Source organism: Cyanistes caeruleus, chromosome Z (assembly GCF_971803275.1).
Source record: "Cyanistes caeruleus chromosome Z, bCyaCae1.hap1.1, whole genome shotgun sequence".
NCBI lineage: Eukaryota > Metazoa > Chordata > Aves > Passeriformes > Paridae > Cyanistes > Cyanistes caeruleus.
The window spans coordinates 34,278,278-34,513,703 of NC_141732.1; the positions used below are offsets into that span (position 1 = coordinate 34,278,278).

The 235,426-nt window shown below is 41.2% G+C and overlaps 11 protein-coding genes across 33 annotated transcripts; 3 read left to right on the top strand and 8 right to left on the bottom strand.

The window, feature by feature from the left end:
- Window positions 1-33,743: 33,743 nt before the first annotated feature.
- On the bottom strand, window positions 33,744-35,417 carry CARTPT (CART prepropeptide). Its single transcript, XM_086866827.1, has 3 exons — window positions 35,263-35,417; window positions 35,098-35,181; window positions 33,744-34,765 (listed from the first exon to the last, which is right to left on the bottom strand). The coding sequence occupies exons 1-3, from the start codon at window positions 35,407-35,409 to the stop codon at window positions 34,658-34,660; spliced, it is 339 nt and encodes a 112-aa protein (XP_086722953.1). The 5' UTR covers window positions 35,410-35,417; the 3' UTR covers window positions 33,744-34,657.
- Window positions 35,418-42,087: 6,670 nt separating this feature from the next.
- On the bottom strand, window positions 42,088-77,845 carry MCCC2 (methylcrotonyl-CoA carboxylase subunit 2). Its single transcript, XM_086866828.1, has 17 exons — window positions 77,641-77,845; window positions 74,270-74,336; window positions 72,364-72,448; window positions 72,012-72,113; window positions 71,423-71,550; window positions 68,962-69,074; window positions 63,965-64,078; window positions 58,335-58,399; window positions 57,309-57,408; window positions 56,280-56,375; window positions 54,988-55,060; window positions 54,715-54,791; window positions 52,548-52,614; window positions 52,120-52,276; window positions 51,218-51,332; window positions 49,886-49,971; window positions 42,088-42,521 (listed from the first exon to the last, which is right to left on the bottom strand). Exons 1-17 carry the CDS (start codon window positions 77,770-77,772, stop codon window positions 42,404-42,406), a joined length of 1,695 nt encoding a protein of 564 aa, XP_086722954.1. The 5' UTR covers window positions 77,773-77,845; the 3' UTR covers window positions 42,088-42,403.
- Window positions 77,846-78,382: 537 nt separating this feature from the next.
- On the bottom strand, window positions 78,383-132,585 carry BDP1 (BDP1 general transcription factor IIIB subunit). 2 transcript variants are annotated; one of them, XM_086866830.1, is made up of 42 exons: window positions 132,106-132,585; window positions 127,372-127,924; window positions 126,612-126,721; window positions 125,592-125,651; window positions 125,059-125,199; window positions 124,056-124,189; window positions 123,001-123,095; window positions 122,356-122,410; window positions 121,555-121,698; window positions 119,671-119,955; window positions 119,170-119,341; window positions 118,012-118,168; window positions 115,555-115,631; window positions 113,400-113,544; window positions 113,158-113,234; window positions 112,426-112,585; window positions 111,935-112,017; window positions 110,552-110,783; window positions 109,313-109,464; window positions 108,442-108,655; window positions 107,757-107,944; window positions 107,015-107,186; window positions 105,420-105,535; window positions 104,524-104,743; window positions 103,789-103,973; window positions 100,477-100,669; window positions 99,255-99,469; window positions 97,938-98,331; window positions 95,835-95,933; window positions 95,505-95,541; window positions 94,994-95,077; window positions 94,121-94,352; window positions 93,000-93,157; window positions 92,238-92,376; window positions 91,496-91,682; window positions 89,516-89,576; window positions 87,778-87,967; window positions 86,190-86,403; window positions 83,826-83,868; window positions 82,680-82,974; window positions 81,189-81,423; window positions 78,383-80,826 (listed from the first exon to the last, which is right to left on the bottom strand). In XM_086866830.1, the coding sequence occupies exons 1-42, from the start codon at window positions 132,279-132,281 to the stop codon at window positions 80,698-80,700; spliced, it is 7,008 nt and encodes a 2,335-aa protein (XP_086722956.1). In that variant the 5' UTR covers window positions 132,282-132,585; the 3' UTR covers window positions 78,383-80,697. The 2 variants fall into 2 exon arrangements, with proteins under 2 accessions (XP_086722956.1, XP_086722955.1); XM_086866829.1 differs by having other exon boundaries at window positions 95,817-95,933.
- A 166-nt stretch (window positions 132,586-132,751) lies between these two features.
- SERF1A (small EDRK-rich factor 1A) lies at window positions 132,752-144,987 on the top strand. Its single transcript, XM_023944449.2, has 3 exons — window positions 132,752-132,885; window positions 143,881-143,989; window positions 144,482-144,987. Exons 1-3 carry the CDS (start codon window positions 132,879-132,881, stop codon window positions 144,552-144,554), a joined length of 189 nt encoding a protein of 62 aa, XP_023800217.1. The 5' UTR covers window positions 132,752-132,878; the 3' UTR covers window positions 144,555-144,987.
- A 1,534-nt stretch (window positions 144,988-146,521) lies between these two features.
- On the top strand, window positions 146,522-151,943 carry SMN1 (survival of motor neuron 1, telomeric). 5 transcript variants are annotated; one of them, XM_086866853.1, is made up of 10 exons: window positions 146,522-146,633; window positions 146,725-146,796; window positions 146,886-147,011; window positions 147,295-147,495; window positions 147,619-147,729; window positions 147,877-148,023; window positions 149,036-149,107; window positions 149,634-149,744; window positions 150,655-150,740; window positions 151,368-151,943. In XM_086866853.1, exons 1-9 carry the CDS (start codon window positions 146,574-146,576, stop codon window positions 150,709-150,711), a joined length of 957 nt encoding a protein of 318 aa, XP_086722979.1. In that variant the 5' UTR covers window positions 146,522-146,573; the 3' UTR covers window positions 150,712-150,740; window positions 151,368-151,943. The 5 variants fall into 5 exon arrangements, with proteins under 5 accessions (XP_086722979.1, XP_086722978.1, XP_086722981.1 ...); XM_086866852.1 differs by having other exon boundaries at window positions 150,655-151,943; XM_086866855.1 differs by lacking the exon at window positions 147,619-147,729.
- Window positions 151,944-157,280: 5,337 nt separating this feature from the next.
- Window positions 157,281-170,655, bottom strand: GTF2H2 (general transcription factor IIH subunit 2). Its single transcript, XM_023944368.2, has 15 exons — window positions 170,040-170,655; window positions 169,879-169,956; window positions 168,888-168,924; window positions 168,171-168,257; window positions 167,320-167,370; window positions 166,876-166,930; window positions 166,039-166,144; window positions 165,030-165,120; window positions 164,770-164,857; window positions 164,122-164,229; window positions 162,872-162,935; window positions 161,913-162,016; window positions 159,949-160,051; window positions 159,631-159,670; window positions 157,281-158,652 (listed from the first exon to the last, which is right to left on the bottom strand). The coding sequence occupies exons 1-15, from the start codon at window positions 170,093-170,095 to the stop codon at window positions 158,533-158,535; spliced, it is 1,188 nt and encodes a 395-aa protein (XP_023800136.1). The 5' UTR covers window positions 170,096-170,655; the 3' UTR covers window positions 157,281-158,532.
- Window positions 170,656-171,444: 789 nt separating this feature from the next.
- Window positions 171,445-181,520, bottom strand: MARVELD2 (MARVEL domain containing 2). Of its 2 annotated transcripts, XM_086866835.1 has the most exons (7): window positions 180,802-181,519; window positions 180,366-180,648; window positions 178,786-178,818; window positions 177,572-177,708; window positions 176,560-176,731; window positions 176,095-176,145; window positions 171,445-175,166 (listed from the first exon to the last, which is right to left on the bottom strand). In XM_086866835.1, exons 1-7 carry the CDS (start codon window positions 181,443-181,445, stop codon window positions 175,050-175,052), a joined length of 1,437 nt encoding a protein of 478 aa, XP_086722961.1. In that variant the 5' UTR covers window positions 181,446-181,519; the 3' UTR covers window positions 171,445-175,049. The 2 variants fall into 2 exon arrangements, with proteins under 2 accessions (XP_086722961.1, XP_023800070.2); XM_023944302.2 differs by having other exon boundaries at window positions 180,366-181,520.
- A 9,506-nt stretch (window positions 181,521-191,026) lies between these two features.
- On the bottom strand, window positions 191,027-198,059 carry LOC147648335 (uncharacterized). The gene has a single exon (XM_086866833.1). It carries the CDS (start codon window positions 193,194-193,196, stop codon window positions 191,043-191,045), a length of 2,154 nt encoding a protein of 717 aa, XP_086722959.1. The 5' UTR covers window positions 193,197-198,059; the 3' UTR covers window positions 191,027-191,042.
- A 1,288-nt stretch (window positions 198,060-199,347) lies between these two features.
- On the top strand, window positions 199,348-209,807 carry LOC147648336 (serine/threonine-protein kinase PAK 3-like). The gene is made up of 13 exons (XM_086866836.1): window positions 199,348-199,620; window positions 200,532-200,569; window positions 200,973-201,095; window positions 201,624-201,746; window positions 201,965-202,145; window positions 203,124-203,187; window positions 204,449-204,497; window positions 205,693-205,805; window positions 206,335-206,452; window positions 206,963-207,062; window positions 207,500-207,696; window positions 208,282-208,419; window positions 208,795-209,807. Exons 1-13 carry the CDS (start codon window positions 199,545-199,547, stop codon window positions 208,882-208,884), a joined length of 1,410 nt encoding a protein of 469 aa, XP_086722962.1. The 5' UTR covers window positions 199,348-199,544; the 3' UTR covers window positions 208,885-209,807.
- Window positions 209,808-215,570: 5,763 nt separating this feature from the next.
- LOC111941728 (uncharacterized) lies at window positions 215,571-224,900 on the bottom strand. Of its 17 annotated transcripts, XM_086866842.1 has the most exons (6): window positions 220,642-220,899; window positions 220,374-220,502; window positions 219,834-219,985; window positions 217,968-218,001; window positions 217,555-217,722; window positions 215,571-216,867 (listed from the first exon to the last, which is right to left on the bottom strand). In XM_086866842.1, the coding sequence occupies exon 6, from the start codon at window positions 216,651-216,653 to the stop codon at window positions 215,631-215,633; it is 1,023 nt and encodes a 340-aa protein (XP_086722968.1). In that variant the 5' UTR covers window positions 216,654-216,867; window positions 217,555-217,722; window positions 217,968-218,001; window positions 219,834-219,985; window positions 220,374-220,502; window positions 220,642-220,899; the 3' UTR covers window positions 215,571-215,630. The 17 variants fall into 17 exon arrangements, 15 of the variants coding, with proteins under 15 accessions (XP_086722968.1, XP_086722966.1, XP_086722965.1 ...); XR_015280053.1 differs by lacking the exon at window positions 220,374-220,502 and having other exon boundaries at window positions 220,706-224,900; XR_015280052.1 differs by lacking the exon at window positions 220,374-220,502 and having other exon boundaries at window positions 220,652-224,900.
- A 6,284-nt stretch (window positions 224,901-231,184) lies between these two features.
- On the bottom strand, window positions 231,185-233,683 carry LOC111941730 (acrosin-like). The gene is made up of 5 exons (XM_023944905.2): window positions 233,461-233,683; window positions 232,960-233,172; window positions 232,430-232,695; window positions 232,009-232,145; window positions 231,185-231,615 (listed from the first exon to the last, which is right to left on the bottom strand). The coding sequence occupies exons 1-5, from the start codon at window positions 233,520-233,522 to the stop codon at window positions 231,313-231,315; spliced, it is 981 nt and encodes a 326-aa protein (XP_023800673.1). The 5' UTR covers window positions 233,523-233,683; the 3' UTR covers window positions 231,185-231,312.
- Window positions 233,684-235,426: the final 1,743 nt, after the last annotated feature.

Here is a 235,426-nt window from a genome sequence, read left to right on the forward strand (position 1 = left end):
GTCTTTGAAGGAGGTCAGCATACAGGGAATGCAGCTATTGGAGCTGAGCAGTCCCGGGCTGCTCTTTGTTTCTGGCTGGTGAGGACTGTGTGGTCTTTCTGTAGCTCCCTGACCAGCCACAATCCTGACTCATGACAGTACTTTAACCAGCTCACTGAGCCTTGCTGACTACCTGCACAAGACACGTAGCAGGTGACTTTTCAAAGAACTGTTTGCTTCAGTGGTTGTGCCTTCAATAAAAACTGCTACATGGATGTGAAAAAGTGGCACTAATACACACTCAGCAAACACAGAGACTGGAATTTAAGTTTTAGAGCTTTAACTTTCAGCAGAAAAAGGTGGCAGGAACTATGTGCAGTATTTCAAGCACCCACACCGTACATCAAAATAAAAGCTTCTCTCAGTGGATTTGTAGGAGCTTCTAAAAATAATGTAGTTTGGACAATCACATCTTTAAACATTGGGTGGACATACATGCCCTTCAGTTTATTGACATTTCTTGAAGTTGTATTAGGCTTTTCAGCCAAGAATTCAGTTATGCTTTTAATATATTCATAGAATCATAGGATGTAAAGGGATTGGAATAGAGCTTGAAGATCCTCTAGTCCCGACTTCCTCTGCCATGGGCAGTCACACCTCCCACTAGCCCAGGCTCCTCAAGGCCTTATCTGACCTGGCCTTGAACAGTGCCAGATTTGGGGCATCCAGGATCTTCCTGGGCAACCCCTTCAGGTGTCTCACCATCTCACAGTAAAGAATGTCTTCCTAATTTTTCCCCTCTCTCAATTTCTTTTTTTCTTTCCCATTTCACCTGCAGTTTTAAGTAGTCTGAAAGCTTTCAGGTTTTGACATGATGGCGAGAAAGAGTCAACTGAATGAATATTTTTAGTTCGGGATTTCATTTAGGATATATCTTAAAACTACTTGAAAGGTGAGAAAGTTGTGCTGTCATGACCTTCTGAAAAAAAATCCAGGGGAAAAGAAAAAATTGCACTCCTGGTTAAATCCAGGGGGAAAAAAAGTACTCCTGGTCAACAGAAATATCAGAAAAACTATAAAAAATTAGCTGATGATCATCAGTCCGAAACTGCACCAAGGGAAACATAGATTGGATATTAGGAAAAAGTTTCTTATGGCAAGAGCAATACCGGAATGGTCTGCCTGGGGAGGTGGTGGAGTCACCATCCCTGGATGTGTTTAAAAAGGACTGGATGCGGCACTCAGTGCCATGGTTTAGTTGAGATGTTAGGGCTGGGTTGGACTCGATGATATTGAATATCTCCTCCAACCTAGTGGTTCTGTGATTCAAAGTGCTTTATAATCCACAACACATCACATATCATGTGAATCAAGAAGCAGGTATGGCTCCAACTTTACTACCGGGTAAGGCTTAGGTTTGACTGGACTAGACACAAGAATCACAGCACACACGGACAATAAAAAGTGTAAAAGTAACACACATGATACCTTACAGTTCCAGGGAATCTGCAGTCACTTCTTGATATGTGTCAATTCACTAAGCATACTAAAATCTCTGGGAAATTATATGACCAGCTTGATACACACATTTTCCAGCCTTGTGTGGCTGCTGTTGCTTTTCTCCTCTAATAATCCAGTCTGGTTCAGTGGTTCTTCCATCCGTTTCAAAAGATTTTGCCAAGAGACACTACAGTAGCAGCCCTGCATGTACGACCAAGATATTTCTAGACTGCTCCCCTAGAATTATTTTTAAAGCAAGCTATTTCTGTGTTTTTCACAAAGGTAGGCTCTATTAATTGTGACTGGAAGCAAGGAAGCCTGCTTAACACATATGAATATTGTCTATGCCATGAAAAACACTTGAGCAGCAGCTCCCACCACCAGAAATGAACTGAGCTGTAAAGCACTGGCACAGGCAGAAAAGGATTTCACATGTGCTGGGAGGTCTATTCAAGCCTTGCTTGGTTGTGCAGTGAATTGGTGAGGGACTGCTTTTGTAGCACATAGTGCCTTCCTCTCTCATCAAGAAGAAGGTGATTAAAACTGACATAATTTTGTACCTGGTAAAAAAATCTACAGCCGGTTTTGCTATGCAAAAAGCAGGGAGCTAATAATGGCTATCTCAAGTCAGCAAACTTTCTCCCAGAACACTGTTGAGCCATCTCTTACAGAAGGCATTAAGGAAAACCAGTCCACATATGCATAACTGAAAATCCTCTTAGCTAGGCACCTGAAGATCTTATCTCACTAGCTGCTCTGTCAGTTTTGTGGGTTTACAATTGCCTTCTTTTAATTTCAAAAGAATGTTTCAAATTGCTGTGAGAACACTGCATAAAAGAACATGGCGCTATGCAATTAACAGAGCACAGAAGGAAATACTGAAAATTACTCTATACAAAGATTTTTGATAAGAGTACAAACCAGAACAGGAATAAAGACAAATATATTTGCCTAATCACTGCTTTATAAAAAATGTATTGGAAGTAAATGTAGCTAAATTTAGAAATTAGTACAGTTTTTTAAATTAGCAGCATGCTCCTCTATGGTGCATGCCTATGCACTGTTTGGAACAAAAGCTCAGAGTTGATTTGATCATTTCTCATACAGAAATGTTTTTTTAAAGGTCACATTTTAAATGTGTTTTAGCTTTCCTGTAGTGCAACTTCTGGCATAAACTCAGATTGTGAATGAAACACCACTGGAGAGAAACTGCGAGGGTTCAGCTTCCACGAGTAACAGGACACAAAACCCACCCATCGCCCTGCTCCGCTGGAACAACGTTCTCTACCTCTATTCCCAAACAACCCAACTGATTACTTTAAATATTGTATCTAACCTTATTAATTTTCCATTTTGCTTTTTTTCAACCACAAGGAATTAGGTCCAAAAGTCTGGCTGTGTTTCCCAACTGTACTGTCATGTCGGATAAGCAACATTTTCTCTACGCATACAAAAAATAAGACGTTTGATTTAAAAAAAAATTAAAATTAAGATGTGGTTGCCCCACTACCATAAGAACTGCAGAAAGTATCAGATGGCATTGACATTTTGCATACGCTATGATGTCTTGCTGGTTGCTCTAAAATGAACGGAAAGTGACAAAAGCTACTGAACTCTGAACGTTGAAGGCTGGTATTTGAGATGTATGGTTTTGAAATGGTAGACAGATTTCTCTGCGTCCAGACGTGTACACCGCCTATGTGAACAGTCTGTAAGACCACAGCAGGAGATCAGACCCGGCTGCTGTCGCGACAGGGCGCAGCCCCGGAGGCTCCAGCGCCCGCTGCGGTGTTTTCTGCCGGCTGGCGGTCCCGAGCGATCGGTGGGCAGGATGGCACTGCCCGGGCCCCGCCGGGGCCTGCCGCCAGCTCCGGGCCAAGGGGCGGGTCTGCGGGACCTGCGGGAGGACACGCTCCCGGCCAGGAGCCGCCTGCCACTCGGAGGCCGGCTCTCGGAGAAGGGGCTTCGGGCGCGGCTGCCCCGCGGAGCCCGCGGTAGCCCCCGGCTCCCGGCGCCCCGCGCACGGGGGGCAACACCCGGGGCTCAGGAGCGGGGGGCAAACACCGCCGGGAGCGGGGGGCAAACACCGCCGGGAGCGGGTCCCGGGCGGGGCGGAGGGAGGGGAGCGGGGCCGGGAGGGGGCGGCCGTCGGGGCTGTCCCGGGGCCAGCGCGGCCCCCCCGCCCCGGCAGGGCGAGGCGCGTTCCCCGCGGGCGAGGCCGGCGCTCGGGGCCGGCGGGGGCCGCTCCTGCGCGGCAGCGGCAGCGGCAGGTGTGCGGCGTGGGGACGGGCACGGAGCGGGGACAGCCGAGCCGCAGCTCTCCCGGCTCTGCCGGCCGCCGCTGCAGGTACGGACGGAGTCGCGCTGCGGAGCCGTGGCTGGAGCAGGTGTGGCACAGGCCGGCCCTGGTGGTCCCCTGTGGGGGCCGGGGGCTGCGCGGAGCCCGGAGCGGTGGCGGGCGAGCGGCGAGCCTCGGCAGGGAGTCCTCCCGTCGGGACGGGCTCGCTTTGGGGGAAGGGGAGCGCGGTGTGTCCGGAGGAGCGGCGGCCCCGGGCGAGCTCGGGCTGAGGGAGCCCCACGGCAGAGCTGTGTCCGCAGCAGGGGAGGCGCAGGGAGGCGTGCGGGTCCCGCAGCCCCGGAGCGGCGCCGGGCCGGCAGCAGGCCGTGCCTCCGAGCCCGCCTCTCCGGCGGGGCGCAGGAACGCGGATCGCAGCGCGGATCTGCTCGGCTCCCTCCCGCCGGCCTCCCCGACCGGGAGCGTGGTTCTGCTCGTCGGAGGGTCCGAGTACTGAAAGTCACTTTCCTGTTAAAACAGTAGTTGCGCTCAGGCGAAACAGGTATCGTGGTAGCTGGAATGTGCTTGAGGAGTGAACGGTAAGGATCAAAGAACGAATTTCTCTCACGCAAATAATGGGGAAAGGGACAAAGCCACGGGCAAGACCCTGCCGTGGTGCTCAGGTGTGGCGTAAGGTAAATGCTTTCGTAGGGCAACCACCGCGTTTTACAGCCGGCTATTGGTAAGACGTGTTCGATTACATGTTTGGTTATGTGTGTGCAGATCTCTGAAATAACTCTTACTGCAGATACTTTCAAACTTGCTGCTTTTTTACTTGCGCTAGTGGCTCCTCCACAATATTTAACTGGTTCCTTTCATTCCTATGACAGGATTTGAGCCACAGTACAAAAAAATTCCGAAGTCCATGTTCTCACTGAGCAAAAACTTACAAACAATACAACATTTTAAATTGTTTTGCATCTTCTTATTGTCTCTGAGCTACTTTAGTTTTTAGTGGAGTTTTTTTGTTTGTTTATTTGTTTTCTTCGGGTTTTTTTGCAAGCTAGTAATTATTCTGTGCTAATGAGTTTGAGACATTTAATTCAGAAAAAAGGTGTCAGAGACTATGGACTTGCAGCCCATGGTTTACTGGAATCTCTTGATTCTAATTTTTTGTATTTAGAAGGAACCCTTGAGCACAGTGAGGCTACACTGCGAGTCAGGTTTTCCTTTGGCACTGTTTCAGTTTAAGCCCACTTGAGTTAGTTTTTCATAAAACTTTTTTATGTAGTAGAACTAGGACAAAAGTATTTACCCTGCGTATTATTCGGGGACACCTAGTTTAAAGAGGGGATTTGTTTATAGATTATTTCAAGAAAGAACTTTTACTATGAGAAGTAAAATACCCTCTCAACTAATCTATAAAAATACTTGTGTGACTTTTGACACTGAGAAGAGTCTGATCCCATGGGTGGTAGGGTTGGTTAAAAACAGAAAAAAAAATAAAAAATCATCCTTCTATACCACCTGACTAGCCCAAGTCTATGCTGAACAATCATAACCTTTACTTTTTTCTGCAGTATTTGACATCTGGACTCTATAACAAGTGTTTCAGTTGTGTGTAGCCATTATTTTTTTAATGCTTCCTGCATCTGATTTGGAAAAGAGCAAAGAAAAGTTAGATAGGCAGTTATAATTAGCCCAGTATATGATTGAATTCTCTATGTAAATAAAACTTTCCTCCATATGGAATGAGTGTTAAACCTTTAAAATCAGGGCAAGATTTTTCCTATTGAGTGACACAAAGTGGGTGTTGTTTTCAAGGTAGCAGACTACTCCTTGTAGGCAATAGTGTAACAATATATAAAGAAATAAATCTCAAGTATCTTTGTAGCTGTAAAGGCTATTTACTTATGTGTTAGCGCTATGACTGACCTCAGATTTTAGAATTCGTGCAAGTAGTGGTGGCAGCAGGTTTGTGCCCTTTTTTTTGATTTTTTAAAGCAAACAGGCTGCTTTAAATATTTGCAGAACACTCTGCAATTACAGAAAAGTTTCTGTCCTGTGAATAGAATTGGGATTTTTGCTTTGAGGCGATGTGTGTCACTGTATTGGGATGCTTGGCCAAAGAAGAAGCCAATATTTTCCTTAGCTATAGGATGAAGCCCACTCCCTGCTTAGTTTTAAGTGGTCCCTTATCTTGAAGTTTCTCTTCATTTTTGTTTGACCAAGTTATTCCAATAAATGAAGCAAACTGTCCAAGAAATGAAGCAAACTGTCCTCTTTCTGGAGACTTCCTAGAACTCTAAAATCTCAGATATGGGAATGACATTTGTTCTACTATGTGCAGGTGTTTGGGTTGTTTTTTTTATTTCTTGGTGCAAGAGTATTGCTTGAAGGAGCTATGGACAGAAGGAGAAAGTACAGGGCTGGAAGAAAGTGAAGAAATTATGAGTAAAAAATAAATCCTTGTCTGAATCCTAATTGTGGTCTTAGCTAGTGATTCTTGGTGGTGATATTTCCATTTATTTCAGCGATCCACATGGCAGTTGTGTCTCTTCAGGAAACAGCTAGTTAAGCAGTATTTCTCCTCAAAAATCAATAGGGAAGACAGACAGGTTCTGTCCAGAAAGAAGAAGGCACAGCATTCCCTCACATGGTGTGAGAAATAACATGTCTAGAGGTTGGGAAGAATTACAGGATGGGCAGAATAGAAGAATTCAAGCAAAGTTTTGTTCTTGGCAGTTCAAAACCCACAATGAAAGTAAAGTTCAGTGAAGAGTAATACTGGGGGTTTGGTTGTTCTTTGAGGAGTTTGGGAGCAGAAGGGAAGAGAAATTACTTCTATAGTTTAGGTGAACTTAATGTTGAGCTCAGCTCAGAATAGCTCTGGCTGGCTCTTCTGTGTCTTGGTCTTCCCTCGCTTGTTAGTGGTGCTGTGCAGTTGGCAGATGAACAGATGCTGTGAGGACTTTCCATCAGAGGAAAGGGTAGTTGTAGGAGGAATGTCTTTATGGGAATGAGCTATGACAGGTTTGAGTATTGGGCAGATTAATTAGTTCTTAAATTTGACATTTGTTTTTAAAGAGAGACCTGATGCTAAATGATAGGATACTACCATCCTAGTGTGCAGTCTGTAGATCTTCCTTCTCTGGAGATCATCTTTCGCTGTCTGTTTTCAATGTTAGTAGCTGTGTTGATACAAATTTTACAACGATGTTAGCTGTTTTCTTTTAAAAGGAGTTACGTTTTTCTGTTCGGACCAAAAAAATAAGTCAGTTTGTAGCAACGTCCATTTTGTCCGCTCATATACAGGCTTAGAATGCATGTCCATGGATCCAGGGCATCAGCAAAATGAGTCTGCCTGTGACACCAGTGTTGGTATTTCCTAACAAGGGCTTCTGGCCTTCACAAGTTGTACACTTCTTTTTTTCTTCCTTTTTTTTTGTCCCATGTCCCGTCTTCATTTGGTATAATAATTATTCTCTCTCTCTCTCTCTCTCTCTCTTTCTCTCTCTCTCTCTCTCTCTCTCTCTCTCTCTCTCTCTCTCTCTTTTTTAATACCTTTCACCTCATTTATTTAATCAGGTTTTGACTTTATTTAATTTTATCTACTGCAGACCAAAGACCATTTCTTTCTAAATTTTTTTCCTAAATGTGCTTTTAGTTCAAGTGTTGTATGTGATTTCTGACTGTCTCATAACAAACTAATTAAATTTCACAAAACCTGCATGGCTTGGTAAACAGTAGTGTAAATACAGTCAGATGCATGTTCTGGATATCCCAGCTCAGTTTGATAACCTTTTGATGACTATTTCTGCAGCACAGCAGGGAGCTTAGCATCACACCTGTTGTTCTGTCTTCATGTATTTCATCCTGGCTATTCAGAAAACAAAGTGCTAACAACTAGTAGGCATTTGTAAAAACTTTGAGACAAGTCCAGTGCCTGCTCTGCGTAGGAAATGTAGGCTTGAGAAGGAATTCAGTTTTCTAGGAGGTCTTTTAATTTCTCCCACCCCTATTCTTAATTCACATATCTCTGGTAACATCTGCAACAAGCAGTGCAAAGCCTGCACTTTCATCTACTACAATTACTGATTTCCCAGAACATAGTCTTTTGAATTGACAGTACAAAGTAGAAAATTTTAAAAACTTGTGAGAAGAACACCTTTTGAGCATATAGCTAGTAAATATTGTTAATACAAAGTCAAATTTCTTTAAGAAAGTCAGCGAAGTCAAAAATTACATTTGTGTTTGGCAGTAAATAATTATCTGTTGAGATGTGATCTGGTAGGCTGCTATGTACCATTCATTTCCAGTCTTGATTAGCAGAATTAGACTTGACATTCACAGAAATTGAGCCAGTACTTCCTGCAGCAGAATACAAGAGGCAGTTGTCCTTATAAATAGTATTCATAAATCTCCAAGATAGCAAGGAGATGAAAATTAGAGGCTGAAATATGTAGGATTTTAAAAACAGATCAAATGAGCAGTGAACTGTTATGCTTTGAATGCATTTTAAAGCTTCTTTAAAATTAGTATAAAATTATATAAAATTAGTATAAAAAAAAGAAAAAAATCAAACTTCTAAACCTGGAGTCCAATTTCAATATTGGTACTATTTTATAATATAGCTATAACATTACTTGCTACTAGTAATATGCTTTTTTTTCTTTACTGCAAGACTTTAACACAAAAGGTGTGTTTAGAAATCTGTTGATGGAGACATTATGGCCACAAAACCTTGTTTTAATTAACTAGTGTGGTTTAGGGTGGGGAAAAAAGATATGATAAAATTAATGAGAAAATTTCAATCCATTGCTGTTTTCATAATACAAATTGTATGCCTAATATAATTCTTTTGTTGGTTTCATTCTTTTATCTTAGAATTTAAGAATTCAAATAATGGTAACACATTTAATTATAAAAACCAAACAAAACAAAATAACAAACACACACAAAAACACAACAACAGCAAAAAACCAGAACTGAATAAAGACTAAGTCAATATGTTTTCTGTAGATTTTCTCAAGTAAACATTAAAAGAGAAGGTGGCTTTATATAAGCATTAAAACATCATGGGATTATTTTTAAAATCCACTTAGAGATTAGCTTGCCTGGCACTACCTGTGTAGAGGTTCTCCAGTCCGCTACTGTTTTAGGAGAATCTTTCTGTTACTGGCTACAACAAATAATGCAATTAATTTTTCTCGTTAAATTAGCTATGCTCAGGTATTGGAGAACTCTTACTGAGCATAAAAATCTCATGTTTATAAACAGGACAGGAAAAAAAAAATACTTTTTCTCTGTTACTGTGTTGGTCTTGATATGTTACCCCTCAGAGAACAGTTCAGCAGGTCTTCTCCAGCAATGGAATCCTCCTTCAGAAGAGACCAGCCACTCTGAGTCTTCTGTAGTGATGCCTGTTGTATCCTTAGATTGGATTCAGTATGTATCTACCAGCCGTGCTGCTTGCAGACTCGAGAAACTATTCTCTAGAGGCTGTTTGGGTTTAACTGGTTGCTCAGACGGATGTGTTCTTTAATCTGTTCTGCATGAGGAAGAGTAACTAACGTGTGCTATCCATGTAACTTTTATTGGCTAGTCATGGTGAACCTTTCCATTTTCCTATGATTCTTCTTCAGAATTGCCAATCTACTTACTACCTGTTAAAACTCCACGTCAAAAAAGAAAAAAATACAAGGAAATGCAAAATTCCATCAACAATTTCTGTGTCCCCAGCATTTCATCACTGATACAGCTTAACTTCCAATAACAAGTTGTGTCTTTACCGGCAGTGTCTGTAATGTAGGTCATGGCATGAAGGGGAAGAAAAACTGCACTCTAGTAGGTAGACATTAGGCAGCTTTCTATGCAGTGAACTGAAAATATCTGAGCCCAAAACTGAAAGCCAAAACTTTCTTGGTTTGGCCTGAAACAGGATTAAACCATACTTAAAAGTCAGAAATCCAGAACAACCCTGGTTAATTTGCAAATTTCTTTCCAATAAAGATGTTCTCGACACAGTAGGGAGCTTTACTTAATCAGTGTTTCTTAGACCTACTTAGGAACATGCTGCTCACAGCAAGCTATTTTAAGAACATTTTAAATTGCACGAACACATTTGCAAGACACCTGCCACTGTAAGAAGTTACCCAAGAATAGTAATTAACACCTTGCTTTAAAGTGCAACAGAGAATTTCAGATCAATAGGGTCAGGAACAATAAAATGAAACAGAAAATAGCACAGAATAGTAGATTTTATAAGTAAATACATTTTAATTTTTTTTTTTTTTTTTTTTTTTTTTTTTGCAAAATCTTGAAGGAATAGTGATGTATTTTCAACTCGCCAACTCCTTTTAAGACAAATGTCTATACCAGCTTTTTACTCATTTGTAACCAGGTGTAGTTATGGAAGTCCCAGCCTGTAAAGTAGTAAATTGTTATTGTGTCAACAGCAACAGACAGTAGTTTGTGGGTAACACAAATATATTTCCCAATGTTATAGCTAATATGAACTAATCATGATGCAAAGGTAAGAATGGATGTTAAATGCATCTGTGAGGACTGTGGTGCAGTGACTTACCTTACAACTTTCCTATGAGCTTTCTTGTGTTGAGGAATCAGTCTCTGTTTTCTAAACTGAGTGGAAAAAATGGGCTGAATAATTTGGACAACTGACAGCCTGTGGGTTGCAGAGCAATTTATGCCTCATGTTCTTGTGATTTATTTTTCTAGATTTAGTGGTTCATTTGGTAGACAGGGGAGGAACAGCAGGTCAGTAACTAATGCCACTGTATGCCTGCAAATCCTTTATATCTGCCTTACCCTGCAGTCCATGTGGGACACACAGGGTAGAAACAACAAAAGGCTTAAAGACTCTTAACAAATTACTGTGTTCTGCTTTTGGCTCCATACATCCTTTGTTAGTTACCAGGACCTGTTGATGAGAGAGAGGGCTTGTTACATGTTTGTTCAGACCCAGCTGCACCCTTAAGCCAAGATATCACAGTGCCCTTAAATACAAGTTCACACAGCGAAGCCATTGCCATTCCCATGTCCCATGACCATCAGCATGTGTATCCTACACCATTGCAGACAAAGTGGGGATCTCCTTTTGGGATAGCGATAGTAAAATGTTATTTGTGTGAGGAGGACAATGTGGGCAACACTTCCATGTTGCTACAGCATATTTGATTTTTTTGATTAAGATCTGCTTCTCTTAATTGTTTGGACAAATAAAGGAAGTAAAACCTAGGCTGTTTCTTTGCCAGTAGAGAATATACAAATATTAGTGGGCTTACGTTTTCACAAAACGGCATTTACCTTAGTTTTTCCACGTAAGAGTGTTATCTGTCATTTTTATTAAACTTTGCTGCAAATGAAAGATGATAACCTAATCAAACAACGTGTTCAAGTGCTATCCATTCCATCCCCTTTACTGTGGATGTATGTACTAGCAGTGTGCAAGATACTCCTGAAACAAAATCACACCCATTATTTTCATTATTAAAATGTTGTTAAAATTAGACTTCCAGGGACAAAGCTAAATTTACTATAAGCTTATAGAATGCCCTGTTCCTATTTAAACACTGCAGATTTTCCAATCATCACTGATGTGTATTCCAGCAATTTTTTTAATTTTTAAATTTTTTTAAAAAAAATTTTTTTTTTTTTTTTAATTTGGCTACGTATTAGCTAACTGACCTCATCAATTGTCACTGGAGAAAGAGAACTATTCAGAAGACCTGAATTACTTCATGGGGTGAGGTTGTTTTGTTTGTTTTTGGTTTTTTTAATGGCAACCTGTTATTTCCCATGGCGTACTAATGCCTCATGGAGTGTGTTAAAGGGACAGAATTCACACAGGAGACTGGAAATGCTATTAACCTCATTCTGGTTTCATTCACATTCTGATTTCCAAAGATAAGCATTAGTTTGTCCATGTTTCCACCTAGTCAGTGGCAAAATCCCATTTACCCAGAAGAGTGAATTGTCTACTATCAATTAATTTTGATTTTTGGAGTTTTTACTTCCAGTAAGGATGTTCATGTTACACCTATTTGGAATACAAATACTCGGTTGAGAGATCTCAGGATCCCATATTCCAAACTTCTTCCTAAATATTTTAATCCTAAAGACAGGAAAGAAGTTTAATGCAATTGTGAGAAGCACCTTTATCAAACTTACTGGTGTCAGTCATTGTTGTGTTTGATCTTAAAAACATTACTGGTTTGATTTTTTGAAAAATATGCTTACTTTCCTGCTAGTTGCGTGACTTACTTTACTGGTATCTCATGCAAGTTTGGATGTAGTTTTGGGTAACAGATAGATACAATGACTTTCTAGCTAATCAAAATTAAATATCTGAAAGTGTAGTATCACTTTTAACTTTTACAAATTGGCATAATGAGCAGACTTTTTAGATAAGTTGAAGACAAGGAAATGCACAAGGAAATGCATCCATCACCTGGAGTGAAATTTAAAACCTGGGGCTTTAGTCCAGGTAATTTTTTAATAAAGGGGCTGACATTAAAATCACAGGAATTTGTTTCATAAATAAGAACTACAGGAGTATTGGTGGATCTGTAGCCATGTAGATCAGATATCTTGGCAAGTTTTATATGTTGCTATCTGGTTTTATCTGATTCTATTTGAATTGTTTTTGTTTCCATCTAAGTCATAAGCAACAGGGTTTGAAGGTGTTATTCATGTTGCAGATTTCACCATTGGAGCATGCAAAGCGTATTGCTTAATTCAAATATTAATAAAATGTGTACTTTACCTATATCTGCATAAACATGAATGTATGCAAATAAAATTAAACTGAAGCTACATTGCCTTTTAACAAACTCACAGGCCAGAATTTTTTGAAAGTGAATTGTTAGAATCAAACACCTTCATAAGGGTGACAGCTTTTCCTTATCAGGTGAAGTCAGGGGTATTAGTGAGCCAAGGTTCAGTGATGCATCTTTAAATACTGAGACAAACCTATTCAATCACACACCTCAGTTCCTTGGCACTGGAGCCACCTTAAAGATTGCTGAGTATTCCAGAGACTTGGAACTCAGCTAAATCTGAGAAACTAGGCCTCCCCAGGATTATTCATTCTGGGATCTTCCCAATAATATTTCATTTTGAAATTCCACTTTTTTTCATCATCCAGAGAAAGACAGATAATGCATCATTCCTCAAAAGATACAGTCTCTCCTATATGTCTGTTATTCCCACAGCCATCTGCAAAGAGTTAGATTCTTCTAAAGGACAAAAATCCCAGTTTAAAGAAGATTAGTTCAGTGACTGAAATAATACCCAATGCAAAGATGAAAAGAGCTCATAGGCTAATTTTATTTAAAGTAATTTTAAATTGTTTTCTGGCTTGAGCCTAGACATTGTCATTTGTCATTTGTGAAGGATAATGAGGATCAGTCATACCTTAGCTAACTTCAACATGGAGATTCAAAGATTTGCACAAGATTTTTAAAAAAATGTTTTAAATGCCAAAATGAGACATGCCCAAAAAGGGGAGACAAAAAAAAAAGGCAGCATATGTATACCAAATTGGCTGAATTAAAAATTCACAGAAATTAACTGGAATCTCTTTGACAAGGGTGTGTCTTTTGAGACCGTGCAGGAGAATTTATATGCATTAGGCTGTGGCATAATCTCATAGGTTTTAGAAACGAGGGCAGAAAGAAAATATTTTTCTAATTTAACTAGAAGAAAACCCATGGAAAACTCAGTATGGAATAATCCTTCAACTGAAGGAAGAGGACAGCTCTATTCAGTCAAGTGCAGTTAGAATGAATAATGGTTTATACTGTAATAAGTGAATAAATATTTCTGAATGAATAATTTATCAGATTCCCCATGGTCAATAATTTGGTGTGAGAGGGGAATATATTTGAGCCTTTATAAAAGAAGTATGACAAGGTTTTCCTCAATGAGTATTATGAGCAGCTGTATATTTTTCTATTTCCAGTTGCTGCTTCTCTATTGTTGATAACATTCCCAGCTGAAAATTGGCATGGGAACTAGGATTGCGGAATCTTCCAGAAACTGTTTGCCTGCTCATTCCTTCCATCTTCTTCCTGGTGCACAGTGCTTTCAGATTTTCAGAAATCTACCAAATGTTCTTTGGAAACCCAGTCTGTAGGAGAGTTGTCATGTCCTTGGCCTTCATCTCCCTCCAGCTTGGAGCCCCTCCTGGTTGTTCACCAGTCCTGTGGCATTAAGAGTTACTCCTCAGCAGAGTTGTGCATGCATTTGTTCAGTTGGTTTCCTTGAAGCAAAGTGTTTCTTTCCTACAAAAATGTGCTTATTCTGCATTTAATGGGAGAAAACACTTTAGCCAGTGCAATGAATGAAAATTAATTAAAATGCAATTAAGTCAATTTATGACAGACTCTTATCTTAAAAAAATTCAGGCTATTATTCTGAGGAAATTAGGCATAGTCTCTCTATAATTAGTGAAAAAATATATTGAAATGGATCATGCATGTCAGAGGCTGCCAAAATACTTGGTTTAAAAACAAAGATCCTTGAGGGAATATCCCAAATTCCAAGTTTTATGAAGATTCAGAATTTGTTTGTAGACCTTTACATTACCAGGTCTGCACAATTACAGGGATTAAACTGTGCCCGTAAGGCTGCCTGTTTTCTCCTGGTGCTTTCCCTCACACATACTCTGCCTTGCTAATGCCAGTGCAGCTTCTGGTTCTGGTAGTGGGAGTCCTGTAATACAAGAAGCTCCAGGCAGCTGCCTGTGCTTTGAGTACTGGTTGTCTAAACCTGCTCCGAGCAGGTCTCTACACAATAACCAGGCAATGCTAGAGGTTGAAGGTAACTTTGTGTTTTCTACTGAAAGGTTCATCCCACTGCATCAGTATCAACAATCATTATTTCTCCCTTCCTTTCTTCCCTCCCAAAAGCTTGACCTCCATTGTCCATGTGTAGTTTTCCTTTTGTTTCAAGGTTCTTTTAAAGCTACAGCTTTGTTTCAGTGAGGTGCTGATTCTGTGTCTGATTCAAGCACTTTTCATAGAATCACAGAATCATAGGATTGGTTGGGTTGGAAGAGACCTTAAGGGTCATGTAATTCCAGCCCCTCTGTCATAGGCAGGCATACCTTGCACTAGACCAGATTGCTCAAAGCTCCATCCAACCTGGCTCTGAGCACTTCCAGGGATGGGGCAGCTACAGCTTCTCTGGGCAACCTGTTCCATTGCCTCACCACTCTCACAGTAAACAATTTCTACCTGATAGCTAATCTGAACCTTCCCCTTTTCAACTTAAAGCTATTATCCCTCGCCCTATCACTACATAACCCTGTCAAAAGTCCCTCTTCAGTACATTTCAGGTACTGCTGCTACAAGATCTCCTTAGAACAGCATTCTCTCCAGGCTGAACCCCAACTCTCTCAGCCTGTTTTTATAGGTGCTCCAGCCCTTCAGTATTTCTGGCACTCCACTGGACTCTCTCCAGCAGGTCCACATCATTTTTATGTTGGGGGCCCCAGAACTGGACACAGTAATCCTGATGGGGTCTCACCAGAGCAAAGTGAAAGCCCTCCCTCACCCTGCTGGCCATGCTGTTTTGAATGCAGCCCAGGACATGCTTGGGTTTCTGGGCTGTGAGAGCTCATTGACAGATCATGTCCAGCCTCTTGTACACTGACACCCCCAAGTGCTTTTCCTCAGGGCTGCTCTCATTCCGTTCTCTTCTCAGCCTGCACCTGTGCTTGGCATTTCCCTGGCTCAGGTACAGGACCTTGCACTTGGCCTTGTTGAACTTCATGGGGTCTGCACAGCTCCACCTCTCCAGCCTGTCCAGGCCCCTCAGGATGGCATCCCTTCCCTCCAGCATGTTGGGTGCCCCACACAGCTTGGTGTTGGTGGCAAACTTGCTGAGGGTGCCCTTGATCCCACTGTCCATGTCACTGACAAATCTTGAACAGCACCGCTCCCAGTACTGACCCCTGAGGGACAGCTCCTGTCACTGGTCTGCATTCCATTTGGACATTCACCACAGCTCTTTGAGTGCAGTCATCTGGTTCTGTATAGACTGAGTGGTCCATCCATCAAATCAATGCCTCTCTAACTTAGGGACAAGAATGCCATGTGTGACAATGTCAAATGCTTTGCCTAAGTACAGGCAGATAATGTCTGTTGCCCTTCCCTTTTCCACCACTGCTTTGGTAGAAGGCCACCAAATCTGTCACTCACAGTTTGTCCTTAGTGAAGCCACTTTCTTTAATTACTTCTTTATTTTCCATTGCCTTTAACAGTCAGTGGACTGTACGAGGCTCAGTAGTCTACCAGTGAGATAGCAGCAGCAGCTCTCTAGAGTGTCAGGTCTCTTGGTACCTCTGAACCTCTCAGAAGACACCTGCTGCTATCACCCTCTGCCTTTTCTTAGTTGTGCTGGCTGTGATGTGGGACGAGATGGGGCTGCTGTACTGGTTCTTACACAGGGAGCAGATGGGGCTGCCCTGGTGCTTCTCCCAATCTGGTGGGTCTTTCTTCTCTGCCTGCAGGGTGTTGAAGAGATTCTGCAAGGGCATCTCAGGCCTTGGGGAATTCTCTTCCTTCTGTGGGTCCTTGCTGTTGTAAGCTTCCATTCTTCTGTGTTATCACCTCCCTTCCTTCTGTGTGTGTTATGTCTTCTTTTGCTATCTCTCTTCCTTGCTCCCTTGCACACTGCAGCGTGTTTGAAAATTGTGAAGAGCAGTCTGAGAGCAGGAAATGCTTTAATGCATCAAATGAGTGATCCCATGGTCTGCTTGCTTTCCCCTCTCATATTCTGACCTGGCTGTACTGAAGACAAGTTGTGTTCCGCTACTGAACTTTTTAACAGGGAGAACAGATGAAGTTGGGAAGTTACTTAGAAAAATGCACTATCCCACCTCTGGTTTTATCAGTTATAATTATATACTTCTCCATAGTCAGAAAGTGCTTCTTTCAACAGCTGGTTTGCTTTATGTGTTTAGTAGCATTTGATGTACTGCCAGACACTTGACCTGTTGGTTTTTGTAGCATAGGGTCTGTGGAAAAATATACAAAATATACAAAAGCCATTAATTATATTGGATTATATACAACTTCCTTTTTTTCTTTTGCAGTAAACTTTGTCTAAAATGAGCTGTGGTATCCAGGGTGCTTTATCAGCAGACTGTCTATCAGAATCTTGTGCTGCAAGCTCCTCTTGTTAGCTCTGCAAGCTCTACACATCTCTGCTTTAAGTTTTAGAGGTGGATTTGTGGAATGGGATGTTAACTTCCAGCAGCAGCTTGTTACTGCTGCAAAGCATAGTCTTGCCTGTGTTTGAACTGATTAGATTTTGGGTCATCACAGCATGCCAAGTCCAGACTCTTTGGGTTAGTGGCACAGCCAGGATGTGAAGCTTTGAAATAATGCCTCCCTTGGCCTAAGTCCAGGCTAAACTGCGTTTCATACACTGCCCTCCAAAATAACAGGCTTTGTTAGGACAGAAGTGATTGTATGAGACATCAGATTGGCAGGTCAGAGACCATCGACATTAACACACCCTGATCTTGTCTGCTGACACAGCTGTTTAATTTAAATCTTGTTTATTTTATGTCATGTCAGAGTATGAAAACCTTCTACTGATGTGAGTACGCGTACATGTAAACATTCTGCAGAATATGATCCCAAATATAAGCAGTTTTCAGTTCAGAAAAAAGTATTGGAAAAGTTGTTATCTTAAGCAAATTCAGAGATTATTGCAAAAGTTTTAAAATAACCACACTGACTTATAAGAGATCTGTAAGATAATGGTAATGGAAAGTTATATATCAACATATGAACTTCATACATATTTATAAACTAAATTCTAAAGGCAGAAAGGTTTAACAAACACAAAATAGGCAAATAAATATGGGGTTTTTTTCTATACATCCATGAATTTTTATGAAATAAGCATTCGAAACTTACAATTTACTTTACATTTTAAGGAATTAGAACTTTTTCCCATCCTGAAATACCTAAATGGAAAATTCTAATTGAATTCACTGGTAGTACTCCCAAATGGTAGATTTAAGAACCTTTCCTTAAATATATTTTGAAGGGGATGTAGTGTCATTCACATGTCTTCAACTTGGCAGTTTTTTTTAGATGAGAGTAATTGTTGGAAAACAGGCATTTGTTCAAGTCAGCTCACATGCTAATTGTAATTAAGTGTTAACAAGGACAACAAAAGGTACTCTTGTGCTATTTTGAAATGTGATTAAGTGCTTCGCTTCAGAATGTTTTCTATTCTAGTTATGTAACACGGAAAAATGTGCTTTTCTGTCTTCACTCCCCTTTTTTGAGGGTTCTGGGTTGTATATTTTGAAGTGGCTTGATCATTGATAGCAAGGTAACACCTGAAGGAAGCAACTTTGTGCAACCTCAGCTTTGCAAGATTTTACTGAACCCCAGCTTCTTCGAAGATTGCCTACAAAATTTTAAAATACCAGGGTGTCTGGTGACAGTGAATACACTTCTCTTATGTTAAAAGATGTAACAAATATAAACAATTTTTCCTTTGCTTTTTTTCTCATTCTTAAAAATCTGGAGGGAAAAAAAACCCCAAAACTACCAAAACTCTGCAATGCTGATATAAACTGAAGGTGTCAGGTTTGAATACAGAGTTTGGAAATTAAAATTAAAGGTACAGTTGGCAGCTTCCTCAGCAGACAATGTCATCTGTTCAGTAAAGCATATGTTGGGTGTTGTGAATGGCTGACCTAGTCAATGTGCTCCAGATGGTTATCAACTGTCTTTACACTTACTAGACTCTTATATTTCACTGTTGCCATTCTGACTGCTTTACAGAACCAGGTATATAATTGGAGAAAAAAATTATCTCCCCTCCTTTGTTTAAAAAAGAAAACACCCATCTACCACCAAACAGTGGAAGTGTGCACTGTGGGTAAGACAAATTGGAGGAGTCTCTCTCCAGTTTTGCAATGACTACCACTTTCCTCCTGAAAATCTGTATCCTTGGCAAATCAAATGCCCCCAAAAATACCATCTGCAAATGTTTGTGCAAATGGGAACAGATTACAAGAACGTGACAAGTGTGATTTCTAAGTATGAATGAAGCTGCTGATGTATTTTTATAACAGCAAATGTGTATGTTAAAATCTCTTCCTTTGTAATCACTTCTTTATTTAGGTGAGTCTGGGGAAAAAACAGAAACCAAACAGAAAATGAGTTTAAAATGAAGTCACTTGAGAATATGATTCCACTGCGGTGTTTAAGATGCAGCTCTAGATCATCCACCCTCTCTCTTGGATTTCATTGATGCTTTGGTAAGAAAAGTCCTGAATATACTATTGCTTTGTTAAAAAAACAATCTGTCTCTGCTCTGCAGCTGTTATAGGCACAGAACTACAAACTTGGCTTTTATCAGAGAATTTTTTAGATCTCATAGCCTAAGGAGTAAAAACCCACTCATATTAGCATTACTGTACACTGTATGGTGAGACTGATATTCAGATGTGTGAAGCTTTTACATAAATTTCAGTTTTCTATTTTAGATCAGACAAATCACGGTTAAAAATTGTACAATTCCCACAGACACCTTTCCAAGAAGTTCCTGTATGCAGAGCTGGAGAGGAGGCAAGATGTTGGCATAGCTGTTGACCTAAAAACCTGCTATGCCAACATATTGTCATCTTTCCTGTCTGTTTGCGGCAGAGGGTATTTTTTACATTGTAATGGGCATTTGGAACAGCTTTAGTCTTTATACATAACTTGAAATCTAATTTTTCTGACCCTGCTTTTGAGTCAATGAGGCAAGTGTTTATTAGTTTCCTAACAAGGTACAACAGAGGAGGAACAGAATTTGACTTGGGTTTTTGCATTTCTCAAAAGGCAAATAGCTTAACGTGCTCTGAAAAAGTTAGTGTGGAGATGCGGAAAGAAAGGGGCTTGAGGGGGTCATGGGGGGACAGGACAAGAATTGAGTGTTTATTCTGTCTGACCTCTACACATTTGCATAGAGGTTATGAGTTGTCTGCATATGAGTATTTCTGTTCACATAACTTCTTCCTTTTCTGATTGTATTCTCCGTCCTTGTGTACTTTTCATGTTTGTACTTTCTGTTAAGAGCCATCTAGTAGAAGGTGTTGGGCAATGAGAATACAGTGGTAGTCATAAAATGAATGAGCATCTGATAATGAAATGTAGCTGCATTTCACTGATTTGTTTTCAATACTTAATTAAGAAAAATAAAACAGTAAAACTTAATCTACGAGGTCTCATGATTACTATACAGGGAACCCCATTAAAAATACAAATTCTGTGTAGCAATTTCATAATTCATGTACTTATTCTGTCATGTGTTACTTCACACAACTGGCATTTTGGTTTGAGAATCTAAAATTAGAGTCTAGATCAAAAGTAGTAGTTCTGCTTAAAGCATAATGAAGCAGAACTTGATTGCACATTGCATACACAAAATTATATGAAAGTACACATAAAAGTAATCCTTTTATACTTCTAACTCATTCTTGTCACTCAAGTACTGTGTTTGATCTATATACGAAATAAAATAAGTTTATGATGATTAGGTTATGACATTGCCAAACCTAACTTTGGGTTACTATCTGCACCCACCATAACAAAATTATTATAATCAAATGTTCTTATTAACTTCAGCTATGTAATATTCAGTTTTAGATAGCCTACACTTAAGCCATGTATGTATCTGCAGTGTGAAGTCATTCAAGTGATGCCTAAACTTCTATATATATGTTTCTTGTATATAACACATTTAATATTTGGATGCACACATGATGACAAACACGGAGTACCACACCAAATATAGTCGTAGAAAATTCTATCATTCTAGCAAACATAGAGAATGCTCCTCTACTGATTGATGTCGAAATTAATTTGATATTTAAATAACAGTGTCTGAAGGGTAAAACACATTACATTTGTTCTAAAAGCAGGATGCAGACAGAACTGAAAATTCTGCTCCCCTATTGTGCCAAACCTACCAGAGATCCAGAGAGCAGCTGTCATCTTTCTTGTGGCAAGGTGACTTCTTGCTCTCAAACAAGTAGTGTCCCCTTTTTTGAGCACCTAGCCTGTGGTACTGGACCTTGTGCTGCTGTTCTAATAAGCAAAATAAATATTACTTGGTTTTCTGAAAGAAAAATAATGAAGATACTTAACCTGTTAGAATGAATTAAAGAAAAATGGAGACAGGGATTTGATACTGGGAAACAATGATTATGGTCTGGTCCTTGTGGAGAGATATCAATGTTTGGCTTAATAAGCAAGTTTTAAGTAAGAATAAGGCACTTAGAGTTACAACAAGAGTGTTATATAGTGTGTTGTTTGCCTTGAATTTACTTGAATGAGTCGCTGAATTTTCTGGAGTTGCATGCCAGTAGTTGCAAGCTTTCATCTAGAGATGTTTCTGGATGGAATAGAGTTAATTTTCTTAGTAATTTTCCTACTACCATGTACAGTGAGAATAATGCTGATTACAAACTAGAGTTTAAGTTATTGCCTAGCAGTCCTTACTTTAAACCTTATTTCTTCTTAATTTCCCATCCTCTGTCAACTAAACTGGTGCATCAGAAGTACAAACCAGAAGATGAGGAGGCTGCAGTCCTCAGCAGAAGCTGAGTCTGAATAAGATAAGAACAGTTGCTGGCCTTCCTCTTGGATCATGGGTAAAGAATCCTATAAGGTGTTAGGAAGCCCCAGACCTAAAGTTGCCTTTGCACCAAGAGGCACATGCACGTGCACGTGAGGAACAAATGCATAAATTCTGAGGGAATAAAGGCCCACAGGTCTTTGTATGGGGTTCTTCAATGGATTAACCAGGCTGTAGCTGTCCTATTGATGTACCATTCAATTATTTGTTTGTTTTTTACTGCAGCTGGATGTCATAAACTCTGCTGTGAGGGCGAAGAGATTTCTTTTTTAATATCTCCATAACACAGGGCAGTTATTCAGTAGTACTCATGTAGTATTGGGCTTTATGCTCAACAAACTACATAGCATAAGCATATTCTGTGATGAGACAGGAGTTACAGAAAAATTTTACTATTTCTGTAGGAAACAACTGTGCTTTAGGAACAATATGTCTACTATACTTTTAATACTGTAAACTGTCTACTACATTGTAATAAACATACTCAGTAGGTGCACTTCAATTAAAGTGTAACTGATTTCATACAAACTTAAAATTTGTGTTAAAGATGATCTGATGCGTTGAGAAGAATGATAAATGGTGCAGGAAAGAGCTGAATGAGAACAAGGAAAATTATCCATATCTTTCTTGCCAAATACAAGACTAGGCAGAATTATAAAGAAGGGGAAGGCAAGGGCCTGGGGTGAGATTCTGACCTTGCTGGTGTCAGCACAACTATTGTTCCGTCTTTATTTAGAATGGGGATACAGACATGGAATTGAGTTCATTGTTAGCAAGGTCTGGTTTAAAACATCTTCTATGAACTTCAGTCTGTAACAACGCTCAGTTGTTGTGCTTCACTTACCATCCTAACACTAGCACTTACATACTCTGCTCCTGCTTTGTGACACTTGGAGACCTCTTTGTGTCTCCAAAAAAGAAGAGAATTTGTCCAGGAGGGAGCTGGGGAATGAAATACTGAGTAAGTATTCCGCCAGGCAGCCCAGTGGATGTTCTTCATGAGTCATCAACATTCAACAGCAATTGGCCAGCTTAGCTCCTGTGGCCATGGCAATGTGCTGTGAATATAACACATGTCCAAAATAAGAAAATACCGTGAACTGGGGAGGGGAAAGGTGGGAGAGGCAAAGCTGATTGAAAACTAGTAACATAAACTGTCTTCTGAAAAAGAGAAAGCAAAGAGACTTGATTTTGCCAGTGATTCCATTATCCTCTACTCTGGATCTGGCACTTAGAATCTCTATCTGATTTCATGTGACTACATGTTCTGTATAGCACTGACTTTACTCTGCCCTGCTACCTGATAATTGCTAACACAATTGAGACATGCAGTGAGGCAAGAAAAAGCACAGAACAAAGGTTTCTCTTGTTTCATACTTTTGTGATCATGGCACAGGTAAAAACAAACTGCTTGTTTCAGTGTGTTGACTTGTCTGGAGATTAGCAGTCAGGACTCTTCTCTAAGACAAAGGCCTATCCTCATCCAGACCAACTGCAGAACATCTTTTCCAGAGGGAGATTTTAACTGTTCACTCACAGCGCACATAGTTCTAGTGCACACATCAAAACAAGAAGTAGCCATCGGATGGTGCACTGCAGTGAAAGCTGTTTGTCAACATTTTGTCAAATGTCAAAATGCTGTCAAGAATAGCTGTTTGTCAAAAGCATATGTTTGCTTCTTACCTTAGAATTTTTTTCAGTAAATGACAAAGACTTTGCTGATCTGCCATAAAAAATTAGATAGGAAGGATAGAATGCAAAGAGGCAAAGCTACATCTCAATTCAAGAAATGAACTTGAATGTAGGTTGGCTGCTGGTAAAAATTCCTTAAAATAGTCTCTTTCATAATCAGGAAATTTCTTAGATTACTTTCCAAGAGCATACTCAAGATAGTACTTGACAAATACTCAGTTTTTGATCGCTGCATAGACAAATATCCCTAGCATTAAGTATTTCAGATGTACACTTAGAAGCAGTTTCAATCATGGTTTCTGCCAGCTCTGTAGAGCATTTATTCAGTAGTTCAGGGGTAAATTGCATTTTTTTTTTTTGTTAGCTGGTTTCTATCCTATTAAATCATTATTAATATGAGGTACCTATTTAAGTTTCAGGAGCTCGCTTTTTGTATTCACTGCTTCATTTGTATTCTTTCAGAGATAAAAAGTTTTCCAGTGCTGAAGTGTATTCCTGACTGGAGAGTAAGAAAAAGGAAAAGGGACGTAATTGAATAGGAAATGGAATGAAACTGTTTACTTACTGCCATTCCAAGGAGAAAAAGCTAGGCTTACTTTAAAAAGACAGTACAAAGTTAATAGTAGTACTAAAAAAAAGTAGTTCTGCTTGCTCAAGAACAAGAAGGGACTGGATAAAAGTTGGCATATACAGAAGGAAAACTATTGCAAAGCTCTTTCCTCCTTTTCCATCACATGATGAAACTTGCTTGCATCTTCTGCTGACCTGTATGCATGCATGCATACAGGAAGATTTATTGGTTGATTCATAAATTGGTAAGTGTGTGTGCCTGCAGTAGCAATTCTGAAATACACTGGTGAGAGTCTACTTAGGGTATTTTAAAATTAACACAGCACCATGTCCTTTTTGTCTTATCTTTCCTACCTCAACATCAGTCTCTCCTGAACCACAATAAACACAATAAAAGCACAGAAGCATGAATAAGTGTCTTTCTTACACAACACAACCCACCCATCCCCAACCGAAACTACAATTTATCTGAATAAATTCCATGTTTCTTAACCCCCTGTCTCACAGTCAGTAAGCTGGTTAATAAATTCCCAACATTCATAAGATATTATAATCAAAGCATAAGAAATTTCTCATGGCTATCTTCAAATGCCTCTTGCTCTTCTCCAAGTGTGTATCTGAACTAATTTTAATTCAAGTGGTACCTCCTCAGGCACTGTACCAGATTTACCCAGGTAACCTTTATCTGGATGTTCAAATTGGGCTCCTGACTACTCATTTATGTAGATGTCCCATTTCCAGCCCCAATATACATAATCCAGCAAACTGATGTGAAAATTCCTCTACCAACTGCTAAACTGTTTTCCAGCAATATCCCGGCAAACGCTGTGAAGACTGCTTCAATTTTCTGCTGAATTTGTAGAACATGGTCTAAGAACTAATCTGTGTATATTTTTAACAGTGCTTGGATGAGAATATTCTCATTATGGAGCGATAAAACAAGTAAAACTTGACTAAAAAATCCCATCCAGAATTTTGGTGGCATGAAAAGTCTCCAGTGCAGTGTGCCTTCTGAGTCCAGGGGTGCTAAACCCTCGCGTGGGAGAGCTGCACAGTTGCTTTATCCAAGTTCCCAGACCTGCTGCAGTGATGCCATGAAGTTGCATCCTTTTTTAATACTACTTTCTTTGACTTCAGGAAGAGTAAAGGGTGGATGAAGAAGGGTGCAAACAGTAAATAACCTGTAACTTCAGTTCAAGGGAGTGTGCTTGAATAACTGTGATTTCGTGCATACTGGTGACCGTGATCACGCCTTTTCAGTACACGGCGTATGGGTCGTCAGGGCAGCAGACTTCCCTCTCTCACCTTTCCATTCTGGAGCTAAGATAAATAAAAGTTCTTTCCTAAGGGGAAGTCTCCGCAGAGTAACCAGCACCCTCTTGTGTTGACGGCGCGCAGAGCCCAAACCCCGTGCCAAGCAGCTCCCGGAGCTTCATCCTGGAGCACCTTCCACAGCCCCAAACCTGACATAACAGCGGGAACATAAAGTCTTACCCGTGGTTCTACAATAGTTGCTGGCTATTGCCCAAACAGGAAGGCAGTAATTAGCACGGCTGTATGTACCTCACATGTTAATTTCCTCAAACACCATCAGAAATATTCTGATAACAAATAATCCAAACAACTTCTGTCCCAGGGCTTTCTTTTGAGCTACCACTGCCTTCCCGAGTTTGGGTGTTTCTCAAAATAGAGCTTACACGGTGTCTTCAGCAGAAGCTGCAAAGTTTTCCATGGTTCTTCAGATCTCCAGTGCTTTAGTAAGTTAAGGATTTATGAGATAGAAGTAGCCCTAGAAACAGTGTAATAGCAATGAAATGGCATAAGTAAATCCAAATCAGAACAAATATGCAGTTTGGCTAGGTTACAGTACTGGTATCTAAATAAAAGAACAACAGATGCAACCACCAGTGGATCTCCTGCCACTAAACTGTCCCTGAATTTTGTTGTTGTGGTTGTTTTCCTGTTTGGATTACTTTGTACAGAAATTCAGAATTACATAATAGTTTGCATGCAGTTCTCTGTAGAAACTACTCAGTAGTTGCAGAGTTTAATTCCTGAGGGCATGGCTCAAAGCTGTGTGGAGGACATTTAGGCTAGATATTTGGAAATGGTTGTTTACCCGGACAGACACTGGAATAGACTCTGCAGAGAAGTGGTCACAGCACCTGACAGAGTTCAGGAAGTATTTGGACAATGCTCTCAGGCACATGATGTGACTCTTGGGGTGCCTTGCTCAGAGACAGGTGCTGGACTTAATGATCCTTGTGAGTCCTTCCCACCTTAGGATATTCTGTGGTTCTTAGAGAACTGCATATTCTTGCACCTTTTTTAAATCCTCCTGCAGAATTCTGTATATAATTCTCTATATAATGCTCTTACTGCACAGCAGTCATTCCCCAAGAATTTTTCAGTACAATCACCATTTTCTGTTTAATTCTGTGGTTCTTTTCTATGAACAAAAAAGACAGTCCAAGTATTTTGCACATCAATATAACAGTATTATATTACATTTGTGTCTTAGATAGATTTTTTTTTTGCTTAGTGTTGAATAACTTTTCCACAAAAGAATACTATTAAAACTAGGTAAATTTGAATCCAATTTGAATTCACAAAGTAACAGATATAAAAAGATGTATAAGCTTGTAGCAGGTGAGTTAAATGAAACTAAAATATATTCTGAAGAACATGAGATGCAGAGAATGCACTTTTGTATAACATGAGAACATGAGTGCTGAATGATCTCATGAAGGTAGATTTAAAGGATTACCATCAAAAGTAATTAAAACAACTCAAAAAACAGCTTTGTATCCTGAACCACAGTGTTCCTTATGTATATAATGAGGGTGAAATACTGCATGCAAAAACCTGCTAGATCAGCTCAACTTAGGGTACAACATATTCTAAATTCCTGTCATGTGTATCAGGAATAAAAAAGTACGGATGACAAAGGATTTCAGACCTTGCAGCCTTGGCAGGGAACAATGCACCATCCTAGGTGGTGTGCATTTATATCTCCTGTCCTCCACTGGTTCATTATGAAATCTTGTACCTGCAGTACTGCTTATAATATATTGTCAGGAAAGAAATCTTCCCTTGTTTTTTGATACAAACAAATTATTTATCCCTCCTTGATTCTGCTGTTTAAAAAGACAGGTTCACTCTCTACTTATCTCCACATGAGTTTAGTATCACAATTTAAATAAGACCAAAAATTCTGTGTTCAGGTGCAGAAAAATATCCTCCCTGATGTGTTTCATAAAGATTGCTGATTATTCCATCAATACAACTAAGAGGTGAGGTTACAATAAAACTATGCCTTGTACAGCATCCCCCATGGATATGTCACCTAAAAAGTAATAATCTCTCACTTGGCTTTATGCTTTTAATTATGTGCTTAATTTTAGTTGCGTTTTGTTTAACACATCATCCTATTGTCATCATTAGTTTCATTTCTATGATCACTGTCTGGCAAGAATATGCACTTTGGTCTGAAATGTTACCTGTTTTATGGATAAATGCAAGCAGACCACTGGCAGTGATGTCTCCCAAATTCACAACCAGAATTCAATTATGCTTTAAACAATCCTGTATATCAAAGAAGTCTTTATCTTGGCCTGGAAGATACTGAAACAGTCTTTTAATGCTTAGTTATTGGATTTCTTAACTGAGTCTGTGGTTTGGTTTCTTTAATTCCTTATAGATGTCATGGAAAGATGATTTTTAAAAAAAGTGTAAAACTTCTAAACGAGACTTGTAAAATCTTGTTGCAAATATTCATAAACTCAATGACTATTCTGAAGGCTTGTTGTGGTTTGACACTGGCCAAATGCCAGGCACCTGCAAAAGTCACTCACTCACCCTCCCCTGCTGGGCAGAGGAGAGAAAAACTTAGTGAAGACTTCATTAGTTAAGAACCAGAAGAAAACACTCCAAGGGCAACACAGGCTCAACTTAGAGGTATAAAGTGAAATTATTACTGACAATATCAGAGGAGAATAATGAGAAGTAAAACAAGCCCTTAAAAATACCTTTTCTTCCCCCAGCCCCTCCCTCCTTCCCACCGACAGTGCAGGGAGACCAGGTGTGGGGTTCTGGTCAGTTTGGCATCGAGGTTCTCTTTTGCTGCACAGGGAGAGAAGTCTGTGAGATTGTGGGGTCCCTTCCACAAACCCTCCTGGACAGTTCTCCAGCATGGCTCTAAATCTAAGGAGCAGCAGCCCTCCCAAGATTGCTGTGATGTGGCTCTCCTCCCATGGGCTGCAGTCCCCCAAGGACAGGCTGCTCCAGCCTGGGAGCAGGGCCCCTCTCTCCACGGGTCTCCCATGGGGTCACAGTCTCTTCCAGGCATCCACCTGCTCCAGCATGGGCTCCTCCACGGGCTGTGGGTGGATCTCTGCATCCCCCGTGGATCCCAGGGGCTGCAGGGCACAGCTGCTTCACCATGGGCCGCACCAGGGGCTGCAGGGGAACCTCAGCTCCAGCACCTCCTGCCCCTCCTTCTCCACTGACCTTGGTGTCTCCATGCTTCCCTCACATGTTCTCACCTCCTCCTCTTCTCTGACTAGAAAAAATAGCTGTGTGTGCCCCACTTGGTTTTGATTTTTTCCTTTAATCTGTTATCACAGAGGTGCTATCAACCTCTCTAATTAGCCCAGCCTTGGCCAGTGGCATGTCCATCCTCAGAGCCATCGGGGATTTGCTCTGACAGATATGGCAGAAGTTTCCAGCAGCTTCTCACAGAAGCCACCACTGTGGTCCCCCTGCTACCAAAAACCACGCTGTGCAAAACCAACACAAGGCTATAAAAAAAGGGAAACAAATGCATGATTGCTCTGCAGAGCTTTTTGGGAAAAGCAGATAAATTTCTAGCTGATACAACAGAGAAATGTACCTGAAAACTTTGTGTCATTAATGAATTATAAATAGTCTGGAAGGTTAGTCAGGGGTTACAGGGGTTAAAGTGTGCTTTAACCAGGTCAGTGCAGGCAGACATACTGGAGGTCCAGCTCCATAAGGGAGAAAATTTGCACACCTCGTGTGACCACTAACTGGAGCTTGTAAGTCTGTTGTGAAGAATGGTAGGTTATAATGTCTTTTTTATAGAGTTATGGAATCAATCCTTTGGGTTGATCCTTTAGAGGCTGTCTGCTCCAATACCTCCCTGCAATGAGCAGGGACGTCTTCTACTAGATTAGGTTGCTCAGAGCCCTGTCCAACCTGACCTTGAGTGTTTCCAGGTTGGGACACCTACTGCATCTCTGGGGCACCTGTGTCATTTTTTTGCCACCCTCATCATAAAATTACTTCCTTATATCCAACTTAAATTTTCCCTTCCTCAGTTTAAAACCACTGAACTCTGCAATATTACAGCAGGCTCTGCCACGAGTGGGGCCCATCTTTATGATAACACCCCTGTGTGTACTGAAAGACTGCAATAGGATCTTCCTGGAGCCCTCTGTTCTCTGAACAGCCCCAACTGTCTCAGTCTTTCCTCATAGGTGAGGTCTTCCATCCCTCTGATCATTTCTACAGACATCCTCTGAATCTGTTCCAGCAGTTCCATCTCCTTCCTGTGCTGGGCCCCCAGAGCTGGATGCAGGGTTCCAGGTGGGCTCTCACCAGAGCAGAGCAGAGGGGCAGAATCCCCTCCCTCCCCTGCTGCCCACGCTGCTTTGGATGCAGCCCAGGACACGTTTGGCTCTCTGGGCTGGGAGTGCCCATGGCTGGGTCATGTCCAGCCTCTCACCCAGCAGCACCCCCAAGGCCTTCTCACAGGGCTGCTCTCCACCTGCTCAGCCCCAGCCTGTGCTGATGGTGCTGGGGGTTGTCCTGACCCAGGTATAGCACCTTGAACTTGATCTTGCTAAACCTCATGAGATTCCCATGGGCCCCTTCTCGAGCTTGTACAGGTGCTTCTGGTTGGCATTCTGCTCTTCAGGAATGTCAGCTGCACCACTCAGCTTCGGGTCATCTGCAAACCTGCACTTAATGCCACTGCCATTATTGAAGACATTTAACAGTACTGATCCCAATACAGACTCCTGGGAGACACCACTTTTCACTGATGTCCCTCTGGATATTGGGCAGTTGACCACTACCCTATGGGTGTGGCCATCTGGTCAATTCCTAATCCAGCAATCAAATTCACCTCTCTCCAATTTAGTGAGGAGGATGTGGTGGGGGACTGTGTCAAAGGCTTTACAGAAGTCCAGAAAGATGATATCTTTAGCTCTTCTCTTGTCACTCCACCAGAGAAAACCACTGGGTTGGCCAGACAGGGTTTGCCCCTGGTGAAGCTGTGCTGGCTGCTAAAAATCATCTCCCTGTTCTTGTGTGCCTTAATACACACAGCTTCCAGGAGATCTTTTTTCCCAGGCATAGAAGTGAGCCCTCACCACCATCCACTCTCCCTGTGCCAGACCCTGAAATGTAATTTGTGGTTCACAGCTGGAACCCAGCATCTGGTTCTTGGCATTGGTGTGATCTTTTCTGTGAATCCTGTAGGATCCTACAAGACAATCACAGGAGACTGGAAGAAGGGGAGTACTTCCAGGACTGAGTCTGGCTCCTGTGTGGTCGTGGTCATTCTCTTACAGTAGTGCCTGCAAGTGAGAAGATATTCTGCCTCTCAGGCAAAACAGGCAGGATATCCAAGCTGCAGTCAAGTAAATTACCACATAAAAAGAGTATTTGCCATTTACTTGGGAGGAATTAAAAGACACCCTTGAATGCTTAATCAGTATTTATGTTTTCATTTCCAATCTCATTACAGCTGCTACTGCAAACAGACTGTGTGAAAAGGCTCCAGACAGGTCCCACACACCTTCTGCAAAATCTTGCCTAAATCTGAAGGCCCAGACCTGAGCTGAAAAAAGGCTCACGCAGATGAGGTGAATAACTGGTGGGGAGAGGGGTGTGAAGGAAGGCTGCTCAGGTTCCTCACTCTCTTTTTGTGCACTCTCCCTTCCCCGCAAGGGCTGTTACTACCTCTCCTAGAGATCTGCATCTGAAGGCTGAGTTGCTGGGAGTTGTAAAGGGCAACAGATTCTCTAGACAGGCAAAGTATGGCTGCTTGCAAATTGCTCAATTGTAAAGAAAAAAAAAAAAAATCCACTCCCCAAAATCCTATTCATCACTGTTAAGCTAACAGACTCATTTAGAAGAGAGACAGCTGTGTGCTGAAAATGTCATTCCATTACAACACTCCCACCTCTTGTTCTTCTGCTGGTTTCATTTTTGCCCAGCTCCAATCAGTGGGGGATCCACCACCAGCAGAAAGGCATAAAGTCTCCACTGCTTTTGTTAAACTGAAACCTTACAAGGAAGAGCAACTGGCTGGATGCAAAGTCATGTACATAAACTTCTATACAAGTTATGAAAAGGTAGAGCGCTTGAAAACATCCACATATTCTATCAATCAGTGTTGATTAGTGTGTAACTATTTTCTCTGCTAACTCAAAGAAGGAGGTCCTGAAAGAAATGGGGTGGGGAAAGAGGGGGGAACAAACTCACCTCAGGAGAAAATGTCATGGGATTTGTCCAGCATAAGTGAAATACGTTTTATTCATGCAGTGTTACCTCCAAACTCTGTGACTTCTGATGTTTACCTCAGTTTTCCTCTCAGTACTTGTGCAATTTTTCATGGTGTATCCCTATGTTTCAGTCTTCATGTGCAGAGTAGCTCAAAGCAGGGCTAATGTTTTAGCCAAATGCAGGTGCCTGGTACCTGCCAGGAGCCTCCAAAACTGGTGAGTAACCCTGGCACACAGCACTGATCCCCTGGGCTGTGGGGCCAGCTGAAACTGCTGGTCAGCCCACCACACAGAAGGAAATGACCTGACAACCAGCCCTCCAGCTGGAGTTTTAACATCTCTTTCTAGCTGGAAGATCAGTCAAAAAGAAAAATTTGTTCTTCAAATGGAGTTGGCAGGAGACAAGCAGAATTACTGTGGTTGATTCCTAATACAGCAGGACTTGAAGCAGCTGGGTTTTTCTACTTCATACTCAGTAAACACATTAATTCTGAACCACAGTTATTGATTCCAGGCTTTCTTGCAACCCTCTCTGGTGCTTAAATCCAAGATGGACATTCAAAATCTGTTCTTCTTCTTTTGGACATGTTGTGTGTAGGGCCCACCTTGGAAGTGTTAGTAAAGTGAAACCAGGAGATATTTTAAAACTAAAAATTGTGTCATTTCATATAATTGATTTCAGGAGTGAAAAATACACAAATGCCAATTCTATCATGACCCTAACAGCACAAGTTTCTCTCCTCACCTATTGTTTTTTTTAATCTCTACTACAGAAGTATCTGTAATGTCATGTAAGTGGTCATGTACATAATCAACATGCTAAGAGCCCTCAGGTTAGTGCACAAAATATTGCAGAGTATTGTCATAATGCCAGTATCATGAAAGTAAACACAAAATCCTGATTCCTTAAGTTAGGTTTTAAATTTATAATTTTGATCTTTATCTAAACCTCCTTTACAATTTCAAGTGCTATAATCAGGCAGAACAAGAACTATAAAATCAACATATAAGCTGAATAGTTCTTGATATATTTTAGTCCAGTATTTTATGGTTCAGTCCTATTCTGTGTAAATACATCTTCAATAAATGCTACATGTGGAGTCAATCTACACGAGCAATTCATTGAGATGACTGTGATACTTGGGGCTGGACACAAGTGCAATGTATCCATTTTGTGGTGATGTGCTGATAGGACCATCAAACAGCCAGAGTATAAAAAATACCAAAATACAAGTTCTTATTAAGGACTTAATTAATTAAGTTATTGTTTGTATGAAAACCAAACAGAGATGCTACAGAAATCATTTCATTATTCCTTGAGAGATTATAGATTTCTACAATATCTCTGGGAACTACCATAAAAACATCCACAAGCAGTTTCAAGTTTACAAAACATGACACTTGGCTCCAGCCCTGCGAATGCACAATCACACCTCTCCCCCACAGGCGTTACTCACCCAGAGTCACAAAAGTTGCATGCAGAGCTGGCTGCCACCCCTGACCGTGCTATTCCTGCTCACTACATATCCATTTCTCTCTGTCAAGTCCTCCCTGAACAGTGCTCCCACCAAATGCTCTTGCTTTAATTTACCCCTCCCCTCCTGACTCCCCCACATACACAGTCCCCCACCCCAGAATACTCTCTTGTCCATGAAAGGCATAACTCAGTCTCGTGGCCCCACCTGTTAAAACAGCTTTCACACTCCGGGTGTTTTCAGCTACCCTTTCCTTTGTCCTTCTCCAGGCTAAGAAGAGCTAATTCCAGTCCTGGAGAATAATCACTAATAACAACAATAAACCCCAGTAACTACGGCAGTAATAACGGTAGTAATGCTGCTAGCAAAATGAGCAGTGCTGGGTCTCTTTTTGAAATCAGCTTCTCTGTATCTCAGTCAGAATTGCTTATGTGCTTTTACTGTTTAGGAGTAAAGCAAATGCCTTACAGAAGCCTTTTCTCACAAAACTCTGGGTTTCTCACCTAACCCGGTGCTCTCTTCAGCAAGAAATATGAAATTTCCTTGTATGTATTTCCCCTGTGTTTGTCTTGGCCCGTGCAGCCCCTCATCTCCATGCTGATGAAATTAAGAGCTGGTTCTTGCAAGGACCAGACACACAGATGAATTGTGACAAAGGAGAGGCAAGAAGTTCCTTCAGTGATCCATCCTTTAAGGGAATCAAAATAACACAGATGGTCCAGCTCATGTTGGTTGCCCTTCATACACTGCCTCCCCAGACAAGTCCCTGCAGCTGGGATACACCCTGTCCTCTCCCAAAGAAAAACCTGTGGTCCTGAGCCTCTGTGTTTGTCACAGTCCTTCTGGGTGTCTGTGGGGAGGCAGCAGACATCAGCTGAGCAGCACCAGAGGGACGTGAACTTTGGTTTCTAGTCCTGTCCTGACCTGGCTGATAGCCTGGCTAAAGCATACAGTAACTTGCAGTAGTTTTGGAGATATCCTTAGCCTCTCCCTCTGAGTGCTAGGGATTCCCCCGTGTGAATTTAAACACCCAAAATACCGTCATCAGAACACTGACTTTATTAATAGAGACAAACAAAGGATTAAAACACATCATGAATTGCTGAAAGACACAGTGTACCTGTGGAGAACAGACATATTTATATACATCAGTTCACTGTAGAAATGTGAGCCGTTTGGTCTAGGTGACTTGGATATCCCCAGGTAGTTTGCAACGAATCCAGACAGCTTTCTCTCCGTGGTGGCCCTGGTAAAGCAGCCGATTTCACCCCAGCCCCACCCCAGCCAGGCTAGTGCCGGACCCTCTGCACACCATCAGTGTCTCTTGCAGGTCTTTCGACTGCACAGGATGAGCACAGCTGGGCTTGGCCTGAGGCCAGCGGTGCTGGTGAACCCCACCGAAGGCTGCGGGCTGCTTGCTCTGGGGTGTGCCGACCTGGGCCCTTTCAGCGGGGAAGCAAGAGGGAGTGGGCCAGGGTGCTCTGGACACACGCGCATCCCGTCCCTGTCCCCGCTACCCCCACCCATCCCAGGGGAACCCCCTGGCGCCGGCTCCCGGCAGGGGGTGGATGTTTCCCGCCCGAGGAAGGAGCCGGACAGCCCGGGGCACGGCACGGGGCCGGTACCGCTTCCCGGCACGGCTCGGCACGGCTCGGGTCTGCGCTGGGACGGCACTGAGCTCCCGGGACCGGCACCTCTACTCCCAAGGCACGGCCCGGGATTTTCCTGGACGGACAAAAACAAGCAGGGGAAGAGGGGAGGGAGAGGACGGGGTGGGGCGGGGGAGAGAAAGAAGACAGCTCCACGGATGTCGGATGTCACGGACGGCGTTACACGGGCGACGCGGGGGCTTCTCGCTGCGTCTCTCGGGCGGAGGAGCTGCGGGAAGTCGCCGGCACGTCGGGGCGGCCAGAAGTCAGTGCCGGCGCTCCCGGCGGCTTGTCCCGGGGCGCCTCTGCTTACAGGCACTTGAGGAGGAAGGAATTGCACGACGTCCCCCGGGGGCAGTCGCAGAGCTTCCCGATGCGAGCCCCCTTCCTCACGGCGCACTGCTCCCCGGCGTCGCACTGCGGGCACCGGCCGGCGGTGAGTGAGACCGCCACAGCGGCAGCCAAATAGTCCCGTCCCGTCTAGCCTAGTCCCTTCCCTTCCCTTCCCTTCCCTTCCCTTCCCTTCCCTTCCCTTCCCTTCCCTTCCCTTCCCTTCCCTTCCCTTCCCTTCCCTTCCCTTCCCGTCCCGTCCCGTCCCGTCCCGTCCCAGTCCCCATTCCGTCCCCATTCTACCCCTTCCCCATTTCGCCCCTTCCCGTCCCATCCCGCTTCGTTCTGCTCTGCCCCCTTCCCTTTCCTTTTTACTCCCTTCCCGGTCCCGTCCAGACCCGTCTCCCCGGGACACCCACCATGGGCACCTGCCCGAACTTCTTCTCGTAGTGCGGTCCTCTCTTGCTCTTGAGCTTCTCCAGCACCTCCTGCAGCGCCTCGATCTGCCGAGAGACCACAGAGCCGCCGTCAGACCGCGCCCGCCCCGGCGGCTCCCCCGCTCCCGGCCCCGGCCCCCTCCGCACCAGCTCCTTCTCCCGGGAAGCGCCGCCGCCGCCGCCGGGCGCTCCCAGGTCGCGGGCGCGGCGCGGCGGGGTCGATCCGTGCCCGCGGGCGCTCAGCAGCAGCGCGGCGGCCACGGCGCACAGCGCCAGCGCCCGGCAGCTCTCCATGGTGCTGCCGCCCCGCCGCCGCCGCCGCCGCCGCCTTTATAGCGCCGTGCCCGCCCCGCCGTGCGTCAGCGCCCACCGCCGCCGCGCCCCGGCTGCCCGCACCGCACCGCACCGCACCGCACCGCGCCGCACCGCACCGCGCCGCACCGCACGGCTGGGCTCCGCGCCCCGCACCGCCCCAAACCGCGCCCCAAAGCGCCCGCCGTCCCTGGCCCGCGGGCCGAGCAGCGGATCCATCTCTGAGCGGGACCCAGGGGAAGGCGACCAGCCCAGCCGCACCCTGCCCGCGCTTCCCTGTGCTCCTCCACAGCCGGGAGCTGCGAGCGGAGTGGGAAACCGTGCCCTCGCCCCGGGGCGCTGGGATGGTTGAGGGAGAGGGTGGACATTGGACACACGGAGATGAAAGTGGAAGTTGCAGACTATGGAGACTAGGCTTGGAAGTCAACACAGGGATCTGACAGGAGGGAGAGTAAGTACCCCGTGGGCTAAGGAAAAGCACGATGTGCTGGAAGGAAGAGCCATGTGGGAGGATTAGCCTGAAGGAGTGGGGGGATGGTGGGATAGTGATGATCTGTAACAAGCTGATGAAGATGTGAATGCTTGAATAAGGACAGGTGGGAACCAACCATGTGGGGAGGCTCAGGGCCACCGAGAGCAAGGTTAGAAGCAGCATCAAAAGGCCCAGGATAAAAGTAACTGCTGGTACATCAAGCAGAGCTGTGAATGGTGCTTGAGGTCAAATATCATACCACCGTGCAGGTTCTTGGGGAGCATCATGCACCCTGTGTGTGAAATGAGGCCACCCTCATTTTGGGAGAGAAGAAGTGCTGTTGCCAAAGGGAGACCTAGCATTAGTGAGCACATGTCATTCAGACCTTCCCATTGACATTCGATTCTGCAAACCCAGTGGCCTTGTGTCCATGAATACTCTCAGTGAAAAGATCCCTGGCAGGTCAAACCTGCCCAGGCTTCATGGCCATGGTGGTGGCAGGGGAAGCTCTTCCCATCAAGAAAAGCAGTGGCGTGCCAAGAAGAGCATGCAAGATGAAGGACAGTGCTCAGCCTTCTCCTGCCTCCTCTGGGCCAAGGCTAGGGTAAAACAGGGTCTCTGAGCAGCAGATTGTTGGCATGAGACATTTGGCCATCTGGTTGTTGGGACAAGGAGGCAGCGAGCTGGGTCTGCCTGTGAGGAGGTCTGACATCAAGCTCATGGCTCTGAAGTGGCTATGGGGATGTTCCTAACTGCAAGTCAACAGCAGCAGGAACTGGGTTGTGTTTCCTCAGCTGAAGGGAGGATCATTTGGAGAAGGAGGACACTGGGAAACCTTGTTAACAAAACTCTCCCAGCTTGTTAATAAACTCTTAACAGCTGGTCATTTGTAGGGAAAGTACAAAGGGGAGCTAGGAACAGCTTGAAAAGGCAGTACAATGTGAACACACACACAAAGTTGTTTAAAGAAAAATTAAACAGGTCCAGGCATGTTTTTTTCCAAGCAGGCAGGCATTTGTTTCAAGGAACAAAAGGAGAGTGGTTTAACAAGTCATTTTCAACAGCAGCATTTTGTTTGAGGTAATAAAAAGGTTCTGATGCCTCTATCACGCTGCTTGCCTCCAGTGCTGCATGTTCACCTCTTGCTGTTACCTCCTCCCACACACTCCTATTGATCATCACATCCAGCAAAAGTCTCATTTGTAATTGCTGGTCAGAGTATGGATCCTCTATCTGCATGGATCCTCCAGTTTCATTTAGCCACAGGGAAGACTAAGATTTCAGATGTCACACTGGTGGTAAACCACTCATAGCAAAATCCAAGCTTTGTTCCCAGGCTGGAGCAAAACCACAACCATGTGCTGTACTGAAAATGATGGGTGTGACAAAACAAAGTTTCTTAGAACAGAGAAATAACCCAGGCTATGAAAAATGCAATACTTCATAAAGAGAGGCAGATATATGGCCTGTTCAGCTTTAAAAGTAGCATCTGTGAAGCCTGACCAAAAATTCAAACCATATTTTATAGTATGGGGATTACTCATGCAGTGTTGAACACACCAGAGATGCTCAGAAAACATCACTGTTTTCTGTCTAACTCGCATTCATCAGTAAAAAGCTGAATTTAATGTTAGTTGCTCCAGTAAAATTATTGTTGAGTGTGGAGACAACTACAAATTTCTCTTTCCAAAAGTCATTGTATTTGTCTGGCTACAGAGACTCACAGAACTGTACAAGATTCTGTGCCTGTTACTGACTGCATCACACTGTCTCTGCAGACATCACTGTCCCTTGTTCCCCATTCAGCCATTCTTGTACACTTGGTCTCTAGCACTAAGGGATAAAAAGTCAGCAGGATTACTATCAGCAGGATAGCTGAATATTAAGTAAATGTCAGAAACTACCAGGTCAAGGAGCAGAAAAGGATCAAGGTACAAAAACAGAAAACCACTGTTGTACAATTACAAAAAGGCAGGTACTTTCCAACAGTATCAGTAGCCAGTCATAAGACAGCCGGCTATGGAATGAGGGGAGCCTGTGGCACTTCAGAGCTCAGCTCTGGGTAATCCACATGAAATGTGATCACACCTTGGGGATGGATAGCTCTGTTGTACCTAAGCACTAATTCAAGTTTCTCAAAGCTAACTTTCTCCATGCAAATTTAATTGCACACAAGGCACAAACAGAACACTACTAATGTGCATTAGCACTTGTATATCAAATAGATAATTTTGAAAGTCACACATGCTTTTCATAATCACACTCTTCCATCTTGATCAATTAATTAAGTGTACTTGTAAAAGTGGGGGAAAAATGGAGGTTTATGTTGATGCTGGTGAACAGTTCTGAGGCATTTGTGTCTGTTCTAGTTTTGCCTTGGCACAGACATGGAGTTGGATGGATTTTAGGACCACTAGACTGTAGAGATTAGTGTCAAGCATTTGAACAAGTGCTCTACTGAATCACAGACATGAAAATGGACATCTGACTCTAAGCGGATGCTTTAAGGCTTTGCAGGAAAACAGCAGGCTTTTATAACTGCCTTGTTAAATTGCCTTAATTTATAAACCACAGTTAAAAAAAATAATATACCATCATTGGTTTTCTGAGTCAAGACTTTTTTTTTTACTGAAACCTTGAACAGTGAGGAAAATCAAAGATAAATCAGAGTTCTGCCGCACTTGAAGTAATAAGAGTCCAGAGGCATATTTGAAAGACATCTATTTCAGCAGGAGATAGCAATTCATCTTGATGAGTAATAGATTGGAAAAAAACCATTTAAATAAAAGATGGGTTCTCAGAACAACAGTACATAGACCAATGCCCACACAAACAGTGAAGCTACAAACTCCCCAATAAACCAACGCCACACGGGTGGACGAGCAGTGGGAACAGGTCCCCGATGGCTTCTCCATTTCTGCAGGCAAGTTATCACAGAGACTGTGCACTATTCACATCTCATTTCAGCCCTAGAAGCAAGCTTGTAAGGATTGTGTTCCTGAGGCTCTACCTTGATGTTTGTTACACAAACTGCCACCAATTTTGATTGAAGACCAAACTGTAGCTCCCAGGTTTCCAGCACCTTCCTAGCTGCTATCAAAATAAAAAGGAAAATGGCAATGGGTACATTTTTAGAATCCATTCTGAATTCACCATCTCAGCCCAGGTAATTTGAGAAGGAAACCCTTGGTTACTGCAACAGTCTCTAGAGACATGAAAGAAGCTTAGCCCACCTCCTTCATGGTTTCCCATTTCCTTCTGTAGCAGTGCCTGAAAACACCCTCGAGGTCACAGTATCTTTTAAATTCCTTGCAGTCAAGTATGAACCTCTTAAAGAAACCATGTCTAACTATCACCTAGAAACAGAACCAGACAACCTCTTAGCCTCCCCTCTTCTCAGGGGCCAGAGGGATGCACATAGCTCAGAACAGCTATGCCCAAAGAAAGACTAGCTAGAAGCGAAGGTTCTCAGGAAGTCTAGAGCAACCGGTGTGATGTCCTGGTCCATCACAGCTTGTGTGCTTGATACGGCACAGTTATTTCCCTTGTTCCTCAACTGCCACTGGAAAAATCAGTTTCATCCCAAGTACCACCCTTTCCAGTAAGGAAACAGATTAGTGGTTGTGAGCTGCTTCAAAACTACAGTGAAGAGGTTACATGTACCAGTGACAAGTAGAAGAAGACTTGAAATAGTCACCCACAGCTTTTACATTGTGTCTGCCACCGTGAATATTATGCTCTTACAGGGGCAACTACCTTTAAGTTAGGTTTATTCAAAATTTCCTTTCATTCCAAGAGAGATCCTACTGGTAGCACAATGCCAATGAAAACTGAACATTACTGTTGTAATGGCATCCATGTTAAACCTAAAAAGGAACTGCTAGTGCAAAAGCATGAGACTCCTGGTGGCAGACACAATATGAGAGGCTCTGGGTGATTATTTTGAGAGAGCAAGAATATATCTACCAACATCATCAAATGTGGTACGAGCATGGGGTCCAACTCCTCGCTCCTGCAGACTCCACAGAAAACAGTGTTTTCCAGCAAACCTTTGGGCAGCAAGAGACAAGCTCAGCTATGAGAACACCATCACATGAGGGGCACTGTGTACCCCTCACAACTAGTGCCCCATACAGAATGCAGCACAGTAACATACAAAAGCTTTTCCAAAATAGCTGTGTAGTGGAGGAGTGAGAACCACCAGTGGCTCTCTGAAGTGCTACTCTGAAGATACTGCTCGGTAGCTACTGCTAACCAGATCACACCGATAGGATGCTAAACCTGTGATGATTAATTTAATTTACTTAACATGTTTCCAAAGCTAAGTATTATTAAGGCAGAACACTCCTATTTATCAGACATGTTTTGTCTCTGCTTGCACACATATTCACAAGAAGAAATTTTGACAAATGTAAAGAACTGTCTTTTCAAATGTAACAAGCAACAGGGAATTACCATTCTCAGAAGCACCTTTCCAAACATAACTGCTTCTATCACCTCTATCCCAGGATTAGTTGTTATTGTCTCCAACTTGTCATGATTGCATTACCAGTATAATTGAAAGAATATATTCACAACAAAAATATTATTAAGAAGAAATCAGATTTCTTAGCAGAAATAAGGAAGTAGTCCTCATGGCTTTGGAAGTGACAGGCAAAAGTGACCCCTGTAATTAAGAACAGAAAGTCAAGTACCTAACTGATTATTTAACTGGAGTAGAAGAAAAATACAATGCATTTCTTCTTACTGGTCCAGAACTCTCTTTCTCCTTCCTTATGTAATATATATATATACATATAATAAATCTGTATTTAAAAGTAGGGTATTTTAAAATGCATTTCTGAAGCCTACTAATCATAAATAATTTCACTTTACTTTCAGGATCAAGAAATCTTGGGTTCATGCCAAACATATTCACAAATGTGTGCAGTGAGACAAGTGGCTCAAAAGCACAGCTAGTGCCTAGTTGGCAGTATTTCAAATTATTATTCTCTGTTAAATATTTATTTAACATACTAAGAGCAAGCATGAGAGTGCAGACCTACAGAAGTAATCTTTCTAGTGGTGCAGAACACACCAGGCTTTGGATACATTTCATCTCAGTAAAAAGAGAGGGAAAATTGCTCTTTTAGTGCAATATGGAAGTGTGCCAGAGACCACACAGCTCAACATATACTAGGCTGTCTACATCGTCTATAACCTACATTGAAGATCCACATTCCAAACAATTATTTCATTTTATCTTTTGCATCTGTCTGAGACACAACTGGAAAGGCTGGTAGGTAGCAGACCTTCAATCCTCCTCCTGGATCCAAGGAGAACTCCACTCCACACAAGCCTAGGAAGATTACAGCTAGCACCTAACCCCAGGTGATCATTCCTCTTAGCAGTCTTTCCCCACAGGCCAGCACAGGATAGGAACTCTATTCATGTACACTGGCTCTTCTTGGATTTGACTCTCATTAAAGGATTTCTAGCAATGGCTATCTGGGCACCTGTAGAGCAAGCTAGATAAAATAAAATCACCTTCCTGTTCCCAGGAACAGTATGTAGAAGAAGTATGTATGTTGTTTCTACAAGGTGCAATGTTGCCGAAGAGAACAAATTAAATGACAGACACTGAATTATTGAAAACTTTACACTCCCAACAAATAAAAAAATAAATCAGAATAACCAAAGCACTCTACCCTCTTAAAATTCCTCAAGTCAGTGGATTTCAGGCTTCTGCTCTGAGCAAAGCATTGATCCTTGTGGAGAAAAACATTCTGTCTTTGTGAAACCAAAATTACCAGAAGGACCTCATGCCAAGATGTTTAAACACCTTTGCAGTCCTCACACATGCTCTCAGTATGTCTCAGCTCTCTGCTGATTTCACAGATACCAGGGCACACCTCCCCTCTCTTCCAGAAAACATGCACCCCTCAGGTTCAATAGTTGTTTTGACTTCAGGGAAGCACACAGGAAAGCTTCTTATTTTTGGATGAAAGCCAGAACAAGATGACAACAACTGCATGAAATCTGCAATTTCATGCTGTGTTGAAATCCCTGGCTGCCCTTACAACACTTCCCTTTCACAAAAATTATTTATTAGCAAATGTGGGTTTTCTTTGTTGGACTGCAAAAGTACTTTACATTTATAGGAGACATACAAAAAACAATTACGCATAGGAGCCGATAAACACCAAATATATAGCTTATTTTGCACATTTATTTATATAAGACATAGTATCACTTGTTTCTTGTCAAACATGAACTATAATGCTAGAACCTACAATTTATTAAAGCAATGCAGTAACATAAGCACTTAAATGACTAATATCAAATCACTATCAAAAAACTGAAGCACTTTGTGACAATTGCAATCAGTGAAAATAATGATGAAAATTTCATTAAAAACAGCATCTTACAAATCTTTATTTTTAATCACCACAATATTGTAGTTAGTGTGCTGCCCAGCCTCAAATCAAATACACAGAGGTAATTCTGATGATCACTTGTTTAAGTTTACATCCTGAAAACTCCAAATTCTGTCTTCTTCGTGGGTGCATTTAGTGCTGCGCTGAGACTGAGGCCCAAAACCAGTCTTGTGTCAGCTGGATCAATAATTCCGTCATCCCATAATCTAGAGCAAAACCAAAAACATAACAAACCAGAACATTTCAGGAAATCAACAAATCAACATATACAGCTGGTATACTTTCACACCCATGAAACTGGAAATGCTCCATATTAAAGAAAGAGGAGTAAAGAGCTAAATTATACTTTAAAAAAAAAAAATGGAGTCAATTCACACTCTTCTTCAATGCAATATAATGGTGTGCATTCCTCCATGGAATTTGTCTTCTAGAACAGCATATACACCTTAGGTAAGTGAAGAATGTCAGACATTTATTTTTAATAGATTCTTCACACTTAATCATCTTCTTCAAGAAAAAAAGCCTTCTTTGCTTGTTAATGTTCATATGGAGAATGACCATCTGTCAATGACCTAATTCTATTAAGAATGCTTGCACTTTAAGGATTATATCACATCATTATTTACACTACTCAGGTTAATTCAACTGACAGATGAGAATGATACAAGTGTTTATTCTATTGTCATTAAAAAGCCTGAATAAATGTCAAGTATTTTCATTACTTCTGTGGTGAGTTAACCTTTGTTGGATTCCAGGTGCCCATGGGGCTCTCCTCATTCTGAGCCAGACAGAAGAGAGGAAATAAGATGGAAAACAATAGGTTGAGATAAGACAGATTACTAAAGTGTAAGTTTGCAGGTGCACAAAGAGAAAAAAAAGTTAGCAAATTTATTCTCTACTTCCCATCAGCAAGCCATGTCCAGTCACTTACCAAGAAGCAGGGCTTCAGCATGAACGGCATTTGCTTGGGAAAACAAACACTGTAAATAACCAATGTTCCAACTTCCTCCTTCTTCCCTTAGCTTTTGGAACTGAGCTGAAGTCATATGCTATGAGATATTCCTTTTGTTAATTTGTATCAGCAGACCTAGTTGTGTCCCCTCCCAGGATCTTGCCCACCCCAGAATGCTGATGTGGGGAAAATGTTGGAGAGAGAGAGGCTGGTGCTGTGACAGCACTGCTCAGTCAAGACAACACCGCTGTGCTGTCAACACCTTTCCAGATACTAATGTAAAGCACAGCAGTATGAAGGCTGCTCTGGGAAAATGAACTCCACCTCAGCAAGACCCAATACAATTTCTTTCATTTATTTTATCATTAAGTTCATTTCTAAACAACTGGAAGATCCTACCCTCCTTTACCCAGGCCTGAAGGCAATTAAATTATAAATGAGAAATTGTCAAATTCCCAGTTACCCAAAATTGCCAACAGCTGTAAATCGTCTCTTTGATATTATGCAAAAATTAAGGTCTTAGTGGCATCAGTTCTCAATGACAGTTCCATCCTACCTAAATTAAAATCCATGTTGGAATTTCCAGCAGGCCATGAAACTGTAAATACTGTTATTTTCCCAGCAAGATATTTAAACAAGATACCACACTGCTCATTGAAAACCAGTCTTACTTAAACACATACTTTAAGCAGCATCTGCAGAATACATGCACAGTATCTTTGGTTAAGAGAGGGATGCTCCTCCTCCACCCCATCTTTCCCTACAGAGACTTATTTTGTAGTCTTTGTGAACTTACTTCAGTGTTGGCTAATGCTTAATTCTTTGTGGAAAATTTAAAAATACAGCAACAGTCATGAATAGGGAGCAAAGACTGACTCTACCAAGAGAAGAAATAGCCCTTCCCTTCTAATTGAAGCTCCATCTGCAGATTTTCTGTTGTTTGGAGATAAATTTAGCAAAATCTATTAGACAGGAAACAAGACATTTTGCACTCCACTTTCAATCCTAAATATGCCAACCTCATCCCCAAGAGCACTGCAAACTGTACATAAATACATACTGATAAACTCAAGGCAGCAGCAGACACTTGAATGTTTTCCATATTTGCTTTATTTTGCCATTTGCTGTAAAAGCAATATTGATCAAATCAGATAAATACACTAAGAGACTGAGAATGTATGCTTTTTATTTTACAAGGTGTATCTATCCTAAGATGCACAAAATGAATTGCAGCAGAAGACACCTTTAACAAGACCAGGCACAGGGGTTCAGGCACAGCAGTAGGAGCATGCTTTCTAACTATTGAATAGAAGAGGAATAGGACACCTAGCTCAGACAGAATATTCTGCTATAAAAAGATCTTATCATGGTGCAGCTTCCCAAGCAGGAGACTGTTAAACTAAATAGGGCACAAGAGCAAGACTGAACTACAGAAGAAGAAAGGGTTTGGAGAAGGGAAGACCTTGTGCTAACTAGGCAAAATCAGGCTCTTTCTTTTTTGGGAGTGAAAACCTAATCTTGATTTAAGAAGTCTTGCACCACACTAGTTGTGGCACCCACTGACCTGGCTATCAGGTCCCGAAAAGCAGAGAACGAATTCTGGACAAATGAAAGAATCATAAAATGGTTTGGGTTGGAAGGGACCTTAAAGATCATCTAGTTCCAATCCCCTCACTGTGGGCAAGGACAACTTCCACTAGACCAGGTAGCTCAGAGCCCCATCCAACCTGACACTGAACACTTCCAGGGATGGGGCAGAGGATCGATTCTCTGGGCAATCTCTTCCAGTACCTCTCCACCCCTGCAGTAAAAAAGTTCCTCAAATGTAAAAAGGAGAAAAACTTCTCGCATGGCAAAAAAACCCAAAACAACTCTGCTATAAACCCAAACCACTAATATAGGAAAACTGTAACTCTGTCTAACTTCCCATTTTAGGATTCTCAGTCAGTATCTCCCTTCTAGTGGACTACTAACCCAAGGAGTGGAATATTCTAACAGTGACACTTGCACCTGCATGGAAGTTACTAACAGCAAATTCTGTTTCAGGTGACACAAGAGCTATCTGTATTGTAACGTGGATGAAGTGCATGGTCTAAGCTCCTGCTGTCTGACTCCTGTGAGTAACTTCTTTCCTAACTGTATCTTTAAATATTAAGTAGTACACTCATTAAAATATTTGAGCTTATTTGGGCAATACTCAACTGAAAAGACTCAGAGGAAGTGCATCTTACCATACAAAAGCAAAAGCAGTTAGAAGCTTTTTTTTTGTTCAAAATAGCTGAAGAAAAATGTAATTTGGTTTTACAGAGACTTACTTAAGACATGTGTGAATTTTTTTGATTTTTCTCAAGACAATGGTTGTAGCTCTTCATATAATCTATCATGACAGAATGGCCAAGAGAGTATTTTTTATACTTTCAGCTTCAGAGAGTATGCATTACCAAAATTCAATGCATATGCTTTTTTTCCCTTCACCTTGTATTTATATTTTGATTTAGTTAGGATGAATATAGTGAAATTAATCTGACAAAGGAACGGAGAAGATTCTCCTTAATAATGAAGATAAAAATAGTTTTGTGAGGTCAAATCAATCCCAACCTTCTGGTTTTTTAAGACTATGCAAAAAAACCCCAACTTTATGAACAATCTCATTTCTTTGTGAACGATCGCTATTTTTAAGCAAATTTTGGTTTTTTGACTGTTACAAGTTTGTTTGCTCTTCATATTAACTCTTTTTTTCTTCAGTAAATACCTGCAATTAACTTTCTTACTTATGAAACACACTGAAACAGAATGAGGGAATTCATAATACTTAAAATGTTCAACACATTTGCTCATGGCCTGGAAATGGCAGGGATGGACTGACTCCAAAAGAATCACCAACTTAGTGCAGTGCCTTGCAAGTTGCAACTTCATAGTGATTACTGCTGTAATAAATACCCAAACATGAAGCACATTTTAATGTCAGATTTAGGGTTGGTTGTTTTTTTGTAACAATACGATTTATATTGACAACTGTAGAGATTTTATGTTGCATGGAAGTCAAGCTGCTTTCATATGGCCACTCCTGGCTTCTACATCTCTTTGTTTAAAGAAAACTGCATTCTCTACTGGGATGTAACATTAATAATTAAACTATCTATTAAAGCCCCATTGCAGGAACATGAGTCACACTACACTCATAAAGTATCTGTAACTGAGATAGTGTGAGTAAAAGAAATGAAGTTGCCTAAAGTAAAATGCTTGTGTAATTTGTTAAGATGCAAACCATTGAAATCTTTTAAGAAACCTGTGAGCAGATTAATATAACTCATTAAAAAGGGTGCTGCCTAATGACTGCCATTAATTAAGACTGTTCATTGTGAAAGGTTCTAATCAAAAAATTGGTTAAAGTCTGATTAGAAAACACAACTGCAGGGAACAGTATTGACATCCTGTACGTATAGCAAGCTATCACTTATAAGCAAAATCATATAAACAGAATAAACAGGGATATTTTCTTGTCTTTAAGATTGTGAAGGCGTTTTCCTTTTCTCTCTTTATTACTGCTAAAAGCTTGATTCAAAGCCTAATGAAGTCAAGTAGAAGGGTCACATCAATCTCAATGGCTATTAAGGGTGAGGCAGACATTAGGTAGGAGGACAGCATGAGGAAGCCTCCAAACCAGCTGCACACAAGCAGCAACAAAGACACAAAATCTTTGTGCCATCTATCATTTCTGTTCTTTCAGAAATGCAAAGCTGTAATCAGAGTTTCCTTGGTGACCTGTTTGGTGGAGGGATCTTACAAAACAAAGGCTGTCTGGATTCAGTTTCAGTGTCCTGACATCTGGTTGACTGATGATGAGCTGAGTTTTACCATGCTTGGAGCCGCACAGGAATGGTCTGCAAAAGGGACAGGTTACTCCTCCCTGAATTACAGCAAATGCTTCTCATAAGCAGCTGCTGATGCTGGCTGAGGAAAAGGCTGTCTCTAAGGTGCAAGGTGAGTGGTACATCCTTCCCCCTGACTACAATTGCTGCAAAGACAGTAATCTATTTAATCTCATTGTTTCTGCTTGGACAGCCTACTCCACAGTAATGAAAACTTCTGTATTATTGATCTGACATCTTGCTTAGGAATTAGTTAATGCAAAGCATGAAAGGGCAGGAAACATGAGTATATCCACTGAAATACCCAATTAACTCTACAAGAGAGCAATTAAAAGCTCCTAGACAATGCAGACTGCACCTACTTGAATTGAAAAGCCAGAGAAACCAGCCAGAACTGCTTTGACACGAGCCACTCACACACTGTTGTCAAAAGCACTCCTTTGTGAAAAGAGGCATTTCACCTTCATTGCTTATAGCCAGATAAGCCTCAGTGGGATTTCAGCTCTGACATTTGACTTCATATCTCAGCTTATTATCTTGAGTGTGGCGTCACATGAACACAACTACATGCAATCCAGACCCACGCTAGTTCTCAGCCAACTCACATCTGTGCACGTCACGTTTCCTTTCCAACAGGACACAGTAAGAAGTGCATAACTACCCTGCTTTTTCAAATAAATGACACATCACCTACCACTAAAAGCACTTTCTAAGGCCTAGGCTGGGAAAATTCACGCTATTTGCTGGGGTGACTACTAGATTTGCAACTTAATTTCACAAAATGGCCAGATATTCTGAAAATGTAAACTGGTAAAAGTTGTTCGTCAGAGAGCACAAAGCTGGTATTAAACACTCAAGTTTCATGTCTAAAAATCAGACATTATTAAAGATTTTAAATGTGGTATTTTTTAATGCTAATTTTAACTTTACATGTAAAACTGCTTTCTTACAGATTAGTAACTTACTGTTGTAAATACTGACAATCATCAGTCAGTTCCTTTTGGGAAAGGATAATTTTTTTATTGCTAATATATCTAAAGTATTGAATGCTAAATAAACCATGAGTAAAAGAGTCTGACTGTTTCCAGTGAACATATGAAAGAAAATGTAAAAAAAAAAAAAAAAGCGTATTATTCATCTTCTCTGGGGTAGGGATTAACTTTAAATACAGACAGTTTGACTCATTTTTTAAATGTTATTATACAAATGGATTATTCTTCTCCTTAAAATCCAGTAATAAAAAGTGATACTTTTTTTTTTTTTTTTCATTTTTCCTTCTTGCCTTAGAGCACAAGGTCAGCTATTAAAGGTCAGCTGTTAAAAACTTTTGTACTATTTACTACCTGTTAAAGATCAAGCCTGATGAAGGTATTCATTTGATGAAACATTAGAACTAATAACAATTTCCCAGGTATAAGTATCTCAGTTAAGTATATTCCATTATCCCTACAGAAGAGAGTAAAAGTTAACTGTAATTTCATATCTTCTAATCACAAAGAAGGAGCTCTTCCCAGGTTACCTGTCCCTGCTTCCACAGTGTGGACATTTCCTTCTTACTCCTCAGTTTGAGGAGAAAATCCTTGCTCAGCCACACCAGTTTCTAGCCTGCCATGCCAAATTTCCTACACATAGGAATAAAGAGCTCTTGTGCTCTAAGGGAAGTTTCTTTAAAGAACTGCCAGCTCTAATCAGCTCCTCTCTCCTTAAGGAGTTTCCCAGGTGATCTGGTCCACCAACCCTTTAAACAGCTGGAGGTTCACTCTTCCAAGTTTTAGGGTCTGGAGTTTCTCTTTGCCACCTCATTTTCCTTGAGATCCTGAGCTCAACCAGGGTGTCTGCTCTCTACAGCCCTGGCTGTTTCCAACCAGCACCTCTTTACTGAGCCCCTCTGCACTGGTGAGCGCCAGGAACGCCTCACCTCTGGCTGCTTTGTCTGATACCTGGACCAGGAAGTTGTTTTCTACCTATGCCAGGAGTCTCCTGGGTTGTTCACTGCCAGCTCTGCTGCTTTCACAGGTGATATCTGGGTCACTGAAATATGCTACTCTCCACCATCATTAGCAGCTGAGAGCTTGTGGAAAATCAGCTTTTGGATACCACAGAAACACATACAGCAGAAACATATGCAGGAACTTTAGCACTGGCAGGATGAAAGTAATGCAGAATAACCATCCAAAGGCCAAGAAAGCCCCCAAGCCACTTTCCAGATGTATCTGGATCACTTCACAATGCCACCTTGTTTCATTAGCCTAACTAGTTCCTGGCCATTTACTATTATTCCATCAGCCTGAGCATGAAATGCTGCAAAAGACTTCTCAGCAAACATGAGTATGCTGCACCCATCAGCTAAAGCTCTACACCGTCACTGCTACCATCCAATACAATCACCTATCATGACCTGAAATTTGCCAATGGCTACAGGTCTTCTTCAAACTGCTACCTGCAGATACTACGCTGAGGAGAATGACACAAAACCTATCCAGAATAAAACACATCACATAGAAGCTCCGTGCTACCATGTAATTTTTACAGAACCAGCAAAGTTATTGCTGAAAGTGCATGCAGTCTTCTGAAACAGTTCATGGTACCAGGTCCCAGAGATAAGACAGACAAGACATTGGTTTAATTGCAGATCAAACACAATTTTTGATCCTGACTGCTCTGTTCTGCTGTTCTTTGATACCAAGAATTAGATGTCAAGTCTCGTGATTGCAATTAAGTTTTAGAATAGTTATTTGGATGTTACCTTGCACTGGAATAGTAAGGGTTTCCTTCCTCCTCGAACCTCCTTATGATTGGCTCCTTCAAAGCTGCTTCATCTGCTTCAGACAACTAAAAAACCACATGAAATATTCTTTAAAATCTTCTTCTCCAATGATAGCAGAGCTTATATGCAGCATCAACCTGAAGAAAGTGCCTAAATTATCTGCCCAAACTCTTTTTTACTCTTTTAGCATACAATTGTCAATTTTACATGTTTGACATCAAAATTAAAATAGCACTTTTCAAATCAAGTGTGTAGAAACACAGCAGGACAAACATATACTTAACTGAAGGCAAGAGTAATTGGTGACTAGCACTTGAAAAATTACTGAAGCTAGTGTATTGGAAAAAAAAAAATCTGTGTTGCCTTTGGCAAGATTTTTTAATAAAGTAAGTCTGTGCTATTCTAACACTGGGTTTCTCTATGATCCAAACTGGACACAGTAATTCAAAAAACTTTCAAGTTTGACTGACATTTAACTACCACTGATTATTGTTCTTGAACTTCTTTCTGGGTATCATGGATCTGGGAATTTAAGGCAGACAGAGATAAGGGTGAGTATGTTCTACCCACAGAAATAAACAAGTGTTGAAAAGTAATGACATTGAGAAAACATGTTCATACCGCTTCATTATTCTGATTAACTATTCCTGATAAATATGAACAATTTTAAGACATCACAATAAAACTAATTCTTATGGGATCAAGGCAGTAGTATAACCATAAACCTTGCAGTTAAAAAAAAAACAACTCAGCAGGAAAGTGTGTGAAGTGAAACTATAAAATATTAGTATAAGATTTAATAAAGTATGTTTATTATATAAACAATATACCTCTAATTTTCAATGAAAATTTTGAAATGAGCAGGAACTTTTCCAAACCACTCCAGACTTCCGCTGTTACAAGCTTTGTAATTCTTAATCAGTGAATCATCTGAAGATCAGCTTTCTCTAAAACTGCTGCCTTAATAATAACTGGAGACACTTTATCCTGTCATATTCCTTTTCATACTCCCAAACCAAGGAGTATTCCTGGTTGCTCATCTTGGGTAGAACTAATAACTTGGTGCACAAAGCACAAAAATACAATGATGTATGAAATACTCCTCTTTTTAAGCAGAGATAAGGAATGTTATGAATGATCTTCACATTTCAAAGAAGTAACCAGTAACATTTCACAAATTCATGTTTGTCAGTGTCCAGTGGCACTGGGATAGTTCACTGGTGTCTCACTCTCTTCCTCCCCTTCCTAGCTCACAACTCCAGTGAAAGAGTTAAGGGATAAAATGATAGATATGAAAGAAGAAAGACATACCTGTTTTCCCTCCCTTGCTTTTTGGTCCTTAGCTATTGTAGCTAGAACAGTTGCAGCTTGTTCCCCTCCCATCACTGATATGCGAGCATTTGGCCACATATATAGAAATCTTGGACTGAAAAAATACATATTTAACACTAAGGTAAGTCATATTTCCTGGTGAAGAACTAATTCTCACTCAACTAAGAATATGTTTTCATGCATGACAATTTTACAATATATCTTTTTTTAAGAGGTACATCTAACATACTTCAATGCTTGCAGCATTACATTTGAAAATGTAAAAATTCTGTTCATTTCCATTATTCAAACACCTCTTTTTTAAAAATTTCTCTTTCTTGAGTCTCTTCAGCTCATATTCCCAACAAACGGGAGTTTTTCTCCTAAACATCCTAAATAACTTAAATAGTATCAGGAACCTTGAAAAATAAAAAAAAACCAAAAAAAAACATTAGCTATGTCCAAAGGGTCAACAAAAAATCTTTAGGGGTAATACAAACCTTACTCATAAAAACAGGCTGACTGAAGTGAATAAGGAGTTTTTACACAAGCTGATATGCCTAAGAATGCAGAGTAAAGACCAGACTATCTTGCCCAATGATTGTTTAAGACTTCACCAGTTTTCCACCAAGAATTGAAATGGGAGAAAAGGATGTGAACAGGTTTACTACAGGTTTACTTTACTACAAGGTCTCCTCTGTCACCTAATTCAAGGTGAACCATGAGCCTTATCAGTCTCTACAAATTTCAGGCTATTATTTACTTATGAACATATTCATTAAGAATTCTTTCCTAAACAGCACAACTTCTTCAAGAGTTCAGGTGATTCTTCAGAATGGTACTTCAAATTATTATGGCTCTCAAATTATTTCAGTCTGCTATCAGTCTGAAGCAACACTTACCTATATGCTCTTCCACACATCCCATAGTTTCCAGCTCCATAAGAGCCACCAATAATGACAGTTATTTTAGGCACATTGGCACAAGCTACAGCAGTTACCATCTTGGCACCATCTTTTGCTATCCCTCCAGCCTCATATTCTCTGCCAACCATGAAACCTAAAGAAATACAACATGAACAAAAGGCTCACCAGCTTTATATTTAATACTGTCCCATACGTCACACTATGTGCGTCACAGCACATGCAGAAAGAACTGAATCATAAGACAAATCATACGGCAAGGCCTTCACCAGATGCCAACAGGCTGATTTCCAAACAGGCTGGAGATGTAGGTACTACAAAGCCCACAAGAAGCTGTCTAGAACACAGCGTCAACAAACAGCGAAGTCTACAACAAAGTGGTATCTCAAAAACTCAATCTCACTCACCTGTAATATTTTGCAAAAACACAATGGGAATATTTCTCTGGCAACACAACTGGATAAAATGTGTACCCTGTGGAGAGGAAAAAAAATAAAAGAGTAAACCATTAAAATCTGGACAAGTTAAGCTATCCCTACCAGCATTCTGAACTCTGTGATAAATCCTTCCCAAAGTATTTCCACCAGGAAGTGCTATACTACTTCTCTTTCACCCAAAGTTAACTGTAAAACATGAATTCACTGTAGCAGAAGTAAGAGACCTCCAAAGATGTGTGAAACCATGGGTAAAACAGAAATAATATCCTTAAAAAGCATTCTACTAACACTGAAAAGCTCAACTGCTGTGACTTGGCCAATATGCAGCTAAGCCATGGACAATGCCAGTGTAGCATCTGACACTGAGTTTGGCAAGACTCTGTTAGAGAAATCAAGACAATCTTTCCAAAAAACATCTCTCCATTTACTGTACAAAAGAAAAGCATCCTCTAAAACCGGGAAAGGCCCATATACATAATTTACTCATGGCCCTGACAATTGCTGTAACATTTTGTCCCTTTTCTGAAGGCAGATGCCCTCTCCCTATTTACTAGCAAAGGACCAATTTCCTAGCAAAGTTACAAATAGTAGATTCCAAGCATCTGTTTCAACCAACTAAATCAATGAAGTTCCTTGGCTTATTTAGACACTTGTTGGTAAACAAAAAAAAACCAAGGATATGAAGCACAACAACTATTGAAAAACATCTAACCTCTTGATTATATAAAACCTGCAAAGGTTATAAAAAGAAAAAGAAGAGAAAAATAGTTAAGTATAATCCTCTTCAGAGAAACACATGAATAACAAGGGGATGGTCATAGGAAAAATGTGCACTAACACATTACAAAAATGCAAGGGAAAAAAAAGGAGTATTGCTAAGGTATGTTGCTTATGGAACCAACATCATGGACAAAGGCTTTTCTAGAAGTGAATTTCCTTTTACAGTACTGATATGCCAATAAAAGTCAGAAAGTTAACATTCCTTACATTTTTTTCATTGTTAGGAAAAAATATTGCAGCACCAAATTGCTAGAAAAACAATGAAAGTATTAGAAATACTGCAAGTTATTTTTTACCTGGAAATAACAGTTAAAACAAATGTCAGATGAAAAAAATTTCATTTACTTCAGTGCTCCAAGTTGGAAGTTTTCCTTCAGCACATGAAACTCAATTTTGTATATTATTTTATAACAATAAATACAGTAAAATTACTTCCTTTCTCCACTTCTCTCATCAATGCTTCCTTTTCCTGTATATTCTCAGAAATAATTTCCTCACTATTAGCTCAAGAAGAGTGTTAGAACAAAACTAGCATATATAATCCCTTCTACAAAATATTCAACTGGCTGTTGTTTCTTGAAATAAACTAAAGCAAGCAACCCAGATCAAGGTAAACACCTTGCAATACCCAGATACTCTTTTATCACCATCATTCCCTGAGTCCAAACTGCAAATCACTGTTAATAAAATAATAAAATCACAATATTTCTTCACATACAGCCTTTCATTCACAAAACAGTTATTTTAGCTCACACACACACACACATATATATATATATATATATATATACATATATATATATATATATATATATATATATATATATATATATAGCTCACAGACTTGAGAGACTGCACATTATTTTTCTGAGGCAGGAGATGCTGCAGCAAAGTATGAAAATTAGAACTCTGGTAAACCAATGAACTGAATATTGGAACCCAGCTTTTAGGTTTTCCAGTTACTACAAAAACAATTATGTGATTTTCCATAGCCCTTCATGGTTTAGAGGTCAGAAATACCCAACAGGGTATTTGATGTAATAAGGATGGACATGTCTTGTAAGAGATATAAGTTTCAGGATATACTATTTCAACTACACTGTATTCACACGAATCCAAACCCTGTTCTGCTGTTGGCCTATCTTCTTCACATCAGAATAATCTACCAAGCACTTTCTCTGAAATATGGTCATTTTTTTTTACAGCTTATTAACAGCTTATACCTGTTCCACATTTTCATGACAAACGTAGAGCCATTCTCTTTCATTATTTAAAAAAGTTCCTCATCTCAAGAGTAAGTTGTCCACCAGAAGTTTTGTTTCTCAGTGGCAAATAAGCTAATAATCTATAAATTTACCTTTTTTGCCGACTCTGAGAAAAGAACTCCATTGTTTCCAATAATTCCTACTGGGTAACCAAAAATTCTTGCAAATCCTAAAGGAGGGAGATTAATTTGTAAAATTCCACATGTATTTATTTTTCCATAGCATATAAAGGTAACACTTTATCCTGGTAACAGAAATTGCTACTCTTCTGACGATAAACATCATTAAAAATATCAGTGAGTGTGCCAGAATAAATCCAACTATAAATCCAGTGGAAACATATACATAATTATATTTCTACTTACCTGTAACTAAAGTATCTCCATACAAAGCTTTGAATTCATCAAATCTGCTTCCATCTACAATTCTAGCAATGACCTCAAGAAAAAATGGAAAAATAACATTAAATTCCTAATCCTTCAAGGTTTCAAATTTGTTTAGAAAGGAAGACAATGATAACATATAACTTAAAATCCTTCCATTTAAAGAACATCAAGCAGCCCACATATTAACAGGTTGGATGGCAGGCAAAGCCCATTTAGTTTTTTATGTGTGATTCATCTACGTGTTTATGAAAAATGGGATTTCAAGATTAAGAACGTTCTAGCCAAACAGCTAAATTACACAGGAACAGCATTTTCCTGATTAGCTGAATTTCAAAGAAAAATCTCTGCTTATATTAAACATTAATCAATAGCCTCTCATTTGTAAAGAAAAACACATATAGACTCATGATTCACTTTCTTAGAGATATGATTATTTCTGGGCTTGCTTGAATTTGCGACATACAAAAATAATGAAGATCTGATTTGAGGTTCCTCTGATGCAAAGGAGGCATTTTTATAAATACAGATCCACTCCTAGCAAGACATTTGCCACAAGATACTTATTTCAAGATTAAAAGAACATAAATCTGAACTACTCCAACTTCTGAGAGTGAAGTATGCAACTCAGTAAAACTCTTCATCTCTTTTTCCCCCTTAATGCACAGCAAATCCTAGTAATTCATGCCAAATATTTTAAGACATAGATATATATTAAGACTCTTTCTAAAATACATACTTGGCTAGTAGTGAAAAAGGCTCTGAATGTGAGATTTGTGCAAAATATGAGAAAGCATGTTGGTTCAGATGAAGGTTCCATGGCAGATAATTACACCAGACCTACAGTAGAGTACAATAGTCTTTGTATGCAGTTAGGAGAAGGCTCAGTTGTTTGGTGTGCTTATACTCCATAAATATTTAAACAATTCATCTTTCACAGGACTGACAGAAAAAGAAAGCCATCAGATCCCTGGCCAAATACTTTGCCAATGAGGAGTTCCTGAAATGGGAACTCAATGTTTCAACAAATGAATGTCAGCTTTTTCAGAATGTTACCAATCTCTCATTCTTGTTCATCCTTCTTAAAAGTATTACCAAAAACTATTATACTTTCAACAAGTCACTACTATTGCAATGGGTCTGCTGGACAAAAGTATAAAGAAATATGTACCCAAATCAGATATTATCAATTATGACAATATAGAGAGTGATTTCCTACAAGTCAATGGATTCATGTATGTAAGGACATATGGATCTTTCGTTAATACTCATACCTCTTTGACATCAAAATTTCTTTTTAGCTGGTCACCAACTATTCCATATATTTCATCAGCTGGAAATAAAGGCTCTTCTGATGGTTCTATAGTGACCTATAGCAATTTAACAAAATAATTCACACAACGAAGGAAGCATCAGCTCACATTATGACTTAAAAATTCAAACAACAATCTGTCAACTTCTTTGAGCACAGCCTTCTCTTCACTGACAACATCAAAATGCTTGTACTGGCTTGTCATTTTACATAAAGATCAAATTTCCTAAACTGAAGGTTCATAACAGTTTCTCACTTACTGTTACCTTTTTCCTATTCCTGCATATACCTCCACATATGCTCCACTTCTTCTATGTTATAAAAAATTAGGTATGTCCTCCTATTTTCTTACTTTTCCCCCCATGCCCTCTAAGGCAAGCAGCATTCTGAAAAATGGGTGAAGATTTTGTCACATAACTGACTACAACATCTTACCCTCCTTGAGCTTCCATTCACCCTCTCATATCTCATACTAAAATAAAATATGGCAATTCCACCTCCATATGGTAGCCATCCCATTTACTACAAGGAATTCTTTAATCAACACAATTCATTATGAAGATTTAGATCTAGCCCCTTGGTTTTCAACTCTTGAATAATCTCAGAAAATGTCTATTCAAAAAGATCCTTTAGCAGGTATCTCATTTTAAGTCGATGGAAATGATAATGTGGGTTTAAAATTAAATTAAGTATCTTGCAAGACTGGATTAATCTAAAAGTGCAATTCTATGACTCTGAAGCATTCTTCTAGTTCCTTCACTCTTGCATATAATCCCAGTAGTTTTATTAAGAATAACACAGCAGGAATGTAATTGCAGAACTGAAGCATCAGAGAAATCTTTAAGAACAAAAACCATAACTTCCATTTCCAAATATGTAAAGTCATAGACAAAAAAAAAATTTGTTCTATAAAACAAGTGTTACATCAATCAGGCAGCGAAAAGCATTCATAATTTCAACAATGCAGTGTTTTCAGACTCCATACACTTACATCTACTTTCTTCTGGAGATTCAAACTCCTTACAACTTTCCTTGCCAGATGAAGTGCATGATTGTCATCCAAGGCATAATGATCTGTTACACCAGATTTTCTGTATATAAACAACAATGGCAAGATGAATACTTCAGGGAAAAAATAACCAACATAAATCAGACAATGAAAACTTGAAACGTTAAACCTTCTAAGACCTTGGAAATATAGATGCAACAATCCAGCTCTCTGTGTTTTATTATGAAATCAGTTTAAAAATAAAACCCATGCCTAACCTTTTTTTCAAAACAGTACATGCAAGTTATCCTACATGAAACATGCAAATGCAGGAAACAAAAAATCTAAATGAGAATATAAAATGTAACAAGCATTGTTCATATGCAGCAAAAATTAATTTCAATTATTAAAAAAAACATGTTTACAAAAATGGCATGAATGCCTTTTAAAATAATTCTTTATTCACTTCTAATTGGAGTAACAAATAAACATTTATTATACAGTAATATGTAACTTACTGTGCAGTAATACCTGATTTTGTTTATTATTAATTGCAGAAATCGAAAGTGCAAAGAAAAATTTTTGGGTTTGATAAGAAGTATCTTTTACAAAAAGCACAAGCTATTTTGATCTTGCTTGTAGTGAATTCCACATGGCAATAAGAAAGACACAAAAATGTATTATCTTTCTCAATACATATCATTCTGTTAACACTCAGTATTAAAGTCCTCCATATTATGCATGATGCTGCAGTACACTAGACATGTGAGTATTTTAAAGCAGTAAATAAAGGAGACAATGCTAACTAGAGTAACACAATCTAACTTTGATATTCTAACAATAAAACAATCAGCACCGAATAACAAAACAGAAATAATTTTCAAATGGTAAACACAATTTAACAAAGATCTAAAGCCAAAATAAAATAAAATAAGGGAAGGGCAGGGAAGGGGGAAGGGGGAAGGGGAAAGGGGAAAGGGAAGTCTAAAATATGGAAAATATTAATTCCAGGAAAATATTTCTTTAAACCTGCAGTGAAGATCTGCCCCTCCAAGTTCCTCTGCTGATACCTGTTCACCTGTTGCTGCTTTAACCTGACAGAAGGAAAGGAAAATGAGCTTCACAGTTGACACTTGTCTTGCATTAATATTTATACCATTTTAGGTACAGTAATAGCAGAGATCTTTGCAAAATGCTTCTTCATTGATCATATTTCCCTGTTTACTATCCCTCAGAGCATCAAAATATGACAACACAGAATCTTGTAAAGATTACTTTCTTCTTCAACTTTGCATGCTTATTCTAATGCTAATATGCAGTTTTTATTTACCAAGATACTCCCCACTGTTCTACTTACTGCTGTGTCCATCATTTGTGTGCATACTCTTACACATCCTTCAGATTCATAAACACTCATTTCACAAAAATCTTCTCAGCACTCAATATGAAATTTCAAATGGGATATTTACATGCACTGTTTCAAGCAAACAGTACCCCAGCTGAAACCTAGAATTTTTCAATTTTGCTTTCTCTACATAAACACTTCTGTGAATTTTAATTTACTCATTTAAATATTAACCATAGAATAATCATTAGAGGTTTTTATTTTCTAAACCTTCCAGTATATACACAATAATTCAGTAATAATGATTTTCCTTAAAGAGCACATCAGTGGTACGTAACTGCTTGGATCAAGTATGATGTCTTTATAAAAGTACCTGGACTCCACAATCCTAAGCCTAGATCTGTGTAATCTTAGACCTGAAAGGGCAATTTCAGAGTGAATGGTCTCCTTCTTAAAAGAGAGCAGTATTATTTACTACTGGGGTTAAAAAAAACCCCGGAAGACTTCTTGAGGCATTTCTACTCAACAGTAAGTGCTTTGAAAAGGATTCATTGAAAGCTGAAGAAACCATTATTCATCACCCACAGAGAGTACAGAGGTAAACTACAGGCACGGGAAGGGAAAACTATCATCATTTCCAAAAGAGATTTCAGTTTCCAAGTTTCATATCTAAAAATGAAGCACACTAATTATATATATACATATATACACACACACACATATATACACACACACACGTATATATATTTATATATATACACATATTCTCATACATACACTTCCAAACTGTCAAGCTTACAAATTTAAGTACAGATATTTCTTCAACAGTGGATTTTTGCTTTGAAATTTTAATTACCCATGGAATATGAAGGTGTGGCATACTAATTAATGGAAAGTTTCTGTCAGAGACTCAATTAACTTGAATCTTCATTAAACAGTGAACATACCAAGATACTTTCAAGAGAAGTGAGGAAGATTTCTTCACTGGAAGGGTTATGCAGCATTGGAACAGGCTGTCCAGGGTACTGGCTGAGTCACCATCCCTGGAGGAATTTAAGTGCCTACAGATGTGGCATTTAAGGGTTTAATACACAGTTTACTGGTGCATTTGGCATTGAGGTTATTGGCCAGATTCAATTACCTTTAGGGTGTATTACAGAATAAGTGATTCTATCATATTCTATGAAATAATTACATATATCTGTCATTCTGCAATGAGTTATATTATTAACTATTGCAGAACTTGGCACAAAGCTGAACAGCACAATGATTTCCATTGACACAGAAACCCAGAGATTAATTTTAAAATATTTTTCAAAATTTAAAAATATTTAAAAATTTTTTATTTTTCCAGAGATGAAGTTTTCCTTCTCCAAATCACAATATTGGAACTGTGGACTCTATCCACCATATGAGATTGCAAAGTTTAACTCCTCTGCTCAAAGCAGAGTCAATGAGAGAGGGTTGCTAATGTCATAACTGACGTAATTACCATGAGTTTTGAACAGCTCAAGAATGGAGACTCCATAAACACCCTGAACAACCTGTATTGGCACAACCATCCTTGCAGCAAATGTCTTCTTACAACTAAGCAGAACTTCCTGTATTTCAGTTTGTGCCTGGCAGCCTCTTTACCTATCACAGGGTACCAGTAAGAAGCTTGGCTCTACTACCTTTACGCCCCCTTGCAAAATATGGATAGATTTGCCCTAAGACACATTTTCAGCTGATTGAAAAGTCTCATGTCTCTCACACTCTCCTCACTTTACAGATGTCACGCCTTTCATCATCTTCATGGAATTTCACTGGCTCACTCAGGCTTATTCTGGAGTGCCCAGAGCTGCACCATGCAGCCCAACTGTGTCTTATTCTGTCAGAGTAGGTAAGAACAAGTATTTGCACCATCACCTTTCCAGATACAGAAGTGGAGCAGAGCATTCTACAAAGTGTAGATTTAAGTAACAGTTAAAGTTACTTGGAGTTAGTGGTTGAAGTTACCTTAAAGTTCATTGAATTCTAACAGAATGCAACTAACTGCAAGTAAGAGCCTCAAGAAGATATGTGGGCATTTTCTAAGAAACACTGTTCAGCTAGACATTATTAAAAGAAATAAACATAAACTTGAGCTATAATATGCGTTTTCCACAACAGACGAGGCCAATATGTAGGGAAGTCCCCAGTACACAAATACACACAAATTTGAAAAACTTGTTGCCTCTTTTTACCAAACTTTTGTTCACCTCTGAGCACAGAAAGTAGCAAATTTTCCCTCAGGAAGGAAGAATCAGAAGTTCCTGGAACAAGAACCTATAGGTCTACATGGCATCCTGAACTGTTAAGCAGTACTGCTGAAGATGAGGACAGAGATACTCCATTTAAGAAAGAGCAGAAGAATGGCCCTGAATATTACTGCTACTGTGACTTGTAGCACTTGTCCTCTTCTATCGAGTTAGTTTATGAAGTCATTACTCCTCACCTTTCCAAAAAAGGAGGCCAAGAGAACTTCCATTTTAGACAGTGGACTGTACCTATAATTCACATTTTTTTTTTATCATACACATCTCAAAGACTAATTACAAGTCACACCAGGGATTTTTATTTCTTCACTTCCTCGGGATGTTTTGTTTTAGGCAGGTAAGCAATAAAATCCAATCCAATTTTCTTCATATAAGAAAGACATTTTGGGGAACAGAGCTTACTCAATAATGGCTACAGTATCTGTTACAGCATGGAATGGGAGTTTGTCTGGGAGTCTGAAGTAGTTTTGACACTTAGAAGAAGGCAAGTAGAATATTTTCAGTGAGAATATGAAAAGCTGTACAGAACAGAAAGGCTGACAGGTGGAGATAATAAAGTTTGATCTATACGCACAAAGATAAGGATCATTACATCTGCAGGTTGCTAAGAAACAAATTAAATTGGAGGATAGCTGTGAAATCTTCCTCTGAAAACAGGGAAAGATTTTAAAACTTTCTAACTTCACAACACCCTTGCAGTCACTGACTTGTCTAGTCAAGTCCTCCCCTTGAGGCCTGTCTCGGGTCACCCTTTTCCAGAAGTCTATCCTGGCAAAAGTCTCATGTGCTACATCTCAGTGGCACACATGTATGATCTAAATTTCTTTGTGATGTTAAATGATTCCCATTCCCAGAAAATAAGCATCTAGCTCTCTTTTTTATATCTTCCAAGCCAGCTTTCTGGGTCACACTGAGTATTAGATGTCTTACTTGAAAACCTTTTGAAAAAGTTTGTACTTGGACAGCTCAAGTGTTCCTGCCAACCAGGGCAGTTATTCTTAGTTATGGTAACAAAAATACCAACACTCTGATGTACAAAGTTTGTGTCTTTCATCACACTAGTTTTCTTATCTCACAGGAAAGATGTACAAGCCACATGTTGCTCACTCAACTCAACTAATATTATTCTCAAATAGTATCTTCATTCATGTTTATGCTACTTTTCAACAAACAACTCCAAATATCTAAATTACAGTGATAAATTTATAGAGAATTACTTTCTGAGGAGGATTTGTCAATATTTACCTATAAACAAGTGGAAAAATACTAATACAAGATAAAAAGAAACAGAAGCCTAGGTAAGACATTAGAAACAATTACTGTCAACAAAATTCTAACAACAAAATCCTAATGAGCTGTAAATAAATTAGCATTACATTTCATAGTTGTTATTCATTATTTCATCTGCTTTTCCTGATTACTTTGTTCTTCTTATCAACTTGGAAATCCTCCACCAAAATATTAAATTATTTCAAACTAAATGCCTTTTTTTTTAAGGTAGACAACAAAGTATCTTTATTCTTTCAGGTGTGTATCCCATGCCCCTGCTTTCCATTTGCCAGTTAAATTCTAAATTTATTCAAGATGTTCAAATGTAAGGCCTTTTCTTCTTCCTTTTTTCTCTTTTTTCTTTTATTATTTTTTTAACTGCACAAGAATTTTAAAGCCATCTTTACAGAACTTTCCAACAGGTATAATGCCAAATCTACTTTTTTCAACAAGATGATGCAATGGGGAAAAATTCATTCTAAAGGAAAAGAATGCACTACAAAAATAGGCTGTGGAAATGAGAGCAAAGCTATACAAGTAAACACTAAACCACATTAAAGGATGAGTCCTTCATACTTTTAATGAGACTAACACAATCATGCCTTAGGAACTAGTCAACAAATAGATCTGTCAGCGGCTGTTTTCCCATAGTTTAATGGGATATGCCACATTTTCCCACTATTTTAAGTGTTGAAGGAAGTGACTTCCAAGAGATTTTGCCTTCATTGTTACTAGAGCAATCAGTGGAGCAGTATCTGCATTAACAGTGCTGTTACAAAGCAATTTCTCCATTTTGGCATGCTCAAGATGGAAAGACTCTTGAGAGACATTTGATTTACATTTGGATTTCAGGAAGCACACCTGAAAGTTCCCAAAAGACTGTAACCAAAAGAGAGCCATTGTGCTGCCTCAGACCAGTTTGTACAAAAAATTTGACAAATATTTGACTATTTCAAATAAGCAAGTTTATCCAGCCATGGTTTCATCAAGACTTGAATACTTGTGATGAATGATGCTCTGTTAGTTCTAGCACTAGCATTTATTACTAAAAATTACTTTTTTCTCATAAAGCTTGCGTTAAGTAGAATAATCTTTGTCAGCAAAAGACTGATATTACTGTATCGTTATTTGTATTGGTGCAGAACTGAGCCTACACTAGGACATACAGTTATTTCTAAAATAATAAACCACATGTAAGCATTCCTTTTCTGCCAAGCTACCGTAATCTTAAAGCTGTCTTATACTGCGGTACTTCACAGTCACAAATGCCACTATGAGTTCCACAATAAAGCAAGGTTTAATTCACCGGAATTCTTCAGGTCAGTTTCCTTAGAAACAATTTCCTTACTAAGAAGGAGAGGGAAGAAGAGGGGAGAGGTTAAGGAGGGAGATGTGTACAATACACATGGTTGTGATTTTTTCCAAATTTTGTGTCAAACCTAGAGAGTACATAATGGAATATAGAAAAAATTTTTATCATTTAAAATGTGCACAGCAATCTGAAAGCAGTACTAGAAAAACACCTTGAGACAGTCTGAATTATACATATACACCTCTACTGAACAGCAGAGATTTGATTTAGGATAGAAACATTCAGATATACTTAAAAATACAAACTAATCTATAGAGTATCTATAAATATCTCACCAAGAAACATCTCAATTTTTTAAGGTGTAAAATTATCGCAGCATGATTTGAGGGAAGGGGGAGGAGAGGGGCTATGTCACTAGAAACTTCCGTATCCTTACCAGTGGTGGCCCTCCCAGGAATATTGTTCCCTGTTTGCCAACAATAATACTTTCATCAGCCATTGCAGGTACGTATGCTCCTCCTGCTGTACAGGACCCCATGACTACTGCTATCTATCAGGAAAACAAAAGGCATAAGTTAATGAACTGTCCAACCCTTAAAATAGCAAAGGCAAGAGATATTATATATTTTAATGCAGGTCACTGGATAGCACTGCAAGATTATTTTTGTCTATCAGAGCAAACTTATTATGTTTTAGCATTTCTTTAAAATGTAAGGAGTCTTCCATTTTCAATAGTCTTTCAAACTATGATCTTCAGACAACCCTACTGGAAAATTCATATATGAAGTACCACGAGTCACATAGGTAATATGTTTGAAGAGGCACACATTCCACCATTGAATCTGGTTTTGTTGATGAACAGTAAAGGTTAAAACCTAGGGGTTTCTCTTAAAAATAAACTCAGGGCTTCAGTTACTGAAGTTATTGGCATGACTGTATTAGTGTTAACATCCTTTGAAGGAAATTTCTCCCATCTCCCAGTATGCTACTTCAGGTCTTTAATGGATCAACTAATTAATTTTGCCGTTTTGAGATGTGTTGAGCACCTCATTATGGGCTTCAACATGAATAATCCCTGCTTCATCCTTTTGCCTAATTTAGAGATGAACACCTACCCAGTGAACATTTTCTATCAGTAATATTTTGGTGATATTTTTACAAAACTGACTTGACCCCAGATATGATGAATACAGTAACTGCAGACAATTGTGGAAGTTAAGTTTCTCAACTCATCCTTCACAGAAGCATATTCAAAGATCCTTTCAAGACACTTGTGGAAGAGAAAAAAAGGAATACTCATATGAAAAAGGTAAACACTTTCTGTCACAACTGCACATATTACCCCTAAAATACCCCCAGAAAACAATGTTATTTTATGTTAAGTTTGTTTCAAGGTATTTCTAAGGTGATATTAATTTGTGTTCTCTGTTACATGATAATTTAGGAGAACAGCACAAAAGAAAATAAAACTTCCAAATCACATTATGAGTATCTAAAGCAGGACTACATGAACCATGTAGTCTTCTACCATCAAATCAAACAGCCTTTTCACCAGTTTTCAGGATCTTAAACCATATTTGGAGTCACATGATTAATCTGCAGTATTTCTCTTGTACACTTAATAAATTTAACTCCTGGCAAATTTAAGAATAACATAAGTCTCTATAAACGGGATAAACTTGGTGCAAATAAGTTTATTTCATTTTTCCCTCCAGAATTTGTGCATTTTTTCCTATTCTTAATTTCACCGTGCTCACACTGAAAAAAATGTGCCTGCACTTTTAGCACAAAAACTGGAATATGTATCTCCTGGAAAAAAATAAAACCTAGTTGTCAAATTCCCAAATAATGTCCTACCTCCAGACTTAATTTTCTAAATAGCTGGAAAAAAATTCTTGATGTGTTCAATAAAAGTCAACAGTACTGAGTGCACATACACTGTTTCGTACCAACTGATCCATCCCCATTGTATCCATGCAGCATAGGAGTGTGAGAGAGCTCAGGAAGCAGCTAATGAGGAGCTAATCACAGCTTTCTGATTCACACCCATACAGACAACAACTTAATTTAAACTGTAGTGGGTGAATAATAAATTAGTCACAGGTAAAAGTGGAGGGGGAAATTAAAAGCATTATCAGCAACAAAAAATAAAAAAGGGGGAAAAAACCAAGCACTTTAAGGGCCAAATTGGGAAGAACTAATGAACTGATGAACAGACTTTCAAGCAGGCCACAGCATAGAACATCAGGTAGCAAACTAACAATATCCAGACTCCCACCTCACTAGAGTGACTGACTAGAGTGACTGACTAGACTGGAGATCAGAGAGAGCATAATTTCCCTAAACCCATTTTCTAAAGAAACATGTTCTCAGACAGGGAAGATGGTTCTAGCTAGCACAATCTATTAAAGGACCAAGAATATATTTACAAATGCTAGCAGTGCATCTTTAAAATAAAACAAAGCATAGATACATCTCCCAAACAAAATGCATTCTTATTACATCCTTTAAACAAAGGAAGTGCTTCCCAGTCTTCAATAAATACTTAAAGAAAGATAAACATTCATCAGTGTCATACTTGGAAAATATAAGTTTCATCAGTGTCATAACAAACAGAAATGTGTTTTATTAAAAGACGAATCTTTCTTATATTTAGTTTTTATTGTATATGAATACAATTACTCCTAATACACACCATATGGTAATTGAAAGAAAAACAAATTCAACTTTTTAATGCAACTTTACAAGTATGTAAAATACTTTTCAAGACATACTGGAAACAAGAGCATGACTGTAGGGTCAAGCTTTTCTATAAAGGTCCCACCCAACATCATTAATTTCAGCATTGCAAGCTGGGTATACATATCGATCTTTGACATAACATCTAAAAATCATTACACCCATAGCAGATCATGATTGAAGTCTTTAGCAAAAATAAGATTTTCCAAAGTTTCTCCAAAAAAGATAATTCAGCAAAACATCACTCCTTTGACACTTGCTGTTCCACGAAAACACTAGTACCAATCTAGATCTATCAGGGAGTCTTGTATGATGACCATCTTACAAACTGTCTTTTTCTCCTACGTATTTTTGTTCTAACTAAACTCTGTTTTTCTCTGGAGACCTACCTAATCACTACCGCTGGTCCGCTTCTACTGCTGGAAAGAACTGCAGAAGGTACACTATGTCATACTTCCTACAGAGATTTAGTGTGTTGCAATCTTCAGCCTTGGATATTTATAGAGGCCATGGATCTCAGGATTCTTTGGAAGAGTAAAAGATAAAGAAGAAGATTTGAACTCTAACTTGCTTCCAAAATGTGCCAAAAGGGTATCAAGGTAACACAAGCAGTTTCCTCAAAAATCCTGCAAAGCCAGTATCTGTCATGTAAGAAGTCACACTGAATACTGTCAATCTATCCTTGACCTGTGCATATGCTTCACCCTCTAAGTATTGGCTTCTATTGCCTCCTTCCCCCAGGAAAAGCCCTATGAAGGCCCCATTGGAGTCTCTTGTGTGAGTGGTTGGAATCGTGTCCCCCTGAGCCCCAGGGCAGGAGAATCCAGTGAAGACGGTCTCTGAAGGGTTTTACTCCTTCTGAAAAAGAACACTGGATAAGTGGTATTATGGTGGGATTTGTGTCATAGCACTGCCATGGGCTCTGGTTGTGTGACAGCCCAGTCTCAGACAATGTGGAGTGAAGTAACTGCTATGACTTACAACTTGGGAGATCTTCATGGCACATTGCAGGTACTCACAAATTAAACTGTATCCCAGTCCCTTGCCAGGAGAATGACCAGCTTGTTCAGGGTTTCAAAGTGTGGTAGAGAACTTCTTTTCCTTGAAAATAAATATTGTCATCACAAGTTCCACAGTATGCGTGACCTGTTTCTCACTCAAAATAGATTTTGGTGTTCACATTGTACAGAAAACAGAGATTGAATATTTTTTTAATGTTTTGCATTCCTTAGCTCTTATTGTAATTAGCTGTAGGTTAATCTGTCAGGACTGTATATATCACAGGCCTCAAAAATAATCTGGATTTATGATGATAACTTCTTTCTGCTCTGATTATTTGCAGATGCCCATAAAGAATGCAGGTTTCAAACGACATCTTTGTATCTTCTGTTATTTTATTGTTTTGTTGGAAGGTTGTATGTACTTTCCTCTGGTAAACAGAAAGAGCTCTGCAGGATCAAATGAATTTTGCTGTGCCTCAGTGAGGAATGAGGAAGCTGTCTGCTCTCCCATGGGATCAAAGGAAAAAAAAGATTAATTCTGAGAACTGGTGCTCAGAACTGGTTTTTTGTTCTAAAAAGTTCCACACAATTTGTGGTTTTTTGTGTTGTTTTAAGGACTGTTGTTTCCTACATGTTAGAAAAGGTACAGTAAGATCAGGAAAAGAAGATGAACTAGGTCCACCAAAGGTGTGGAACACTGCAGGAAGAACAACTAAGCTTGAATTTTTTGGTCTGCAAAAGGGAGTATTAAGCAGGTGGGTGTAAGAGAGGCCTACAAAATCATACAAAGAGGTGGGAGGTAATTGAGTAGACAGCAACTCTGTAGGAATTACCCAGGTAATTACCCAGGTTTGCTCTTTGGTAGTGTTGCAGGAAGTTATCTTCAAAGATCATGGATTTTTCCACCCTTCCTGCTAGCTTCCCACAGGCCCCTGCTAACAATTCCCTTCAAGCCTTTTTTTTGTTACCTGTCTCAACTCTACTGGGACCATACATCCTGCCCTTCATGGTCAGTGCAGCCATAGCTACCCATCAACAATCCTCAAATATTTTGCATTCTTCATGAATAACAGATACAGCATAACATGGTTTTGCTTCCCTAGCACACCACCTGCACCAAAAACTGGATCGATCCCTATGTATTACTGACTGAACCATGACACAGAGACACTTCTAAATTCAGGAACTATGACTAACAGTAATTTATGCATCATTAACACATTAGAAAATAACCTTATTATTAGGGCTGTTTCAGCATAAAGCACATCAGGATATAAAACAGATATATAAATATACACATACCCGTGTTAGTGGAAAATATGTCTCATTTACTAGCCATCCTCAAAGAGGTCCTCACCTTTGCAGAACTGTTCCAAGAGATTTTCTAGTGCTTTCTCAAATAGCCCTACATGCCATGTTCCCTAGTCCACTTCTCTCCTACTCCCAGACAGGAGCAGGTAGGTCAAATCATTAACACTAAGACTAAGAAAGTCGACAGTTTCTTCAAAACTATAATGAATTCTTGTGGACAGTTACTGTGTTTACAGTGCTTCCAAGCCCCAGACTGGGCCGTCAGGTTAGGACAACACAATGCCGTCAGAAACAAAACATGGGCACAAGCCTTGAAAAGAGGTAATGGCAGCAAGCATAAAAACTATTTAGTACATTTAATTCTTAGATAAAAGCAAATTACCTGTGGAATTCCTTGTGAGGACATGACTGCTTGATTATAGAAAATACGGCCAAAATGATCTCGATCTGGAAATACTTCTGCTTGCCGAGGTAAATTTGCTCCTCCTGAATCAACTAGAATGAATCAAATTATATTAATGTGTTTTGAACAATGTTACATACTTGGTAAAGTATCTGCATGTTACCTAAAATACACAGCAATTACTATCACTAGTACTGTATCTATTTCCACGAATGTAGGTATAATAAGACATTCCTTCTGGAAAAATAAAGAAGCAAAACAGTAAACACTCCTCTCCAAAATAACATCCATCCAAATGATTTTCATGGAAAATAAACTCAGACTTGCCTAAAGATGCAACTATACCTCCCTAAACAAACTTTTAAACTCATCTTGCTGCAAAATATTTAAACTGAGAATACTTTTAATGTACAATTTTAACTCAACTATTCTATTGCAATTCTGTCACAAAGTCCAGAAAAAGGCAGAGCTAATCATCACGGAGTTCAAAAGGTGCTGCCTGTGTATTTCCACAGCTTGATTACACTTCACAACAAAAACACTGAACTATCTTCACGAGGATTCATTTATTATGTGCCCTTGCCTCAGGATACGCCCTCCTGCTTACAGGTCGCCAACAGAAGCTACCTCTCTGCTTCCAATTAATAAAAACACAACCTGTCATGAGAAGTATCCAAAGAAGGAGAGAAGACTATGAGGAAATGCACAGGGAGGTAAAGCATCTCTGAGAACTCTGGCTCCTAATAATTAATTTTTACCTAGAACCACCAGTCTGTATACACATTTTCACCTTACATGACTGCAACCAAAACAAAATGCCCACACCAGTGACTGACTCAGTGACAAATGGCACCAGGTGTCCACATGAGAATTAGCACCTAGTCAGTTGTTATCACTGGTGGAAAAGGCAGATTAAACAACATGAAAATTACATGGTCAGCACAGTGCTGACTAACTACAAAGTGCTCCCTCTTATCGCACAGCTCAAATCAACTGGAACAAGTCCAGGTACAGGAAGTGCAAGGGTAAAGTAACTCACCAGGTATGAAAGACATTGTACATTCAAGGACTGTATGTCTCAAAGATGGAATAAAACCCCTAAATTTCTCTTCCAAAAGCATAGCTGTGTCCCACACCTCCTCATTCCATCAGATCTTAAAACAGTAGAATTACTCACTGTTGCTCACCAGTACTCACTGAAAAAGACTTCTCCGAACAGATAGAACTTGTTGATAATTCAGGCAAAAAAAATTGTAACAGTTTTTTGCAAACAGCAAAGCTAAGTTTCTTCTGGTTTTTAACAACTAAGATACAATTTATATTAAGATACAACTAAGATAAAATTTATACCTCTCCTTCCCTCCAGGACTCTTTCTACCACAATCCACAAAATCTATACCCACATTGTCCCTGTATCCACTTCACCAACAGTTTCAAGTTCACACTTCTCCTAAGCCTTCTATTGGTCTTATTCACATTTGACTTATCAGTAGAGCAAGAAACTTCAAACACCTGTGCTGGCCTGAACCTATATTATACTGACTATTGAACTAGAACAAGCATCCAAACTGGCAAACGGCTGCTATTTAAGTTGCTAAACTAAGCCATACAGACAAGGAATAACCTGCCCTAATTTTTAAAATGGAGTAGAAGGTCTTTCTCCTCTGATGCTAACATACACAACATCCATAGGAATATACAGTTTCTTGCAACTCTCTGTCAAAGCTGACTGAAACTGACTAATATGTTCAAAAGTCATTAGACTAGAAATTCAAGCTGGATGGAAGACATTGGCAAAAAACCTCTTGTATTTGTATAAAACACAGCTAAGAAAACACTACCAGTAATGTATTACAGATATGCGCCACTCTGTTATTCATCTTTTATAATAAAACCATATGTAAGTAAAATTTACATGATGGTTTGGCTAAATACTGATCTAATAGACTGAATTCAAAATGTAAAACAAAATACAAATACATTTCTGCTTCAAAAAAAATTCAAGCCAAATCCTAAAAATCTACTGATGCTAATTATTTTTGACAATCTTGTCACTCTTACTATTTTTATTTCCTTGTTATGGTTTCTCATACAGATACATCCTCCACTAGAATATACTATTTTTTTTTTTAATTGTAATTTGAATTGACTGGAAAAGTCTACAGAAAATATTCTTTATCCATGACAGAAAGAAGAGATACAGTATTAACAGCTGCATCTGTATTTTATGAACTCAGCCCTACAGCAGTGCAGCAGATAGTGCTGAGAACCTGGACACACCATCCAGTTAAGCTGTGCCACCCCCCTGCAGAGGTAATACATTATTGATGAAAATATATTTGAATAGATGTGCTTTAAATACTTTCCCAGTTAGTCAGATCTGTAGACACATCAGCTGCCCGTAACACAGGACCTTGGCAATTTCTGCAATGGGACTTACCCAAATAAAGGCAAGGGAGATGATTTTGCATTGCAATTTCTTGAGCACGTAAATGTTTCTTAACAGTGATGGGATAATAGGTACCACCTTTGACAGTTGCATCATTAGCAACAATCAAGCATTCTGTCCTAAAAATAAAGAAGTTTTGTGAGAGAGAAAAGTATTTCTAATGAGTAAGTATGTATGTCAGTTAAGTACTGCAACATGACAAGGACTCTTGAAGCCCTGATGCTCTAAGAGAGCTCTTCTTCTTCAAAACTAATTTTTAGGCTAAAATACCACCCTATTTTTTAAAATTGCTTTCCAGATGCACTAATCTCTTTCCTTCATTAAACACCTGAAACTCCATGTGTGTTTTGTTTAGTAAATGGGACACACTTAAAAAAAACTCCAACAAACAAAAAACAAAACCAAAAACTTCACTTCCTTTTAGCTATGACCAAACAAAGTGAGATACTAACTTCATTGATTTTTTGAGTGTCAAAAACAAAACACTAAAAATGCTAACCACCTAATACTGGAAACTGAATAAAATGACACCTTCTTCCTTTTCATATCATAAGTAATGTAGATGACTGTAATCTCTCACCCAGATACTCGTCCAATGCCTGTGATAATGCCTCCTGCAGGTACCTCTTCATTACCGTACAACTGGTAACCAGCAAACTGGGAGAACTCCAAAAATGGAGACCTGAACAATGACAAATGAAATGAAACTGTAAAAAATTAATAGTTTTATCTGCCACTGAAACTCACTTAAACAATTAACTTTTTTAATTTTATTTTTTTTAAAAGGAAATCAGTATTTAAAAGAATACTTCTGTAAAATTTCAATCATGTTATTTGCCAGTGTTTATGGAAGCTAAAGAGAAAAGAAGCCTGTTACAGTATTTACCTGCAAAACACAACCTGAAATGTTAAAAAACAAAGGAAGTACCTACCCAGGATCAATAAGCTTGTCAATTCTCTCTCTGGGTAACAGCTTTCCTCTTGATGTATGAAGTTTACGAGCTTTTTCTCCACCTCCTGTGATACAACAGTAAATTGTCACACTTTCTATGGATGCGGATAAGATAAATCATCAGTTATATTAAAACTTTGAATGGGAACGCTGATGAGTTCACAGTTTTTGAAGTATGAACCTTAATAATAAATTTAATAAATAATAGTTTCCACTTCAAACAGATTTAAGGTATTGATAAAAAGGCTTGTTTTTTAGAACCTATTTTATTTCCCTCCTCATTTTTTACAGTTAGTCTTGAGGTAAAGATTTTAATAAACATAGTTGTCTGAAACTTTCCCCCACTGCTTGGCAATAAACACAAGGGCAGAAAACACTAATATGTAGAAAGCACAGCAGTAGAACTACAGGAAATACTAATCCCTAGAACTCATTCAAAATAGCTATGCTGAATGCAATCTTGAATGACCCAGCACCATCTGGATTAATTTCCTTAGACCATGCCAAAACTGTAGGCAGAATTCAGACATACAGCATTTAATATCAAGTTTATATTTGTTTCATTTCAACCCTTCACTAGAGGTCATCCTAAATCATATCTTTTGCTCTCTAGAGCTTTGTGTCATTCAATACTTCAAGATTTGTTGACACACCTCAGCCTCTTTATAACACCAGCTTATATAAACATTGTCTCTCTGTGTAGACAAATCACTGATCCACCTCATCACTCTAAAATTGTCTCCCTGTCCAAAATAAAGAAGGTGCTGTTTTGCTGACATTTCTCCTGAGACTCCAGGATTTCTCTGTCAGCTAGGCATCACTGAAACAGAGCTTCTAAGCCACCTTTGAAGTAATTTCTCCTACCTCCTTCCTTGATCACTACATACATAATTTCCTACCTGTTAGGCATGCCAGAAAGCCCACAATTTATTTTCAGTTCAGCCAGTTCATTACGTCTATATATCCAGCCTAAGCCTAAACCTTGTAAATTCTTTCTGTACAAGTTTCTTAAGAAACAACCTCTGGTATCCATCCAGAGATATACTCTCATCTATGTTCTCAAAATCTCTCATCATAACTACATTATCTCTGACCTCTGAAGTCTCTCATTTATAGTGTGCGATGCTGCAAAAATAATTTCCATCCGGAGACTTTTGTCATCTCTGTGCATCACAAATGCTTGCTTCCCAGGCCCTGTAGCCAATCTATTGAACATTCCTCTTCTGACATCAAAACACTCTACCCTGCACTGGCCTCCATTCTGAGAAGCAGTGTCCTGAACAATGAAACAAACTTGGAGGCATTTAATTTGAAACCTCTTAATTTCTCCTTCATAAGAATGCCTACACCACTGTAACTGCTGATGTGCTATGATCAGTCATGGAAGATAAAAGGTATCTCACCTACTTTTTGTGCTTCCTGTCACCAGATATAAAGGGACAGGGACCAGTTCCTGTTGCACAGCTGGGGATTACTCAGTAGTGTATTATGTGGGACATGAGATCAGAAAAGCCCTACACACTGAATAATAGCTAACAAATGAAGCATTTATTACAAAGACCTATCTGGACAGCTGGGCCCAGAGAGTGGAGGTGGCTGGAGTTACATCCAGCTCATGGGTGATCACCAGTGGGGCTCCCCAGGGTTTGGTTCTGGGGCCGGTGCCGTTTAATAAGTTTAACAACAATCTGGACAGAGGATTGAGTGAACACTCAGTAAGCTCCCAGACAACACCAAGCTGGATGGGAGTGTTGCTCTGCTGGAGGGCAGGAAGGCTCTGCACAGGGATCTGGACAGGCTGGATCAATGGGCCAAGGCCAACTCCTTGAGGTTCAACAAGGCCAAGTGCCAGGTTTTTATTCTAAAATCTAGACTATCATACTCACCTAACCTGATTTTTTCTGCTTGTTCTTGTAGTTCAGTTACCAGTGCTTTCATTCGTTCATAGTTCTCCTAAGTGGGGAGCAAAACAGAATTTTAAATTCAACCAAGTGTGACTACATTAATTTTTAATAAACAAACAAAAGAAATACAAGCCTAATTTCTCTTCCAAATCTTCAAAATTTTACCTTACTAAATATTGTCTCTGTATTGTCTTTAAAGTAGCAAGATTTCTACTATACACTGGCTTCTCTCAGGCATCCCAATGCATTTAATAAAAATGCTTTACAAAAAATCTTACTGTGTTAGGATAGTAAAAGACTAGCTCTGAATTTGATAAACTAAAATAGAACTAATCACTACACAGTTAAAGTGCTGTTTCTCAGCTTTTCTTTATTTTTGGCATAGGTTTGTTTGCATTTTAAATCTAATTTTGCAAAAAAATGCAGATTCAAATTAAGTGCTCTTATGATTAGTACCAAAGGATGAATGACCTGGGTCAAATGAATTTGGTAAACACTTTTTAGGTTCTAGTTGTTTAGGTTGAACAAAAAGATAAAACAAAAGTTGGTTTTGTTTTGTCTTGGTTTGGTTGTGTTTTTGTTGATTTGTTTTAAGCTGGTGTTCTTCCCACCATACTTCTAGAAAACAAAGACTCATATTCTAAATATGAGTGAATCAGTACTGAACTCATCATTTCTACCAGAATTATCCAAAACTCCGTGTGAACATTACAGCAGGTTGAGAGTTTCTAACAGGTTTTTAGGAATTTAAAGGTATTAGTCAAGCTTAATTTCTTGGGGGCTTTTGCAGACACATTAAGAAGTTTACTACCTTTTTGAAAAGTACAACTGCAATAAAAGAACACGCTGCACAAAAAGATCTTACTGCCTTGTCGAATTCTCATTTCTATGATGTTTGAGTCTACTTTGACAGAAAAAAAACAGCTGGTAACTCTGTGTTCATATATAATTGAACACTCAGACTTAAGGCTTCCCTTAAGAAGAAGCTGCAAATGTTGCAGATGAGTTTGTTCACATAGGCACTGAGAGACAAAGAAGCAAAGCAAGAATAAAATAAAAATATGTACAGATTCAGGTCACATTTGAAGTGCTTTGGCTGTACAGTGACTTTCAAAAGAATTTTTTTTTTTGCCTTTGTAATTGCTACAAATAAATTAAAAATATTTCCTTGAAAGGCAAAAATGTATCTCATAGTTACATACTTTTAAAAGCATGCAGTTGTCACAACATCCAATATTAGTCCACAACAGTGTTCAGCTTGAATGGCTGGACCATTTTGCAACTTTACACATCAAAATTTTCCCTGTTTCTCCTTGTTCAGTCAGTCTATTTCCTCTAAACATACTCACCTTTTGCACACAATACTGTGCTTAAAAACTCACCTTTAACAGGAAAAAAAAGGAAAAAAAAAAGCAGCTAAAAACACACAAGATATTGACATAGGAACAGTTATCACAATCCTAGACTTTTTCATTAGATTTTGACTCAGTTAGTAGCTAGCTTAGCTACATGAAAAACCTGTGAAAGAAAATTTTAGATAAACTATAAAAAATAGTGCATAAAAACATCCGAGTTGCTTAAATTCACTTAACTTCTATCATGATCTTTCATGCCTTAAACCAGAATAGAACACTGTTGTAGTTTACCAAAGAGAAGTAAGGATGTTTTAAAATAATTCCAAATGCATACAGAAAAGACCACTCCCAGAAATAAATGTCCTAGTTAAACCATGTATTTGTGGGCTCTTTGTTATTGTCATTAAATAATTAAGAAAAGTGCCAGTGAACTGGCAACCAAGTTTTTTTCTGGATGCTGGTCCTCACACCAGCAAGTTGTGTAAAATTCTGCTGTTAATATGAGGATTTATACAAATTTTAATGCAAAATTAGTAACTCTGCAGATTAGTCCTACAGTTACTGCACAAGCTACATGAATTCCTGCTACATCACCGAAGTGGATGTAAGAGCTAGTCCCTGGAATCTTCAAAGGGACTTACTTTCATTTTCCAGAATTTAGACACACTCACTTTTAAATTACCTTTTTGCCTATCTGGTTCAAGAGACAGTCTGCATCATGAAAGCCAGCCTGTCTAGCTGAATTCACAGCCAGAAAGGTAGACATTGGCCAAAGGCGGCAAGACCTTCATCATGTATCATAATGTCTTCTTGTGTTTGCACTGCTATTCCCTGTACTACTTTTTTTTCAGAAGGTTAAGTGCCTCACAGCAGGGACCTCAACTCTTTGTGTTTGTAAATCACTGCTTGCACTTGGAGCGTTCCACAAATTATTTCTACCAAATACAAACACTATTAGCCATTTTACCAAGCCTTGCTTTTCTTTTGAGGGTGAAAGGTGCCCAGACATAACTATGAATCTGGGGACAGCTTAGATGAGTGAACACCCTTATTAAAATACTACCATTTTTTGGTACACAAAATATGAATGTATACACATACATACACACACTTCACATACACAAGTGTTGTATATATATACACATATATATGTATATATGTATATACAACATATATATATGTTGTATATACATATATACATATGGACAAATTCTGAGAATGCACAGAAGCTTCAGTCGCCTAATTTCTGTCCCAAATTTAGTTTCTTCAAAACGAAGCACAGAACCAAACACAGAACCAATGGACCTTTCTTAGTAAGAATTCATGTTGTTGCTTCACACACTGTTTTATATTTTACGTGAACAAATATGAAAACAAACACATGCTCTCCCACGAGCCTTGATCCACACCTAAAGCCACGTTGTTCTCAGCCTAACTGTAAACATGACTTTTTAATATGACGGCGTTAATAATGCGCCATTAAAAAGAAATCTACACCAGATACAAGTACTGCTCTCTCTTCGCAAAGACAACTGAAATTACACCTAGCTCTCCTTCCCAGAAGATTATGTTTCTGGAAGCAAGCCCACGACTCTGTACAGCTATTCCACCTGTTTTCAACTCGGGAATCAATCTGCAAACACAAGGAAACATCCAACTTTGAAATCATCGGGCTCCATCTTCCACTATCTACAAACTCCGCCTCCACCTCCTTAGCACAGTATCGATCAGCCAGAAATGCAGCAAGAGCTGGTGTCCTGATTTAAAAGTGTAAAAATATCCATGACGAGGCAGACGACTGCACCAACCCACGTTGTTTTCACACGCTATCTGTATGCTCAGCCCGCAGAAATGGACAGGCCTGGGCGCTCGGGAGCGGGGCGGGCCCGGGAGCGGGCACACGTTCGTCAGGAGCCGCGTGCCCCGCGGCTCCGGTTCCTCCAGGGCGCCGCTGCGGCCCGCGCCGCCCCGGGCCCTGCCGCCCCCGCCCCGCCCTACCTGGTAGAGCGCGGAGCCCGCGTCGGGCCGCGACCCCACGGCCGCCACCGCCTCGCCGCGGTACCCGCGGGCGAGCAGCGGGCGCAGCAGCCCCAGGCAGCGGCCCGGGAGCCGCGGGGCACCCAGCAGCATGGCCGGGCCTGGCCGGGCCGAGCCGAGCAAGCCGAGCCGAGGCGGCCGTCCCAGGCCGCCGCCGCCGCCGCCACTCCCCTCGGAGCAGCCAATGGGCACGGCGGGGCCGGGCCCGGCCGCGGAGCCCTCGCCCGGTCCCCCGGACAAGCTAATGCTGCAGAACGCCCTTCGGAAGAATTGTGTCGGGACGCCCCACATTTCACGCAAGGTTACGTGCTTGTGCAGCCGAGGAAAACCCTTGCCCTTCTTAGAAACTTGTCATACAGCAATAGGGACAGATCTTTTTACAACCCAAACGATCTTTGGTCGAGTTTCTCCCTTGCGCGAGAACTTCGCTACTCTTCAGCATTCCAGGTTTGCATTTTTTAAGTCGAAGCCTTTGTCTTTAGGGAGAGTTAACACCGGGGAGTCTGATATCAAGTAAATTAAGCTCCACTCTAAAACAAAACCAGGGAACAACGCAACGCCCCTGTTAAACCACGCTCAGCCTGTAACCAGCAGGTCTGGGTGCAGCCCAACTTCAACTTTTCCTTATTTCACACTTACTAGCTTCGTGTACTTACAAGTATTTAAAAACTGCAACTGACAGTTTAAGAAATAGAAACACAGGTAAAAGAAAATAATTTATTCACATAATTTACATACAGAATCGGACTACTGCCTTTGACACAGAAAACTTATATGTGATGATACAGGGTGTCAGACAACTCTGAGCAAAGCAGTTTTATGCCACATCTTTGTAAAAATGCTACTCATACACATGGCGATTTCAACATATTTTCTTACATCCTTCATCATTATAAAACTTCCATACACAAAACAAAACACAAAACTATCTTATTTCTATTAAAATTAAATTTGTTCTTAAAAAAAAATCCTCTAACAAAGTGCATGTAATCTGCTGCAAGGAAAGAGAAAGTATAGCCCCAATTAACAATGTGGATAAGGCACCATAAATCTTAGTAATGAAGTAGTTCATTTTTTCCCCCTTGTAACATGAATGCAAGCTAAAATGTATGCAACTAAATGCAGAATGATTATCCCCTCAGAACTCACTCAGAAGGTACTCACAGCAATTATTTCATAGCCACTCCCCAATAATCTATTTTTAGGCTCTATGAGTGCAAGTGATACAGACATGCCACACCTATTCAGGAAGTAAACACTTGCATACTTGGTATCTACAAGATATACAATACATAGAGTTACATGTATACATTAATCTCTTTCATAATGTTTACAGTAAAACAATACTTAGATAAACATTTCAAGTTAAACGGATTAGGCAAAGCACAAGATACCATCTGAACAGGAACTGTTGGTGTCCTATAGGTTTTTTTGGGAGGTGATGTGGGTTGATCAGTAATGCTTTCAAGTAAATTACACTGGGACCATTAATTGCTTTTTCATCACCTCAAAGAATACTGCTGCTAGTGACATTTCATTGGCTGAGGCCAGCTAACATATCAGTTTGCAGAAACAATAGCTTTTTTCTGTATTTCTCCTCTCTGACAAAATTTTAAAGATTCCTTCTGAAGCCTTGCCAATAACTTCTGAAAAGAAAAACGTTCTCAAACTTCATCAACTATTTCAAAATTAACTACATGTTTATATTATTTACCTGCCATTAAAGGATTACCCAGTTCAAACCTGATGATAGGTTTTTGAAGAGCATTAACAATATCATTTAACATCAGTTTCACCTTCATAATAAATAATTTTGCAAAAGTACCTGCAAATGTGAAGTAATGGGAAAAATTTTAAGACTACTCAAGCTCATGCAAGCAGGAGTTTCAGACTAAATATTGAACCTTTCATCAGTGACCACCTGACTTTGAGAGTGCATAAACCTAATTACCTCATGATGACAAATTTCTTGATGAGGTAAGCAAAAACTTAGACTAAAAATCTAAAGCTACACCAGAATTTTATACCAAGTTACAGTACAAGCAGACATGCAACATGAGAAAACTATTTTAATTCAACTTCTTCAAAGCAGCAAATCCTCAAAAGTGACATTGTATAATCATGGTTTAAATCAAATCTCTTTCTGCTACTTTGCACAAGGCTAACCAAGAAAATCAGAAAAAATACAAACAACTGCATGTAAAAACAAGGAAAAGAAACTGTATCTATAGCTTTGTTTTCCAATTTAGAAGAAAGTAAGGATTTATACTAAGAAACATCAATCTCTTTGTCCAAGTCATAAAAAAGTTTGCAAACAATAACCTCATCAGAGTGTTATCATCTTCTAACTCTGCTGAAAACTCCTTTTGGGTTTTCAACATATTTTAAGGAACCAATCCTATTGGGCTTTTCAGGTTAGGATCTTTTAAATTATGTAGTTTAAAAACTCCTATAAAAATACATAATTTGGAGATTCTAATAAAAATGCAAGCAGTGCTTGACATATGTACGTATGTACTTACTACACTACTTCCAGTATTTTCATTCTGATCTTCAGATAATACATTATACCCAAAAGGTTCATTCCTCCTTCTAACGTAACATACTTCACAAAAAGAAGTAAAGAATTTGAATAGTCAGTACCAAAAAGCTTTAGCATTAAAATGGAAAAGGATACTTGTTGCAAGACTAAACATTATTTCATTGCACTTTTCATGCACTGCATGACAGGATAGTCATGCACCCACTAACAGCGTCTAAACAAATGAAGCCATAAGCCAGCAGTCAGTAGCCTGGTCCAATGACATCACTGTAGTGATTTAGACTATGTCAGCATTTTGGAAGTGCCCGGGGTTGCTTCAGAAAGAATCCACTTCATCTTCACAGCATTAATTAACAAGAGTAATAAGTTGACAGTAAGTGTGGCAAAATTAATATTAGAACAAACTGGAACTTTTAGAATACTCTTTTCTTGTTGCAGTATATTCTGTGATCCTAGGTTTTTATAAAACCTATTTGCTATTCTGAATCATCCACTTCCATAAAGATGTCACTAAAAAAGTACTCAGAGATTTTGGTTGGCTCTCCTTCCTTCTCTTGATCTTTAGCACAGAGACGTAGCTTCTCAGATGAGTCGTTACTTGGAATCTGATAAAACAAGCAAAGGTTGCTCTTAACAGTTTTCATTGTATGTGTAAATATATTCACATATATACACATGCACATGAGCTTTTTGTAAAGGTATCTTATTTATGTAGAAAGTTTTTGCCAAAGGAAAAAAAAAACCAGAGTTGACTGAAAATGAGAAATAAATAGATATCCATGCAGAGAAAATTCAGCTTAATTCCCTTACAAGCGTCCTACACACGCACAAATCAGAATCTGTCAACCGGAGCAGATATTGCTCTCAAAACATGAATGCTGCATACCCATCTACCCACTCCTGAAACAACTAATTCTCTGTTCTTCACACCTCAGAAATGCATGGGTGCACAACAGTAAAATCATACCGTAACTGCAGCATCAGCAGCTACATGCTCCTTCTCCACAGATGATGAACTAGAGGGAAAGGAACAAGATTCCCTGTCATCCTTAGTGGATGGCGTGGGTTTCTTTAGACTTCGTTTTGGAGTCACAATTCGAGGCTTTTGGAGCTTCCCTCTATTCCCTTTGGTATCTTCTGCCGATTCAGAATTACTTTTTTTGCAAATTAAAGATAAAAATCCCAATGGTTTTCGTCCAGCCCTGTTCAAAACAAATACAGTCAGGATGTCATATGATTGCTTCATAAAAGGAAGATATAAATAGTATTGCAGGAAATAATTACACAGGAAACAAACACACCCACAGGACACATAAAAATTCTAAGGAAAAAAACCAGTCATTCTGAGAAAAGCTTTCATATTACTGAATATTCTGAACTGTCACAGAGGTTCTTGACAATTTTTAACTCTGAGAATAGGAACCTATTATTTGCTTCTAATCCACAGCCTGTATGTAACAAGCTACCACTTTTAGAGACTGGCTCCAAGAAGTATGGAGACAGACTCCTAAAGAACAAACTGAAAATTCTAAGCATCTTTCATGTAACCAATGTAAAACCTGATCACCAAGGATGGGGCTATAGCAGTTTACCTGCTGCAGGGTTTTAGCCTACTTACAGCATCAAACCCAGACCAGTGAGCTTACAGAAGTCATGGCACAGAGGGAGGTACACAAAGCATTAATTTTTCATGTTGTTAAGTTTACAAATTAGAAAGTAAACTTTAAGGCAAGGATTCTGATGTTAATGCATCACTATCCAGTTGCTGTGGATGTCCCAAGTATAAATAGCCAGTATTGGCACTCACACAAGCATAAGGAAAAAGCAAATGACAGAAGAGGCCAGTGGAGCATTACCATCAAAATAATTGAGCACAGGAGCAACAGAGAGGAGGAACTCAAAACATTTAAACAAATAGTACAGAAATGTATATTTAAAAAATCAAGTCAACAGATAGATAAGAGTAATATCCTCTGAGCTGCCAAGATTGAAACTCCTTTGGAGAAATTACTTAAGTTAGTCCTAAAAATTCAGTGTGCTCAGTACTGTACCAATAACAAATTTCACTGTCAGGACAAACACCAAAACAAGTGGATGGGTATGTATCTCACAATATGAGACTTTTCTGTGGAAAACAAGAAATTATCCAAAGTTTCTATCACAGTCAATGAATGTCTGCCTGACAAGAGGCATCCATCATGTCTAACTGGACATGCAATACATCAGTAGTGCACTCCAGTTGTTTTACTCATCTAATGAGTAAAATAATGCAAATTTTAACGCAGACAGTTTGATCCTTTCTGATTTGCAGAAGATTATAAATACTGTATAGATACTTAGCTATGCAGGTCACGAACAATGGTACTGATACTGAAACGATGTCAATACAGAAACATGATCTTTTGAAACAAAAACAAACATGATACAGAAACAAAACATTATTGCAATTATCGCATACCTGAGTAATGGAGTTTTTGAAGATGATGCTGGGCTTCCAGTATGTTCCACGTGTGCAGATTCATGCACATTCTCCTGCATTCCTTGTTCACTCATTTCTGATTTTCTGCTGGAGGTTAATCCAGACATAGCCTCCTCTTCCTTTCTCAATGCTGGATTCTCAAGTGATGCTTTCCCTAACATCTCCAAAGTCTCAAGATGGCTTCTCTCAGCCATTTGTGAGATAGACTGAGACACCAACACAGAAGTAAGTACTTCCTCCTTTGTAGAAGACTCTGTTTTTTGAAAAGGATTGTCTGTAAAAGGAGTTAAGAGTCAATGACTTCAGTGATAACACAAGAGCCAAAAAATGCATATTAAAATGGATTGCACCATTTCAACAGAAGGGCTGAGTTTTTCTTTAGTTTTATTTGTCCCTTTATTTTCATGTCACCACTACGAATTAAAAGTTCATGGTCTACTTTTAAAGCCTGTAAGATCATACAGATGTTATGAGGAAAAGCTGGTAGAAGTGTAGTTTTAAATTTTATAGCACACTCTTCCCCCCTCATCCTTTACAGTACACCACAGAACTTAGTCTAGTCACCTAACTGTTTAAGCTTCTACAACTTCCCTTAGCAGTCTTTTATTGAGCCAAAATTATAGCTCACCAAGCCCTTCACAGGCTCAGATTAATGAAGACTGCATTGTCAGTAGTTCTGCTTTTTCTCTGTTTCTTCAGAGGCAGATTAAGCTCCTAAACAATTACATACTTTTTTAGTAAAAATTCAAAACAAAATAAACTATTTGGGCAGTGCAGTTAAAATGCCACTTAATACTTTTGATGATCAGTGCTCTTTAAAAGGTGGAAATATTTGCTTAAGAGAAGATTATATGTTTAGTCAAAAAATCCCTCTTAATTTCACCAATAAACTAGCTACAGCAATGCTTTTAGAACCATTGTTAAATTAACAACATTTATGTAATTCAGCACACCTAATTTATAGCAGAAAGCATAGAATGGTGGTATTAATGTAGCACCAGGAAAATTTGTTTCTACTTTTGTATTAGATGGCCTCAGACAGAACTATTTAGCATGACAACCAGTATTAAGTTGTGATGTGTTTACATTCATTATACTTTGGTTTACAAGTTTAAGTGTACCTACCAGAAGTTACCACTGGCACATCTGTGGATTTAATTGAATAACCCTGTATTTAAAAAAGAAAGAAAGAAGTTTTTTTATTGCTCTCAATACACAGGAGACAACGAAGTTGATAAACTTGTATCACGCATGCACAGTTCTAACAGCATGACTGATACAGAAGACATCATTCATCACTTAACTCATTTCCTGAGCAGGCTTTTCAAGGTGTTCTTATGACAAAGTACTCAAGACAAGGATATTGAGAAAAGAGATCAAAGAAGGAAGAAGACTGTTATCCATCCCTTCCTAGAAAAGCTCTCTAAATCATGTGGGGAATTACCACCCATTCCTACTGTGATAGACTGGCATTTAAGAAAACAAAGAGAAACACCTAAAGAAGTTAAAACCGCTGGAGGCTGATGGGACTTTCTCTCCTAGCCGACAGCTGGGCGTTTCTAAGAATTGGCAGCAGTTTTAACCATCGAAAAGTGAGATCAACTTGTGAACACCATCTTAAGATCTAAGCCTGGGAATTTCTTTGTCTCTTTGTTTCCTGGCTGTGAAAGGTAACTGAGCTCCAGGCCTCTCGTTCCCTGCCCAGGCCATGCGGCCGGGCGGGGGCTGGGCTGGACCTGCCGGCGGCTCCTGGCCAGGAGATGGGGCCTGCGGGGCTTGCCCTCGGCTGCAGTTTTTGCCATGACGGAATTCACCAGAGACTGCCGAGTAAAGAAAGGAAAAAGCTCTTGACCTGCAGCGAGCTGAGACAGCGACCACACTCTGCAGAGCAGCCATGAAGAATCTTCTATCGAAGACAGCTCCAGCTGCTGCTCCAGCAGAGATCACAGAACCATCTACAAAGCCTGGACAAGATTTTAACCCTTTCATTACTCAGATGAGACTTGCAGATTAATCCTTTTTTCCAGAGAAAGAAAAAGAGAGTAATCAACATGTAAAAAGACTGTATAAACTATCAGAGACAGTAAAGAATTAGGCTTCAGAAGAGGTAGAGAGTAAGGAGATGCTTGAATTAAGATGAAATATTTTTCTGTTAAAGCTATGGAGATGGACAATAGTGTTCATTAATTCATTACAGAGTATATTGGGAGGAATAGAGTGTTCAAAGTGTGGATTTTGAGCAAAAGGTGGAGTAATTGTGATACAGTGAGGTGCTGGAACAGAGGGGGGATAAGTAATAGTTGAAGATTTGAAACCTTGAGAGGCAATGAGAAAATTTCTGTTTTCCAGAGAAGCTCACAGAGACAGATGAAGAGAACTTTTGCCTTTGAATAGCTCATCCTTAAAAATGACATCCCTAGACTCATGGCCCATAACACACCTCAGAGTCATGTGAAATGGGAGGAGAAAATCTGATGACAGATTTCTGGGCAGCTGGCATCAGAGAAACAGAAATCTGTAACAGAAATAGTTTTCTTGTGAGAAACTCCATAGATTAGCAGAAGACTTCTGTTTCTCTATAAAGGCTGATGAAAAGACTCTAGCAGGAATTGGGACTGTTTTAAACACCAAAGTTCCAAAGTTTTTTGTCTCTTATGTTGTCATGCGAACAAGGAAATGGTTGGGTAGTGGGGGATAAAGGAGTTTTCTGGAAGTTTATTCTGGTGTTCTTATTCTTATAGTTTTGTTAATAAACTTTCTTTATTCCTTTTAAGTTTTAAGCCTGTTTTGCTCTTGTTCTAATCCATATCTCACAGCAAAAAATAAGTAAGTTTTCTAGTAATTCTTTAATTACTGCGTTAAAACCACGACACCTACACAAAGGTACACTATACAATCTTAGCCCACTTAAAAAGATCAATGGTAGTTGCTGCCACAAACTTCATCATATTGTAAAGAAAGCACAGAAGGCAGCTGGAAAGATGGTGGCTTGTTTTCACTGGCAGATTGCTCTTTTAAACTATCATCTGCTATGTTAAGAATCAATAGGAACATTCCTATCTAATAGCTTCTTCATGTAACAGACACAATGCAGATTCAAAACAACATTTGGTGAACCTAGACATCCTGCCAGTCATAAAATATACCTCCAGAGTTTCCTCTGCTGCAGTGCTGTTGTCATAAGGGCAATGCTGAATGAGCCATGTAAGACGTAGTACCAGTCTGTCCACTAGAAAGTCTAATTTAAAAAAACCTGAGAGCCGACAGTTTCTCAAAAAAGCCCTAATAATAAATAAACAAACACCTAAAACCTGCTGAAGATTTAAAAATTAAAGCAAACTATATATAGGTGTTGATTTTCCTTTTAAGTTGTATAGGCAGTACATACTTAAGCCAGTAGCACCATTAAAAACGAAACAAAATTAACATGCTCTATTATGTGTTATGCATTTAACCCATGCATGAAAACTCACCAAATCTTGATCTCACCTTGTAAGTGGTTTCCAAGTTATCTTCCACTGCAACAGTAGATGGAATTTTCTTGGAAGGAGGAAAATCATTCTCTTCAAGCTCAGCAGCCAACCGTTTTTGAGCTGTCTGCAACTTTGGAACAGGGTCTGCTGCACTCTCGAGCTGTTTCGTTTCCATACTGCTGTTTAAAGGTGCAGCAACTTCATCAGCTGCAGTTGTCAAGGATCCAACACTGTTTATATAAATATATATATAGCGACATTATTGTGACAGTACAAGAAGCCAAAATTTACTTTGTGTAAGGTTTCTGTATGGAAATTACACATAAATCTATGGTGATACTCTTTCTTGCTTAATGTCAGTATTAACTTCAAATGTACCATTTACTACCAAGAAACAATTTGTTGTGCTATCTGGAGTTAGTTTTTCTAGTCATATTGAATGTAATTTAGCTGTTCTGTTTGAACTCCACTTGGTCTTTTCATATGATGCAAAAATATGCAACTTATTAACTGCCCCAGAAAATGCTAAAATACAGTATTATTCATCTGCACAGTTGAACCCCTACAAGCTGTATGATATAAAAAACATACACACATATATAAGATATACAGAGAAGCAGCAGCAACTAAGAAAATATGATAAGCAGTACAGGAACAGCAAGACGCAACACGCACTCTAACTCTGCCTGTCAGCAATTCTGTTTATCATCAGTAGTTCCACAGGAGTTAAAATTCTTACACTGTGTAGCCAACATTCACTCAAAGACCTCTCCTTTCAAATGAGGAATGGTATCAGCATCTGGTATCACAGGGCAAGATTCTCCACAATTATGTGGAATTGCATCACATCTCTAGTTATGATCTGAGGACTTACATTAGTATACAATTCAATTTTTTCATAATGTCTTTCTTCTTTGACTTTTTTTTTTTCTCCAAACTGACTAAGAGATTTACTTCAACTGTAATGTTGACATAAAAATTTCGTTACATTGCATTCAGAGGTGCTCTTTGTAAAAGAAAACCAAACCCTTTCAGATAGCAATAGACAAACCAAGCCATTATTCTTTGGAGTAATAAATTAGTGTTTTAATTTTGTCTGCCTTTTGAACAGAGCAAACTCAAGAGAATGATAAAAGAATTTATATCTACTACTTACGTTTTCCAGAAGACCATCTACATCAAAAATCTGGAAAAGCAATTAATAAGCAGCTACTCTACAAAACTGTTAAAAGTACTGTAAAAATGCAAACATGCTTAGATTTTTTCATTTCAATTGCTTTGCATTTTAAGTTTCCACAAAGCAAAATAAGACTCAAGCTGGGCAAATAACTTCTGCTAAAAAGGAAGACTTGTTCTAAAGGGTAAATCAGAATTAAGGTGACACCAAAATCCCAGCTAACTAAAACACTAAATTTAAAACACCTAGGGAATCTTCCTCAAATCAGATTAGAGCCCCTTTTACTTTCTTAATTCTCTAAGCAATTCATCAAAATTCCTTCCTCTTGCATTCCTTCTTTTAAGAAGTTCTAATCTGTACTGCACATCCAGAGAACAATCAAGGTACACATAAAGTGTTTCAATTTGATAAAAAATAAAGTATTTACCTCTCCACTTCAGTCACAGTTGTTTCATTTGCATTAATTGAGCTGATAAATATTGGGGCTGGTAGTACTGGTTCTGAAGTTTGTTCCACCATAGCAGATACATCAAACTCTTTTGAGTCAGCTGGGATTTCCACCAATGTTAAAATGAATGTCTGTTCTTCCTCGGGACATCTGTGATCATCATTCACTACTATATTTTTTTCAGAGAAATAAATAACAAAAAACTATTAATCAAATATGAAATTATGCTGTTCTCTTCATGTCCTCCCTGCATGGAGTACTGAAATTTCAGGCAATCATTTCTCCATGGAGAAAGGCACTGGGTATATTCTTGAGACAATAAGCTTCCTGTCTTTTCAGATGTGATACACATCATCATCTCCTAGCGCTTATTCACTGCAGAGGAATACTAATTACTATTCAGAATGAGGAATATTAAAAATGCCTAGTAATGATGAAAATTTTAAATGGGTGTTCTAGCATTAAAGAGCAATTTGCAGTTTAATTAAAATTATGTCATGATGGTCAAATGGCCCTCTGTCTTTAATTGCAACCATCAGGCATTAAGAGTTACTTCTTTAAATGGTAGATGTCTGCTGTTTTGAAGGTAAGCACAGGATTTTTCCCCTCACTGCAGATTGGCAAAACAGCACCTGAGAAACATAGTCTTGAATTTAATAAATGAAAAATACAGATAATTTAATCAACAAATAGACATTAACAGATATCTGCCAGCTGCCATCTGTTAGAATTTAAGAAGCAAACATTTGTAAAGTTTTCAAAAGACGGAAAACAACAATGGTACACCATTATTTAAGCCAGCTCTCAATGATGTAAAGCTGTTATTCCAACCTCAATTTTCTTGGATTCTTCATCTAATTGAACATGGTTTAAGATGCTTCATCCCAAGATTCTTGCAATAGTAGAGCATAGTAACAGGTGTCTAAGAAGAAGTATTAGCCCAGTCATTTTCACAAGCTCGTGAGTTAGAGCTTTGGACTGCAGTTTCCATGTAAAGTAAGTATTCTGGGTTTCCATCACTGGTACTATCCCATATATTAGACAAGTAGTGGTTCCAAACCAACCATTTCAATTTGTTCTAGGGAAGAGCAGACATCACCTTCGTAACTTTCATCACACCTGATCAGTTAGGCATTAATCTGTTGACTCAATACAGCTAAAGAAGGAAGACTGATTGTCTTACAGTTTTTTTCTTCTTCTTTCCCTCCTGCTCACACTTGCACAGTACAGCCCTCCTACTCACACAACTGTGACAACAGCATTCACTTGATAACTTCATGAGCAACTATAACTCACTAAGCCAGAGGAAAACGAAACAGTTTCTCTCCCTCTGTCGTGTTCAGTTTTTGATGAATGAGTCAGAGGTGCATAAAGGGCTCTAAAAACTGCTATACCTACCACAAGGTAAGCAGCAGGAGCTCACAAAAGGGCAAAGAGAACAAGTTTCCTTCCACTGATACTTAAACTTAATGAAGGACTATTCATATAGTTTCCAAGTCTAGTTTCTATTAATGTAATGTAAAGACAAGAGGGTAATGAGGGGAATGTCACTCTGCCATGGATCATTATTCGTGTTAATCAAATAGATTGATTAATCATGTCAACGAAAATTTAATTTTTTTTAAAATTAAAATTTTAGGGGTTTAGTTAATCTTTTAGTAACTGCAAGATACACAAATGTGGGCTTTTGCTAATGTTGAATATTAGCACATTATACCTGAAGTTTCTTCTGTGCTGCTTACACACTGTTGTTGAGAATCCTGAGTACAAGCTTCATTCTAGAAACAACACAGTTGAAATAAAACAACTTAATAAATGTGGGAAATCACTCTAGGAAACAGAAGAAACAAAGCATGTCAAATGCTGAAGAGCCAAAAAATCCAGCCACATAATCATTATTTCACTTGTCAGTTTTCACTTTTAGCTGTTCTAGGCTGAAGAGTATTAGCCTATGAAGGACAAGAAACATTGGGGAAATAGAAAATTTATATGCAGCTTGTTGTCTGTATTGATGGTTTGTCAAAATAAATTTATACTTACTACAGCATAACTCTGTCAGAGATGACTCACACTGTAAATTGTTCAGTGGGACTAAGAAAGCAGATTCCTACAACCCTTAACAAACCACTGAGTGCCAAAGAATAACACCAGGTTCTACAGCTCATTTATCCCTTCCCTTCTATGGCTTGTCCCTTTGATAAAACCAGGAATAATCTACTGCAAGCTGTCTTTTCTCATACTCTTTGCCAGGCCTGTAAGAGCAGCATCATTCTTGCATGTTGTCCTAATATGAAATCAGCCTTGACACAGCAACCTGCTGCACTTGGGAATCAAGCTTCTATGTATCAGCTGCTCCACTGTAACTATGCGCTAGCTGATCTCAGACAACACTAGAAACCCTGAGGGAACTGCAAATGAACCTTTCTCTCATGAAGAAATCAGGTAATTCTCATTTATACTAGAACACAGATGCACAAACCACTGCAAAGAAATGGATGTGAGAGACATATTGTTTGTCCTTGACAACATACAAGATGATGATATAAATTATACAGATATATGTAAAAATATGAAAAATTTGTGTATGTCATATATTAATATGCATGTGTAGATCTTATTTTAAAATAAATGAGAAAGAACATAACAAAGGATACAGTTTGTTTTAAACAAAGCAAATGAAAGTGACAATGAACATGCTCCATCCAAGCAGTAACATTTTAACTTCATTTAAATGTAAACTAATAGAACAGTAAGAGGTCACACTGAATGGGTACGTGAATACTATAACCTCTTCCATCAAGACTTCTCAAAAATTCCTCACAATTTTGCTAATGCATATCACGTATTACTGAAATGCTCTAAACAGAATTTGCAAAGATTAAATTTGTCCGAAAGATTGTTTGGATATGCCCCTGCTAAAAAAGCAAGTTGCTCAGGACCCTGGTGTAGTGTTGGCATGGAGGGAAGCATCCAAGGCATAATGGAAAGAAAATCCCCATAGCCCAATCTTGGAAAGGAAGTAAGAATTAGTGCCTCCTGAGACTGCGGTAAGAGAGGCCTCTCTCTCATGAATCTTTGCAAACACATGTAAATAGTTCTTAAGGTTTGATATTCCATTGCTTCCCCAAGTTGATATCATCCTAGTTCTGCCTCTGTCCACCTTATTTGTACCTTCCCTAGAATGTTCTCCCTTCCCTGATTCTACTCTGGTCCTCTTTTGGTGCAATCCTCTGCTCCTGTCATCTCAATGGTTCTCCCTCTCCCTACTCCCACTTATGCACCACTTCGCCTAAACCCTGACCCTCTGATCCACCCCCTTACACCTCTATATATTCCTAGACTCTCAGGATACTTTTGTCTTTGTCCCTGGACCCTTTTGGCATGTGGATGTAATAATCCCCACTGGAACTCCATGCAAAGACCCTTCTTGTCTTTTCACTCGTCAGTTTTCTCCAGCTCTCTGTGGCTGTGGTGCTTGAATGTGTAGCTTGAATGTGTGTCCACCTACCTGAACTCTTCCTATTGGAGACACTTTCAGAAGGTAGCAGCAACTTAGCACCATACATGCTGCTACAATTTGCCAGCTTAAGTACCAGGACTTTAGAACTGGTGAGTACATTTGCACTGAAAATGTCTTTCTTTACTTAATTTCAAAATCTGGGCACTTCTGGACTGTAATTAAGTTCTTGTTCTTTACCTGAGTAAAGTTGACTGTACATATATGGTGCTCAAGAGGACAAGGACTTTGCTCAGACAATTCATCCATGGAACTTGGATTTTGACAATCTTCTAGTCCAAGGCCTGATTTTTCAGGTTTTGGTGATGCACTTAAATGTCTTAGATCTCCTGAATTTCCACAAGCATCTCTTATCTGCTTTTCTGTTCTGCAAGGTATATATCCAGTTAATTTGAAACCAAATGAAAATGCTAAATTCTGTGTTACAATGTATTTAATATGAATCATATATCATTGCAGAGAAACAAAGCACCTGTTTAAAAACTACATCATTGTACTAAACAAAATGCAAAGTCTTCAAACAATTGAAGAATTTCAGGGAAAAGCCTCTTTAACTCCACTAATGGAGACATTCCTACTGAAAGTACAACCAAGCGGGAAGCCTTATCATAAGCTCATTACATTTCTAAATGAATCAACTCCTTAACATTTCCTTGCAGTTTCATGAAAGACAATTAAGCAGCAAGGTAATTACTAAGTTCTGAAGTAGAAAACAAGAAGTTAACATTCTGTCTCCAAAAGCTGTAGCACAACATGCCAGGGAGAAAAACCTGAAATCTAAACTGTACACTATCTGTATAAATATACACAGTGTCTGTGAGCACACTGTTTCCATTACAGTCGCATACTACACCTGAACTTCAGCTGCATATTTTAACAGACAGTAGGAATAAAGCCAGTATTAAATGATGAGTTTTCCTACCTCTCAGTTTTGTCTACTTGCTTGGTGAGTTCCATACTTCCAGTTGCAAAGCCATGAAGAACTGAAAAATTACCTGCAGCTGGTCTGATTGGTTCTGGTTTGACCTGCATTTCTGCATTACCCCTCAGGGTCGTAGGATCTAAGTTTTATAAGAATAAAAAAATTAAAATAATGTCTTTTCAGTCTGCGGGTGTATTTATTCGTATATAATCTTGCGTATATTAAAGTTTTATAGGATGCTTATATAGACACATATACATGAATGTGCACATGTGTACTTGTGTCTTATATAATTAAGGCACATAAACATATCTTATCTTGTCTTTCCTATTTTGCCAGTGGTATGAAGATAATTAAGAGTTTGAAGACTACCTTTACTGCAACTGCTTTAAGAATAGAAAAGCAGTTCTTTCTATCTCCTCTTCTACTTTTAATGAAAGGAAAACACAGAAACAATAGAAAAAAGTACACTGTATTAGACTGTATTTCTCTAATTAGCAGTCCAGTAATTGAAGTGCTTCCCAGGTAATTTAATACCTCCAGGAAAAACGGTTACTCAAATTTCATTTAATTTAATACTAAAAGGTATACTTATGTATAAAACTGTATCACAAATGGGTACCCTATGTTACAATGGCAATGTATTATCTGTGAATATCTGTGAATGGAAAGTGAAGACTTTAAGCTTTGTTTCATTTCATGAATAGATGTGAATTTATTTAATAACCATTTTCAGGGCCCTAGGATAAGAAACAGGCTTACCAGTTTGAATTTGTTCCAGTTGTTCCACAAGTACATTTGCATTAAGTATCTCCTGCATTATGTTTTCACTGGACCTTGATAATCCAGAGGCTGGCTCAGGCTCCAGGTGTCCACCTCCTGTCAGTCTCATATTATTCACCACAGGCAAAGAGCTACCACTGCAAGTAAAAGGAGAAATGGCATCCATGGAATCCTTGATTTTTAATAGTTAGTAAAGAGAAGACATAAGATATATGGGGTAGATCAGATAATGAAGACCTGAAATGTAGGCTGCAACTGACAGAGAAAACAGAAAGCTATCCAACAGGATAAAAAAAGTAAAAATCATCTGTGAATTGAAACAGACAGGTATTCTGCAAACTAATACGCTTCTATTGTAAAGGAATTAAAAAAGAAAAAAAAAGAAAAATTGAAATGTTTACATAACAAGAGAAGATCAGAAATCTAGAACACATGACATGGCAGTAAGTTCTGGTTTAATAATGTAATTAACCTGGAGGCAAAATAAATCATCTTGGATGATGATTTTTCACAGAATATAATCTCATAGTTTGTTCAAGCAATCAATAAGTTAAATAATCTTTGAAATAATGCATGACCACCAGCAGATGTTTCTCTAGAAAAGTGTCCCATTAAGCTGTCTTGTAATTCACAAATGCAAAATTATAAAAGATCAATCACTAAAAACCATAATGATGCACTATAAACTGGTTTCTTGCTATCCCTTGGCTCTAAATCTTTGATCTACACCCCCACAGCAGCAGTGACACTTCAGCAATTTGGTCTGATTAGCTGCAGAGAACTTTGCAAAAAGAGCTTGATAATTAACAGTGATCCAGTAAATTATTTGCATATTTTTTCTCCCCCCTTCCCCAGGTAAACTTAATTTAATGAGAGAAAACTAGTAGTAGATACAAAATATTATATACAAACACTTCATGAAAGTAGTAATAAAGAGACGAAAGGAGTTTTTGCAGATTACATAGTAAATTACATAAACTGAGAAACCTTTACTAAAGCAAGACTGCTTGCAAATCAATCAAAATGATTGAAAGAACCTAGCAAAAGTAAGCAGTGCCAGAGAATCTCCCTCACTAAAGAAAATGCAGTAGTAACTTCACCTGGTATCAGTAGCAGCCATCTCTGAATATTGATCTACACCTATTCTCGTGCCAGTGATTTGATGCTCTACATTGATGTTGCTTCCATCTTCAGAAGGCAGCAATTCCTTGATAGAAGTGTCTGAAGCAAGTGAATACTGACTAGAAGTTCTGTTTTCTTTGGAGTAGGCATGAATTACAGCGCTATCAGCTGTGTCCAAGTCATTTTGAGCAGGTGACATATGTGTCTGTTCTGGTTGTAACAATAAACAGAATGGGAAAACTTAATTTAAAACACTCAGGTTTGGCATGTATATAAAGCTATGTAACTTCAAGCTTCATTTAACAAAGTTTGCATTCTCCAAAGACACAGATTCAAATCCCAGATAAATCCCTAAGAGAACGCTTTTTGTAGTAAGAACACAAAAACTAACTTTCAGCAAATGAAAGCAGATAATAAATGCTACACCAAATTTATAAAAAAACTCAAGTAATTTCAGGTTGCAGCTAATTAGAATGAAAAGGCTATACGTCATAGTAAAGGTCTGAAAAGATCACTGAAAGTGATAATCATTTAAGTTCAATCCCTTTCTTTTGTCCAGTTTATGTGCCCAAATCAATTCAAATATGTGCTTTGTAAAACAGATCACAGAAACAATTTCCTAGCTGTGATAGAGTTGGCAGTACTCAGTAAGGTGACCGCTTCTTTCCAGCCAACCTGCATTGGCTGGACTCACTATGTGTTACAATGCAACAGGACTAAAAGCATAAAAGATTCTTGACTTCCTGCTATGCAGGAGCATCTGGAAGAGCTTTGCAGCTGCTGCTCCATCCCTCCTTAGGTAGACCCACAAAGCACGGGAGCAAGGCTTTGTCCCATAAATCAGATCATACCTTCAGTGCTTGCTTTCAACTGGAAATTTGGATCACCCATTGCAAGTAAAGTCATAGCAGCTTCAGTGCTTCCATCGTTAATTCCTGTGAAGTTGTTCACACACATTGAAAGTCACACAGACATTAACCAGAAATCCACTTACCTATATTCAAAAATAATCTGACACTACCACCAATACAATGAAGTATGTATTTTTTTAAATTGACCTTATTTATGGATCAAAATGCTTGTAGACAAGCAGCCATTCTCATCCAGCAAATTCAAGCTACTGTTAAAACACTGAGCAGCAACATGACAGACTTTAATGGTGTACTGGATACAAGTGGCAAGGTTTTGGCAGCGGGGGCCTGCCCTGGACACAGCCAGTTCTAGCTGACCCACTGCAGGACACAGCTGTGCCTGTCAGCCAAGATGGTGGCACCTTTGAAAACACATTTTAAGAAAGGAGGAAATGTATATATCAGTAGTGAGTTAACAGGAAATACATGAGCAAGATTGTTTCATATCTACCTTTGTCCACATCTGGATTCTCACGTATGGCTGTTTCCTTAAATACAAGGAAAAACAATATCAAAGTTCTTTATAAAAAGTGACTCCATAATTTTTATTTAATGCTTACATGTAAATTCTGTGCCCACAAGCCACCCTGGTTTTAAGGCTAACAATATTTACTAACATAGTTTTCCCATAGTTTTCTGTGCCTCACATCTGTGTAGGACAGGTAGCACTCTAATAAGCTACACAGTTACATTCAGACATGGCAACAAGAGACTGCTGAAAAAGCTTTGTATGACCAATGAAATAAACAAAAGACATTCTTACAGCTGTTGAGGTGCTTACTTTTTCTTCCTTCTGTACTACTGGTTGGATAGAAGCACAAGAAAGACTTTCAGCATCAGTAGCCACCTGCATATCTGGGATATTCACAGGTATTTCCAGCTGTAAAAGTAATTTTACAAGTATTTCAGTTCATCAGATGCCAAAGAAAATCTGTCAAATACAAAATTTTACAAACCTCACATATTTAACAGATGTTCAACATCTATAGGGATCCTTCACAGAAATCATACCTTCTGATTTGAGAAGTAAGTAGTGGTATCAACAGAAGGCAGAACAGGTACTACTACCTGTAGAAGCATCAGACAACCTAAGGCCTTGTTTCTAGTCACTCATTTCTCCACCAAACTAAGTTATGCAGTTGAAATCTTTTATAGTGACTGTTTGCCTCAAATGAGTTTTCTTAGTTTTTAGTCTTTTTCTGCTTTTTAAATTCTTCAGGATGAAAAAACAGTTTAGACTTATTTCCAAAGCAAGATAGGGAATAGACAAGCAGACACATAGGAACACACCCACTCACCATTTTACCTACTTTTTTATCTTCTTCAGTACTGTATTTTCACTGAGCACTTCAGACATTTGACATTTTCAGAAATGAGGACTTGAAATTTGACAGAAAGTTTATAATATTTCCAGGGAAGGTCTCACAGAAACACTGCTCAGTCTGGGTTGCTCTCAAAAGCTTGCAACTTCACAGACTTTCAACTCAACTGTTTTTTACAATTTTATAACAGCTGTGCATAAGCACATCCCTCACTAGTACTTAAAGTCTCCTCAATGTTAAACTAGGCAACTTGATTGTAATCCCCACACATAATATATATTCCACATCTCTGAAATCAAGGATTCAGCAAAAGTTTCCATGTAGTAACTTTGCTGCCCATTATTGTTTTAGAGATCCCTTGGTCTTTTGACTGAGCTTTAAATTATTCTGCTGTTTCACCTGGAGAAAGAAACAGTGTGATTAATTCAGGAAACAATAAAAAGCGGGATTTCAATGGACAAAGAGAGGAAGAGGACTAGCAGTAGTAATAAGCAAGAACGCACTAGAAAACAAAAAGCACTGAAGTGAATGGAAAGTAGCTATGACAGGGAAAAAAACAGAAAAATATCTTGTACTGGATAGTGTTAAGACCTAGCCATGATACAAACAGTATGAAATAAAGGGTGAAGATTGTACTGGACATGGCTGGGATGAAGTTAACTTTCTTCATACCAGCCCACATAGTGCTGTTTTTCGGACTTATAATTACAACAGTGTTGTAACACGCCAGTATTTTTGCTATTCCTGCACAATGTACAAGTTTTTTTCCTATTCTTTTACCCAGAAAGGAGGCCAGGGGTAATCAAGAGGTCAGGAGAGCACACAGCTAGGACAGCTGACTCAAACTGATCAAAGGGGAATTCTATAGCATTCTTGCAAGATACATACACTCAGCAATAAAAGCTCAGGGAAAGGAGGGAGAAGAGGAGGCCTTTTGTGATTAGGGCATTTGTTTTCAAAGTAAACAGACTGAGGCCCTGATTTCCAGGAAATAACCAGACAATGGAAAGCAGCAAACAAATTCCTTACTTCGCTTTACATTTACATGCAGATTTTCCCTCATGTATGTAACTGCCTTTATATCAATAGAGAAATCTTGCCCTCCTTCTAATTTCTCCTTGTCACACAAGAAAATGGAGTGAGCAAGCAGATGTGTGTGTCTGGCTGCTACTACCTGACAAGTCAGCCTACCTGACAGTTAGAAGTTTCTTGGCAAGGGGGACATGACATACAGAAACATTTTCCTCATACCCTCATTTCCTAACATTGAAGTATGAAATTGAAGTGCTCCATTTGATCCATCTTGGGCCTCAAAACACAGGGATGAACATCAGTCTGGGTCTACATTCAATCCCAATAAACAAACTGATGAGTACCCTGCAGACCTGATGCAGTGTTAAGTTCAAAACCAAGTGTATGTGCCAAGAAACATCCCTACTACTCTCAGCACCATTCTTAACTTGAACTTGGATAAAACCCAAATACTCAGAAATACAATCAGAATAAAATCTTTTTAAACAATCAGAATAAAATTACATATGCAGAACTCAACTACACAATACCTCCTCCATGGTTTCCTGTATCTGCACAACAATTGGTTTTGGAGATCGAAGACCTATAGGAACAAACACTGGAGCCTTGTTTACTTCCTCTGATGCAAAGCATTGATCTTCATCATCAAGCTCAAAGTCATCTGCGTCCTCATCCTCCTCCTCCTCCTCCTCCTGAGAAGCCCGGAGGGTGACAAAGGTTATCTTTGAACTTCTGGGTTCCTTCACAGATTTTCTTCTCTGTGTAGTTTTCAAACTTTTGTCTCTGGTAACACTCAGTTTAGCTTCTTGCCTTTGACTCCCCTTCTTACTGCTATCAGCCCCAAATTCAGAGGCAGAAGAAGTTCTTGGCTCCAACACATGTTCTGGCAGTGCTGTCTGTTTTGATGATCTCCTCAACTGCCTTCTAAAGTACAGAATAAAAACAATGAAATCCAAGACCTTCCAAAGAGAGGGATACTACAAATCAAAATAAATCAAATTTAAAAAAAAAAGTTATCGTTGTGACCAACAATGCAAACTATTTACTTAACTTAATAACGACAAATATGCATTTTATCAGAAATTTGATTTCTTCCTGTGTACATAAAGTACTGATTGCAAATATGTATTAAGCAGTTTCAGGATGCTGGAAATCTTCACGGTTTAACTAACTTGCAAGATACACAACTGTTTGATTAGAAAAGTATGAAACCATTTTAATTTTGAGAGATGTGGAAATCACATACTTTTTAAGTAATGGGAACACTTCCAGTTGTCTTTTGCTATAGAAGAAGCCCCAAATTATTTAATTGATTAGACTATTGTTTACAAACTGAAACTTTACAAACTCTTAGATGACAATTAATCTACTTTGGTTTCTCAGACAGAATTCTCTTCAATAATCAGTTACCTTCCTTCCTTAAAATCATGGACACAACCACTTTAAGTATCCAAAGTAATGACAGACTTCCTCCCCCAGATATCCTCCTTGGTAAACTGGTGGGGAGTGGAAGCAAATGGCAGCAGAGGACATTTACAGCACTAAGTTTCTCTTTAGGTTAATCCCACAATCCCTGTGCCCCCAAATATGGATACTCTCAAGTCCTCCCCTAGAAAATGAGGAATTTCTGTTAAAACCATGGGATGGATTGGTGAGAGTGCTGGCTGTGTTCATTGTATGACAATACAGGCAGAGCAAGAGACAAAGAAGTATCTGCACACATCTACTAAGTTCAGATGGAAGACACAAAAACTGACATGCTGAGGCACTCACATAACATATGGCAGAACTATGGCAAATAATTATCAATCAACTGAGTTTGGTTTAAACAAAAACAGTTGTTTTACCTTGTGAGATTGTCTGAATGCTTTTCCTTTGCGGTAGAAAGCTGAAAATCATTATCTTGCTCTACTTGACTCTCACTCTCTGATGATATGCCTGGAGACTGCAGTATAATGTCCTGTCTGATCCTCTTACAAGATATTTCAACATTCTCCACAAAACTGTGTTTCCTTGTAGCTTCTGAGAAGAATCCAGCTTCCACTGTGTTACTGGAATTTTGCTGAACAGAGGAGATAATTATTACCATACTAAGTGCCGAACATTTGTAACTGGTTTTGGTGACTTAAAGAACTTAGTTTGAGGATCTTGAGAATGTGCACAGCTGTCATCTCTGATAATTTAGCATATTCTTCCTCATTGTATTTAATTTTGGGCTCTATAGCAGGGGTATCATTAACTGGTATTATCTGTGATGCTTGAATTCCCAGTGCTGCTGGTAGTTAATAGAGCAAGACCATGCTCAATTTATCAAAAGCAACAACTCTTTAGAAGCTGAAAAGATGAATCATTTTTTAAAATTACCTATTAATTTAAAGAACAATTTGCAGGAATGATTTTTTTTTTCTGCCTTGGGAACGAGGTAGGAAGAAAAAATTATCATACTTTATATAAAAGTATTTAAATATTATTCAACATATATGCAGACAAATGTCAGCAACCACAGTTCTGTCAACTATAGATATTTGGCTAAAATAATAAGTTAACTGGAAGTTTTTAGTCATCCATATAGAAAATAGGGAACACCAGATAAACCTGACTCAGTTATCACAGCATCAGACACACATGGAACTTGTCTGGGCTAAGTTAGGCCTGCTGAGCAAATTTAAGAAGGTCTGAACTTAATATTAACACTCATTTTCATTTCCAAGTATACCAGCAGATTTTAGGTAGTATCTGAAGTTAGTTAACTGCCTTATTTTCCACTGTTCGATGAATAACAAAGAGTAAATTATTTTTTAACAGTTTTAGCATGTATTTATTTAATGCAAATTTCTGATCATATAAACCACAGAACTTGAGACATCAGTGTATATTAAGTATTTCCATAGTTTTTAAATTCTAACTCCATTTGTTCAATACAGTTTCCAATACTGAATTTAAAAAAAAACAGATAATCACATTAATCTTTTCCAGCCATATACTGAATTTCTGTGCCAGCTATCTTTCTAAGAACTTGGGCAAAAGGACTGAGGTATAACTGGCTCAAAATACATGATCAGCACTTACCCCTGATACACCTGTTTTTAATAATGCAAAAAGCTCTTGTTCATTTCTCTCAGTGTTGTCTTCTTCTCTGTTTTCACTATCTTCAGGATAGTCTCTTTTCCTAGTAAGTCTCATCAGGTCTGGCCTTGGATTCCAGTAGGGTTCCCTTGCTCTCTGTTCACTTTCTTCTCCAGAACATAATTTATCATTAGACCTACAAAAACATGTTTCAGCTTTTACTTCTAAAGAGCTACAAAGTATACTCTATAATCTTGGCTTACTATCAGATATTTAGTACTTCTAGCTAGAAATGAACTTGAGTTTTGAATTTTTATTTGCTTAGCTGACTACATGTAAAAAAAAACAAAGAAAGAAAAAACCCCACTGGATAAAGGAGATAATTCATCTGCAGCGGTAGATCTTCCTGATTACTTTTGGGAAAGATTTTTGGAAGGAAAACAACATTCAGTCAGATAGATTGGAAAGTGTCAGCTATACCAACACAGATCTCCAAAATTAAGCAGCCATAGGAACATTATATTCACTAATTCCAGTGCTCAAGGTTCTACTGCTTTCAAAAAGGATACAATTCTTACATCTGTTCAAGCACACTCATATCAGTAAGACAGAAATCTTGCCTTCTAAACTCATGACTTGAGAAAAAGGGGGTAAGAGTAATACAGCTTAGTCAGCCTTAGTCAGCCTTATCTCAGTCCCTGGGAATAACTAAGGCTGGAAACTACTTCCAGACACATGAAAAACAAGTTAACTTGGAGTAGTCAGCACAGATTTGTAATAGGGAAGTTATGCTTAGTCAACTTGGTAGCATCTTTCAATGAAATTACTGGCTCTGTAAATGAAGGGAGAGCAGTAAATAGTGTCTGCCTGGACTCCAGTAAGGCTTGTAACACTGTTGAATGCTGTTACTTCCAACATGCTTATAATAAGGGAGCTGATGAAGTATGGACTGAAAGTGCACTAAAATCAAACTGAGTTGTCAGATTCTGAGGTTTGTGACCAGTGACATGAAGTCCAGCTGGAGACCAGCAACCAGCAGTGTGTCCCATTGGTCAATACTGTATCAACTCCTGCCCAGTATCTCCACAAATGATCTAGATAATGGAGTGGGGTGTAACCTCAGCAAGTCTACAGATAAACCAGATCTAGAAGGAATTGCTAAAACACCACCCAAAGGTTACACTGGTCTCCAGAGGGACCTGTAGAGGTCGGAGAAATGAGCTAATGGGAACCTCAGGAAGTTCAGCAGGGGGAGATGCAAAGTCCTGCACCAGGGGAGGAGCAGCCCTAGGTACCAACACATGCTGCAAGCCACCCAGATGGAAAGCAGCTTTGCAGAAAAGAACCTGGCTGTCCTGGTGATCTCCGAGTCAAATATGAACCATGAAGGTGCTGTGGCTGCACGAACAGCTAATGGTGACCTGGGCTGCAGAAGGAGACGTGCTGCCAGCAGGCCAAGGGAGGTGATCCTTGCCCCTTGGTCAGCACTGATGGAGCCACACCTGGAGGACTGACCAGTTCTGGGCTCCCTGGTAGGAGAGACCTGGGCACAATAGAAACAGCCCCTCAAAGGTTCACCCAGATGGTGAAAGAGTGGAAACATGCTATGACAAAAGCTCCTGAGGGAGCACAGGAACTGTTCAGCCTGGAGATTAGGCTCAGGGGGATCTCTTCAGCAGTTCCACAAAAATCCAAGGCGAGGGTGCAAACAGGACAGAGCCAGGCTCTTTCCAGGGGTGCCCAGTGACAGGAAAAGAGACAATGGGTAAACAATGCAAGACAGGAGGTTCCTTCTGAGCACCAGAAAATCCTGTTTCACTGTCGGCGTTATCAAGCACTGGCACAGGTGGCCCAGAGAGACTGTGGAGTCTCCATGCTTGTCAAGTTTCAAAAGCTGGTACAGGGCAACCAGCTTCAGGTGCCTTGACTGGGAGTTGGACCACAAGACTTCTAGCAGACCCTTCCACCCTCAACCACTCTGTGAATCTGTGAAAGTCCGCCATCATAGAAGACAAGAAGACTGTCAAGTAAAGCCCTTATCTTGTTAGCACAAAGACTCTGGGAGATGATTTCAACATAATTCATGGAAGAGATTTTAGAGAATTTTAGAGTTTCAGAGACAGATGCAAACCAGAAGTTAATTTCAAGAAACAGCAAAATTGTAAAATAAATTGATTTGGGGCTGCTATGTGTAAGTGAAGACTGAGCAAAAGGTAGCTTATAACATAGCCCAGAGCTGTCACATGGAAGTGGCGCTATTTGCCTCATACTGCACATATATTTTAAGCATCATTACAGGAAGTTCTCCTACTGGAAAGGAAAATTGAAGATACTCAGAATTTATCTTACAGAAACATAAAATGAGCTTGCTGTCTTCTTGCTGCTTCTCAATTATAAAGGAGTGCGAATGGCACTGCTCAGTCTTTGGTCCACATTCATGGTGCACTGTACCCCAATAATTTATTAGTGATTAATTCAGACAGCTAAACCCTGATTACTTGTTTCTACTCTCACCCATGAAGTACCTTCTAAAAAGGAAGGCAGCCTTGAAAAAAATTCCCTAATCCTGTTAAAAACTCTTCTGTTACTTAAGAACGCCACCTAGTGGCTTTCACAGCACACGGTAAATAACAACTAATACAGCTCAGAGCCTGTGCTTCCAAAAGCAAGTGCTGTATGAAAACAACTGGACAAATGCACAAAATTTTTGAAGTACTGTCACTGCTTAACGCCAGCTGACAAGTGCCATGCAGTTAGTCATTCCAAAACCCCAAGGAGAAGGGAATTGGAAAGAAAAGGTAAACCTTTTGGTTTACCAAAAGGGTTTGGATAAGAACAGTTTAATAATCAAAAAAAAGTAGAATATAAAATAATGAAAAGGAGAGGCAGACACACAGACAGAGGAGAATAAAATGCAAGGAGAACAAGTGACACTCAAGTGCTCACTGCTTGCTGACTGATGGCCAGCCTGTCTCCAAGCAGTGTTCAGCAGCACCTGGCCAGGTCCCTCCAATTTACAGATTGAGCATGATGTTCCATGGTATGGAACATCCTTTTGGCCAGTTGAGATCAGCTGTCCTGCTGTGCTCCCTCTCAGCTGCTTGTGCACCTGCTCACTGGCATACCATGAGACACTGAAAAGTCCTCAAGTCAGGTAAGCTGCTCAACAACAACTAAAATGTCAGTGTGTTATCAATGCTGTTCTCATATTGAATCCAAAATGCAGCAGTGTACCAGCTACTAAGAAGAAAATAAACTCTATCCCAGCTGAAACCAAAATGAGAGATTTTTTACTTTGCCAGCAGGAAACTTTACCTTTCTGTGGTATCCTGAATGCTTCCTATAGCATCTGTAGACAAACGCTCTTCTTGCTCTCTTTTGCTGTTGCAATTTGGTGATTTTTTAGAAGAACAAAGTGTTCTTGATGTCATGCTTCTTGAATTTATGTCTAGATTGTCATTCTCGGCCAAATTTCCCACAAGCAATACCTCCATGTCATCCTTTGATTTGAGAAAAAAAACAACAATAATATCAGCACAAAATATATCACCTGTATAATAATCAGAATATCACCTGTATATCACCAGAATAAAGTACTGCAAATTATGATGAAGTCATTAATCTGAGATGAAACTTCATTTAAAAACTTCCAAGTAGTCTATGGCACCATCATAGTTCCTTATCACTCTAGGAAGGCATTTAGCTAATTAAAACAAATACTTCAACTGATACAGTCCTTCACGAGAAGCCCGCAAGGAGCTCAGGAGAAACACAGCATGCAGAAATACAGCATGCAGGTTTCATGTATCATGAATATGACTGAAATGTCAAAGTTCAAGTGAAGTCTTTATATATCTTGTCAATGTGTCACTAACAGGATTTTGGAAAACACTGTAATAGCATGCAAATACTGAACAAAAATTCTTACTATGCTGAAATTAATTCATGCTTTTATTTGCATGAATGCAGCTTATTTAGATGTCTTAAAAACAGCTAGTGTGGTACCAAGCATCAGAAAGTATAGTCAGAAATATATGATGAGAATCTCACTTTTGAGGAGAGAGGGTTTTCAGATTCATCTGCCACAGGCAGATTCTCTCCTTGATTCATTTCTTCTTCACCTGGGACAGAAAGTTTCTGTACTACTGGAGATCCTTTTTTGCTGTATGTTCTTTCTAGGTTTGGTCTAGTTTTCGGAGACTCAATTCTTATGAATTGTCCTGGTTTCAGAGCACTCAGCTTGCCTTCTTGGGAGGTAAATTTTTCAGTACTGGTGAATTTAAAGCAAAAAAACAAAAACAAAAAAACACACTTTACTTTGGCTGGGAGAGTAAAGAAGCACTTCTGCATTTAAATTTTGAATGAACAAGAGATTAACAAACTGCTTTGTTTAAAATCAATAAAATTATATTTTCAAATATATTTCTTATTTATGGCTAACTTTGGAGCAGAAATAACAAAATGTCTTTGCCAAGGCATTTTTAACATAAAAAAACAAGTTGTGTTGCTAACCATACCAGTGTCAAAGTATCGGCAGTCTAACTTAAGATCTTATTTTAACACTTTTTATTTAAGAGGCAGTAAAATAGAAGAGCACACTGATGGATCAACGAAAATCAACTCTGACATTTTGCAAGATTTGTTTCTTACATATCTCATATGCTTGATTGCTACTTAAGCAAATACAGACCTGGTAATAAGAAATCTTGGTCAAGAAGAGCTATGAGCTCATACAGATCTAGTATGTACGAGATAAAAAATGACAAGGAGTGCAGCTAAAAGAAATGTGCTCTGAAAACCCTGGAAAAAGCTGTTTGTAGGCACTGAAAATGTAATACTGTAGAAAGACAAAAGATAAGGAACAGAAGAACTGACATTTGCAAAGGTGTCTCATTATGCACAGAGAAAAGATTTTCAAAGGCAATTTTGCTAAACTCAAACCTCACCTGCTTTGTTCAGACACTGAGGTTTCAGAAACTGAGAACACTTGAGGCACCTCTTGTTGTTCCTGCTCCTCTTTGTTCAATACATCCGCTTGACACAATACAGCTTTGTTTTCACCCTTTAATTTACAGTAAAAGAAGTATGAAGAAAAATAGAAGTATGTAAGCTTTTAAAACAGACATATATTTTATATACAAAAATAGAAACTATTCTATTTTCTCAATTGGAATAAAAGTAATTCAATTTAAATGCAAAAAGGAACAGAAGTCTTCATACTCCTGGGATACCTAGAGTTAAGATTTTAAATACTATGTGCACCCAAGCATTATGGGAAACATTTGTCTATTTAGTATTCAATCAATTCCCTAACACATGAAGCACTGTGGAAAAAAGATATTTCAGCAAATGGAAAACCTTTGAAAACTGGACACTGCAGAGGGCAGCACAGACACACCCAAGCCACAATAACATAGCCTCAAGATCCAGAATGCCTAATAAGCTCTACATCTGTATTTGCCACACTGATTCCACAAAGAAGCCATTCAAACATATCCTTCACCACTTCAGGCCTGTGACAGCTTGATTAGTAAAGAGAAGCATCAGACTTACTCTGGTTCTACAAATGTGCCCAGTACAGAGCAGATGCATGAACATGGTTCACAGGCCACAGGTCTAGAGTAGCCAAAGCTGAACCACAAGGAACTATCTCAGCTAGGGGTGAGCTGACTGCCACTGAAAGGAGGTGAGATATGAATGCAGGACACAAGTATGTTTCTTATTCCTATAAGCACTCCAAATCATCAGTCACTCTCACAAAGTTTAGCTGTTTACTATTATTATTATTATTATTATTATTATTATTATTATTATTATTATTATTACTATTACTATTACTATTATTACTATTATTACTATTATTTAGCTGTTTATTATTTAATATTCCAAATCTACAAGTCTACACAAATATCCCTGCATCCATGACATGATTCATGTGCAACCCACAAAATGGTTATGAGGAACACATCCCACAGTAAATGGCTTTCAAGGATTTCCACACCTTTTACAGTCCCTAATGAAGTGTCTGTGGGAATCACAGTGTCAGTTACTCGTATGAAATAGAGGAGTATCAGGTACTGTAGTCATGCCAGTTAAAGCTTATTAAACTAAAAAAAAACCTTTTTTTTTTTTTTTTGTTTCATAAAAATAGGTGTCCTCTGCCTTCACTTGAGCCATTATACTAGATTGCTCAACACAGACTTGATTCATCCAAACAGGAAAGACAAAATAAGGAAAAACCCCTAACTTTTATGCATTTTTATTCTAGAGTTTGTATAAATGTGCATAACTTTTCCCTACCATGCAATCCAATCAACAGCAGATCCTTTGTAAATAAAGTAATTAATACTTCAAGTTGTAGACCTCACTGATTGCAGACCTACAATACCTTGGCTTACCAGGTTTTGGGAATTTTTTTTCATTTAATATATTGTCTCAGCTTCAGGCAATGCAACTGCAGTGTTTTCATTTAACTTCATAAAAATGAACACGCACTTCAAACGAACTTTGAAGGCAAAGCCTTACTCTTATTAAGGCTTACCATGACAGTATTGTCAAGCTCATCTTTTTGCTCTGCTTCAGGCTTTTTCTTCCTCTCATTTACTGGTATTTGTAACGCCTTCTTTCCAACAGCTCTTATCAAGTTTGGCTTGTATCTCTTGTTCCGTGCCAGCTGGACAGGTGGAAGAGGTGCTTGTTGATGTTCTTGAGTGCTGTTTTTGTCATCAATGCAAAATTAAGACAGAAAAAATCCAAAACTGAGTACAAACACATATTACAAACACAAACACAGGTCCATCAGTATTAAGTTCAAAAACACTGAGTTTTTAAGAAAAATCCTGTGAACTAAAAGTTCAGCTGAGTTTAAAATACAAACGACAAGTTCCAGCAAAAAGTTGGAAGCGCCAGTCTTCCAAATATTTCCAACAACAGAACTGACTAACTCATTGAAGGTATTAACTTACTCACTACTTGTTGCTATAAAACCAAAGCAATTTTCACATGGTTTCTCTGATAAGCAAACTCGTATTTCCCTGCTTACACGAAATGAACCCAGTCTTTCAGATGATGGAACAGTTATAAAGTGAATGCTCATTAATGTTATGCTTAGCATAGAAGTCGCTGAAATTGCAGTATCACTAGTGTTAAACTATGAGAATGGAAATTTCGTGCAGTATTTTGATTAGATTATGTTTGCCAGATGGCAATCCATTGGCACAGTGATTTCCTTGTAAAATTCTTTCATTGTTACAGTCAAGAATGAAAAGTAGCTAAGCCCTTACCCTGCAATAGCAGTAGAAATATTGTCTTGGCTAATTTCAGGTAGACAGAACTCGGGTTCACCATCCTCTGATCTTGAAAATGTTTTGGGGGACTTAAAACTTGGACTCTCAGAAACCTCCTGAGAGCAAAGTGACTTCTCCTTTCCCAAGGATTCTAGTGCATTTAAGACTTCACATTTTCCTGCTTTCTGAAAAATGTAAGCACAAGAACCAGAAAAAGCTGTAATAATGATAAACCAGAAGGAGATTTTATGATACCTATGAAGCTTGGTACTTACCACTCTGAAAAACTCAGTGGGTTTTTTGCACTCTCCTACAAAACTCCTCTGTAAATCATTTCCTAGTCTTTCCAGGACAAATACATATTTTTTTATTTAAGACAAAATAGCTTGAAATCTATATATCTTCTGTGCCTTCTCTTCTATTAAAACTTCTTCTTTCTTCCCTGTCAACTCTATAATGCCACCCTGGGTCAGAAAGACATCTGGACACATAAGATTTTCAGACATCCTTTTCTCCTCACATATGACCAAGTGAAAAGTACACAAGGTTTAACATAGAAAATTTCACCTTTTGAAAAAACTTGTTTCAAAAAGTTAACTTAGTATCTTTTTAAATCATCAGTATTTCGTTTCACATAACCAAAAGATCCAATATAACTAAAGGAAAAAGCCAAAAGCCTTACATCTGTGTCAGGAGGGATGCTACATTCACTATTGCACTGTGTTATATTTTCTTCCTTGTTGGTATCTTTCTGTGATGCACCTTTACTATTTACATCCAGAACTTCTTTTCTACTAGCTGTTCTTAAATTTGGCTTTGGTCTCTGGAATCGTGTCCTCAGCAGACGAGTTGATGATGCAAGAGTTTTCTCCTCTTTCTGCTGAGGATGAAATTCCCTACAAAAACAAGCAAAATAACAATCAAAGGCATGGGACAATATGGCATACCTGTATACAGTTCTCAGAACAATAACAACATTAGTGACATGAAAAAGATCGAATCAGAACATAGTGATCATCACCAAAAGCCTTTGTATCTTATAAATAGGTAAGCAGAGGTAAATTAACTGCCACGTCTACTTGAGACCTGGAAGACAAGTTGAGACATTTTAACATGACGTACACATTTTACAAATACCTTCCTCTAATCATGTTTAAAGCTACCCAACAGACTTGCAGAATACCTGTGATTGGACTATTCAAGACACTTGAATAGGAAACCAGACCCAGTACTCAAGGATTTATATAAGCTTACTGGGATGCACCAACATGGAGAAGACAATCACAGGGACATTCGAGCATTAGAAAGGTGCATTTTTTTGAAAAATAAGTCAATAGTCTAAAGATAAATGAACATCCAACAACATGTGAATTTAAAGCTTTCAAGCTCTTGGGGTTTTGTTAGTTAAAGTCTAGTATTGTCTTGATTAAATATGTCTTTTATATATACAAACTTGTTTGTGATGCTGGCGTTCAATGTAAAATGGTATAATACCTAGAGATACTGATAGCTTTGAACCATCCCTTCTCTCCTTTAAAGCGAAATAACCTTACCCAGTACTGGAATCTGAAACCTGTTTCGAGACATCTGACAATTCTTTTTCACTTTCATAGCTTTCTGCTTTTGAGGAGTTTTCTTGGAAACACTGTCTTTTATCTTCTAATGTCACACTGGATGGCTGATTGTTTTCATGAACTGTTAAATCCTAAAACGAATAAAAGTTCCACTCTGTTAAGATTAAATATTTGCTCAATCTCTCTTCAAGGAGAGCAGGAGGAAAATGAGAAAGTTTTAGTATTTTCTAGAGAAACACCAAGATTTCCCTTGCTTCTTGTGCATCCAACTAATATCAATGTCTACTATGAAAGTAAAAAGTTATTTTTCTACATATTTTCTCTTTTAAGTGGTTCATCTTCTGAGACATTTTTTTCTTTGCATTTCTCTTTTCAGATCTGGTATCACAATACGACAAAGTGAGATATATTCCATTTCCATGTATGCTGGTTTTGACTAGGGTAGAGTTAGCTTTTTCAGTGCCAGGTATGGGGCTGTGTTTTGGGTTTGTGCTGCACACAGGGTTGATAATACAGAGATGTTTTAACTATGGCTGAGCAGGGCTTACAGAGAGCCAAAGTATTTTCTGCTTTTCGTATTGCCAAGCTGGAGAGAAAGTTGCGGAAACATGGAAGGATGGGAGGGGACACAGCCAGGACAGGTGACCCAAACTGACCAAGGGGATATTCCATTTCCTGCTGACATGCAGCTCAGTACACAAACTGGGAGGGAATGGCTTTTGTCTTCTCAAGTAACTATTGATGTAAGTAAGTATGATGAAGCCCAGCTTTCCTGGAGATGGCTGGACGCTTGTTAATGAGTAGTAGTAGAAGAGTTTCCGGTTATGTGTTGCACATGAGCATAGCTTGTTTTCCCTATGAAACCTTAATTCCAGCATTCAGGGGTTTATCTCAGCCCCAGTTTTCTAGCTTTTATCCTTCCAGGTCTGTCTCCAGAGCTGCTGGTGGGGCAGTGAGCAAGCAAGTTGGTACTTGGCTGCTGTCTGGGGTTAAACCTGACACAATGGAAAACAGAACCCCAGTGTAAAAATGAGGAAATTTTATGACAGTTTACTTCACTCTGAAATAATAAAGAATTAGAAGAATAAAAAAGGGATAGCGTGCAAAGCCTATCCCTACAAACTATGTGGTATCTATGGTACTTAGGCCATTGTTACCAAGGCTTTTACTAAGGACGCAACAAAACAGCATGCATAAGTAACTGTTCAAGAAACTTACACTTAAGAGGCAGGGATCATTGTTTTCATCTTGGTGGTATGTGACACCTTTTTCTGCTTCTCCACCTTCAGTTGTCTCCTCTTCAGGATCTTTTCCATCTATCAGTTCTTTCTGCCTTCCAACAGCTCTTCCTAGATTTGGTTTTGGTCTCTGTATTCTACCTCTCTTTAGAGGCGTTTGATTCAACATGATCTGTCTGCCATCTTCTTTTAAACCAGCTGTTTCATTAGACCTGGAAAAACATGTATGGTCCATAACGTACATGCCACATCTGAAAGTGAGGGGTGACTTTAAGAAGTGATTTTTTTCCCCCCCTCTCTTTTAAACAGCTATTAACATACACTTACCTAAAATGTATTACTAGCTTCCTGAAAGAATAAAATTGGAAGTGTACCTACTGGGGACTGAGAGTTTAAACTTATGTTTGCCCTGTTATTTTCCTCTTCCCATTGGTGACAGGATACCACACTAGAGAGAGCTTTTTCTGATCCATAATGGACCTCTTTGTATTCCTACCTAGCCTAGAGGCAGATGGACCTAATTTAATAAAGAGATAAAAAAATATGCAAATATTCAGAGTTTTTCTTTAGTGTATTCAGAAAATACATAATCACTTTTTTATCTTACTATTGCAAAAATATCAGTAGTGCATTACTAGAACTGTCAGATTCTTCTACACCTTTCTACACTAAGTATCAAGTTACAGAGCAGGTTAATGAAAGAAATAACCAAAAATATTTTCCTGGCAGATTATTACACCCAGTTTATCTCTGTCTATCCTCTTCAATTATCTCCCTTCAAAAGTTTGAGATTTTGGTTTTTTTATTTCTGTTGTTGGTTTAGATTGTTTTGGGGATTTTTTTGTGGGGGAGTGTTCAGGAGAAAGTTGGCTTTTTTCACTTTTTATTCATTTCTTCCATAAAACATTATCCCTTTTACAGCTGCCACTTCACTGAAGAAAAAAGCAACACTTAATAAATATGTGCATTACATTGCCCACATACTGGACTTTCTCTTCCACTTACTTGACACCTATCACTCAAGTACATTTTAAGAATACTTACTCCCATTGTTTAAATACTTAACCACTGAAAAGTGTGCATTTTACTATTAAAAGTGAGTAGCTAAAGCTTGTCTTAGTTTTCAGCTCTTTTACACTTACTATGACTGACTTAAAATTTAGAAATACCACTTTAAAAATGAAAATACTTAATGTAGGTTTCATAAATTAATGAAGAATCCTGTTTTTGCCCTCAATTCCTGTACTGCAGAAGTTTCTTCAGAAACTTCAATAATTACTACACTACAAAATACTACCAGAAGTAACAAGAATGGTAAATTGCAGGACAGCAGCACTTATATTCTTATGTTTCTCATACTTACTGAGCCACTGCCTGTGGGATTTTGTCATCTTTTTCTGCAGCATCTTCACTGGTAACATCAGATCTATTACCTTGGTCATTATTCTGTACAGAAATAGAGTATTGTGAAATGAACTGTGTGACATTCATAAACATACAGCATCACCTAAGTGACCAAGTAACTGTTCATAAGAGGAGACAAAATAGATTGCTTAACGAACAATTACAGGGTAAATTTCACAACCAGGTGCAATAAAAACTAGAGCAAACACCTGAAGTTGTATTTGCTGCAGAACATGAAAGACTATTGATACCTACTGTTTGTGTAATAACTTCTCACCACAGCTGAGGTTACTAAGCAATACTACATTGTTACTGAAGGCAGATTAAGTAAGTGAGTAATTCCTGGTCATACTCAGGAGCAAAAAAGTAAAGAAAAAAAAAGATAACATTATTCATTCAGCAGCTTTTCAGCTAACACATTATCTTCAGTTATGTCACTTTATTGAATACCTTCTCAGTTTCCCCCTTAGGCTGTAGATGGGATATTTTATCATTTCCTGCATCTTTTCCAGGCTCTTCTTTCCTTCCAGGTGCTCTTGTAACATTTGGTTTAAATCTCTGTCGATATCCTCTAACTACTGTCTTTGCAATTGCAGTTTTTTCAGGCTCCCTGCATAAAGGATGCACAACAGTGACATTTACTCCATGATATTCATGCCTATCTAACCATACAATGCCTTGCACAGATTTCTTTACTGGAATTGTGTTGTCTTCAGAAAGATTTGCCCAAAGTTATTCAAGTTGCTTCACATAAGAAACAAGACTTTGTTTAGTCTTACAATGTGTGAAAACTCAATTTATCTATTTTAGAAAGAGATTAGAATTTGTCACACAGGAGAGGAACCCGACTAGATTGCATACCACAGCTGCTTCTGCAAACGCCAGAAGCAGAGCCATGACCTGATAACTGAGGCTGGGAGGAAAGCAAAGCCATAGTTATCACTCTCCCCGTCTCAAATTACAGGCACTGTTGGTACAATGCTTTCAGCAGCTTTCCAGAAAACAAGTACATACCTTCTATCTTTGTACCACCTGATATCATCCAAAAAATGCTAAAGTCGATTTTGAAATTTATATTACAGCTTCACAGTTACTGCTATCTTTTTCTAAGAGAACTATATGGAATAAATTAACAATTGTAGTCAGGTAATACCAGACTGGAAAAGTGATCTCAATACTTACTGAGATGCAGTATTCAAATCTCTGTTCTCTACTTCTGTGGCTTCATTTCTGTTTCTTCTACTGTCCTCTTCAGAGCACTGGAATTGAGGCAAGAAATATTAGTCTTTGACAAGTGTGAAGGCAGCATAGTAGTAGTTCCCAAAATGCTATTTCTAAGACTGTCACTGGCCTGCAGTATCCCCATTGAGCAAAAGAGATGCAGCATCAAGAACAACATAGTCAGTAACAGTCCTCTTTCTGACCTTTTCACCTGCATTTGCAAGGGTTTGAAGAGAAGTTTTGGCCTCCATTTTGTCTTGTGTTGCTGTCTCCCTCCTTCCAGATGATCGCACTAAATTGGGTTTAGGTCTTTGCAAGCGCCTTCTATCTGCTGACTTTTCAGTTTTCCTTAAGATATAAAGAAAGGTGGTATACATTATTACCAAAGAGAAACTTAAAGTCTTATATGGTTCAAGATGTACTTCAAGAGCATCACACACTGCATAAGTCAAGACACTGCATGCAGCAAGACAATCAACAAAAAAAAAAAGTTCTGATATTAAAAGACATGCTACAAAGTTATGAAAAGAGCAACAAGTAAACCTTAACAACTTTGCTGGCTTTCAGTGGAATCTACCTCAAAACACTTGGAAGAAGTATTTCCTGCTGTTAAATAAATAGGAATATTTCTTCTCCTAGGGATTCACAATTCATGTCAGTGTGATTAATTTTACATAAAAACAGTATAAATCTGCCCTATACTCAACGTTTTGCATCTGCCTTCTCTTATCCCCCCATCCCCTTTCAAAGCTATCTCAGTCATGGAAAACCAAACTTTTTTCAAAGATGTTGTCCTACTGCCAACATCTACATCTTACTGAAGAATGGGGTACATCTATCACTCTCTGTGTCCTTAACCATTGTGATGGCATGTCCTGGGATTCACACACTGACACAGCCCTACATCTTATCAATAACCTTCAGACTGGGAACTACTACCTTTTCTTATATTCTCATTAGAACAGGACAAATAAAGCTTTGACTGTCTTTATCATATTGACTGAGCTGCCCTTCAAAAAAGGGAAAGACAGAAGTATGAAAACCAACTTAGCATTAACTAATACCCCATGTCTAAATCACCTTTAAAAAATTGTATCATGAAATAAGTCGATCATGCAAAAATGGAAACCTTAGACACAGACTTCGTTAAGTACCTTTTCTCAACGTAAGAAACAGTCACCAAAATTAACTTCATAAAGGAATACAGATAAGACAGACATTTTGGAGTATCTTCTATCTTAGAAGCTGTCCTGGGGTGACTTTATGATGCTGGTATCCCCAGTCACCTGGTTTATGTTACATATTAAGTTCTGCACCTTTAAGACTGGCTCTGAGAGCAAAAAGGGGGGAAGAAGAAGCACACAGTGTGTGTTGAGGAAAAACATGACTCCCCTGTATCCTGTTCCTGGACTGTGGTGTCTGCAGCATGGACAGACAGCGGGAGAGAGCTTCTCTTTTATGGTTAGTTAGTTTTTGCTAGCTGAGGCAGAGGAGTTCCCTGGACTTTTTTTTTCCTTTTTTCTTGGATCTGTTCAAACCTGCTTTGGACTGAAAAACACCCAGACAAACCCCGGGAGCTCAGGCCTGTGGCACTATCTGGCACCGGAGGGACTGATAAGAACCTGAGCGAGCCAAGCTACACCACATGCAAAGGATTTTTCTTCCTGGATGTGCCATCTCATTGAACAGCGAGAGATCTATTATTAATATTTTATTATTTAGTATTATTCAATTTCTGTTAAATAAACAGGTTTTTTCCACTTCTCTCCAAGGAAACTTTTTTTTTTCCTGAACCAGTTATGGGGAGGGGCCGTTTGAATTATGCTTTTCGGGGGAAACCCCATTTGGAGGTTCTCTCCCAGATTTGCCCTAAACTAGGACAGAAGCTTGCAGCAAGTTCCAAGAGGAACAATTTCCAAATAGGAAAGAAGAAATACACCATACACATGATGTGTACAGCTAATAAGCTCTGATTGACAACTACAAATGTGAAGAAATTCAGTGAGGCCCTTACATTAAAAAAATAAAAATCAAATTTCACAGCCAAGCTTCACCCACAATATGTCAGAATTTCCTCATTCTCTTTCTCTTGCTGGTTGTAGAAAGACTAGGTTTTTTTTCTCAAAGTTTAGAAAAGTCTTTCACCCTATTCCCATCTACCATCTAGATCTTAGCTAATGCACTGCTAAGCTATTATTACTCAATAATCGAAACTTCTACCTAAAAGCTTCACTGAATATGGAAAACAAGTTATCACAATCTCCTGACTGGTTCAACCTCCTGTGATCAACTGGAATTAAACTGAGCAGATACAGGTTAAGTTCAAGTGCCACCACGAAGTAAATTAATTCTACTTACATGATTTCAGACTGTGAATTACCTTCTGCTGCACTCTGATTTCCAGCTGCTTTGTGTGAGTGATGTGTATCTTCATTCTGAGGAAGAAATATTGTAAAAAGAAACAATAAATTTAGATGGTCTTCTGCTGCAATGTAAAGAAAACAGAAACAAGAGTGCCACAGTGGTTTGAGAGTGGAAGGGTCTGCTAGAGGTGTTCTGGTCCAACCCCCATGATCAAGTGTAGTGGGTTAACTTGGGCCAGATGCCAAGCACCCACCAAAGCTTGCTCACTCACTCCTCTCACAGCGGGACAGACAAGAGGAAATTTAACACAGGGTTCACGGCTGGAGATAAGGAGCAGGAAAGAGATGACTCACTAAATATCATCACAGGCAAAACAGGCTCAACTTAGAAATACAAAATGAATGTATTACTAACAAATCAGAGTGGAGTAAGGAGAAATAAACCCTTAAAAACACTCTCCCCCACCCCTCCCTCCTTCCAGCTCTGCCTCCTACCCCAGCAGTGCAAGGAGACAGGGAGTGGGGACTGTGGTCAGTTTATCACCCACGGCTGCTCCCATTGCTCAGGGAGAGGAGTTGTTCTCCTGCTGCACCCTGGCATCCCTCCCACAGGAGACAGTTCTTCGTGAGCTTCTCTGACTTGGTTTCATCCCATGGGCACCAGCCCCCTCAAACTGCTGCGGTGAAGGTCACTCTTCCACAGGTGCAATCCTCCAAGGACAGGCTGCTCCAGCCTGGGAGCAGGGCCCCTCTCTCCATGGGTCTCCCATGGGGTCACAGCCTCTTCCAGGCATCCACCTGCTCCAGCATGGGCTCCTCCACGGGCTGTGGGTGGATCTCTGCATCCCCCGTGGATCCCAGGGGCTGCAGGGCACAGCTGCTTCACCATGGGCCGCACCAGGGGCTGCAGGGGAACCTCAGCTCCAGCACCTCCTGCCCCTCCTTCTCCACTGACCTTGGTATCTGCAGAGCTATTCTTCTCACATGTTTTCACTCTGCTCTCATTGCTATTACAACTGCACAACCCCTTTTTGTTTTGAAATCTTCTTAAATCTGTCATCACAGAGGCATTACCATCAGTTCTAACTGGCCCAGCCTTGGCCAGTGGCATGTCCATCTTTGGGGCTACCAGGGATTGGCTCTGCTGGGAATGGAAGAAGATTCCAGCAGCTTTTCACAGAAGCCACCCCTAGACCCTTGCTACCAAAACCAGGCAATGCAAAACCAATATATCAAGGCACCTGAAGCCGATTGTCCCGTACTGTGTCCAGACAGCTTTTGAAACTTGCCAAGCATGGAGACTCCACAGTCTCTCTGGGCCACCTGTGCCAGTGCTTGATAACGCCGACAGTGAAACAGGATTTTCTGGTGCTCAGAAGAAACCTCCTGTCTTGCATTGTTTACCCACTGTCTCTTTTCCTGTCACTGAGCACCCCTGGAAAGAGCCTGTCTCTGTCCTGTTTGCACCCTTGCCTTGGATTTTTGTGGAACTGCTGAAGAGATCCCCCTGAGCCTAATCTCCAGGCTGAACAGTTCCTGTGCTCCCTCAGGAGCTTTTGTCATAGCATGTTTCCACTCTTTCACCATCTGGGTGACCCTTTGAGGGGCTGTTTCTATTGTGCCCAGGTCTCTCCTACCAGGGAGCCCAGAACTGGTCAGTCCTCCAGGTGTGGCTCCATCAGTGCTGACCAAGGGGCAAGGATCACCTCCCTTGGCCTGCTGGCAGCACGTCTCCTTCTGCAGCCCAGGTCACCATTAGCTGTTCGTGCAGCCACAGCACCTTCATGGTTCATATTTGACTCGGAGATCACCAGGACAGCCAGGTTCTTTTCTGCAAAGCTGCTTTCCATCTGGGTGGCTTGCAGCATGTGTTGGTACCTAGGGCTGCTCCTCCCCTGGTGCAGGACTTTGCATCTCCCCCTGCTGAACTTCCTGAGGTTCCCATTAGCTCATTTCTCCGACCTCTACAGGTCCCTCTGGAGACCAGTGTAACCTTTGGGTGGTGTTTTAGCAATTCCTTCTAGATCTGGTTTATCTGTAGACTTGCTGAGGTTACACCCCACTCCATTATCTAGATCATCTGTGGAGCAGCAGAAACAACCCAATGCACATTCCACTCAAATCAGTTTCCAACACAGTGCCAGTAAGCATATGCCAGAAAAATCCTGCTCCAAGGCCTAGCTGTTCATTTTGAATAAACTGTTCAGCTATTTAAATTGTCTATGAGGTAAGTCAGACATGCACACACTTAGGTTAACAGACAGCCCATTAAGCCCAGGATAGTATTTCATATTTCAGTATGTATTTGGTGATGTTCATAGGCCTGTTGATTGTTTCCTACCTGGTGGTGAAAACATCACAAAAACAACCAAGAAAAGGCTTTGATTTACAAATCACTTTTAATGATCAGAGGCAAGACACTGAGAAGACCTACAAAAAAGCAAAATAGTACCTTTGATCCTGTAGTTTCTGCAGATTGTGTTTCCTTGCTTCTAATATTTGAAACTGGTAACTCTGGAATCTGGCTTTCCTGTGATGTATCATCTCTGATATCTCTGGATCTCAATTTGGCAGGTTCTGCTTCTAGTATATCATTGCTATCTTCAAGGCTGAAATAAATAACAGCATACAGTAACATTAGTGGACTTGCAGAAAAAAAAGCTCTGCTTACAGACAGAGGAAGCTGCAAAACAAGACTATTTTGACACCAAATAACTAGCCATGTTTCAGAGAAACTCATGAAGTTTTAGTAAAATTTGCAGACTGAGCTTTAAAACAACTTTTATACTTTTGTACTGCAAATATAAGATGATGTTAAAATCTCAACTGATTATTCTAGACTGACTGCTTTTAAGAAAATAAACTTAAACATGAACAACTGTATGCCAATGTTTTTTCCCCTCTGATCTTTTGTAACAATCTAGGTTGAGTCCAAAGGCAAGTAACTGTTCCTTCATACAATTCCAATTAACTATTAAAGAAAATTGAAGTTTCTGGGAATCTGTATAAAATAACAAACAACTACAATACATCTAAATACAACAAATTAACATACAAAACTCTGAAGCAGCTCTCACAGTATCATAATAATGTTTTAGATTTACCATTTTCATATATAACAAGTTTAATAAACAATCATTCACTTTCTTTTTGTAAAAGTATGCCCAAAACTGAACCCAAAAGCTTGCCTCTTAGCCAAATTCTGCATATATAAAATGGAAGTAACCTTTCTTTTCCACAAGAGTAATTTTATTACAGATAAGAACTCCAAGCATATAGCAACTCAGTTTAGCAACGTTATCAAGCAGTGCTTCAAGAGAAATATTAGAAGTTAGGATAAACAATGGTCTCCCAAAACACTCTTAAAAATGAAATAACTTTTGGATGTGACTTTGGTAATTATATACATTAATTTTATAAAGACAGATCATTAGGGCAGAGAATATTTTGAGTATATAAATCATAAACAACTTACTAAACCCCAGTGCAGTTCTTGGAAACCTACACATTCTGGGGCAGTTAAATGGTGGTAATCAGGAATAAATAGAACCAATATTAAAACTTCAAACTATTTTTTTGTTTTGCCTCAGCTTTTCATTATAAACATTACCTGCATAAATTGACAACACCTTCTCTCTCCATTTGGTTATTCTCTGGTGAACAGGACTCTGATCTCTCTTCTGTTACAGCAGTCTCATTTTGTTTTCCTTCAATAGCAGAATCCACTTCTTCTTCACATGTAGTATGACCATCACTGCTTGCATCATGTATCACTTTTTTCCCTAATCATTAATAAGAATTAAATCAGTTTGGACATTCTGAGAAACCTCTTAGAATTCCAGTATAATCAAATCCTGGCTGCAGTGAAGAATAATTAATATAAGACTAAAAATCCTTGTAGAAAAATCTAGAAGAAGAGAACTGTTCTCATCTAAAACAAAGAATGTTTAGATTTAGAATGAAAGCTGGTTTTAAAAGGCACTGTTCCACAAACTCCTACAAGACTGATCAGCAATATAACTCAACGACCAAATTCTGACTTTTAAGTTTGCAATGAGTATATATAAAATTTCTATTTGAACATTTGAAAGTGAGCATTTTGGCCTCTTACTTTTATTAGAAGACTTCCCTTCTTCAGCAGTTTTTGAAGGAACAGGCATTTCTTCTGGAATATTCTCCGCTTCCTGTTCAAGATCATCTTTTCTCTTCTTCTTTCTCTTCTTTTTTGCTAATGCTGGTTCTAATGCAACCTGCTCTTCTGCCTGTTCAGAAATGCCCAAAGATTCCTCATTTTCTTTCTCAGCTGTCACACCATCTACTTCTGTTTCTGCATCAGAAATTCCAGCTTCTTGAAGTTCATCTTGATCATTAGCAGTATCTGTGCTGGCAGCTTTTGCTATCAAGACAGTATGTCCCTTTGTTAATAGACTGGTGGAGTACTAGGAGCCACAATCAGCAAAGGCATTTCTACTAAAAACTTTTGTGTACTCATGTTCCACTGCCAATATGCTGAAGTGTATGAGCCCAATGGGGAACGTCAGTCAATGACATTAAGAAAAGCTTCAGCACTGATTAACTTCAGCATTTCACACAAAACACATTCTGTATGTGGGACAACACTTCACCAGGGGAAAGTCAATATGGGATGTAAAGCCATTTTAGTAAATGTTACTCTGTGCCTGTGCTTTTTTGCGGTTTATACAGTCACATTTGGATGCAGGGAAAACAGACATTGCTATTCCTATACGGAATTTTTGTATGTATGCAGAAATTGGTGATGATGGTTACAGAATGTATGCCATACAAAAGCAATCTTTCATCAAGAAATGTATAACAGTTCACCATTCTAGCTTACATAAGAAAGCTGAAATATTATCTATCTAGTAATTAACAAGTTATTTTCTCAGTTTTATAAATTTCTAAAATTTTTCTCCCCCCTACATTAAGGACATTTTGTCTTGATCCTGTATTTAATCACAAAGAACCTTTCCTTTCCTTTTTTAGTTGTCTTAATTGAACTTGTTTCCTTGTAATTAAGAAGTCCAAAATGCAAGAGAAGTAGATAAGTGTAGTCACATAGCTTTACGCATGACATACCTTTAATCTACCACTAAAGTGTAGAAACAAGGTTTCTCTACATGGTTTTAGGTCCTAATATATGGGATATTTTACTTAATCAAATCCAAAACCAAGGCTATAGAAAAGCAGCAACTATTTCAATTTTAAGAGATGTTGCTTCCTAGCTAGCATCCCCTTCGAAAAGATGTTCACTTGTGTGTTTCACAATACCACTTACAAAAGAATGGGTCCTTATGGAACAAACAAGTTTGGAACCACTTACAAAAGAATGGGTCCTTGTGGAACACCACAGAATAGGCAAGAAATGTATAAAATAGTGTTAGTATAACTGTTTTTATTTAAAGTACTTCTTTCAAAGGTCCTTTCTCAGGTACTGAGGTAGTAAGACACAGTGGTGATTAACAGTAATTAAACGTAATCTTCATTTTGAAGAGATCAGAAAGATAAAACAACTTTTACATGATTCCCTGAAAAGAATCATATGCCTCAGACTCAGGAAGTTAAACTACTATTAAAGGTGAAACAGAACCCTTAAAAGAAGGGGATTCTAAATGCAAGAAAGCTTTCAACACAGGAGAGTTTGCCAAAAATACAATTTTGGCCCAAAAATTATACAACTGAATTCATTAGCAGCACATGGAGATACTTACCAACTGGTGAGTTAGAATATCAGTGCTTCAGAATGTGGAAGAGCAGCTTTTTCACCATGGTATCATGTTTCTGCTCTGTTACTAATTATTACTATCCTGTACATCAGTAACCTATACCTGAAAAAGTCATACTATGAAGCTAAGATTTTCTAGTCCTGTCCACAACAGGGAAGGAAAATGTGATGCTGTATGTGATTTTTCCTCTGCTAGCAACACATTACTGATCACTGCTCTGTAATGCCATCTCAAATACTCTTTCAAAGTACCTTTTGACTTCTTCTGTGGCCTTGGAGACGTTTTTTCTTTTGGCCTCTGGCTTTTAACAGTCTTTTGCTTCCTCTTTTCCTCATCTGCTAAGACCTTCTCAAGCAGCTGGGCAAAGAATTCAAAATCAAAGGGTCGCTTTTCTTCTATCAGATTAAAGCAAAGAAATAAAACATATTTCAAAGCTGATTATTTTTTCAAGTTTCATCTTTGTAAAATAATCAGTAATACATGATATAATATTAAAGAGCAAAGGTTAAACAGAGAGTTCTTGAAAGCATTTTCTGTATCACTTGAGCAGGGGCTGAAGTTGACATAAAGGTGACTGGATTACAGTAGTTTGTTTTCAAAAAGCACGTTATAAAACTAGGTAGCTGAGAAAACTTAAGAACTGACAAACACATAAACTGTACCACAGTACCAAAAAATGTATTAATATGCTACTGTAGGACATATGTACCCCATTCAACTAAAAAAAAAGTCTCTAAGGAGTCTCAAAGCAGTTTATAATAAATGTGCTAGAAATTCCCATTAATAAGAAGAATTATCTTCAACTGAATATACAGAAAAAAGTTGGTATTAATCTAATTTAACAGATATCTAGAAAAGATAGAAAACAAATCTAACGATAATTATTGTGAACTATACTTGTCATGAAAACTTCAGATTCCACAGTTTCTGGATTCATCTATGAGCAAAAACTTTCTTCTAAGTAATTCAAACAAGACAAAGTCCAGAAATTACCATGAAAATAGATGGCTACCATTTAATGACTCATTGTAGGGTAGGGAATAATTACTTACTGAAAGCTTTGTCTATTCTCCATGCATTAGCCTTTTCCTCACGTTTGAACTTGTTCTAAAATAAAATGCACAGTTGTGTTTATCATTAAGCACGAAATGCAACAATATGTTGTACAAAATTGCAGCTCAAGCTAAGCCTTCAGTGCAACAAAACAACTAAACTTGTTAAAAATCACATGCATAGCCACAGAACACAAGTTTGTGATTAATTTTTAAATATAAAATCTGTTACAATAGCTATCACCAGCTTCACTTTTTTATTATTTTCTACACCTTTTCCTGACTTTTAATCTGAGCAAGACTTGAAATATCAAAGACTTTCCCAGCTGTGTACAACAAAAGCAGTAACACAGAAGCTCCTCACCAAACAGCCATTTAGGTGCATCAGCATTCTTTAACTAAAAACAAAGTGTGTTTAAGCATGCTACATTTACTAGATGCATTCACTGAAATTCAACCAGCATTTTAATGTTTCAGACAATCTTTTGAAAGGTACTTCTGAAGGTATGAGAAAACAAGTACTACTGTGAAGAAAACTCGCACCAAAATTATCAACTCTCATTGAGGAAGCACAGGAACGCAAGTAAGAAAAAGAAAAGTAAAATCAGATGTTTAATGGCTTTATTGAGTGCTTTAATTTTTTACCTTAATTTCTGCTCTGGCTCTGTGAGGAAACAGCCGCCCAATCAAGGAGAAGTCAGTTCCTACCATACTGATAGCTAAAAAGAACATGTCTGTTTCTAGAAGGAAAAAAAAAAGAAAAAATTATACACACTTAAATATTTACTAAACCAACCTTCTTGCTGTCAGAAGTAAAAACACCTTGCAAACTCAATGTCGTAAGATCAGTAACTTTGAGGATATCTACTATAGCTGCAAATCCAGGTGAGTATATATGGAGTATACCTGTTATTTTACCTAAGTCCCTCTAAAAACATTTGCTGAATGAACTATCAACAGAAAAAATCATTTAATCTATTAGAAAACTGCAGAATGTGAAGTGTGCTTTCTAAAGCTAGTAAATCAAAACTAACCAATTCCAAATTACTATGTCCATTTTATTATGAACACAAACACAAACAAAAGAAAAGCATCATGTAAATCTACAGTCTCCATTAGTAACAGGAAGGGAGTGAATTCCAAAGAGAGCACAGTGAATTTTGAAGCTCTTTTTTCTATCTATAGCTATAAAAGGTAATTTTCAATTGTAAAAAGTCTTGCACAGTAAGCCTAGAGATAACAGTCAATTCACAACAAGAGTAATGAAGAACCCAACCCACCCACCCACAAGAACACAGCTGTCCACACAGAGGTTCCTTATACAATCTATTCCTTCCCATGCTGGAAGAATACTAGTACTAGTTAAGTACCATGTAGAACTCAAATACCTGTAAATCAGAATCCAAAATTATGCTCTTGGTAAAGCAGACTAGCATTTCCTCAGCATCTAAACATCCATGGCAGAGAAAAAGCACGGGTAGCCTGCATATTAAAAGGCACTAGGTTCTCTAAAAATGTTCATTTTCACAGTAAATACAACATCTCTGCTTGTTTCAAGAGTGAAGAATTGAGATGATACGAGATGACATGTAAGCAGATCCATTTAGTCCACCGGGGATAAAAAGTGTCAAGTATAAAGCTCTGGTGAAAACTAGGACTTCTCTGCAGACTCAAAAACTTGAAGCCAAAAATATACTCACCTTTATTTGACCATGGTTTTGTGTAAAAACTTTTCCTGAAGCTAGAATATGTAGTTGTAGAGCCACGCTCAAAGATAGGATCATTTTCTTCTACAACACATGGACCTTTTGTTCTTAGAACTTCTACAGTTAAGCTGGGAAAGAAAACACACACGACGACTCACCTCAAAATATTGCTAAAAAAAACATAGTAGACATTTATAATAGACAGCTTTTCAAATTTTTTTCCACAAGTGAGCATTTCTACTGTGTAATTAATTTTAATAATTACACTAACATGTACTTTAATGGGAGAATACAGCAAGAAAATACTATTCACCCTCTGTGAGTAAATTTGCTTTTTCTGTTTTATAAGATATAATACAGACAGACATAATTAAGTAGCTTTAAAAAAATAAACAACAATGTTTTAACATTTGAGAAATCTATCTTGTAAAACCATATATCTCAATCATATATCTCAATATCCTTCTACAGTAATTTCAAATTCTTTTACCAAGACCTTTTTATCCTTAAACCTTGGCCTAAATCTCCTATCAATACCTTTGGGGAACTCAGAAATTTGATCATCTACTTTTTAAATGTCATACTCTAAGCAAAGTCACTGAAAACACTGACAGAAGAATAAAGCAGCAGCAGGCAAGATGCAAAGCCAGAGCAAATTATACTGATAATCAAATAATAGTAAGCATGTTAACTAAGAGAAGGAAAACCAGAAGACATCTGGAAGTTTGACAAATCTTCAGTATTTATTCACAGTACTAAAATGATCTTCCTATCTACCTCTTTCCCCAAAAACATTTCTCATAAAGTATGTCACTACAGAGATGCAGATTACTGCTGCTTGTATTTTTGCCACATCCTTGCACTGTTTCCTAGGTCAGCATATCTCAACCCTCAAAACATAAATACACTCATACTCATCCCAGTCCAAAATGGTCCGCTATTTACAAACTGAGCTGCAATGCAGAACTGTCCATGAGTCAGACACAGAATATGTCACCTTTCTTCATCCAGAATGATTGAGCCATCTTCTGCCACTTTCACACGAGGAACAAGAAGTGGGCCATCCTGATTCTCTTCCCCATTCTCTTCTTCTTCCTCCTCCTCTTCTTCATGATCAGGAGTACTTTTCTCTCCCTGTCTACAATTTTTAAGACAGCAAACAAAAATACTGTTATGTGTTTTGAATTGCTTCTCAGTCAGACTTTAAACAATTTGATGAACTACCCAGCAATGCAACACACCAAGAAATCAGTGAATACGTGAACTGTGAAGCCTGCATTTCATTCTACTGTAGAATGGAAATATGCAAAACTTAACATTGAAAGCAGAACATTCTTTAACCACCCTACTTGACCAAATTACACTTTTTATAAATTAGGCTATGATACAGAAACAGTAAAAATATATACCTACATTGTTAGTATTATCAGTTGTAGATAACACTAAAACAGTAACCTAGTATTATCACAGAAATGCAGGTATTTTTTACACCTGAAAACTTTTTGACTATACTATACCATCAAGACTTACTCTTTCATTTGACTCAGTGTAGAACTTTTTTCTGTTCTCTTCTCTTCTACCAATGAAGACCTAGAATGTCATAAAAAGCTAGAGATGATTGTTTGTACAGACACATTTCTGTTTTTCTCCATGCAACTGCCTTTTAGTGGACAATGGACAAAAAAAACCAAAGCTTTTTCCTTTTTTAAATTCTTTGTATCACCTCTAGATTGAGCTACACAACCACCACTGCTTAGTAAATTTTGCCCTTTTTTTGTACAAACAAGGACAAAAAGAGATATTCTAAGCAGAAATCCATTGTAATGATAAGAGGGAATGTGAGACCATCTTCACCTCCTTAGGGACTATGCAGTGTAAAAGAAAAAATAAGGAAAGTGATAAATAAAACACACAGGCACACAAACATTAACAAGCACGTGATAACAGACAATACCAGAAAACTCATTTAATACTGAAAGAACTTCTATTCATGTGATTGCTTTTGGTAGTTGCAGGATAAAGGTCCTGCTCTGCTCTGTCTGTAGCAGTCTGTGCAGCCAGCTATATTAGTGCTCCCTGTATGCACCTCAGCCTTCCTACTGGTGAAACATGTCAGTGGAGCAGCAGCAGCTACATTCATCCACATGGAATGAAAAGACCTCAAGAGTCTTACAGTGCATTTTGCACTTCAGCACCTAGAAGGAGAAATGCTTAGCTTCCTCAGTTCACTGGATCTGGTGGGCAATTATAACAACCCTAACAGCCACAACTAAAAATTTCATAGGAGGCAGTTGGAAAAAAAAAATAAATTCTGCTATTATGTATCTCTGCAGAGCTAAATCAACACTACAGACAGATCCATGTTTGTGTATTTCAGCAAGTACACTAAGCTCCATTGTCACTTCTGTACTAGAATTAAGCAGACATGAAAACTAGAAAGCTTTTGTTGCATTGCAGCAATACTGTATCTGTGCTAATACTCCATATTTAAGTATTATAGAGGTTGAAAAGTAATTTAACCTAAGGAGAGAGAAAAAAAGTCATACTTACTTCATAGGATTGTTTTCTGGCAGATAGTATATTAAGTCTCTCATGGTCATTTTAGAACGATCTGGTGGAAAACGTCCTTCGATTACTGGAGGCCTATGTTTCAACTTCTTCTGTATAAACAGAAATGAAACAAAAGAAAACAACAAACATTTAGATTCATCCTAGAAGTATTTTGTATTTCACAAATTATTATTACTTTTGTTTAATTTTGTTGTTGATACATGCACACACATACCACCCCCAAGAACCAAAGCAAGATTATCTTAAAAATGTCCCGTTCTAAGAGAGGGCATGACAGACACTTTAGCAACTTACCCTTTCAGAGACATTCAGTACCTGGCACAAATATGTTAAAAGTTATTCAAAATTACAGAACTCTGACAATGATCAACTTTAAAAAATATGAGACACTCCAAATCCTAGCTCCTTGCAGCACACTTCCCTGCTGTATAACAAACTGTGAAACTTTGTAAATTGGAATGTTGACTATAAAATAAAACCAGGTGTCATGTAAAAAAGACTTGTGATCTAATCAAATAAAGAGATAGGCAATTCCTTGTAAAATCTGTATTATTAGGGAATAAAGTGCTGCTACAGCTTATAAACAAAATGAACACATAGAGTTACGAGGTATGACAGACTACTAGCAGTAAGCAGCAGACGATCATCAAAAAACTTTACAGCAATAAGATAACATCCACAGGATGAATCACATGTCTTGCCCTTCACCTGTAAGCACTGCTCAACACAGAGGCCTTACCATTCGCTCTTTCTTCAGCTCTTCTTTAAGCATTTCTCTTAATTTCCGAGCTTTGAGGATCCTTTCATGGTCAGAACACACTCGTCTGACTTTCTCGGGGGAAGGTTTCACAGGTTGCTTCTCCTCCTGTGTTCGTGATCTTTCCTGTGTTGGTCTCTCCTTGAGAGGAGAGGGTATATTCTTCTGAAAGCTATCATCATTTTTTGGAGCAGCTACACCAACAGCTTGTTCTTTGTTCACAGATTTTTTTAGTGGTGAAAACTGTGGCACTTGTGGCACAGGTGTTTTCTTCTCAGGAAGCATGGGAGACTTTACAGAGCTTTCAACATTACTCTTTTCTGATGGGGAGGGATCTTTCTGAAGTGAAGTACTGCCATCAGAAGCCTGTGATGTTCGCCTCTGTGGTTTTGGTGCAGAACGTTGAGCAGACAATGGTCCAGCTCTGGGTTTGACAAGATTTGGCATGGTGGATATACGTTTTCTTCTCTGTGTAAGCATCTCTGCAGGTTTACTAGCTTCCCCAGCGTCACTGGTATTATCCGCCTTGCCATCACTGGAAAATTTAAGAGAGTATTCTGAAGTTCCTCGCAATGATACATCTGTTAGTCTTATGTTCAAGATGTGTTTATGGGCTGATCAGTATGAACACTAGGCTACAGGAAAGCTGTTATACACAAGAAGCCATGCAAGGACCAACCTGTAGCTGGTACTTCATCATAAAATAATCAGCTCTAAGAACTGGCATATTCTCTAAGACTAATCACTGATCAACAAGTTTGCAACAGTACCACATTCCCACACCCTACCTCTTTTTTTGGAAGGCTCTCTCCATTCAGCTGAAAATGCCAGCACCATAAAGCTTTATAAAAAGATTACCCATGTAACATAGGCAACATATTAAAAACACTTTAACAAAGCAGTATGTAACAGTGGTTTGATGGCTTTTATTACAATAAAAATTAACGTTCCTCTTACACATTTGCAAGTAGATGATACGTGACTTCCAGATGAAACTGTGACTGCCAGAAAAACTTCAGCAGTCAAACTGCTGCTCACACTTAACACATCAATAACTCCTAGCTTCTCTGGAAAACTTTGTATGTAAGTACTTCTTCTATCACTTATGCAGAAATAATTTTCAAAGTGCAAGTAAAATTGCCAACCATTATGATCATCCCAAATCTGCTGATTCCACCAGTGTTCAGCTTCATGACTGTTGCTCATAATAAGACTGCAGTATAATTATAACTGAGTCATAAAGAGAGGGTTTTTTTTAATTTTATGTTGGAACAATGCCTTGTTTCCATATGTAAGGACAACCACACCCATGGTTCACTTACACATTTTTAAAAATGCTCAGAAGTAAATGCTTTCCAAGAAATATAAAAAAGTACAAACACATAGTGAAACTTTCCAAAGTTCTCTCCAGCTACTGTCTTTTATTCAGGCAAATGCTGCAGATGATGTGTTTGCATTTAGCAGCCTCTGTTAAATGGCTGAATCAATTTGTCCCACACTGAGAGTTCATACACATTTTTAGTACAGAACACCCCTGGATAAAGAGTTTAGAGGGTTTCTTACATGGTGCCTATTTATGTGTTTTGAATGAGATCCTTGAGAGTTCCACTCAACACACACTGTTTGTACAGCAGGAGACAATGGAAAGTAATTCTTCATTCACCTTCTCCATACCACGTGTATTTTGTGGAGTTTTTAATCAGAGTACAGCACTGGATTTCTGGACAGTTAAATACAACTTAACAGAAAGTGTATTAAAAAATTAGAATTCTCTTCCACTTACAAAATTTTCACTTCCCGGATAATTAACTAAACTTACCCAGTATACAGAAAACAAAACAATGTAAATTGACTGATGCTACAGACACAGCTGCACAATTGAGCAGCTGTGAGTGAAGAAGTGAGTGCCCCTCTACTACCCCTCATGAAGAAGTCGTAGACTGCAACGAGGTCTCCCCTTAGTCTCCTCCAGACTGAACAGACCAAGTGACCTCAGCCACTCCTCCTATTTCTTCCCAATGCCCTTCACCATCTTCATGATCCCCTCTTTGGACACCCTCTAATTGTTCTAAATCCTTCTTATATTGTGGCACCCAGACCCGTCCCAGCACTCGAGGTGAGGCTGCCCCAGCTCAGAGCAGGGCAGGACAATCCCTCCCTTGCCTGGCTGTGATGCTGTGCCTGATGCACCCCAGGACACAGGTGGCCCTCCTGGCTGCCAGGGCACTGCTGAACCATGGTCAACTTGCCACTGACCAGGACCCCAGTCTCTTGTTCCCCAGTCTGTCCATACAAGCAGGGTTGCTCCACATCAGGTGCGTAATCTGGCACTTTCCCTTTTTGTATGCCTGGTGTATGCCCAACCCTCCAATTTGTTGAGGTCTCTCTGCAGGGCTTCCCTGTCCCTGAGGGAGTCAACAGGTCTGCCCATTTTGTATCATCTGTAAACTAACTTAATATTCTTTTGAATCCTGTGTCCAGGTCATTTACGAAGGTGTTGAAGAGCACAGGGCTGAGGATGGAGCTCTGTGGAACCCCACCAGTGACAAGTCACCGGTTTTATGTCACCCCATTCACTGTAACCCTTTGTGCCTGACCCATGAGCTACCTGCTCACTCATCACACGGTGCTCATTTTTGTCCAGAAGGAAGGATACTATGAGAACCAGTCTCACAAGTTTTACTGAAATCCAGAAAATTACATGAACTGGCTTCCCTTGTTTAGCTAGGTGGGCTGTCATATAACCCTGTCAGGTTATATGGAAAAGGCCTATTTTTAGGCCATGAGAATAGATCAGAGTGCCTTTCAGAGTCGCACTGGTATCTAATTTTGAAACTTAACATTATATTACACTGATGTACCTCTTACATTACATACATGAAAGTTTTTAACAAATCTGCTGAAACAGCAACAGTAGCATCTAAGTGAAAAATAATAAATATTTTTTCATTTAAAAAAAAAATCAATACAGCAAAAGCTCCAGTAAGGTGATCCCTGTAACATAAAAATTTTATAAATACGACTTGAAAGAATGACATCCTTGAAGCACAATGCAAAACAAGTAAAGATGTAAGATACGAGTTGAATAAAAGGCAGCATGGTTTCCTAAAGATATGTCATGCCAGCTAGTCTGATACCTGAATTTCCAGCCACTGAAACAGAAGACTACCACTGTTTCATCATACTGTCAGAAGGGACAAGCTTCAACTAAAATAATAGAGGTATTTATGAAAGACTCAAACCCAACTTTACAAAAGAAGTGTGAATGCCATTCTGAAGAATGATTATCAGACTGAGGAAATGTCCTGAAACACTGATGTGTGCTGCCTTTGGTGGGGACAGTTAACTCCCTTCACAGTAGCTCACGTGGTGCTGTTTCAGATTTGCAACGCAACAGTGCTGACAGCACACCCATTTTTTCAACTAATGCTGAGCAATGATTATGCAGCACCAAGATCTTGTCTCACACTGCCCCATGGCTGACCACACTGGCAATGGGCAATAAGCTGGGAGGAGACACAGCCAGGACAGCTGATCTTAAATGACTGCAGGGATATCCCACTCCATGTGGCACCATGCTCCTCAGTAAAAGCTGGGGGGAAGAAGAAAGAAAGAAGGACATTTGAAGCTGCAGCATTTGTCTTCACAACTGTTATGAGTGATGGATCCCTTCTTTCCTGTTTCAGTAAAACAGCTGTGGGTAGTGGTGAATGAATTCCCAATTCTGCTTTACTTATGTGCAGAGTTATTTCTTTATTTATTGAACTGTCTTTATCATGACTCACTTTTTCTTGCACTTCTGCCATTTTGATTTTCTACCCATCCCACAAAGGCTGGGAGGGGGAGAAGTGTGGGGAAGCAAGCTGTGGGGAAGAAACTGTGTGGGATTTAGCAACCAGCCAGGCTTAACCCAAAACAGGGAGGTCCTCAGGGAGGACCAGCCCTAAAGCAAAGTTTACCATGTGCTTCCATCACAATAAAAAACACTTTAAAACCAAAGCAAGCAAAAAGTCCTGCAAAAAGACAGGAAGTCCTCCTTTGCCAATGCATGAAGAAATGAATACAAAACAGAAAATGCTGTAGAAATGCAAAATCAAACTCATCTGGTTAGCACAAAGAATTGCCGCACACAGCAAACCAGGGCTCCTGGCTGCTGTGGAGCCAGAAAAAAACGAGTGACACACTGGGCCACACCTTTGCAGTCTTAACTTAGAGAATCACAGAATCAATTAGGTTGGAAAACACCTCGAGATCGTCGAGTCCAACCTATGACCCAACACCCTGTCAACCACACCATAACACTAAATGCCACGTCCAGTCTTCCCCTAAACACCTCTAAGGACGGTGACTCCACCACCTCCCTGGGCAGCCTATTCCAACGTTATTCTAAGCTTCACGGCAGTGAAGAAATGCGGGTTCAGCTCAGGCTGCGAACGCGTCGAACACCCAGAAGTCCTGTCTGACAACCCCGAACATGCAGGCACCGGGCACCGATCGCACACGACTTTGAGGTGGTCTCCAGGACGAGCCAGTCCCCAGCCACAGCACTGATAACCAGACACTGACAGGCCACGACGACCAGAGCTACAGAGCCAGAGCTACGTCCCGGGATCCGCCGGGTCCCGTCCTGCACAGGCCCGTCCCGCTCGGGATCCGCGGCCCAGTGTCGCCGGCTGCACGACACTGCCCTGCCAGGGCGAGCTCGACGGGACTCACCTCTCTGCACGCCGCGCGTCCGCCGATCCCGCCGCGGTCCCTGCTCCGTCCGCCGCCGGGGTGTCCGAACCTGGGGGTTCCGGCGGCTCGGGGTCCACCCCGCCAGTGCCGGTGGCGGCGGCCCTGCCCGGGGGCCGCACATTGGGCCGCACGGTGAGACGGGCCCGCCGAAACATGGCGGTGGCGCCGGGAGAGGCGCTCGCCCGCGCGCTCGCCCGCGAGCTCGGCGGCTTCAGCAACGCGCGGCGGCGGCGGCCCGGTGATGCCGCGAGCCCGGCCGGCTCACGGCGTGCCGCCCCGGCGGCGCGCTCCGCGACGTCATCAGCGTGCGCCTACCGGGAGGGGAGGGGCACGAGGGGAGCCCGTTCGGGGCAGCCAATAACTGCGCCGTAGTCGCCTGTAACGCTCCTGCAGCTCCTCAGCCGCGTAGCCCTCGCTTCAGCCGGTTCTCAGCAGCCATCCAAGCGCCCGCTTTGCCCCCGAGCCCAGGCGGTTACACCAAGCCCCCCCGCACCTCCCCCCTCACCGCCGGGCCAGGGCGGACGCACGGCAGGAACCTCGCCAGACTCCCGCCCCCGGGGCAGCAGGCAGCGGCGCGCATCCCGCTGATTGGGCCGGGTCTGCGCAGCGCCGTGACATCAGCGACCAAGGAGGTGCCATAAGGGGCAGCGGCGGCGGGCGGCGCCTCAGACAGCTCCGGTGGTGGGAGAGGTGTGCGGTGCTGTTGGGCAGGTGCTGGCGCTAGCGGTGCTGCGCGGCCTGAGCGTCTCGCCATGACCCGTGAGTACTGGGGGGCTGCTTGGAGTCTGCCGGGTAGCGAGGTAGACGGTGGGACTTGGGCCGGCCTCCTGGTCGGGTCCAGGCGCGACACCGGCTGGGGGTCGTGCCTGGGCCGGGGTCCGGGAGTCGGCCGCTGTGTGAGGCTCTTGCCGCATCTGGCTCTTTGCGGCCTTGGCGTTTCACCAGCGAAGTCTCGTCAGCGATGAGTGGGTGAGGATGAGACTTTTTCCCACGTCCTGCCTCCGTCGGAAGCTGGAGGCGAAAACATCCTTCTCCGCCCTCTGGCGTTGCAGTGGTGGCGGGACCGGGGGGAGAAATTAAGGTGATGGAGGGCTGAAACAACAGCAACGCTCCATTTCACTCCCGGCTGTCGCCCAGACTGAAGATAAAGGACGTTGTATCAGTGCTCAACACTGAATACTATGCTGCCTAACTTGTGGTTGTTGAGGCTGTTGTTGAAAGAGCAAGAACAGCCGGTAAATGATGACGGCACGGCAGTGTTGGTACACCCGCTTTAAAATGGCGGAGAACTGTGAACCGGACCCAGGATGCTCCGGCTTCCTTTACTGCTGCGAGTGCTCCTGTGCCTTCTGCCTATTATGTCTGGCACTACAGAAACTCTTTGTGTTTAACTGAGGTGGTGCTTTCATATTCACTCGTAAAAAACCGGTGTTTTGAGTCTGTGCGTTCACATTCATCTCGAAAATACACAGTTAAGAGGGCACATTGCTGTTGAAGTGCAGCTGAAGACCTGGAATGTAAATAGTTTCCACGCAGAGCATAATAAAGAAGTACGTTTAGGGTTCTTGTTGGCATTTTTCTTCTCCTGGAGTTGAAAGAGCAAGGACAGGTTGAACTAAAGCGTATGTCTTGCACAAACAGGCCAGGATGGGCATGCTTGAGGAGGAATGTGTAAAAGTCTATAAGCAGGAAGGCCGTACTTGTCTTTTTGTGGCACTTCATGCTTGAATTTCAGAAAGCTGAATTGTCACCTGTTGGGACAATTTAATGGAAGATTGAAATAGGTTGATATTATAGAATGTAGAAAACGCCAGTGCTTCCCTTGAAGATAGGGATACTTATTTAGCATGCCAGGTGAAGTAATGGGGCCAAATAGCCCATGGAATGTTTACTTGGAAGCATTGATAGTACAAGTAAGTTTCTTTTCAGGCAGTTGTTTGGTACTCTGTGCTTTCTGCGCATTGTGTATTGCTCAGCTTTTTTACCTACTCTGTTTTGCTGTGCCAGCTGATACAATTGAGTTCTGTTCCTAAATTTAAAACCGTACTGTGTGTATGGAAAAACTCTGCAGAGCTCATGCTCAGTGTTTACTTGGAAAACAGGAGCCAGAGGTTAAGGGTGGAGAGTAACTGCTCATAAGGAAGTACATGAGGTTTGAGGTGGAGGATAATTCTGGCTTTAGCAGTTTCTTTTGACTTCCTCTGTTTTCTTCATGATAAAATAAGAATTTTATTTTTTTAAGCACTGTGTAACAGCTCTTTAATTGCTGCCCAGTCATAATACATATAATGTTCTCTCCTCCTGAGCACCACAAAACTCAGGAACCATTTATGGCCTGGAATGTGTCATCTGCTCATGAGTCATCAAGTTCTAATCAACACTCGTACTGCCAGAGACATCTGGTTTGCTTCATTCTCTGAAAAAACAGCTGCCCTTCTTCTAAATGGACTTTGGGGACAGGATGCTAGTGAAGAGGATGAGTAGAAGTTCTCTTAGCTTTTCTGAAAGGTAGCATTTAATGCCCTGTTACAGACAAAAAATTCCTTCCAAGACAAGAGCAGCCCTTGGGAAGCAGCGGTCATACACTACTATTTTCACTTGAGCTTCTGGCATCTCTTACCAGGCAGTCCAGAGGCTGTTGTGAAGAGTGCACAAACCCCTCTTCTGCAGGGTTGCTCTTTTCTACTTCTTGACATGGCAGATGTTGGAGGTTAATTTTTCACAAATGGGATGGGACTGCTGGGTGACACGTCACGAGCTTTTATTTCAGGCACCAGTCTCAGCTGCAGATACCGGAGATGGCACAAGCTCACGTCTGCCACAAGCAGCTCAAGATCTCTGTTACAGAACATTTCATAATTTTTTCAGCCAATAGCATATTGCTAAAGCTTACAGACAATTGTTCTATCCAATCACTAGAAACACACATATGCCTTCTTCAAACAATACTTGCTTGTTTACTTTCTATTAACAATACACAATACTCTGTTACTAAGCTTAAAACTTTCTATTATCTTGGTAAGGATATTTTTCTGCATTCTTAAGTTCTATCTTGGCCAAGCCTAAAAATTCAACTGTTGTTTCATGTCCTTGCACACTGTGTTACTGCATTTCTTTACTTCCAGCTGCAGCTAGCTCTAAGTTCTCTGCCTTTTCTTTCTGAGGTCCATTTTTATGGCTTCTGAAAATGTTATTACCTTCACTGTTTCCCACAATTCCCCTTCCCTGTACAACCACAAAGAAACTTTGTCACTTATTGACTACCTTGCATTACATAGCTCTACCAAAATACTTTTTGTACCTAAAGGAACAAATTTAAAGTCTTTTAATACTTAATGTATTCCTCTTTGCTTGTTTAAGGTACTTCTCTTACTCGCTTTAAGCTGCTATTTTAAACCACAGCAATTTTAATGCTGTAAAAGATCTGGTCTATTCTAAGGATATAAGTCATTTAGTAGCAATTGTCATTTCTTATTCAAATAAGTCTTGTCTGTTCAAGGATATTAATTCAAAGCCTTCCTCTGTATCTATACTTGGATGGCTAAGGCAACCCAAACATTTGTTTTTGGTTGTTCTAGAGGCACATCTTCACTGCACAGAACAAGCAAGACCAGCAAGTACCAGCATAATACTTCATTCAGCTCCATAGTTTTCGTGAGCTATTTTTTGGCAAATGACCTTTCCATATATCTTATTTCCCAAATTCTACTCTTGTACTTTCTCAAATTTGCTTGGGGACTAGCTACCTATAACAAGAAAAAGAAGGGATAATTTCACCTTTGCAAATTCGATGGGGGGATGTACTCTCTATAGCACAAAAACACCCATGTTTTTGCCAAAGGAGTTCATGAAATCAACAATTTACACATTTTTCACAATGACACAAAAATCAGGGTTTGCAGGTTCCACAGGTGAACAAGGTTTGTCAGGAAGGACCCGTGGGCTCTCTCTTTGTTTCACATCTCCGTGCTTGTCTCTCTGCTCTTGGACTCATCAGCATGTTCTTCTGTGCAATATGGTTTGATGTTCTTTGCTGGAACCCACTTGGGTCTGGCATCTGTGGAGACACAAGCATACCCTTTGCCCCAAGTTACTGGGGGAAAAGGGCCTTCAATTTGCCCTGTCTCAGGGTTTCTAATTAAAACAGGGATTTTCCTCCAATTTTGCCCGTGTGTTATTTTAAAAATGCCTAAAAATTGGTGGATCAGGTTCTGCAAAAGAGCTGTTCAAGAAATTAAAAACATGTAAAGCTTTGCTCAGTCTCAATGTGGTGCCATCTCTGCTCCTCCCTTCTGTTGATCTAGAACACATTTTAGGGTATGATGTGTCCTTTCAATAATTGCTTGGCTTGTGGGGGATTAGGGAGTTTCAGAAGAGTGGCAAACACCCCAGTCCATCAAAAATGTGGCCAATTTTTGGGCTACATATGCAGGGCCATTGTCTGTTTTTACTTCTCAGGGTACCCCTAGTGAAGCAAATACTTGCAAAAAGTGTTGACAGGCATGATTAGCTGTTTCTCCTGCGTGGACAGAAGCAAAAACTGTTCCTGAAAAGGTGTCAACTGATACATGAATATTTTTAAAGTTCCCAAAGGAAGGGTGCTTAGTGATGTCTGTTTGCCGTGGCTGCAGGCTTTGCAAACGCTGTGGGTTGACAGCTCCTGTAGAAACAGGGGGTTGCACAAGCTGGCAGTCAGGGCAAGTACTAATGATGGCTTTAGCTTGACTTTTGGAAATGTGAAACATCCACACAAGTGCTTGTGCGTTTTGGTGAAAGAAGGCGGCGTGACTTAGTTTTGCTTGTTCAGTAATGTTTGGCAAAGCATTAGAAACAACCACTGCCAGCTTATCCGCTCTTGCACTTCCTTCTGCTAAAAATCCTGGAAGCGAAGAATGAGCCCTAGCATGAGAAACAAAATATGGATTAGTGCTGTATTGTAAAATTGTATAAAAGCTTGAAAGCAAACAATACAAGGCATCATTTCCAACATACTTTAAACCTGATCCTTCTATTATTTTAACTACATTAGCAACATAAGCAGAATCTGTAATGAAATTAAAAGGAAAAAGCTGAAAGGCCCTGACTACAGCAGCTAATTCAGTAATTTGGGGAAATCCCCTCACTGTTTGAATATCTGATTCCCATGTTTTTGTTGTTTGATTTAGCCATACTATTACTGATTTGTGTGTTTTCCCTGATTCATCAGTGAAAAGAATTATAGCACTTAAAGGCTCTTCACTCAACATGGGTTTTTCTCTAAAACTCAGTTTTACTTGCAACAGTTTATGAGCTGGGTAATGAATAGAACAAACACCTGAAAAATTCAACAATACATTTTGCAAATCATCTGAATTTTGCAATGCCCAGTCAAGGTTGTCATTTTTCAGAGGCAAATAATAAACTGCAAAATCTTGGCCTGCTAAGGTTAACAACCTTGTTCTGGCTCTAATTATAATTTGTGCTGTCATCTCCATAGTTGTAAAAATTGTCTTTGGGGACCTGTAAGGAAGAAAAACTCATTCCATTCTTAACAAAGGATCTCTTTCACAAGGGTCCCATTGAAAAATGAGACCATAAAGTTGCAATTTTTCTCCCAAAACTGCAAGAATAAAAGGGCTTTTCTGGAGCACATTGATGTGCTTTGTCTCCTTTGGAAAGCTCCTGTGACATTTTCAAGGGATGCTTGAGCTTCAGGTGTTAAAGTCCTAGGAGATTTGATGTCACCTCTCCTATTAAGTCTCCTCTTAATAAGTCAGAGAGTGGGGCAAATTCATCATTGGTAATTCCCAAAATAGGTCTGACCCAATTAATTTCTCCCAAAAGCTGTTGTAAATCTTGCAAGGTGTTGCCACTGGTCCAGAGTTTTATTTTCTGTGGAGTAATTGTTTGTTCAGTCATCCTCCATCCCAGATATTTCCAGGGTGGGACTTCTTGAATTTTGGATGTAGAAATTTCCAGTCCGGCCTTTTGAATTTCGGTAACAACACTGTCACGAATTTGTTCCATTTCTGTTTGTGTTGGTGCTGCAATAAGCAAATCACCCATGTAGTGCAGAATCACAGATTGTGAGTGCTTCTGTTGAGCTGGAGACAGAGCTTGTGCGACAAAATATTGGCAAATGGTGGGAGAATTTTTCATCCCTTGAGGCAAAGATTAGCAGTGATATCTTTGCAGTGGTTCTCCTCTATTGATAGCTGGAATTTAAAAAGCAGACCTCAGTGCATCCTCTGGATGGAGTGGAATGTTGGAAAACCAGTCCTTTAAATCAAGGATAACGGGAGGCCAGTCTCTTGGAATCATTGACATAGAGGGGAGTCCAGGTTGCAAGAACCTCATGTCCTTGACTACTTCATTGATCTTCCTCAGGCTGTGAAGTAGTCTCCAGGAATTAGAAGTCTTCTTGTGGATGACAGACCCTGGTGAATTCCAGGGACTACTTGTGGGTGTAACATGATCTTTTTGCAACTGTTTTTTACTAAGTTTTTAAGGGTACTTACTTTTTTTCTCTGATAAAGGCCATTGATCAATCCAAACAGGGTTATCAGTTTTCCATGACAGCTTTAGAATGGTGGGCTTTGGTGTGGTCCCCATCAGGGGTCCACTTGCAGTTTTGCTCCCCACTGGGACAGTCAGTCTCTCCCCCATACAGTGAGAGGCTTCTGCACAAGGAAGGGACATACTGTTGCTGGCTTCCCCTCAGGACCTGTAACAGTAATCCTGGATTCACTTTGCAGACACACAGTGGTGCCTCCAGTCCTGTGAGGGTGCCCAGAGGTGGCACTAAATTCCAATCACTCGGCCAAAACCTGTGAGATGTCTGTGCCAGTGTCCAGCATGCCTGTGATAAAAACTGTTCTACCAAGATGAGTCAGGCTGCAAGTCAGTTCTGGTCGGTCAAGGCCCATGTGTTCCACCCAAAAGACATCAAAACTCGGGGTAGGATTCCCAAGTGGCACCTCTGGGTGCACAACTTGATTAGTTGGAAGTGGAGTCTCTTGATACATATTTTGTCTGTGTGTATCCATAGGTAAAACAATGCAATAGCTATAGGTGTTTTTGGTTGAATCACAGTAGGAATACTGAATGCAAGAGCTGAAATTATTAGCTCTTGTTTGCAGTCTGCTGAAACAACAGCTGGAAGGAAAGTCCAAAAATTCTGTTGCTGTGCCTGTATATAATTAAAGTCTTGTCTTTGTCAAGAAATGCCAGTAATTTCTGTGGGGATACCTTCGTAACAGAAGTCTTTTAAAAGGCATATTTATTTTGAAGTTGCCAACTCAAACCTTGCCCCTGGGGGTAGTAGGGTGGAGCCACCTGAGGGATGGGTGGCAGGGCATAAATAACATCTGATTTGGGTTCCTTACAGGTAAAGCCGAGGTAACTAAATTTTTTGGCAACTGGGGTGCCACTACTTGTTTCATTGTGTGGTGGCCTGTGCTGCCTTTTGAGTTTAACAGCAAGGGATTACCATCGATGTCAAAACGAGGATGACAATTCTTCACATAATGTTTACCTTTCTGACATCGAGGGTGAACAGTAGATGGCTTAGCTTTTGGTGCCAGTACAGGACAATTCCTTTTTCCTGTGACCAGGCTTTCCACAGTTAAAACAAAGCTCTTTGGCTTTTGTACCAAATTGCACGGTCACAAGAGCTTTCAAAACCTTTTCTAGCTTATCTCCCAGCTTTTCTCCCAGTAAATCTTGGGATTTTAGAATCTGTTCCCCAAGAGCGTTAGCTTGTACCCTAGCAAGGTGCTGTGGGGGGCTAAGTTTGCTGCAAGCTGAAAGCTTTTGAGGAACAGTTGGGGGCTGCTCAGGCAAAGCTAAAATAACTTGCATTCCTCATTTGCACTAGTAGAAGCAAGGCTTTTAAGGATATAAGGGTGAGCCTGTTCATCAGGGCATTGCCTTTTGACAGCGTGTGTTAGTCGCTCTGAAAAAGCACCGTAGGCCTCAGTTTCACCTTGCATTATTGTAGAGTAAGCATTTGTGTGACTACCTGCCGGTTCAACAGTGAGCAAGGCTTTTCTTGCAGCGTTTTTTGTATCTCTGAGCACAGGCCTAGGCAGGAAAACTGCCTGATCCTCCAGCCTGTCATTTGGGGCATCACCATGTTAACTGAGCAATGGTTAATAGAGCATAAGGACCACCCACATAAGCTTCTATTACTCTACTGAGAAGCTTTCTCCACTCTAAGTCCCATTAGATGTACTGCGAATTAGATAAAATCATAGAAGCCACGTTGCGGCAATCTGCTGGAACTAGCTCATAAAAATTAAAAATACTTTTCACCACATTATTAAAATATGGAGAAGTCAGCCCGCTATCTTTTATTGCTTGTCTGAGTTCTTTGATATCATAATGTGTTTGTATTGAGGATTTTGATTGTTTTTACCATACCTCACCGGCCTGGCTAGAAGCTGACCATTTAAAGAGTCAAAATCATTATCCTGTCTGAAATTTCATCTAATATCAGACCGGTCAGTTAAGGGTATTGAATTAGTTTTCAGATTGGTCCCTGCAGGGTCCCCAGTTCTTGCCAGTCTCTGGGTTGGACTGCAAAGATTCAGGATTCCGTGTTAAATTTGTGTGACCAGAGTCGGGCAAAGCCAGCCCATCACCCGAGCAGTTTCCAGTGCCAGGCGTTTGTCCAGCGGCCGCGGGCGGGCTCCTCGCTTCCTCTGGGCCGCGGACAGCGGCAGGCACGGCCCGTGCTGGGCGTGCTGGCTGTGCCTGGGCTCTCCGTGCAGCCTGGGGCTCTGGACCGAGCTGCCGGACCTGCCCCTGCCCTGTGCCGTAACAAGAACCGGCCGGCACCGCTCCAGCGCCAGAAAAAGCTGGGAAAGGTACCACCAACAATGACTTCTCCCCCCGCGTCTGAGGCGCTGTAACAGACGGATTAAAAGCGGGGAGGCAGGGACCCCGGGCTGGGAAAGACGGGTTAGGTTTAACATTGGAAGAAATGTTCCCGAAGGAGGCGGGGAGGTTCTCAGGGGATGGAGGAGCAGGAGCTCTCGGTGCAGAGGGATCCGAGCCGGGCGGATTGGCGATCGGTTTGGGAAGTTGGAATAAGGGTCGGGGGTGTTTAAGGGACTGAGGATGGGCGCGGATGGAACGGAGGGGCTCACCGAGGGGTCTGAATCGGGCAGGGGGATGGCTGAGGGACAGGTCGGAGCAGCGGAATGAATTGGAAAGTCGGGGCAAACCGCGGAAGGCTATAGGGACACAAGCGGGATCTGAGTGGGGACAGAAGCGTTCTGGGGGGATGCTGGGGGAGGCGAGAGATGAGGGGGGGCTGGCTGTGCCGCCTAGGGGGACGGTGGGCGCGGGGTCTCTGAGCAGGGACGAGGAGAGAACCGAAGCAGCAGGAGAGTTGGGGATTCCCGGCGTAGATTGATGACGCAAACAGTTCGAGACCCGGGAGCTAGCAGGTCTGGCACGGGGTAGGGATGGGGGGCTGGAGGGCCGCTCTGCGAGATCAGAGGGGCCGAATTTGCATTTGAAAGCTTGCTCTGGGACGCCGGAGGGACGTTCTCTCTGGCGGAGAGAGGCACGGGGTGGTTTGGACACGCGGAGGAGTTCACTGGAGGAGCCGTGGAGTCGGTCTTGAGCCCGGGAGGGCCCACGGGTCCGGTCTTTTGAAAGATTTCTAGTAGTGATCGACATACAGGAAATAGTTTGGCTACTGTCTCATCTCGGTTAACAGAAAGGGCATTATATAGTTTCCAGTTCACCAGATCCCAAAAGTCATAAGTTAAAGCAGACTTAGGGTCTATATGTTGAAAGCTCATATTTACCCAAGTCAGCAAGTTTTTTAATTCATTTTTCCCAATCTCTGAGATTTATCTTTTAGAAGAATGTCAAGCTGGTGATAAATGTCCCATTTCTCTTTGGACAAGAAATGTTGTCCCATCCCAAAGTTCCCCAGAGATCCCTTCCTCACCTCAGTCTGAGGTGCAGGAAGGTAGGGAGGGAGAATCTCTTGTTTCAAGAGAGGGTCTGCTTCCTTTCAATGATTTCACCTGATCTGGGGCTTCCAACACAATGACCAGAAATAGTCCACTGAGGAATTCTAAAATGAATTCCCTGCCTCTTGGGGCATCATTCATTGGAGGTTAATTTTTCACAAATGGGATGGGACTGCTGGGTGACACGTCACGAGCTTTTATTTCAGGCACCAGTCTCAGCTGCAGATACAGGAGATGGCACAAGCTCACGTCTGCCACAAGCAGCTCAAGATCTCTGTTACAGAACATTTCATAATTTTTCCAGCCAATAGCATATTGCTAAAGCTTACAGACAATTGTTCTATCCAATCACTAGAAACACACGTATGCCTTCTTCAAACAATACTTGCTTGTTTACTTTCTATTAACAATACACAATACTCTGCTATTAAGCATAAAACTTTCTATTATCTTGGTAAGAAGGATATTTTTCTGCATTCTTAAGGTCTATCTTGGCCAAGCCTTAGAACTCACTTATTGTTTCATGTCCTTGCATACTGTGTTATTGTATCTTCTTTACTTTCAGGCCTTGCAGCTGCAGCTAGCTCTAAGTTCTCTGCTTTTTTTTAGTGAGGTCCATTTTCACAGCTTCTGAAAGTCTTCTTACCTTTACTCTTTCCCACAGGCAGGTACCTTTGTCTGCTCAGAAATGGTGTGGGTACAAAGTGGTGGATCATACTAGCAGGTTGCTTAGAAATGACCTAGTCCTAAAATGCTTTTGTATACCAACAATTAGAGGCATTGAAGACAGAGATCTCTGGCTTTGAGGCTGGAAGATGGCATAGGCAGTTATAAGACTGTAGAAAGACTGAAAAGAGACACAACAGAAATTATGAGAGATGGAATTTTCATTTTTGAGTTTAAAAGAATATGATTGTGTTAGTTCAACAGCACAAATGATTATGCCTAGTATATCTGGAACACTGTCAGTCCAAACGAAGTAGAGCAAAAAGAAGTAGCAAGCCAGTGAACCAGGTCTGGCAGGTGGGAGCAAAATAGAACTGTGGAAGAGAATACTGAGGGGAGATTGACATCTAATGCAGAGGAGTTTGCAATCTGTGGCCATTGCCTGGAAGACCCTGAGTATTTAGATGGAGTGTCAGTAGTTTTGATGTTGTGCACTCCTGTCTTGTTGGCAATTTGTTGGTTGATAGTTGTGGGGAAAGCTGTCTGTCCCCTGAAGAAGTGTCCTCTCTTCTGACAGTGATGTGGGTTTGTGTCTTTATATGCATATAGAAGTAATGTTACTCTTCTCACTTTTGTTGGAAGTAATGCCACCTAACTGATAAGGTGCAGGCTTAAGTTTTGCACTTGATTTCAAATTAAGGAAATTTTTGAGGTCACCTCTTCAATAGTATTTGAGTTTCAGTGCTGTTCTTTTGGTCAAAAATTAATTCATAAGCTATTTTGAATGCTGGAATCTGTTTGAGAGCAGATTACTTCTCTTTGGATGAGTTACAGACGTGAATTTACCTAGCCTACTGGTGTGTAAACTGTATTTTGTTTCTATAAGGAGTATTAGAATTTTGGTAGTCTCTTGAACATAACGTACAGAATTGAAAAAGTAACAACTATGAGCCTTTAATTTCTCCTGTTGTACCCTGGGAGAGGACACTGAAATAGAAGATATGACCAGCTCTATACATTGTGCCAAACTGTACTGCCTTTATAACAGACTTTTACACAGGTAGACCTTGGGGGAAAAAAACAAGTGGTAATACTTGTTTAACTGTATATTACCTTGCAGGTGGGAACCAGCGTGAACTTGCCCGTCAAAAGAACCTGAAGAAAACTCAGGAGATCCACAAAGGAAAAAGGAAAGAAGATAGCTTGTCTGCTTCTCAGAGGAAACAGAGGTAAGATCTCATAAAGCTGAATAAATGTTTAGGCAGAAAAAGGAGAAGAAAATGGGTCAGGAAGAATGTAGTGTCTTGGCTGAATACTTTGTTTTTATTCATTGGCTAATCACTTGCCAGAGCATAAACTGTGGATGAAATTTTGCAGTATCTGCTGTTAAACAGATATATTTTTATTAAGTCCTGTAAAGCTTTTTAATTTTTTTGAGCAGCTTTTTGCCTACTGCAAAAGGGAAAAGAATGTGTAATGCTGTCTTGAAGATGTTCAATCCATTACATCCTTTATTTCTAAATTTATTTATACTCAAGTAAATTGTCTGCCTCATGGAGTAATGAATGCACTGAAGAAAACAGGGTAATAAAAACACCGTGCTCGTGGCTGAGAAATTTTAGACTGATTTTCTTCTTCAAGTGGGGGCTATTAAAGGGAAGAAGCTCTGCTTGGAAAAATTGTGAGCCAGTGTCTGATATCCAACTGTTTTTCCTTCACAGGGACTCTGAAATCATGCAGCAAAAGCAAAAAGCAGCTAATGAAAGGAAGTCTCTGCAGGCAGGAGCAAAATGAGCTGCCGCTATGGAGAATATAGAGTGCACCAATGAAGCAGGACCTAGAAGATCATTCATAAAAGTGTCCGGCCATTAAGTGATTAAACTTTTATTGTGCAGAGTTGTTCAACTAGCATTAGTTAGAGTATTTTCTGGTTACTATAGGCCTAGTTGTCTACAGTGCTCTTTCAAAACTGACTACACTCTTCTGCATGTGTATGAATAAAAGTACCAAGCAATAGCTTCATTCTAGCTTTTGCTGCATTTGTTAGTTTTACGTAGTGGTTCCAGTAACAGAATTTCTGAATCTACAGTTAGACCAGATTTGGTTGCCCAAATTCTTGAAAGTACATCTTCATTCAGAATGGAACACACTTGTAAAATGTGCTTAACCTTGCAGAGGTCTGAACTGTAAATCTCAAAGTATTTTTACAATAAAATGTTGCATGAAATACTGTCTAATCTGAAATGGTAATGCTTCATAATCAGTTGATTTCTAAGTTACCAAGAACATAAGGAATTGATAACCTTGTGGAGAAATGTAGTATAAGAATGTAAGTGTAATACAAAGTATGAATAAAGTTTATAAGAAATACATATTATAAGCACTGTTTAAGTGCCCCATAGGAAAAAATGCCTCTTGAGTTGCAGACTTTGATGGTGTACAAAAGTGACTCAGTCGAGTCCTGATCCTAGCACAGAGAAGCTGTAGGATTGCTGTTAATGAGTTCCAATGGAAGCAGATCTCAAAATTGCTATGCCACTAAAATGATTTGAAATCACTGCTTACACCTGCCTCAGGAATAAGTTAGTGTGGAAAAACTCAGCCCTTGCTTCATAGGCATGCTTTAGTATATTGTGCATTGACCAGGGGAAAACTGTTGAGGAAGCTTCCCTGTCTGACCATCCAGGAGGCACTCTGGCAGTCACATTCACACCACCTGCGCTGGGAATGAAGCCCCTTCACAACTATACCACTCACAGCCCAGGATTCCTTACCAATTCAACCCCAGGTTTCCTGTAGCAGTGTCAAAGATCCTGATCTTTAATATAATTTCATCTTGGTGCAGTGACTGACAGGTGCCTCTGTGGAGGGACCATAAACAAAAGGAACCCCTGCGATTTTATGCTCTCATAGTCTAGGGGTGGATCCTGGCTCCTACCATGCCACAGGTCCCTGTGCCCTTTGTCTTGGCAGTGGGTTGGCAGTTCACAGCCTCTTGCCTTGGGCTCCTGCAGCAGCTGCACTTGGAGCTGCCTCCACAGAATGTGCTCCTCAGCAACTGATTTAGTCTCTAGAGACAGCTTTTGAAGCCTTTGCTTTTTAAGCTGTGTTCCATCTACATGCATTCACTTATTGTTTAACAGGCGCTGGCGCAGCTTGAGGAGAACTGGAGGGAAAATGTAGCTGGTGCTAGCACTGCTGACCTGCAGATGCTGAGAAATTAAGCAAATTCACAGAATCACAGAATTTTTAGGGTTGGAAGGCACCTGTGAAGATCATCCAGTCCAAGCCCTCTGCCAAGGAATGCACCCAGGTGTGGTTTGCATGTCCCCAGACAGCGAGACTCCATGACCTCCCTAGGCAGCCTGCTCCAGTGCTCTGCCATCCGCAGTGAAAAGCTGTCATACTGAGATGGAACTTCTTGTATTTTAGTTCATGGCCATTACTGCTTGTCCTGTCACTGATTACCACTGAAAAAAGTATGGCACCATCCTCTGGGCCCCTGCCCAGAGATCCTCTCTCAGTCTTCTCTGGACTGAACAGGCCCAAGTCCTACATTCTCTGCTCACGAGAGAGATTCTCCAGAATCCAAATCATCTACGTGACCCTTTGCTGGACCCTTTCCAGTATGCCTATCCTTCCTTTACTGAGGAGCCCAGTACCGAGCACAGCAGCAATTCCTTTGCTCGCCTGTCGCTGGCTCGATGCCAGCTCCCGCTCCGCAGCCGCCTAGGGCGCCGCCCAGGCGCAGGCCCAGACCAGCACGCGGGGCCGCGCCCCTTCCGGCGGCGGGGCGCGCTCGGGGCTCGGCGCATGCGCGGCGGGCGCGCGGCCATGGCGGACGGGGTGCTGTTCCGGCGCGGCACCGGGCAGGTGGGAACGGGAATGGGGCCGGGAGCGGGCCGGGAGCGCAGGGCGGGAGCGGGGCCTTGCCATGGCGCTAAAGGCTGTGTGGCTTCCCCAGAGCGACGACTCGGACATCTGGGACGACACGGCCCTCATCAAGGCGTACGACAAGGCGGTGGCCTCCTTCAAGGTAAGGGGTCGGAGCGGCTGTGGCTGGATCCTGGGGCTGAGGCCGCTGGATTGGCATTTATTGTTTTTTTTTTCTTTCTCTTCCCTAAGAATGCCTTAAAGAACGGGGAGTGCTCAGAGCCTTCAGACAAGCAGGAGCAGCGCATGATGATAAAGAGAAAAAACCATAAAAAGAACAGAAATAGAAACAAGAGCAATACAGCGCCTTTGAAACAGGTCGTCTCACTTGTAAATGCCAGTGGTGCTCGTACTGCATGGTGGTACTTCGGTACTCAGAAGTAGTTGCTTTATCACCCTGAGAGTATTTGGGACGGTGGTGTGGGGTGATAACGCTATAATCTTTATTTTTGGGTTATCTATAAGAATTTCATTAAATACAAAGGAAATGCTGTAGGTGGGATCCATATTTCTGGACTTTTTAAAAAGTAGTTTAGGAAAAGGCACCTTCTGTTGGTCCCTTGGTGTAGGTATTTACATGCTTCTCTTGCTTCTGTTGCAGTGGAAAGTTGGTGACAGCTGCAGTGCTGTTTGGTCTGAGGATGGTAATTTGTATCTAGCAACTATTGCCTCCATCAACCAGAAGAGAGGCACATGTGTTGTCACTTACACAGGATATGGAAATCAGGAGGAGCAGAACCTGTCTGATCTACGTCCTCCAACCAGTGATGAAACAGTAAATGGGATGAGCCATTCTGGGGAGGTGAGGGACTTTTTCATTCTTCTATAAAGAAATGGGAAAGCACGGGAGTCACTTATTTTAGTATGTCTGGTAGCACTGCTGGTGTTCAGCATGAGAAGCGATGCGCAATTCTGTTGTAAACAGGCACAAGCTGATGGAGGGAATGAATGCATCCCTTTACTTTTTGAACTCAGTGTGGAAGAAAGGGAGGGGACAACAAGAAATTCACCAGTGAAAGATGACATAGCTCAAATGGTGAGCAGATAAAGCTCCTGAGTAGGTCTGGGAGGGCTAGAGAAGGGGGATGGATGTGAATGGGACTTTCCAAACTATTTCACACTAAAATTGCTTGCTCCTAGACTCCTGTTTAGTGCATTTCATAAAAACATCTTTGTCTTCTAGAATGAAAATGAAACTCCATATTCAACAGATGAAAGTGAAAAATCTTCCCAGTCTTCTCGAAACAAAAATGGCTGCACAAAAGCAAGATTTTCCCCTCAGAACTTGAGATTTCCTACACCACCACCACCACCACCAGGCCTAGGAAGGGTAAGCTTAACCTTAATATAAATACTTTATTACCATTGTTAAGCCTGGTATTTTTGTGTGAATTCTGAGAAAATATGATAGTATTTAGCATTTTCTAGAATTCAGTTAGCAGCATTTTGAGAATGGATGTACAGATATGCATGTCAGTATCTGTTGGTCTGCTGTTTTGTAATAATTTGGCCACACTATAGCCTTTCTGCAGTGCTGCTGTCTAGTGAGGAGAACCTTCTGGTCCTTGGCTAACACTTGCTTTCCTATTGCCTTTTAATTTGTTCCACGGATTCTGGTGGTGTGATTAATGACAGTGGTGTTTATGCTTTAAGATTTTGCATTTTCTAGCCAGTCAGTATGTTAGACTTCACAGGAGATGTCATAAAATCCTCTCAGCTGTAGCTGCTCTTTTGAGTTAGGAGTGAATGGGGTATTAATACACCCTTCAGTCATCCTGTCATGTAGGAGTCCAAGTAATAGTATAGTTGTTCTCTAAAACACATTGTTATGTTTTCTAAATATTACTGTTTGTGCAAGATTTCTTTATAAGGTTTTATTTTATATTTTCTTCTTTTCTGTCCGTAGATTTGTATCCAGATCTTTATTTAAGGACTTTCACTAGCATAGTGGAATTTAGTCAACTTCTGCCCCATCCACACAGGAGCAGAGAAATTATCTCTTTGCCTGTGTGAATATTTGATCTGTTTCTTCCTGTTGAGAGTGTGGCCATTGACTTCCACTCAGGAAAACCTTTTAAAAATGCTTCTATTAATCAGAGCCCTGTTTCAGCAGTGTTTGCCTCAGTGACATGAGTAATCTTAAGTTGTACATCTCATATTACAGAATGTGTCTCAGAAATAGCTACTGTCTGTATTTTCATTAAATTGCTGGGGTATGTTGTCTATTGTTTAAGGTATATGAATTGGTATATAAGCTTAAATAAATTTTCTTAAGTAAAATCCTAATACCCCAAATTCCCTTTTAATTTGTACTGTTTCACTTTTTTTTTTCCCCCATGTAGTCTGGATCAAAATTCAAGGCACCTCCATCATTTTTATCTTGCTGGCCCCCACCCTTCCCAGCAGGACCACCAGTAAGTGACAGAAGAATGGGGAATGAGTATTAGTGATCTCAGGTTTTCTCACTGAATGTGCTCACTACCTGTGTTTTTAGAACACATTTGTTCTGTTTGCCTGTATTTTTCACATATTTGTTAACAAATTCAGTTACAAATATTATGATAATCTAAGGTACAAGGTCTGATTTTTACTCATTTCTGTGACATTTTCATACTCATTTCAGTGAAGCTGTTGGTAAGAATATCAAGGGGTAAATTGTTTGAAAAAACTGCACTCTATATTAACAGCATTTCACTGAAGAAGGTAGTATTTTCCCCTAGAAACACTTTTTGTGAACAGTTAAGCTATGGGAGTCTTGTTTTTCCTAGGCTTTGGAAATCACATATTTTCAGAAAACACCATCTTTGACTCCTTTTCAGAGAACAAATTAAGGATATGTTCCTATTTTTCAGTTTTATGCTTTAATCTTTTAGAATTAGGAGCTCTCTATTCTGGGAAACACCCTATTGAAACGTAGACATTTCCTTTGTGGTTTCTTAGTTGATTCCTCCTCCACCACCCATGAGGCCAGACTCCGCTGAGGATGATGAAGCATTGGGGAGCATGTTGATAGCCTGGTACATGAGTGGTTACCACACTGGATATTACCTGGTATGTGCTGCTGTGGTTTTGAAGTGTCTTGGTAATTTTGCACTGCTGTTGGTGCTCCTGTTTGCAGCAAGAAGCCATAGAGGGAGTGCTGCTTTTTAGGTCTCCTATTCTAATTTACAGTCACTACATTTAAGGGTGTTTTCTATTGTATAAGTGTTGTCATACTGTTTGACAGTAGAATTCATATTCTCACTCAATTCAGTGAGCCAGCATGTATATGTATTATATTTATATATATATATATATTTAGTTGATGTTTTTGTAATTTTTCCACTGTCAGGTAGTTTTATGATCACTGTTTTACAGCCATTCTAAAACAATCAATTCTGTCTTTGTAGACAGGTGGAGTAAATACGTTTATTTTTCAGTAGTCTTCTATGTATTTTCTTTATGTATTTTTCTTTAGTATGAGTGGTAGTATCACATTCAAGATCAGATTTGGCACTTTTGCAGAGATAGTTCATCAATAATTCTTTCGTGTCATTGTGAAGGTCCAGTAGAAACTGTCAGCATAGTTGTGAAAATCTGTGACTTTTATTATTGATTCATATATTCATCTGTGCACTTAATGAAGAAAGAAAATTACGAAATGAACTCTTTGCACTGAGGAAGTTGGAAAGGGAGGATTTGGTGCTTCAGATTATATATAATTGTGGATTGCTTTACTTTCAACTGAACAAGAAGTATATATTTGAAGTATATATTTTGTATAGCCTCTGGATATAAAAAACACATGTAGTTTGGCTTTTACTATTTTTAAATTGCCCATTCTGATTTCCAAAGAAAGTTAAAAACTGTTTGTGATTTGTAGAGGACTGAAAAAGATTGTCCAGAAATGTTTTTGTTCTGCAACTAAAGCTTTTATTTGCATGTTGGCAAAATCAAGATTTTACTAAATTGTATCCTGTAGGGTTTAAAACAAAGCCGAATGGAAGCATCGCTGGGGAGACAAACACATGCTAAGTAACCGAATATCCACCATTGTTCTGGAGGATTGTAAGTATTGCAGCTTTGTGGTAAATGAAGATACAGTCAAGTTTTGAACTCCCTTCAAAAACCTCTTGGCTTTGGGACTTCCATCCACTTTAATGGCTCTCTGTAAAGACTACTTCTGCCAGTAGTAATCCCTTCTATGCTTAGCAGCTATGGAATTGTATTTTCGTGGCTAGAATGAAGGAAAGAATTCATTGCTCTGATGAGAGTTTTAATTACAGCGTTTGTCTGCATAAGGATTAACAGTGCAGCTTATTTGAATTATTAATGGTTCATAGTGGGCTGTTTTGGGAACAAAAGGTTGTAAGTGAAATGCAGTTTTTTCATCTGTGTTTCCTTACACAGATGGGATGGTAGGTTGTAGCTAAACTTTATTTTCAGGACAAGTTCAGTCCGGTAATGTCGAGCAGTTCAGTGCTCATTACATCAGTACCTGCGCTTGTATTTGAAATGCTTTGTCCAGAATTCTCCATTGTATTGTTCACTTCCTTATAAAGCAAAACTATATTCTCCTGGGGAATTGTTTTCTGATTTTCTCTGATAACATGTAATTTCTGTGTAATTTAGTAATTCTTTGTGTGTTTAAAAGCAAAAAGCTCTTTTATGCTAATTTTTGCTTCTTTTTTAAAGCCAGGTACAAATCTTTTCCATTGAGAGGTGTATATCACTTATGCATTGGGGATTGATGGTGAAGAACTGAATTTTTATCAAGACAATTAGTCATGTTTTCTTAACACTGAGCTGTCCCTGTTAACAAATAAATAATTTCAGACTAGTAATTAAATGTGCATTGAAATGAGCTATTTCTTAAAAGACCTCTAGTCAAATGTATTTCAGAAGCACTGCAGCAGCAAAGTACTTTTTACTTCCTTGAGGCAATTTCAAGACTTCTTATTGCATGTTAGATTTAACTCTTTTGACCCCATGTGATAGATTTTATTTATCTCTCAACATGTCTTGCATTCCTCAGGCTTTCTGTCTGAATGGCACCACCAGAACGATTGTTTATGGTATCCTCTTTTAGGAGAAAGCTGTGGCAGCAATGTGTGTTGCAGTGGCCACTGGTGCCACTGGCATGGGAAACAGTGTGCTGTTGTAGTAGGAGGGACATCTTACAGGTCTGATTAGAATCATGAAATTTGACAGCTGGTTTCAGAAAGGCTGTTGTCTCATTTCAAATGTGTGAATAAAGTTCTGCTTTTTAAACTTTGAGTTTAGGGATGTAATTTGTTTTGGGGTGCTTTTTATTTTGAGCTTCCATTGGCATCTCTTGGTTGGTTGGATGAACGGCTGAAATACAGCAGAAAGCCGCCTATATACATATATACATTATATTGCCTTTTTCTGAGTACCATTACTGAAAGCAAATCAGGGAAAGCCTGTAGAAAGGTATGTACAGACATGGATTTCAGTCCTTACAACGTAGTGCTGAATTTTACTCTACCCTACTCTTAATAGAGGCTGTAGCTCCAAAACTAGGTAGTAATTTAGTTAATGCCAGTGGTTTTCTTTCCAGGGAAATAGAGATATGAACTTCACTACATTCACTTCCTTTTCCTACTGTGGTCATGTGTCAAAAAGATCAGTTTTCCTACAAGTAATTAAGGAAAAAAATACTTAATCATAACTTACCTAAGCTACTTTAAAGGCTTTTTTTTTTATGTCTAGGTGACATAAATTAAGACTGACTGCAGTAAGGTAAAGCTTCTAAATCATCTTTTCAGATTGCTGAAGAGGCAGAACTGCTCTCTGCTTCAGTCAGTTATATTGGTGTCTGACATTGTTAAAAAAGCGGCCTTCAGTTTTTAACAGTAGTAAAATCTAACATACAATAATTTTACTGCAGTTCTGACTTCAGTAAAGGGGTTTATGTTTTAAACAAATAAATCAGTCACATGAATCAAGTGCAAGCAAATTGACTGAGTAGAATATTAGTAAATGTGTGTACAAGCGCTTACCACACTGAGAACTCCCAACAGCTGACCACTGGCAGGATGTGTGACCTGGAAAGGAGCCTTCTCCCATCCCCACTGAAGATGTGAGGTGGTACAGGATAATCTGGGACTCATAGTCATGTTCTCTCCTGGCTGCTGGGAAAAATAACCCGATCCTGGCTGGAACCAGGACAATGTTTATTTGCTATGGAGGGGTATAGTTAATAATACAAGAGAAGGGAAAACCCTAACACTTCCAAACTTTCCTAGGATTGAAAAATTGGTGAAAAGGGCAAAACCCACTGCTAAGGTAATTTTAAACTCCTACACTAGGGGGATCCTTCATTATGATACTAGACATTTTAAGGGCCTCTATCAAGGAGCCAACCCACCATTGTTATTGTCACAGGACCAGACAATCAAGAAACAGTGACATAAAACCACCATTGCTGCTGCTCTGGCTGTGATCTGATGTGAACATGTGGATAGTTGCCACTTCTTTTAAGGTAGACACATCAAGCATTCTAAAGAAATGTCTGTAACAGTGATTTGCTAACAGAGCTTTCTGAGCTTCTAGAGAAGATGCTCCAAAGCCATATGGAACATGAACAAATAAACAGTGATGCTAAGGTATGGTACATTAAAAATATAATAAATTCGTTGCTGCTGGGTTGAAAACAAATAATAGAACTTTGAAATTACACATTTGAGCACTGTGATACTCAGACTGAGGAGACTGATAAAGGATATTCTAGCAGGCATATCAATGCATAGTAGAATAAGATACCAGTATGGATGCTAATTCTGAAGCAGGCAGTATAGTGCCTGTGAAACTACAAGGCACATAACTTTCTCAGTCTTGCCTGGGAAAGTGGCCTGGGAATTCATAAGGAGGAATTAAAACAATCCTCAGAGACAGAAAACAGCCTTGCAGGTGCTGCTTGTCTGTTCCTTGTTTTCTTGCAAGAGAAAGTCGAGGGGTGGTGAGCCCCACTGACCATTGATGGTGATGTGTTAGTTTACTAACCAATAAGAGTTTTCTTTTCTGTACTTTTCACATATCAGTCTATTAAAAAGAGCTGAGGTAATAAACCGGAGAGAAACTTCTCCAGTTCAACTCCATGAGACAGTCTGTGTCGTTCTTTTCGCCGTTCCCAATAAAGCGACATACCAGTGTCTTTACAAGTGTTCAAATACCACTCTTACAGAACAAAGCAAATAAAGCACCCACTTGTGCAGGCACTGGAGGTCAGACATCAGATCAGCACTGCAGAGATTGAGATACCAAGCATAACTATCACTCTCGGGCCTGAGTACCATCACATGAGCTTTCCAGCCTTGTCTTACGGTCACCCTGCTTACAAGATGAGACTCCTGTAATTAAATTACTATACTGAAATGTATGTCAAAAATAAAGGAAGGTAATGTGACAGACTTGGCATTTGTTTACAGAAAAAAACCAAAACATTTTTCCTGACTGGGTATGGCATGGTTGTTTTAAGACTATACTAGAAAAAAATTACAATCAAAAAATATTCTGGAGATACAGAGTTTTAACAGCTAGAGCTTATAAGCTAATATAACGAGCAACAAAGATATGAAGCTCTATTTTAAGTCAGTCTATTTTCCCACTGATTTTTCTTGTAATTTCCATTGCTTTGTAGAAGGGGAACTAAGAAGGCATTTCAGCAAGTCTCAGCAAAGTCCAGTATGTAAGCAGGCTGAATATACTTTGAGAAGCAAGGTATATTTTGGGCTGTGTATGGAACAGGAAGAAGTAATACCCATTAAAATGACAATTTGCAATTTCTGTAAAGTATACAAACAAGATTAATTTATCCTGAAGCAGTGTCTTCTCTACTCAGACACTTTTTACTTAATTTGAAATTCTCTCCTTTAAACTGACCTACTTCTAACAGGCCATCATCCTGCAGTCACAGGATAAATAGGAAGCATCTGAGGTGCAGCAGGTGTAGACACTGCTAAACTATCAGTTTGGCTGCAGATTTAATTCTTTTACCCTGTAGGAAGGATGCACTCCTTCAGGTTAAGAAAAAGACCTAAATTTTATGCTGCAGAGAGAAGATGACCTTTCCTGTTAAGAATTAAACTACGTAATTTCCTGAATATTGTGCCAACGAATGACAGCAGCAGATCCAAGTAAAACAATCCTTTAAAATTTAGATTATGGGCAATAGGTTACTATCTGCTTTCCTTTCTCAGGTTTGGCTCTGCTGTTGTTCATTCTGTAACTCAATAGCTTATAAAGATCAATAGAAAAGGCAAACTACACCTCCATAGAGGGTGTAAGAGGTCTCATGAGCACTCCAGAGATACAAGGAATTTTCCATTGACAAAATCAAGGCACCCACAGGAAGGGGAGGGGAGGGGGGACAGGGAGGAAATAAAAGGTGTTCCTCCCTTCTCAAAATGAAATCCGTTTCAACTTTTCCCCTGTTCTCTATACACCTGCTTTTTGCAGGACAGTGTTTGGCTTTCAGAGGTGCTGAACACTTGATTCTAATTGAGGACAGCCATGCATCTCATTTGGCTCATCCCCCTCAGAAGGACCTGAACACACACCCTTCATCACAACTGCTTTGGAGACCTGATTCAATGTTCTTCTAGGAACACCAGACAAGTAAGTGTCCAGATAAATGCTTTCTCCTTTCTAAAAACATATCCTCCTTGCCACTCTTTGCTCTGGCTTTAACCTCAGACAAGTCTAAGGCAATTTAATTTTAATCTCCTTGTCACAACTTTTGCAAAAGCCATTCTCATTTGTCAGCTGCATTACTCTCCTAATGGAGAGTAATGGAAAGCCATGACAAGATTTTAGCTAGGCGCCAGGGCATTATTGAATCTCCGCTCCACCTGCATTGGAATGTGAATCTTTTACTTGTCCTGTGTTTATATACCTAACCATCTTGGTTCAAGCTTATGTAAAACACCTGGCTTTAGGAACAGCAGAGGCTTCAACATGGGCTTCTTCAAGGCACGATTTTTAAAAGAGTCTGGTCAGACTCCTCTATTCTCAAAGATGCTCAAGGTGAGATTACCTTTGCAATCAAAGATACTTGGTTAGGAAAGCATTGGCCTGCTATCACATTCTCCAAAGCAGGGACAGAACTGGATTGCCAGCATCTTGGGCTTACATCTTGGGAAAGCAATCTGGGTCTGAGAGTAGATCCATCTGAACTCCTTTCTCAGAAGTTTAGAATATAAGCAGGTCCTTTCTGCACTTCATGTCTCAGTGGAAGGGTCTCCCTGATAAACTTTGTCTGAAACTCCCCTTCTGCCTGTGACAGAAAACATCATTCAAAAAACTGAAGCTTTTTTAACAAAGAAAACATAAGGCTCAAAACCTCTGGGAAAAGAAGTGGGTAAAATAAAATCAGACAGCCTGGGTCTGAGAAATGAAATTAAATGTCTGAGAATAGGTCAACTAATTTAAACCTTCCAGCAGGAACAGAAAGACAGTGAAGAGAGCTGGCAGCACCATCTGTTAACCAAGCTGTAAAGGAACCTTTCCAAAGGGACAATACAATTGCAGAGGATTTGAAGTGACGCTTTTTAGAATAATTTTATTAATGTCTACTGTAGACGAATGCAGGGAGATTCCCTTTGTCTAAATCAGAAGAGGGGAGGGCATATAGCAGAAGGCAGATCCCAAATCAAAGCAATTATGGCCAATTTTTTAAGAGCTGCCTGCATTTCTGGGGTAGATGAAGAGACATTGTATCTGTAAGCTTGGCATCTGTTACAGACTAATAAGCAGAAAAAATAAAATTCTGTCACTGTAAAAACACACAGTTGATCCACATATTTTACAATGCATTTGAAGGAAGTCCCCTCAACTCAAAAAAATACCGTATTAGAACAAAAGGTGCAGGGAACACAGCAAGAATGATAAAATAATTCAACAGTTCTTGCCTGAGGATTGAGTGAGTTGCCTGTATTCTTCATCATGAGGATGACAGCATTTATGGAGAATACAGTGCATTGCCAAACAATGCATGAAAATAAAATGTATATTTATTCAAGTGCTGTAAGCAGACCTGTACCATTCTATAAATCAAACCAACAATCCCTCCCAGTTTTGTTTTCAATGACCTGTAAAGAAAAACCCACCTCTGGCAAGTAAATAAGAGTATGTTCCTCTGGCATACAACAGCCATCTATCAAAGGGCTGTATCCTGCACACTGTACCTCTGAGTGTCTCTGCTGGGTTCTTCAGCTTCTGAACACAGATATCATATTTTGAAATATTACCCACAGCTTTGCCCAGGACAAATTCACGAGGAGGAGAGAATTTCTTGTGCTGTTTGCATGGGGTACATCTAACCATCTTAGTAAATAAATCTAACCCACAGCAAAAACACTGCACACTGGATTGAACAAGGGTATGAGAAAAAATGCAGCAGTTGCCATTTCTGTCAAAGACCATGAATGAGATGTATAGGATAAAAAGGGCTTTATCACACTCATTTCTTACATAGGGTTTTAACTCTTCTGCAGTGTTCATGGACTCCCTGGAATTCTGTCTCCATATATTTGACAAACTTGAGAAAATCAGACTACCTGTGGGAATCAGTACAAAGCAAAAAAATGCAGCTCATGTATTTAATTGTTATTTGTCTCTGCTACAGGATTATTTTACATTCTTTTGGAAAAAAAGACTACTAAATTATATTATGCACATCTTTTAGATAACATTCATAATCACCTCTCTTTCATTAGTAATTCAGCTGTTATACTGCCATTTCTAATCTGACAAAATACAAAGTTCAAAAATTAAGTCACATACACCCAGAGCAACTCAGTCACTGATGTATTTACAATCATCACAGGGTGACTCTAGAAAACCCATTGTGATGTATTGCTTCAAACACTGCACCTGTAGCCTCCTTTTACTGAGGTGTAGCACATTATAATTCTCACAGGTTCAAGCTGCAAACACACTTAGAGCAGACACTGCAAAATGTCAGTCTTGCACTTGTGTCAATTTCTATTCTTCAAGGTTCAGGTAAGGAGGAGCACTTACTCTCCTGCACCCACCTGCCTTGCTGCTTTAGAGGTTTAGAAAAGTTGATGTGGGGTTCTGTCAAGTCAGTGTAGCCTCACAACCAAACAGCAGCTCTTTTTGTATTCAATACTGAGTCCATCAAACAATAGTTTGTATTAACTCAGGTCTTGCCCTTTTGCAAGTTCATTGCCTTTCAGCAATGTCACCCTCCTACAAGAAATTGAAACTTGACAAAACCAGACAGCTGCAGACACAGGAGTAATAGAATTCAGTTAGCTTTGAGTTGCACCATTAAAACCTAAAATGTGTTTTCAGCACATTCATAACACCTGTATTTAAGCTGCCTTAACAAACACCAAGGTGAATACTTATAATACTTGAAAATAATATACATGAAATATCTACAATTAATTGCTCAAATCACCTTTGTTTAATTCTTGCAAAAGAATATTTTGAAATCCATCATCCACCAAAACCAAATGTAAATGTGTAAAATATATTTTCATGGCTTCTTTTTGAACAAGTAATGAAACCAAGATGAATCATCACATTATCATAAAAAACAGTTTTATCACTTACACATTTACAAATATATACATTATTATAGTAACAGCTGGGAAAAGCCATAGTTCTTTAGACAAGAACAAAAAACAGATACAGATAATTCAAGTATATATTAACAGTAATAAAATAATTGAAACATTTAAGTTTGTGTCTATGCCACTGTTTATCCCTCTGTAATCTTCTTCAGAGATGCCTCAGTTAAAGTGATGGCTGAATAAAACGATTTATGCAAGAATGACAAAGACAAATCAATTTTTAAAAATATATGAGATCATACAGATACAGGAGCAGGGTGCTCATGAATACAGCCAGGACAGCAGTGCAGTGAATCATGAACAAACAGATCACATTCCACACAAAATGCATTCTGACACACTTTGCATATGTACACCTGTGTGGGAAAGATAGAAAGACAAGCCAAATTAGCAAAAATTATCATCATCATCACACTACAATAAGACAACAGTTATGTCATCAAGAGAATGTAAACAGACTGTACTGCTAGCATCAAAGAAACTCAATTGAATTAAACCTTCTGATAACAAGTATATCCACAGGCATGAGCTCAGGTCACTGTAAATACTTCCAGTGGCTGAGAGTGGAAGCTTTCTTATGCAGCTCCCCAGGAAATCCCTTCCCACACTTTTGTGGAGGAGCCCCAATCCTCTGACAGGCATCCTCCCTGGAGATCAGCCCCCTAACATAAGACAAAACCGCCTAGTCACCGTGACTAAGCTATGGACCCCTTCCTGTTTTAGGACCTCATGTTATCTCCCTGTTAACTAATGATCATCTTATCCTGGTCTCAGACTGTGGGTTCCCTTCTAGACTCTCCCCTTCCCTAGGAAAATCCCAGCTTTTGCCCAGTTCAGGGGTTAGACCATCACTGGCCCCCTCCGCTGAAGCCTGCACTAAAGCCTTTCTGTGGAATGCCATATGATCTTCCCATCTCTTGTCTGCGTCGGCTGGAGTAACCCCTGAACGGAGCTGGCTAGGCTGAACAGAGCTGATCATAGAGCAGAAATCACTTCTAAAAGAGCTGGGCACCTTAAGCCTTTTTTCCATGCTCCTAAGGGTTACCCGTGGCCGGAGACTGCCTGCAAACCCCGGACTCTGGCTCTCCCCCGGGACGCCTGTCTGGGCTTGTTGCCGGCAGAAACTGGGGTCGGACAGGCCCCCAGGACCCAGCCACATCACACCTCCACAGACTTTGCAGTCTAGAAAGTGTGACTGTTTAACACAGAACTCTAGTTAACCTTGACATTAACTTTCACAAGTATTTTTATGGTCTTTAGAATGTAATGTTACAGGACCATCTCTATTTCTCACACCTCTCAATATAAATTACAGTGCCATTCGACATACTTACATTTTGATCTTTTATTTCTCCCTGGCAGCCTTGACAATACCTAAAAGCAAATTTGTATATTTTAACTGAAGAGTCAAGACTGTGTAAATAAGTGTTTTAAAATAGATCTCATCCATAGTAACAATTTCTGGCAATTATTTCAGCTATTCAACTGAACTCACAGATCATGGAAATGACAAGTATTTCTTAATGACAGAGGTGCCCCACACCACCCAAACACTCAGGATCTCCAGCAGCCAAGAAGCTGTTGCCAGCTATTCTTACTTGTGTTACAAAAACGTTACAGTACACTCATTATCACAAATAAGCTTTGCATACCGTTCCCCCTTGTATTGTTCCAGTGGAACTTCCTGAAAGGCATCTAGAGGAAACAAGTGATGGTAAGACCGAGCCAGGTGAGGTGCAGACACTAATGTAAGACCTGCAAATAGAGACACCAAAATTGTTACAAGGGAGGTTTTACTGAAAGGCTTTTCTGTATCAAATAAAATAAAAAGTCTCATTCTCAGTGGGTAATAGCTTCTAAGAATTTTAAAAAGTAAAATTACTTGTTCCATTAGCCAAACCAGTAATTCAGTCCACTTTTAAATCCAAAGAACAAGAAAATTGCTCAAATTTCTACTGAAAAAGTTTAATTTAGCCTTTGGAAATACATTTACAACACACAGTGGTGAAGTTAAGAAGCTCCTTTTGGCAATGATGGTTCTGCTGTATCACACCACCAGTTAAAATCATGCCCTATTACAAAGTTCTACTACAGCCTGCTGTACTACTGCCAAAGCCACGCCACAGCCCCATATTAGCTAACACAGGTCTGCTGGTTTTAAAAGAGTTAATTTTTGCCACACTAACTATCATGTGTCTGTGTTTGGATCTATGCTGGAAACAGGGTTGATAAGGCAGGAATGTTTTCTTTACTGCTGAGCAGTGCTTACACACAATCAAGGCCCTTTCTGTTTCTTACTCCCCCAGTGAGTAGGCTCAAGGGTGCACAAGGCATTGGGAAGGGATACAGTCAGGATGCAGTCAAGAGAACAAGAGAGTTACACCAAGCCAAACAGTGTGTCTCAGTTTATAAAGCTGGGTGAAGGTGGAAACGGGAGAATGTTCAGGGTGATGGCATTTACTTTCTCAAGCAACTGTTACCCATGATGGAGTCCTGCTTTCCCGGAGATTCTGCTGTGGGGAAGTGGTGAATAAATTACTTGCGTTGCTTGGATCGCATACAGCTTTTGCTGTAACTACTCAATTGCCTTCAATGCCACCCGTGAGTTTTCCCACTTTTACTCTTCTGATTCTCTCCCCCATCTCACCAGTGGGGAGTGTGTGGGTGTCTGGGGCTGAGTCACCAGCTGGGATTATACCATAAGAACAAGTTAGCTGGGGCATGGGCTGGCACAAACGTCTCCATCACTCAGTCACATGTAGTGTAAATGTCCAAACTGTTCTGCTGTTCACTGCAGCTGCTGAGAATCCACTGCAGAGACACAGGATTTCTCCAGTTACACTATTCCCCTGCTGGAACAAAACTTATGCTGGTGGAAAAAACTTGAAATTAAACTGGGATAAAGTGATCCAAAACTATAATTATTTCATCCTCTTGCCAAATACATGCATCCTAGTAATACCTATGGTGTTGTAGTCATATGCCTGTAGGACAGCACCTGCTCACAACAGTAACATTATAAACCAGGCTAATCCTCCCTCCCACCCTAAGAGCAATGGAGGGAGGGAGGCATCATTGGCTGCACAGTCCATTACCATTTGCAAGACCAAACGACTTCTGTTTACAACTCTACAGCCTGACATGTGTCAGTATGCAGCCTGCCCTTGGGGTCAACTTGGAATCTTTCATCCACACACTCCTGGAGGTAAAAATACTTCTGTCCTTCTACTCCAAAGCACTCTTTCATGCCCTTGCACTGAGGACTCTGAAATATGGGTGTGTTTATAAATACTTATTTAACTAAGTAAACTAAGTAAACTAATACTTAGTTAAATAAGTATTCTTAAGAAGTTACCATTCCCCTGTGCATCACCCCTCTTCCACACTTAGCCCTAGGTATATTCCTTATACGAAGGAATATGATACAGCTTTACTGTTATAGGTCTAATCCTGAGAGACTCTTGTACTAAGGTGACATGCCAGGGCACAGGAAATGCAGGACTCCTTAAGCAGAGCTGACTTTAAATTACGAAGTATAGCTGAATTTTTCTACCCCTTAAATCTCTTACCATGAATAACTGCTCACTTCACCTGCTCACCTTTTCTTGCTACTTACCACAGATTTTGCATTCCACAGGAAGCTCACAGTATTTGGCTCTGCACTGAGGACAAAAATATCCACCCAGTGTAAGACCTGGGTCACTGTTATTTTCCAATTGCCTACAGTAGAAACAAACAATTCAGTACTTAAGAAATAATACCACACTACTACATAATTACAAATAACATTTTCACATCAAATAATTTTAAGTTTCACTAGATTGCATAAAATGGCTTAATGTCTAAGTGTCAGAAAACAATTGATATGGTGACACATCAGTGACCACATTTTCCCAGAGGAACCAAAGACCAAATATTTCCATATAAAGGAGCCAATCTTTAAAAATAAAGATATGAACAATAACTGCATGCTTGTTTCTTTTTAGACACAAAAATATTCTATATTACATATAAGATTCACATCATACTTATTCTTTCAAACAGCACAAACTGTTAGACATCATTTCATTCTGAAATTCAGACTCCCCTATCACCCTGGAAAACAGTGACTCTTTTCATTGAGAAGTGCACTGGTACAGTCATCAAATGAGGCCTCTATTTTAAACTTCCCTTTAAAGTCATGCTAAGAAATATGTAAGAAGTACTTATTCAGATAATACCCTTTGGTCCTCATAATTATCTTTCATAATTAAAGTAATAATTAAATCAAGAACTACAAGTAATTGCTTATATACCTTGTAGCACCTGTTTGTCCCAATCACTGTGTAACATAACTAAGTACCATTTACTACCTTAAAAAACAAGTGCAAATTTTAAAACACATATTTAACAGCAGTAACTATGGCCACACACTGGAGCTATCAATGGAAATAAAATGTCTACTGAAAAGTCACAAGACATGGCTTACTCTTTTTTTCATATTATTCTGCAACACTTTTCACTGTTGAGCAGATTTTCTGACTAATTAATACTGAATTCTTAACAGCTCATTGAATTCAAATCAATACTACTTACGCCATGCTAAAGGAGGGCTTTGCATCTTGATCAGATAGAGAAGCAATAGTATGCTGAGGAAAACCTGAAAAAGAAAAACATCCCATAGTAACAATTTTAAACATGTGCCAGTTTCTTACTTCGATGAAGATCAAAGATTATTCTAGACATTCAAGCCTATCTCTTTCCCATTTGTTATTACAGGAGAACTGATACTCTCTTGCTAGGTATCAAATTCTTCCCAAAGGTCTCTAGCTGTATCCACACCTCCCTGACTTTACTTTCCCCTAACAGAAAAAATGTCTTTGTCATAGACTTGGTGTTAACCGAAGTGCACTGGAACCCCATTTTTGAAGAACACTTATAAAGAAAAATGTGTGAAATGGTAGGAAAGCAGAATGAGCAGCATACAAATGCTCACTTAAACAATTGTTTCTAATTAAGGGGGAAATATTTTTATATGCACCCATCCAGCCTATATTCACCTTTCAAGTCCAGTGTATGACAGATGAGACTACAGGACTTTTTGGAGACTGATATCTTTCTTTCTATCATTTATTTTTTAGTTTTTACAGTTCATGTTACAATTCATGATAGGTGGCTTTTCCAACTGCTGCTCAGGCTCTACGTACAAGAAGCAAACCTTTTCATTATCTATACCTAAAAATAAAAATACATACATTCTTATCTATGTAAAGGGTGGATGAGAGTAAGAACTCTTGATCTACTGATTATCTACTTTGTAGAATTAGAGTTCCTATTCTGGTTTAACTCCAAGCTTAAATTTATTGAGAAACACAACAGGAAAAGAAAAGATACCTAATCTACTTGTTGAAAGAACACTCCAGAAGCTGCTAATAAACACATACTAACTACAGCTCTCAAGTCAATTAATAGCTGTAACAGTTGCCCTCTACAGGAAAAAAAAGTAGAGGGAGAAATAAAATAGTTTTTCATCCTGCATTTCTAAGTATTAAATTTATAACAACTACTGTTCCCTCAATATCATTCCACTTTGTTGTTCCCAAATTCTGTTCTTATTCTGTTCTTATTTCTGTTGTCTTATTTAATAAGCTTTATTTAAAAGCTGACAACTTTGCAGGAATAACATCAAGAAAATTGATGCTTATCTAGCAAAATAAAAGTTAAAAAAAAAATAAAAAATTGCACAATATCTTTATTGTGCAATATCTTTATTTGCACGGGATAGGCAAATAAAGAAAAAGATTAAGCAAATCTTGTGCTACAAGTTTGACAAAACCATATCCTACCCATTCGAATAAGGGAGCACTCAGAAGTTGAACTGGCAGGTGGAGGACTAACATGGTGCATCAGCAGCTCCTTATAATGACCTTCATCTAAAATAACGTGGTAAGTTCCTGTCACAAACAAAGAAATGCCTTACTGTCAGGTTATGAGCAAGAAAGAATAAAAACATATATTCCACATGATAGAAAACAACTTAGGTAGAAAACATAATCTATCCAAGCCTGTTCCTAAAAAGCAGCCCTGTTAGGTAGGCTACAGTAAATGTTTTAAAACTGGTAATAACAGAATGTTAAATTAGATATGAAGGCACAGAGCTTTTTCTCCAACATTACACTGCAGCAATGATACTGTATGAGTTACCACTGTAGCAATGGATATTAACATGTTAAATTGATGAAGTTCCACTTCACACAGCTTTATACTTGGAACACAAGGTTTGAAAAATATATCTATTTCTTCTCTCTAGAGCTGCAGCTACCAGCTGATAATGATTTCACTTAGATTTGGGCAACTCTTTAATTTTCTGCCAGCACAACGGAAAATATTTATCCTTAAAAATATCAAAATGCGGTAATAAATATATAACAAATTACTTAATTTTCATTTTAAACCTGTGTGAGTAATATAACTACTGAACTTCAGATACGTACCACCAGTTTCTCGGGCAAGTACTGTACAAACTCGAACTTCAGCACTTAAGCCGATGACAGACACTCTGATCTTTACTGCTTTTAAACACTTAAAATAGAGAAAAAAAAAGCATACTCAAATTTATGTGCAGAACAAGAAATAGTAGAAAGGTTTCAAGTCTTAAATGAAAATTAGTTGGTGATGACGCTGCAACTGCCTGTTTTTCCTCCAGTAGCTTGGATGTGGTAGTCAATGCAGTAGTCAAACTTCAGTTCGGTACCTTAATTAGATCATAGATGTTGGCAGGATCACATGTCGTCAGACTGCTGAGGACTACCAAAACCTCTCGGCTTGTATGTCCTGGCATGTGCCTAAGGAAAGCACAAAGTCAATTTACATCTGCACACTAAGCTATTTCTATGATAACATCTCCAAGAACCTTAATGTATTGAAGTCAAAAGATGACATATGAAATCGTGTACAAGCTGTGATAAGATACTTTTCTGAGCACCAGGTTTTCACTTTCTGAAAGACAAACTTTTGCAATATCTAAAACACAGTATTTAATTGTGTAGTTGTTACCTGATTATTTGCTGTAATGAATCCTTTGTACCTTAGCCATACTACTCACAGGTAAAATTAATCTTCAAACTAGCACACTGTAATGAGTCTTCCTGACTTCTTAAAAAACTCTAATCAGTTCTTAAGCATAAATCCATTACTTTTAATTACTTCTAGTTCTTAGCTGAAAACTCTCTCCCTCCTTTAGTAATTAAACAGCTTTTCATGTTACTGATTATTAGCTTTGTTCAGTGTTTTAGCTGTAATTCCACATACTGGGATACATCTTAATACCACACATAGCAAACAAGTGTTCTGAATCTATCCTATCTGAAAACTGATCTTTCTAAACAATGCCAAAACTCTCACAAGATTATTGTGACACAACACTGTTTCTTTTCCTGTTCTCTTGCATTATTAACCCCTAAGTCTGTCCTCTCTCATACCTCAGCCCTTCAGTAAAAAAGAATTGCAGTGTCTTTCATCACAATATCTACATATCATCATCAACTTGGTTTTCAAATTTCATTTCTATAAGAAACACACCCCTAAATACAAGCAGTAGTGGTAGAAAATAAACTTCTGCAGTACTAGAATATTTAACTTAATGATTTGCATTTTAAGAGGAGATAGTCACCTTTTAAAAACCCACGTCAGCATGATGGAAGATGCTACTGAGAAAAATTACAATTGCAAAGAAAGCAAAAAACCTCCATGTATATACTAACTTTAAAGTCTGCATGGCCAAATTTAGGGAATTATACAGAGAAGGCTCTCCACTGCAGCTCATATCCACTGCTTTCTTCAGCGCAGTTACATGCTTTTTTGAGTTTCCTGTAAGTGAAAAAAAAAAATGCAATCAATTTAACTGATACAACTGATACAAGCTGAAGAACAGAAATATTTAAACTGTAATGAAGTGTATGTAATGAAGTGTACTTGTAATGAAGTGTACTTCTTTACATCAGAATGCAGGAAACAGTAAGACAGACTTTTACTCTCTAGGCGCTCAAACGCTAGAAAGTTTAGAAGCCAAAAAGAATAAAATCACTGCTGGGTATCATTAGCACTCAACATGAGTGTGATGTCTCTCACAAACAGGAAATGAATTTTGTTTCCTCTGTTATCCTCAAAGTATGGTTCAAAGATTGATTGATCCCCAATTTCCTCAATGAAACCTGCTGAAGCCAAAGAGACTGGTGTAACACCAGGCAGGAACCAAACAAAGCTTGACTTAACATCTGATCAGATCTCACAAAAACACAGATGTTGTAACACACAAAACTAACAAACAGGGTAGAAGATTAACCATAGGGAAACAGAACATATCTGAGTTACATTCTGATTGAGACTTGATCACAAACAAGCACACAACGACAATCCTGGATCAAAGCAAACAAAAGCACAGATTATGGTTTCAGACAACTTGCAATAATTTATCTTTTGAATTAAAGTTAATTATGATAACGTAACTTCATTTTCAGCAGTATATCTGGCAGAATTTACAATACCAATGAAAAGGATAAAAACATCTGAAATCTAAGAAAATAATATTACTTCCCTACCTGAGAGTTCTGTCATTTTTTCTGCTCTTTTACTCTTGGTTACAATTAATCCAATCTGAAAAAGGGGAAAAAAAAGACAAAATTGTTCTTTGAAAGTTTTACAATGAGTTTATTTAGAATTTTACTATAATTTTTTTATGTCTTTATGGACCAGAATTATTTAACCATGCAAGTTTTACTTCAAGTGTAACAACAGCAGCACAACATCATGCATAACTTTACAAACACTCCTGTATTTTCATTACTACTGCCAAAAGGTATAAAAAGAAATCTAAAATTCTAAATGCCTGGCAGAAACAGGCAGAAATAAGAATATCTCTAGACTGATGAATAAAGGATGGGAAGGTACACATAAATTGAAAACAGTTTACTGGATAGTATTACAGCCAAAACTATCTTTTAAAATAGTTTTCTGTTATTTGTTTCTTGCATGGTTGTACATACCTGACTAATAGGATTCTGGTCAAAGTACTCCTCAACAAAATATTCCAGTAACTATAAAGGAAAGTTAAGATGGTTAAAAACTAATTATACTTTTATTAGACATGCACTATGTAGATACAATATATCTAGTATAACTAAAAAGCAAAACAAAGTAGTTGGGTAACATAAGAAGGGGGAATGAGCCTTTCTCTTTCACTCTATCCCTCCCCCTTCATCTCATGTAGGTAATGAAATGCAGATTTCAGAAACTACACCCCCCCTTATTTTATTCATGTCCTATGTTGAAGTCCTAGATTGCCACTGGTGCAAATGAAGATTTTCAATATATCAAAACACACTAATCTTTACAAAACCAACAAAACCCAGGATTTCATGCTTTAGTATTGTTGAAGAAGGCCATACAGAACACGATGTACACAGTTCAAATCCTCCACAGTTTGAAACAGCAATCCAGTTCAACTCTCATCTAGCATCCTTTCAAATAAAAATTCATAAAAAAACCCAGCTGTAAGAAAAAAATATAAACCAATTCTAGATACATAAACGAAAACATGTCGTCCCCTTACTATGGGCAACACTTAATTTCCAGTTTCCAAATGTGTCTTCCCATAACATGCCTTTATAAAGTGTTTTTACTGCACAGAAGTACATGTGCAAGGCAAAATAATGCCACACGGATTTTACTATTCAAAAAACAGTGACAGACTAGCAACAGAAGCAAGGAGACAAATGCAGGGATGAGAGATGAGCCTATGCACATACAGGAGACTGCAATTTTTGGAATGCAAAATGCAACCAGTTTATAGAGAAATGGTAGCTCAGTAAGAAAAAACTTGGAAGTGCAGGAATACCTTCAGAGTGCAAGTAAGTCTGTTCGGTTTTAAGTCTTGGTCCTCCATTGTTCTTGATCCATCAACAACCACATAAAGGTGACGCATCTGCAGTTCCACCATATGTGAAAATTACTCACAGAATACGTATTGAAATTAATTCATTTTTCCATTTACTTAAAAAAGACATTACTTCCCCCCTCAAAGAGGGAAAATTCAGTAGATTGAGTGATGCAATTAATGTAAACTGCAAAGTAACGCATTCTTCAACTTTTCTCTTAAAACAAAAAGAAACCCTCTCTTGAAAATTGCACACTTTCCTTTTCCCCTCTCATGATAAGCTACAAAACATGCATAGTTTAAACATTCACATCTTCATCTGAAGAGTTCACTGTTGTATCAAGCAATGTGTTTATTTACAGCACATTTCCATTATGTCCATTTTTCACATGAAGAGAAATGGACAGAGTGAGCACACGTGGCATGACTTCTGCTACCAAACACACCCTGTGTGTCAGACCTCCAACCCTGAATAGCCACGCTTTGCATCCACACTGCCAACGAACAAAAAATGATTAAAAAAAAATAACGAAAAAACGGTGGAAACCATAAGGTTTCGTAAGAAGTACAGCTTTAGCATGAAGTTAGGCCAGCAGAAGTGTATTTCAGATCCAGAATACCACCTCTAGCCAAGCAGTTTTGGACTAAGGAAAGAAGAGGGTTAAGGTATTAACATACCATTCCAAGCCGGACTTGTCCATGGTGTTCATAGAGTCTAACAAAACACAGAAGGATTTAAGTCAAATTCAAATGAGTGAATGGCTCCTAAAATAAAAGTCCAAACAAGTCTAATACTGACTTCTGGCAAAAATGTAGAAGCAACAAACTGCAGACACTTATTCATGCTGAAAAACTCCACAGCTCAATCACAGATTTCACAACTCTCAGAAAAGAAATAAAAGCTATTTCTTACTATCAGGTTTAATGAAGTTGTAAAATTTTACCCAAATCTGACAAATCAAGTTCTAACGTAACTTCAAATAATGCAAAATTTGGGATTTTTTCTAGCAATTTTTCTGAAATTTGAAACAGAAACCTGTAGTCATGATACCAGGAGCTAGATTCTGCTGTGATAGGGCAAGGGACAATGTTTTAAACTAAAAGAAAGTTGATTTAGATTAGGGATAAACATGTTTTTACCATGAGGGTGGTGAGGCACTGGAGCAGGTTGCCCTCAGATGTGGATGTCCCACCCCTGGGAGAGTTCAAGGCCAGACTGGATGGGGCTCTGACCAATTTGGTCCATTGAAAGGTGTCCCTGCTCATGGCAGGTTGCAGTGGGATGATCTTCAAGGTCTCTTCCAAAAACTATCTTGTGATTCTCTGACGTGTATATTAAAAAAAAAATGATGGAAGATTTCTCTAGGCTGTGCAGATTGCAACTGCAGTGCTCTGCACTGTTTCATCAGATCAAGACCTGCAACTTGCATACACATGGGATACACAGCCTGTATGCATTCACTGTTCAAAGATAAAAATTAATTCTTCACCGTTTTTTTCTGGCATGCACCTGCCCCTCTGAAGGAGAAACTACGTAAAAACATCCTGCAGGCATGCCTTATACTTAATTAATTAAGGCTTAATGCCACATGACCCAGTTTCAGGATGATCAAGCCCTTATAACTGACCAAGTCAGTGCTATTAGCAGACTCGTGACCACACCAAGTACCTTTTCCTCTTTGCTTTGAAGAGAATGTCCTCGATGGTTGCTTTCAACGACCCGGATTCGTCTTCCTTAAGAATTTCCCTACGCAAAACAGAGGCAAAAAAGTGGGCACAGGGGAGATTTTTTGCCAGAAAGGAGAGAAAGGTGAGGGGGAAAGAACATACCATGTTCTTTCGTAGCCTCCTTCCCAGCGCTTGGTCCGCTCGGGTTCATCATCCATCTCGGCGGGAGCTGAGGGCGGCAGGGGGGCGCTGAGGGGGTTGTGGGGTGACCAGGGGAGAAGCGGGGCGCTCAGGGAGTATCAGGGGAGCTCGGGAGAGACGAGAGCGCTCAGGGGTGACAAGGGGGACTGCGGGAAGAAGACGGGAGTGGAAGGGGTCTGAGAGGAGCCGAGGGACACTGAGGGGGGTGAGAAGGGCCACGGGGGGCTAAGAGGAGCCGAGGAAGGTTGATTAGAACCGCAGGGCACGGAGAGGAGTTCCGGCCCGCGCCCGCCGCCAGGCCCCGCCGTCCCGGACACGTTGGCGCCCGCCCTCTTCCGCCTCGGTGCGCCGCCAAACCGTGCCGGCCGCCGCCCGGGCCGCGGAGCGAGCGTTCCGGAAAGGTTCCGTTGTGTTTTCCTCAACATCAGCAAAATCCTCCAAGCGCGGGCATGGAGAGGACGGGCCCCTCACGGAGGGAAGGGAGGGAAGCCGCCTCACGGAGACATCGCTCGGGGCCCGCGGTGGCGTGGCCGTGAGGAGCCCCCTCGCTCGTGCCTCCGGACACACCCGCCAGGCCATGGCACTGCCGGCGTCTCGGTGGCACTTCTGTCATTCACCGAAGCTATTTCAGTAATTAAGATATAAACGCAATACCTGGAAAAATCACTGTATTTTTACACGATTATGCTCATACGCCGGTTTATGAAGGCGGCCATCTATCCAGCAAAAGCAAGAAGTTTCAGCTGTTTTGATGTTAAGTAATCACGTTTTCCGTCTACCTAAAATAATTCTGAGTATTCACGTCACCAAGAGTTTCCATTCATTAGCACCACAGTGAGGATGCTGATTGCTCTGCCGAGCGATTAAAACTCTACTGGATACAGTGGAGGTATGCCAAGACTGGGCTTCTCCTCTTGAATTACAGGAAAATTACTGAACATCCGTTTCTAAGGAGTCTCACTCTGCATCCAAGTAAGACAATGCATGAGGAAGAAAACATGTAAACAGTAGTAACAATTCGTGAAACAGGAGTGGGGCAAAACTAACCACTTCAGTACCCTTCAGCTTATTGCATTTATCAAGAGCAATGTATAACTATAATGGAAAGAGAGAAAAAATTAGTTAGTTTTCAGTTAAACCATACCTGGGAAAAAAAACCAATTTTTTTTTTTTTTTTGGAAGGAAAGCAATCTGAAGACTGGAAATGAGGAATTCTTTGAAAAGTCAGGATTTGCATTTTGGAACTGAAATGGCTGTAGTTTGAACAACTCCCATTAGAACATGCACCATCTTTAGAAGGTAAACACTGAAATGAAGTGTCTTATAAGCTAGCAGTTTGAATAAAAGAAGTGAGAAAAGAGACTTCTTTCAGAACAGGAGTAGTTTTTATTTTCAAGACCAAGAATTTCAATGCTGGACAGGAGAACAGGATATACAGTACTTTTGTAAAACTTGATTTTACAAGTGTTTGAAATTCCACCACTATTTTGAAATTAATAAATAACATATTGGACACCTTATTTTACAATTTCAAAGCAATTAGGTTTTTCATTGCCATGAGCATTTGTAGTCAATATGCTGTCATGAAAGCTGGTCAGGCTATTGCACAAGACAAAATTTTGGGTACATTTTTTAGTCACTGCTTTATCTGGCCTGAAAAAAATGTATAGTTTAGTAAAAAGTAAGCCAATCTTGCCACAATTATTTTGATCTAGGATACCCAACTGCTTACAAAGACAAGAAGAAACATAAATCCAGTTTAGAAACTGTAATATTTGTAGAAATGCTAAGAATCTTGAGCATCAAGATTTGTAGATCTGTAGACCAAGATTTGTAGATCAGCCAACCATTCTCTAAAAGGAAGACTGATGTATAAAACTTCTTGTTGTATACACTCAGGGTTTGAGGAAGTCTGTAATGAAAAGCAAGCCCACTGATGTAAGGCAGCCTTCCTTGGTGATTCATGTATTAACTACTTTCTGCAAAAACCCAGTCACATGGCTAAGACCGCACAGCACATTATTTTACACATACGTGCAAAAGTGTGGATTCAGAGCTGAGCCTAGAGGGGCTGCACAGAGAGATTGAGGTGATAATCATCTAAAAATTTCAGTTTTGTCTGGAGTATACCTTCTATTCTTTATGAATAACAAGAGACCATTTTCCATGATAGTTATGGTAACTCAGATTGAGGGATTCTCCCATCACCTTCCTCCTAATTTCTGCCTTGCTCTAAGTTGCTTCAGCTTCCAGCCATTAATTCTGATTTCATGAATCTCAGTTTCTCTGAAATGAACATTAAGACTAATCTTAGACTAACACTTTTTCTCCAGCACATCTGTGGCATTGTAGACAAGACCCTTTTCAGCTGTCCATTGGTAGGTTAGAGCAAAACAAGAGCATGGAATGTACACACCAGAAGGGAACAAGAGCATGGATTGTACACACCAGAAGGGCTATAGCCCTGACACCTGTAACAGATGCAGGACTGAGCAAGTAATTTACTGTAATGGTTGCAACATTTTGCTGCAGCCTTAGGATGGCCTGCGTACCTTAGGATGGTAGCTTACTTCTGTTGTGCCCTACATTAACCCTGTTTAGAACCCAAAAGGCAGGCAGAAGAGAATATTTCTCTCCCAGCTTCTCTTCCCAGCATTTGGAAAATCTACTTGGCCACACCTGCAGCATCTTGCTGGGAAACATGAAAATCCATATACAGATGTTGCCCCTTAATCTCCTAACTCCAGGCACAGGTATGGTGTCCCCTTTTCCCAATCCATTTGCTGGAAACTTTACAGGAAAGAAGCAACACGATGGTTCTCCACAGGCTATGCAGACACTGTCTGAGGGACCAGGAGCCAGTTTCTCAAAGTCTGAAACTCAGACCACTGTCAAAAGGAGCCTGGAGCTGGGTCTCACTGTCCTACAGAAAGAAGACCTATTAAGTGTGCAGACTGTCAATCTTCCAAAAAAAATATCAGTTGTGTTATTGTTAGCACTTAATGAACACCAGTGTATCCTCAAACTTGAACTAATCTTCTGTTATTGATGCAATGCCCAGAAATCTCAATGAGAAAAAATGAGAAACCTGGCTGTATAGTGAGAGGTCATTTATTTAAGTTGTGGAGATTTGGACAAGTACTTCTCTTACAAAGAACAATTTAACAAGTATTCAGCACAACAAGTATAAAAAATTGGCCCATCTCCTTTACAAGGAAGAGCGGTTTCTCCTTTGAAATGAATACAAACCAGAACCAGAGAGAAAGGCATTGACAAGAGAGAGAGAACAAGGCATAGACTGGCTGTCACCTGTTCTCAGAATGATCAAAATACTGAGGCACCTTCCAGGTAGGTGAGACTGAAGGCTTTGAAATTAAGAGGTGCCAAACTTTCAAATTCTCTCAGCATTCCCATGGCATCTTGTGCTATTTACCTCATCCACTAAAGCTCTTGGAATTAAGTGGCTGATAAAATTGGAATGTCAATTTTACAAATACGAAGGTGGGTGCATGGCCATCAGGATTGCAGTGTGAATAAGGGCCAAAAAACCAGAAGGGCTACAACAGTCAGAGTGAGGTATGTTAATGCATTTCCAGCAATGAAAAGCACAGGTAGTACTACCATGACCATACTAAACTGGAAATGGCTTTCCTGATGTTGTTCCTTTAAATTAAGGCAGAAGTTAAAAACTTTATTTCAAAGAAGAAACCAAATGACTAACAAAAATTTGCAGTAACTGTAATCAGAGCACCTTTTTCAAATAAAGTGTCTTTATAAGCAATAGAGTAATATGGCTACTCTGGTGGGGTATTTTTATATTAAAAAACATATTTCAGAACAAATTGCAGTTGTAGAAAACTGTACAAAAACTATCAATGCTTCTAGCAATTTCAGTAAATAAAAAAAGTTAGTGAAGTAAATAAAGATTTGAGAAAGGATACAAAGAGAAAAATTACTTATGAAAATACTTGCACATACAAACTGATCCCCAGCATAATATCCCCAAGAAAATATAAAAATATATATAGAATTTATGCAAATATGCTCTGGAAAGTATGTCTTTTAATACACTTTCTCTGGCCTTAAAGAGGACCCTAACTATACTTTGAATGAGAATTAATTTTGTACTGTGCTGTACTTACTCTCTGAATGCCAAGTTCACTAACAGCTGCTGCAGAGACAAAAAGTCCTGTTACTTGCTGATGAAGAGTGAAGCCCTTAAACATGTGTACCCCTAACAGCATGATGCAGAAGGCAGGCACAGCACACTGACTACAGCAAAACTAATGGAACATTAATAGGTCTCATCCTGTACCTCTGTTCCTTTAAGACCAACTACACATTTGTTGCATCATCTCTGAAGAGGGCAGTACAAAACCAAACCCAAGTCCCCCTCCCTCAGCTGCTTAAATAAGAAGCTATTCTTCCTCTCTTAATGGGCAAAATTCAAGATGATTTCTGGTATAATGTACAACATTTGGAATTAAAATACAAAAAATTTTTATTAAACTAGCTTCTGAATTGACCAAATTATTCAATACAATTAGGCAGTGCATCAAGCCCCACACAGAAAGAACAGCTCAGCTCTTTCTGATATCATTAAGATGTCACATATAAATAAAATTCAAAATTGTTAACAGCATTTCTGTGCAAAGTTTCCACAAGGTATTTGGAAACTGCTTTCTCTAGTTTTGCAAGTTTGCAAATGAAGTATTTTCAAATAAAGTATTCATATTTAAGAGGCCAGGATTTGCACTAAGGAAAGCAGAATGTTAGCAGAGGTTTCTTAACTTACAACTTCAATTACAATTGGATCTGCATACAAAACCTATCAGGAATGTACAATATCCAAATATAAGACAGTGATTAAGTAATCCCCATATGTGTACTGTTCAAAGAGTAAATAAATAGGTTAAAATAAGTATATGGATTTTAAAAACAGAAAATGGTATCCATGAAGTCAAGGCATTGCTAAGTTTCTACATTCCAATTCATAACTTTATCATAGTCCTGAATTCGTTGTTTTATGTGAGAAAGCTTATTCTTCAGATATTCACAACGCTTCTTTTTCTCCAGAAATGCAGGATCCTGCCAAAAAACCAAAAACCTTTACATTAATATATTAGGCTTTCAGACTTTTCCAAGGAAAGTCTATTATCGATTATGTTATTGACTAAAAGGACAGTATGTAAATATTCTCAAAAAATCACACTCTTTTTCCCTGGCCCTTTCTTATTTCCTGTTTCCCCTTCCTTTATGAAAGGCCAGAAGAAAATGTTCTGCCTTTATATTCTGTAGTTAGTTAGTAAATAGAGCTGTTTTAAAACAGAAATCTGCAAATATAAATGGCACCCTACTACATAATTTAGATTTTATACATGTATTTACTGTACATGCCGTAAATCCTTCCCCCCCAAAAAAGCAATGAAGTTTAACTAACATGGACACAAACTCGGAATTCCATGGAGAAAAAAAAAAAAAAAATTGTATTTGTAATGCACAATGTTTTTAACAGAAACACAGATACACGTTTGCTGCCTGCATTTAAAAATTACAAAGAGAAACCTCTTGGATTACACTGAAAATTACTTGTTGAGAGTGTCTAAATTCCATGCCTCAAAAAATACAAAACTTCTTTTCAAGGGTAAGACTATGTTTTCTGGTTTTATCCATTGGCTGTGTCAGTCAGTGAATATAACTGAACTAACATTCTGGATGCAGAATGCTAAGAGATGAAGCGTATTCTCAGAAGATGAAAACGTTCAGCTCTTGGGTTGTGGTTTGGGGTTTTTTTCCCCACATGTGGCTACTGGAACCATTATCCTCAAAAATGCTTGTTGGCATGAGTGTATGGGTTGTGTCCTAACTTTGCCAAAGTTTTAGAAGACAAAATACACAAAGCACTACAGGTACTCTCTAAGATACTGAAATCTGCCTAGTGTCAGAAGTATTGGCTATTTACACTTTCTTTGCTAGTCATTAGATTCAACAGCAGTGTAAATCTAAAAACACTTACGTTTTTCTTCTTCTTGTATTCTTGCAGAACTTTTGATATCCTTTCCTGTTCCTAACGAGAAACCATAGATTTTTAAACTTTGATTTGGCTCCATATATTCATGTAAATTCTACAAAATACTCATGAAATTCTCATTTGATCAATACCTTGTGGTTATAACATTTTAGATGTAAATCTTGTATTTGAGAAACAATGAAAATACATCAACTGTGACTCAAGAGAACTTAAAAGCTACTAGTGTGAAAGAAAGAAACAAAAATCCCCAGAAAACCATGTATATGTCTTAACTGGAACTTGGTATCCCTAATTAATGCCCAGAGATGATGTAACTTACGGGGAAGCTTCCTCTCACACCAGATCACAGCCAGTGTCAGACAGCATTGTGCCCTAGCTAAGGACAGTCAGAAACTGCCTAATACCACCCAACACAACTATTTTCAATGAACCCATTTCACAGGTACTTACGTATATGCTTTCAGGATGGTGTGGAAGCTGTTTCAGCAATGCATCCAGCTCATCAAATTTTTTTAATACAGCATGAACTTCCATAGACAGTTCTTTATACTCAGCAAACTGATCATTGAATACCGCTTTGTACCGGTCTCTCATTTCATTTGTTTGGATTACAGGGTATTTCCTGTAGAAAAAAAATAAAATCTAAGAATAAGTTTTAGAGATACAACTTACTAACAAAATTTAGACTCTTCACCTTGACAGTGTATTTCTGTATTTTTTGCTAATCTAATAACCTGCTGAAATTTGCATGTCTGTAAAGCACTGAAATCACAGAATCAGAGTATAGTTGAGGTTGTAAGAAATGTCTGCAGATAATCTGATCTGACCTCCTGCACAATCAGGAACACTTAGACCAGGACTGTATCCAGACAGCTTTTGGTATCTCCAAGCACAGAGACTCAGTCTCTCTGGGAAACCTGTGCAAACCCTCACAGAGAAAAATATTTTCCTAATATCCAGGTGAAACTTCCCTTGTTTCTATTTGTGCCCACAGAAAAATAGTATAAAAATTAATTTATTATATCAGACTTGGAAAGGCCTACCCTTTAAAAGGGAACACATTACAAATTCAGCACCTAGAAAGTGTAAGAGTAGTCAAACTTCAGGCCCTAAAAGGGCAATTTTCCATGTATTTTAGTTTTTTCCTCTAATATCTATATAGTGGTCTTCTTTTCCTCTGGCAGTTAATGTATTTGCTAGATTATGACATTCTGCTTCAATGTTTGAGGTTTGTGTGGGTTTGTTTTTTTAATTAAGGCTCCTAATTTATAGTTATCGGCCTTATACCACTGATAGCAGCCCCATCCTCTCTACATTTTAATGTTAACTTAACACACAATTACGAGTTCCCATAGCACGTGCATGGGAGAGAAACCACAAGTGTATACGGGAGAAATGCAGAGTGAAAAACATTATTCAAGTGTCCTCCACTAAGCTGGCTCATCAAAATCAAGTCACTTACGCTAAGTAGTCTGGCATCACTATAGGTTTAGGAATGTGGCCTGCAGGTATATGACCATTAAGCAGCTCTGGTTTTCTCTCCAGTGATTTGAGCTGCCTGTAACTGACTTCTTCTCTTGGTCCATCATCATCTTCATACTGTTTTATAAGAGAAATCATTTGTTCTTAATGAAATCAGTTTTACATAAATCACAAACTATGCAACTTTAAGACAGAGATATACATATTGAGCAGCAATATATGTAATAGAAGCAAATCAGAAATATTTCTTCTTATCTCTTATTGTAATTAGAAAATCAGTTTAATGAGTTACAGGAATACTTCTCACACAGTATTTTTCTTCAGTTTGTCTTTACCGCAGTACAGATAAATACTTCTGGAAGTTCAGAAAGATTTGTTTGCGTGTCTTAAAAAACTAGTGTAAGGAGGTTTCCTTCAGTATTCATTTAACTTATGAATGAACTGGAATCATTCAGTTCTTTGAAGTTCCCTTTTCTCCTTGTTTCCTATTGCACAATTCATCCCTTGATCCAGAAATAAAAACATGTGGAATCTTGTTAGAACACAAACAAAAGGATCCTGATCCAGTACTGCATCAACAGAGAAAACATTGGTAGGAAATTCACAATGTCAAACAGGAGACATTTAAGACTGAAATGAACACATCATAATTTCTCTGGAAACCCTATACAAGCTTTGCAGTGTATGCAATGGCACTTTGTGGTTGAAACACTAACATTGCTGATGGTTTAAAACAGGCAAGGGGGTCTTTGGAGCAGTCTCAGAGACCAAAGAAGAAACTCAACTCCCAGGGCACCTACACAGTGCTTCCGCTGGTTCTCCTGCAAATTAAGCCCACAGCCAGGAAGAAGAAGAGTCTGAAACCTGTCACACATCAGACAACCTGCTGTTTTAGTCATGTCCTGTGATAAATACTACAGAACTTGTCACCTCATGGAAAAGGGTAAGAGCACATGGAGAGGCAGCCATCACATCTGCTATTTTATTGTTTTATAGATTTTGTGACCTAGCCTAACTAGGAGTAAGTTCTCTACAAGCTCCTTTTGAAACTTTTAGGCAGAAGGCTGCTGTCCAAATGAACTTAAAAAACAAAACCTAATCTCTTTGAGGTCAAATTACAAGGAAATTACAAGTTACAAGGAAAAGAATAACCATTTAGAATTAGCAGTAAAAAGAAAAATTCCTATTGCCTACCTTCTTTTCTGGAAAAGAGGACTGTGTTTTCATCTATCAAAAAAAAAAAAAGGAAAGAACTAAATTTTATTTTCAGCAAAAATAGTATGCAAAAGCACAGACTCCTAAAATTTAAACATTTTCATAATCATACTGTACAGAAAATTACACTTATATTTAGATATAATGAAATTTAGCATAAGGATTATATATTAATTCTATTCTATTCCCACTAAAGACTTGTTGTTTAAAGAAAACATCCACCCAAACCCCAGAACAACAGGATTTCTGAGAGCACAGCTGTAAGGAGCAGCTTGCAGGAAATACTCCATCCACTTCCCAAGCTCCTTTATTATTATTTCACATTCCAGCCCACGTTAACTCACTAACACTCTGAGCCTAATTCATTGCCTAGAACACACAACAGTGCATTAACCAGTAGCTCAACCTGCAGCTATTTTGCACAGCACTCTCCAGAGTCTAATCTCTATTATTGAAGCACTCCCTTTAGAAATGCTTAGTAACTGGACTAAAAGAACTTGGATAGTAACAGGAAAGAATGAACACCATATGTGTAACTCTGGCAATCATCTCATTCTTGCATGACATACTATCAGTTGGTTAAAAAACTTTTATTGAAGAATTATCACTAGTTTTCAAAAGAAAAGTCTCAATTTTATAGTATACTGGAATCTGGTGTTAAATGAAAATGCTGCAAATCAGACTGCAGTCTCTCCTTCTAAAGCCTTATAAAGGCTGACCCCTCCTTAAGTTAGGCTTATGTACATTTCACATGCATTAACTTTCATGTTATATTAAGTCTTACTCATTTTTTAAAGAGTTTTTTGGTGATGTTTGCAAATTAAGGGAGTTTAACACAAATTACCTTGAACTGTCTAGGTAAGAGTGTTAAATCTCTACTGTTATAGTTTATCATTAACCAGACAAATACTGAATACTTCCAGTGTGCTCAAGGCCAGTAGTCGGGCAAAATATCTGACATTCAAAAGATGTGGCTGACTGAAATTTGAGACATCGAAATCTAGCCAAGGCTGTAACTGCTAATATTTGCTGATAACTATTATAAGGAAAGCTGAAAAGGCATAAAGAAGTTGCTTGGAGTTTTGCTTGTGAAGTAAAAGGAAGTATTTCACATTCTTAGGCTCACTCACACTTGCACACTTGATGTGTTAAATGCAAAGTTTTCAAACAAATGCTAGGTGGCTTTAAGCTACCTAACCCTGCTGAACAGATGAACATTGTTCGTTTCTTCCTTTGTTTGGAAAATACACACTAGGAAGTAGTTCATCAGCTGACTCAAGAAGAGAACCCAGTATTACCAAGGGAACGGAGCCAGGTTCTTACCCAAGGTGAATTACAAACATAAAAGAAGTACCCAAGATTTTGGGTCTTTAAAATGCCTTTCATTTATCAGTTTCTAATACTGTAAGACCGGTTAAAATCAATCTCAGGGCTATAGAGCTGTTGCAGAGAAGAACCTTGATTCGGCTCTCTCTATGCCACGGTAAGATCTCACAGCTGCTCCCCGTCATGTGGTACCCGGTAGACAGGTAGGCAGAAAACGATAACTAATCACTTACCTCCTGTTCCATTAATTCCCTGCGCCTCCTGGCCCCTTCGTGCCTCCACAACTTTAGGGAAACCACCGCACTAATTAGATAGATGATCACCGTGACAAACAAGAAGATGATTGCCGCAGTCTGACCGCCCTCCACACGGCAAAAAGCCGCATTTATCGGCGTCTTAAACAACTGGTAATAGCAGAGCCCACCTCGGTTGGTATCGTTCACGTACACTACGGCAGCCGACATGCAGAGGAAGAACAAGGCCACATTGATCCCAAACTCGGTCAGAGGCCACCAGCTGGAATCGAGGAGGATAGTTCGGTAGTACATGGACATGCCCAGCACGAGCAGCACCATGGTGACGATCCACGCCATTCCCGCCACCACCAGGACGAAAGGCGTTTTGGGCCCGCTGTAGGAGTATCCCCCATAGCCGCTGCCCGCCCCGTACCCGTAGGGCTGCGAGAAGCCGAACATGTTGTACCACTCGTTGTCCTTGTGCACGTAGGCGGTGACACAGGCGAAGACGGCGGCGCCCAGCAGCAGCTCGGCCACGCCGAGGATCCTGAGCAGCCCTGCCCAGGACTTCATGTAGGCGTACCGCTGGTGGTACTCCTCCACCCGCTCGCTGTACGTCTGCCCAGTGCCGGCGCGGCGCTCCAGCGAGCCCAAGGGGTCTGCCGAGGGCAGCATGGCCTCGGCCTCCTTCCGAGAGTTGTAGCTGCCGCCCGACCCCCCGAATGGGTCCGTGTAGGAGCCAGGCACCGCCTTGGTCCCCGGCTGCAGCGGGGTGGGAGAGGCGGGCGGCGAGCATTCGATCCCGTCCGAGATGTACCTGATGTCGGAGGCCGTGCTATCCCAGCTGGAGCCGGGGTGGCGTCTCCCTTTGAAGAAGTTCTTCCACGAGTCAGGAATGAACCGCCGAACCGGCTTGAGCTCTGCCGCCCCGCTGGGGCCCGGGCTGAGCCCGCCGGGGCCGAAGGGGGGCTGCAGGGGCAGCGGGGGCGGCGGCGGCGGGGCGGCGGCGGACCCGGGGCTGGCCCCAAGGGGCAGCGGAGACCTGCCGGGCCGCCCGCCCTGCGAGCTCCGCGACATGGCCGGCGCTCAGCCCGGCCCCGGGCGCTCCCCGGCCCCGCTCGGCTCACCCGACGGGAGGGAACGCCGCGGGGTCCCAAAGGCAGCCGGCGCCGGAGAAGGACGAGCCGGGCGGAGAGCGCCCACCGGCCCGGGAGCAGCCGCCCAACACCTGCAGCACCCCGGCGGCCTCACCTGCGGCGGCCCCACGGCCTTCGCCCGGGGAGGCGGGAGCTTCCGGCCGGCCGGCCGGGAGCGGCGGGACCGCCCCGGCCAGGAGCGGCGGGAGCTTTCCCGAAACCGCGGTGCGGCGGCGGTGCGGTGCCGGCGGGGCGCGGCAGGGCCTCGCGGGAGGGCTGGGTGACTCACAGCATGACAGAATGGGCCAGGTTGGAAGGGAACGCACAGGGTCATGTGTTCCAACCTTCCTGCTCAGGTGCTCAGGGTGGGTCATTCTAGAGCACATCGCACAGGATTGCATCCAGACAGTTCTTGAATTTCATCTCCGGTGAGGGGGACTCCACAGTCTGTTCCAATGCGTGGTCACTCGCAAAGAAAGAAAGAAAGAAAGGTATTTTCCATATTAAGGTGGAACTTACCTTGCATCAGTTTCTGCCCATTGGCTCTTGTCCTATTGCGTGGCACCACTGAGGAGAGCCTGGCTCCATCCTCTTGCCACCTTTAGGTACTTAAGGTCAGTCCCATTTCTTCTCAAGGCTGAACAGGTGCAGCTCTCTCAGCCTTTTCTGGTAAAACAGATGCTTCGGTCCCCTCATCATTCTTGTTGCCCTCCAGTGCACCCTCTTCAGGAGCTCCGTGTGTCTGTTCTACTGGGGATCCCAAAACTGGACACAGCACTCCAGGTGTAACCCTATCAAGACTGAGTAGAGAGGCAGGCTCACCTCTGTCAACCTGCTGGCAATGCTTTTCCTAATGCACTGCAGAATTCCATTAGCCTTCTTGGCTACAGGAGCACTGCTGGCTCACGGACAGCTTGTTGTCCACCAGGACACCCAGGTCCTTCTCCACAGAGCTGTGCTGCAGGCCCAGTGTGTGCTGGTGCTTGGGCAGCACCTGGTGCACAGCCGGCCTGGTGATGGGGAAACCCAAGGCACTGAGCAGTCTGTTTGGACAAACCAGCACTTCTCACATCACTTATCCAGTTAAGGAGCTGAAGGAGAAATCTAGTGTGCTACACCATTGTTTTCTGCAAAGGGCTTTCTACATTCACCACAAAATCTGAAGCTGAGTACAAAACAGCATTAGTGTAGTAGGAGTTTTAGTTACATTGTCAGTAAGGGCTATCAACTTGTTTACAGTATGCTTCAGCCTCTTCCTTTAACAGGTTTAAAGTTCCAAACAGGGATTGTTTTTAAGGTATAAATTCTAATAAAACCTTCAAGTACTCAGAACTTAACAATTGTGGACTCTGGAAACGAATGTACAAATGCAAAGTAAATAAAAATCGTTAAGAATAAAGAGTTATTCCTTAATAAAGAAAAAGTGTTCTTAAAAAGGTAAATTCTAAGCTTATCTCCCAAAATACAGTAGTGTTTTATAGCAGTGTTTTCCTAACATCTTGCATAAAAGATATCTGACCTTAGAAAAATAATCACCAGTACCATATTGGGTAGCTTAAAATGTACTTAGAATTAAAGACACTGGGAAATAATTAATTAATATGTTTAGTTAAGTGGTCCTGTTTATGTTTGCATTATTTTGGATACCAAAGTTTATATATATTTGAAGTTTCTCACATTTTCGTAACATATTTACAGATTACCTACAGATAATAATAAACCCCTACAGTCCAAAAGCTATGTATTTATCACACAGTTATCATTACATTCCTTGAAAAATTAATTAATCCAGATGGTAAAGCCTTAGTTAAGACATAAAGCCTTTTATTAGGAGTAATTAACATAGCTTAGTGACCCAGACATCTAAACACTGTTTTTTGGATTACATACCATACACAGTAATCACCTGGGACTTGTCTCATCGTACACATCCTTAAAATGTACTGTAAGCTTTGCCTTTGTTTATTTTTGCAGGGAAAAGCTTTTAAAGCCTTTAAAAGGATCAGTAAGCAAGGAGGATCTAGATAATAGAGTCTGTGGCATTTCCAAAAATCTTCTCACTAAGTCTCCTAAAGCAGACTTACTTTGAAAGAGACCTTAAGCCTTGAAAGAAACCTTAAGCTTAAAACAAGAACTTCAATCTTAGGTTTGATAATTAACAGATGGGAAGGAAATGGGAGAAGGGAGTATGAGTTAATGGTTAACTCCTGGAATGGAGGAAACTTCCCACTACAGTTCTGCAGAGATCAGTGCTGGGACCTGGGCTATCCAGAACGTTTCTAAATGTAACCTTGTGGAAAAAAGGTACCCAGTGAAGACTGAGATGAGTAACTTTGCTGCTGATGCTAAGTTAGACAGGCCAGTAAGGATGTGGTCTGATAGAAAAATTGTGCCAGGAATTTTTGAGACTGAATAAAATAACATCAAAAATTCAACATGCACAAACACCTGAAATCTGTGTATTAAAAAAAAACGATATAAAGGACTCAAAATATTGCAACGTGGGGACCCTGACTCATGTGTTTATAAAGCGTGACATACGCCTCACTTGTGATGGGATACGATTTTAATTCTATGAAGTTACTTAAGTTTTAAAAATGTTATTGGTGGTGTTTCAAACTATGAGTTGACACAGGCAGCCAGCCAGAACAGCTACAAACTTGCAGTTAGAACAAAACAAATTAATTTATTTCCATTTACCTTGCTAATGAGGGGATCCCCAAAGCAGCAGCAGGCAGAGACACACAAGCAGAGATGGTTCATGCTAGAGAGTGATTTACAATCCTTCTCATCAGTCTTCCAAACTTTAACCCATTCCTCCCAACACAAACCTAACAGGAGAGCTTCAATCTTGGCTATGTGGCTGTGTGACTAGAAGCATATTTATTTATCCACCATATCTATACACTATTTGTGGGATTTTATTTAGGCAAAAGGAGAGACAGTATTGGCATTTGGGGTTACAAAAAAATGTATCAGTATTCCTACTGAGAAAAAAACAAAACCAAAAAGCAACGAATGAACAACTACCTCACAACAAAGTGCAAGAGTTACACTTAAACAGTAGGTTTGCTGACATATCATTTCAAGGCATCTAAAGCCATCTAAGGTAGCTCCATCTAAATATGCTGTAGTTGTAAAAAGCAGCTTGAAAAGAGATTTTGGAGCAAGACAGTTCCCTTGATACTGTAAGGGAAGGACACAACATCAAAAGAGGAGTGAAAAACCTGCTATGCCACAATTAATCTATATGCTCAGTGCAAGATGGGTTTAATGATAATAATCATTATTTAATCAGCTGCTAAAGAATGAATCCAGAAAATATATAAGCAGCTAGAGTTAATATATACAGATCACAAATATGGTGAATTCCCCAATTTCTGTCTTCACTGGATATTAAGATTACAATTTTTATCCTTCAATCAGAAATCTTGCCATCAGTGCATAGGTGTGATGAGGGTATAGGTTGAACATTTTTGCAGCCATATGAGCCTTATTTACAGTATCTTATTAAAAATATCATACAAACAAACAAAACAGAAATGAGAAAATTAGAAAAAAATAGTTCAGTTTTTATGCATTGTAAAAGGAAAAAGCATCCTATAAAATCTAGGATACATTTATATGGTTAGGGAGCTGGCATTCACAACCTGAGAAGTGGTGCTCATATACAAGAGGAAACTGTTTTCTTCACAGCAAAAGCTAATGTTGAGGTGCAGAGACGGAAGGCTTTGCTGCCTTAGCTCTGGTGATTACAGAAAGGTGAGCTCAGATTCCTCCTGACATCGTGGAGCGGAAGGATGAAAGGCAGCTGTGAAAGGTTTCAGCAAAGAAAGTTCTACTCCCTATTGTGAACTGGTCAGAGAGAAAGAAAGGCAATGTCTGTCAGATTTAGAATACAGATGAGGAGCGAGAACACAGATGTGTAACTGAATGAATAACAACTTAACATGTATATTGAAAAAGATTTTTAGCAACTACTGTCTCCATCAACGAATATGTTACATCGTTTTCAGTTCCCCAGACATTGTTGATGCAGATATAAGTACTTAATTGCATAGCCAGTGTTATACAGTCAATATCTAATTAGTTACATTATGCTTCATTAAATTATTTTCATATCCCCTCATCTCCTTATTTGTCCTCAAATGATTTCAGAACTATGCACTGTTGCCTAAACATGGACAGCAAATGATATCATGGATCCCAATTTATCTGAGTGCAGATAGTATTGCAGTATAATAAGTATACAATTCTTATGAACCACAGTTTTTAAATGTTAAAAACTCCCACTGTTGCCCCATACAGGGAGCAGACAGGAAGTAAATTTACAGAACCTTAGTGTATAAAATGTTGAATTTTCAACAGCAGGGAAGTGGAAAGGAAGACAGGGCAGCAAAGAGAGGTGGAAGAACCTTCCAGATCTGAAAGGAATTCACACTTGTTTCTCTCTCACAACAGACATAAAGGGGGTGGGAGAAAAAGGAGAGAGGGAAAAAAACCAGCAGAAGGAATCACACCCATATACACAAGTAAGTGACTGCAAGACTGTTTTGTGATCTTTGAGAAATACAAAACATAACCACACCACTGTGTATATTCTATACAAAAAGGAAATTTTGCTTTTACACAAGGCAACAAATGTGGTGGCTATTTACCTGCCTTGCTGTGTGGGACAGCAGATGAACCTACTGCAATTAGTTATCCAGTTTTATTACATGCATGTAGTAAATCTTTATTGAAGTGTGTGCTATTTAGCTAATAGATGTAGACAGCTGCAATTCAAGTTACCACAAAGTTTTATTGCTGTTTCTATACTGTTCTTATGTCCAAGCATGAATTAGGGGTGAACCTAAGCCTTATTTTAGCAAATCTAGCTACTAGAAGCTGACATTTTTTTCTCATTGAGAATGAATCAAAGCTTTCTAACTTTTGCAGTAAATTATTTCCCCCTGAACATAGAAAACACAGATGAAAGAATCTTTGCCAACTTGTATCTCCTACTCTTCTGAAATATCAAGTATGCTTTCCTTGTTCCAGATACTGCTGTCACTTCATGTTTGAATGGTGAGGTCCCATTCCTCTTTGACCGAAAGTGATTTTTCAATCGGAAACCAAAGCAATAATTTAATCAGGATAAAGAGCATGGTTCAATTTTTTTAGGCTTTCTACTTCTTACATTGCTACTGATAATGTTCTAAATTGGGAAAAAAAAAAGAAAAAGAAAAAGAAAGAAGATAAATGCAATGAACAGAAAAGATTTTATAAATAGAAGCACTAAAAGAAAATTATTTTATTAGGAAGGTAACCTAGTCACCTAAACTGTCAAGCTTCATTCCACATTTGTGTCTTAAGCCAAATACAGGGTGTGGAGTATTTTTTGAATAATGAATAAGAGATCTAGAAGAGACCCTGGCATTCTTGGTTACTCATTCTAGCTCTGATAAGTGTACAGCTTGCCTTTCTTTTAAATTTCTTCTTTATAAATAAAGAAAAAATGCAAACATACATAAATAATCTTTCAATTGCATTCTCTTCAATTATTAATGTCTTGTCTATTTGTATGACCTGTATAATCTTCTCACTGAAATATAAGAAGGCAAGTAAAACCTTTCATTTATATTATTCTTCTAAGAACGCTTCTTACAATGATATGAACTACAAGGAAGTATCTAAGTGAAACACCTGAACAACTGAGCAGTTTTTATTTGACACAATCATCCCTTCTCATTAGTCTCTATTAAATAAAATGCAAGACAACAGTATTTGGAGCAATATGATTTGAGTTTCTAATTCTCTATGAATGTGTAGAAGTTGTAAAACTGTTACCTTTGTTTTTCTGAATTTCTCTTTGTAACTCTGTTTTTTATAGTTCAAGATAGTTTATTGAAAACTGAAAGTTACTTTAGGACTATTTAGTTTTTCTACAGTATATATGAGCTTTTTAAGTAAGCTACAGTGAAGTTCTCTTGTATATGCCCATCCATTTACCCATGTAATGGCATGAACTCCAAAATATTTTAAATGAGAGGTATTTGTCGTCTTTTACTAATGCACATAAAACAATAAAAACTTAGAATGTTACCACCAGAAGAAATTTATTTTCATGTTTACAAGTTAAACCTAGAAACATGACTCTCTCCCCTCTGACATACAGCTAATATATCCCAAATATAATCCCAGCTCTTCAATTTGCCAGCAGCTGTGACCACTTCAAAGCAAAATAAATAATTTCAGAAGTGTGTACATAAAGCCAATGGGATATTTCATAAATGCTGCAACTGTGGAGGTAACGACCTAGAAAAGTATACAGAATATAACAGTGAAAATATCTCCCCTAAATAAAGGTTACATGATAATAGTTTTGGTCTGTAAAATCATAGGGATTAAAAAACCTATCAGGAATAATCATTGCATTAAATTACACCAATATTTACATAACAGATACCTAATACTGGGTTTGGGCTAACTAATTTTGAGGTTTTACATTCCTCTACATAATCATTATCAAAAAATATTACTTGTGCTCAGGATGAATACATCAAAAAGATTTTGCCCTCTTTACTGAGTTTCAACGGGGAGCAAAATACCTTTATAGCAGAACTGGTCAAAACGTCATTTAACTTTCACCAAAATCATATGCCTTAATCTATCATAGAAGAAAATGGAAGTTGTTTATTGCATCACCTGAAAAACCTTGCAAATCACATCCAGAGAGCTTTGTGCATGAATATAACTCTGTTCTTTATTCTGCAAGAATAGCTTGCAACATCCAAGGTAACAGGAAAAGGTAGGAGAGGACCCTAGATACAGGTGTCGTAGAGGATCATACCTACCTTCTTCTTCTGGAAGATAGGAGTGACACTTGCTTTCTCCAGTTTTTTGGGAAGTGCCTACAGTTGCTTCAATTGGTCAAAGGTTGCCGAGATGGGCCTCACAGTTACATATGCCAACTCCCGCAACGCCCAGCATTTGATAGGTGCATCCCAGCAGGGGCCATGGACTTCATTATTTCTCATTTGCTGAAGTATTCCCTGACCTAATCCTCTTGCACCAATGCCAGATCCCTTCTAACCTCAACCATGCTGTGAGTCTGTGTTCTCTACAAAGAGCTAGAGAGGCTCTGGGTCTTTGAATCCTAAGAGCACTACATTCAGAGAAGTAATCAGATCATGATTATGCAGTAAAGAAAAAGGCAAAAGGCGATAAAGAAGAGACATTAAGCATAGTAAATGTTGGAGAGATTCTGCTTTTTGTAAGATTGTTGAAAATGACTGTTAGTCCTTCTGTAGAGGGGGTTTCAGGCTTCTGTTCACAGTTTATGGCAATCTATTAAATAGAATAAAAACCTTTACTGAATGGAGAGGTCTGTAGAGCCAGAGGGGACACCACAGCAGATGCTACTGCTCTGACAAAATAAGCAGATCAAGAAACTGATAAAGTAACATCACTGGGCCACTTCTGGAGAAAAGAGCAGGATGAAAAGTGAAAAATCTGCTGGATAAATGGAGAACACAGTTGAGAAGCATCCAAGCCTAGTGAGAGAAAATGACCTTGACAAAACTATCATAGTTCAGTGACTACTACAAAGATGAATACAGCCTTTCAGGGTATCTAGTATACAGTGAGACAAAGTGTGACAGAAAGAAAAAAAGGATGAGAACTCCAAGTGTGGACACAATCTGTGAAGGAAAAGTGATGGACACAATGAGGCCTCCTAATCAGAAAAAGCAAAAGAAGAAACACTGGAAACCTTAGCAGTCTACATCTTTCTCATGAGGGGAAGTAGAGGGGCAGGCACACATCTCTTCTTCCTAGTGACCAGTAAGTGAACCAAGGAAATAGCATGAAGCTGTATCAGGGGAGGCTTATGTTGGAGAAGTTTCTACCTGTAGAGGGTGGATGGGGACGGGAACATGTTCCCAGTGAAGTAGTTAAGGCACCAAGTCTGTCTGAGTTAAAGAAGTGTTTGGAGAAGGCTCTGAGTAGCTGGAAGGCAGGTTTGGAGGCTCTGCTGGAGCATATTTCATTATAGCATGGCACTACACATGAAGAACAACTCTGGGTGATGAGGAACACTCAACTAAAAAGAGGAAGCAAAGATGGAATGGATGAATTCTGATGCAGTAACTGCAAAATGGCATCATGCTCAGCATGTAAAGCAGAGTGAGGAAGGAGTACTGGGAGGACATCCACAGTTGTCATGTTTGTCTTCCCAAGGAAATTGGATCACACATGATGCAGTCCTGCTTTCCTAGCAATGGCTGGATATCTGCTGACCATGGGAAGCAGTGAATTAATTGTTTTGTTTTCCTTCTGTGTCCAACTTTTTGCTGTACCTATTGTACCTGTCTTTACATCAACTCAGGAGTTTTGTAACTTTCACTCTTCAGATCTTTCTCCCCTGCCCCTGGTAGTAGAGTGAGAGTGGCTGCATAGTGCTTGGTTGATGACTTGGGTTAAAACACAGTACCTTCCCATCCACTGCCACTGGCACTTGCCCACAGTGCCAGGTCCTTCTCTGTTTTCCATGTCTGCCATGCTTCTGGAAACTGGTGCTCCTGGCCAGCTGTTGTATTGGTGGTCCTCAAAAACACCAGCAATGGAACCTGATCCCATAGACACAGGAAGGAGCTATAGTTGTGTCTCCAGAATAAGGTACAAGGGACAACCTACTTTTTACTCCAGGAAGACCAAGATCCTGGTCTTGGTGGGATGTGCTGTCCGATCAATTGTTCTCTTCAGTGAGACAGAGAGGCAGAAGAGAGACAGGGAAGAGAAGGTGGAAAAGAGAGGGAGAAAGTGAGACAGGGAGGAAAGAAGTGTGAGAGAAAAGGGAAAGAGATGGGAGAGAGGAGATAGGGAGGGAGAGAGGAAGTAAGGAAAGGAGGAAGAATCACTCCATCAGCCTGACACTTTCTGACTTTGAGGATCAGCCAAGGGGTCAGCTAAGGAGTGTCTTCCTTGAAGCCCATTTCTTCATGCAAACATAGCTTTACAAGCAGCATCAAGGCCACTGTTTTCTTTTGCCAGAGCCAATCTCTTCTGAGTGCTGTGATCAGTCACAGAACTCTGGTTATCCCCACAAAGTGTGTTTGGATTCAGAGAAACTGCTCAGAAGCCCCAGTTCCCTGTACCCTGGAAGGGACACCATCCCTTCAGTCATATAGCCTGTCATGACAGTCCTGCCAGCCTGTTTTCCCAGAAACCCCTCTGACCAAGGGACTACAGGGTCCTTCCTCTCCCCTTGGCCACAAAGAAAGGCAATGCATGGAGCAGCATGCTCTCTCCATCTGTGCATAGGCACCATCGGCCTTTATTTGGCACATTCTCCTACATAAATGCACCTGCTCCCTCTTCATTCAGAACTTCTTCCACTGTCATGGCTGCAGCAGGATTTCCTGCAGGAGAAGGTACCATCAACAGGGCCCTGGGACTCTGTGGATCTTTGGACTGTGGAGGGTCATGAGATCAGGGACAGGCCCCAGGTGAAGGGAGAAGAAGCAGCACCCTGTGACTGTATCAGGAAAATTACAATTTATTTATTGTCTTTTGAATAAAGACTTGTTGGAGGCTTGATTGTGCCACCACTGGAGTGACCTCTTGCAGGTCTGGGAGAGTTCTGGGTGCCAGGAGCCCTCCTCTTCCGGGGGTGCCAGGACCCCCCATCTGAGAAGTTCCTGCCTTGGATGGAAGAAGAGGGTCTGCATTTGCTGCCCTGGGCAAAATCTGCCTCTTCCACCTCCCTCAGCTCCTCCTGAGCCTGCACCTTCTCTGCAGACAAGGACACAGATGAGGGACACTCAGTATCCCTGCAGAAGGCAGTCTGTGAGGTGCTGGCTTGGTCTTCCATATCAGAGCCTTCAGGGGTGCTTGTAGGGGAAACAGGATTTTGCTCCCAGGAGCTAGTGGAGCTGGCTGCAGGGTTGTGGTCCTTCTCCCCAGCAGTGTGGGTTTGCAGGAGCCTCTGGGCCTCCATGCTGCATCCATGAACAATGACTTTAATAAGGCCATAGACCAGTGGTGCTGTATATCCCTCAAGGTCAGGCTGCAGCATTTGGAACAACAATTTCCCATCTAGACCACAAAGGCATAGGGCCTGCAGGATGTGTCCCTCTGCATTCTTTGCCAGCCACCACTGGGACCCATATATTGCTTCCAGCCTTTGACACAGCCAGGGCAGCATGGGGTCCAGGAGATGCTTTTGACTTTGGAAAAGTTCTGCCCACACCTTGGGCAGGAGGCCACCCACAGCCTCTGGCCTCATAGCCCCCTGCTCAGCTGGAGACAGTGTCCCCTGTGGAGAAGATGGCAGGGATGGCACAGGAAAATGGGGGCTGTTTTCAGCCAAGCGGCTGGGAGCTCTTCCTGCCTGGCTGCAGATCTCTGGCAACTCTCCAGAGGGTGTGACAAGACACTGTAGATAGTCATCTTCTTCACGCACAGAAAACTTAACAATCAAAATCGTTCTGCTGCAGACTGGGCATGCTGGATTCCTGTCTGTCCAATGCATGATACATCCCAGGCAGAACTGGTGGCCACAGGGCATCGCATAAGCAGCATCCTCATGAGCATCATGGCAGATGGGGCAGCTCCACTCTCTCTCTGTGGGCTTAGCTGTACTCCATGGAGAGTCCTGGGGGCTGGGAGCCCTCCTTTCTGTGGGGTGCTGGGGCTCCCTGTGTGAGTGCTCCCAGTCCTGACAAGGCACAGCAGGACTATGGCTGGTGCCCTGGGCAGAGGAACTTGCTACCACCACCTCCCCCTGCTCTTTCTGGGGCTGCACCTGCTCTGTACCAATCAGCACAGATGGCTGGAGGATGTGGAGGGCACAGAGGGCAGCTTCTGATGTGCTGGGTTGGTGCTCCATGTCAGAGCCTACAGGGCTGCTGGCAGGGGTTGGATGCCAGCTGGGAGTCCCTCCCTGGGAGCTGGTGGAGCTGGTGGAGTGGGAACTGGCCTCAGGGCTGTTGTCCTCCTTCCCAGCAGCATGGGAGCGCAGCAGCCTCTGGGCCTCCTCACTGCATTGGCCCACAATGAAATTGACAGTGCCAGCAACCAGCTGTTCTGTATATTCCTCCAGGAGAGGCTGCAGCATCTGGACCATGACCTCCCCATCTGGACCACAGAGACACAGGGTGTACAAGATGCTGTTCTCTGCTCTCACAGCCAGCCACCACTGGGACCCATATATTGCCTCCAGCCTCTGGCGCAGCCAGGGCAACATGGGGTCAAGAACATGTGCTTCTTTTTGGAAAAGTTCTGCCCAGACCTTAGGCAGCAGGCTACCCACGGCCTCTGTCCCACTAGGCCCCTGCTCAGCTGGGGAGAGTGTCCCTTGCACAGGACCCACCCCAGGGCGCTGGCAGCTGTTTCCATCCAGGAGGCCAAGAGATCTTTCTGCATGGCTGCTGGTCTCTGGTGACTCTCCCTGGGGTGTGATGACACATTCTAGGTATTTTTGTTCCTGAAGAGAAAACCTGACAGACTCTATCAATCTTCTGCAGAGTGGGCACTCTGGTTTCTTCTCTGCCCAACGCAGGATGCAGCCCATGCAGAACTCATGGCCACAAGGTATCACGTAAGCGACACCCTCTCGCTCATCATGGCAAATGGGGCAGCTCCACTCTGTCCCCATGGCTCTGTCTGTTCTCCATGGTAATTCAGGGTGTCCTGAGAAGCTGCTCCCCATCTCTGGCACTACCAAAGCATCTCACACACTGCAATGAAATGGAGAAACCTTGGTCCCTTGCTGTCCCTGTGCTCCATCCTCCAAATCTTGTGGACATGCATGGCAGAAAATCAGACCTAAGCCAGCCTAAGTCAGGTTCTCTCTGTGCCTGAAAGAAAGCCCCAAGGGATGTGAAGTCACAGTCTAACCCTTGAGACATCACAGTTCACTGCCAGGTGACAGTATATGTGACATCACAATGGGATGTCCAGCTCATTGAGATGGGGCATTTGGACCAACACAGCATATTGGAGGCCACCTTCTGTGTGGGTCCTGGCTGGCACCTGAGCATGCCCCAAAATTCAGTGATGCTGACCTTTGTTACACTCCTTTTTACTTTAACACATGGGTCTTTTGTCCCCACCCCAATTAAATGAAGCCTAATGCGTCTTCAGGCCACACATTTCCACATGAGCAAACAAGTTAACAAAACTGCTTTAAAATGTATGGCATTCCCTTCCGAAAGTGATTCTTTAGACATATTTTCCAGCTGACAGGTGATCCTGATAGCAGTAGAGTATGTGCTTGCAAGTACTTAGACATCTAATTAATCAATTTAAAATTAAAAGCTCCTTTAAACTTCTAAAATTAAATCTTTGCACAGTGGTAGGAGAATTCAGTGAAGTACCACAAATCTTTCTGGGGAGTTTTTCAAGCAATGACTAACTATGTTTTCAAACTGCCTTCAAAACGCATTTTGTGTTCCCCAGAGAACACTCCAACAACAAACTTGACATCAGTCTCTTCTTGTTTAAAACAAGCTAATTAAATGTTTGTGTGCCCTGTGGGACAGCACTATCAAAAAGGCTGCCTGGACCTGTCAGGGCTGAGAAAAAACAGGTGATGGCTTTGGGATGAGCACCCGAAGCTGCTGACACCATCCCCCAATGCACCATCCAGCAACAGGAGAAGCCTTGCTTATTTTTTCAGTATTTTATCCTGAAGGGATATTTTTGAAGGGTATTTTTTTCCCCTTTTTTGCTACTTTCAACTTCTGTACATAGTCCTCTCATTCCTTCGATGTTTCTACCTCTTCCTTTCTTTGCACTTTCCCCTCTCTGATTGTCAGCAAAGCTATTTACAGGTGGCTTAAGGTCTTTTTCCTCGCCCACCTGGTACCTCATGTGCCAACACCACAATAATTCTCATTATTTTGCCCCTAACTGCCTTCTCTTCGGGGTTTCAGTCTTTCATATGCGTTTTTCGGGCAGTAGGTGGATAAGGGCTCACAAAGTGATTTCCCAAGGCCTACAGAGCAATGCAGTGCAAACCAGACCTCTTCCCTTTCAGGCAAAGCTTCTTTGAAAGGAGTTCAGAAGTCCCATCATGGAAATGAAGCACTGTTGACAGAGCACTAGACAGTGAAAAGATTTGAAAGGGGATGGGAAGCTCAGCTTGTAAAATGAGACATAAGAACCTTTCTCCCCACCAGAATTTTGGCATCACAATAGCATTGCTTTATGCAATTTAGATCATGCTCTAAACATCACCTACCTGTACTACACCTACTTGCCTTGGTGTAATAATTTTATGCTTTGCTCTGAGGAGATGGGAAAAGGTATAAAAATTTGCCTAGGGTAAACTTAGGGAGAAATCTTCTCCAGCCACTGTGGCAACCAGAGAGAAAATACAAACATTTTTAAATACTGTTTGCAACAAACTCATAGAAAACATATGAACATAAATGTCTTAAAACGAGAAACACCCCTAGGAGAAAACTCAGCCCCACTTGGACCTCCTTTCTTAAGTATCCACTTGGTATCCTTTTGCGTTCTATACCACAGAATGTTTTGGTGATCCTTTAATCAAACCAACAAAAAAAGGTATGTAAAAAGAAATGTAGAAGACATAAAGAAAGTGACAATCACTAATAAAACTTATTTGGCAAATGTTGTCTTATTTAAATTATCCAGTGCCTTAATTATATTGATGAGGATTCCTAGCACCATGTAGGCAAACTTAAGTTGGAGTAGCCAGCCATCCTTTTGAGACCTTTTCAGTTTTAGGTAATAGGGTCTTTTTGTCAGATCTACACATTCTGTTACATTCTATTCTGCAGATCTGGACTGAAGTCCATAAACCAAAATTTCTTTTCCAAGGGTCAGGTAGTATTCATTCTGTAGGTGTGACGTTAGAGTGGTCCTTAGGGAAAAGGACATGGCTCTCTTTCTTGTTCTCTTACTCCTTTGGCACTCAAAGCCATACTTGCTATTACAGTCATTAAGTACAAGGTCCTGATAGGATGGTTGACTAATTAAGTAACAAAGAGCCATGCTGCCATACTGGGGACACTGCTCTGGAAATGAGCAGAAAGATAAACCATTTAATGTTTTTTATTTTAGAGCTTCTTGTTCCATTGCAGCTTTATCTGCAGCGGAGGTTGCATTTACTGTACTGTTCAATACAGTTCCCTGTGTCCAGAGCTGACTTGACTTGCATAATTTAGCAGTCTTCAGCTGTTGATCTCACAGCCTTGTGAGAAAGGGAAAAAGCCCTTTCCACTTCTGGTTAAGTGGCTCTTCATTCCAGGTCTGGATATATACCCAGTCTCCTGACTGGTGAGGATACACTGAACATTCAGGGTTATTAGTAAGACCAAAACAACAAACTTGCATAATGATAAAATAATTTTCTCCTAAACGTTAGAAATTTTCTAGCGGCAGATTTCGGCCTCCAGCCTCTGGAGGCAGACAAGGCTCAATACTCACTGCTGCCAGAAGGAGGCACTGCAGGAGCAGTTTGCAAAGCTTCATTAAGACTATAGGGAAGCTGAATCTCCATTTATTTCCCATTTTATTTCCAGGGAGGAATATTCGAATATTTGAATTCACCGCCCTCTCCCAACTCACTTTTTGGAGGTGGGCCCGGGATTTTGGGCCTGAGTCCTGATCCTTAAATTTTGAAATAAATAACAATAATGCGTAAGAAGGTCAACGAGACATCAGCTGCTTCTCATATATTGCTTGGAGGCCAGCTGCCTCCCACACTCACCCAGTAATTTTAGCACGTTTTGGAGTGGGGATAGATAGGGGTTCTCCCCCCTCCAAGGGGTCCAAACTTTTCACGCAACAGATTGTTCCCCGGGCAAAAGGCCAGGGCTTTTCACTATGTGCTTCCTCCTCGAAAAGATTAATTTCATTCTTCTCATTAGGGAAATTGTCTAAACATTCTCAATTCACCGTCTTTGTGATAACTGCTAATTTTGTGACAATTGGTAATTCAACCAATTCTGTTGCAGAGCGAAGTATCACTACCGTGCACTCTGCCGCCTCACAAGCGAATTCCTTCTTTATCAGTGGGCAGGGGTTGGGATGAGAAGGAGAGAAGAAGATTGGCTTTGCTGAGCCAAACCTCTCCTCCAGGCAGTGCAGGAAGGTGACACCATCTTCGGGGCGTCCCATCTCCACGTATTTTAGGGTCGGGCGGAGTTTAGGCTGAGGGGAGGGCTTTGTCTTTGGCGCGCAAAGCCCTCCCAGGGGCTGTGGGGGCGGTGTGGCAGGCCGGCCCGCCCGCCTCTTCCGGCAGTCTGGAAAGAGCTGATTCCGGGCCTTACCCGCAGTGTTAAATTGCATCTCTAAAGCTCTTTGGAGAAGCGGGTTTAACTGGTTTCTCAGGTTTTGGGGGCTAGCTTCTTCCCAGCCTTCAGTTCTTGCTCCGGCCTGAGGCCGGCTGTCGGTCTCTGAGGCAATTTGCAACTGATTCAGCTCCTCTACTTAGTGGGCAACATACGTCACTCTGCCTCGAACCTCCATGAATATGAGTACCAGGCCTTGTCCTTTACTAGGGTTTTTTTAAATTTTCTTTTACCAAAGTTCATGTTTGCTCCACAAGTAACTGCAGATGGTGCTAGTTTTTCTCAGTCCCCATCTCTCCTTAGGGTTGGATGAGCTTTCTTTATAAGCTTTTAGCAAGTCTGAGCGGAGAGCAGTTCAGATCAGTTTTGGTGTGGGATTCCATTACTTTTCTGCCAGAAAATAGCAGCTTTGGCTGAAAATTTATTTCTCCTTTATTATGTAATGAGCAATTACTATTGTAGAGAATATCCATGTCACCTTAAGAATACCCTGCTTGTTGCGCCAATTAAAATGTTAGACCCCAAAAACATTGCTCAGTGAGACACTTTAAAAGTCCTCTGAATTAAACAAGCAGGAGAAATACTGATGAGATATTCTCAAGAGGTCAAAACAACAAAAAAAACCTTCACTGGCAACTTTTGAAAACCAGAGAACTTTGGCAAAAAACTGAAAGCAGCATTCAATCAACATATAATGTTTCATAAAGCATTAACTTAGCCCATTCAACTCAATAAACTCCAAGCCTGTTAGATTTTAAGTTACTTAAAAATTTGAGAGGAAGGAATTAGAAGAATTAAGAGAAAAAAGAGAATGACAGAAGATACAGAAAAGAACCAGCATAGGTATCCAGGTTCCAGTAGTATTCAGCTGATAAAAATTCTAAGAGGAGGTAGGGTCAAGACATGTGGTTGCCACATATCCTGAGTTAAATATCTTTTTACTTTCCTGGGGCCTTCCCCCGTATGGAGCTCCTACTCACCTGGCCATTTTGGAGCTGGGTTACAGGGCTCCAGACACAGGTGTAGAGCATTCGCTCTGGTGTGCCAGGGATCAGCAGCCACTGCTGGATTTGGATACAGGTCTGGGGGTGTGGGGTGTGCAGAGCAGGGTATCACCTCACCAGAGAAAGGCTTGATCTGCCCCTTCCCCCACATGCAGGCATCTGAAATGTTTTTAGCCAGTAATCTCTAGTCTCTTACAAGGTTTCCAGGTTCCTGTGCATCTTGGCTGTCAAGACTCCAGAAATTTGTGGCTGGATATTAAGAAACTTGCACTTTTATTCCTTTCAAAAGAGGTAGCATGAGGGTTGTTTCTTCTTTCTAAGGCCTTCCCTCCTTTATATGTCCCTGTCTTGAGATAGTTCCTGTAAAGCCTCTTCTCTCCCCTTCCCCATGAAAATGGAGGGGGACAACAGAAAAAACAATCTATGAGAGGCTAAAAATGTTAGTTACAATGTAGTAAAAAAAAAAAAAAAAAGAAAGTAGTACACCACTATAAAAAAATTGTACAAAAGAAGTAATGGCTTGACCAACAGAGGTGAAGTTTCACATGTGGCCCCTGGAAGAAAGACAAGATGGTGAGGGGCTCCAGAGTGGTTCTGATGGTCAATGGGGGCTGCTGGTGCTGCCTGGAGCAGCTCTGGACCTGCAGTGGCAGTTCCCTGCACCCTCTGTGTGGCAGTGATGGTGGCAGTGGTGCCATCAGTCCACCACGCTGGGCATGTGTGTGGGGATTGGTTCTGCCACTTTGCTGCCTCTTCCTATCACCCTGCTGGGCTCCTTTTGGCTTGGTTGGACCCAGTTGGTGTCAGTGTCACCACTCTGGGTTGCCTTGTTCTGCTGGAGCAGAAAAACAGTCCTACAGGCCACCCTGGCCCTGATGCTTTCAGCTGTGTGTCAGAGCTGTCACTTCCATGCCACCCATCCTCAGCCCTGTGTTCTAAGAAATACCGTGAAAGGACAAAAATGTGTGTGGGGTGGAAATGGTGGTGGGGCTGGGGTGTCAAGGCCTCTCCGCTAAAGCAAGCCAGACAGAGCGATTCCACTTGCATTTCCAGTCATGGCATTTTCCTGCTAAAATGTCACACCCATGTTCAAAATGTTCTGACTAAATAGTGCTGAAAGATCCATGACCTTGCCTCTGTAAACAGCAGACCTGTAAATGTAATGAAATTAGTGCTTCTCCTTGTTTGCTGCTTCTAGAAATAAGGAAGGTCCAGCTGGAACAAGCCTTTTGTTTTTTCTCTCAGAAGCATTAGTACCCAAAGATCACAAATGTGGTTCCTCACATCCTGGTTCCTTCTGGGTGTTCAGCATCTCAGTGTGGGTTATAGGGGCTTGGTATGTTTTTTGAGTTACTCTTAGACGCCTGGAGCAATAGGTTAGGAACTAGGGGGGCTTTTTGCATTGCTTTGTAGTACAGGAGAACTTTGCAGGCTTTTTTTGGCGTTAGCTGTAGAGGAGGTCTGGTTCTATGCATGACTTCACAAAGCAGCCTCATGTGGCTGCTCTTGTGATGTCAGCAGCCACATGCCAGCGTTGTCAAGGCAAAGTTGCTGTGCCGAGGCGCGGAAGGCCTCAGTGTGCAGAGCGGCTCTTTGGCACGCTGGCTGCAGGCGGGACCTGCTGATCGACGAGGTCTCTGCCAGCCGGCTGCACCCGGACAGGACTCGGAGCAGTTTTGCTTTTGCTCACAGGTGTTGTCCGGTGCAGAGTTGCTCAGCGCTGCTCAAGCCATGGAGAGAGTGTGTGCTGCAGTTTGCACGGCTTTCTCTGTGGCTTATTCTGGGTACTTTTTCACCCACCTGGCCCGTAAGTAGGCATTTCTGTTCAGTGCAGCGTATGGAAACCAAAAAGGCCATGAAGGGGCCTTTGGTTGGGTAAAGCTGCTGTCAACAGCTCCAGCTAAGAAGGGGGTGTCTCTAGCCAGGGAGGCATGGGGCAGCATTTGTAATGTAGCCTGCAGGGTTTTCTGCTCCCACCACGGCATGGCCTGTGGCAGTGGAGTCTGGAATCTCCTCGCTTTGCTGACTCAAGGAAGACAACTTCCAGCATGGGAAGAGTGAGAGAGCTTGGCAGGAGGCCTTGTAAAAACTGTGCGCTGCTCTCTAGGACTGAGGGGAAGCATTTCTTGTCTGCATTCCCTCATGCCAGGATGTGCCTGTGAAACTTGACACTTCCTGTGTGCTAAAGAGTCCATTAGCTCTGTGATGAAATCACAGAATCAGCTTGGAAAAGGCCTCTGAGGTCGACATTTCAAAAGATTTCTTGTGTGCTCCGTAGCCCAGGAGCTGTTCCCATGCTGTGTCACCATAGAACTGCCACCATGGCTGAGGGGGACTTGGGTGAAGCTTTTCTGGGCAAACGTTTCCAGCAAGCTCATGGCAATTGTTGCATGCAATGTCTTCAGAAAAGTGAAGCAGAAGAAAGAGAGGAGCTGTAGCTCCTGCTGGGTGGGGTGGGGCAGGAGCAGTGACTGTTACAGAAGCACTTGGACTTTCTGGGTCTCAAGTTTCTATGGGCTGAGTGGCCACAGAGGACAAAAGGTAGGCACAAGGCAGTATTTTGTGCTGTTGTCTTGCTTGCTGTGTGACACAAGTGTTGCTGCTGGAGGGACGTAGTGAAAGCAGAATGCTCTGGTTTTGGGTTGACTCTTTGGTGGGCTTGCCCAGTGTGGGAAGTTTTCTTACAGCATCCATCTCTTTTTCCCCTGTGTGTTGCAGGTCACATTGCCCATGCCTGGAGAGAATCCGGTCCATGGGTGAGTGGGAAAGGAGCCTTTGGCATTGGTAGCGTTTGACGGTTGTGGAGTAAGGTGTGAACTGGGCCTGGTGCAGCCTGGTGCCAGCCTGGTTGGATGAATGAAAGTAGGCTCTTTGCAGCAGCTGCAGCAGCAGCAGCAGGAGGAGGAGGATCCCTGGTTGTTTTCTGGAGTTGCATTTCAGAGCTTTTAATCAGATGAAAGTTGGGTTGCTTGGTGCTTTAAGGCATGATGGAATTGCTCCTGCACAAGAGAGTGCAGTCCCATGTAATTGGCCCATTTTACTTGGGTTTGAGCAACTTAGAATCCCATTTGTCTCCAGATGATTTCTCCTTACTGCATCTGGGTCTAGAGCTGAATAGAAAGAAGGTTGCCTGTCCCTCACGCTGCTGTCTGTCTGCAGAGCCCAAAACCAACCTCAGAGCCTCCAGTGGCTGTGTGTCTTCCTGAAGAAGAGGCCAAAGGGAAGGAAGATGCCCTCCAAGCTGCACCTGCTGCCACTGCAGGGCCTGAGCCTCCAGCATCAGTGAGTGGCAGCTCTGGGTAGCCCTGTGGCTGGAGGAAAGCAAGAGGTGCACGTTTCTGATCAGACAGCACATCCTCTGTGTGGCTGCAACTGCTGAGGGCTGGAATCTTTCCAGCCCTTCCAGGGCATTTCCCCAGCCGATGAGGCCTGGAAAAGGGGTGTGGTACTTGGAGGTTCAGGCACCAACCTCCACTGTTGTGACAGGGGCCATGAATTTGTTTCAGGAAGAGATGAGAGGTAGCATTAGGATGTCTTTGGATGCTCCTGGGGTCCAAGTGAGGCCCTTTGTGCCCAGTGGCTGTGCAGGCGCCCTGTTCCTGGTGAAGAGAGCAGTGCAAAGATGCAGTTCACAGCCTTGCAGGATATGGAGGAGACACTGTCCCCAGGAGGGACCTGCCCTCTCCTCCAAGCAGCTGTTGGTAGCTAAAGGAACAGCTGAGATGCAGCAGGGCCTGTAACTGAACATACATAAGGTTGTGAGTGGCAGGTTCTCTCCTGTCCCTCACGCTGCTGTCTGTCACTCCACAGAGTGCAAGGGCAGCGTCAGCACCTGCTCTGGCTGCCTCTGTACCTGAGGAAGAGGCTGAAGAGGAGGAAGGTGCCATTGAACCTGTCCCTGCTGTGAGCCCACAGCCTGAGCAGGCAACATCAGTAAGTGCCTGCTTTGGTTAGCAGTGTCTTTGGTATCATTTTGTCCGTCATGTAAATCGGCCTTTGGGTTTTGTGCCTTGAGTTGGAGAAGTGGGTAGCAAAAGCCGAGAGGGGAAGAGGCCTGCATGAGGCCTGCAGCATCTTCCTAGGGGCTTGCATTTGAAATGGAGCATGTCTGCCCGACCCAAATTCTGACCCAAATTCCTGTCTTGTCCCAGAGCTCCACCTCCTCAGTCGCTGCACCTGCACAAAGTTCAGCTGCGGGCTCTGAAGAAGCCTCCAGGCCTGAAGCTGGAAACTTCAGCACGAGCAGCTCGTGCACCTGGAGCACGAGTAGTTCCTCTGGCAGCACAGATGGTCTGCGTGAGAGGAAAAAGGATGAATGCCTGGCCGTGCTGAGTAGGTCCTTTGTGATCCTTGTCTGCTGGAGCAAGTGCCTTGTGTGTGCATGTGTCAGCATGAGCTGTCCGACCTCCTCTTCATCTTCCTCAGCTGAGTGTCAGGAGCTGAGGCCTCCACGCAGGACGTGTTGTTGTGCTTTGAGGTGGTGAGGGAGCCACGGGGGTGTTGCTGCTGCCTCTGAGGGCAGCTCGGCCTGGCTTGGCTTTGCCTGAGCTTCCCTCCATGCAAAAGGCAAAAGAAGGATTGTTTGTGGCTCTGAAGCAGGAGGCTGTGACCTAGCGAAGGAGGAGGCCTCAAGGAGCTCCTGTGGGGCCCGGCTGCTGTGGGGCACAGCCAAGGTCATCTGCAGAACTTAGCCTGTCCTAAAGGCTGGGGGACCTCCTTCCTAAGGCCCATCACGCTAGGTCAGAACATGAGCTGCTGCTTCTCTTGAAAGGCAGGCGGGCATTGTTTAGGCAAAGTCCAGCTTAAAGGTGGAGATTGTACCTTTGCTGGAAGCACTTTGCAATGTTCTTCCTGTTCTGGAAAGGGCAGCTGTTGATAAAAACTGATTCCAGAACCCAAGATGCCTTTGATATTTGCAAGGTTTAAGGCTTTTGTTGAATGTCACAGGCTGTTTATTGCCCAGAACAGAAAGGTTTTGTTCTTCCTGTGGCCCTTAATGTTTATAGACAACAATCACTTTACTTGGTTGTGGTTTTCTGATCCCTGTCTCCTCTGACTGTTTCTCCATGTGCTTGGACATGTTTAGTTTAGGCTTTTAGTTGGGTGCAGGCCGTCTGTGCTGCAGAGCTGCTTGTCTTGCTGCTGCTGTTTTTGTGGTGGTGGTGGTGGTGGTGGTGCGGTGGTGGTGTTGTTCCCCAGCTGACTGAGCTGAAAGGGCCCAGTGTCCCAGAGAGTGGCCCTGCCTTTCTGATCTGCTGCAGGGTGGCATCTCTGTCTTGAAATGAGCATCTTCCCTTTGGATTTTTGCAGGGATGCTGGTGAGCGAGGGAGATCCAGAGGCGAAATACACAGAACTGGAAACTATTGGCAAAGGGTGAGTGCAGCCACAGTTCCTTCCTCAAAGGGAGGGGCTGCGTATTTTGCTGGTGTCACATCTCCCCAGAGTGACGTCAGGCAAGCTCCAAAGCTGTGCAGACGCTGTGTTGAGATGCTGCCATCTCTCAGAACTTTAGAGCTTAATTTATAACATTTATAGCTGTGGTCCGAAGGCATGGCAAGGACATCTGGATGCTGGCAATGTCTTTTCTGCAGCAAAGAGTAGCACCTGGCAGATGTCCTGTCCCTCAAGTGTGTTGTGCCTGTTTGCCGCTTGTCTTAGGAGAAATCACGTCTTAAGAGAATTGAGAATATGTGGGAATGAAAGGATGAAAAACTTCATTGCCTCAAAGGTCCAGGTAGCGGTCAGGTCAAGATAGCTGTCAGGGGACAGCTCTCAGTAACATTTCTTTCCAGTGTTTTGCGGAAAACAAGATTCAGTGGTCAGGATGAGCACCACCTAGTGTAGAAGGCAAAAGCAGAAATGAAAGCAGCATCTCTCTTTTGTAGCTGAGGTGGCAAAAGCCAAAGCTTCAGGGGATGCCCAGTGCCAGTGCACTCTAGAGGAAAAGGCATCATCTGCCCTGATGGCAGAACCCCTGTGGATCCTGTGGCGTTTAGGCCTTTCCTGCAAAGAATCCACCCAGCTGTTCCCTTTTGAAAGCCAGCTCTGCTGACTGTAAATGGGATTGATTTGCAGTATTTCCTCTGTGAGGAGCCAAATGTACAAGAACTCACAGGAAAAGTGGAGGCCTTCCTGTGCCATGGGCAGTGAAGAGAAGCAGCTGCCGATGGCTCTGGACCCAGAACACAGCTGTCTAAGGATCCTGTGTTCTGAGTACCTCTCCATTTTGTCTGTGCAACAATGGAAGCCTTTGCCTGCTCTGGCTGTGGCTGCAGCTATGGCTGGAGACTTCTTTCCTTGCCAGCTGGAGGAAGGATGTGTGTCTGGAGGCTTTCCTCCGATGGCTGTTACATGGCTTCAGGCTTCCCAGAAGGCCTGTGTGGTGGTGCCTGAGTTTGGCATAACCTCCAAGGAGAGGTGTGCGAAGGCCCAAGTGGCACGTGTGTGCCTGGAAAAATCCCACACATGCAGAGATACAGGAGGAGAAAAGGTAAAAAAGACCCAGACCAGGTTCTGGGCCATGTTCCATTTGCTGCTTGCATCAGGGCTCCTTTTCCTATTGGACTGCGGTGTCTTGCACTTGCTTGCAGGGACTAAAGGACCTCGCCTTCCTAAGCTGTTGTTTTGTTTCTAGGGGTTTTGGCATGGTGTTCACGGCAGTGGAGACTGCCACAGGAGAAGAGGTAAGCGTCAAGCAGCGCTGCAGCTGCTGCAGCTCTCAAGTGCCCTCCCCTCTGCTGTGAGCTGTGCCTGAGCTTTGGGTCGCCGGTCGAGCTTTGCTGCAAAGGCAGATGAAGCACAGAGTAGCGTCTGCCTACCAAATACCGTGGGGACAGATTTTGTTCTCCTCAGCTGCCCCAAGGAATGCAAGGAGGCCAAGCAGTATCTTTCAGAGGAGGACACGCTGGCTGGGTCTTAACACCAAGGTGGTGTCATAGAGCATGGCACTGCTCTTTGGGGCTGCAGCTCGGGGTTCCTGAATTCTCATTTCTGGCTGCTCGCAAACACGTGGGAATTGTGCTGGTAGCTCCTTAGCCACCTGTAGTGCTGTCCTTGGGAACTGTGCTTAGAGAAAGAGGTCTGCAAGGAGTCCCTCAAGGGCTTAAGCCCTGCTCAGAGCCTGCCTGGCGTGTATTGCTAGAGGATCAAGGAGTGGGTTATTTCTTTTTACAGTCAGGCAGTAATTGCAAATGTCAGCGATGTGAAGGAAGGTGTTTTAGTGGAACGGAATGAAAGTTCCTGAAGCGAGGAAGAGCTAGGATTGTCTTTTTTGGGGGTGTACTCAATGATGTTTTCATGGTCATGGCATTTTTTTCTGTAAAGTATGCAGGGTTGTATTTCTTAGGGGGAATACCCTCAGGATGTTTTTAGGACGGCATTTTATCTGTCATGTCTGTAAGAGTTTGCTTTCTGTTGTGCAATGGAAAACAGTGCCAGTGGCTGCTGGAGTAATGATGAAGCCCCCTAGAATTGCCAAAGCTTTGCCAGCAGTTTTGCTCGGTTTTCACCAGCACAGAATGGCTTCCTGCTTCCAAGAGGTGTGTGAATGAAAATGATGATGATGATGATGAAATAAGGCCCTGGGGAAGACTGTGGGCACAGGGAGTGATGTTAGAGTTTTGAGGTGGAGAGTTTAGGACCCGGTGTTTCTCCTGGGTTTACAAGGCAAAGGATGTCTGGCTCTGTGTCCTGGGACAGGCGCCCAAGGAAGCGGTGTAAGAGGCTCTGGCAAGCTCAGTTTCGAGTTCCTCTGATATCTAGTTGGAAGGGAGTTAAGCCAAGCCCAGCTCTGTCATCCCAAGATCACTTTCTCCATGTTCCCCTTGTGATCTTGTGCCACAGATTTCTTTGGTTCATGGTTTTCCATGGTTGTTTTAGGTGGCCATAAAGAAAATTAGTCTGGTGGAAGACAGCAGCAGTGAACTGTGTGTGAATGAAATCCAGGTCATGCGTGACAATAAGAACTCCAACATTGTGAACTACATAGACAGGTGAGTGGTTCTGCTACTCTGCCATGAAGGGTCCTTCACACCCTGCAAGCCAGAGGTTCAACCACTCCTTTGGCGGGTGGCAGAGGATGGAGCTGTTAATTCCTGTTTCTGGGCTGATCTACAGCATCTTGGGAGGAGATTGCATTGGGGCTGCATTAATCTTTGTGGGCATACATAGTCTGAAGTGCTCTTTCCAAGACCTGACTCGGCCCTGTCTTACTGAGCCAAGAGCCTGAAAGTTCCTGCCCTCTCTCCACATTGTTTTGTTGGGTTTAGGGTTTGATTTTTTTTCCTATGGGTCTTAAGTGCTGCCCAAGCACTGTAGATTGTATTTCCCTCAGCCTGTTCCCAGTGTTTTGCACGGGTGTGGATACCAAGAAGTCTTTTAGACTGCACAGAGTTCAAGCCCTGTAGAACCTAGTGAAAGACCATTGACTTCCTCCTGTCTTCCTGTGTGAGAGACAGGGAAACAAGAATCCGTCATGTAAATGCAGGCATTCATTCCCGGGCTGTTGCTTTTTCCTTTCAGCTACCTGGTTGACGAGGACCTCTGGCTCGTGATGGAATACATGGACGGAGGTTCTCTGCACGATGTCATTCGAGAGACTCGTATGGCAGAAGGAGAGATAGCAACTGTCTCTCGGGAGGTAAGGGATGGTGCTTGTGCCTCCCATGGCTTGGGCGGGCTGCTCCTTCCCCATGGCTGCTAAGGAGAGGAGTGGTGTCGTCTTCCAAGCTTCCTTTCTGCCTTTCTGTTACGACAGGCAGTAGCAAGAGCACCTGAAGTGCCTGCCAGTGTGCCTGCCCTTCTTCTGGTGTGTTTGTTTGTGTTTGCCTCTCTAAACACTTGCCTGGAGCGCGTGTGAAATGCACTCCTGCTGGAGGGGGCACAGCCACTGCAGGAGTGATCTTGCAGTCTGTGTTTGCAGGGCCAGAGGAACAATTGCCCTTTCTCTTTCAAAAGCAACTACAGCCTCAGTTAGAAAGGCAGCGCTGTCCTTGTGTTGGAGCAGCAAGCTCTTGGCCTTGCCAGCACCGTGTCCTGCCATGGCTGAGCATCCCTCAGCAAGTCAGTCTTGCAGATGTGCCACTTCCCTGTTTGTGGGATGCAATCTGAACGGGAACTCTTAGGCTGGTGTTTCTTTTTCCTCTCTCAGTGCCTGCAAGGCCTGGATTTCCTTCACTGCAAGCAAGTCATCCACCGAGACATCAAAAGCCACAACATTCTCCTGGGCTTGGACGGATCTGTCAAGTTGGGTGGGTGTCGTTGGCCAGGCTGAGCTGCGGTGGGCTGTGGTGTGGGGCTGCCTTTGGGTGACTGCCAGTTCCTCAAGAGTGGTGCCTGTGGCAGGGCAGGCTGCCCTGCTGCCAGCGCAGAGCGTGGCTGCAAGGTGCAGGGAGATGTGGCTGGCAAGAAGGTGGTGTCAGGAGTGGCCTTGGGCTGTGTGTGTCCCTTCCTGAGCGAGGCAATTACAGTCTAAAGCTTCAGGCAGCTAACAGCCACCGCATGAAACTGGGGGCTTTTGCTAAGCGGCCAATTCCATAGTTCCTTGGCTGCAGGCCTGATGAATGCCCATACGGCCCCTTTTGCAGCTGGATTCCACACTGCTTTCTTGGACGTGGTACCATGGGGAATTCTTTTGTTGGCTTTCCTAATTTGCGTTGCCTTGATCAGAGTGGTTTCTTCTCCTCAGCTGATTTTGGCCTCGCTGCTCAGCTCACTGCTGAGCAGAGCAAACGGAGATCAGCTGTTGGCACTACTTACTGGATGGCGCCAGAAATTTTCACCAGGAAGCCCTATGGCCCCAAAGTGGACATCTGGTCCCTCGGCATCGTGGGGATCGAGATGGTGGAAGGAGCGCCTCCTTACCTGATGAAAACCTCCCGCACGGTACGCTGCAGCTACTCTCTGTCACTCTAACAGAATCTGTCCCCATCCTTCTGCCTGAGAAGCTTGTTAACACCTGGAGACGATAGGTTCCAGGCTGCATAGTCTCTTGAGCTTCTTGTCCAGATCATCCCCCTGCCATTTCATCATGAAAACCACAAAACAACGTGATGCCTTTTGCTAGATGGAAGCTCTGCCTAAGGGAGCAGGGAGCGGTGCTGCGCTGCCTTTAATGGAACAATACTTGGGAAAAGTAGAGTTGGAACAAATTCTACCATCCAAGTTGCCTGTAGAGCTAGTGTCAATGCTCAGAGAAGCAAAGTGTGCTTCTGCTGATGGAGTTGCTCCTAATTCCATCAGGCAGTGAAATCGGGGGTCAAGGCAAGGGCCTTTGCATGTTGGAGTAGCTGTGGCTGTAAGTGGCTTTGGGGTAGTTCTTTTGGCTGGGGTAGGAAAGACATCTCCCAGCCTCTGGCAGGCAGGCAGGAAGATGGCACTGGAGAGTGGAGCTTGTCTGGTGGGGGGTCTATTTGAGCAGTTTGGGCTGCGGAGGAGACAGGTAGAGTTTGGTGTTTCCTTCTTCTCTAGGTTCAACAGCTGATAAGCTCCGGGGGCTCCCCAAAGCTGCAGAACCCCAGGCAGCAGTCGCCTTGGTTGCGGGACTTTCTGCACTGCTGCCTGGAGACAGATGAGGACAGGCGCTGGTCTGCCCAGGAGCTTCTGCAGGTAAAAGGCAAAGCGGCTGCAGGGTGTGCCAGCTGCCCGCTGCCAGGGGCTCCTCATCTGCTCAAGTGCAAGGCATCAGATGGACCCCGCTCCTAAGAATGGTCTGGGGGCTTTCCAAAGGAAAACAAAGGAGAATCCTGGCCCGGGGTGGGTTGGAAGGAGCCTTTCAAGGTCTCCCAGACCAAATCTCCTTAAGCTGAAGACATCTGTGTCAATGGAGTCGTGGGATTGTGAGCCATGTTTGCCTGTGGTCACAAGGTCCTGGATGTGGAGACAGGTGCACAGAGTGCCCTCATTTCTGCATTTATTCTGTAGCCAGAGAAAGCCTGTTTCAGCCTGTGAGGAAAGTTCATTTCTTGTTTTTCTCTTGGTCAGCATCCGTTTGTAACCTCAGCCAAGCCACCCTCCAGCCTGACGCCTCTGATCATGGCAGCGCAGCAGTTTATGGCCGACAGGAGATACTAGCCCTGGAGGAGGCCATTGTTGTTTTTTGTAGTTTGTAGTTTGTTTTTCGTAGTTTGTAGTTTGTAGTTTGTAGTTTGTTTAGATTGATAGTCAAAATAAATAGTTATCTCTGTTTTGGAAGACAAGTGTCTGCTAAAGAGGGCAGGAGCCTCCCCTGGAATGAGAGTGTAGACCCCCTCCCTCCGAATTATTATAATTCTGAAATCAAGGGGCTCTCAGGCAGAGATCTGGGGATAGGAATAACAGTTCTTTGCTAGAATTCATAACCAGGCAAACAAACAACAATAAGTTCAGCGCTAGGAAAAAAAACAGAACCAGGGACCCCATGACAGCCTTCTGGGCTGAGACAGGAAGGGATGGAGGAGAGGCTTTGCTTCACAAACCCCCTCGGGCGGGCAGTGCCGGTGCTCCTGCAGGGCTCTGAGGAACACTCAGCTGGAGCAGCAGGGATGAGCTGAGATCCTGGGCTGGTGGATGAGGTGGATCAGCAGCTCTGCAGCGGTGGCTGGCACTGCCACACGTCCTGGCAGGACAGGGGTGTGAGGCCACCAACGAAGAGGGAAGAAGGAGAAGCAGCAGCAGCTCCATCTGGGTGAAGGCGACATTCCCTTCTCCACACTGCAACAGCTCTGCACACCCAAAGTGTCCTTCTCCAAAGCTGAAGAAGCCGCCAAACTGTCCCCACCCTCCCCTTTTCCTGCCCCATTCTCCCCTTGGGCCCGGCTGAACTCTTTGTGCTCTTCAAGTATCCACCACGTACCCCCAGTTAGGTTTTCCCCACAACTAATGGGTAAAAATTCCACAGGTAACTGAAAGACCTGAAAGAAGGACACCTAACCCCCAACAATAATACAAAACCTTCACTGTGTGGGAAGCTTCCCTTTGTTCTCACCCTGTGAATAAACTCTAAATTTGCTTCTGAATGGCCAGGTGTTTCTTAAACATGGGAAGACCCATGGATGGGGTTTGTGGCACGGTTTGGAAGTGGGCAAAGGTCTTCTTCCTTCATTGCCTCCAGGCCACAACCTCTTGTGGACATGCAGGCTTGCAGCTGTGCACAGAAGAGCAGAGCAGGACGAAATGGAGCAGAGCAGTGGTGTCACTGCTGGGGATGCCACAGGGGCTGTGGCTGTGTTGCAGCTGCTGGGCAAGGTTGGGAGTGTCTGTGTTGCTCTGGGCAGAGTGGGAAGCAGCCGGGCTTCTCTTCAGGCTCAGGCACAAGTGAGCGTCCAGCGAGAATGGAAGTTCTGCCATGAGAACCAAGGCTGATGTGAGGGAGGGAAAACTTGAGCAGGTTGGATCTGTGCAAGCCACAGCCTCTCAGCCTCTCTCTCTTTGAGACTGAGACTCCATCAGTCTCAACTTCACACTCTCAGCAGTGTGAAATGTGGCTCACTTCTGATTGAATTAAGAGGGGACAAATTCTTTGAAGCACAATCTATTTAGTGATCCCAATAAATCAGCTGAGTTGGGTGTGTGTCTCTCCTCTGAGAGCTGCACACCCACTTCATTGAAATGGCAACCTTTTTATACCCTTTTGTGGCCAGAGGTCCCTGTTCCCTTTCCCATTGCTTGGGTACTCAGGAACTTTCCCTATCTCCTGACTGCCTACCCTGCTCCCAGAACCTCCTTTCCCCTCCCTTCCCACCTTTCTCCCTTTTCTGGTTGCATCTTCAAATGCCTTTCTTTTTTGGTTCTGGACAACACTTAACAGGTGCAAAGAACAGATCAAACAAACCCCATCTAAACCATAGAAAACTGACTGGAGATCAGAATTTCATTTTTCCCTTTTTTTCCTCCATTTCTGTTCTGGACTGAAGCAAAATGCTTTCTCATGTGGTCCCATGGCAGCCACCACATCTGAAGGAGCTGCCCAGACAGAGCTCCCTTGGGCTTGTGCTGCATGAGAGGCTGGGAGGAGACGCAGCCAGGACAGGTGACCCAAAGTGGCCAAAGGAATATTCCAGACCATCTGACATCCTGCTATGTAGTTCAAGCTGAGTGCAAGAGGGAGGAAGGAGGAAGGAGGGGATATTTGGATTGATGGCACTTGCTCTCCCAAGTCACTGTGAGGCGTGAGGGGGCCCTGCTATCCTGGAGATGTGAAACACCTGCCTGCTCCTGGGGAATGGTGAATGAGTTCTTTGGGTTTTTTGCTTGCGTGTGTGGCTTCTGTATTCCCTATGCAACTGAAATGTTCTTCACCTGTGAGTTTCCCAGCTTTTACCCTTCCAATTCTCTGCCCAGTCCATCCCCCTGGTGGAACAGTGAGCAAGAATGGCTGTGTGTGGAGCCTGCTTGCTGCCTGGGGTTAAACCACAACATGAGAAATAGAGAAAAAAGTGGTTTAAAAGCGAGAGGCAGAGGGATGAAGCTTCCAGACTTTGGGACGGTGGTGGTTTTTTTGTTTTCCTTGTGGGGGCCGGGGAACCTGCTGGCTCGGCGATCCTGGCTCTCCCCTGGAGGCAAGGCATCTTGCAGTCAGAGAGAGAAGAAGTATCACTCCCAGGGATCTTTGAGTTAGTTCTGTTAAACTGTTACACTCCATTGGTGTTCCCCCCCTGCCGTCCCACCCCGATACATGTATCCCGGTCTCCCCGCGCCCCTCTCCTCCCCTCTAAATACCCCGAGTTTTCCTCTGTTCGGAGGAGTAGCTGCCACCGGCTCCCTTCGCTACTGGCTCTGCCTGAATAAACACAAATCCGGAGCGGAACACCAAACAGATTTCCCGTCCCTTCTTCCGTGTTGCCTGCACGCTGCCGCAGAGCTGGGCTGAAATCACTCGCTGGGCTGAAGACGCACCCGCGCTTCTGGCCAGTCCTTTTCAGGACAGCTTCTCCAGGGAAGTCGCGGCGCTCCGGCCACCTCCGCGACATTTCCTAAGGCTGCCTTCCTGTAGCCTGTCCAGCACCTGATCTATTTGGTCTCTGCCTCAGCACTTCCAGTTTTTCTGGGACCAGCCCATTTGGGCCCACTAGCTAGCATTTTGTAACTTGTCCCACAGCGTGCTGCAATTTTCTTCCCTTCCTTTCTTCACATCCATAGCAGGCAGCTATGCTGCATGGCTGTAGCCAGGGAAGCTCCCTGAGGTGCACCTCAGGTGGGCAAAGCTCCCTGGAAATGCCACAGCAGTGCAGCAGCAGCATGTCTGTGTATGCAGTGGGTGTGTTGCTTGGCTTTCCATGTTTCCATCAATCCTATCCTTTGGAGGCCCGTGTCCCGCTTTGTTCTGTAGTGAACATTTGAGAAGGTCTCTGAATGGCTTGGGGATGCAGCAATGTTGAGGTCATGTTTTCAGTCCTGTCTCTTCCTGATGTTAGCTCTGAAGTAAATGGAGCAGAATGACAAGCTGTCAAATAGATGGTATTACACTGGTTGTTGGAAGCAATTATTCTCCAAATGCATTTCAACACAGTGCTGCAGCTTCTCACCATTTGGATCAGTTTTCCAATGCAGTCTCACTCACAGTGCATGCAAGAGTTCATGCAAGGCTTTAGAACTCCCACCCTCTTTTCCTGGTCCGTTGTGTCGCAATTGACCTGATAGGGTTTGTGATGTTCCTTATAAATTCTTCTCAGGCTGAAAACATGAGATCATGTCAAGAAACTGTTACTTGGGAATGTGGTGAACAAAGAGAGCACAAGAGACTAAAAGAGACCGATCTGTTTTCTTGTATAGTTTTACTGGTGTACACCTCTTCTGTGGAACAGATTTTGCCGCTGTTCTGGACATGTGCAGTCAGCCCTTCTTGGTGCTGTCCAGGAAGGGAGTCAGGAGTGGGAGTTCACCTATCAGCACTGAGCACAAGTCTCAAGGCAGAAAAATAAGTTGGCTTAAAAGCTCAGCGCTTTCCCATCTCCACAGCACCCTCTTTTCCAGTCACAAATTTCTGTTGGAACAGAATGTTTGAGATAAAACATTCTTATGCCTTGTACTCCACAACAGGTGATCATGTAAGTTCTCATCTTGTTTTGCACAAGACCAGTGGTTTACTATTCTCGTCAAGAAAGTACTTGAAAACATGGAGCTTTATAATATCTTGAGAGATTTTGAAAGAGGAAGGTATTTTTTATGTTTCTTGAAGAACTGCTGATTTGGAGGGTGAAACATGCAATAAATAGCACCAGTTGCCAGTATGAAGAAAGCTATTTGGTTCACCTGAAATCATAGAATCATAGAGTGCTTTGGGATTTCAGGGATACTGGAAAGAGCTGTAAGGTCTCCCAGAGTCTTATCTTTGCCAGACTTAACAAGCCCAGTTCTCTCACCTGTCCCTCACAGCACAGGTGTTCCATCCCTCTGACCATCTTGGTGGCCTCCTTGGCACTTGCTCTAACAGGTCCGTGTCCTTCCTATGCTGGGGGCTCAGTGCTGTAGGCAGTGTTCTGGATGGGGTCTCACCAGAGCAGAGTGAAGATGCAGCCCCATTGACCTGCTGCCCACACTGCAGATGTGTGATGCAGCCCAGGACACAGGCTTTCTGGGCTGTAATCCCAGCTTTGTTGAAGGTGATGAGGTTCCCATGGGCCCCCTTTTTGAGCTTGTCCAGGTCCCTCTGGATGGCACCTCATTCCTCAGGCATGTCACCCGCTCAGCACGGTGTCACCCACGAATTGACTGAGGGTGCCCAAGATCCCTCTGTCTTCTGTCCTTGATGAAGATCGCACTGGTTCCAATATGGGCCCCTGAGGAACACCACTTTTCACTGATGCCCATAGGTTCAGCAAGCCATGGACTACTACCATTTGGATATGCCCGTCCAACCAATTCCAATTCCACTGAACAGTTCTATCAAAGCCACCTCTCTCCCAATTTAGAGCAGAAGATGTTGTGGGGAATAGTGCCAAAGTCCTTACAGAACTCCAGAAGATGACGTCTGTAGCCTTTCCCTTGTCCGCTGGTGTGGGAAATGCAGGCACAGCAAGCTCTCAAGGCCTTGAGCATCCAGGCTCAGAGGTAGAGACAGATACAAAGTTTGACCTGAGACCTTGGAAAAGGCTTGGAGATTTAGAACAATAAAGTTGCACAGACATGAAGTACGACATAAAGCAGGAATGTGTTTTAAGCAAGCAGAAATACGCCTCGTGTAAGGGAATAAATACGTTATGCAAGACGGTAGGAAATTTTAAAGTTTAACAATAAAATCTGTTATAGAGTTAATAGAAAGCTCAATGTAAGTTTCTGTATTGTTATATGATTGGTGTTATATGTATATATGTGTATATATTTATGTATATATGTACATATATGTATGTGATATATATTAGTGTTATATGTAGTGTTATATGATTGGATGAGAAAAAATGCATTACGGTAGAATCGTGTGAGATGAAGCAATTAATGATTGGTTTATGAAGATGCTGGTGAGCTTTGTTTGATTAGCTAAGAATTTTATAAAAGATATTGTAACTAGAATTTAGATGGCTTCTGATGTGGTGGCACTGAATGTAGCATCTTAAATGTCTCACCCTTCCATGAGACTGATTATTCAATAAAACACCTTTTATAACATCTCTCAGCTATCCTCATGTATTCTGTATCCCTATACACTAGTGTAGCCACTCCATCATTGAAGACCACCAGGTTGTTCAGCAGGACTTTCCCTGGATGAATGTCTGCTGGTAGGCCAGCTGGGCACCTCTCCCTCCTCCTGAGAGAATTTTTTGCCACCCAGGTTCTTGTGGTCTGAGTCATGCTCAGAATGCATCTCACAGGATGTTCATGGGGTGAACAGCACATAGTTGGTCTGAGAAATCAGCACAGGCTCTTGCCAGGAACATGCAGCAGGACAGCAACTGCCTGTTCAGTCACTGAGCTTGCTGCTTGTTGCAAGCAGGTGGCAAATCTACAACTTTCCCACTGTGTTCCATCATCCAACCTTTTCTGTAGTCAGAATGAACTGTCCTAGAGACTGTACAGACACAAGAAACAAAAAGGCAATGTGCTAAATGTTATTACTTCTCCTTCCTCCTTCAACTGCCTGTAGTAACTTCTTTCTGGTCTCCAACAAACAGATCACCCAAAATATAAACTTACTGTGTCCAGAAACAGCCTCCAAAGCTTTAAAGAACAACACTTACATTTTTTGATGGGTTTTGGGGTTTTCTTGGTTGACTGGCTGGTTTTGGTTTTGTTGTTTATTTAGTTTTTGAAACATACCTGCAAAATGTATAATTTGTGTTCTTATGAATAGTGCTTCTGGTATTACCTCCTCTTCCACTCCCCAGTTTGATACATATTTCCTTTTCCTCCTGCCCTCTTTTTGTAGCGCTCTACGTTAATATAGATTAGAGTACATTCTACATTAATGTGTAGGTCTTTTGTCTCCCACTGATTGAATGAACTGTTATTGGTACCTTCAGGCTGTACCTGTCCTCTGAGTGTATCTGACATCATCAAACTGTACATTTGGCACTAATGTTTTAGGCAGAAATTGTGTTAGGCACTATCAGAGTTTTCCTCTTCTCATGTGATAAATGCCTGGTCAGCCTTTCACTCCTGATACTTCTGGTAGCATCACCCCAGTGCTTGTTTGAAAGTTTTTCAATCATCACAGCTGCAGCATCATTTCCTGTGTGAGAAGGCACTGCTGAAATGACCTTGGAGTCCCGGGCACTCTTGGCTGATGGTGGAGTATGGGGGCCAGAGAAAGGCACCAGAAGGGGGAGAAGGCAGCACTCAGAGACTTTGTCAGGGAAATGACAATTTATTTCCTTTTTCTTGGTTGAATAGTTCCTGGAGGTCTGCTAGTGCTGCTGCCGGGGTGGCCTCTTCTTTGGGCAGGGAGAATCATGGGCGCGGCGGGCTCTCTTCTTCCGAGCATGCCGAGGCTGCCTAGAAGAGTGGTCCCTGGCCTGGTCAGGAGGAGAGGGGCTGCAGCCCTGAGCAGATGGACCTGCTGCCACCACCGTCTGCTCCTGCTCTTCCTGGGGCTGGTCCTGCTCTGAGGAGGTGGGCATAGTTGGGGGGTGGCTGGGACTCTGTTGGAGACCAGTTTCTGATGTACTGGCTTCCTCCTCCACCTCAGAGCCTGTGGTTCCACTGGTAGGAGTCACTTCCCGGGATCTAGTGTAGCTGGAGCTACTGGAGTTGGTACTGGCATGATGGAAGCACAGCAGCCTCTGGGCTTTGTCACTGCACTGGCCTGCAATGACATTCATGATGCCATAAACCAGCGATGCTGTGTGCCCATTGAGGAGAGGTTCCAGCAGCTCAATTAAGATCTCTGCATTTGGACCACAGACACAGAGGCCATGCAGGATGGAGCTCTCTGCAGCCTCTGCTCGCCACCACTGATCGTGATAGACTGCTTCCAGCCTCCAGCGCAGCCAGGGAAGCACAGGGTCCAGCAGTTGCTGTTGCCTTTGGAAAAGTTCTGCCCAGACCTCAGGCAATAGGCCACCCATGAACACTGGCTCTACAGTCCCCTGCTCATCTGGAGACAGCATCCTTTGTGGAGAAGGTGGAGGGGACACCCTGGGGTGATGGAGTCTCTTTCGGGCCAGGTAGAATGGAGCATTCCCTGCCTGGCTGCTGTCCTCTGCCAACGCTTCTGAGGCTGTGATGGCAAACTGTAGATAGTCCCGTTTGTTCCGCTCAGAAAACCTGACAGTCTCCATACGTCTGCTGCAGACTGGGCACACTGGATTTGTGTTTGCCCACCGCAGGATGCAGCCCAGGCAGAACCGGTCATTACAGGGCACAGCAGATGCCACATCACTCTGACTGCTGTGGCAGATGGGGCAGCTCCAGTCTGCCCTTGTGGCCATGTCTTGCTGAAGCAGGCTGGGGAGAACTGAGAGCTATAGAAGGAGCTCCCACTTGCAGGCACACTCAGCAGAAGTCCAGGCTTGAGCTAAGCTGGCCCAGCAAGGCTCCGCAGGCACACACATAACCAGTGAAGGATGTGATATCACAGTCCATCTTTTGGTGATGTTTTTTTCCACCACACAGTGATGTCACAGTCAAATGGATGTCTGGCCCCTGAAAATAAGCAGTGAGGGATGCTAGGTTACAGTCCATCTCCTGATGATGCCATCCTCCCACCCAGTGATGTTACAATGAGATACCCATCCCTACATTTCCTCGTGCCTCTACACATACATCCAAGGCTACTGCAGCTCCATGTTACACTCTCTCTTCTCACCCATGTCTTTGGCTCACCACCACAGTTAAATGCTAGTCACCAAGGCCTTGGCCATGTCTCCAGTTTAAATATCAGTTCATCACTGCATTTCTTTGGATATTCCTGTGAATTTTTAGGTGGATTTGGTTTCCTTATTTTGGGCAGGATTTGTGCTTATGGATCTGACCCACACCCAGTTTCATTTTTCCCTTTTCCTACCAAGTATTTCAGCACTCTTATGAGGCCAGCATTGTTTCTGGAATGAAGTAGTTAAAAGATGTACAAGCATTGTGGAAGCAATAGAGTCCCTTTGAGGTGGGAGACCAGGTCAAACCCCACAAAAATAATGACCTGAAGGAACAGATATTCAACTATAGAGTCAGATCCACAACCCGGCTCCTTTCGCAGAGATCTTTGCAAAAACATTCTAAACTCATTTCCACATTAGAAAGATGGGTCTTTTGGTGTATTTCTTCCACTTCCTTTGTTCTCCACTTTCATTAGAAGTAGAGAATTAGAACAATAAGAACAAATAAAAAATATACCTTCTCTGATAAAGGAAACCCCACAACAAAATGGGTCTCTTGCTCTTCAATCTTCTCCCTTTTTAGGCTGCAGAATTTTTTTCAGCTCACAATTCAACTGGACCAGGTGGGCAGTATGAATTAGTGCTCAACAGGTCTTTTTCAGTGAATGCATCCTTGGGTTTATATCTGAAAATTAGTGTAAAGGGAGATGATTACTACAAAAGCTGTTCTCAAACTTACAGAGTCAAAGGTAGGTGAGTAGGTGGGTAGGTAGGTAGGTAGATAGCTGGACAGGCAGATAGATGGACAGACACAAAAGATACTTTTTGTTAAGTTTCAAACTACATACTATATACTACTGTATTTAATACAATTTTTTAGTAACCCTAGAATGCTTGTCCATTAGAAATGTAAAGAAAATAAATACATACATTAGTTGTATATGTAATTGACAGGATCCAGTGGCTGAAAGGAAAGAGCATAAAATTGGACAATAACATCACAGTTGCCCATCATCATGAATAAAAATTAGCAGTATTTTATCAAATAAGAAGTATTTCAGGAAGGGCCCCATGATATGGGTATTGATATGGAGGACCAAGAGAGAGAATTGATGCCCTAGGCAGCTAAGAATGCTTACTGAAGTAATGATAAATTGACTCCCTGTTGGAGACTCTGAAATGGAATTTTGTCTTCCCAGCCTTGTGAAAGAAGATTCATCACTTGGAAGAACAGTGATGGTAGTATTAAAGTCAATAGCATGTGACAGAGGTGCATTGAAGCAATGATTTAGGAAGTTCAGTGTATAAAATGGATTATTAGTATCAAAACAGGGTCAAAAGTCCTTGCATTTCATGGCTCTGTAGAAATGTAAGAGGAATGGGAAAAAAATCCTTGCTCCAAGTAAGTGAGAAGAGAATGTTTCCCTGGAGTTTTTGGGCATGCACCCCCACATGCACAGGGATATTGTCCAGGCTGGAAATAACTGCAAATGATTCTGTGAAGGCAGAACTTTTTTAGTGATCTTGCCACTTCCATTGTCTTTTGAATTGCGATAATCAAAACAGAAGTATACACATTTTGCATCTGACCTTTGATGCCTGTAAATAATCAGAGTCTCTGATAAAATAAAGCAGAATCACTGGTGATGCTAAAAAAGCATCAGCAGTTTGGCTTTGAGCCTTGTAGTATCTGTTTCTACACACAAAAGGACTTGCTGCTGTTGGTAATCAACATGTTGGAAGTGGTTAACACAAATAGATTGAGATACCACTCACCACCTGCCCCACCAAACCAGCAGAAGATATAAAATTTATCCTCCAGGCTTTCATATCCTCAGTGTATATATGTATTTTGTCAGAAATGGCTGGAAGACCAAATTTAAACCACATTTTATTTATTTAGTAGTGTAAGGAAGGAAAAGAAAGTCAGAAAATACTGGGGAGAAAATATCTGTAAGCCATACAAAAAAAAAAAGTTCTGACACAGCTCTGTCTAGGATTGCTAGATTAGCATTCCTTATTCACTAGAAGTAAATTGTAATCAAATATCATGCTTTGCAGAATGTCAGTAGCATGTTCCCTGAGAAAACTGATTACAACTAGTTCATCTGTAATAAGGAGTTAAAAGGGACATTTTCCTCTATTAACAGCTTTACTTACTGGTACTATCCTTCTGTCTTACATATGTAAAAGTGGTACAAAGTATTACAAAATAAAAAGTTCAAATAAATATGTCCTCTGTCTTCTCCAGTGCTATTCTAGCTGAGTCTAGTGAAATATTCCTTTGCTTTTTTGTTAATTAGTAAATGTCTCTTAATTTTCTTTATCACATGCAATTTCACATGTAACACAAGCTCTCTCAGCTTGCCCTTTTTCTTACGTGTGAATGTCTAAACAACAGATACCAACTCAGTGTTGCCAGATGTGGATATTCATCCTGGCACAAACACAAGAAAGTCAGTTAAATCCAATACCCATCTGCTAAGACATTTAGATACAAAGAGGGCTACCAAAGCTGCAGCCTACAGCAGAAAAGTCATTGGAGTGAGCATTCAAATATTTGCTGTCAAACACATGCTAAAACAATGTGCAGTAGACAAAGACTTGTGTGTGCATGCTTTATAACATGGCACAAAGGCAAGAGCTGCTCGTCACCCTGAATGAAGCACATGATAATTCCTCAGTCCAGGTTATGGCAGTATTGAATTATTTGCATTGGAAAAGACCCTTAAGATCAAGTCCAACTGTAAACCAAAAACCTTGTTATAAGTACAAATGCAATTATTTAAACTTTACCATTTCCTGCAGGGTGAGGAAAAGCGTTGTTTTACCAGATGCAGCAGAAATGCATATGCCAAGAATGATTCCCGACAGCAAAACAATGAAGGAAATATCAAGCAACAAGTGCAATCCAGCAGGGATCTAACCTGGGATGTTTCTTGTTTTACCTGTGGGCAATGGGCAAGACAAAGGAGACCCATTGTGATGCTGGCAGATGATGATAAACTAGGAAAGAGGAGGAGGAGGAGGAGGAGGAGGAGGAGGAGGAGGAGGAGGAGGAGGAGGAAGAAGAGGTTGTCAATATGTACAGGAGCAGGGCTATCATCCACAGGCACCAGAACTGGGGGATGGAATGAGCTAAAAGGAATCCCATCAAATTCAGCAAGCTAAAAAAGGGATTATCACTTCTGCTTGGCATATGTCAGACCACAAACAGTCCTGATCCACAGGACCTGATCCAGGTCCTGATCCACAAGTCAGGATGGAAACTGGCAAAATATTTTTTTCTCACAAACTCAGGGAAGACCACCATAAGAGTGGGGCTGGAGCACTGACTCTGATAGGTGAGGCTGTGGGTCCAGGACAGGTTCACTCTGGAGCAGAGTCAGCTGTAAGGCATTTGGAAGCACCTTGAGGCTATGGGCTGGGATCAAGGGGCTGAGGCCAAGCTCTTCACAGAGGTGCCTGGCAGGAGAAAAGAGAAAGTGGCATCAGCTGAAGCTGGAGAGGCTTGTGCTGGAGATAAGGAAAAGCTTAAGACAATGTGGTGAAGTGAGGGCCCAGAGAGGATTTGCATCCTTTAATTGGTAAAGCCCCAGGCAACCTGGTCTGACCCGACGAATAACTGCTTTGAACAGAAGGCTGAAGGAGAGATCTTGTGAGCTGACTTCGAGCCTGAAGGATTCCTCAGTTCTAAATTTTCCGTGACTGGTGACCTCATCGATGTTCCCGAGGTTCACTGTAGGGTGGCGCCGAGTACCTGAGGGACGGCGGAGCACAGCGCCCCCCGCTGGGCCCGGGCTCGCGCCGGGGGGCGGGGCCAGCGCAGCCCTCGCGCCGCGGCCGTTGGCGCTCGGCCGTTGGGCGGGCGGGGGCGCGCGCCCGCGTGTGTCGCGACTGTCGCCGACTGCGGGCGGGGGAGGGGCCGCACCCGCCGCCGTCAGCCCCGGCCCGGCCGGCATCGAGGTTGTGTGTCAGGCGTTCCTTTGTCAAACCCTGAACTATCTGCCTTTTTGGAGGCGGCCCTATTTGATGGCGATGCTGGGGTGTGCACTGAGACCTCTTCAGTGGCGTCACATGCCCGAGAAGTAAAAGCATCTTTAGTTCAGTGCTTGCTTATTAAAGCAAAATTTAAAAAAGACAAGCGAATCAAAACTATCCCGCATTCCGGTGCACGACACCATTGCTTGTGTTGGCCAAATTCGGTGCTCATTTTCAGAGAAAAATGCACATAAGTAGATTCATTCATGTAGATGAAGTGGAAGCGTTTTAGGTTATGTCTTTGATCCTAAAGAGTATTTTGAGAATTGCCACTGAAGGCAAACATTTTTGTTGAAAATTCAGAGAAGTGGTTAGATGGAGTAACCTGTTTAATGTTTTCTATGGAATTGTTTTATGGAATATGTTTTATGTTTTCTATGTTCACAATTTGTGAACATTTGGTTGGTACAAAGCATCTTCACAGGTTCTTACTTTATGGCACTTAACAAGCTGTAAGTGTCCTCTACCTGTGGCTGGTCCTTGTGTAGAAAACCGTAAGTCTCGTGCAGAGAGGGCCATGAGAGAGGTCATTCTGTTACAACACCAAATGCAGTCTCTCCTTTTGCTTTTGAACACAAAGGAAAAGAAAGAGGTTGGCTGCATCTCTTGCTGCTTCATGAGACCTGCCTAAAATGTAGGCACTTGAAATGTGTGTGTTGAAGCTACTGTTTTACTGCCCCCTCAGTATTTTGATGCCTTCAATTAAGTTTCTAGGTGGTAAACCCTTGGCTGGTGCAAACTTGCCACTGTTGCCCTCTGTGTTGCAGCAATTAGTCATCCTCCTCTTGGGCATCTTTCCAAATAGATGTATATTCTGATAAATCCCCTACAAAGCTCCAGCCCGGACTGGGCCGTTCTGTTTAGTGCTGGGTACAGAGGAGCACATCCTTGTGCCAGTGCACACAGTGGTGGCAGAACTCTTTCCTTAGTGCCCACTAAGTGAATTTTCTTGCCTGCACTTTGAACTTTTTAAGTTTTGACAGCTTTTGAACAGTGTTTTGAGAAGTATATATTTTCCATTTCTGAGGGCTTTGGCAATTAGGGCCCAGATTTCTTTCTTAGTGATAGAGGGGTTAAGTGTGTGGATCAAGGAGTTGTTGGGGAACAGGTGTTTTGGGTTTGAGTCCTCATGAGTTATGTATGTATGTGGTAAGAAGGGTGTTGTTGGTCCTGGATATAAAGTGGTTAAAGATTTGCAACTTATTCTGTGTTGAAGAGTAGTTTAGGGACTACTATGCTTTTGGTTTGATAGGTTCCCTCTTTTGGTTAAAAATTTGCTTTCTTTAACTCTTGGCTCTTCCCAGACTTCCCTGGTTGTTTAGTTCCTGTGTTGACCCAGCCTTTTTTGCCTATTTTTATATGGCTTCATCAAAAAAAGTCTTTTTCTATTAATATACACAGACATTGCCCTTTAAATATTTGAGTAAGAGCAGGTACAAGGTGGGGAGTGTGATTTTTTTGAATTATCCATATCCTATTACCCAGTGTGATGATCCTATTACCCAGTGTCCTTTTGTCTTCTATAAACTCATACATTCCAGTTTTCAAAAGCCTTCTTTTCCTTAATAGAAGGAAGTGTTGCAGGCTCTAAATAATCTTTCATCTTCAAGGTACTGATGGCTAGCCTGTTTGCAGAAGAGACTTTTATTCTTGAACAGATGATAATGAGAATATCTTTCTGTCTAAAGTAAATTCCAGGCACTTAACTTCAGGCCTTTACTTCCTCAGCGGAACAGAAACCTAACTAGGTTGTCTAGCTTTATGAGGTTTTTTTAACCCTATAGATTTTTGCCACATAATCATGGAAACAGACCCATGCAGTAAATAGTTGCCTACAAAATACATATGGAGCAGGAGAGAGCAGCTCCAAAAAGCAAGAAACATGTTATAATTTAATAATTATTAAATTATTAATTAGACTTATTATTTGGATGATGTGGGGTGAGATTCACAGCCAGAAATGTATGGCTCATATATTTCTGCCCGTGCAGTTTTGCACCACACAAACCTGTGCAGTGGTTTGATTGAGATGTCTCAGTATAATACGTGTGTAAGTCTAGTGATAACTAGGAAGGTGACTAACCTTGATTTCTCCCTCTGGGTTTCCTCTTGTTTCTCATAGCTAGTGTCATAAGCAAGAGCAAAGTTCAGACTGTGAGGACATGTATTCTCACTTGCTGTGTTCTGTTTTTTTGGTTTTGTGTTTTGATCAATAGGTACTTTGTAAGAGTTTGAGTTTCAATTTGGCAAACAGCTGAATTTAAAACACTTGCCATGTAAACCATGTTAACCTAGTGTTACTTGTCCTTTCAGGGTGGAGAAGAACAGTTATAACTGTGTCCCAAAAATTATTACAAGAAAATAGCAAGTGATCTTTGGTTTTGCCTTGCCTTGCCTTGCCTTGCCTTGCCTTGCCTTGCCTTGCCTTGCCTTGCCTTGCCTTGCCTTGCCTTGCCTGACTATTTTGGTTCAGTGTGAGTCTTCAGGAAGTAAGCCTGTGAACATTGTGGTGGAACAGAGAGCTTCACTTGGCAACATGACCTGTAGGAACAGTTCCCTTGAGCCAGAGGACCCTTGTAAGAAGAAAGTCTGTATGTTTTTAGAGATGACTGAGCTACTCTGAGCCTGACTTTAACAGAAAGGGGAGAGCAGAGTAGTTGATCCAGGAGAGCTGATGGTAGAGTTTGATGAGCTGTTACTCACTTCAAAGGGTAGTTTCTCAATCCTGTAATGTTAGTTAATAACGCATCTCACAGTGCCTATCTACCAGGTTTTACCTTTTTATGTAATTACTGGGGTCTATTTGTCAGTATAGAGAAGAAACAAGGCTAGAGTTCTTTTCATGAGATGTGAATGTCTGTTCGAAGTTCTTGTGGGTGCCATTTACGGGGCTAGAGCTGCAGTTTTTATCAGGGTACTTCAAAGCTTTAAAGTTTTGAAAACTTGGAAAAATCCCTATTCTTTAAACAGCAGGCCTCAAATTCCCAAGGCAGAGCCTGCCTTTCAGGACATTGTTGGGAAAGAGGAAAGTTTGGCAAGAAAGTTTCACAGATATGTATGCTTGGCAGAAAGCTCTCTGAAAGTAGAACCTGAAAGCGGAATAGAGATGAAAGCAAGCTTTGATATAAAAGAATAATAGATGTCTAAATGAGGAATTGCTGAGCCAGTTGTTACTGGATAACTAAGAAAGCAGAGGTTAAGTCAAGCTGGACAGAGCTTTTATGGCTAGAGGAAAGGATATGTTGGGCACAAACAAAAAAGATGTTTTTACCAAGCAGAAATAGGTCTTAGGAAAAGCAGAAGATACCACAGGCAAACAAATGTGCTGATGTAGCAGTAGAAAAAATGTCTAAGAATTTTCTACTGCAAGAAAACAGAAAAACAACTTTAAGCTTCAACTGTAACATACTAACTCATGTGGTTGGATAGTAATGACCATAATATGGTAATGGCAGTAGTTATGATAGGCTGTAGGTAATAGTAAAGGTATTGTGTATGATGCTGATTGGTTGTTAGGCATTAAGATGCTCAGCAAAGAGAAATGTATAATGCATTCTAACCAGAATTAATGGGGCTTCAGGTTTGCCTATAAACTGGAGCTGGCAGGTTTAGGTGTGGCTGTTACCCATGACCCATGGGTATAAAATCATCTAGACAATAAACAGCATTTTGAAGAGCCACCTGTTGTCCCACATCTCGTCTCAGGCTCTTACAGGCCATGTTTTATAGTCTCTGATAGAAGTCAAATTGCTAGGTGTGCTGCCAAGGGAGATATAAACAAGGTCCAGTGTTGACTCAGTGTTCACTTTGCTTCCTAGGTGTCCATCTGCTGTACATTTCCAGAAGAACTGCTCTACTGGGGGAAAGATCATGAAAACGGACTATCTGGGATCCCTTTCTATATAGTTATATTTATAGATGTATTATGTTGTTGTATTTAAACTGCTAGAGGTAGATGGATATTTAGATAGATATACAGATATTTGCATGCTTAGATGCAGGCAATACGGTTGTAGCAATCTGCAATTAATTAAATTTTTTAACTGAAATTGGTATTTGTGTATTTATGTATATTTAGCAGACTCTCTGCCCTTGTCTATCTCCTGGGCAGCATGTACATCCTGTCCTGTTCCTGAGAGTTCAGACCAGTCTTCCAGGGTGGGAAGGAACAGCAGAATCACTGCCATCACTCTCTGTAGTCCTTGGAGACCCTGAGAGCTGTGGACACCATGCTGGAAGCAATGTTGCTCAACTCTCCTCTCTCCAGAGTTGTTGAGGTGCTGCATGACATCTTTGAGCTCTGGCCTGTGAAAGAGTGGGCATCACAGGTCTGTTCCTCACCCTAGATAGGAGGGATTGCCCAGTCCTGTGTCCCCATGTGAGGAAAAAGACACAACTTTGGGGGTTCAAATAAACTAGGGTGTTTATTAAGGGAAAAAAAAAAAAAACAACAAAGGGGAGGAAGGGATAATGGGTGAGGGAGAAAAAAAAGAAAAGAAATAAAAAAAGTCCCGGGTCTGAGGACTGAGGAATCCTCTGGCTGAACCGGCGTTCTGGTCCCAAAGCAAGAACTCAGTGGCACTGCAGTGAATGCAGCTGATCTGCACTCAAATTTATATAAAAAAGTCTCTAAAAGAGATGTAGACCAGAGTCTGCAGTGTTGGGTCCTCAGCTGCAGCTAATCCACAGTTAAAGGGCAGTTTTTCCAATTTCACAGGTCCTTTTATAATCTCTGTCCTCTCAGCTTGTTGCTGTCAGTCCTGCCAGCTGTTGTTGATTGGTGCTGGTAACATCTTCTCCTCCAACAGTTTGCTGTTGTTGGGGTAACTGAGGTTTTGGAGGGAAAGTTCCTCATTAGAATTAGCAAGTTGACACGGTGTCAAGCTACAAGTCTTTTGGGACAGGTTAAAATTCTTTGTAAGATGCTGCTGGTGAGGGCATTTGCTTTGAAGACCTCTAAAGTCACAAACTTAAAAGGGATTATTAAACTTACAAACAATGCATCAATAACAACAAACAAATGCATAAGGGACCACAAAAATAGGGATAATGCTTATGACAGTCAAACATTCAATTGGAACACACAAAAAAAACAACCAGTACAATTCTACAATGAACAACTTCTAAACAACAACAACAAACAATCTCACATGCAAAAGCCAGCATAAGGTTTTATAGTCGACACCCAGATCAATGCTATGCAAGCAGTGTGCTGTGGGGAGGGTGCTTAACTCCCCTGGGGAAGCACCAGGGGCTGGCACCAAGCTCTTTTGGAGTACAGTAGCTGCAGAGGATGGCATCTGCCTTGCGAGAGGGTTGGCTGAGGGCCTTTGTCCCAGGCCTGCAAGGAACTCCTGGAGCAGGAGCCCACCAAGACTGCTCAAGGGCAGAGCTTGAGGGACCATGCAAGTCTTGCCCTGGAGTGGAGTCACGCTGCTGCTGCTGCTTCTGGAGTGCATGTTTGCTCTCAGGGCTCATCTGCAGCTTCTCTTTTCCCAGGTGCTGCTGGACTTCACCAACTCTGACACCACTGTAGGAGACTGGTTTGGAAATCAAGAGATGACCCAATTTGAGTTAGCTGCTTGTTCCAACTTTATTACAATCTTAGCTACATTTTTATAGTATTTTGAAAAGGTAACATGCCATCTATATCCTATTATGATTGGAAAATTGCTATTTTTCATGTGTTAACTTCTACATTTCTATTGGTCCAGCTCATAACACCCGAGCTCTGTAAGATACTTTTTAGTGAAACTTATTAAGATATATTAAGCAGTTATATAGGATACATTCTGCAGAATTCACATCCTGACAAACTTCATAAGATACATTCACAAGATACATTTAGCTGATTTATCATCCTAAATTATCAGCTATTCTTCATTGTCTTATTAACAATTAGTCTTCTTCATTTCTTTGATACAATATTTTGCCAAGGACTCATGCTAGCTCAAAGTCAGGGTTGTGCAGGCCTTCTAAGGAGCTATGGCCTCGAGAAGCAAGCCATTCTTCAACACACCACTGCTGTGCAGAAGAGGGTCTGAGAGAGGATCAGGAATCTGAGTCATGGGCTGGCTGACATTTCCAAATGCAAGGTAAGGTTCAGGCAGTTTCCAGCCAGGCCATGCTGCCCACCCTGCAGCTTTCCCCATAAGGCTGCTGTCCAGCTGGCTGCTTCTGAAGACCCACAGGGTCTTTCACAGCATGGTTTCACCTGGATCCAGTCCTGAACCCTGCTGTGAAAGAAGCTTCCCTGTCTGACCATCCAGGAAGCACTCTGGCAGTCACATTCACACCACCTGAGCTGGGAATGAAGCCCCTTCACAGCTATACTCCTCACACTGTCAGACCAGGATTTCAGCTCAACCCCAGGTTTCCCATAGCAGATTCTCAGACATCCATGTCCTTCAAACAGCTTAATTGTGGTGCAATAACTAAATAACAACAGCTCCAGCTGGTGCCTCTGAGAAGGGACCCTGAACAAAGGAACCCCAGAGCTTTCATACCCTCACAGCACCAGTGTCTGGGCGGGGGGGGGGGGGGGGGGGTCTCAGCTCCTTCTGTGTCTCAGTGTCCAGTCCTTGATGGTGCCACAGGTCCCTGTGCCCCTTCCTGTGCCAATGGTTACCAGCACATGGCCTCTTGCCTCGGGCTCCCAGCCAGAGCTCAGCCTGTGTGGGAAATGGAAAAATGAAATTTTCCACAGATGTTGAAGGGTTCAAACTGCAGCCTTGGAAAGAGCTTGGGTTAATGAAATGATAAAGGTACACAAACATTAGGTAGAAAAATTATAACTTATGTTCCTATAGTTATAAGAATGTCTTGAGTAAGTAAGAAATTGCATTAGGTAAAATAGTGTGAGGTTTGAGCTGTAATAATGGGACTTATAGAGTAGGCTGGGGATCTAGAAGCTATAATAGAGCTGTGTATGAGCAGGTGACCTGTCAGTTTATTGGCTAGGAGACAGATGCAGTGCAGCAAAATTAAACAAAGGTGATAGGTTAATAAGTAGAAACAAGTTTTGTGTCAACTGTCTATTGAACCAAAATGTTATATATTGCTGTGTGAAGAAGAAACCGTGACTTCCTTGAGCTATGGCTGACTTGTTGCTCCCCTCTAAATCTCACACCTTGGGAGTGATATCTTATCTGGCTACTTGAGCAATAAATCCTATCAAAGTAAGGTGGTCCCATCCCTCTTTTTTCATCTTGACAAGCCTGCAACTCTCATTGCAACTGCAACTTCCTCAATAGCCTGCCTCCCTAACAGGCAAATGCCACCACAGTGGGGCACGAGGGGAAGGGGAAAGGCACCAGAAGGGGGAGAAAGCAGCAGACAGAGACTGTGTGAGGGAAATAATGTATTTCCTTTTTCCAGTCTAAAAATGTGCTGGAGCCCTGCTAGTACTGGCAATGAAGTGGGTTGCTTTCATGGCTCGGTAGAATCCTGGGGCCAGAAGCCCTCCTGTCTTGGGAATGCCAGGACCCAAGTGGGAGTGTGAGAGTGTTCCTAGCCCTGACAGGGGGCAGTGGGGGGGTGGTTGCTGCCCTTGATACCCAGAGATTTCTGCTTCCTATACATTTTTCATATATTTGTAGATTAGTAGACTACTAATATATGGCTTGTAGCATAGGTTGTAGCTTCTAGTGCTTTTCCTACTCTTTCCCTCTACTTTTTAGAACAGTAAGCTAACCTTCTAGCACATTCCTGAAATGGTATTTAATCTTGCTTTTTAGGCTAGCAAGGACACTGTGTTTTCCACTAGAACTTAGAAGACATAACAAGAAAGCCCCTGGAACAACTCCAGTGGGGGGGAACCCAGAGAAACTAACCAACTGCTCTTCTAATGGGACAATATTTGCTAGATATGCTACTTCGTTAAACTTACAAAAATTGTAGAAATACAGTGCCAGGTGTGCCCATGACCTTGGGGGCACCTGGAAGCTTCTAATGAAGACCTGTGGGTTTTTCCTATTTTAAGACTAGTGCAAGAGTTTTCTCTTTTGACATTAGGCAACACTCTGGGCAGAGGAACTTGCTACCACCACCTCCCCCTGCTCTTTCTGGGGCTGCACCTGCTCTGTACCAATCAGCACAGATGGCTGGAGGATGTGGAGGGCACAGAGGGCAGCTTCTGATGTGCTGGGTTGGTGCTCCATGTCAGAGCCTACAGGGCTGCTGGCAGGGGTTGGATGCCAGCTGGGAGTCCCTCCCTGGGAGCTGGTGGAGCTGGTGGAGTGGGAACTGGCCTCAGGGCTGTTGTCCTCCTTCCCAGCAGCATGGGAGCGCAGCAGCCTCTGGGCCTCCTCACTGCATTGGCCCACAATGAAATTGACAGTGCCAGCAACCAGCTGTTCTGTATATTCCTCCAGGAGAGGCTGCAGCATCTGGACCATGACCTCCCCATTGTCACAGATCAAGTGGTAGCTTCAGGCAAGCCCCGTCTTAAACTCAGAGTTTTGGCAACAGCTTAAATTTAGATGGCCCACACCTAAAATCACTCTGGTCTGCAAGTTCTAAGGATGGCAGATCAGGTCTATTTATAAAATGAGTTATTTATTGAGTAGACAGCAGATAACTGAAACAAGGTCTTAATCAGTTAGTTACTACATGATATAAACCAAACAGGTCATCTAATAGATGACATAAAACTGTACACAATATTCTTGCACCTATATTAAAGTTAGTAAATGAATTAGTATAGATTGGGAGTCAGATGTAATTTACTGCTGAAATTATGTTAGTGTACACCAAATCCTTTCACTCAACCTCAGAGGAGTAACCACAAATCAGCTGTCTGCACTTTGGGGGAAAATCCCATACATTTTTAGGGACTTCCCGCTTTGTGAAAATTTGATGTAGATTTTATGATTTGTAAGGTGAGGTGTCCATCAGTCAGAAATTCCAGCTTATTTTTCCAGATGTCCCTCCCACAGCAAGATGTTTGTTGTCAACTGGGAGTGTTACTCCTATGGTGAGAAAATAACTCACTATAGGACAGCTTATCATGTTTTGCATGTTTTTCTACCAATTAGCAAGAAACATATAAGTTCTTCTGGGGCAAGATGCTCTGTTATTCCACCAGCTAAAAGCAACAGATAAGCTGTTCTGGGGCAAGATGTCCTGCTACACCCATCTGGACCGCAGAGGAACAGGGCATACAAGGTTGCTCTCACTGCCAGCCACCACGAGGATGCTGCAGGCGCCTGCTTAGCTGGGGAGAGTATGGAAAAATGGACAAGATAAAATGGAGAAACATTGGTTCCTTGCTGTCCCAAGGAGGAGATAAAGAAATGCCCAAGCCCCTGGAGCAGGATACCGTCCTGACTCCTCAACCTTTCTCACTACCACTGTGAGGACACTCAGCCCTCCTTTTACAGATAAGCTTTCCCAGTTCAGGGATTAGGTTTCTCACTCTTCATACAAGTGAGCATGTGCAGCCCAGTATTCTGGACCTTTCTGGGAATGGGCTGGGGGGCTTTTTGGGTTTTTGGTGGATTTGATTCTCCCTCTATTGGTCTTGCTTGCTCCTTGACCCCATTCCTGCACTTAAGCTGTCCTTTATGTTGTGTGGTCATCATGGGCTGCAACAGGAAGTTCAGCTCCAGAATGGTGCTGCCTTACCTTCATATGGCTCCCCTTTCCAGGCACATCCTACTATATCTGGCCTGCCTGATGGTTGTTGGTGTTTAGGGCATAGAAATGCATTAACTCTTTACTGCTTAGGTTTCTACATTGGTGAAAAAAACCTAGTGACCATCTGATAGGGACAAAAATCATCTTTAGGGCACAGAGGTCAGTGGAGGGCTTCACATTCTTAATGTCAGGGCAATATCTGCACCCTTTTTTTCCCCCTTTCTCTTGTTTTCCTAGTGTTTAGTTTCTTGCACTTGTTGCAGACTTCAGGTGCCAGATGCTACTTTTCTGCTGTAGATGTATCAATATCTGCAGGGAAGGCATTGATTTGTGCAGAAGGGTGTGTGAAGCCAAATTCTTCTTAGATGAGGGTGAAGGGACCCCTGTGTTTAGGGCTGCCTGGGCAATGACCAAGCTAGCAGGAATTTCTAGAATTTGGATGCAGAATATTCTCAGAGCAGAAAATACAGTTTTCTCTTTTTTTTTTTCCTTACAATTTAAAATTTAATTCAGTTTAATGAAATTCAAATTAATATAACACAGAAGGAAAGGGTTGTGGTCCACAATACCCTGAACTGCAGCTGGTCCATTCTGCTGTTCAAAACATTTTTTCCTTTAGGAACTGCAAGATCTCCTTCAGCAGATTAAAGAATTGCCGCAGCTTTTCACGTGGAAATGGACAGGGTTGTGTTGGTTTTGGCGTCTGCAGGGGGGTTGGAGTAACTGTTGGTGCTGGCCTTGTTCCAATCTTTTTCTGGATCCAGTCGTAGTAGTACTGAGTGGCGCTGGACACTGCAGGCCGTTTAGGTCTAGCACAGCCCACTCCCCAGCTGGTCACACCAATTTGCCAGAAGAAGTCAGCATGCTTATCTTGGCAGACAAGAGGACCCCCACTGTCACCCTGAAGCAGAGCAGAGAGGATTAAGGTGCTTTGGCATGCCACTGTCAGCAGTTAAGAGTTGGCTCCTGTATTCTCCCAGCTCCTGCCAGAACTGGATTCCTGGCAGAGCCAGGCTCAAGTGCTGGAACCTGCAAAACCTTGACACCTCTGGGAGCAGGTTGGAGGCCTGTAAGGTAGGGCTCTGTCTCCCCTGTGCTTGGATGTCTCAGGGTTGGCGTCTGGACCTCGCTGAGCAAGGATCCATGGATGGGAAAAGGGGTGGAAGCTCCAGCAGCAGTGCAGAACTGGGGCTGGGTGGGAGAGCCAGGGAAAGCAGGTGCTGGGCTGCGTTTGGGTGGTGTGATGGGGCTGCCCACAATGCTGGGGTGTGGGGGACTCATAGCACGCTCCTACCTGGCAGGTACCAACGCCGCCCTGCCCAGCACACACATGGAAGTCGTAGATGTACCCATGCAGCCACTCACTACTGTTGCAGAGCTTGTTATCCACGACTTGCACCTTGGCCTGCTGCAGGATATCGTTACCTGAAGCTGTGAGCAGAGAAAGGAATGAGCTTCCAACAGTTCCTTGCCCTTCTCCTGGCCTGTCTCTGTGTTGAAATCCTTCCCTAGGGCTTAGCTCTGTCTCTAGAGAGGTGCTGGGAGTGCTGTGTCACTGCTGCCTGGTGTTGGGCAGCAAGCCAGACCCACCTCTCCAGAGGCATATGTTGCACGGCCCAACTCTCATTTTGGTCTCTGCTGTCAGGAAGCCCCAGCGACCTTTCCCTGGTGTACCAAGCTTGCCCTCAAGGCACAGGTCCTTTATAGGAACTCACATTTTACAATTCTGTCACCCCAGCCAGCAACGTAACAGTTTTTCAGCTCAGACACTTTCACTCCAGGACCAGGCAGGCAGGCAGTCTGAATGGAGGAGCTGCATGGGACTGGCCGGTCCAATTCCAGCAAGGCGATGTCGTTATACTCAAGTTGAGGAATATAATTTTCGTGCATGATCAGCCGCTTAATCCGGCGCACTACCACATCAGGGCCTGACTGGCCCAACGAGGTGGCCCCAAGCACGATGGCCCACTGGCTGATGGGACTGGAAGACAGATGGAGAGAGGGGTGAGAAGCAGCACTTCCCTGCCTTCTGCTTTATGAGACAGAGAGGTAAAAGCACGGCAGAGAGTGAAAGTAGGCTCAAAATACATTAAGCTGGAGGCTGCTAGGAAGCAGTGGCATGAGCCCAGTCTTCTCCTTGAGCACTCTCAGCTGTGCCCTGCAATGTCCTGGACACTGAAAGGAATGGGATGGGAAAGCACTCACTGGTGGTATGGGTATATCCCCATGCCCAGGTCCTCCTTACTTTGTGATGTTGATGAAGCAGTGGGCAGCTGTCAGGAGCCACTGTGAGCTGATGAGGGTCCCTCCACAGACATGCGCAGATACTGGTGGGTCCCAGAAGCAACGGATACTGGCAATCCCAGCCCAGGCTCCTAAGCCTGGTGCGACATCTATGCCACCCACAACGCGTGATGAGCTGAGGGCAGTACGCATGGGCCGGAGCCCACAGGTTTGTCTGTAAGCAGAAAGTCATTACTGTCCTTTGAGAAGGCTTCAGCTGCTATGCAGGATGAAGGTCAGCCAGCTTCCCTCCCAAGGCTTTGGGCCAGGGAACTGCCTGGAGCGTGCATATGCCTGCCTGTTTCTGCTACAGCGCCGTAGACAAGTGGTGCCAGCAGTCTGCGTGCTGGTGATAAACTGAGACTCCCCCCCAGGGTTTTGGAAACTGGTATGGCCACAGGTGGCAAGTGGGCACCTCAGGGAAGCCTTTGCCTGGGCCCCCTTAGAGCCTGGGACTACTTACCCACAGATGCCATGTGCAGGCCCGCACATAGCCAGCAGGATGAGGATGCACAACAAAATCATTGTTGTCAGAGACACAAGTTAGCTGCAAGGAGAGAAAGCCTGTCACCACCAGTGCAGCTGCTAATGCACTGCCCACAGAACTTCCACTGCTGCTCTGCCCTTGGCCCCGGGGCTGATGTCACAGAGGGACTGGTTCCATCTTCTGGGTGTGGTGCTGGGCTCTGGAGGTAGGGGGGGAAGGGCAACTTAAAGGCACAGAACCACAGAAACCAAAACACCTACACACCACCCAAAATACCTACAGAATTTGCAGCAACAACAATTAAAAGCAAAACGCATTCTGATTTTTAAAATCAATTTGTGACATTGTTTTCATTAGCTTTGCTTGAGATAGAAAAATCAACTAAACAAATACAACCATCTTAAGGCCTAAGCTCTTTTGGTGTTTAGAAACTAAGTATGAAGAACTCTAGTGAAAAGTCATTCTCCTTCAAGAAGCTTGACCCCCTTTACAGTTGAGCCTGTTTATTTAGTTGCTTCCATTGGACTGCCAAACAGCCTACCCCTATTTTGAGAGGTACAGCAGAGGTTGTGCATTGGACTGCCATTTCAGTTACTGCCAACAAGTTCCTCTCTTTGATGACCAAATTCCATTTTCCTTAGCTTTCTTTTGATGAAGTTTAAGGAAGACCAAGGAGATGGAAGGTTCCTGCCCAGATATCCAGACTCCAATTTCAAGTTCCCTGGTGTGCTGTACAGCACACACACAGAAGGATCATACGTCAGCCACCTAAAACACTGCATTTCCAGCTGCAGTTCCGGAGACCTGGAAACCCCTAGGATCCGTGTTCCTTTATTCCACTGCACCCTTGCCCTCCTCTCTGAGTTGGCACAGTTCTGGCCCTTTGGTGGGACCCGTTCCCTTAGTGCCTGACCTGCTGTCCCCCAGCTGCATTTTGAAGGTCTCAGCTCACGGAGGTCTTGCCTCACACAGGAGAATGAGTGGGACTGTATACATGGTTATCTGTGAAAACAGGCCACTTTATTTCTACAGCACCTAAATCACCATCGGCCATTGCGCACATGTGGAAGAGGAATGTGGGCTGGACACAGTGGGCCTTTGGCACTGAGGCTGCTTTTGGATCAGCAGGCATTGCCCCAGAAGGAAAGGGCTGTAGTCCATGCAGCCTGAACTGCCTAGCATGCCTTAGGCTCCAGGCTGCCTGCCTGCCTTCAAGCTGCAGTTAGACTTAAGTGTGAGATGTGGCTGGTTTTTTTCTTTCTCTCAACTCAGTAAGTCTGGTTCTTCCAGAACTTCTTCCCCTTCTCCTGCCTTGGTTACAGGGGAAAAGAGAAACAGAAATATTTATTTCCATTTATTGCTGTAGTTCTTTGGCTCTTAAAGCAGAAATGCTCTTCATGCAGTGCCAGCAGTGGTATTTTGGGTGAAGTAGGCATGAGCTCTAGGCCTTTGGCTTTTGCAAAGGGAAAAAATGAGAAAAAAAAGAGAGGAAAAAAAATAGAAAAAAAAAAAAAAAAGAGAGAGAGAAAAGGAGAAAAAAAAAAAAAAGGAGAAAAAAAAGAGAAAAAAAGACAAAAAAGAGAATAAAAACAGGATAAAGGTTTTCCCTGGAATGTGTGTTTACACCAAGGGAAGCCTGAACCTCGTGTGGCTGAGATTCCATCCTTGCAGGTTCCTGAGGGCCTTTTTTATTGATAGCCATGTCCCATGGCCAGGTGTGATCTAAGGAGACCTGTAGGCATCACCTCTGGACACTGAAAGTTGCTGTGGTCAAAACTGCAGGTTTTTGGTTTTGCTTAAGTTTGGTATTTCCCCCAGTTTGGAAATTCCCCCCTTCCCTCTGCTCACCTTTTATTTTCCCCATAAGGAAATGCAGGAACAGCGAAGGAAGTTTATTTTTCGTTTGAAACTCTCAGCCTCTCCCTCTGTAATAACTACTTTC

Bases quoted from the DNA above. Each gene is read 5' to 3' on its own strand.
- LOC147648336 (XM_086866836.1), top strand. From the start codon at position 199,545: ATGGAGAGAGTGTGTGCTGCAGTTTGCACGGCTTTCTCTGTGGCTTAT. The intron at 200,570-200,972 runs GTGAGTGGGAAA...GTCTGTCTGCAG, and splicing joins GGAGAGAATCCGGTCCATGG to AGCCCAAAACCAACCTCAGA. The intron at 202,146-203,123 runs GTAGGTCCTTTG...GGATTTTTGCAG, and splicing joins TGAATGCCTGGCCGTGCTGA to GGATGCTGGTGAGCGAGGGA.
- LOC147648335 (XM_086866833.1), bottom strand. From the start codon at position 193,196: ATGGGGAGCAGCTTCTCAGGACACCCTGAATTACCATGGAGAACAGAC.
- LOC111941730 (XM_023944905.2), bottom strand. From the start codon at position 233,522: ATGATTTTGTTGTGCATCCTCATCCTGCTGGCTATGTGCGGGCCTGCA. The intron at 232,696-232,959 runs GTAAGGAGGACC...TCTGTCTTCCAG, and splicing joins TGCTTCATCAACATCACAAA to TCCCATCAGCCAGTGGGCCA. The intron at 232,146-232,429 runs GTGAGTTCCTAT...CTCTGCTCACAG, and splicing joins GGGTGACAGAATTGTAAAAT to CTTCAGGTAACGATATCCTG.
- LOC111941728 (XM_086866851.1), bottom strand. From the start codon at position 216,653: ATGGCCACAAGGGCAGACTGGAGCTGCCCCATCTGCCACAGCAGTCAG.
- MCCC2 (XM_086866828.1), bottom strand. From the start codon at position 77,772: ATGCTGCTGGGTGCCCCGCGGCTCCCGGGCCGCTGCCTGGGGCTGCTG. The intron at 58,400-63,964 runs GTAAGGATACGG...TCCTTCTGTCAG, and splicing joins TCCTGGGAGGGCCACCACTG to GTTAAAGCAGCAACAGGTGA. The intron at 54,792-54,987 runs GTAAGTAGAAAT...TCCCTCCTTTAG, and splicing joins TGGAGATACTTTAGTTACAG to GATTTGCAAGAATTTTTGGT.
- MARVELD2 (XM_023944302.2), bottom strand. From the start codon at position 181,445: ATGTCGCGGAGCTCGCAGGGCGGGCGGCCCGGCAGGTCTCCGCTGCCC. The intron at 177,709-178,785 runs GTAGGCAATAGG...CTTATAAAACAG, and splicing joins CCTCTTTTCCAGAAAAGAAG to TATGAAGATGATGATGGACC. The intron at 175,167-176,094 runs GTAAGTGTTTTT...GTTTTTTGGCAG, and splicing joins AATACAAGAAGAAGAAAAAC to GATCCTGCATTTCTGGAGAA.
- SMN1 (XM_086866852.1), top strand. From the start codon at position 146,574: ATGCGCGGCGGGCGCGCGGCCATGGCGGACGGGGTGCTGTTCCGGCGC. The intron at 146,634-146,724 runs GTGGGAACGGGA...TGGCTTCCCCAG, and splicing joins TCCGGCGCGGCACCGGGCAG to AGCGACGACTCGGACATCTG. The intron at 146,797-146,885 runs GTAAGGGGTCGG...CTCTTCCCTAAG, and splicing joins AGGCGGTGGCCTCCTTCAAG to AATGCCTTAAAGAACGGGGA.
- GTF2H2 (XM_023944368.2), bottom strand. From the start codon at position 170,095: ATGGATGATGAACCCGAGCGGACCAAGCGCTGGGAAGGAGGCTACGAA. The intron at 166,931-167,319 runs GTATGTACAACC...CCCCTTTTTCAG, and splicing joins ACCAGAATCCTATTAGTCAG to ATTGGATTAATTGTAACCAA. The intron at 166,145-166,875 runs GTAGGGAAGTAA...TTTCACTTACAG, and splicing joins AAAAATGACAGAACTCTCAG to GAAACTCAAAAAAGCATGTA.
- CARTPT (XM_086866827.1), bottom strand. From the start codon at position 35,409: ATGGAGAGCTGCCGGGCGCTGGCGCTGTGCGCCGTGGCCGCCGCGCTG. The intron at 35,182-35,262 runs GTGCGGAGGGGG...GTCTCTCGGCAG, and splicing joins CTTCCCGGGAGAAGGAGCTG to ATCGAGGCGCTGCAGGAGGT. The intron at 34,766-35,097 runs GTGGGTGTCCCG...CGGTGCCCGCAG, and splicing joins AGTTCGGGCAGGTGCCCATG to TGCGACGCCGGGGAGCAGTG.
- SERF1A (XM_023944449.2), top strand. The intron at 143,990-144,481 runs GTAAGATCTCAT...TTTCCTTCACAG, and splicing joins GCTTCTCAGAGGAAACAGAG to GGACTCTGAAATCATGCAGC.
- BDP1 (XM_086866829.1), bottom strand. From the start codon at position 132,281: ATGTTTCGGCGGGCCCGTCTCACCGTGCGGCCCAATGTGCGGCCCCCG. The intron at 125,200-125,591 runs GTAAGTCTTGAT...TAAAAATTGTAG, and splicing joins ACACTGAGTCAAATGAAAGA to ACAGGGAGAGAAAAGTACTC. The intron at 124,190-125,058 runs GTGACATATTCT...TTTCTTTCCCAG, and splicing joins ATCATTCTGGATGAAGAAAG to CTTAACTGTAGAAGTTCTAA.